Source organism: Xiphias gladius, chromosome 24 (assembly GCF_016859285.1).
Source record: "Xiphias gladius isolate SHS-SW01 ecotype Sanya breed wild chromosome 24, ASM1685928v1, whole genome shotgun sequence".
NCBI classification, from domain to species: domain Eukaryota; kingdom Metazoa; phylum Chordata; class Actinopteri; order Istiophoriformes; family Xiphiidae; genus Xiphias; species Xiphias gladius.
In genome coordinates, this window is record NC_053423.1 from 20,600,538 (window position 1) to 20,862,735 (window position 262,198).

The following is a 262,198-nucleotide window of genomic DNA, read 5'->3' on the forward strand; positions in this document are numbered from 1 at the left end:
AAGTTCCTACTGCTGTGAACTGAAATATTTGAAATAGTACATTTTGGGTACTATTTCTGAACGCGCTCCACTTGCAGATGCAGCAAAGGTGTTTTGTAACATTTTAAAACCAGCAAAAACGTGAGGTTGTGCGCTCCGTTTTTAAACGAGTACTACTTTATTTTACCTTTGATTTTAAAGGTTAAGATATGCAGCAATCGCAACGAGTTACAGACAAACGACGCAAGGCGGATAGCACACACAAAAATGGCTCTACGTCAAGCCCTCAAAGTACTTTTTCACATTTATGACTGTCACATGTTGAAAGTTTTTAAATCAAAATGTGCGTTATCCAAGTAATACTTTATATAATGATGAAGCCTTAATGTGGGTAGAGAGGGCCATAGTAGGAAAATCATTTTTAAACACGCCCAAACATATAGTAATTACAGATGGTGCCTTTTTAGATGTGAGCAGTACAGAGGAAGATTTAATATATACTGTAAGAAAGATATCTTTTACCATGTAATCTAAGGCAGCCATTGAGCAAACAGACAATGTGTTATCAATTTCTCCCCACAGAGGAGGAAATACTTTGTGGATGGAGGGTGACCCAGTGATGAATGTGATGGTCTGATGGCTTTAACATGTTAAGAAATGTTCTCTTTCATCTCCTCGTTTTCACTTTGTAGCTGCACATCCAGTGCTGTACCATAGGTTGTATTTAACTGTTCCTACAGTATATGTGCATCTGTGGAAGATCGTGGGGGTGATGCTTTCCAAACCGGCTGCACGGGGAGCAGTGATGGACCAGATAATGTTCACGCGGCTAATGATTTATTGTACTAACAGAGAACAGCTGGTCTGTGTTGGAATGAACTTCGTTTCATGTCGATTTTGAGCATTAATTTATGGCTTCTTGATGAGACAATTTCATGTTGAGATCAGTCTAGGTCTTCCTTTTTATGTATATTATGAATTATTAAGAAAAAGGTTAGTAATTGGGTTTTTTTTAAAACTTTTAAATACTACTGATTCATGTCAATGACAGGAATGAATTACTACGGTATATCCAGCCAAGAAGAGAGATAAATGCATCTTTTGTAAAAGTCTCTCAGAAATAGTTGCTTTTCAAAAGACTTAAAATTTAATACAGATTTAGCAAATTTTAAGTCTTCATGAAGCCAATTCCATAATTTAGCAATTGGCCACTCATGGCCAAAGATTTTTCTTTTTTCTGGTCCTTCAACTGAACCTTTAAGAACATCCGGATGAGACCGCTCAGGCCCACCAACAGGTCCACCAACTGGCCCGTAGAGTAGAGTTACAAATGCATCGGAGACACTCCTGAGCTGCGCTCTTAAATTTACAGAGCAAATCTGAACTTCATTAGAGCGAGGGTGCCAGCACAGAAACGATGTGTTCCTGAGAGCTGAAGTGACTTGAGTCATGGGTACATAACTCTTTTTATATAAAGACGAATGAAGAGCCTAAGTGCTCAGGTAGCTTCAAACGCAGTATGTCCAGGGACACTTAAAGTGCTCTTGAAGATGAAAACAAAATGGTCACAAAAATAAAACGTTCTTCAGATACAGACATAACGATAATATAAGAATGTTAATATCACAATATTAATCAAGACATACTGACCTTATAAATCATATTAGTCAGTATGATGCAGTTCCAACAACAGCTTGAATTAAGATGGTTATTTATGACAAGGGTTTATAATCTATGTCTTCAGCATTACATTACACAAAAATCTGTTGAACATTAATAATATCATGCAGAGTGGTGTGGTCCAGTCAACAATATTTCTCTCTCCAGGAACAATAGGTTGTAATAACTGACCAAATGAAGAAATGTCTGAGATATTGGACGTTTGGATAAATCATTATTTCAACATGAAATTATGGAGCCTCTGTTTGACCATAAAAAGGTTATTAAATCTACAAATCATTACCCAGAGCTCTTACCCCTCAATCACATTGGCAGCATGCGTTTACATACATTCACTGCATGCCTCGTGTAAAACCCACGCAGTGGAGAGTCCAAACCTGCGCTGCAACATCAGCCAGCAACTCTGAGCCATTTTTTTTTTTCTGTAGGAGAAGTCGCTGCTGCTCTGCAGATTTTTCTGCACTTACACAATTAAATCTGCAGCTGCAGATTTAATTGTGTAAGTGCAGAAACATGACAGTGGAGCTGTTACATTTGCAAAATGGAAGTTAATAATCTAATTTTTCATCTCTTGTACAACAAATTATATTCTGTCATGACAAAAATGACTCCATAACTTGATTTGATGCCCTCAGGGATGAGGCGTTTTTGCAAAACACATCTCGACCAAGCTAGATTTTGTCCAACCCATAAGTGGGATACAAAACACTTACGCAGCAGAAATTTCAGATGCATGGAACATTTGTCAAATTAGTATATGTTTTTCACATTTTTTGCCGCTTTTTTTATATGGTGGAGGGAGACCTGCCATTATGCCATTATGCTATCTTGTTACTAAGCGGCTAAGTGGCTTCTGTAGCCGTATTCCATCTGACTGGGCTTGTTACAAAATTCCACAGCACCCTGTTTGAATTAAGAAACAACAACCAGTAGAGATAAAGTTACTAGAAATGATATTCACTGACTGGCTCGGTGGGGAATTAGAAAACCTCAGGGAAGACGACACTATTCCTCATTCCGGGGGTCCAATAGGTAAAATATTTCCAACATTCAGTTATTTATCCACAAGAAAAAACACAATACAGTCTCAGTATCAGCTACTGTATTTTACAGATTGCAGACAGCATCTGCATCTTTGCCAGAAAATTCTTCTGTGATGCCGACATTGAAGAGTAGGGTGGTGACAGGGCCTTTCAGTACAAGTTTTTTTGTGGGTTTTTTTTTTTTTTCAATTTTGTGAGTGTGGTTCCATGGTGTTCCTCAAAAAGGCCCCACTGCTTTCAGTGAAATACCCATAAGATATAAAGCTTCCATTTCTTACGGTTCAACTGACATTTCAACTAATTCTTAGTTTTCAACTAGCATTTCAGATACTTCAACTGACTGCTGTCACTCCCTGCATACTATGCGACACTTCCCCCTTCAACTATCTGTGGCACTATAAATTCAACTGAAATTTTAGTTACTTTCATTGTTTACTGTTCAACTTACATTTCAAGGTGTTTTCAACTCTTTCTCTTTAAAACAGTTTAGCTGCTTTCAGTGCCTACTCATCAAGTGGCATTTCACCTGCATTTAGCCTCTACACATCAACAGCGGCCTCAACATTGTTTACTCCGGCCGGCATTTTTAACTGCTATAACTGTTTACATACCAGCTGACACTTCAGCTACTAACGGTGCTCAAACTTCAACTGAAATTTTTAAGGTCTTTCACACGCTTCATTTCTCTCATTAAACTACAGTTCAACTGCTTTCGGGCCTGCGCATCAAGGGATGTTACAACTAAATTTGACCTCTTAACTGACAGTTTGCACATTTTGATTGAAAATTTAACTGCTGTCACCGCTGACACTTCAACTCTTAACAGTGCACACTCTTCAACCACTGTATCTCTGACACTTCAATTCCCACTGAAATTTTAATTACTTTCATTGTTTACTGTTCAGCTTTATTTTCAGGCACATTCATCTCATCTTATTCTTAAAATGACAGTTCAACTGCTTTCAGTGCTTACTCATCAGGTGACATTTCTGTTGCTTTTAGTCTCTACACATCAACTCAACACTTCAGCTACTAACAGTGCTCACACCTCAACTTAAATTTTAATGACTATAATTTTTTACCGTTCAAATTACATTTCTTGGACTTTTCTTTTCTTTTTCTCTTTGAACAGTTCAGCTGCTTTCAGTGCTTACTCATCAAGTCAAACTCCAGTTGCTGGCTTAGAATCCAAACAACATTTCAGCTGCTTTCATCTCTTACTTTTCCACTGACAGTTGACATGTTTTCAGCTCATCCCCATCAGCTATTTTCAGTGCGTACATAAAAACTGGCAATTCAAATGCCTGCAGGGCTCAAACTTTCAAACGCTTTTGATAATTATGCTTCAATTGATTTCCCCCGCTTTTGGCTTTTACACTTTCACAGACACTTGCCCTGCAACACAGAGTTGTAGGGCAAAAAAACGGCTATCGCTCAGATGTCTTTTTGAAGGCTATAATGGAAGAAGGGACTAAATGAGGCAGTTCAAAAGAGTTTTGGGACATTTCAGAGCTTCGGGCCTGTTTTCTGTGTTGCCAAATTTCTTCTTTATAGTGCCATTGTCTGTTTTTTTTAAATTAAAAATAAGACATTTCTATAGGCAAGTTTTGTGTTTTTTCTACAAATATTACCTGATTTCTTAAATTTTACAGTTTAGATCATCTTATTTTTTGACATCACTGGATAGTAGAGGTTGTGTTCGTTTGGGGGACATAAAACACTTGATGATACTATGAAAGATAACTTTGAAAACGGCCAAAAACCAAAGGATGACATGGACTAATGTTGCTCAGTGTTAGGCTCCAAAGGGTTAAACGCTTTCAGTGCTTCAGCCTCAGTTGACACTTTGGCTGCTTTAAGTGTTCCAACTTTAACGTCCATGTTGCATCTCACATGCAAACAATTAACATTTTCTGCAATTTTCTAATTAAGAGAGAACACTTAAATTGTCCTTTTCTCATTTACTTATTTAAACAGTTCTTGTCCATGCTTATCAACATCGCACTTTATGGAAAGGGTACTAATTATAGCGTCGTTCCTGTCCCCTTTTTCCAACTGGATGATCGTTTGTGGACCCATTGACACTAATTTTCTGTGATTGTCATAATTTATATACTTTCTGATCTTGCTTTTGTCTTGACCAAAACATATTGTTTCTGCTCTCTCTCTGTTTTTGCACGTTTGGCACTTTGACTAGGGATAAAAATTTCTTTTTCTAACTAGAATGAAGAATTATGGACCGTAATAAGGTATCTTAACACTTAGTGGTGTTGCTATAATCAATAAAGTGCCTTGTAAGGATGTTTTTTAGACCACATGAAAACTTCCTCATGTCAACAGGCTACTTCACAGTCCTACCTCAGTGTGTACCACAGAAACAGACTAGTCTATGGTGCAGTTACACTGGCTCCATTCTTGATTTATGTAAACGACCTTGGGCACGTGGAGCCGTTGCAACCATTACCAACGGCTGAGAGACAGTAAAGTGCTGTGTGCCGCGGGGAGTTGTTGCTCAGCTTTGCGCCTGACTTTCACGCCGGCTCTGGGACGGTTAAGGAGAGAAAACGAACCTCCCAGCCTTCTGTAAATGCTCCCTTGGCTCCGAAGACTCCTCCCTCGGCTGTAACCAGGCAACAGGCCTTCAAAACAGGAAACAGAGCAGGGGATTCCGTCACAGCAGCCGAGAAAAAAGGAGAACATTGATGGGAGACAGGAAGTCTGACTGTAAGAAAGAGAAGGGATGGCGCTCGGGTGTGGTGTCATGTTGGGGGGGCCACCACTCCTCTGACTGGCTGGCTAACACCAAAATATCCATCCTACCCCTACACTAAAACAGGCATTTTAATGGTGCAAAAAAACCCAAACATATTTACTCCCTCACTGCTCAGACTGACCATAATAAAATTACTGGGTTGATCAATACCAGGGATTCATAGATTACATTACCAGGTGGTGAGATATCCGGTGACATCTCATCCTGAAGCAGCAACAAAAACAGCATTATTCATGAAGTATTTATAGATGGTGATGTGAGACTTCACCACTTCACATTTTTGTTGTTTCCAGTTCAAACTACCTTTCTTTCATCTGCTCACAGTGGCTTTTGAGGCCACTGTAAGCTGTGCCAAAATCCTTTGAGGTTTTTGCACATTTTTTGGTCGCCAATACAAGTTGCAAATTACTTCATTGTTCCCTGAAGCCAGTTTTGTGGTCACATTCTGAGCTCAATTTTTGGTCATAGGGACTATGTTTGATGTTTCATTATTCTACATCATGAAAAGCTTTATAAAATATCAGTTTCGAGTATGTCGAGAGGGATGAGCGATAAAACATAAAGAGGTACAGTAATCATTTTTTTCAGTTTTCGTCCAACTCATTTTTCCACAACAAACAGGTGATTCAGCAATGGGAAAGCCAGCATTTTGAGCCAGTTGTTTCTCAGTTTATGAATAACTTACAATGCCGTCCAATGTTCCATCGTGTTTTTGTTCAGACACAAATAAGGCCAGGCACTGGATTTCGAGGGTTAGGACTGTGGAAAGAGGAGCGCGTTGAGGTCTTTTCCACCTCACCGAGGCCAAACCACGTCATACCAGGCAGAGTAATCGGCAAAGTTTGGCAGTGGCCACGTAGGGAATGGCAGGCGACAAAAATGTGTGGGATTGTTACAGGGAGCCCCCCCCCCCCAATCCCAGATTCTTTACCCCCTCCCAGACTCTTGAAACGATGATGCACCAGGTCAAAGTTTGGGAAACGCGCTCGGGCAATGCTCCCAGCAGCAGGGGTCACAGTGAGACATAGGGTCAAGATTTATTTAAATGTTTCCTGTTGATCTACAGGATGATTAAATTCGCAATGTGGTCGTGTCAATCATTCGCCGAAGGGACTGCACCATAAAGGATTTTGCGTTCAGCATGCCGCTTTGTGTTTTCGATGTCCTCACTAATTTGCACTGTTAGCTCACAGGGAAGATCCCACATTGGCACGGCGTGACGGTCTCACTGTAAACACAGTTTGACTTTAGCGATTGAAAACTGCTACAGTTACATTGCGAAAATCCGGTAATGGCAAAAACACATTTTCATATGTAAACCATCTTGAATCTTTTAACTAAACAGAAGCTCTTGGGGGACCAACAGAAGTGTGCCACAGGGTCTGTTCACTTGTTTCCTAGTAACACGAGTTTCCTGTGGGATTAAAGTGACATCTCTGAGATAGTTTGTTGCTGTCCGTCCAAGTTGCCCAACAACTGGCCTGTGTATCACTCCCTTAAATCCTCAACGCTGCATGCGAGGGTCTGTCTTTGTATTAAAGAGCGACTTAAAAGCAGCCAAAAACATCGTTTTCATTGTCCTCAAATGGTTGAGCTTCTCACTCTGCTTCAGTGATGTAGACCTGCACTCTAGGGTGTGTCCGTACACGGTGACATCACTGTTGGGTGTGGTTACAGGTGCAACAGAGCACACCGGATTTGAAACTTTCAACCGTAAAGGGGCATTGAAACACTGCTTTTTTAGCCTGATATAAAGTTCCCCTATAATCCTGCAATCGCTGATTTGCCTTTCGGTGCTGGGAGGGTATCATACAATTTATGGTCAAAACAGCTGCCTGCTGCAACTTGAAACAAGGTTGATGAGAGTGGTTTGACTGAGCCAAGAAAGTCTAATTTCAGGCCGTAAAAACCAAAACTGTGAGATAAAAGACTCCAAAATACTCTGTAGATACTGAGGGAAACTGCAGAATCAAATGATAATTTTCTGCGGTTTCACCGCCGCGATGAGCCCTCTCACATTACACACAGTAATGTGATTTGTCGTTAATAAGAAATTAATCATTAGTGCAGCTTATTTGTCACAAAAATAAGGACTGAAGACTTGACTTGGGCTTGATTACTGTGAGAGCAAAAACGAATATTAAATCTCTAGTTTTTGACAGCAATAAGTGGGAACTTTGAGGGGCTCACAAGCTGAATATTTAATTGTTAGGCCTGTGGTTTAGCTCTACTTAGTCTCAGACAGTTATGTAAAAAAAAAAAAAACAGTATTAATATGGCTTTGAAATGAAAATGTCACCGTTTTTGACTTGTGACACAACTTTGAGACCTCAGACTTTTTTTTGACAAGACTTGAGATTTTACTTGGAGTTGTCTCAGTCGACTTGCGACTTTAGAGACACGGCCAAAAGACGAAAAAAAAACCGGCTCTGTTATTAATCACTTCAGCGCCTGTTCTCACTGAAAAGCAGCTTGGCTGATATCAAAGTCAGTCGTCTGTTCGCTCTGCTGTGCCTACATTATCAACGCAGGACATTGGTTGTTGTTTCTCATTATCTACAGCGCTCCTTTTTCAGCGGTGGCTCTGGATCCATCCGGTCTGTGGTGGCCTGTTACCTAGGTGTCCACTAACCAGCACCAGGCCTGGCTGGAAAAACTATGAGCCCCAGCGCCGCCCTGACGTAGACAAGTCCACGAGTCAATCAGCAGCAGGGCTATTTATTAACTGCAGACGGGTGGAAGTGTTTACTGCAGCACATGTTTCAGTTACACATAACTGTGGAGTGGCAATCCCCCCCCTCCTTTTGCCCCAATTAGCCCCCCCCCAGACCCGATGAGACATTTCCATGAGGTCAAAGAAACAAGCGGGGTTCTTTAAATGACTGGGGAGCCACCAAGCCACGTCCTCATGATGAAAGAGGCAGCTAGGATTTCACAAGTGTCGTCACTCCCTCAGATACTGTGTTGGAGAGAAAGCGCTGCCAAAATGAGATCCCAATGGGGGAGAAGGGAATATTGCCTTGGATGTAGGGCATGCATGCCATGTTGTTGCACAATGGAGACAAATGTGGATCAAGAGCTGATTTATGAAACTGTGTCCCTAAAACCTGTTACAAGGGCGGTGGGTGGGGGGTTGGGGGGGGTCTATTTATAGTATAAGAAGTAGTTTGCACCGTGATACTGATATAGTAAAGGGGTCGGACACACGCACACTGTGGCAGTGCACTTTGCACCTTTTGCATTTTGTAGAAAGAATGGACACACGTCACCTTCTATTTCCGGGTCCTTTTCAGGTGTTCTCTTACCTGCTGCTCTCCGCCATGACACCCAGTGAGGCGCTTCTTAAGGTGCCCCTAGGTGAGACACTTAAAACAGTTACACAAATTTGGACAGTGACTACAATGGTCTACTCAATATATGCAGAATATTTTGGCTTATACCGAGTAGCCCATTTTAATATTGTCATTATGAGTGAATGTTTTTCTGTGTTGAATGTGGGGCTTATTCCTCTCACACTAGCAGAGTGGCTCTGTGGATTTACGTTGGCTGGTCGATTCCCAAACACCTGAACAGCAATTGGATGCATTTCCACGACATGTTGCGCGGACATTCATGGTCCCCAGTGGATGAAGCCTATTGGCTTTGGTGCCCCCCCCCCCGACTTTTAATCCAGCGCCACCGTGAGGTTGCCATTTGTGGTTTTGAGTGAAATGTCTCAACAACTAGTGGACTAGGATTACCATGAAATTTAGTATAGACATCCATGTCTCCCCCGGGATGAATCGTAACCCCCCCTGACTTTTCATCTAGCGCCATCATCAGGTCAAGATTTCACTTTGTCCGACACTTATGAAAATACCTGCGACGCTAATGGCATTCCCATCGGCCTCGGTTGCACTTTGTGCTTAGGGCCAATTAGCAAATGTTAGCAATGCTAATACGCTAAACTAAGATGGTCATCATGGCAGGTATCGTAAAGGCTAAATGTGCAAGAATTGTCATAGTGAGCGTGTTAGCATTCCCCTCAAAACACCCCTGTTGCTAAGTGCAGCCTCACAGAACAACTAGCGTGACTGTAAACTATTAGTCTCGGTATCTTTTTCTTTTTAAAAAAAAATTGGGATCATGAGTGATGTCTAACGCTTATGGAATGAGGTCTGCGCTGCATAACAATCAAATGTGCTCCTGCCTCTTTGCAATCCCTCTTTTTTTTTTGGTGCTTATTCGCCGCCTACAGTGTCCAAGACTGATTACGCTCAGTGTAATCAGTGCCTTCAGCCATTACACTGCGACAACTATCGGTAAATTCAGCCGTGCGAGAGAGGTGCTCCTCACCAAGGGGGGAAAAAACAGTTGCAGTTTGATGTGCTGCCCCATTAAATGTCCTAAACACAAGAGCAATTTGCCCGAATCACATTTTGTACAAAAAATTCTTATTCTTTCTGACGCAAATATGCATGAGAACAGTGGATTTACAAGTCATTTTCCTTCTTTTTTTTTTCAGTGTCTAATCCATTTAACCCCTGGAGAATAAAATACAGGGGGGGGGGGGTGCCTAAAACAAATTTCCTGAAGCATGTGTGAAAAATCCAACCCCAAAAGCAGGGAAAAGACGTAGACAGAAAATACTCTGGACACTTGAGTTTTAAGGAAGCAAAAAAATATATATATATATATGACCTTTAATGCAGACACACCATAACACTCCCCAGCTGAGAGCTGCAGTGGCCTGACACACTCCACCACCACCACCACCACCACCGAGCATCGCACCAACTAGGGCCTGATGATAAGATGCTGTGGCGCCGTTAAGTGGATTCCCACCTCCGGGGATGGACAGACTCTTCGAGAGCCACCATGTGACTATTGTCATCACAGAAACCAGGGGGGCCTGCTGCCAGCTGCTGAAAGGTCCAGACCCTGCCAAAGATAGCCACCGCCCCGCCTGCCGGGACCGAACGCGCCGGGGAGAGAGAGAGAGAGAGAGGAGCTGAACGAGTACACACCGACCGCAGAGAGCGGCCCTATGGAAAACTCTGAGAAGATCCTCAGCTCGGGGATGTCAAATGACTGGGTATAGGACTTGATTTTTATAGTACTTCTGTGCAAGTATGGATAATTATGTGCTCTGTGCCCCGCAGACGTACAGTCTGTCAGGAGGAAGTGGAAAAGAAATTATTTGCCTTCGCAATAACTTAGACAAACCCCATGAGATTGCCCGTACACGGAAGTTTTTATGTTTTACATATGTCTCGCGAGGCAGCGCTCGAGCTGCTCGCTCTGGCGCGTGTCGGCTCACCTGTCCCGGTGTCCGCCGCCGCCCCATCTGCGATCTTGGCAGCCCGGCAGCCTCCGGCGGGACCATTCATCTCTGGCGCGACCAGTTTGATGGATGGCTCCGTCGGGGCGAAAACGGCAGCCGGGTTCGCGTGAAAGGCTCGGGAGGGTTTTCGCCTGCGTGTAAATCTCGATTCGGAGGGATTCCATTGAGGAGTCCTTTGGTAAATGATATGGGGGGGGCACTGGAGATAAAGTGGGCGGAAACTGCAGGTTAATGCTGTGCCCATGCCCGTTATGTCAGTCATGGGTCGTGGCGACCCAACAGATCATATTCATTCCAACTCCTGTTATTTTACTGTTTATCTTCAGGAGGATACTCTCTCTGGCTCAGGTTCTGCTGGATTAGCTGCATAGGATGACCCCCCCCCCCCCCAAAAAAAAAAAAAATCACTGCATCTGGATTGGGGGGGGGGGGGTTGCATTTGGCTCTCCCGGCGCGAGTCTTTTTTTTTTTTTTTCACTCATCTCGGAGCCGTCGGGCTCCGCGGCCGGCCCCGCTAATTGGCCTCCCTCGCCTCTGGAAACCCCGGTGCGCGAGAGGATCTCCGCCGGAGCCGTGCTGTGGCCCCGACGTGCGGATGCGTCAGAGTGCTGGAGGGGCGGCGCCGCCGCCGCCGCCGAGGTGATCCCCGAGTTTAAAAGCGCAGAAGTCCTCGGTGCTCCGGAGCAGTGCGTCACAGCGACCAGACAGAGCCAGGATCCCCCGACACAGAGTCCGACATCTCGGCACGGCGCAGAAAAATAGCCTTTTCTAGGAGAGACCACCTGCATCAGTCATGAGCTTATTCCACATGTTTTAATATCCATTTGTTTTTCTTTGACGCATCTCGCTCGGACGTTTTCATTTTGGACGCGACTTTTTCTTTTCCCTGTTTGAAATCGAAACAGCTGTTTTTCAGCTCAGCTTTTTTTTTTTTTTTTTTTTTCTTTTGACTTTGATATTTTCTCCCTCTGGTTGTTTTCTTTTGCCGCGGCACCAGCGGAGAGAGGATCCCGAGCGGCAGCCGGGGAATATACAAACTCCTCTTCAGCCTATGGATATAGACTCGCTCCCGTCCGCTACTGCGCTCAGAGTTTGATCTCAGACGTTTGCCCTCTGCCCAAGGAAGAAAATGAAATCCGCCGAGGAGGGTGAGTTTGACTTTTACTCGCTACAGAAGACTTTTTTTTTTTCTCTCCCTCTTTTTTTTTATTTTTTTATTACAGTGCAGAAAAGCTATTAACGTGGCATTTATTCAAGTTCTCATCGGGGTCTGACACGTTAGACCCGGATGCGATACATCCAAGTGTTATGTTATACCGAATGAGGGTTCTGGCTGCCCCCCCACACACACACACACACACGCACACACACACACCCACCTCCCCACCCTGTTGAATGCCTGTATTCAGCCTCAGTGAGTTGCAGTTGGAGTCGGTATTAAAGCAGCGGTGTGGATACAGTGCGCGGCCCCTCCCTGCCGCTCTGGGCAAGGTGGGCGTGGTCCCGCTGCTGCGAGCCTCTCATGACTGAAAGAAAGAAAAAAAAAAAAAGTGTTCCCAAAATAGTCCGAATTGAACCTGCGCTGACGACCGACACGGCATTGTGGGTAACGTTGCGGGGGATTCAGAGGTTGGAATCGGCGCGGCCCCGCGGGCTACCTGTTTGGGGAAGGGGGGGGGGGTCGGCTGATTCACAGCGGTCTCATCACAGGGGGGGGGGGCAGACATTTCAGTGCTGCCGCCTCACACACCGCAAGCAGCGTTAAACGCAAGAGTCTTTTTTCCTTTTATTACAAAGGACTCGTGTGGTGCGGCGCTGATGTCACAGTCCTCGCGGCCGGGCCCCTAATTCTCCCCAGTCCCGAGCAGACAGGAGCTGCGGCCGCCCGCGTCTGTGGCCGTGCGCTCCGCTGTGTGTCACGTTCCAACCCGGCCCCTCGTGCGCCATGGAACCGCAACTCCCGTTCCCATGCCCCCCCCCTCCCCATTGTGACCTCAGCCTTTGCCACAGGCGGGCAGAGTTTCATCTAAGCCGGCGGGGGCGTTGGCATGAGACCCCGAGCTCACCCGGGCAGAGTACAGCATGCACCTTTACAGCATGCAAGTCAACGAATCACGTCCCTCCCGGGTCTATTTTCGAAGGCTGTTGGAACACGAAACTGGCCAACAAAAGCATCAGTGTGTGTTTTCATAATGTTACAGTTTATGGGCTACAGCATGTGCATTAAGTGGCATAAATCTGGCAAGGTGAAGTGGAAACCCCCCCCCCCACCTGGTCTTGCCTTTGGTTATTTTTAGACCGGAGTTATTTTTGGCTCCTTAATTCCTGTCTCCAACCTGATTTGCTTTGTACGATTGGAGCCATTCAGAGATGCTTTGTGTCACTGGCCTCCCTGTGTCTGGGGAACCCCGTGAGATGAGGTGTTAAGTTTTAACTCGCACCTACCTACTGCCCTGGGCAGTAGCCAGGGCCAAATCCAGCAGCGAGGCTGTTCTTTTGCCATTATAGGCAACAGCGCTCATAAGACTCAACTTGGCAACTGTCTCCCTCTCAGTTAAGGAGCCAGTGAATGTGTGTTTTTATTATCATGGTAACAAACTCAATCTGTTTGCTTTCCAGATGCATATGGCTACACGCCAAATGTCAGTCTCTCCCTCCCACTGGGCAACCCTTGTCTTCCTTCCCAGTACCACAGCCTCCAGTCCAGCCCCACCATATCCGTCTCCGTCACTGAGCCTCAAAGCTATGACACCCAGGATGACATGAGGGCGGCCGGCTACTACTCGTCCTCAAACATGCGCCCAAACGGGGCGCCGACCCTGGAGAGCCCCCGTATCGAGATCACGGCGTACGGTCAGTTTCCTGAGGATGAGGTGGAGGAGAGCAGCCTTCCTGTGGCCAAGCGAGTCAACTCCATAGTGACACTGACCCTCCCCAGTGCAGAAGGTTACCGTGACCCCAGCTGCCTGAGTCCGGCCAGCAGCATCTCGTCTCGCAGCTGCCATTCTGAGGCTTCCTCCTATGAATCGGGCTTCTCCTACAACTACGACAACTCGCCCCAGAACTCCCCGTGGCAGTCTCCGTCCGTGTCCCCCAAAGGCTCCACCCTCGCCCTGCCAGGCGATGGCTGTGCCACGGGCGGCTCCCCTCGCCACTCCCCCTCCACCTCTCCCCGCACAAGTGTAACAGATGAAACCTGGATAGGTCAGCGTGGCTCCAGGCCCAACTCCCCTTGTGGTGCAAAGAGGAAGTACAGTTTCAACGGCAGCGGGGCGCCGCACAAGCACTACCCCTACTCCCCCAACCACTCCCCTGGACCGTCCCCGCAGTCTTCCCCCCGCCTCAGTGTCACCGAGGAGACCTGGCTTCCAAACACCAACCAGTACACCAATTCAGCCATCCTGGCAGCCATTAATGCCTTGACCACGGATGGAGTGGCTGACCTCGTGGAGGGAATCCCCACGAAGGCCCGGAAAACCAGCATGGAGCACAGCGCCACAGTCAGCCTGAAGGTGGAGCCGGGTGGTGAGGAGCTGAGTCCGGTGCAGCTCTGCGAGGACGAGCACCCCTCCAGCCGCCTGTCGTTAAAGAAGGAGGGCTACTGCGGCGGGTTCCTGGATGTGCCCCAGCACCCATATTCCTGGTCCAAGCCAAAGCAGTACATAAGGTAAGCAAGGCGTGACGGCCTGAGCTACAGATGAACAATACCTGTTCAAACTTGAAATAAAGCCTGAGGGAACTAGTTTAAGATTATTAAAGCAGAAAATGAAATGGTTCAGTATTTTTGGGAACTGAAGAATTGTATGTGAAATTCTCCGTACAGGCACTCAATCTACATGGACACACTGTGTACTTTTATTAACAAGAAGTAAGTTTCAGCAAATCTGTAATTTCATAACAGCTTTATCGCAAGGTCTGGCATATCGCGGTGTTCACATTCTGCACATTCTACCGTGATAAGTGCATCTAAAATAACTTCTCCTCCCTCCTTGTTAAGTTGACACGTTGGACATGTTTTCGCCCCCCGACAGCCCGTCCCTGCCAGCGCTCGACTGGCAGCTGCCGTCCAGCTCGGGGCCGTACAGCCTGCAGATTGAGGTGCAGCCCAAATCCCACCACCGAGCCCACTACGAGACAGAGGGCAGCAGGGGAGCGGTGAAGGCCCTGGCGGGAGGACACCCAGTCATTCAGGTTCGTTAAACCGGTGGTCTGTAATGTTTCTGGCTAGCATCGAGTTGAAAAAAAAAAAAAAAAGTGTCTGCCTGAGACACCTCATCACAGGTTTGCCGATTCCTACAAGCTGTGAGCACTTCAACTACGTCAGGACTGATTTTCACTGCGTAGGATTTCATATGAATATTTTTATAGGCAAAATAATCCAGTGTTTCACAAGAAAAATAACAGAAATCCTTGAAAAGAAAAAAAGAAAATTTTTTTTTCACATTTATCATCTCATGACCCCCTCAAGGGCCTGATCCCCAAGTCGGGAACCAAGAAACTAGGCTGCTGAGTTTCCTGTGACGACAAGACCAACAAACGGTGGAGCCATTAGGCCCATTTATCCTCCTACCCCTTTACCCTTACCCCTTACCCCGTCACTTCTCACCTCAACACTTTCCCCCTCCTGTTTTTCTCCCTCGTGTTAAAATAGAGTGGGGCAACATGTGTTACGTGACCTGGCTGTGAAGATGTCACATTTCTGAATGGAATACCGTAGGAATGCTGTTAGACAGACCAGTCCACTCACTCAGCTCTTGTCCAGACAAGGATGAGTCAAACTTTTCCGTTGCCCTCTCCAGTGCAGCACAGACTGTTACAAAATGATGTAGCATGGCCAGTAAAAGCTTAGTCATGAGCTTTAACCACAGTAGCTCTGGTGGTCGAGTCCTACGAAGAAAAAAAGAAAAAAAAAAAAAAAAAAACGTGGACAACTGCAGATATGTTTTGGTTATAAACCCATCTGGTCCCCCAACCATTACGCCTCACCGCTGACCTCAGTCTCTGAATAAATAAAGGGTCTGAAGCAAGGAGTCGGGCAGAGTAAGTGGTAAGCAGGGCTGTCGGTTGAATTAATACCTTTTGACATTTTACTAATGCATTACAATAAGCCTACAAGTTTACCAGACGTTCGTCACATATGGGGCAGAGTTTTTTTTGTTTTGGTTTTGTTTTTTTGCCTTTCGGGTGTGATAAAATGTCATTTCAGAATGAGTGGTTTTTTTTCTTGCTGCCACAGAGGAGCAGTTAGCTAATATAGCCCTTCAGTGCGAATAGGGATGAATAACATTGCTATGCAGCCATCTTAAAGACAAACATAAGCTGTGGCCCACATCAATACCATGCACTAATTCTAAGCAGTTTTTTTTGGGTTTTTTTGACTACATAGTGTGTTCACACTGGAGAGGTGACAGACTTAAGTGTACCCACTACTGCCCGACTGATGAACAGATTTTAGAGACCATTGTGAATATTGATGTTCGAGTGTAAACAACAGAATAAGGTAACGATAAATCAGACAGTAACATTACAGAGTTGATGACGCACTGTCCCATATTTGTTTTGTATCGTAAACACACAAAGTAACAAACATTTTTGATAGGAATCCCTTAAATTTGGTTATTGAAGAATTGTGATTAATGTACGTGGAGCGCCGACCCAACGCTTTATAGTTGAAAAGTTAAATTGTCACTGCCCTCTGGTGGACAAACTCTGTAATGGTGCCACAGTTTCTACACTACTGCACACACATAATTAGTCAGTTTCCTGTTCCTTATCGGCTGATGTATTCATTGATGAATCTGTGATGAGCTGCAACCAACTGAGAATTTTGGCTCCAAGTCAGTAAGCGGGCTAAAACGCCTGTGGTTTTGAGTGAATCACGGATGAGTAGGAGCCGTTTACAGCGGGAAAAAAAATTTAAAGGATTGCAAATGGTGATGAGACGGCCTGGAAAACAAAAAAATTATTTTTAGCAAACATTTTAATTGGCAATTTGGCATATTCGTCTGTTAGCACAAAACAGTAAAAACTAAGTTGATTTCATGGTTACTTACTGCAAAAACAGTATCCTATCACAGTGGATACTGTGCACTAGTAGTATGTAGTATGAAATGTGGACAGAGCTATAGTTTTTTCTCCTCAGAAAGACCTTTGTGTCTCTAACCAGCTATCATCTAAAGTGCTAAAAGGTTAGATTTAACAGTGTAGCATGATCACACAGCAGTGGGATAAGGAAACAGAAATATTATATTTACATGCAGCAGTGGATTAAAAAAAATTTTTTGAAACCAAAACATTTTGTACCTTCCAGTGTGTCGCAACTGCAGCCACACATCTGTGCAGGATGCATGTATTTGTCCACGATAAAGTGCTAATGATTTAATGACAGGGGTCTGGGTTCACACCAGCTGAAATAGAGAGTATGTGTTCTTTTTAAACCCAAACTCAAACCTCCCCCCTACTTTTCAGCCAGCTACCACCCCAACCACACAGACTTCCCTTTGTTTAGGAAAGTTCCCGTGTGCACGGCTGACATCATCGCACGCTGCGTCCTGCGGAGGCGGCAGCGACTAAAACCACACACGTTTCTGGCAGGCTCTGATGGAGATGTTGGAGGGAGCCTCAGACAAGGCAGCCCCATCTCTGTGACTTCCTGATTACACGGTACACGCAGCGCTGCAACCTCCGCCGTGGACGCTGGCTGTCGAAGCCTCTGTGGCTCATCCCGTTGTGACTCAGAGCCTGCCCAGACTTTACAGAGTTTATTCTGGAAGGTCCTGCTCTGTGTGGTGCGCTCTTTCTTCATGTCTAGCATCCAGCACAGCTAAGCTGGCTGTTTTCTGTTCTTTTTCAATGCCATCGCTGCTGCCTGCCTCAACCACACCCGCCCTTACGCCAGCAGCAAACAGAAGTATGCTCCTCTGAAGTGCTGTGTGCAGTCCTCACCGCAGTTAATGCTCAGGGTTTCATGCTGTACTTTGGTGGAGAGGAAATACCCCTATTCAAGACTGTGAGGTCTTCTTTTTTCTCTGTTTAAAGTCAGATTTCATGACCTAGATATAAACATTATTATTTTGGAGTCATGTGGCTTTTCTTGGCCCCTGATCCTTGTGATTAAATTTAGATTTCTAAACAAAGTCTAATTAACAAATATCATGTGAAACAAAAAGCGTGACAGGATGAATCGCTGGTCACACTCGGCTATCCCTCTCTCGATAAAACTGAAACAGAGGAGCCCATACGCGTGTGCGTTGGTGTGCGCGATCATCCTGTTAGAGCTGATAGGAATGGAGAGGTAGCCCCGGTCCATTCCTCGCCCCTCTCTCCTCCTCTTTGGTGCCTTGAGCAGTCGGAGTCTCGGCATTCCTCTCGTGGGTGATAATATGAACTAGGGAGGGGTGGCTGCATTGCCAATGTCAAACTGCCAGGGTGGAGGAACGGAGTCTTCACATGAAGTGGTACCACTGTGATTTAATTGCAGCAACAAATCATGACTCTTGCCTGCCGCAGCTGCTTCACAAAACATATCGTTCAGACCGTAGACCGAGAAAACGAAAAAGAGAGGTTTTGGTTATTGCGAGATTGCATCTTAGAGAATTTTACGTCTTCAAATAATGGATGATGATGCTAACATGAATTGCGAGAGTTTCTGCAGATGCATGCTTTGTCCAGTCTTGGAGGCAAAGCAACCAAAAACAGCTAAAAGAAGTCAGATGACATTATTGAATTTGATCAGTTCTATTTGTCTAGACTTTGTTGCTGATGATAATTTAAAGCTGCTAATCAGTATAAGCTGTTAGTGATTATATTTTGAGAGTAACCACCTAACCTTGTGAGCGGGCTACCTCACTTCATCACACTCCTTTCTGCTGCCTAAATAAACAGCATTGCTAGGCAGCAACCCATTTCCTTACACAAATATACAGGGCTTTAGCAGGCTCTTAACCCTGACAGGGATCCTCCTCCAAATCACATGTTGTGCCTCCCCGGTCTGAGCCTTTCGCTCTCGTTGTGGGCACTCCTCGCCTCGACTGCCCTTTTTATGTAAGTGAAAAGTGTGGTCTTCATATCAGCATTTCCCCAATTATCATTTCAGCCAACAGTCTTATCCAGAGGGGGTTAAGGTTAGATAGGGTTCAGTCTTGGCCCGTACAACACTTTGGCAGGGTCTGGAGATGGTTATGTGCACATATTGTTTATATTGAGACATTTTTCTACTTTTTTTCTTTTTTAAGTTTTTTTTAAGGTATGATTTGGTTCGAGATAAAATACTGTTCCTCATGGTGCTTTGCAATCCAGTGTGCTTAGAGTTATTATTGAATATATATTTGAATTTTAACTCAACATGGAGAAAACAGTCATAATACTTGTCCCTGGCTGGCCAACAATACTATTTCCCTTTAATTCAGACCTTATAATTGGAAGCATTTCAAGTGCTGCAAAATATCTCAATTTTGTTGGAAAGGATGGAAAGATTTTAGACTGTTGAGTCAAACAGGACCAAGTCCATTTCTTTGTGTATTGACTGATCAAGGGAAGGATTTGAGGAAAAATGCAGTAACTTGAAATTTAAAGCTGGACTCCATTAACTCTTTTTCTAAATTAAGTTATCATTATTGTGTCAATCTTTATTGGAGTGTAGTGAAACACCAAAAATAACACATTTATCATTTTTTGAAGATAAAAATGTTGCCTACTCCCTTCAAACCCTTCTGGTTGACAATGGCAGTGTGAAGTACAAAACGTGGATTTGGGTTCAGGTTACCTGGCCGGTTGATAAAAAACTGAATGAAAGAAAAACAAGGAAAAAGGAGGAAAAGCTTCACAAATGCAACAGCAGATGCTCTGCAATCTTTCCTGTAGTTTAAACAGGAGAAAAGTTATGGATTACAGCTTTAACCTCTCAAAAAAAAATAAGTACAGTTTGTCCGTATAATCTCTACATTCAGTACATTATATTTTGAAGTATATTCCTATATCGGGGCCCCTTTTATCTTATTGTCTTACTGTGTTGTTTTTTTCAATAGTTTTGACTTTAAAATGCCAAGTATTCTGCTCTAACTACTCCCTTCTTACACTGTATGGTTAACATACATAACTCTGAGACAGTGTGTCAGTAGTAGCCCCTGTTCTCATATTTCAGCCTGCCGGTGTGGGCTTCATGCCTGCACTCTGCAGTCTGGGTGGTTGAGGTCATCCTGGCAGGAGGCCTCCTGTCAAGCAACACCTATGGAGGTCTGGGAGTACTTTAGAAGCTCTGGGTCGAGCCCGCCAGCACCAGTGAGCAGCTCCTCTGTACTGTCTCCAGCTCCATCGTGCCGGGATCATTTTACTGATAATAATCAGAGCGGGGTCAGTAGTGAGAGTTTTTCTTGACCCTGATTGGCCCGGGCATGGTGGGACCGACGTGACCTTGACTTCTCTGAAACACTAGCTTAGTCTTGTCACAGGGCGAGCGTGGGGCTCGCAGATCACAACGCTGCTCACTGTAGGTGGTTTTATTGCTCTCTGGCAACAGCTGCGCTTGAGATTCAGCTACTGTGGGATCAACATCTTGGAAGGCCTAACGTGAGGCGATGGAGGAAGTGTATACAGGTCATTGGTAGTAAATTAAATAAGATGGAAAGGGGCGATTACAAGATCCTAAATGGGTACTTTGTTTGAAAACCATCACGATGAGAGCCTGACCTCTGAAATACCTACGTTTGTTTTCGACAGAATGCAAGCGGATGCTTTGTCGACGGCTTGACCACAACCGCGTCCTTTCTTTCTCCCTCCCTTTTAGCTCCACGGCTACATGGAGAACGAGCCTCTCACCCTGCAGCTGTTCATTGGCACAGCTGACGACAGGCTGCTGAGGCCCCACGCCTTCTACCAGGTCCACCGCATCACCGGGAAGACAGTGTCCACCCCGAGCCATGAGGCTCTGCACAACAACACCAAGGTGCTGGAGATCCCGCTGCTGCCAGAGAACAACATGCGGGCCATGTGAGTATCAGTGGGGTTTGACCGGATGGTATTTGTAGGTTAAAACTGGTCTAAATCTTTTGTCTAAGTCTGTAGGGGAATATTTAAGTCAAGTCTCAAGTAATTTAAGACCTGTCTTGGATGTCAAGTTTTCATTCCTTAAAAAATTGACGTGGACTTGTCTTCAGTGACTTGAGACCCTTGACTTGCCCGACACTTGGTTAACTCTGGTTGAAAAGTCAAACTTTTTAGACATCTAGAGTTATATGCAAGTCCACATCGAGTCTCAAGTAATTTGAAATAAGTCCAAGTCAGGGTTTGAGTCAGTTGAGACTTGAGACTTAGGCATTAAGACAAGTCCACATCGAGTCTTGAGTCAGTGGAGAGACTTGAGACTGGACTTGAAGTAACCACAAAAATGTTTAAAAATAACTATGGCTCTCGCTGTGACAGTGTGAACATCTGATGCGCTACGGCATGTCTCTTACAGCCAGTACACTCCCGCTGTTCTGCAAAGACACACATCTCAGTTCAAACTTAAAGAGATTTCTTTGACTGAGGCATCTCCCGGTCGTCTCTGAGGGGATGTTTCACACCCCTGGGGCAAATCAGACCCTCTCAAAACCCGTCAGATTGCGGTCACACGAAGAAAAAGCGAATGAGTTTGCTTGTCCGACGCGTCTGCGTGTGTCTGTGAGCGTGCATACCTCCCGTAGTGTTTGGGTTTTGAAAGTCCTACGCTCTTGCACACGGACGGGTGGCTCTCCCATTTTATATGCCTCAGAGATCAGATTACTGGGGAAGCTCGAAGCTGCTAACAGGGACCTGGGGTTTCTGTCTGAGTTGCAGGCAGTAGCAGCCTGCCTGCATCAGCACTTTCCTTGCGTTTTAATGGATGCAACACATAAGCTCCCCTTATACAACTACTTCACCTCAGGATATGGTTTCTCTTTTCTTACGGAGCACACACCTCAGAGTACTTATAGTTTGGGCGAGGGATTTGAGGGAGATTTATTCATTTTGACATGCAAACCAGTGTGACATATCGATGTTTTATTATATGGTGTAGAATACAGGCATTATTATATTTCTGAAATAGTTACTCATGATGATTTAGGAGGAAAGATCTTAAACAAAATCATTATTCAACATCAGTTCAGATTTTTTTTTTTTAGCTGATAATGAAGCCACATTTGACTTTGTATGTCTCCACTTAACCGTTAATAAATTCAGTAAACTCAATGATGGCCGCCTGTAAAAAAAAAAAAAAAAAAAAAGTACTGCCCCTTTTCTTGGTATTGTCCTTTCTTTCTAAAACGTTTTCTCAGGCACTGAATGGACGCGTCAGAATGTGGTTTTGCACTCAGCCTGTCTGCGTAGGCAGAGAGCTGAACAGCTGGGGTCCTTAGCATCAACACCTGATTACTTCGCCAGTGAAGCAGACCCTGGTGTCTGGCAGGAAGAATGTTAGGGAGTGTTCAGATGTGTGTAAAAGTTGACATTAACTAGGCTTTGAGGAATGCGGCATCAAGTAGCACAGTGATGGAAAAGCCAGAAACTGTTTGGAGAGGCTCGAGGTATTTGAGCATGAAAAAGTTAGATGAGTGCAGTGCAGGCAGAGAAGGGTGAGGGAGCGATGGGTGAGGGAGAGAGGGGTTAGGGAGAGAAGGGTGGGCTGGGGCTTTTATTAAGTGTTTGATGAAGACTTTGACTTTGTAAAAAAAATTAATTACCTTAGATATAAGGCCTGTGGAAGGGGAAAAGTATTTTAGGAACCATCACTTATGGATCATAACAAAGATATTCATGATGTAATGAACGTTCCCAGCCATTTGTTTTCTATAGAGTTTGAATTTCACCCAAGAGTAGACGCATTGAGGTGTGAAAGTTCTGTTGGGGACGGTGGTGTTAATCTACTCTTGACACGACTGCAGTTTCCTCCAGGGCTGTGTCGATGGAGTCCAGAGTGAAAATCACTTTCAATTTGGCTGCAGTACTGTATAAATCACCGCCTTACTAACTGTGAAAGTATATATGTCATAAATGGTCATGATAATTTGTCTTGTGCTCAGACAGACTTTGGCAGACTCAAACACTTCATCTTGTGTCTCCGCTAACAGAATCGACTGTGCGGGGATCTTGAAGCTGCGTAATTCAGACATTGAGCTGCGAAAGGGGGAGACCGACATTGGACGAAAGAACACACGCGTGCGGATGGTTTTCAGAATTCACATCAACCAGGCCACAGGGAGGACGGTGTCCTTGCAAGTTGCGTCCAATCCCATTGAGTGCTGTGAGTACATCTTGCAGTATTTTGTTTTATCCTCTCCTGATGTCAAGCCTAAAGTCCTCAGTCCCAGGATGCCTCCTAAATACTGCTCAAATTGTTGGATTTGCCGACTTACTGACCCCAAACATGGTGGTGGGGACCTCTCTAAGGGGTCAGAACATTTATTTTTGGGGTTGTTAGATGATCGATTGAATACAAAAAAAGAAAATACACTTTCCACTACACAGATTCTGGTTTTTTAGCAATGGCTACAGGCAGTAGCAGTGTTTGCCTGTCTGTTTGTCAGTTAGTCCACCAATTTGGTCCCAGCAGAAGTACGTGTATCTCAACATTGATTTGATGGATTGCCATGAAATTTTGCGCAGACTGTCGTGTTCCCCAGACGATGAATCCGAATGACACCGGTGATATCCTGACTTTTGCTTTATGACCAAATGCTTTCTCAATGGGTGACATCGGCCTCAGCTGTAGTTTGTGCTTGGGGCTAATTAGCAAATGTTAGCACGCTAACACACTAAGCTGAGATGGCAAACATGGTAAACATGGCACCTTCTTAACATTAGCATGTTAGCTTTGACACTGTGTGTATGTTAGCAATGCTGACTTTAGCATTTAGCTCAAAGCACCATTGTGCCTAAGTACAGCTTCACATAGCCGCTAGCATGGCTGTACATTCTTAGCCTTGTTCTTGTCAAATACAGGACAGCTTTACCATTTCAGGTCTCTAATGATTACTCAGATCAAACAACCTGAGGTTATGGGGGGGGGGGGGGGGATTACTCTTTGCTGAAACTGCTCATACCTCAAAGGCATATGTCAAATGTGACGCGGGGTTGCGGGGAGGAGTTGCTCAATTTAAAAAGATCACAAGACACAAAATCTGGGAACCACTGAATCAATCAATTTGTCCATTGGAAGAAACTTTGATAATCAATTACTCCTAAAGGTCATTTGTCAACCAAACCTCCAGTCACTGGTTCCATGTCCTCAGATGTCCGGATTTCCTGCTTTTTTTTTCTTCATTTTTTTATGATTAAAAATTAAATACTGTTGGGTTTTGGGCTGTTTGTCGAACAAAACAAACAATATGAAGTTTTCGCATTGGACAGTGGGGAATTGTGATGAATGTTATTTTTTAAAATTGTTTTGACTTAACAATTTATTATTAACAAAATAAACTATAAATGTATCAATAAAGATAACAATTATTCGATGCAGCTCTATAACTAGAGCTGTTGCGGAACTGGTGCATGTGATTGTGAGCTGCAGTTTAATTTGACAGTATTTGTCTGTGTAAAGGCTATTTAGGCCTTGCACGATAAACTCCATTGACTCTCTGCAATGCACTGAAGTTGACCTTTTACTAGACTGGGATAAACTCAGGCCGATCGACCACTTTGTGTGGTTCTGGCACTGAGAGCTGCCATACAGATTAAGTCTTATGAGGTAAATGAAAGACAGTAGTTAAACCATGATCTCAGCCCCTTGAAATAGACCATTGTTAGTTTCTGAACGACTGCCACAAAGCAATTGTTTTTGACCAAAATTCACTTTGTGTGTGAGTCAGGCAGAACGACAGACAGAGGCAGAGAAACGCAGGGATATGGGAAAGATTGATGGTTTCCAAAGACCGGGCATTAGAGTTTTATCAAAATCAGAATGCAGCAGCATTGAATTACAAAAAGATGATCCTCACAAGAGAAAAATATTCAGGTTTTCTTGAACCTCTATTTACGTGTCCCGGTCAATCATGATGAAATTACAGATATCTTTCACAAAAGAAACCTGGCCAAGACATCAGAATTACATTTAGACAGAAAAAGTTTGCAAAAATATCACGGCAAGTACTAGATCATTTAAGAAAAACTGAAGTGAGTCATGACCTGAGGAATGAGAAGAGTAGGCCAAAAGGTACGAGAGAGGAGCGAGAAAGACAGGGAGAGGAAAGTTACTCCAAATATATATACCAAATATTTGAGACAAAACATCCACCATAATTTGAGGAAAATACAAATAAACAGAACATGAAGCCTCTCCCTACTTACAGGCAAACAGGGAGCTAAATTCTAACACGAGGAAGCAGAGGTTTACAGCTGTACCAACAGCTCAGTCAAAGCTGTCTAGGTAGTGATTCAGCCACGGTCTGGATGCTCAGGTCTGCATGGGGAGTGGGTGTGTATTAGCTGAGCGATGAGTCCGGTTTCTCTTCTCCCTCCCACAGCCCAGAGATCGGCCCAGGAGCTGCCGCTAGTGGATAAGCAGAGCTTGGAGACGTGTCCCGCCCCCGGAGGGGAGAGGATGCTCCTTGACGGGCACAACTTCCAGCACGACTCCAAGGTGGTGTTCGTGGAAAAGGCTCAAGGTAAAACAGGAGGAGATTTGGAGTAATAGCTGCATCGTCTCAGTACAGCTGTGTGTAGACATGTGTGTGTGTGTGTGTTTGTGTGTCCCTCTCTCTGTTGTTGGAGAAACCCCAAGACTGCTCCCTCCCTCCTTTCCCCCGCCGTCAAAATATCCTCCATCCTGCCAGAGTGCCACATGTGGTGCACATTAATGCGCTGTATTTTTAACCCAGCAGATTTACATTTGCAGAAGTTTCCATTGCCTGTTCAGCAGAGGAATGGATCACAAATGCAACATGTGTTGTGTGTGTGTGTGCATGTGTGTGGGTGGCTGTGCACATGGCGTGGATGCATACACATTTGTGTGTGTATGCCATGCCTCAGTATTTGTTTCTCTTTTTCTTACTTTAAGCCGTTTCAGTTTGCAGGGAGAGAGGGGACTGTTCCCAGATGTTGATACAAGGAGGTTTACAAACAGCAATTTCCTTGATTAGCTTTAGCAAAGCAACGTGAGGCACGGCTTGGGCCGCGGCTGAGCAATGTAAACACGTGTGATCCTATCACCCCGGCGACTCATTCAAAAAAGAGGGAAGCCTTTCCATTGTTCCACCTGTGAAAAGAAGAATTCAAGGCTGCCCGGGCGCACAGGCAGCCCTCCTCCAGCACAGTACAATGGAGTAGTGAGATTGTTTATCAGAACAAGAAGTGATTGTATGAGCGCAGGCCTTCTTCCCCTTCTCCCGACCTCTGCGATTAACCCTGATCTCTTCCGGAGAAAAAGGGGCAGATCAGAGACGTGTAGTGTTTCTCAGAGGCAGAAGTAATGCCACTGGCTGATTAAACCTAAACTCAAAAAAAACTTGACTCTTCTGCTCCTATGTTCTATCTTCTTCTAATTTTGTTTAAACTTGGAGGGTCAGCAGGATAGTTTTTGTTACTTTTTCATTTGGTAGTTAGAGTGCTGTATTGCAATATAATGTAAAGCTGGATACTTTTTGATAGTTTTACCAAAAAATATTTATGTGTATATATATATATATATATATATATACATATAAATACAGATAGCTATATATGAAATAACTTTTGGTGGTGTGTGATGCAAGGTATCATCATTACTTTTTTTTTTCTGTGTGTGTTGACTCAGCCATACTGAATATCCACACAATATACATATAACAGGATAAGTGAGCAAAAGCAGCTCCTCAAATCAGTGCAGAGGAATAATTACACACTGAATTATTCAAAATATAGAATGAATGTCCTTCCATTAGCAATGTCTAGCGGATATTAGTAAAGTGACGATGGATCCATACTTTTTATCCCAAGAAAAATAGATCTCACCTCACAGTTCTTCCCCTCTTCATTTGACATGCCCTCATTTCAAATGGAATTTTTGGAAAAATAGGTCTCATAGCAATAATCTTATCAAAGTCCAACAGCATCTGATGAATACCGTGAGATGTTGTTGAAAGGTCCAGAAAAAGCTAGCAAGTGGCCTGTGAGTCAAGATTTAAACTGTTGTTTCCAAGTTTGTCGTCTTACACCACTTGTCTTTACATAAATACTGCGTGACTTAGCCACAATAGATACGTTTTTACCCCCCGGGTTTAATCCAACCAATGAGATTCTTTCCGCCTCCCGAGTAGCTCTTCCTGCGAGTAGTATTTGACTGACAAAAACTCCAGTGTGAAAGACAAGGAATTGTTCAATTTTTTTTGCGTCGACAACAGAAAAATGGAAAACGTACAACAACTTCAACTTGCTTACAACTTGATGAAAGTTTGGGTCAGCAGCTTCTCTGGTTCTGTCTGAACTCTAAATACAACTGTCTTTAGGGCCGCGTCCAGCTCTGAACTGGTGTTGATGGGTGTGCTCCCTTGTTTTTGATGAGGGTTTCCCTGCGTCTGGCACCAGCATCAGATTCCTGGGCAATCCTACCATGGAAACACCCTTAAGCCAGGCTTCCACAACACTGCCCCCCCCCCCTTCTGCTTCCCTCCATCCTTCCACCTCTCTATCCAAGCTGCCTCTGGGCCACTAGCTCTCAGTTCATTAAGTCTGAGAGCTGTGGGCTCCCTACGGATCACACTGGGTCTTCTTTACATCTGCTCTCTGTATAAATAGACAGGTAAATAGGCACAGTAGACAAGTAGAGAGAGTCATTAATCTCAGGGGTGAAATGGCGTCATTGGTATCTTAAGCTACGGGATAATAAACTTGGAAACATACAGATACCAAATGACTAACATGCAGCCCATCTCTGCCTTCGCATCCTCATGTAGAACTGATAGAATTTGGAAATTTAATATGCTTTTATTGTTGTTGTACTCGTGCCAAAGCAGAGCTCAGAGAAACAGTTTAACGATCAAACTCATAAATCCAGAGTGGTGGATGTTGTTGCCATAAAGACCTTAAGCATTTAATTTACATTTACCAATGTTCAATTTTCCCGCAAATTTTCCAATTAAGTGCTATCACAAAATAAGGTTCACAGAGCTGCGGGAACGGAACACGTGTGCACTGGCAGATTCAAGTAGTCCCAAGAGTTGTGTGTCTGCATGTATCCTGTACTTGCAAGCGTGTGTGTGTGTGTGTGTGTGTGCGTGTGTGTGTGTGTGTGTGTTTGTGCGTGTTTGTCAGTGTTTCCCCTGCAATTATAAACAGGAAGGGTCACCCTGCCTCGAGATGCTGCCAACAGACTAAAATGTTTCATTTGTTTTGGTTTCAGTTTTAGCCTTTTGATGGTGTAAACGATGTTTCCAGTCTGCCGACAAAAGAGAATCTCGGGAAACACTGGTGTGAGTGTTTGAGAGAAAAAAGATGGGACGAGGCAGTGACATATGTTTTTGTGTGCACGTACAGTTTCATATTCTTTTTTTTTTTTTTTTTGAGTGTGTTGTTGTTGCTACCCCTGACTCATGCGAAAGGAAATTCCTGTTTCCCACATAGAAACACACACACGCACACACACACGCACGCACGCACACACACTGTCACCTGTTCCTAAGTGAGAGCACAACATCTCAAAACAGTAACTGCATGTCGGCTTTGCTTTATCACGCCCGCCTGCCCCTCCTGTTTCCTGCCTCAGCGCCGCCTGAGTAGAAATACCCGAGATAGCATCAGTTCAGTTGTCACTCCTGGTTACAGCCAATCAGTCATAAGAGATTACTGTACGGCCTTGGTGCTGCAGACATCAGCCTGTAATCTAAACCCGACTCGGTCGCACCTTGGTTTCATTTGCCCCCGCCTGACCAGAAGATGCTGTCTCAGATAATTCACAGTCACTCCATTTGGGAAATTAGGCCCTGCTGTCCTTTATTCACCTCTCTTTTTTTGTGGTTTACTGCTGTGAGTTCTGTTGGAGGAGCTCTCAGATGTAATTTATTGTCTATAAGTACAGGCTTAACTCCAAATAGAAATGAGAGACAGAGCGAGGTGCAAAGATGGAACGCAGGGTGGAAACTGAAAAGAAAGCAAAGACTGATCTTTGCTTTAAAAATAATAACATATAAGTCAAATTAATGAAACTTAATAGTCTTAAAAACAACACGTGCAGTTCGTGGAGAGGTCAACATTGTTGTAACATTAAGGGTTTGTGCGTAGAATATAGTTACATGAAACTATGTCATGGTGCTATGTAATATTTTATACAATAGTATCCTATGTGTTTTGACATACAGCAGCGGAACGTGAAGGTTCACTCTGGATCATTGCAATATGTGTAGTTATTGTCATTTAGAATGTTGTGTATGGTTTAATTTGTTTTATTTACTTCTATGCACTTCGGTCTGCCTCTGCCTGTTGTCTTATCGTCTTTCGTTTAGTTTCTTTTTTCATTCCCCCTGTGTTCTTATGAAAGCCTGGTTTTCTGCTCAGTATTTCCCCACCGTGATTGATAGTAGCTTCATTTAAGTGAAGGATCCTGAAGGAAATCCTTGCAGAGGAGTAACCCCCCTAGTGAAAAGAGCAACTCCCACATCTGGTCTGTTGCACTGGAGAGCTGCCTGGTCTCCTGCTGCCCGTAACACTAAGTCACAGCATTTCCCCGATCCATCGAACCCCTTTTGTCACCTCGGCCGCGGCTGCAGCCGTATCTCTTGTTGACCGTTCTTCCTCACCTGTCCGTCTCTCTGTGCCCTTGGCGAGTTGGAACTCCAGACGGGTAGAGAGACCGAGGCTTCCACGCCTGACTGGAACACCGCCCCCCCCTCAGTTCTGTCTAATTGTTGTTGGCCGGAGCAACCGTACAAGCAAGAGGACCTGGAAATTGAACTGCGAGAGGATTATCATGCGGCGAGGCTGCCAGATGGCGTCTGGAATAACCTTTAGAAAACTACAGATTACTATCCTCCTTTAAGCCCATGACAGCAAGATGACTGTAAAGTAACAGTGGAGGGAATTAGCTTGTTTTTAACATGAACACTGGGGTAGCTCAGTTAGCTTTGCTAACCTGGAGCTGTGGTTTTGTTCAGTGGGAGGGTGCAAACGGTCAGCGGGCTCCGGTTTTGTTGCATTCATAGAACAATGACTTCCACTTGAAGCCGTTCAGTGGTTTGGCTGCCTCTGACACTTCTCAGAACAATGACTGTTTTCATAAACAAATCAATTACAGCCGCATAAACAGCGGGGATTATGTTTTCATAAATTACAGTGTAAGATTCAGAAAAATTGCATGCCCGTTTGAGAAAGCCCAGAGACTGGTTTCGTGATGAAAGCGCTGCCCTGTGTCCAGATGACGTTGTGCAGTGTCAGGCGCCACCGTAGCTGTAGGAAGCGCGGCTGAACTCAGTGGATGTCAGTATCTGCTCCTCGGCTGCTGCCATTTATCAGCTCGAGAGTTCATCCAAGCCCCGCCACCCTTTCCACACTGCAGCCGCTTGCATGCAAGTTCCCAAATCCGCCAGTTTTTCGGGGCGGTAGGAAGGAAGAAGTTTCAGTCATCGGTCAGAGGACAAGGGAACTCATTCAGCACGCCACATCGGCCCGGGTAGAGCATGTGTTTATATTTACTGTGCGTTATGAGAGCTTGGGCACATGCCACCCCGCTGTTTCACTCTGGGCACCAAAGTTTTACTCCACCCAGCCCCAATTAAGGAGCACAAGGGGCTGTTTGATTCCCTTTATAAACCCAACATGACAAATAACTGTATTGTATATTGTTTGATCCCCCACGGCTGCCATGACTCTCTACAGCACACCACTGCTGTGTCACTGACGGTTCTGTGTTATGTCTGTTCTGAGAAAGTAATGATTTGTATAGACCATTGCTAACGAAATGTGAATTGTAAGGCTTCTGCCAGCCTGGGACGCTGCCAAAGCAAAAGGAGCTTGGCCGCTGTGAGGGTTGGAGAGGGGTAGTGGGTTTGTATGGTCAGGGTGGTTTTTGGGGAGAGTTTCTTAGGCCGAGTTGTTTAACTTAGATAGAGCACAGTGGGCCGGGGAGCTAGAAACCATATTGTGCTCGCTGAAATTTGTAGGAGGGGAGCTGGAGAGTTACTGCTCCTGAAGTTTTTCATTGGGTTGGTGCAGGCGTTGTGCAGATGTTGCCCTATAACTCTGGAACATTCTGTGGTTATCAATTACATTCTGTGGTTATCAATTATCCGGTACCCTCTTTTCAAACAAAAGCATCCCATGCATTCAACTTTTCAAAGCCTTTTTTTTTTTTTTTTCTTTTCTTTTTTTCTTTTTTCTCATCTCCTGAGAAGTTTCCTGGCAGTAGGTAACCGGGCACAGAAAAGGAATTGCTCAGTTTAATTTCTCTGTATCTGTACCGATGTGAGTGTGAGTCAGAGAGGGAGAGAGAGAAAAGCAGACAAGTGGGAAACGGAGAGCGAGGGAGATCTGAAAAACATGTTTACCTCCAGTGAATTGACGTCGACTAGCGAAGGCTTCCCTTCTGGAGAGGTTCCCAAAGAGAAGAGGGGCAGCGAGAGGCAGATGCGAGAGGGAAAACGATAGAGACATACCCGAAGATTGCACTTTATAATCATATGAACACTTTTTAAAGTCTGTGCTGCTCTGGAGGAAGAAGTACTCTCGTTGGTTGAGTTAAAATTCAGTGGATGAGGCCAAAGCTTTTCTCACTAACTGCAGACATTTTGCTCAGTGCAATTTAACTCTATAACTGGATGTTTTAGTCTGAATAGGAATTTTAAAAATAAAGAAAAATGTTTTCAGCAACTGAGAAGATCCTTGCTGTCTGGTAAGAATACATTTTTACGGCATAGAAATGCCCCTCATGTACTGTACCGACGTCTTTCCAGCAAAGAGCCTTTCTGCTGAGCATCCTGCACAACTTCCTGTATGACAAGCTGTTTTCCTTTTAAAATTCTATTGTTTACACAGGGATTTCCCAGCAACATGGTTTGCAAATATTATGTTTGATTCATAGTGCACAACTTGCAACTTGCTGTGTACCGGGCACTATGATTACTCCTCTGGTGCTCACAGAATGGTTATGATTTAGCCATGCTTACATTTTTATCTCTAAGGTTTTCTTTTTTCTTTTTTTTCCCCCAGTCAATAATTCTTAGGGTTAGCGTTACGGCTGCGACATTTTGGTTAAGAGAAATTCAGGGTTACAGTATTTTTTTTTTTTAAATAACTAGTAATAACTAAAATAGGATGAAGTGGAAAATGTTCACAAGACAGACCACAGTTGCTACAGAAATCAACCACATTACAGTAGTAATGATAACTGGTCATTATATGACCTGGACATAACTGAGAAAAGTCTGCCATATTCAGTGGAATTTTTTCAGAGGAACCATGAAGCACGTACTTGAGCTTCTCCGGTTAAAGGTGCTCAACGACGTCCCTCACCCCACCCACGGAGTGTGACGAGTGGGAACTTGCGCGTGTTTTTCTCTAAGAGGTTTCAAAGCTTCTCTGGTGGCTTAGTGGTCTGAGTTGCAGATCTCTCTAGGGCTGTGGTCCGCTTGTCTCTCACCTGAATCTTCACGTCTCTCTTAACCAATGTGTAATTCATGAAGGCATATAAATAGGCAAATATGATGTATCCTCCACCAACCTCGCCTCAGATTGCTATGGCTTGGATTAACTGCGTACAGTGCAAGCAGTAACACTAGGTTCTGTTTTCACCAGAAAACCCACTCCTCACTTCTCAATGAAGCCAATCAGTGTATTTGCAGGATCGATCCGCTGTATTGCATTTTTACATTTCACACACTAATTTCTAGTTGCAGCGCATCTTTAACCCCTTTCTGCAACCCTCTGCAGCCATTTCCACCACTTCCATTTTTTGTTATATAACACTGTGCATTACTTTGGCACAAAGTCAGACCCTTTCTGCTTTGAGGACTGGCACGGGCGTAACACGAGCGATTATAAATAACAATCTGTGTATAAATAATAGTCTGAGGCACAGTGAAACATTTGAATGGTAACAGGGGGAGGCCTCAGTCTCCAGGTGCTGTTTGAAATACTCAGTCTAGGATATCAGGCCCACATAAGTCTGGAGAAAATCTTGCCAAGATATTAGAATACTAAGACCACAGCCATGTCCCAATTCCACAACATAATTCTCAGCGGTGCACTGGAAAAGTCACCGAATTAAGTATAATCGAAAAAGTCTGTATGCATAGTCAAAAAAATGTCTGAAAACATCTCAGCTCATTGCTCAGCCCCCCCCCTTCGTCTTGCATTGCATGACAGCCCTTTGTCTCTCCGGCCTTTTTCTGAACAGCCTTTGTGCACACAAATCGATTTAGTTTTGTCATGGAGGTGTCACTCTCCTTTAGGGGATACATCTAAAAGCAGCAGAGTAAACTCCAATCCGCAAGTGCCAGACGGGGAGGGAACGTGACGTAAAAAAGGGAAAGTGAGATCAAAACAGAGCAGAGAGAGGGAAAGAGGTTTTCCAGTGTCTCCTCAGACATGATGGACGCTGTCAGTGCCTGGCCGCACCTCCTCCATCTCTGACGCCTCAGAACTCCTCTCCACACAAACAAGTAGTACCCCATCCATCCACACATTGCTGTCTGCCCAATTCAAACCCTCCACTTATCAGACTGCAGACAGCCCGTTGAGCAACACAGCACATATCTCAGTCAATCCTCTTCAAGACGTTTCAGCCACAGCTGACTTTTTTCTTTGAACTGCAGTTTCCTTTCCACGTAAAGTCATTCTCATAGTCATTTAATGTCTTTTTAAAGCCTTGTTAATGAGTCAGGGGTCCGAAGAAATTGCAGCGGTTTCCTTCTGTGCCTGATAAATTGGTAAAAATACAGTTTTACTCACACCTCAATGGCCAGAATGACAAATTAAACTTTCTTTTTTAGCAAGTCTGTGTTTTCCAGCAGCTCGTATGATGCTTCATTTTATTGCCTGGTGGGAAAACCTCTTTATTGTGGCAAGTTTAAGGAGAAAAAACACATTACCAGAAAAGGAGAAAAATACCAATACCATTTAACAATAATTATATGGGGATAACAGACAGATTCCTATGAGAACACAAGAAATAAGGGGTTAGAAAGCCGAGGCGAGTTGTCAGTTTCCAGTCATTGTGTATTAACGAGCCCACCAGCTGCTCGAGCATGTTGGGATTCCACGATGAAGTCAAGCTTTCTCTCATCCACCAAAGATGTCGCTCATCTCTCTGGTATGACTCTGGGTTTTTCGGGATTGCATCAGAATTGTCTCTCGCCGTCTGCGTCTGTCTCTCTCTGTGGGTTTTTTCGTCTTGTTCTCTCTCTCTCTCTCTCTCTCTCTCTCTCCCTGTCTCAGGTTTGTTAGACTGAGGATATGAGCTCATCAGCTGTGGGTCAGACAGTGTGACGTTTGTGATACCCTCGGCTCTCTGTAGCAGTTTTATATATCACTGATGTAACAGATAATAATAACAACACTCATTCCATTTCTTCATTTCTATTGGGAGCCAAGTAGGTGGATCATTTTCTAAATTGTCATTACAAAACCCTTTTTTTCCCCTTTCCCTTTCTTTTTTTTTTTTTTTTAGACGGTCACCACCTCTGGGAGACTGAGGCCAAGGTTGAGAGAGACGCGTCAAAGCCTGTAAGTGATACATATGACACTCTTATCATGAGGAATCTGGTCAAATTTCAGGATGAAAGTGAGGATAAAAGCAGCTGTTCTCAGTCTTTTAAACTGAACTAAGTGGCAAAACATTTTTTAGTCTTCAAATTAAACCACACGAATGTTTAAATAAAATGAGTGGAGAGTGAAGGGAGCTCCGCTCATTCTGCCTATTTCTGATTTACAAATCTAGATTTACAGTACATCTGCACACCCGATTCAGCCTTTTACATTAAAGGTTCAGTTCCCCCTAAATGGAAAAAAAAAACCTCAGGTGGTAACTAACAACGCAGACAATTTCACTGTACTTTACCTTTGCTTCCACCCTAATACAGTACAGTTACTTCCATTAGAAGGAACAGTCCGTACAAAAACTACTAACAGAGACGGAGCTTCTACAAAGAGGTTCCTGTCGATTTTTTTTTTTTTTTTGAATGTAAAAAACTAAACATAACACAAAACACACTCCATATAATTTTGTCGTAATGAGGTAGTAGCAGATATCTCAGAGATGAATATCTCAAAACATGCACAATACATCCAAAAAGGAACCACCTGCATGGCTAGACACCACTCAAAATAAACGAGAAAATATGTTTTGTTGTAATTTGGAGTAACCGGTGCTTTATTAGCCTTCCAATTTTTATTTTCATCATTTATATTCCACATCTTCTTCCATGAATAGCATAAAATATGAATTTAAGTCCACCTCATCTCAAACTGTGTTTTTTAATCTCTTTTAATGTTTGTTTGTTTATAAGGGGAAGAAAAAGAGCAATGTAAATGTGCAGAGGTTGCTGGACAGCTCCTTTGCAACCCAAGCCATTAAAAATAAAATGTTAAAGGGAACGTTTTTGGGAAACACACTTATTCTCTTGCTAGGAATTAGACGAGGAGTCATGACAGCACTGTCGTGTCTGTGTGATAAAGATGTAACTACGGTCAGCCTCTGCTTAGCTTAGCACAAAGACAGGAAACAGGGTCCAAAGGTAACAAAACCCACCCAAAGCTCACTACTTACCATATTATATCTAATTTGTATAATCCCTATAAAATCCAAATTGTAGGAACAACAGTTTTACGGGAAATTTGCTGGATATTATTACCTTTGGGCAGAGCCAGGCTAGATGTTTCCCCCCCGGTGCCAGCCTTTGTGCTAAGCTAAGCGAACTAGCTGTTGGCGGTAGCTTCATATTTACTGTGCAGACATGACAGTGGTGTCGTGGCTTCTCGGCTAACTCCCCAGCGAGAAAGCAAACAAGTACATTTCCCCAGAAGACATTCATTTAAACCACAAAATTAATATGAACATTGGATGTGCACACGGGCAAAACAAGGAACACGCTCACAGAAATGTGACTGGAATATGACTGTAGGTTTTTTTCTCAGCCTGGGGTGTAAGCCCTCAGGGGGGATACAGCAGTGTTGTGTTTGAAACGTGGGGAAAAGGTTTTCAAAAGTTCAACCTTCAACCTGTGGGAGTTTGAGCTTGGCAGATTGTCCTGTCTTGGCCTGGGACAGCTGAGAGAGAGAGAGAGAGAGAGAGAGAGAGAGAGAGGAGAGAGATGTAGCACTGGGAGTCTGGGAGATAGACGAGGGGATTAGAGGGTGTCTATATGTGAGGCACTGCACCTGCTCCCAGTGTCTTCCCATTGCAAAAACACACACTTTCTCTCTCTCTCTCTCTCTCTCTATCTCTCTCGCACACACACTCATTCGGTGACTGCTGGGACACATCTGCCGGCTTTGAATAGACAAAGGGCCTCTCTCCCTCCCTCCCTCCCTCCCTCCCTCCCCTGCTCAGCCCAGTCTGCTGGATTGGTCCCATTTTAAACACTGACGCTGCCTTGGCCAGGTTTAACCTCTGCTGTTGCACCACAAAGCAGACCTACACCGAAAATTCGGAATACCTCACCGCCTCCGTCACCTGCGCGGACTCACCTCCCCCAAGAGCGAGTCAGATTCGGGACAAGGGGGATGATTTAGGATTAGTTTTCGGAATTATTTACAATTAGATACATCGGAGTGTTTACATAAACTTAAATAAATGGCCTTGGAGCACTCACTTGAGGAGTCCAAAAGTGCTCCCTCATGCTCAGTTTGTCACATTTTTCTTCCTCCCTCCAAGTGTCAAGGATGACTTTTGCCAGGTAAAAACATCTCGGCGCTAGTTTTTGGTTATCTTCCTGCTTTTTACACAAATTGAAGGTCCACTCGGTGCTCTGTGAGTTCAGATGATTTCACAATACAATTAGGTGTGAACATAAAACTTTCAAAAGCAAATGGATGGTTCAGTCGTGCATGGTTTTGGATTCAAAATTAATCTTTTTTTTTTTCACGAGTGCGTATATATTGACACGTTGGAGGGCTGCCGGGCAAGTGAAGGGCTGCAAATATTTCCTGTTCAACCTGGACAAAATTACAGTTTACACAGTGCAAATGGTGAACTGTTTCCAGAGTTTTTATCAGCAAATTCTCTGAAGGATAGACGGATCTCAGTGAATAAGAGAAGTCGAAAAAGCCTCATCTGGCTCCACTTGACTTTACGACTGTAGTGATTTAATAAAACGCGTGTCAGCTTTCACCTGTACGTGTCAGGGGCAGCTGTCCTCAGAGGCACAGTTTTGTAGACAGATGACTTCCTCCCTGGCTACCGAGCAGCACCTCCAACTCACTCAGACATATATATTCACACACGTGTGCACAGAAACACGCACATGTGGGGATGATGTGTTCACAAGCTGAACCCGGGAACGTGGTCGCTCCTGGCCTTCGTTCTCGGCTCAGACAGCAGGAGGCTCTGCTGGGGAAATAAACTATCTGAACACTCATGAGTTCATTTTGGTCACATTGACCGAGTTATTAGCTGTTCAAACAACCGGGGTTCTCTATAAGCTTCCTCCATGGTCTCTTTGTGGCTCTCTCGATTGGGATTACAACCAGATTTTCAGATTTTATCCACCGCCCCTCTACACACACAACTTCACAATATGGATTTCAAGAAAAGTACGATCCAGATCTCAAATGCCCTTTGCTGACCCGTCTCTCCCGACCATCCCCGCCAAACAAAGACAGAAACAATTCAAAATGCTAATAATGAGTATTAATATTTCAGAATTTATGCCACATGAGTTCATTGCAGCACATTTTAACCTGATGTGAAAACTGGAAAAAGAAATGACAACAAACAGTTTCAGCAAAAGAACAATAAATACACCATAAAATACTTTTTCCATCTTAAACCAAAAAAATCTCTGGGGTGAATATGTATTCAATATTCATATCTGGCAAAAACAGGTCTGCGCACCTTGCCGGTCCTATAATGCCCCAATTTATGAATTCATTCATCTATGACATTCCTGTTGTCCTCAAGTAGCTCAGTTTCTCCTTTCTCTTCTCCTTTTTTACACATGGAGTGGTATCTTTCTGTATGAAAAGGCTTTTTATTAGATAGTGACCGAAACAAATATTGTTGTGTATAATCACCTTTTTGTCCTTGCTATTTGCCACAGTACAAAACCCCTTTTTCATACTTAAGATAAGGTAAAATAACATATTGATTCCCTGGGGGCAAGATAATTATATGAAAACGATAAAAACAGAGAAAAGGAAGAACCAAATAATGTTAAATTAATGCTAAATAGAGAGAAGAGTAGACAAAAGTATACAGTCAGTAGAAAAACAAAATGCACCATAAATCTAATAAGAAAGCTCTATTCACTACAATAACCTAGGCATTGTCTCTTTGTCTGTACAAATAAGAATAAATTACTTGATTACTTCAGTCAAGTTGTTAAACTGGTTGCTTTGCAGAATTCGCTCCTCGTTGAAATCCCTCCATATCGGAACCAGAGACTCTCCACCCCTGTCCACGTGAACTTCTACGTCTGCAACGGCAAGAGGAAAAGAAGCCAGTACCAGCGTTTCACCTATGTCCCCGCCAGTGGTAAAGCTCTCTGCTACTGTTTTTTCCTTAGTGGGCGAGCATGTAATAGTGAAGGGCTTTACATCAGACATACAAGTCATTAAGACAAGATATGAAAGAAACAGAAGGCAGTGTAAAAAGACACAAAGGTCGGAGAAGTGGGAAGGGCGTCGGTTTGATCCCTAGACCTCATCCTGGGCAAGGCACCTGACCCTCGGCCGATCCAGTGGAGCGGCTCTAGGGGCAGGACAGGACCGAAAAGAGAGCCTGGCTCGTAGAGAAGTCTGTGACAATAACGATTTTAAAAAGGCTGGATTAATTTGCACTTTGATGGGAAACAGAGCTGTTGACGGGGGGGGTTCAACATTTCTCCTAAAGAGAGGATACTGTGGAGATCAGGGTGTCTTTGGGTGAACGTGGCAGCCATGTCCTTTTGAAGAATGGAGCTGTTGCTCTTCACGGCTTCTTTTCAACTTCTTGATGAAATTGCATCAAACTGAACAAATCATTTTCAACAAATATAAAAAAATATATATATACATGTACAATATCTAACATTATTAATTCAGGATCTGAATAACGCTAGAAATAGTCTTTAGATATGATGTGTCAAAGGGGCAGGCCGTAGATCCCGGATAGTGCCAATGTCATGTTAACGACCAAAACAAACAAGTGCTAGAGTTTTGGTGCAGGGCTGACATTTGGTGAAGCCTAATGTGTCCAATTTGTGGCTCGTCCTTGCTCATTCTGCCGTTCTTTTACTTCCCTGTCATCACTTTCATATCCCAGACTTATTAGAAAGACTTGAGCCAGGATTTTACATCTGAAGATGAGAACAAACCGTTTGTATTGCCCCTTGTCTGGTGGTTTTGCTTAGGAGGAACAAAGCCACGCTATTATTCCTCCGTTGTAAAAAAAAAAAAAAAAAGAAATCCATAAAATCTGTTATTTTCCATACCTGTAGCTGCATGAATGCTGCAGTGACTGGACGCACATGGGTGGGGAAAGGGGCATGGGAAAAGCATGTTATTTGAATAGAGAACCTATTGCCAAACTAAATATAAACACTGACCCACGAACTGAAATGTTAAAACCACTGCTAATTGCGCTCTGGGCTTGGAGCGAAAATCCAGTGGGTGGTTCAAAGCTGTGATTCAAGTGAACTGGCCCAGCCCTGTACGTGGGCGACGGAGTGCCCCACTGTGAAAGTGGAGCATTGTCCTCGGGATGCAGAGAGTGTAAGGGAGGGGGACAGTCTGGGGGACAGCTCGTCTGGTCAGTGTCTCCTAAAGGGTGAGCACTACTAAGGCCACAGTCCATCTGGGCGAACTTCATGCTCTGCCAGGCTTCAAAAAAAGGAAAAATGGAGAAAAAAAGTTTTTAAAACCGGCGGGCAGATTGCTCTGACAGCAAAGGTGGAAAAAATGATCAAATGCTCAGTTTTTCAATAATGAGATGTAAATTAATTTCAGTTTTTCCTACTTTTTCATAATCACATCACGTTAACTTTTTGCAGCCGCAGCAGCAGCAGCAGCAGCAGCAGCAGGTGTGACAGCAGCTCGTACAAAAACAACAGATTTATTTTGGGACATACAGTATACCCGGCTGATTTTCACACTCCGGAAACCCGGGGGCAGGCTCTCTTTTGTGGCAAGACAAACATTTGCACGTCTTCTGCTCCTTTCTGTGCCTGTGCATCTGCCTATCCTCCACAGGCAGACAGACACACTTCCTCCAAACAGGCCCAAAATAGGGGTGCATGTGCTATTTCAGTCCTGTGGCTGGTGTAACCATCTCATCGCAGTTCCTCTTTTACAGCTGTTGACAGGGGAGGCTTCAGAAAGGCGTGACGCGCCCTAGTTTCACTCTTTTTAGTCTAATTAGTCCCTTATTTAGCCCGGTACACCCTGTAAGATTGAAAATATCTTTTTCAGGAGACATCCCTAAGCAAGCAGAGTCATGAAAAACAAAAAGGTTCGGATAAACAACTAACTGTGTGCATCAGTAAAATACAAGAATAAAAACTGCAGAAAGAAGAATAGAGTGTGAGTAATTTACTACTTCAGCTTTGATTTCAAACACATGCTTCATATTATAATCTAAAACAGCTTCACCAGAGCTAAGGGTCAGAGCCGCGCTGTCGTTTGCTTGTAACTGGACGGTAACACTTGTTATATAAGGCTGATATCGTGTCACAAGCTGCAACAGATTGACAGCCCACATCTTAAAGTTCAGTGTCCAACATGTTTTGTGCTGGAATCTGGACGAGCGGCCAAGATCACAGCGACTGAGAACAAGTCCTGCCTCATCTGAACTCAGCATTGGTCCTCACTTGTACAATAACCACAGTCCACAAACACCCTGAAGCCACCATTTTGTCTTTTTCAGCTAAATTTTGGGTTAAAAAGCAGCTTTCGTGTCCAGTTAAACTTTTTTTCTCTTTGTTTCAATGAGCGAGCAGTAATTTACTTTAAATTACTGAACCCTGCTGAGTATGAGGCTGCTGTTGCAGCAACATATTTCATATCACACTTTTAGTGGATATTAGCACCGGACCAGGATCCAAAGAAAATAGGCCTTTTATTATAGAAGCTGCTAGATGTTTCTCGTGTTGATGAGTCATCCCTTTTTTCCTTCTTTTTTTCTAGTTTTGTGAATATTTTCAGCAGGGTGGGAGAGCTCAGGCCGAGACACAGAGACTCATTGATGAGAGTATTTGTTTGGCAGCGGGTTTCCTAGCCACAAACCAACTCCCTCTCTCACACTTGCAGGAAGGTTGGAATATGTGTTTACTTATTTAGCCTTTCCTCCTTCTGTTTTCCCTCCTCTTCAGTTCCAACAATAAAGATGGAGCCACATGACGACTACGATGCCCCACTGGTGTGCACCCAGCATAGTTCCACCCTGTCCTTGCACACGAAGCCATACTTCCCCCCACAGGTCATGACCCCGATGATGACCTCTGACCTCAGGCCGTGTGTTGTTGGCGGGGCGTACCCTGTCAGCCCGCAGAGACTGACAGCCAAGCCTTCCTCACTGCCCTCCTCTTCCTCCCCAAGCACCAGCCCCAAACTTCACGACCTGTCGCCGTCGCCCTTCTCCAAGTGCCTCCCTGCCGGCCCAGCGGTCCCACACCAGGGCCCCCAGTCCCCGATCCCTCACGTCTCCATCATTCAAGAGACTCCCGGGCGCTACCAGCTGCCCAGCCTCTACCCGGCCAGCAGCTCCTCCTCGTCCCCGACCTCGCAGCCCTCCACCCCGACTGACGCTCCCTTCTCTCCGGCCCACTGCATGACACCAGCCCAGCCGGCCAGCGGCAGCACCAGCCCAGGAGCCCAGCAGCACCCCAAAGTGCCAGAAAGAGGGCGGTCCTCCCTGCAGGAGGACGGCAGCCCCCCGACGCTGGCTGTCAGCATCAAACAAGAACCACAGGAGCTGGACCAGATGTACCTCGATGATGGTGAGTGAAAAAAGTTTATACAAAATTATACTCTAATCCAGTGCATGGAAAAAAATTATAAAGTGAACAACCCCCTACTTAACTGAACAAAAAGGTTTTTATTGTGCTCCAGCATAAAATGGCCATATTACTGTATGTCTGCAGGTGCTGGTAGCATTTTTGATCAATATCATATGACTCGCCGATCGCTTTGCCAGGAGCTGAAACGTTTGGCCCCCAAAACTCAGTTTGCAGCTTTTTGTTTTGGGGCAAATCTCCTCACCCCTGATCATTTAAAGGAACAGTTCAACATTTCGAGAAAAATGCCTTTTTATATTTCTACTGCTCCTGTGTCCGTGTGGTAAATATGCTTACTTGTGTTTGTTGTGAAAATGTGACGTTACTGTTTGTGTCGGTCACACAGTCATGGGCCAGTGCAGGGGAAGTAGATTGCTGTGCGAGTAATAATTTGCCAAAATGTTTATCACTGCTGTTGCAATTCCTACTTTATTGGAATAGAGGCTGTCAAAAGTCCTGTGTTTTTAATATCTCTTCACAAATTATCTCACTTTTGGGGTGCTTCTTTCCTTTGCTGTCGGCTTTCTTCGCTGTCCAACTTCTGAGGTAATTAGATCAAAGAAGCCTAGTGGTCTAGTATTTGACAAATTTGGCGTTAAATCCTGAATGAGACAAGGCTGCCCAAAGCTCCCTGATAACATAAATGCATTTTTTTGTGAGGTCCTTTATTTATCTCAGAGAGAGCAGGAGTTTAGGAGCGCAAACTTTATGATCTCATTGCTCTGGCCCTCTCGTCTCACCACTGAGGTTCAGGGGCTGTGCGCTCTGCACTGCGTTGATTTGAAATAAATTGGATAAATGATCTTCCTTGGGGCAAGAAAAAACATTGCCTGGCTGTGCGTAAGTCTGTGGGAGGAAAGGAGTGCGGCAAATGAAGAAACACTAACCAGCAGCCATCAGTGGACAGAGCAGCGGCGCTTTGATCCGTCACTAGAGCCCCTGCTGAATCGTTTGGCCGAGTTTCCCGATGATGGCGAATGAGACGCTATTGTTGGGCTGAAGACCGCAGGACTCAGACTGCTCCCATGCCACTTCCTCTGAGCAGTCTGGGTAAATATATTAACACTTGTTAGCCCTGTCTGCAGGGACATTTGGCCAGGTAGAGCTAGAGATTTGATTTGTAGTTATGTTGTAACTGGTGGCACCACTGTTCACATCTCTTGAGGGATTTTCTAGGTACAAACGAGGTGTATTTAAGTTAAAAAAAACAACCAAAAAACAAACAAAACATGGTTTTAAAGTACGCCTCGATAGCCATGATGGATATTTCTGAGGTGCTGGGCCCCAATTACTCTTGTTTTCGCTGGCAAATTGAAGGAGATTTTACTAAACATTCCAAACTTAATGCAGCGTCTCACTTCATTAAAACCTTTGGCAGAGTTTAATAGGATTTTCTTGCTTTATGGCCTCGCTCAGGTGTGGTGTTACTGTAATTTCTTGTCAAGTATGCTCGTTAAAACTCAGACGATGATACCTGAGACTTTTAAGGGGCTAAGACACTGAGTGTCACCGAAAATAGTCATTGAAAAAAAGGGTTGTGTGGGTGTGTGTTTCAGGCTGTTCAGTATATAATCATCTGTACTTTGTTTTCACAAGTCAAGCATTAATCATTAGCCATTTTCTTAGTTAATGTAGCGCAGTTTGATTTAATTTCAGAACACTTTGACACAAATCATTTAAGTGAATAATTTAAACACACAGATGTTTAACCACTCCTGTCAAGTAATCAAAGTCCAAACTTTGCTGTTTTCCTATTGTCGGTGATCAGAGCTGATATCTTTTCTCTGTTTGTTCAGCCCTCTCAAATTCATCAGGATCCCCCTCTGTTAAGCATTTTTTCACACCGTCCCCTGAGAGGTTGCAAACATGTCCGCTCATGGAAAGTCTGAATCATATTCCCTGGCCTCGAGCCCGAGCTATAGGCTGCAGGGTGCACAGTCTAAAACCCCTCTGTTGCTGAGGCCGAGCGAGATGGAGGCCGGCCATGCCGCCATAAAACTTGCTGACTGGAGAAGTTTGCCTGCTCCCATTTGGCTCACAGAGAGTCTGGAAGGGGTGGCCAAAGCCATATGTTATACCGCACGGTAGTGTGCCGAAGACTTCTGTCAGTGGTGAGGTAACATGAGCGAAACGTGCACGTTGAAGTCAGATCTGAGCCAGACGGAATTATAATATGCTCTTTTTATGGTGTGTTGTGGCCTTGTTAGATGTCAGAGCATTACAATTGATGACCTGAGACTTTAGATGATCATAGGCAAAGTATTTTTGAGTAGTACCCAACTGAATCTGTCTGATTTTAAACAATAAAACTCACTTGCTTCCTCTAATTATTTGAAGCCACAGCTTGCAAAAAGAAGCGGTATAAAATATACAGCGTTTTCACACTGACTTTACATTAGCTGTTACATTCATGGTTTGAATGAATTATCAGCTTCTTCTTTGTTTTTTTTAATTACTGCTTAAAATACCTTTGGAGGAAATATTTCACGGGTTTATCACATATTCATCAATATCCACATCTGTTATGTATTACTTGTTGCCAGTTACAGATATTGATTCATTGCTAAATACAATGAGGGGCCAGAAAAGAAAAAAAAAAACAAAAAAAACCCAGCATGATTTAATGCAGCGGCACTGCAATAAAAAGTAACCTTACTTAAAAAGTTCAGTTTTTGTAGAGACTACTTTACTTTTACTTTACTACTTTAATTGGTTGTGTTAAATCTATTATTGGTGTTTTGAGACGATACTTTGTGGTGGTCTTTCATTGGACTAAGTTATAGTAAAAGGTGTTTCTAATATTTTGTTCACCTCATTTAAATATATTGAGGAGCATGACTATTAGACACACATTACAGTATAATACAATCCAATGCAGCAGCGGCACAACTAAGAGTCTACGGCAAAACTAGCAGCTCTGTGAGGTATAACTTTGACCGTTTTCACCATCTTAGTTAAGGGTGTCAGCATGCTAACATTTGCTAATTAGCTCTAAACACAGTGTACAACTGAGGCTGATGGGAATGTCCTTAGTTTTGCAGTTGTTTGGTCATGAACCAAAGCGCCGGACAAAATGAATCTTGACCTGATGATGGCGCACGATGAAAAGTCACAGGATCACCAAAGTCAGTAGGATTCGTCCTCTGGGGAACATGAATGTCTGTACCAAACTTCATGGCGATCCGTTCAGCGTGTGTAGATAGATTTTAGTCTGGACCGAAGCGATGGGCTGAATTTCATAAAGGTCATATACATCATCGGATTGCTGTTTTGCGTTGCATTACAGCAGAGGTTTCCATTGTTACGGTTGCTCAGTGCGTGAAAGAACATTGACGATGTGGTAATATTTTGCTGAAGTCTTCTCCCTTTTTATTATTCTTTTTTTCAAGGCAAAAAAAAGTTTGATTCTTTCCAAAATGCTATTGTCCAATCATTTTATTTTTAAATAATACCTGGGTTAAAAAAAAAAAAAAAAAAACTGGCGAAAGCTGTGGTGAACTACAGAACGGCTCTGTGGGACTGACTTGCTGTAACCCAGTAGGAGCCTCGTAACGTGGGCCAAGAACATCTCGTGGCTTGTGGCCTGGACTTGACGTGGCAGTAAACGGGGGGGATTTGTGGTGTTTTCTGCCCCCCCAGCCTTTTTCTCTCATTGTCTCCGTTCTAGTCTCTCTTCTGATTTATTCACCGCGTTCGGGGAGGCCGTTGAATATCTCGCCGCCTGATCAGTTCCTCTTTAGTATTGTGTTATTACAGGCTGGATCGTGTTGACGTGTTTCAGCCCTTAATGAGGCAAACAGTGGTGTCCTGCTAATTGTTTGGGAGTTCCTCATTTGTCCGGGGTTTCCTGGTCGGAGTGCTGGGCTGTATCAGTCAGCTCCAGCTGCTGTGGACCTCCCATGGGACAGGAAACCAGTTCCTGGATTACTTCATATCAAACGCCACTTTCCTGCTCTTAAATAACTGTAAAGTTAGACACAGAATAACAATGCTGCTCTCTGACAGTGCAGTGCCTTAAATTAATAACAATGGTCTCAGGATAATTAAAAGTGTATTTTGTCACTATATTACATGCAGGAATGAAGTATCTAAGATACCATAGACCAATACTTTTACTTAAAAGACTACAACTAATCTATGTATGGTATACTGCATATAACTATAATATACTGTCTTCCATTTAGCCTGTATTGTGTCATGAACATGGAAACAGGAGATGAGAAAACAATCTAAACACAAGGTCCATTTAGTAGCTGTTCTTGAGCTTTCAGTCCTTTCAGAAGGTCTTCATCAGCAGATAGAGTTTGCCCAGTTGTCGTGGAATGATTAATGTTCAAATTTCCATTTTTTTTTTTCTTTCCTGAGCACTTTAAGGACTCCTTATCTGTGTTGGCTTAAAAGCCGAGGTTCAAAGTTCAGTCTTGACCTTGAAAGAAGCAATTAAGTAAACATCCTCTCTACAAGGTCCATTTAGCAGCTGTTCTGGAGGTTTTGATCATATCACAGTCGTATCAAGGATGAACTTTGAAGGTTTAAAGCCAACATGGACGAGAAGTCCTCAAAGAAAAATTTGAAATTTAAACACCTACAATTCGATGACAACTGGACAAACTCCATCTGCTGATGAAGATAATCTGACATGAGTGAAAGCTCTACATGGACCTCGCAGTAAGAAAATTCTAATTTTGTTTTCTCAAAATCAAATCAAAGGCACAAATACACAACATTTTTCTTAATTAAAAAAGAAAAGCCCCCCCTCACTGTGTTTGCTGATGTTGACTTTGATGTTTCAACCATCTCTGTCATTCAGTGTCTCTCTTGAGCAAATCAATGTGGCCAAAGAGCCACATGACACAGATGTCACACTGGTGCTGGGCCTGTTTTTAGAACTTTGTTGTAAACACACTTAGAGATCAATAGATTGACTCTTTCTTCTTTTTTTTTTTTTTCAATTAGATCCTCCACATCAAATGTGACGGCACACTGAAAAGTGGGCCATGGGAACAGACACACAAACAGTAAATGTTGTGGCCTCAGTTGGAGAAAAAACAAAGTTTTACTGCCTTTGTTTTATATCAGAGTAAATTTCTGAATCCCACTGTCTTTTTAACATTTCATTACTATGTGAAAGCTGTTCCACCGCATATGGTGCACGATGTGGCGTGAGGAAAAATATTTGAATGCCATAATTCATCCGTGATCTTGATAGATGCCAGACAGGTGATGACATGATGGGGAGGTCCGAGGGATGTCTTGATGGCCTAAATTTACAGCCGGCGTCCTGGCTCAAAGTACGCGTTAAGAAGTCCGTGTAATAAAAAGGTAAAATAAAAAGGTAAAAGGTTTGAACTTAAAGAATATATCCTTCCACCTCCAGATGCGCAGAAGGTCAAAGCCAGATCAAACAGAGGAGCAGAGGTCAGTCAGTTCAATCTGGGCCGGGAAGAGCACACATGGCAGCGGAACAACAGGCTGTAGCAGGGTGGAGATGAGGTTTGAGTGTTTATTTCTTCAGGTTCAAGTATGTCTTCTGGTAATATTGGTCATGTTCTCACATTCACATGGCTGGTGGCAGTATGCTGTCCTGATGCGGTACGCTAGAACGCATCTTGCCTTACTATATACACAGAAAAATGGATCATCCTAATCTTACTGTTAACACGACGGAGCAGCTGCTGATCCTGATGAAACCGAAGCTCAGATCTGGGGAGTACAGGTTTCATTCAGGAAGGAGATTTTATGGTCTCCGCTGCAAGATGGCAAGGCTGCTACACAAGGACTCTTTACACTCTAGTGTATATAAATATCTACGAAATGAGTTTACCCATTTATCCACTCAAGGCCAAAACCAGTGGCTTGGCATTTCTTAGCCCATTAGTTATAAAACACAAAAACAAAACCACAAGTTTTTAGGTTCATTTTTCTTCCTTCCAGGCAGCCTCTCTGTCAGTACACTAACAGTATCAATTTGCAGAGACAAGAAACTTGTGTGAGATTGTTTGTTCTTCACAATAGTCAACTTGTTGCCTTTATTTATTCACTAAAATTGCATTATTGTTGTGTGATAAAGCAGCTGTGAGCAGAGACCATTTTGAAAATGCTCCATGGTGGTGCACTAAAGATCCAAGACCTGGGAGTCAGTTGCTGAAAAACAAAGATGTAATAATGATTATTTTCTAGATTTATTTCCTCGATTAATTCTTTGGCCTATCAAATGTCATAAAGTGGAGAAAAATGCCAATCACAATTTCCCAGAGCTCATGGAGAAGTCTCCAAATGTCTTTATTTTGTTCAGCCGACAGTCCAAAACCCAAAGACATTCAATTTACAATGACACAAAACAGTTAAAGGCAGAAATATTAAATCTTCAAAACAGTCCCTGCTCACATCTGCAGTGTCATACAACTTTGACACACAAAAAAAAGTTTCAAGTGTCTGCAAGTTGATTTTGATACAGAAGTGAAAGAATGGGAACGGAAGGTTGCCTCAAATGTATGAAATCAACATAAAAAATGATGGTATGTCGTGGAAAATGTTTGTCAGTAAAGTCACTACTGAGTTAGAAGCCTAAAAAAATGTGAGGGTGTCTCTAATTTTCGATCTTTGAACCTTGAAGATGAGTCTGTCCTCATTTTGGCCATCTGCTAAATCAAGGGCGAGTGATTTAGAGCACCTGAATGTAAATGTCACTGCTGCCCTGACGACTATTATCCGCGCTGCCAAGTTCTCCACAAAGACATATTGCTGTGAATCGCACCCTGTTTTCATAGTCACATAATAGGTTCCGTGTGTCCATGTGTTTCTGTGACACACTCATGTTAGATCGCTGCTGTAATGTAGTTAACAACCCTCTCAAGAGATCTCCCCGTTCCTTTATTAAGCGCAGTCAGTCAACAACACAAATGTCGTGTCTAGACAGCAGGAAAGCTCTGTATCGCTGTGTGCTCTGTAGGTGTAAAAAGCTTCAATCAGAATTCAGGGGATTTGTTGTTGCTGTTTGTGTGTGTGTGTGTGTGTGTGTGTGTGTGTGTGTGTGTGTGTGTGTGTGTGTGTGTGTGTGTGTGTGTGTGTGTGTGTGTGTGTGTGTGTGTGTGTGTGTGTGTGTGTGTGTGTGTGTTTGTGCATGAATAGAATTGTTGCGAGGCCTGTACACCCCCTCATCTTTTTCGTGATAGGAAGTAAGTGGTATTTCAGTTAGGAAGCGGCCTTGCCAGTGCTGGGTCACCGCCTGCGATGAAAATAAATGTTTTTAAAAAAAAAATCTTTCCTTTGTGAGTGTGTGTGTGTGTGTGTGTGGGGGGGGGGATCTCAGGTTTCCAGGCTGCTTTTCCAGCGTCCAGTCAGTCAGAGGGAATTCCTCCCTCGGCCCGCTGGCTCAGATTCTGAGGGTCGGCTCCAGGAGTGTTTCCCCCCTCACATTTGTCATCCTTGTGAGAGCCACGAGAGGGGCTTGAACCTGTACCTAGATGCTGATTAGAAAAGCGAGAGGCAGATTAAAGAAGGGAATTGGAGGGGGAGGAATTGTGGAGGCACTCTCCTCAAAGTTATAAATGAGTTCGCAGATAAGAACAGTAAACGCTAATGAAAAATGAACCGTCTCAATCCCACTGAGTGAGGCAAAAAACAAAAATGACTGATTTGTCCTTTTCTCTGTTATCAGTGAATTAATATTTATGTATTTTTCTGGTTTAGCTTTAGTCAGCCTGCGTAGTTGCTCTTGGACCATCCCACCTTTGTCAGCCAAAGCACACAGCTGATTAAAACAGATAAACAAGTGCACCTGGATCCTTTAGAGACAGCAGGAGGTTGCATCATCTCTCTTGATGCAAAAAGGTCTGGGGACCTCAGATATAAAGTGATTCTATTAGCTTGACTCAGAGGAAATAACAGATCCCATGTAGCCCAGAGAATTTTATTCACAGTGGTGGAAAGTGGTACGTATGTGTAACGTGAAAGGTGTCACTCCTAGAGACAAACCCAGCTCTGCAGTTTCCCTCAGCCCTGTGAAGTGTTTTAGTATCTTTCAGCTGATCGATTTTGGTCCACGCTCACCCGCTCTCCTCAGCGTTGTTTCCGCCCGCAGCCGGCAGCTGTTTTACAGGCAAAAAATTAAATCTCCGATAAACCCACTGTACAACACCTGCCCAACTGACAAAAAAATTGAGCATTTAGCAGTAAAGAGCCAGATAAGGTCCTGAAGAGCTAGAGGAGACCGAAAAAGGACTCAAAAGAAGAGCAAATACTCGACCTACATTTGTCTGATGGCTCCGAATGGCTGCTAATGTTGCTCCATGTCTACTGGACGTGTAAAATGAGCAACTGTTTTTCTAACATTTGAACACAGCGTCATATTATGCCAATGTTGGGTTTAAAGCTTATTGCACTCGCCAAAAAGCCCTTGAAAACTGTTTTTAGATGTTATTCATGACTGAATAAGAAACAATCAAAGTTTAAGTTGGGAAGAAAAAACATCTTTAGCTATTATTTATTATGAATTTAACAGTCAAAAACTGGATGGAAACCCTGATGTACTTCAACTTGACTGTGTCCTGGCAACACGAGTTAACAACTCTATCATCACTATCATCAGGTTTTGATTTAAATGCTGATTGCTGAATGAAAATATGTGACATTGCCTTTTCCCGGCCAGCTTCAAACCAGTGAGACGAACAGAGTGGACAACACAAATACAGCAATTTCTAATTTGTTCTAAAGTTGGCAAAAAAGAAAAAAAAAAAAGTGCATTCAAGTCAGATGCTATTGCTTTTAGCAAGAATCTAATAGAGAAAATAGATTTTCACGGCCTTTAAGGAAGTCACATGCTGCGTTGTACTTTACATGCAAGCTCTCAGCATGGTGACTGACACACTGACCGTCCTTTTCTCTCCTTTCCTTTTCAGTCAACGAGATCATCAGGAACGACCTGTCAAGCATCTCCGTCCACAGCCATGCGTAGTTTCCCGTCACCTGCAAAACTGACACAGGAAACAACAAAAACAACAACAACAACAACAACAACCAAAAATGAAAAAAATTTATAAAAGGGAAACGCCAAACAAAATTGACTCAGTGCTTTGCCTGCTTGGACTACAGCGCGCAAGAAGCAGCAGAGGGAAATGCAAGGAGAACAAATGTAAATGTATTGTCCAGATGACCAGGGTCCAATGTGTGCCTTGTTTTTCATATATATTGCCTTTATGCAGAAAGTATCCAAGGAAATAAATCACATGACTGACTTTTTTAAAACATGTAAACTGAGTATGTAGCAACCAAACCTGCCATCCCAAGCCCCCGCAACAAAGTACGCTTTTAGAGGACCAAGAATTGTTTTATATGTCTTTTTTGCTGCAGTTTGTAAATGATTCAGTGCCTATGTCTTACGTAATTTGTATATACAGTGTCTGTACTGCTTCAGTTTGCATATCTGGCCTTACAGAGAGACAATCTAACAGAGAAGTGCCTTCGGCTGGAAATGGAAAGATGTGGCTTGAGTTTGGCTTGAGAAGTTCAACCTCAAAATTTGAAATTAAAGATTTTTTTAAAGCGAGATAATGTAACTTTTGCTGAACAGTGGCTACTGCGGCCACAAGCGACAATTATGGGGTAATGGTAAATGCTAAGAGATATTGTAACACTAGCACAAATGGAGAATAGTCATAAAGTGAGCAAACTGACTAAGCAATGTCCATTATACAGTAATATCTGTTTAAAGTTTGCTAACATTAGCTAACATTAGCCACCATAAGCTACTGGTCATACCAGACCGAATAAGGTTCTAACAGCAAAACGTCTGAGTGTATTGAATTGATGAAGGGTTTGTTTTATTTCTTATGAGTTCAACTTTTCATTTGTAAACAGGAGAAATTTCAAAAGGTTGCATGGTCTTGCTTTAAATCCTGTTTGGTTAGCATGTCTGTATGGAAATTATATAAGACAAGATAAAGTTACTATTAATAAAACTGAATACATTTTCTGTATTCACAACCAACAATGAGCACTTAACCACTAAACCTGTGGTATTAATTGAAGTTTTTTTTTTTTTTTTTCCTGTTATGGAAACAAGTTACTGTCACTTGAAATCAAGCGGCAACGGCAAAGCTTTTCAGTTGATATGTTTCCCAAACCTCGAAAGAAAGTTATGCTTTTATGCAATCTTACAGCACAAAAAACAAACAAACTGTGTAGTCCCAAGACATTGACTCATTTAGTGTCATTTTCGAGATAAAAAATAATGTGGACTGCATACTGACTTGAAAATAACACGAACTCTGGAGTAATCTGTTGGCTACAGTAAAACTAGTTGGACTTTTATCAAAGAAAAGAAAAAATCATCTCAGTTTTGACAAAGCTTGACTTTTATTACTCCCTGGAAGCTATGCAACATGCAGGTAGCATTAGTCTGTCAAAGAATGTATACAATCAGCGGTGTACCTGAGAGGGTCTGTAATCCAAAGAATACTTAACAACGGTGAACAGCAATACAAATATATAAATCTTTAATGTTTGTCTTTGTATTTTTCATATTTATTCTCTCAGCATGTGCTCTGTTTATCCATGTTAATCATACAGCTTCTTCTACATGGTTACCTACATACTGTGGTTTATGTACTAATTTGTTTGCGCTCTCATAAAACTGAATTGGCTTACACACCTGTTCCCAGTTTTATATGTATTTATGAGTCTTAATCCATGTTACTGAAGGGCATGAAAGAAGCCATACTGAAATGTTTACCGAGGAGGTTATTGTTAGTCTGTAACGCTTAGTTCTGCTTTGTGATCTATTTTGTGTACTTGTCAATAAATAAGCCTTCATCTCTTTCCTGTGTATGGTGTCTTTCTCACTGTAGAAATGACATAAAATCAGTCAATACATGCTCTGTGTGGCATCACATTGTAAAGGAGAGAGTGATTGGGATGAGGCCTTTTCGATTAGATTCATATGATTAAAAAAACACACACACACAATGATATGTTGAAGGTCCTGCGCCCTCTCCTGAAATGTACAAATGTCCCGCCTTTACCGGAACTGCACTGCAACTTTATGATAAGCATAGACGTAGACGTACAGATTTTATGTTAAAGGATCATATCAGCGGTTTTGCATGTTGTCTATGTGGAACAGAAGTAAAACTGTATCCAAAAATCTTAAACCTCTTTTGAAAATTTTGTCAGCAACAATGTAATGGTGTACTAGGAGACAAAACTTGCAAAAAACTCCGCCATAGTCCTTTAAAATGAACTCACATTGTCTAAGCCGGAGACATCGTACTGCAGGTATGTGTTTTTTGCCCAGATCAGATTCGCATTTAACCTGCTGAAACTGTGCTGCTCAGAGGATGAAATAATTAAATCAAAGAGTGAAATTCAAACAGAGGTTAGTTGGCGTTTTGTCAAGAGAAAGCTGGCGCCGGAGACGATACAGAAGTTTACTGATGTAGCTGGTACAAGGTGTCGGCAATGTCAACATATTCAGTTAAGTCTTGCTGTTAGGAGTTGTCACCTTGTTAGTCCTTCTGCAGCTTTAATTTTGTAATTAAGTAAACTGATTTCTAATCTGTGGTATTTGCTTTACAACGGGTGTAAAATAGAGCTGTGGGAAAAAAATAAACATCTTGTATACATACTACCCAATGTACTTGATGTTCAAGCTCAACCTTTGTAGTTCAAGGTCTATTTTGCACAGTTAAAATCATGCAAAAATTCAATAAGAAAAATATGTGTAACGAGTAGGGAAAGGCTAGAAACCCAGAGGATTCTAGGCCTCAACTTAAAATAATATAATATCATTCAGAAAGGGTTATGCAGATAAACTGATTCAATAAAAACACGCAAGAAGCCAAAATCTGAACACAGAAATGAAATAATTTGCATTTTATTTCTGTGGAAAAAGATAACTTCAGTGTTTCCAAACATAAGAAACCAGAGAAAACAGGAGGGGGAAAAAAATATACTTTACAATGTTTTTGGAAGCATCAAGCTTTTGCATTCAAGTGCAGGTTTGATTCTGCTGTAGCACTAAAAACTACAGCAGACAACATTCCCACATCCGTTAACCCCACAAAATTCCCCAACACAGATATCAACTTACTCCTTTACTGCATCCACAGAGTTGACCCTTTCATTAAGAAGCTATATCAGTGTTTGATTACAGTTAAAACAAAACAAAAAAAAAACCCTTTCATTTCACAACAGAAGCACTTCATCTACATGGTGCTAACCCCAGAAAGGATCCCACAGCAGAAACTGTCCTGTCATTACTGCTTTTACAAGGCCTTTCTGAATGTGATATTGCTGCTCAAGCCTTCTCCAGTGCAGTGGTTGGATGCAAGATGTTGTGGTGCACACTGACACCCTGTGGTCTGTATAACTCCTGCTGGATTTTTAACATGCAATTAATCCCAGCACTGACAAATGCTGGTTTCTGGAAGTATATATACATATATATACATATATGTATGTATATATATGCATTTTTCGAAACTCAGCTGTTATGAAAATCAGGACGTGTTGGACTCGCGGGTTGTTGGTTTTGCATGGCTGCCTTGCTCCTGTTTTACATCTAATTAGGAAAATCAGGTGTTGTTTTTCCTCAGCCTGTAAATGATTCTGTTGACAACTCTTTGGTAACATCCGAGCAGCGGCTGAACGCACCAGGTAGGCTAAGACTTCAGTTTTAAAGGTTAAATTATATGGTTATATTTACAATGGACAGTTTCATATAAATTAAAAGAGGAGTATGAAACAATATTAAGTAAGTTCAGCGTTTGCTTTTGTGCCCTTACATAAATGATACTTAATTTAAAAAAACAAAACAATACGCTACAAACATCTATGTTATCGATCATCTTAGTCTGTAAATGAGCTCTAAAAATCATAGTGTTTCGAAACGAAGAAATGTACCAATGCAGTGAGCTTAAGCTGACTTTTTTTCCAACCAAAAACAATTTTTAAAAAAAGTTTTCAAGAATCAAATGTCATTTTTCTTCATTTTAGTGCAGTCATCTGCTTTATTCTGTCTCTTCTCAAGATACATGTAGAGATAGATCTTTCTTTAAAGAGTTTAAAGAACTTGAAAAAGGTTGAATTGACATTGCATTGGTGTATTTTTGTTACTTATTAGCATAGAATTGGTCAAATTATATAGAAAATACTGTATTAATAATGCAAAAATGACAGAATTACGAGATCAAACCATTTCAGGCATGTAGGAGTCAGAAAGTGTTTAGGAATTTTACAGTATGTGTTTCTGTATCTATATGAAATCCTCAGCTCCCATAGCTTTTATATTAACAGATAAAACTAAGATCATGTACCTCCATCAGTAGCTTCTCTCTGATGGCTTGTTTCTTGCAGCTCTGAACCACACTCTGGTAAGGTGGAGAAATCAATCAGGACTGTCACACTCAAGTCCAGCAACCAACAGCCCTGTGAGTGCGGACTGGGTCGAGTGGCGTGTCTCTCACTGGCTGACATCATGACTTTTTTCGTGGGACAGCCGGTGGTCTTCAAACTGCTGTGGATCACCTTCACATACACTGAGACTACAGACATCCTGAATGTTAATTTAGCTCTGTTTCACAACTTCCATCACTTTATATCCATCGTGCATTTAATTAACCTCTTTGTGCTGCCGCACAAACAGATGGACGTCCTCAGGTTTTTGTTTGTGTATGCACAAATGGGAGGGCCAACGAGTTTGTCATTTGTCTGCATGCAGATATACGCTGCTGTGATTCACCACACATTTTACCCTCTGCTGAAGAAACACACTTACAGGGAGGTTGGTGCTGCGACAGCGCGGATCCTCCCTGTGCTCGCCGCTTTCGCGGGTACTTTTACTGCAAACACTGTCTCCTTTCTCTCAGGGGAACTGATAGATACTTTCCCATTTATTGTGATGATGTGTGCGGCTGGAATGGCGGTGAAGTGCAGCATCAGTGTGGCGAGGACGCTGAGGAACTGCGGCCCGGGCAGAAACAAGCTGCATCCTGCCAAGAGGAGAGCCTTCCAGACCATCCGTGCTACGTCAAGCATCGCCTTGTTTTTTTACATTCCAGTGGCTTCGCTGGAGAGGTTCAGCGATGCGATTAAAAGCTCGTATGACTGTATAGTGTGCCTGGGTTTATACTCTTGTTGTCTGCTGCAACCGTTGTGCGTCCACTGTTTTACCTCTCCACCAAACGAAAGGTGTTTACCTGCTTGAGGTGGGAAAAGAAAGCCAGATGATTGTTCTCACTACAAGAACAGCAAATCTGACAAAGCTGAACAACATTTTCATCACTTGAACTCCAAGTTGAGCAGATTTACCTGAATGCAGACCTTTAGACTTAGAGAACACATCTGTATTCTTCAATAATTATGGCTGAAAATCAGCACTCATCTAGACTTTGGAGCAAACACTGGACTGCAGATGGAGATTTTAGTAGTGACAGTAATTATTTGATGGAGAAATAATCTCATTGGCTGAGTTATGGCATGTTAATGACTGAAATGTTCATCAGTTTTGAAGGTTTCTGCCTCGAGGGCAGCTCTGCCTCTCCTGCCAATCTGGAGTATAGAAAATATGACGACGAACCTTATGATCATTTGATAACATCATATGAAAATATTATGTAAATTAGGATTACTTCATATTTTAGAGAAGACATGGCATTCAAGAACCTGAACGGCCTGCAGAGAGCCACGTGGGTGTAATGTTTGCATATCCACACACTCTTGGCCATATTCTGTATCGTCAGTGTAACATGTCAAAGTGCAAAAACCAGCAATGACTGACCCACCGCTATAGAGACTTGTGTTGTTTATTGCTCTGCACACTCACATTGGTGTTTTCACTCAGTCTGATTACACCTGTATGGATTTACGTGTGTATTTATCTATTTCTAATTATCTGTAGACAAAAGCGGCCTGTGTTTTATTCTGAAAAACTGTGCTTATTATGTTCATGATTCTTTGAAGTCTGATTGTCCAGCTTGTGTACATTCAGGTCATCGGGTTACAAAGAAAAGAGACGCATTATCTTCCTGGGCTTATATCTTTGTAATGTCCTATAATATCATACAGTAAACAATATGATTAAAAATAACAATAATGATTACAGAATTATTATATTACAAATCATTCATTTCCACACAGTTCATGTAAATAAGCTTTATAAAGACTGTACCAGTCAGAGATGTAACATATGTTTATACTTTCAACACGCTGAGCTTTTAGACATACAAGCAGAAAGGCACACAACACTAACAACATACACAAAATAAAAAAGTTTAACCTATTGACAAATAATAAAGGCAAGTACTCACAGAGTCAAGTAAAGCAAAGTAAGCCTGAAGTAGCAGATATGCTTCTATATTTTTTGAGTAACTTTACTTACTTTTAATTGAATAATAATTTACTGGTGAATTTGTGAGTGCTCACACTGGACTGTTGGTCCTGGCAGATAGAAAGAGATCTAACAAAGGTGGATTAAAAAAAAAAAAAAAAAAAAAAAATCCGTTTATTATTCGTTCTTTCCTTATTGAATTGAGAATCCAAAATAGGAAAAAAAAAGTTATTTCGTTACTCATTTATGAATCATTCCGTAAAAACAAAAAACAGCCTACCAGGAAGTGGCTGACTTCCTCGTGTGTTGCATTTTATAAACTTACAGCAAATACACCTCGGTGATGGCGGGATCTGATTTAATGTAATAATTATGATCTTGAACATGAACATAAGTGGGTTTTTCTCCCCTAACAAAGTAATTTGCAAAGTGTCACGTTTAAAGTCTTCACTTGTGTGAACAGATCAACTTTTACGAGAAACAGGAAGTATAGTGTTGCCATGGATACAGTCAGTTTGCCCAAATTAGGCAGCAACGTTTTGTATTTCCTTAGCCTACATGTTGGAAAAATGAAGTTCGCCGAATTAACTACTACCAGTTAATTTTTGGCTGTGTACCAGTGGATGCGCTGACACCTATCAATTAATTATCTTGATACTGAAGAGACCCTAAAAACGGGAGGATACTCAGGCAAGTTCTGAAGCGTTCCCATTCCTGTCAGCGCACGGAGGGGGAAAAAAAAACAGAAAACGAGGCTCATTCCTCGTATTTTTATCTTGCCAAATTCCTTGCCGAAAAAAACATTTATGTTGATGTTCAAGCTCGTATTTGTTTCATCAAATCAGGGTCCCGCCATCACCGAAGTGTATTTGTTGCAAGTTTATCAAGTGCAGCACACAAAGAATTCGGCAACTTCCTGCTCACACGAACCGGGCAAATTGAATATCAAAATCGAATTCGGTCCGTGGCCCTATTTTTGACTTGATCGTAGAATACAAAGCGCGAAAAACAAGCCGTTGTTTGTTTTGTGTGTGAGTGTGTGTGAGTGTGTGTGAGTGAGTGTGTGTGTTTGGTTCGTAATTGACTAACGAGATAACGAGTCGTTTTTTTTCATCTTTTCCGAATTTGGATTCCCAATTGAACATGAAAAGGACGGATGACAGACGGGTTTAAGTTGATAAACGACCCCACAACTTGATCCTTTTGAGGCCCAAACTGCATCTGTCAACGCGTTTGTCACGCGGCATAAATCCACGGCGGCAGCATCTGCTCGTTAGCTTGTATTTATATATATATATTTTTTTGTGGTTTACTTATTTTGTGACGAATGACGCATTCAGACTCAGATGTCGCCGCGCGCCAAGCTGATTCTCACATATCCTTCCCGCCAGATAAAGGAGGGGGGGGCGGTCACGCTCTTACTGCCTTCCGGTCCGTTCCTCGTGACCTCATTATCTAAACACACTTTGTGCTGCACGGGTCTCCTGATGAGAAGTAGCTGTGCACGCTGACCAGCGGGAACACGGTGACGGCCCCCAGCAGGGAGCCGAGCTGCACTACGGCCCCACACCACACGAGGGCGCCGTGGCCCTCGTCGCGCAGGATCACGCCGATGATCACCTTCACATAGGACAGAGCGAGGACGAAGACGATCCAGGCCGACACCTGTGGAGCGGGGAGAGGGGTGAGTCCGGCGCGCCTGGGTACCTACATGTGGCGTCTCAGTGACATTCATTCATCTTTACACCTGCGAGTAGGAGGATAATGTTGGATGTTCGAGTAGAAGAAGCCCTAGCAGTGCACTCACAATGATGACACCACCTGCGGTGTCGTTGACCAGCAGTGGGCATGGGCTCAGCACCGCCATGCCCATTATGTAGGCTCCAACGCCACTGCCGATCACCGTGAGGGCTCCCATCAGCAGCAGGGATCTGTGAGGTGACAGAGGAGCATTCAGGGTTCTGGCTGTGTCGGGTCAGGCGGGTTTGATTCCTGTAGCCAGGATCTATTGAGATGTTGTGGCAACAGTGTGACCCAAAAAAAACCAAAAACCTGTGGATCACATGGATGGTGGCGCTGCAGAACGTATTGCAGCGTTAATAAAATCTTATCAGTTATGGCGTCCAGAAGAGTAGCCATTTTATCTTGGCATAGGCCACGTGCCAGAGCACACAATTAAATGCCATTCATTAACAACTGGGGAGGCTAAACTGGAGCTGAGATAAGTTGATTAATTGAAAAGTCAATTGACAGAAAAATTAATCAACAACCATTGTGATGATTGTTTGATTGTGTAAGTCCCTCAATTTGGAGGATTTGCTGCTTTACTCTGTTTTCTATACTATGCCTTGAACTTGGACCCTGGGAAATTACGATGGACATTTATCAATTAATCAGTTAATATATATAAAAAAAGACAAATTAACTGACAACAAATGTATATATTTTTTGCAGCTCTAGTCTCAACCTGTGCCTGCAAACGTTGAAAAGTTTATAGTCGTAGTCCTGTTTCCGAAATGCAACAGCGTTTTGTGTAAAGATGGATAAATTGTGGCCGACCCAGGTGTTCGGAGAATGTCACTCCAACCGAGTTCAGACAGTCTCTACTGAGGACATTTTCATCTAGACATTGTTATTCTTCAGATACGTTTTAAAGACTGACATGATTTATACTACATAATTTATTCCCATACAAGGAATTTGACTTATTTTCTTCATGTAGTGAGAAAATATTGACCTTATTTCAACCTGCATTTTCAAAACTTTTGTAGAAATAATTGTCAGTATCTTCAGACTATATACATTTTTAATGTGGCATCATATTATTTGCAAAAAAAAAAACACTTTACAAAAGTAAGAAATTTGAAGTTATTCCACATTTTACAAATCTAAACTTTCTGAGGCTTCTACCTTTTTTTTTTTTTTTTTTTTTCCTCTTTAAAGGGTGTTTTTGTGACTTTTTTTTCTTTTTTGATTCGAGGGTCCGGGACAGAGGCTGTCGTATCCTCTCGGTCCAATTTGTAAAGCTTCAAGGCATATTTGTAATTTTAGGCTATAGAAGATAAAGTTAACTAAACCCTATTAAAAAACAAAAGTGTATCTAACCATGAGCCTCGTATCGTGGTGAACTTTGAGCGGATAATTTGATTACACACATCACACTGACCTTATAGGGAGGAACATGGCGATCAAGCAGGCCAGAGGGTTGGACACAGCAGCCATGGTGGCTGATAAGTGATAGGCGCTGTTCCCGTACGGCATGCATGAGTAGGACTGCACCGAGGGAAGCACCACGTTGGTCAGAGCATTCGTCCAGGCCAGAATCACAAAGATGTAAATCACCTGCATCCAGCTGTAAGCACCGGTGCCGAAGCCGCTTCTGCGCTTCTGGTTTGAAGGTCTGTACGGATCCATCATGGGCTTCTGCTCGGCCCACTTCCTGTTTCTCTGAGATTTCTCTTTCAGTCCATTCGTGTATTGATCGCTGGGATTCTCCCTGGCCACAGCCGGGTGGTAGTTGAGCAGCAGGAACGCCACCTGACACACCAGCATCATGGCACTCAGGAAGAAGAAAAACACCTCAGCAGAGAAGTTGGCTGGCTGATACTGGGCCCTGAGGTCAGAGGTCATAGAGTGGTTGGAGGAGTTCAGGGTGTGGTTCAGAGATTGCGTGCTGTTTATGCAGTGGACTACCCCAACACCCTGGATCAAAGCCACTATAGCAGGCAGCAGGCCACTCACGCCCTCCCCAATGTAGTAGGTGGTGAGATACTGAGGCTTGAGGCGCATCATGAAGGGCAGGAAGGTGACGGAGGAAGTGCAGTCAACAGCAGCGAGGAAGAAAGTTAAGATGAGGAGGGCTACACTGCGAGGAACACCTGCCACAACAACAGTCTCCTTCCAGAAGAAACTCAGCAGGAAACTTGCCACAGTACCCAGGCTGATGATCACATATATGACGGCTGTCTCGTTCAGGGCGCCGGGCCGGAAGCGATGCATCAGGGTGACAAAGAGAGGCCCAACGTTGGCCATCTGGATGAGGACTGAGAGGTACGAGGGCAGGTACCAGCCCTCTGGGATCTGGGGAACAATCAGAGGCAGCTCCACCCAGAGGCCGTTGATGGAAACCCAGGAGCCCATTCCGAACAGACACGCCAACAGGTGGGTGAGAAGTGACATGTTTGGGATGGTTTTCTCTAGAAATGGACAAAGGTATATGTCAAGTTCAAGTTTAGTTCCAAGCTAGTTTATTAAATAGACTCTGACCTTTAAGTCACTACTGAATTTCCAAACTTGTACCTCAAATCTGAAACTGTTTGAAGCCATTCTGAAAGATGGTCCAACCCTGTGGTTGGGACTGAAATATCTCAGTAACAATGGGATGGATTGCCATGAAATTTGTTCAAACATTCATGAAACATTCATGATGAATTCCTCTGACTTCTGAATTTTTATCTAGCGCCACCATGTGGACATTTTTGTTGTGTAAGGAAATATACTAACAAGTATTGGATTTATTGCCATAAAATTTGGTTTAGGCATTCGTGTTCCCTAGATGACAAATCCTAATGGCTTTTCATTTTCCACCATATCGGGATCCAGTTTTTAAGTTGAATAATATTTTGGTTAATGAGAGAATACCTGCAAAGCCTCTGCTGCTTCAGCTGTTCTTTGTGTTTAGTGCCAATTAGAAAATGTTACCACGCTAACATGCCAAGATTAGATGGTGAATATGATAAACATTATACCTCCTAAACATGTTAGCATGCTTAATTTAGCATTTAGCTCAAAGCACGGAAGCAGTGCCTACAGCTTCACAGTGCCGCTAGCATGGCTGTTGACTCTTTGTCTTGTTAAACAGGCTTTTTTTAACATTACAGTTTATCCATCCAAGGATGTTGTTTAAGGTTTAGGTTTGGAGCTGGTGGCTGTTGCTTATTCTGTTACAATGGAGCTCTGTGTATTTAGTTGATGGTCCTCCTGTGTTAAAAAAAAAATTAGCAACAGTTACATTAGGCTCCAAAAATATAATCACATTTGGTGAAAATCCACAGGCAGTAACATTTCCTAATAATGTCACAGAAATTTTCTGGAAAGAACAATATGGTTTTGTACAACTCATAAGGACAATGGGGACAATGTTAAATTCATACATGTCCACCTGCACAATGAATTCATTCCAGTTAATTGATAGTGTAACCTAGACAGTCTGATAACATGCGGAAATGTGAAATTTGTCCACAGGTAAGCATACAATTCAACATTTTGACAAATAAAAAGTTTCCAATAATAAATTAATAATTTCTTGCCAGGAAACTTCAGAGGAAATTATTAGATAGTTACAGATCTGTACCAGGTACCCATGCAAATATATTTGGAAAGAGCCTCGGCTGAGTTTTTCAGAAGTAATTTTTGACATTTGAGGATCACAAACTAAGTTCTCCTGAACCAAAATTTCTATAAACCACTGTAAATTAAACCAAATTAATTTGGAAAAAAAAAAAGCATTCCAAAAAACAAGTGCTGTGTGTATTAATCACGTTAGGCGGCAAAAAGCTGGTCCACAAAAGGCTAGCCATAAAGTTTAAGGGGTTTAGACTTGGTTGTAGCTCAGTGTTAAGAGTTAAGATTGGGTTATAGTTTGGATAAGAATTGGTCTAGGTATGTCATGGTTATAGTTAAAGTAATGCAATTTCCTTGTAAGGGACAAAAACAAATGTGGGTGTGTTTGACTCTTCCTTTATTCTGTGTCATTGCAAAAACAATGAGAAATATTTACAGTGAATAAAACAATAGAGCAAAGTCAACAAAAAGGTTTTACAGCACAAAAGTGTCAATGGTAAACTCAACAAATTAATGTGTCACCATGAGGAAGCATCCTCTGTCAAGACGTCCTACATTATGCTTCTTCATTTATTTGGTTAATGTTTATTATCTTCTTAGGATATTGTCTTTCCTTTTTTTTGGTAGCCGTTCAATTACCAATGATTTATTTTGTGCAGATTCAGTCAGTCACGTGAGTTGAAACATTAAAAGCTGAAAACTGTACATGCAAAATGCCACTTATCAAGTTGTTTCATTTCATTACAAGCAGCATGTGGGTTAACCCCACTCAAAAAAACATCAAGCATACAGCAAAGAAAACATGACCACCTGCTGTATTGGTAACATATTACATAACATTAGAAAACATCTGACCAGTACATTGTTTATTGAAAAGGAAACAGCTTGCTGTGGAGGCTTAGATCAGTGACGGATGAGGAAAATAATTCCTGGATTCATGCAGTGTGTTAGAAAAAAAGAGTCCTCAAAGCAAAATGCTAAATAAAAAAAATCACACACCGATCAGCAACAACATTGTAACCTGTTGTGGAAGAATGGTGCATATATATATCTATATATAGATATATATATATATATATATATATATATATATATATATATATATATATACATACATACATATACACACACACACACATCAGTGTAATTTTAAAGAATCTCTTTGAAAGGTTGTTCACTGCATTTGGATATTTAGATTATGAACATTAGAATATAGAATAATCAAATAACACTGTTTAAAACATCAACATATTTTGAAGAACAGCTCTGTACATAAGTAAAAAAAAAAAACAAAAAAAAAAACTTCCAACATCTTTTCACTTCTTCTACACCAATTTAAAACCATTCAAATATTAAAATAAAAATTGATAGCATGCATCTCTGCAGATACTCACATGCTTTTTGGTGGAGAGTTTGAAGTTTTCTGCAGAGAGAAAGAGGCCAAGGTCCTGTGAAGTAAACAGTGTGTGCGCCAAGGAATTAAACCCTCCTTGGGGCGAGTGGGTGTGAGATCATGTAGCCAACCATGACACGTTTGGTTAACTGATCACTGTCTTAACCTTAAGTACTGTCACTGTCGGGACCTTTAAGGTTATCAATGAATATCACATGTTGGGATTGTTAGCCTCATCACCCCAACATATTTGCCCTCAAGAAATTTGTGGATGACTGAAACTCATTCAAGAATCTACAGAATTCATTAACTCTGCTTAAGGGGATCATGGGAGCAGAGGTGAAAATGAGTGATGTGTTTATACCGTTCAGTTACTTAACTACACATCTCATCTGTTAATTTACTCTGGAAAGGGTCTTAGAAATCCTCCATTCAATTTTTAGAAAAAAAAAAGACCTGATATAACCTCATGTAATCATTTGGGGGAAAAAACCCAAATGACCAACAGCCAATATGTGATAAGGCATCATTTTTCAAACTTATAAAGCAGTAGTTCGACATTTTGGGAAATGTACTTCACGCTTTATTGCCAAGAGTTGCTGAGACGATTGATACCACTCTCTGAAATGTGCGTTTAAATATAAGGCTGCAGGCGGCAGTCAGTTAGCTTAGCTTAGCATAAAGACTGGAAGCAAGGGGAAACGGTTAGCCTGGCTAGTAAATAGCCCTTGTAAAAGTGCAACTTGTTTTGGTTACACTTCAGTTTTTTAATGGATTAAGCAAAGGAGAAGTGACATGTTAGTGAGCTTTAGGAGTGCTGTAGTAAAATTTTGTTATATTTTGGACAGAGCCAGTTTAGCTGATTCCCCATTTACAGTCTTTATGCTATCCTAAGCTAACGGCTGAAAACCGTAGCTTCATATTTAACATACAGACATGAGAGTGGTATCAATCTTTTATCACACGCTTGGCAAGAACATGAAACATGGATTACAAAATGCTGAAAATTAATTTAATATCACATTGTGAAATGTAAAACTAACAATGTCAGAGTTTAGTATTATAACAAATTTAATGTCAGCCATTTAATGTCAAATGATGATGTACGCATGACGATCACTTAAAAAAAAACACCAAAAAAAGGCAACAGTAAGGAAAAAAAAAAGGAAGAGCAAATTATCAATCACTTAACTGTTCAAACATGGAGTCCATTTAAAAATCTGTACAAAACTTGAAAAATTGATAAAATGAAAAATGCAGGATTACCAACATAAAGTTGACGCAAAATTAACAGATATTCTTCCCCTGTAAACGTCAAGAGTTTAATGAAGTTAATAAATCTGATGTGATGTAGCAGCATTGTTAATAGAATTACTTTACAAGGTAGGAGTGCATATCAAAGATATACATAATCATTCTTTCAAAGATTGCATTGACAAAATCCCTTGTGTAGCCACAGTATTCACTCATAACATTACTATTCATCGTGGCCAGATATTTTTCCCTTAAGGTAGCACAACATTACTGTATATTAAAATACATTTCTAAAAACAAGTAAAATACATCAAATATTTGTACAAAACATTAAGAGAAACAAATTTAAGTCTAAAGGAAACAGACTTTTATGAAAGCCGTGTTCAACATTTCTCAGGCACACTGTATGTTTAAAGTTACCGCATTTATGATTTTCATAATACTGACTTCTGCACCACTGAACTTTATATCTGACCCTGATATAATCACATTTCATGCCTACATGGAATCAAGGGGAAGAGGTAGCCAGACATTTGAAAAAAAAGTCACTGAGAAAAAAAATAAGCACTGCTTCCCTCTCTGTAGAGAGGGGTTTGCAGCTAGCAGTGTGAATCTTTCGCATTAATTACCTTCAGGAGCAATGAATGTGGCTGAATAAGTTAATGATTGTGTCCCTGAGTAAATAACTTTTCACATGATCTGTTGCAGTGGGAAAAATCCATCAGCAGTTGTTTTTGCCACTAAAAACAACTTCAACCACAGAGATTCTTTATTAAATACCACACAAAGCACTTGTGGTATTACTGCATCATATGCATTTTACATCCCCTTGGTCAATGTGCAGAAACACAATGCTCCCATTATCAGGGAATGTGTTTGCTTCCACAGGCTCAGAGGCTTCTGAGTCAGGAGAGGATGCCGCATAGGTAGAATGATCCTCAAGAAAAATGAGGCCAAGACAGATCTGGTGCTTCACTCAGGAACCCCAAAACTGGGTTAAAACAGTCATCTCCCATGGGGAATGAATGGGAGCTGTGTGAATTTTAAAAAAACAAAAACAAAACAGAAGACATTACATATCTCACTCCTGCTAACTGCAGTTATCCACACACTCCTGAGCTCTGGCAAACACATCATAGATGTTGACCAGGGGGAACATGGTGAGGGCTCCGATAAGGGAGCCAGCCTGGATAGAAATACCGCACCACAGCAGGGCAGCGTGACCCGCCTCATGAAGCAAAGTCCCAATCACCACCTTCAGATATGAGAAGAGACCCGTGAAAATAATCCAGGAGATGACCTGTAGGGGGCACAAACAAGTATCTGTGGTCAGTGGTGGACATGGAGAACAGGGAGAAAAAGCACAGATGAAACTGAAGCTTTACTGCGTTAAAGATCTGACGCCAGGCGCCGTAAACCCTGTATAGATTCATGACTACAGCCTTTTTATTCACAATGTCAGATTTATAGAGCTGTGCATTCGCTCTGTTCTGTTTTATAAATCTCAGTCATTGTGGAACTGGGCGCACATGCACGAGCCCGATTTCCACTGTCACAGTCGCCATAAATGGATGTAGAAATGCCCTTAAACAGCCATTTGCATATAAATACCTCGGTCTGCTCCAGTACTAGTTAAACCAGTAAATGAAAAGAATGACAAAGCAGCAGCAGAATTTCACTGACTGTGTTACATCGGTGGGGGTTTAATTATGCCATAGCAGCCTTCATTAAGGTTGTAGCTATTTATAGCACCAATCATTAAACCATCATTAGTGCATACTGTATAACTCAATCATTGTCATGAAATGTCAGAAAGGTACTCAATGATTTAGTTAAGCGCTCACATTGCGACAAACTTTACGAGTAAAAAGATCAGACACGGAAATAAATACACCTACAAAGCAGAATTATATATTGATCACACAAAAGTAATCAATCAAAATCAAGTTTACAAATGTGCTTTATTGACGGAAAGAAGTCCATAGCACCAAGTATCAAAAAATGTCATGTACCGAAAGCTGTCATTGAATGTTTGCTCAGACCTATGATCTTGTTAACTTATTATTTAAGCAGAAAATTAAAAGTTAAATTGAAATGTAGGCAATTTTAGGCTCATTCATTTAGGCAAAATTCTTGTACAACTGCTTGTGTCAAGACAATATTTAACATTTGATAACTCTGACTCCGATTATTGAATTTAAAAAAAAGGTTTTATAGAATTCTCAAAGTAAGGAATTAAAAAGATCATTTTTGGTAAATGTGGTGGAAAAATCTGCACTAGAATCAATTAATTTAAAAAAAATACCCAAGCATTGAAATGAGTATTATCACTCACCACTAAAGCCACACCGGCAGGGTTTCCCAGGAGTGGTGGACAGGGGCTGAGTGCTGCTAACGCCAGGAGATATGCAGCAAATACTCCCCCTGCTAAAGACAAGAGCCCCAGACCTGTGGAGGACCTGGAAAACAAAGTAGAGTTGATGGTAAGTACAAATGGTCACAGCTATCCAAGGTAAAATCAATTGAGCTTTTACAAATAGTTTAAAAGGTCTTAAGCACAAAGACAGAACTAAAATTCGAGTAAGTATTCCTTATATTTTCTCACCTGAGGACAACAAACATAGCCAGAAAGCAGGCCAGGGGATTTGCTATGTTGCCAAGGACCACAGAGAGGTGAAAGGTCATGGTGCCATAGGGCAGACAGGAGAAACTCTGCACAGATGGTAGGACCCCGTTGGTGAGGGCATTGGAGACTGCGAGCAGTGCCAGCAGGTAGGTGTTGTGTGGTGTCCAGAATGTCTGAATAGATGGCTGTTCCTCCACCGGCACCTGCTCCTCGGACACCGGCGTCCCTCCGTTGTTTAGCGGGTGAGTCTCCTCTCCGTTCTTTGCTGCCGCTGGATTGTCAGACTCCTGTGGCTGTGCCTCTTGTTGTGACTCTGTATGTCTTTGTGTCAGAGCCAGGAAGCTTAGAGCTGAGACTGACAGCATGACAAACAAGAACCAGAAGAAGTTCTGGGCAGGAAAGCTCTCTTTTAAATACTCTGGCTGCATCGTGCCATTCACAGTTTTACACTCCAGCTTGCCAACACCTTGCCCTAAGGCCGCAATACAAGGGAACAAGGCACTAAAGCCCTGACCAATGAAGAAAGTACGAATATACTGAGGGGGGTAACGAAACATGAAAGGCAGAAAGGTGACGTTGGACGTACAGCTAACCAAAGACAACACAAAGGTGAAGAGCAGGAACAGTAGTGACCTTTTCTCTCCTGCTATTGTAACAGTATGTGACCAGAACACCGCCAGAAAAGCAGACGCCACCACTGCCAGCAACTGAATGCAGTGGATGACCAGGCGTTCGTTTAAACGTCCCGGAGCACAGTGGTGTGTGATGGTCACTGCTAAAGGACCCAGGTTCCCGAATGCTATTAGCACTGAGAGGTAGGCAGGCAGGTTCCATCCTGAAAAAAGAAAAGGTAAATATCAGTTAGGGTAATAAGATATTAACAAAAACAATATTCACTATAATTTTACATTTTTTTATGAAAAATGTGACAATATTTGGGATTTACATCTCCTTATTTTGAACCGCCAATCCAGTATTCTCTTTATATATGTTCTGTTGATCTTAAGATGCATTGTTTTTCTTATTTAATTCATGTATTTTAGTCAATACCTGGTGAAAGTCTGACCAAAACAGAGATTTTCTTCCCCTTAGTTTACCATGCACCAGTGTATGTGCCATATGTGTGTCATTTAAGCATTTCACAACATTTACTAAGAAATATTTACAAACAAGAACATGTTGAGAGAGAAACCTCCTTTTACTCTGAGTCAGTAATACTCAGAGGCTTTACAGATGTAGGCCAGGAAATAGGGCCACCTAGAGTCATAACCTCTCTGGTGCTTCAGTTGCCAGCTACTTCGTTTGTGTTATTACTCATTCACTATTACTGGGACTCTTCTTATTCCTGGGCATGTGCTGCTGTTGTTCATTTGTTAGATTTCCTGCATGGACGTCTATAGTCAGTACTCCTCTGCATATGCCTGTTTTTTTTATGTTCAAGTCCATCCAGATTGTTGAAAAGAAAATCAATTAACATGGATATGATGAACAAATAGGTAGAGCCATTTATTGGTCATTTTTTTTATACCTATGACTGCCACATACATAAAAAATTCAGCTTTAAAGACCAGGAAAAGACAACACTAAAGCTACATCACAGTTTTAAAGTCCCACACGCCATACTGTGTGTGTAACTTACAGCTTCACTGTAAATACTGTAGCCCCCTAATGCTTAAAAAGTTATGCTAATAGTACATAATTTGACTGTTGATTCTTAATATAAGTTAGGATTTCAAGGTATAATACATTCGCAGCAACAGAAACTTATGCAATAAAAGTGCCAGTCTTCTCAAGGCAACTGTCACTGTCAAACAGGCAGTAGGAGAAAAAGTTTTCAGATATTTTACTTTAGTAATATCACAATGTTATTGTACAAGCTGTTGCAATCCAATACATCGGCTCTGCCAAAAATCCTACCTTTACAAAGTTTATAATATTCAGTTTTTGACATTGTTGTAAATGTGTAAAATCAGTTATATGTTTATTACTGAGGTCATTCTTAAAGGTGGTGTTGTAATGTAATACATTATATTCAGAGGGGTTTCTAATTTTTTTTTGTGTGTGTGTGCTTCCCATTCACATACATGAGGGGCAAATAATTAGAAACACCTCTGAATTTAATGTAATCCAGTACAACACCACCGCTAACTATGACCTCAGTGCTAAATCATATAATTAACACCTCTATGACAAAGTCAACTAAAACTGAGCATTACAGGCATCGTAAATATAGACTTCATAGCAGAGTAGATGCATTGGATTGCATTAGAATATGCAGGTGTACCTAATAAAGAGGCCACTGAGTATTAGGTTATTGTATTATTATTACTAATGAATTACTGTGTAATAAACATTTTTATGTGAAGTCACTATTAACTACTATACGTACTGTTGGGACAGTTTGTCTGCTTTTACTTTTGTTTGCAGGACTTATAATGGGAGTGTTTTTTTTCAGTGTGGTATTGCTACTTTCACACTACAGATCTGAGTACCTCTTCCCTCAATGGCTTTTTAATGTGTATTACTAATTTTAATCACTGACACTGTCATAAGCGTAATACCAACGTATTCTAGGCATTTAATATTTCCCCATTTTGCATGGGCAAACCCGCCACTAGTCCTGCTGTGGTCTTCAGTTAAGTGTGTAGCTAGCTAGGATGAAGCTAATATCGCCGGGTATGAGTTCGACTCCAACTGAAGCCAACAAATTCTGAATAATGAAACGCAGGGATCCCAAAATTATAATAAAGGCCTGCATATAACTGGATTTACATATCTGTATGTATACATATATGGAAGTTGTACAACTGACCTTCGGGCAGCACATTGACAACCACCGGGAGCTCGACCCACAGGCTATTGACGGAAATCCAGGAGCCCATGGCAAACAGAGCCATCAGCCCGTGGGTCACCGTGGCGCTGCTCCACCAGCTGCCGGACATGGTATCGCTTATTCCGGCCAATAGAACAAAGAAACTGCAGGTGACCCGCTTGACTTTGTTTCGGCGAGACGCAGAAAATATGTTCCTCCACACGCTTCGGCTGTTTAATAACCTGAGCAATGGTGGCCACTTACGCAAAGTTCCCGCCCCCTTCGGTTGCCTTTGCGTACCCTTCGTAAGTTTCGACCAGTTAAAATAGGGTGGTTGCCGTGTCCGTAGCAACTGTATCAAGCTTTTCCCAGGACTACTGACGTTTCTGTTATTCGACGCTGGTCGCACAATACGAACCCCTTTCCTGAACTTAACCGTAAACATAACGTTTCTCTCTTACCGAAAATTTCCCAGCTCCGTGTGCGACAGTGTCTCTATCAGCGGTTACTGTGTTCGGTCTAGAAGTGTCCGTTTTCCCAAATTCATGAATGCACCATCGTCCCAGAAATCCTCGGAGACCACCAATGGGTGCGTTAGTTTTCTTCACCGACGACAACTGATGCGGGCTGCAGCTCAGCGATGCACCTCGTGCAGAAACAATGGTTTTGATTAAGAGGGTAAGACTTGGGGACCTTTTACTTGACACGATTTAAGCACTGAGCAGCTGTATGTGGTGACAACGCGGTATATCAAAGTTATTTAATCACCCATAACATCAAATCAAATGCTGTAGCAGGCGTTCATAACAAAGCCCCCCCGGGGTTCCTCTAGGTTCCTTATTGGGTGTAGGGCCCTTCTTTGGCACAGTGGCCCAAATAAGCCCCTCTGTCATCACTGCGTTCTTGTTTCCTTGATCCCCTCCCAGTCAGCGCTTTTATAAGCATGAACCGAATGACACTGCTGAAGCCTGTAGAGCAACACAAATGCCCTTTAAATCTGAGAAACACGGGGTTATGTGGCTGACACAACCAAAATCCTGGGGCAATACAGTCGTGAACTTGAACTAAAGCCGGGCTGATTTTATAACAGTGATCTTGAGTCTCAATGACTACACATTAGCTTAACCTCTTCTACTTTATCGGACAGGTGGAAAAAATAAATAAAAATAAAATATGAACATTGATGTTTATTTGGCCAGTGGTTCATATAATATCTGAAGTCAGCAGTAGTAACTGACTGACCTCTGCATGATCACAACAGGTACATCTTGTATATATATATTAAAAAAAAACAATATTGGTTTCTTTTGGGCAACAAAAAAAGGTTGCCTTTCATACAATACAGTGCTATGAAGGTTGTATCATATCAAAAATATCAGTTAAAAATCTATCAATCTGTCCAACTAATGGCATCAAAAATATTGTTTGTACAGCACACATGACAGCTTCATCTGGCATATACATAATCATACATTATAGTGTATTAGTGTTGAAAGATTGAGGTCATTGTGTGTATTTCTGCTTAGTTTGTGAATATGCAATCATGTGAGGAAGTCACATTATACCACTAGTTGCCTCTAATGGTATCACACTTTTTAGATGCAATTAAGGCTCTCACATGCTGCTGCCTTTACTCTGCTCAGTTGCAGTTTCAACTGGTTCTTTGAGCACAGGCTTTATTTTTGTCTTTTTAGGTGCCAAAACAAGAGAGTACCCAGGTTTCACACGTGGAAGCGCAAGCTTTAGCTTCAACACCATTTGTGTGCTGTTTCGGAAAATGCAATCCAAGTGTGCGTCTGTGTTGTTGAGAATCATTTTCTGGTACAGTATCTCACAACGGACTGCTTCTCGTTTCTCTGCTCGGGGTTTCCCATCAAAACGCAGCAGCATTTTGTCGACATCCTGCTGTGACTTGCATGGCCCTCCGTTTCTGCTCACTGTGGCTATTATGTACTCCCTGTCCATGTTCTCCTCAAGCTCTTCTTGATGTACTCTTACTGCCTTTTCTCTTTTAGTCCTGTAACCTTTTTTTATCAGTGGACTGCTGTCATTTTTTTGGCCAAAGTGTGTAGTCTTTTTGGCTCGCCAACCGGAAGATTCATCAGAGCTGTCGTCGAATGAACCAGACCGGTCATCATCTTCCTGAGAGCTATCCGATGACATGTTCTTGCGTGAGGAATGTTTAGAGGACTTTTCAGGTCTTTTATTCTTGTAAGGGTACGCGTGGCCGAAGGGATACTCCGCCATCAGGACAGAGAATGTGCAACTTACCAGCTGCAAGCTCAAATCTGGTGGAGGGACTTTGGAAAGCATTCCTCCTGGCAGGAAATCCTTCAGGTGTTCATCAGTGACGGCTGCAATCACCTTTATTGTCCTCTTCAAGCAAGCTCTGATTAGGTCCCTATTTGTGTGCCACTGACCACAGTAATGAAACACTCCATCAAAGGTTTTCTCTTGCAATGGGAACTGAAGAAAAACATTTGTGGCCCCTTCAGGTTCCAGCAGAGTTGAAGGATCTTTGGACCAATCAAGGAACTTTTGGTAGAGGCAGAGTATGTACTGGCTGAAGAGTGAGTACTCTCCTCCACTCTTCAGAAGCTGCCAGTAAGGGCCGAGGATTTTGCAGTAAACGATGGCCAGAACACACACAAGGCTCTGAATCACAGAATCATTAGCATCAGCGGCGACACTCTCAAGAATGATGTTTGGGCATTCGTCGTTGTTCAGTGACAGCAAATCAGAGAAGAAGAGAGCGATTTCTTTGTGATGGTGAATAAGACCCGCTGCAGCTTCAAAGTAGTGGCTGAATTGGTTTGGCTGATTTACTGAAAGTCTGGAGGGATTTTTCTTCTCCTCACAGAAGGCTACCCAGTATTTTCTGTAGTTTTGCGTATCAGGGGTGCGAGGGCTTAAGATATCACAAGCCATGTGAATGTAGCGTGAAGTGGCACTTTCTGACAGATTCACAAAGTTCTTGAATGTTGGAAGCTTGTCACGGCCTAGCTTCTCTCCTGTTGACAGAATGATCTCTTTTTCAAAGCTCATAATGTGCTGCTCAACTGCATCATGCATGTCAACAAGGAAATTGGCGTTGTAGTTTAAAAACACCACAGGAGAGGCCAGTGAATTGTCTCCACAGAGTGAGTCGAGTTTTTTCTCAAACTCTGCCATGGCTGGATGCTCCTTGCATGTTAGAGTATACTGATTTTTGAGGAGATCCAAGGAAACTTGCTTGCACGCTGTGGTTTTCCCACCATACACACTTGACAGCTTTTGGACAGACAGCATTGCAATGTCAAGCAGAGTCAGGGCCTCTCCTTTGTTTTCTGAGCTTTCCTCTCCACTGGTGGATGCATCCAAATCCTCATCACTTTCATCATGAGCAGAAACATGTTCTTTCAGTATTATTTTCTTTACGAGTCCTCTGTTCATCTCAGACCCCTCACCTTGCATGATTTCATAGCTCTCATATTCCTCCTTGATTGTAACTTTTTCATAATTGATGGCGTCATCTCTTCTCATGCGTTTTTTCACCACAAATTTAGGTGTTTTTTTCCGCACCAGTTCAAATGGACTTTGAAGCAGATTTTCCATCGCTGCATTCCTCCTATGACTTCTTGTTTCATAGTTGCGGCAAACCAGTTTTAACTTTTTTATCTTGGCCCTAAGGACCTTATATGCCTTTTGAATATCTCCATTCTTACAAAACTCAGGGTTGAAGTTTCTAAGCCAAGTAACTATAACGACTGGAGCAATTTTCTCCCTGGTGACAAAGTTGCTTAACTCGAGAATCAATCCATTTGTGACTTCAATTGATTGTGCTCGCTCTGAAAAATCCTTCATTTCCAAAAGATGTTCTCGTTCAACCCCAATGCTATCACAAATTGGGCCAACGAAGTTAAAGTTGACATCTGATTCCAGGAATGTCAGCCTCGCTTCACTTCCCAGACTCAATGTTGTTGCGATGCCTCTTTCAATCAAACGACGAAAATCAGCCGACTGGTGCCTGGGGAAAATTTTCTTGAGCCAATCTACGATGGCAATCCACGGAAAATTATTATCCTCTCTCATGAGTCCTACTTGAATCAAAAGTCTGTTCTTGCATGGTGCCTTTTCAAGCTCTAATCCTTCCCCTGATTGAGGACCAATGAAATCCGCAACAAGCTTCCAATAGTAATCATCTCCTGAAAAACAAAATAGTGATTTGAAAATAAATAGTTGACTAAGAGGTAAGGTTGCAAATTTTGTATGAAGTGGAGGCAGGGTTGCGGGGAAAAAAAAAATCTGTAATTGTACAGGATTATTTATTTTTTTAAACTTTCTGATAAATGACAAGGCAACCATTAAAATACAATGAATAGATTAACAACATTTTGTTCAGTAATATATGTATATATATTATCTATATACAGTAATATATATAGAGAGAATTAGCTCATATAGTCATCTTAATTACAGTTTTACTACATGGACATTTTACTTTAAATAATTCCCACTTACTTAGTTTAGCCTCAGTTACAGCTGCTTTTCCACAAAGGGAGAAATTTCCGCCCTCCTCCATTGTGTGCTGGTTTAAAAGAGGAGACACATTAGAAAACTATCAATTCTCAGTATCTGTAAGCTCACCACTTAAAGAAGAAAGGGGACGTGTATATCATTACAAAGTGCTTGCTTGCTATTGTCAATATCATCCATTTGTAATCATACCTAAAGTGAAACCGAATATATGAAACTAAATAGTTAAATTGTGATGTGTTTTTAAATGCCCACCATCACTATTTTTTATTAACTGTTAATGTTTTATATGCATTAAAGTTAAGAACAGCTATTTTATATTTGTGTGCCATAACTTTTGGGCTTATTCATACTCATTTAATTCTCGAAAAGCAGAAAAACAAATTTGGAGACTAATACTAATACAAATGTATTCATCACAATGGGAAACACAATAATAAGCTGAATTTCATCAGGGCACTAACAAGTTTAAAAAAAAAGTAATTAAATTACATTTACTTATGATTTTTAGTCAGTTCCATATAATGTGTGCTCCTGAATTAGCAAGGAGATGAAACAGAACAGGAACAAGTGTCATACCTTCAGTGTTGTCCTGGAGAATGTACCCCTGCAGAAAAATCCCTACTCTCTGCATTAGTATGCAGAAAAACACAGTACTGAAGCTCTTTAGGAAAAGTAACTCCTTCCTTTCCCTAAAAAAGAAAATAAGTTGTAAAGATTTACATTTTACGGTTAAGCTAGAAGTAATTCTAACAAACTTATGTTGCTGAATTGTATCTAAAGATCTGAATAGTTTAAGTTGTGCTGTTGAATTGTGTTATGTTGTACTTACAGGGGTTTCTATTATTTAGACCAGTGGTTCCTAACTTTTGTCTGATGTGCTTTATCCCCATAGCCAAATCAGATGAGCCCAAGTACCACTTCATCATCACCATCCATCATGTTCCAAATGTTTTCATTTAAATTCATTTTAAACTCAATGTTTTTTACCCCTATTAATTATATAAAAGTGGGTATTGTTACAGCATTTTTTTCAAGCAAGACATAACAATCTTGTTATTGTCTATGTTTAGAGGTGGAGTGGTACAAGCTGGAGGTTTCAACCATGTTTCTATTAATTTTTACTTTTATTTCAACTCCTCAGCTAACAAATGGTAACAAGTTTTCATGCACTCTTCGTGCACTGGTGTTAAGGGGTTACAGTTGACTCAGACTGGTGGGAGCCATGTCCTAATATATCAAATGCTAAAGATACACTATACTCAATATCAGACTCACGCCAATTTATAACCCAGTTTGTGGATCTTTTCGTTTTGAACACAAATATGTGGGAGTTTATGTGCATAATTTTGACTGAATCATAAATTCTGTTTCTTTCAAATTAGCCATGTACCCCCTGGGGTATGTGTACCCTGGGTTGATATGAATGGGATGGACAAAATATTAACAACGCCTCTCATCAAAAAACCAAGACAGTGCAGCAGCATCCCAAACGACAGCCTCCAAAATAACTATAAAATTGAATAATCACCTCTCTAAAACAAAACCTCAACATTATAACTTCCCTGAGAGAAAGATTTGTTGCAAGGCTGTTGTATTAGACTGCATTACTTTAAGCGAGGTCTACATAATATACTGTACATGTGTGTTATTTTGTGCCACCTTGTGGTACTTTTTTGTCCAAGCTATCCAGGGTACCCCTTCCCCCAACCACCATCCCTGGATATGCTATAACGTTTGTACACATGTACTTTCTTTCCCATTAAATTCAAATAAATAAAACAACCCCGGTCAGTCTCTGTGGCTTACTGGCTCTGACTATAATCAGAACCTTACGGAATACAAGCTTTAACACAGTTACATCTGCAAATGAGTGCTAATGCTGCACTACCTCTGCATGCTAATGTTAGCCTTGTGAGCAACTTGCTAACGTTAGCACCAACTTTACCTTCAGGAAATTCAACAGTATACAATAAAAAAAAAAACCGCGAATAATGCCAGGGCAGAAGAGCTGTGCTGCAGGCTGCAGCGCCTCCAAATACTTTAAAGTGTACAAGCGGTATAAGAAGAGTTTAAAAGCATAAGTTCCTACCCACAGACTACTCCATCTTCGCCTCTCACTACAACAACACACGTTGGACGCGTCGAAACAGTGTCAGGTCGGTGATTGGACGGTTGTACAGGAAGCGGGCTGCTGTCGAGATCTCCGCCAATCATACCAGGGGATGCGGAATGCATTGTGTGATACTAGTGGGGCTGGAGATAGCCAGCAGTTGACGCGAACTAGCAGCAGGTAATGGGAAGATAGCCACACAGAGCACGAAATGCTCGTTTTTATGTCAGTAAATGATCTTTAATCATTTTATACTACATAGTGTCAACGTAGATGCAGCTGCTGTGTTGTTTCTCTGCTACGCGATGTTGCATGGCGACTTGTGAAGTACCTTTTCGTAACACAGGTTAGCTTGGCTAACGTTTACCGAACAGCCAGTCTGATTGATTTAGCTAACAAATTAACGTTGCTATCAATGAAATTGTGATTTAATTAGTTAACATTTAACGCCACTGAGAGGGTTTTTGTATTATTTATGTATATAATTCGATAGTCTTCAAAATCATCGCCAACTACTGGGATGGATGGATGTGACTGTCTGGTCTGCCGTTTACAAACAAGCGAATGAAATGCAGGCAGCTTCGAGGTAACAGTCACATCTGGGAAGCGATAAGATTCTTGTAGGGGTAGATTTGTACGAGTCACATTTTCAAAACTTTAAAAACATGCTGCACCTTGCCATTTTTCTAGCTAACCTGAAACACGGACTCCCGCAGTTTCCTGGACCAAATTCCTATTGATGGTAGAAGCCCTCAGATCCTCACCTAAAGTGAAAGTACAGAAGTAAAAATACAGAAATTACTAAAAACCAGAAAATGATTACCAAGTACTCTTTAGATCGGCAACGACCAGTTGATTAACCGATTTTTTCGATTGACAGAAAAATAATCCCAAACTAATTTGGAAATGGAATTAAGTAATCGACTTAGTCGTTTTTAATAAAAAATGATGGGTTCAGCTCCTCAGATATGAGAATTTGATGCTTTTCTTTTTCATATACGATAGTAAACTAAATGTCTTAATCAACAATGAAAATGACTGTTAGTTGCAGCCCTAATACGCTTTATGAAGAATGACCTCGTTCAGTGTGCATTTATTACATTACATTATATTATATTATATCACATATTATTGTTGATTAATGTAAAAATGATACAGCTGGAGTAGAACAATATGGTAGCATTAAATAGAAAAAAAACACTGTAAATTCCTGTTGTTTGCGTGCAAAACATGCCAGGTGTCTGTGTGTGTGTGTGTGTGTGTGTGTGTGTGTGTGTGTGTGTGTGTGTGTGTGTGTGTACCATAGATAGTCATACAGAATTACAGAAATGTGTCAATCAAAAAGAGACTGTGCGCTTGTGAATCACAGACTATCTATGATTTTTTTTTTTCTTTTTTAAAGAAAACCATGCATTCTCCAACCAAAGCCATTTGTCTGCCACCTCCATCAAGCCTGATCCAGTAGCTGTCACATACACTTAAACTGTAAATAGCCCTGCAAACACTTACATTAATCAACAAATCTGAATATCAAAGAGCCTAAGTTACTGTTACTGTTCCTAAAACATCCTTATCTTAAATCAGATACTTCCTAACAATCTCTGGGCGAAACCATCTACTGTTATGTTATTAAAATCCAGTGCTTTGAGTAGATCGCTGGATGTGAATAGTTAATAACATACTCTATTTGTGATTTTTATAATTTTTCAGTTTTAACGTATATGTGCAGTTAACTGCATAACAACTCCTCATCAAATACCTGCGGGTACCCATCCTAGTGCAGGATTCTGCTGTGTTGCACTGTGTGACATTGTGCTTAACACCTGTAGCCCTGACCTTCCTGAATAATCTTTGTTTTTAAGTACTATTTACAATATTGACATAACAAAAACTTGTATTTGAAGCAACACCCTCAGGAGCTTCAAGATTTGATAAAGATATCGATATAAGTAAGGCAGTAGATGTGATTGTAATGTCGTGTTTTACTCCACTGTATTTATTTTCTCCCCATCCACTCTGTTGCATTCCTCCTCATTCATGTACAAAAAGGACATTTTATTTACACTGGGGAGATTAGATTACCCACAGAGATACAGATTGATCTTAATCTGATTCTGTTTTCAGATGCTGATATGACACCACTTTCCCGATGTCTGGTTTTCTTGGAGTGAAGCTCATTGTAAAGACTAGATAGCAGTACGCGATGGATTCCTCTGACGCAGAAGCTCCAACCCACAGTGAAAGAAAAGATGACACTGCACCAAGCACTTCGAATATATCAGGTCAAGGAGTAGATGGACCAACATCAAAGAAGGTATCTTTGAAGAGGAACTCTGGTGAGCCGACAAAAGCAAAAACAAAGAAGCAAAAAAAGGCAAGAGTCTCCAGGTCCGCCCAGCTTGGCTACACTGTCCATCAAGGGGAAGATATGCTTCTTGTCATATCAAGTGCTACTTCTCACTATGATGGTTCAGTATGGACACCTCAAAAGAAGGGAAGCAAAAAGAAAAGGCTTACTAAAGGAAAGTTAAAAGCCAAACAGATTAAGAAAAAAAAGACAGTTCGTTCCAAGCCTAAACCGGCAAATAACCCAGTTACCAAAACAGAAGAGGATGCTGCTCCGTTTGTGCCACAGAAAGCAGTGGACCACAGGTGGGGTCAGAGTCTTCCAGAGGAGGTGCTGATTAATATTTTTCAGATGGTGGTCGTCCAAGATGGTGCTGTACCATTTTTATGCAGGTAATAAACACGTTTGATTCGACGTAGTTACGAGATTTATACTATGGCAATACTATGACTGACTTACAGCGCATAGGGCAGGGAGATACTGAATTTTAATATTGTCGTTTGTTGACTTTGAATGGAAACATCAGGATGATATGATCATATTGTGTTTGACAAAATAATTTAATTATTTCAAGAAAATGTTAATTAGCAATATAAGTTTTGCACTTGGGAGGAGTTTTATCTAATTTAATGCATAACAGATTTAAACATTTCATTGCCATGAACATCAATTATTTTATATATAATTTTGTACATATTTGCTATGTCATGATTACGCATGCAACTAACGTTTTTTTCCTCCCCGATGTAACTGCTGTTTATTTTCTCAATCCTTTAGTCGGTAAATTGTCAGAAAATAGAGAAAAATGTGTGTCCCCTTTCACAGACCCCAAGGTAACGTCTGCAGATAGCTTGTTTTGTCTGCTAAACAATCAATAAACCCAAATCTATTCGATTTACTACCTTCGAAGACTAAGAAAACTAGCAAATGTTCACATTTGAAAAGCTGGAACCAGTGAGATTTCGATTCATTTTCTATTGATCGGCTAATGTTTTGATTGACTGAATGTTTAAGCTCTCAATTTTTATATATAGACACCAGAAAAAAATATTATCAGTATAAATGATAATAACAAGTATCATGATATTGATTTCAACTGTATCATCCAGCCGGAGTACTGTGTAATTTGGGAACCAAACTAAACTCCTTTTTTCTGCCGTGTTTCCGGTGTAGGGTGGGGAGAGTTTGTCGCCTGTGGAACGCTGCCGCCTCCAGTCCGGTCCTGTGGCGTAAGGTGACTGTAGGTCACTGTTGGATTGCACCAGGGAAAACCCAGCTACCTAAAACGGAGAAGAAGATTAAGGATACTTTTAACTGGCTGGCGCAAAACAGGTCTGTATTATCGGTTTTATGAAGAGGTCTGACATACACATCATGTGAACTGTGATGTTTTTGCTTATATTTTTACTGTTATCTTGGAAAAGATTTAATAAACTGTATTTCTTTTTCTCTAGATTTTCTCAGCTACGAGACTTCTCTCTCTGTCACTGGACAAAAAATGTTCACTATGCAGTAGAGGTAAGTCATCAAGACGTGATACAGTGCCTGTCTTTTTCAACATTATTCTTCTATGGGATCTAGAACTGCAACAAGTAGTCAATGAATCAATCAATGGAAAATTAATCTGGAAACTATTTTGATAATTGATGAAACGTCTCAGTCAGTTTTCACGCTAAAACGCCAAACATTTGATGGTTCTAGCCTCTCAAATGTTATGGCTTGATGCTTTTCTTATCTGTCATATGTGATAGTAAAGTGAATATTTTTGGGATGTTGGACTGCTGGTGGGATTAAAAAGACATGGAATAATTATAATGAGCATTTTTCCTATTCTTTTCTGACATTTCGTAGACATTACAGTTGATTGGAAAAAAAAAATCCGCAGTTGAATCGCTAATGGAAGTAATCTTGAGTTGCAGTCCTAACTGGCTCTTATTGGAAGAGTTTTTTTTGTTTTGTTTCTTCGAAGTAAGAGATTCACCACCAAACATTACAAGCCATTTCTGAAATTAGGAGGCATCTTAAAGCATTTATATTTACATATTTGTAGGAAAAAAATTATTAATGTTGTTGTTAATGTTGCCCAATAAATAAAAACTTGCACTTTTTCCAAATCTTACAAATTAAACCTATTTTTCGGTGTAACAATTTTGTGTTTGTTGTATGTTTTTTTTTTTTTTTGTTTGTTTGTTTGGTTTTTCCTCTATTTGTGTCGCGATCAAATTTAGGTTCTTTCGCAGTTCTGCCCTCACCTTCGCTCCCTCGCACTCTCTTACTGCACAGGCCTGACAGTGAGGGCCTTCCAAAGCCTTGGTCTGCACAGCCGGTCTCTGCAGAGCATAAATCTCCAATATTCAGAGGTACGTCGCGGAAACAGCTAAGGAACCGTTTCTTGTAAAAAACGTAGTACATAGACTACTGGTTAGTTTCACGGTTAGAAACATTATGGTCCTAATATTTTGGAATCCTAACATTTATCAGCAGCTCTCACCATTTTACCTGACAGCTTCAGGTGTAGTATAGACTATGTTCTATAAAATATTGCCGGTTAAATTGTTCATAATACACCACCCAAAGCCAGTATTTTCCAGCAGTTGTTCATTCCAACTCAGACCTGGTTACACATGGTGTCTAAGATTTATAGAAAGCTTGTTTTCGCTGTAGTTTCAGGTTGAGGGACTCCTGGAGTACCTTGAAAATCATGGGAGCCAGATCAGGCAAATTTGGTTCACTCATGGACTAAAGCATGACAGACTTCTGACTGCCATAACCGTAAGCCCCTCTCCATATGTTTTTTTTTTTTTTTTTTTTTAATATATACAGTCTGTTACACACTGTCAAAGCCAGTGAGCACAAATGAACTTAGTACACATAACACATTGTATTTGATTTTCCAGAGAGGATGCTGTCCTGATTTGGAGTTGCTGGAGGTCAACACAAGGCTTGACAGTAAAGACTGTGAACTTTCTGTTTGCATCCAGGCCCTACAGATGGCATGCCCTAAACTCAAGGTAAAAAAAAAAAAAAAAAATGTTTCAGTTCTCTATGCTAATGTGAGTATTGTCACCATTTGACATGTGTCTAAATTGCAGTGGTAACTATGTAATAATGTTTTATCTGACACTGTAATTTCCTTACTGTGTGGGTGTACTGCTGCTAAATGAAGAAACTGATCATTGTAAATAATTAATTTTACAGCCCTATTGTACGAATGAAATGTAATTCTATTAGAGCTGAAACAATTAACTGATTAGTCAATCAAGAGAAGCTTAATCAGCATTTTTGATATTTTGTTTCAATTTTTTTTTAAAGCAAAAATGCCAAACTTAAACTAGTAAAGCTATTTAAATGAGATGATCTGATTATTTTCTTTTTCATATATCAATGTAAATGAACATTTTGGGGTTTTGTTCCCTGTGCATTACCTTGTTTTTCTCTTATCAAATTTGCCAGTATGTAATAAATCAGTATACTGTGCTGAGTGTGTGCACCGTGTTTACCCATGGAACATGTACATCTACTGTACATCTATTGTGATTCCCATCAGACCTTCCGGATGCTGAATGTCAGACCTCTGCATAAGACAATGCGTAATGGTGGCGAATCAACGTCAGGTTTCCCGTTATTGGAGGAGTTATGCATTGCAACCACGTCTTATTCCTACATGACCGACAAGGATTTGTGGGACATTCTCTTCGGCTCCACAAGGCTGCGGGTGCTGGACTTGCGGGGCTGTTCGCGAATAACACCATCCGGTCTTGCAACATTACCCTGTCTTGGTAGGCCTAACTCACAAGATTTATACTCTCACTTTGTTAAATTTGGGGTTATAAAGTTAATTGAGTATGATTTAAAATGAGGCGTACTGAAAAGCTTAGTTTGGTCTTTTCATATTTAATACAAAATGGTTTGAAAATCTATTGGAGGCACAGAAATACTTACTCAGATTTGGATTTTCTAATATTTATGTAAATGTAAAGTAATTATTTTGAATTAACTAATAAAATACCCAGCTGTGTTTGTAAAATCAAGTGTCTATATTTGCATTCAAAACCCAATTATTAATTAGCACGTCCCTCTTGTTTTTCTCCGTGATTTGGCAGAGCTTGAGTGTCTGTTTTGGGGACAGTATTTCAGCAGCAATGTCGGGATGTCATCACCTAAGAAGGGCCTTCACATGGTGACCCAAAAGTGGAGTCAGACTTTGCAGCAGCTTGACATTGCGAATCAGCTCTTTACTGAGGAGGACTTGGAGATAGCAATGAGTTACCTTGCTCAGGCAACAGAGGCGGATACTCTGCGTTCACTCAACCTGAGTGGGACGAGGATCACACCACCTGCCCTCAGGTACTTGGTTTATAATTTTCCCTCTTAACTCTACCACTCCAGTCTAATAAACTATGAACCAGCCAACCAATTGTTTTTTCAAGGATTTCGGGAGAAAAAAAATATAAACCTGTACTTTATTTTGCAGGTCAGTCATCGGCCAAATGACGGCTCTCAGCTACCTCAACCTTTCATCCTGCCGTTATCTTCCAAGAGGAGTTAAGAGAATTTACCGTGGCCAAGAAGACATTCGCCAGTTGCTGGACAAATTGGAGTAGCTCTGATATTCACTTGGTTCCACAAATCAGAAACTGAATTTACAAGGCACGCTTGAATGTCTTTGAAAATGCCTCTTTGTGGATTAGTTTGTTTAAGCAATTTGGTGGTTTTAACCTCTGGTGTTTTTGTAAGTGTTGCTTTATATGTACACTACTGGTCAGAAGTTTTAGAGCACACCCGTTTTCACAGATTTTATTGACACACAAGCAGTTCAAGTCCAGTGAATCACCTTAAATGGTACAAAGATAAGTGGTAAGCTGCCCAAGGTTAAAAAAAATAATAATAAAGTTTTAGGTCACCAAATACTAAAAAAATCATGTAAATTTCATAGAAAACAGGCCTAGTTCAGGGATTAAGAATTGGCTCATTTACAGCTTTCCTGCTGCAATGTAGGTAAATTAAGCCATGAAAGTTAATGCAAACAATTCCTACAGGTGCCCCAACTTTTTTGATGATGGACTGTTTGGTCAGGGGTTAACGCTACAGCAAGACAATGACCCAAAACATTAGAAGAAATGAATTAGACAGTGGCTTCACATGATGGAAGACCAGCGCAGTCTCCAAACTTAAACCCCATGGACCTAGTTATGGATGAACTGGACAGAAGGTGAAAGCAAAGCAGCCTACAGGTCCAACACATTTGTGGGAACTTCTGCAACAGTGTTTGGACTAACTTTCCAAACAATGTTTCATTTCCATTGTAGAAAGAAGGCCATGAGTGGTTTCGGTTTAAGATTAAATTATTCCTCTTTTAAAACAAAACGACAACAAAAAAAGCCTTATCATTGATTTGTTTTATGCTTTAATTTCAGAGAACGCTGAGACATTACACTTTGTAAATTTCAGTGACAACTGAAAAATTGAGTTGTTCCAAAATGTTTGACCGGTAGTGAGTGTATATTGTTAACACAAAACAGATGCAAAAGCACTCCTTACTGCTAGAAAGCAAAAACCAAGGATTTGGAAACTGGTGAGAAACTCTGTTGCGGCTGTATTAATGTCAGTTAAGAGTCAGTAAGACCACTATCTTCATGTAGCTTAAAGAGTGACTTTGTCATGTTGGATTTGAATACATTTATATGAATCACCTCAGTTATAAACCTACTGAGACATTCAGCTGTGTATATTAGGATTTTTTGAATGTAATTTTTGACTTTTTAAATACTTCTTTTCACACCAAGTTACAATAATTCTGGACAAAGGTTTGTCTAGAAATATTTGAAATAAAAAAAAAAGTTCAACATGTCAATATAAAGCTGCTAGTATACTTTCTTTCCACTAGAGGGTGTTGTACTCAACTAAATTTACATAATGACCAAATGTGGTCTGTCTTGCAGTGTTGTACATGCAAGTGTTTATAAGTGAAAGACACATTTCACACTTTTTAAATAGCCAAATGTGTTCATATTTGATTTACTTTATTGTTGAATTTAAAATAAGTGAAGTGAAAGCAGGCCCAGCAAAACTATATTCACTGTAGTCACATTTCACTTAGGAAACACAACATATTTCAGTAGGAAAAGCTTTTGCCCAAATGCTGTTAGACATTAAGTTCAGCTTCTATAAGTGAGGTAAAAGTAGGCTCAGCTGAGCCCATCTAGGTACATCAGTGTAGAAAGACTCCAGTCCAGTGATCCCACAAATAATATGAAACAACATTAAACCAGGGAAAAGAAGTTTCATAAATCCAGAATGTTTGATACTACAGTTACTGCCATGTAAGTAGTCACAGAAGATCAGAATTTAATAAAAACAGAGATTGAAAACTAGTAGAAGGCTAAAACCATAAATTTATATTGCACTTCTTGATTTTAACTCATACCAGTAGGCTTTTTTGCAGCAGACATTTGGCATATCAAACACAGGTGTAAATAATAGCTCTAAACCTTCTATGTGTAGAATTTGTATGTAATAATTATCTTATTTCTGTTGTTTTTGAGAGGTTTTGAGCCAATTAATTCTCGATCTCCCCAGGTTGGATTAATTTTTGGGGGTTTCATAGTAGCTAAATTTCCTATTTTGTGTATCAGTGCCATGACTACAAACTATCACAAAAGGTTTATAGTCCTCATGGTAATCAAAACTTTTAACCAAAACACCTCTTCCTATAATACCATAGAGAGTTTTCCATAATACATTTCTTGCTGTATTATGGAAGTATTCAGCACGATACAGTATGCATTTACAGTATTTTTGCTCCATATTTCTTTAAGGACAAGCTTAACTGAACTAAAACTAAGAAACGTGAAATTATTTTGTAACTATGACAGAAAATGGTACTGGCAGCAATATTGAGTACAAAAGTCTGATAGTGCAAACAAAACAAAAGAATAAATCGTTGTTAACAGGTCTTCTTTCCTTCACCTGCGCAAGGGGAGTAAGCTAAGGCCTGTGATGGGATCGGTGACACATCTCTCAACCAGCTGGAGATAGGTGAGGTTCTCTTGAGTGTTGGGATCAAAGAAGCCCTTGGTATCATCATCGGGGTCAGACAAAATCTGGTTCATTTCCTCATCAAAGTAACCTCTTTGGTATGCCACTTGTACAGGCACTCTGTGACTGTGCACTGGGTCAATAATGCCTCCTGTGGCGATTTGTGCTTCAAGGAGACGAATCCCATGATTTTTCACAATGAGATCTTTTTTCAAGGCTTGGAACAAAGAAATTGTGTCTCCAGTGTAGGGATCTTTGTATCCTGTAACGGCCCTTTCTGCTGAAAGCAGTTTGTTTTTCCACTCACTTCCAACCACTCCTTGAGCCACAGCTTCCTCTACTGAAAGTTTCTTGTTGTTCACTGGGTCAATGACAAAGCCAGTGGCAGCTTGAGCCTCCAGCAGAACCAGAGAAGTACCAGGAGTGAGTAGGCCTTTTCCTTTGGCTTCATAGATACTCATGGTCTCCTTGGTGGACTGGACGTACACTCCTGCAATGCTGTTGGTCCCCTCGAGGTACCTGCGCACTGAGTCCATTTCACTCACTTCTGTCACTGTGACTTTTCCAGAGCTAAGATCTTTGTAGAGGTCCTCGTTGATGATTTGTGATTCAAGCAGTTCAGTAGCAGTGACATCCTTCCTGATTCCATGGAAATTTGGGACCTGACTTGTCTTTGTGATTGTAGTGGTGGTGATGGTAGTTTTTGTTGTGCTGCTGTCCACTTCTGTTTTTGGTGGTTGGCATGTGACGATTGATGAGGATGAGGTTGTTGTGGTCTGCTGCTGAATGATTGTCAGGATGATTTCCAAAAAGCGTTTGATTGTGATGGATCCAGACTTGTACTGTTGCACGAGCTCTCTCCTCTTCTCCTCAGTGATGTATTTGGAGTAGAGAAGATCCCACAGAGACACAGTTTTTCCTTGGTATTTCCCTCCTGCTCTGGTTGTGGTTGTAGATTTCAGAATGAGTTTTGTAGCCTCATCAACAAAGAAATAAAATTCACCTTTCTTCGCAATGACCAGTAAGCTAAGGCCTGTGATGAGATCAGGGACACATCTCTCCACCAGCTGGAGATAGGTGAGGTTCTCTTGAGTGTTGGGATCAAAGAAGCCCTTGGTGTCATCATCGGGGTCAGACAAAATCTGGTTCATTTCCTCATCAAAGTAACCTCTTTCATATGCCACTTGTACAGGCACTCTGTGACTGTGCACTGGGTCAATAATGCCTCCTGTGGCGATTTGGGCTTCAAGGAGACGAATCCCATGATTTTTCACAATGAGATCTTTTTTCAAGGCTTGGAACAAAGAAATTGTGTCTCCAGTGTAGGGATCTTTGTATCCTGTAACGGCCCTTTCTGCTGAAAGCAGTTTGTTTTTCCACTCACTTCCAACCACTCCTTGAGCCACAGCTTCCTCTACTGAAAGTTTCTTGTTGTTCACTGGGTCAATGACAAAGCCAGTGGCAGCTTGAGCCTCCAACAGAACCAGAGAAGTACCAGGAGTGAGTAGGCCTTTTCCTTTGGCTTCATAGATACTCATGGTCTCCTTGGTGGACTGGAGGTACACTCCTGCAATGCTGTTGGTCCCCTCCAGGTACTTGCGTACTGAGTCCATTTCACTCACTTCTGTCACTGTGACTTTTCCAGAGCTAAGATCTTTGTAGAGGTCCTCGTTGATGATTTGTGATTCAAGCAGCTCAGTAGCAGTGACATCCTTCCTGATTCCATGGAAATTTGGGACCTGACTTGTCTCTGTGATTGTAGTGGTGGTGATGGTAGTTGTTGTGCCGCTGTCCACTTCTGTTTGTGGTGGTTGGCATGTGGCGATTGATGAGGATGAGGTTGTTGTGGTCTGCTGCTGAATGATTGTCAGGATGATTTCCAAAAAGCGTTTGATTGTGATGGATCCAGACTTGTACTGTTGCACGAGCTCTCTCCTCTTCTCCTCAGTGATGTATTTGGAGTAGAGAAGATCCCACAGAGACACAGTTTTTCCTTGGTATTTCCCTCCTGCTCTGGTTGTGGTTTTAGATTTCAGAATGAGTTTTGTAGCCTCATCAACAAAGAAATAAAATTCACCTTTCTTCGCAATGACCAGTAAGCTAAGGCCTGTGATGAGATCAGGGACACATCTCTCCACCAGCTGGAGATAGGTGAGGTTCTCTTGAGTGTTGGGATCAAAGAAGCCCTTGGTGTCATCATCGGGGTCAGACAAAATCTGGTTCATTTCCTCATCAAAGTAACCTCTTTCATATGCCACTTGTACAGGCACTCTGTGACTGTGCACTGGGTCAATAATGCCTCCTGTGGCGATTTGTGCTTCAAGGAGACGAATCCCATGATTTTTCACAATGAGATCTTTTTTCAAGGCTTGGAACAAAGAAATTGTGTCTCCAGTGTAGGGATCTTTGTATCCTGTAACGGCCCTTTCTGCTGAAAGCAGTTTGTTTTTCCACTCACTTCCAACCACTCCTTGAGCCACAGCTTCCTCTACTGAAAGTTTCTTGTTGTTCACTGGGTCAATGACAAAGCCAGTGGCAGCTTGAGCCTCCAGCAGAACCAGAGAAGTACCAGGAGTGAGTAGGCCTTTTCCTTTGGCTTCATAGATACTCATGGTCTCCTTGGTGGACTGGAGGTACACTCCCGCAATGCTGTTGGTCCCCTCGAGGTACTTGCGTACTGAGTCCATTTCACTCACTTCTGTCACTGTGACTTTTCCAGAGCTAAGATCTTTGTAGAGGTCCTCGTTGATGATTTGTGATTCAAGCAGCTCAGTAGCAGTGACATCCTTCCTGATTCCATGGAAATTTGGGACCTGACTTGTCTCTGTGATTGTAGTGGTGGTGATGGTAGTTTTTGTTGTGCCGCTGTCCACTTCTGTTTGTGGTGGTTGGCATGTGGCGATTGATGAGGATGAGGTTGTTGTGGTCTGCTGCTGAATGATTGTCAGGATGATTTCCAAAAAGCGTTTGATTGTGATGGATCCAGACTTGTACTGTTGCACGAGCTCTCTCCTCTTCTCCTCAGTGATGTATTTGGAGTAGAGAAGATCCCACAGAGACACAGTTTTTCCTTGGTATTTCCCTCCTGCTCTGGTTGTGGTTTTAGATTTCAGAATGAGTTTTGTAGCCTCATCAACAAAGAAATAAAATTCACCTTTCTTCGCAATGACCAGTAAGCTAAGGCCTGTGATGAGATCAGGGACACATCTCTCCACCAGCTGGAGATAGGTGAGGTTCTCTTGAGTGTTGGGATCAAAGAAGCCCTTGGTGTCATCATCGGGGTCAGACAAAATCTGGTTCATTTCCTCATCAAAGTAACCTCTTTCATATGCCACTTGTACAGGCACTCTGTGACTGTGCACTGGGTCAATAATGCCTCCTGTGGCGATTTGTGCTTCAAGGAGACGAATCCCATGATTTTTCACAATGAGATCTTTTTTCAAGGCTTGGAACAAAGAAATTGTGTCTCCAGTGTAGGGATCTTTGTATCCTGTAACGGCCCTTTCTGCTGAAAGCAGTTTGTTTTTCCACTCACTTCCAACCACTCCTTGAGCCACAGCTTCCTCTACTGAAAGTTTCTTGTTGTTCACTGGGTCAATGACAAAGCCAGTGGCAGCTTGAGCCTCCAGCAGAACCAGAGAAGTACCAGGAGTGAGTAGGCCTTTTCCTTTGGCTTCATAGATACTCATGGTCTCCTTGGTGGACTGGAGGTACACTCCCGCAATGCTGTTGGTCCCCTCGAGGTACTTGCGTACTGAGTCCATTTCACTCACTTCTGTCACTGTGACTTTTCCAGAGCTAAGATCTTTGTAGAGGTCCTCGTTGATGATTTGTGATTCAAGCAGCTCAGTAGCAGTGACATCCTTCCTGATTCCATGGAAATTTGGGACCTGACTTGTCTCTGTGATTGTAGTGGTGGTGATGGTAGTTTTTGTTGTGCCGCTGTCCACTTCTGTTTGTGGTGGTTGGCATGTGGCGGTTGATGAGGATGAGGTTGTTGTGGTCTGCTGCTGAATGATTGTCAGGATGATTTCCAAAAAGTATTTGATTGTGATGGATCCAGACTTGTACTGTTGCACGAGCTCTCTCCTCTTCTCCTCAGTGATGTATTTGGAGTAGAGAAGATCCCACAGAGACACAGTTTTTCCTTGGTATTTCCCTCCTGCTCTGGTTGTGGTTTTAGATTTCAGAATGAGTTTTGTAGCCTCATCAACAAAGAAATAAAATTCACCTTTCTTCGCAATGACCAGTAAGCTAAGGCCTGTGATGAGATCAGGGACACATCTCTCCACCAGCTGGAGATAGGTGAGGTTCTCTTGAGTGTTGGGATCAAAGAAGCCCCTAGTGTCATCATCGGGGTCAGACAAAATCTGGTTCATTTCCTCATCAAAGTAACCTCTTTCATATGCCACTTGTACAGGCACTCTGTGACTGTGCACTGGGTCAATAATGCCTCCTGTGGCGATTTGTGCTTCAAGGAGACGAATCCCATGATTTTTCACAATGAGATCTTTTTTCAAGGCTTGGAACAAAGAAATTGTGTCTCCAGTGTAGGGATCTTTGTATCCTGTAACGGCCCTTTCTGCTGAAAGCAGTTTGTTTTTCCACTCACTTCCAACCACTCCTTGAGCCACAGCTTCCTCTACTGAAAGTTTCTTGTTGTTCACTGGGTCAATGACAAAGCCAGTGGCAGCTTGAGCCTCCAACAGAACCAGAGAAGTACCAGGAGTGAGTAGGCCTTTTCCTTTGGCTTCATAGATACTCATGGTCTCCTTGGTGGACTGGAGGTACACTCCTGCAATGCTGTTGGTCCCCTCCAGGTACTTGCGTACTGAGTCCATTTCACTCACTTCTGTCACTGTGACTTTTCCAGAGCTAAGATCTTTGTAGAGGTCCTCGTTGATGATTTGTGATTCAAGCAGCTCAGTAGCAGTGACATCCTTCCTGATTCCATGGAAATTTGGGACCTGACTTGTCTCTGTGATTGTAGTGGTGGTGATGGTAGTTTTTGTTGTGCCGCTGTCCACTTCTGTTTGTGGTGGTTGGCATGTGGCGATTGATGAGGATGAGGTTGTTGTGGTCTGCTGCTGAATGATTGTCAGGATGATTTCCAAAAAGCGTTTGATTGTGATGGATCCAGACTTGTACTGTTGCACGAGCTCTCTCCTCTTCTCCTCAGTGATGTATTTGGAGTAGAGAAGATCCCACAGAGACACAGTTTTTCCTTGGTATTTCCTCCTGCTCTGGTTGTGGTTTTAGATTTCAGAATGAGTTTTGTAGCCTCATCAACAAAGAAATAAAATTCACCTTTCTTCGCAATGACCAGTAAGCTAAGGCCTGTGATGAGATCAGGGACACATCTCTCCACCAGCTGGAGATAGGTGAGGTTCTCTTGAGTGTTGGGATCAAAGAAGCCCTTGGTGTCATCATCGGGGTCAGACAAAATCTGGTTCATTTCCTCATCAAAGTAACCTCTTTCATATGCCACTTGTACAGGCACTCTGTGACTGTGCACTGGGTCAATAATGCCTCCTGTGGCGATTTGGGCTTCAAGGAGACGAATCCCATGATTTTTCACAATGAGATCTTTTTTCAAGGCTTGGAACAAAGAAATTGTGTCTCCAGTGTAGGGATCTTTGTATCCTGTAACGGCCCTTTCTGCTGAAAGCAGTTTGTTTTTCCACTCACTTCCAACCACTCCTTGAGCCACAGCTTCCTCTACTGAAAGTTTCTTGTTGTTCACTGGGTCAATGACAAAGCCAGTGGCAGCTTGAGCCTCCAGCAGAACCAGAGAAGTACCAGGAGTGAGTAGGCCTTTTCCTTTGGCTTCATAGATACTCATGGTCTCCTTGGTGGACTGGAGGTACACTCCCGCAATGCTGTTGGTCCCTCCAGGTACTTGCGTACTGAGTCCATTTCACTCACTTCTGTCACTGTGACTTTTCCAGAGCTAAGATCTTTGTAGAGGTCCTCGTTGATGATTTGTGATTCAAGCAGCTCAGTAGCAGTGACATCCTTCCTGATTCCATGGAAATTTGGGACCTGACTTGTCTCTGTGATTGTAGTGGTGGTGATGGTAGTTTTTGTTGTGCCGCTGTCCACTTCTGTTTGTGGTGGTTGGCATGTGGCGATTGATGAGGATGAGGTTGTTGTGGTCTGCTGCTGAATGATTGTCAGGATGATTTCCAAAAAGTATTTGATTGTGATGGATCCAGACTTGTACTGTTGCACGAGCTCTCTCCTCTTCTCTTCAGTGATGTATTTGGAGTACAGAAGATCCCACAGAGATACAGTTTTTCCTTGGTATTTCCCTCCTGCTCTGGTTGTGGTTGTAGATTTCAGAATGAGTTTTGTAGCCTCATCAACAAAGAAATAAAACTCTCCTTTGTTCGCGATGGACAGTAAGTTAAGGCCTGTAACTGGATCTGTGACACATCTCTCCACCAGTTGTAAATAGGTGAGGTTCTCTTGAGTGTTGGGATCAAAGAAGCCCTTGGTGTCATCATCAGGATCAGACAAAATCTGGTTCATTTCCTCATCAAAGTAACCTCTTTGATATGCCACTTGTACAGGCACTCGATGACTGTGTACTGGGTCAATAATGCCTCCTGTGGCAATTTGGGCTTCAAGGAGGCGAATTCCATGATCCTTGACAATGAGATCCTTTTTTAAGGCTTGGAACAAAGAAATTGTGTCTCCAGTGTAGGGATCTTTGTATCCTGTAACGGCCCTTTCTGCCGAAAGCAGTTTGTTTTTCCATTCACTTCCAACCACTCCTTGAGCCACAGCTTCCTCTACTGAAAGTTTCTTGTTGTTCACTGGGTCAATGACAAAGCCAGTGGCAGCTTGAGCCTCCAGCAGCACAAGAGAAGAGCCAGGGGCTAGCAGGCCTTTGGTTTTGGCTTGGTAGATGCTTATAACTTTCTTTGTAGATTCTACTCTGACACCTGCTATACAGTTTGTGGCTCCAAGGTACTTTTGAATTGATTCCATTTTGTTAACATTCTCTTCAGTTACTTCCCCTTGTATGATCTGTGTAAAAAGCTTCTTTGAGATTATCTTTGACTCATACAACTCACTGGCTGAGACCTGCTTTCTTAGTCCTTTGAACTTTTTTTCTTTGGATGATACCTCTGTGACGATAACTATGAGTATTTCAATAAGCTCTTCTATTTTCATGGCTCCTGTCTTGTATTGTTGTATGAGTTGCTTCCTTTTTTGTTCTGATATGTATTCAGAGAGCAACACCTCCCACAATGTCACCTCTTGGTTTTTAAATTTTCCTGCATTCATGGCGATAGTTTTGTTCTTAAATGCAAGCTCTATTTGTTCATCTGTGTGAAATACATGGCATGCTTCTTTAAATAGGGGTAGAAGAAGTAGGCCAGTTCCAGGGTCTTTCTCACATTGCTTTATCAGCTGATGGTAAGAGAGGTTTTCTTTGGTATTTGGGTCAAAGAATCCCTTTGCATCATCAGTGGGGCTCAACAGCATTTTGCTAATTTCTTCACTGAGATATCCCTTTTTAATAGCAACATGGACAGGCAGCCTGTGACTTTGATTCGGGTCAATGATTCCTCCAGTTGCTATCTGTGCCTCAAGAAGACGACTGCCATCACTTCTCTGAATGAGCTGTTCATTCACAGCTTCAAACAGTGATATTGTTTCACCTGTATATGGATCTTTATAGCCGGTGACGGCTCGTTCAGCTGAGAGAAGGTGCTCATGTACATCTGGTCCAATGACTTTCTCTCTTGCTGCCTCATCAACAGCATAGAACTTGTTTTTGAGAGGATCAATCACCCATCCTGTTGCGGCCTGTGCTTCAAGCAGTAGAAGAGCAATGCCAGGTGTCAACAGATCTTCCTTTTTTGCTTCATATATGCTCATTACTTTCTGGGAAGGATGAACCTTAATTCCAGCAATGCTTCCCATTCCCTTCAGGTATCCTCTCACAGATTCACGTTGGGTTACTGCTTCAAAAGTGAGTTTTCCTTCTTTCACCTGTCTGAATGTATCTGCATCAATGATATCAGAATCCAGTAGTTGTTGTGCAGAGACAGGCTTTCGCAGGCCCATTATCATTTTGGGTGTTTCACTCTTCTCCAGTTTTTCAATGGTGGAAATCAGTAGTGTAATTATGGTTTGTGTGGTCATCTTCTTTGTTCTGTATTTTTCAATGCAATTAAGTCGCTGTTCTTCAGTGAAGTACCGAGAGTGAATCAGGTCCCATAGAGAAACTGATTTTCCTGAGTAGCGTTCTGCCGATATGTTCACAGCTGTTTTTTCAAACTCTTCCTTTATCTCTGTGTCAGTAAATATTTTTGCTTTTGTTCCAGTAGCTCTTGGTGTGTCATTCAGTGGCAGGAGACACAGTCCTGTTTCCTTATCTTTTACACATCTGCCCAGCATCTCCATGTATGTCAGATTGTCTTGTGTCTTCGGGTCAAAAAAGCCCCTTGTGTCATCAGTTGGATCTGTCAGGATTTGATTAAGTTCTGCATCAAAATATCCTTTCCTATATGCAACTTCAAGGGGCAGGTGAAGACACTTCAAGGGATCAATGACACCACCTGTAGCAATCTGGGCCTCAAGTAAACGGATGCCATGTTGCTTGACAATTAGATCCTTTTGTAAGGCTTGGAAAAGTGAGATCTTTTGACCAGTGTATGGATCTATGTAACCAGTGACAGCCCTCTCTGCAGACAGAAGCTTTTCATGCATCTGTGGACCAATTACCTTTTGTCTGAGAGCTTGGTCCACTGTAAGTTTTTTGTTTTTCAGAGGATCAACAATGAACCCTGTGGCTGCTTGTGCTTCAAGGAGGCAAAGGGCAGTGCCAGGTGTGAGAATACCAATTCTCTGTGCCTCATAGATGCTTAGCTTCCGATTGGAGGGTTGCAGTATCACCCCAGCAACACAACTTTTTCCTTGTAGGTAGTCTCTCACGCTGTCCATTTTCATCAAATCATTGCTCGTCAGCCGTCCATCAATCAAACTGTTGTATGTTTCTTCATCCACAATGTCAAGGGCCAAAAGATCCACAACAGAAACCTTTCCTCTGAGACTTTCAAAGTTCAACCCTGCTTGCTGTTTTATCTCCTTATTCTCAATGATCTCTAAAATGGTGATGATGAGTTGCTCAATTGTGATTTTCCTTGACTTGAAGAGCTTGAAAAACTCCTGTCGTTTGTCCTCAGATAGATACTCTGAATTGATAAGATCCCACAGTGTTGTGTGCTTGCCCTTGAACCTACCATACTTCACAGTAACGCTTGTTTTGAATGTTTCTCGAAGATTATCATCTATGTTAATTTTGTTACTTTTGCTTTTGAGTGGCAAGAGAGACAGACCTGTACTGGGATCTGTGACACATCTGGCCATTAGCTGCAAGTATGTCAGGTTCTCGTGGGTGTTGGGGTCAAAAAATCCTTTGGTGTCATCACTTGGATCACTCAGGATCTGATTCATTTCCTCATTGAAGTACCCCCTCTTGTAGGCCACATGGACAGGAATCCGATGGCTGTTCACTGGGTCAATGATCCCACCAGTGGCAATTTGTGCCTCCAGGAGTCGAATTCCATGGTCTTTTAGGATGAGGTCTTTTTGCATTGCTTGGAACAAAGATATTATTTTGCCATCATATGGATCTTTGTACCCAGTGACTGCTTTCTCTGCCGAGCGCAACTTTTGACAGATATCAGGCCCCACGATCTTTGCCTTGACAGCATCATCCACTGAAAACTTTCTGTTTCCAATAGGGTCAATAATGAACCCTGTTGCTGCCTGTGCCTCTAGCAGAATCAGAGCAGTTCCTGGCATCAGTTTTCCTTTCTGTCTGGCCTTGTAGATGGTCATGATTTGAGAATCAGGAAGCAGAATACCTGCGATACTGTCCTTCCCCTGTAGGTACACATTTACATTTTCATCTTCAATCACGTCTTTCACTGACTTTTTACCCCTTTTCAGGTCTTCCAGGACCTCTTCACTTATGATATCTGCCTCCAAAAGCTGTTTGGCTGTGACAGTTTCTCTGATGCCTTCAAAGACAACTTCAGTTGTTTTCACAGACTTCTCTATGACTTCCATAACTATTGTAATGATCATCTTGATATTGAGCGCTCCCTCTCTATACTTTTGACTGATGTCTTGCCTCTGCTGTTCATCAAGGTATTCTGACATCATAAGCTCCCACAGAGATACTGTCATTCCCATGTACTTTCCACATGTCACTTTCACCTTCTCCTCTTTGAAGGCCATTTTAGTTTGGTAGTCAATGAAGTTGAAATTAAGCCTGCCTGACTTATCAAGGAGTGGGAGGAGGCACAGTCCAGTCACAGGATCAGTGACACACCTTTCCATCAGCTGAAGATACGTGAGATTATCTTCTGTGTTTGGGTCAAAAAACCCTTTTGTGTCATCTCCTGAATCCTGTAGTATGGCATTCATTTCTTCATTAAAATAACCTCTCTTGAAGGCCACTTCTATGGGAAGTCTGTGACTGTTGATTGGGTCTATTATTCCACCTGTAGCAATTTGTGCCTCAAGTAGGCGGATCCCATGCTCCTTAACGATGAGGTCTTTTGACAGTGCTTGAAACAGGGATATAGTTTCACCTGTGTATGGGTCTTTATATCCAGTTACTGCTCTCTCAGCAGAATGCAGCTTTGCATAATATTCTGGGCCAACAAGTTTGTTTTTGATGGCCTCATCCACAGTGGACTTTTTATTTTCTACAGGATCAATCATAAATCCAGTTGCAGCTTGTGCCTCCAGTAGAACTAGTGCTGTTCCAGGCATCAGTATGCCTTGTTTCATGGCTTGATAAATGCTCATTCTCTGATTGGATGAGAGTACAGCAATGCCTGCGATACTGCCTTTGCCCTCCAGGTATTCTTTCACTGTTTCCATCAACAACACATCCTGTGTTGTTGTCTTCCCCTTCTGTAGGTCATCAAAAGTTTCTTGGTCAATGATCTTTGATTCAAAGAGTTCAGTGGAGGATATGCCTCTTCGCAGACCTTTGAAGGTAATGCAGACAGGAAGGAGCAACAGGCCAGTGTCTGGCTCCACGGTGCATTTCTCTAGGAGGTTTTGGTAGTTCAGATTTTCTTGTGAATTTGGATCGTAGAACACTTTGAGCTCTGACATCTGGTCATTGAGTAAACCTTTCTCATAGTAGCCATTTTGAATCGCTGATTCAACTGAAATATTTGTCTTCTCAATGGGATCAAACAGGCCTTGCGTGGTTATCTGTGCTTCCAACAGCCTCAATCCATAATCTCTTGGGACTAAATCTTTTTGTATAGCTTGGAATACAGATATTATCTGGTTGGTGTAGGGGTCTATATAGCCACTGATAGCTTTCTCTGCTGTGAGGAGTTTTTCCTTCATCTCTGGTCCAACTGTTCCCTCTTCAACAGCATCTGAAACGGGAAGTATTCTGTTGTTTATCGGGTCTACGATGCCCACTGTGGCAGCTTGTGCTTCAAGCAGGGCTAATGCTGTTCCTGGCTTAAGCAAACGTTTTTTCATGGCTTGATATATGGTTATCTTCTCCTTTGTCTTCTCCAGAAATATGCCAGCCACAGGTCCGTGGACTTCTGTATTGCCATTTTGCTTCATGTCTTGACTGTTCATCTTGGCCTAAAGAACTGTATAACACAGAAACAATTGCTTAAATTGGTTTGGATATTGCATTCATTGTCTGTAAATAACATTAGAAATGTTTTGTGTCCACCACAAAATTTTATAGATAGGTTGGTTATTATCAAGACACTCTGCACAGTGTTGAAATTATATGCCATCCAATATAGGATAGAATTTACCTGTCTTTCCCTGCATAAGCTTATCATGTTTTTTAAAGTAATTGTTTCAAAATGTACTCAATCGCCAGTTTAATAGGTTCCATTAACTAAAACTAATGCAGTCTAATACAACAGCTCTGCAATAATTCACAAACTTCATTAAGGTTATAATGTTTGGTTTGATGTAGAGAGATGTTGTTTCAACTGTATGTTAATTTTGGACCAGTCTACTGTTAAACTGTGTTATATACTGAGAGGTGTTTATAATTTGTATCAGGGAAGATTGACCATATTGGAAACACTTATTTTTATAATGTTTGTAGCTAGTGGTACCTACTAAAATTACTACTGAGTGTGTTTTTTTCATTTAGTAAACATATTATTTTTACTGTGTTTGGCTTCTACTGTGTGTTACCTTTGTATTTTCACACACTGGTCTGTGTGTGAAAATACAAAGGTAAAACAGCAGCTTATCCCATCCAGCTTTACTCTGACTTCCTCAAATATTAGTAGCCTAGCAAAATGGAAATGAAAATACACTTGATGATGATGACAGAAGTTAATGATTTTTTATGTCCTTTAAAATCAGTGAACTGAATTTGAATGGCACCCATAAGATGTCTTGCAATACATGGTCTGTCTTTCAACTACATAACAAACCTTTCAGTTCCCTTATGAGTCTGTGGACAGCCTCAGATCCTTGGATACTCCAGGCTGTTCCAAAATCCAGGATGAAGACCAAAGTTACCCAGGCTTTATGGTCAAGGGCCAGGGCTTTAAAACTCTGTCCTTGTAGAGAAAAGTCAAGAAAAATAAGTTTTGTCTTTGTCAAATCTCTTCCTCGCAAACATATTTATTATTGGCATTGTCATTATTTAATGATATGTTTCTTGTTTTTTATTGTGTACTCCGAATATTTACTCCTCCTGTGTCTTTACCTAATTTCTTTACTTGTTTTAAAGCTGTACTATAAAATTCAATTGATACACACATACAACAGGGGGCCTTTACTACAAAGCAATTTCATCATACCCAGGATATCTTCTCGTTATCTGGCTTTACTGAGCCTAACTTTGGCCGTCCTGGATAACCTGTATCACAAAGCCGGTTATCAACTTGATCAGCTAACTCTGGGTTTTTCTGTGAGGTTACAACCGCATTCAGGTGAAAGAGGTGGAGTTGTTAATTACAAGTAACATCGCCAGAGCATGAATGAAATACTTAATATGATACGAGAAGAAACGTCGATCCTTACAGGTAAATTTCATTAAAGTGACAGCCAAAAGTGATATTCAACAAGGTGAAATGTAAAACATATGATCATTCAACTTGAATAGAAAAACGTAGAAATATTTTCCAATTATTAAAGTCAGGCTAAAGACATACTGTAAATAAGTACACGATTTATTATTAAGTTTCTTACTGAGTATTTCTTCTGTTTTGTCTGATGATGAACAAATTATTACGACTATGTGATGCAGAGTTAAAAAAAAAAAAAAAAGTTAAATTAATGTCAGACTGTTTCTGCTGCCTGAGAGGGGAGGAGAGAAGAAAAGTTCATGTCTAAAGAGTTCAATCTGACTGAAATGTTAATTTAGCCTACAATCATGGGAAATATTTAACAGTGTCTGGGTAATTTTTCTAATAAAAGACAGAGGGTTTAGTTTTTGCTGTTTTCATCGACATCTGTAAGGAACACGCTCGGGACTGAAAGAATCTTTGTGCAATTAAAACTAAGCTATAATAGTTATTATGTAGTTATTTAGTGATAAACTCTCCCAACGTTCGTTAAAAGCTGAGTGGACACATGGAAAGCCTCAAACAGCAAAAGGATTTGACTGATCCAGAAATATATCTATTGCTCTTCATTATTTGTCACTTTATTGTAAACTCTTTTGTCCATGACAGGATCCTGTAGGAATGATAACACAGTTTTTCCAGGTAAATGATCGGCTCCTGCTCCAGCTCTGGAGCAGGTCAAGCATGCAGCACAACATAACATTCAAGTCTGAACACTTCCGATACTGTTACTTGATCTCTCACTCTCTTTCCTCAGGCACAATTATCTTCTGTGGCAGTTAACATTCTTCAGTCTGTGTGAGCTCACCGTCTGTGACAGTGAGTCTTGGCTGTTTGACAGATTTTCTCCCTGTTTCATTTCTTCAGGAAAAGATGTCGGGAGACGCTAAGAACTCGTTTTTAACTTCTCATGAATTTATTTCCTCTGTGGCACAGGTTACACCAGCCCTCAGAAACCCCTGCCCGGTAAAAGTGTGCCAACGAAACACTTTTGAGGTTGATTAACTGAAGACTCACTAGCCTAGCAGCATAACAGGACTATCAAATATCCAATAATGCAACGATCTGTAAAAGACTGTAGTTACACCCGTACTCTCTCCATTAAAAAAAGAATATCTGTTGTAATGCATGATCCCAAAGTTTTCTAGTCTTGAAAAATAAGACAGCCCCCACTTTTTTAAACCTAAGTTTCATGGAAAAATTAAAAAAAAAAAAAAAAGTGTTACATTAGGGCCAAAACTATATTTTCTCTCCAGATTGGTAGAGAACTTTCATCATAGTTTTTTTGTTCACTCGGTTTAGGCACTGCGTATAAATGCTTATGATGGTAGGAGAAACCCTGCCAGTGACTCTTTCCACCCTTTCATTTGATAGGTTACTGGCTGTGTTTTATGTGAGACATGATGTCATTGTCTCCCATAGCATACAATCAGTCCCAGAAAAAAAGGGTGTGGAGGGGAACTCCGAACCACGAAGTCCATAAACCTGGTCGCTGTTTTAATACTCAACTGAGAGAGTAAATTGGGATCATAGACAACCGTCTACTCTGTATATTATTTCTACATGTTACTTACTGTGGGAATATAGTCAAAACAATCCCCTGAATTAGCTTCACCGCATGAAATGGAAATTGCCAGCTGTCACTGCAGCATTTTTCACAATAGCCTGTGAGTGCCATCCAGTTAAAACTAGGGTTCTCCTGTCAGTTACACCAACAGTAAGCTGTGCAAGGTGCGTACTGTTTTTCACTATGCGCAATGCAACGCCAGTGAGGTCCCCGTGTTGCAGTCACGATATCATGGGTGTGAGAACCACGGCTAAGAGGCAGAGTAAGACAAAGGGCCTGCTGATATAAAGTAGACTGAAGCCTTCCCATTTGTACACCAACAGCAACCACGCCGTGCCACAGCACCTCTTCCTGCAGCTGCTGAATTTGCTGTTTGAGTTTGTCATCCACTTCGTAAATGTTTGACTGTTTTTAAAGATATTGAACGTTCACTTTGCATTTATCACACAGTGTGAGTTTGCTTATCGTACCTTAAAGGCAAATACATTACTTGTGTAAAACTTAAAGAGTTTCAACATAGTGTTAACATACTTAAATGTCAATGTTTACTGTTCACAATCTACCTTTAGTGCTTACGCAAATTCACTATCCTACCCTCAAGGAGATAATGTTATTTAAGTACAATATATGTATAAACACTTCAATTTAAATTCATCTTGGACGTTTGCTATTTGAATAAAAGGAGGTTTTGCCTTCAGCTGCTACACTTCTCTTTGTCTCAAGCAGAAAGTAATTATATACTCGGAGGCTCCTGCATGATTTAATGCAGTCCTATACAGCAGTCCCGTCATAAAGTCTGACTTTACAAAGTTCTTGGTGACATACTGATAATTCAGTCCAGTGTAACTGAACACCTTTATGACATTGTCAACAAAAACTGAACATTATAGGCATGGTAAATGTAGAATTTATGGCAGAACAGTTGTATTGGTTTTTATTAGACTGTTCAGGTGTACCTAATAAAGTAACCACTGGGCATAATTATGCCTCATTATCTCTTTTGTATGATATTTCTAATTAGGGATTTGACGAACGATTAATCTGCCGATTATTTTCCTGATAAACTGGTCAGTAAAACATGAGGAAACGATGAGAAGCGTCTATTACTATGTCTTAGAGCCAAAGATGACTTCTTAAAATATCTTGTTTTTTTCTGACCAACAGTCCAAAACCCAAAGATATTTAATTTACTATAATTCTCACATTTTGGGAGCTGGAACTAAATAGATTTAATCATTTTTTGCTTGAAAATTGACTTTGACAAATAATCACCTGTCAAAATAATTGCTAATTAATTTCTTTTCACTCAACCAATCATTACAGCACCAATTCTAATGACATCACTGTTAGTTTAATGAGTCATGGAGGTCAGTATTGATTGATTATTTGAGCCTGCGCAGAAAATCCAATACATGGATGACTGACAACCGTGTGAAATACATTTTATAGTTTAATAAGATAAGATTAGAGTAAGATTAGAGAGAAAAGTGACTGATTGACACTGATTTACAGGCGATGCATAATGACACTGACATATTTTTAAAGTTAATTGAGGTAACACCCACTTGCCTAAATGAGTTACAGTTTTTCTAACTGTAGCTTCAGCTTGGCCAAGAATCTGCCTGAATGACAAGGATTTATAGCTGGCAACACAGTGAACCTGCTTTTTTTGTGCCTGGAAGAAAAAGGACTTGTTGATTAATCTCAAGATTGACACCACAGTGCAAATTACCTACTGGCACCGTGGTGTCAATCTCACCTTTGGTTCACAAGCAGCGCAGCTGATCCTAGATGAGCCTCTAGTCTTTATCATTGTGGAGCATTCTTCTTCATTCTGTAACCGTGGAAAATGTAGGATTGTCATTACGTGTGTCTACGACTCTGAGGATGATGTAGACACAGTGTTCAGACTTGTGGAATGCCTAAACAGTGACACACATGCCAACTTTGTGTAAAACATTATTTAAACAACTGTGGTCAAAGTCTATCGTGAGGAATGTTTGTTTTTCCCTTTTTAATTAGGTGGGTGTTGGCTGATAGTGCAGCCTACACAGGCATTTTTTCACTTCTGGCTGTGACTTTCTCGGTCCAATTTATCTCACTCAGAAGAAAGTAAGCTAGAGTTTAAACGTGGTTGTACCTGGGATTAAAATACACAATCACAGAAAGAATGAGCTTTTCCATGAGAATACGGATCCTCTTTCCTTGGAACTTAAAAACAATTTTTTGTTTAAAAAAGGAAGATTTCCATCACCAGTTCCAAAAAAAAAAGACCCCTGCTCTTACCTGAGTGCCTCGGAGTCCCAACTCTGCACAGGTCAGCAATCTGACTCAGCTGCTATGAGAGACATTAGGATTTTGAAGTGCTCCCAACATCTCAGAGGTAGTCCCCCCTGCTCATTGTTCAGATATAGAGCAAGTCCAGCTGTTAAGTCCCTCCCATCCTGTGGAACAGCCCCCTCTGCTCAGACCGTGGCGAATGACTACCGGAGAGCTCTCCGCACACAGCTCAGGATGGCAGGAATTCCTGTAGACTTCCTCCAAGCATGTCCATTGTGTTCTAAAACAATAACAGCAAGCAAATTGAGCCCTTGTAACTGTACTGTAGGTGAGGAGATTTAATAAACTGAAAATCATGTAACCAAACATTAAATAATGTATTGTAACTTATGAAAAGTCTAAGTCTTTTATGTGTGTACATATAAGCCTTAACGATTACTCTGGTCAAACACAGGGGTCTTAAACCTTTTTTGTCTTTTATTGATTTACAGTAACTTATTTCTCTTTTCACAATGTAAACACCTTCCTTATCTAACCTAACAGGTTGTGAAAGCAGAGCCAGATGCCGTGAGAGATTACAGAGAGCTTTGTCTTCGGGGTAAGAGCTTCCTTCAGGTTTGGCAAGTTTTCAACTGAGAGCATCAAAAGGTTGAAAGATCAGGAGGGGCACTGCATCTGACATATAAGCAATAAAAAAATCAGTTGCGTCACTAAAAGATCGTCTGCTATTAGTCACATCAACCAGAGGGAAAAAAATTAGTCACATTATAATGATAACGTTGAAGTGTAATGTTCTGTGACGTGAATGTGCAGGTGAAGAACTGTCTGGGAACATTTTGTCCAATTGAAAGCTGCAGCAACAGTTGATAAAGAAATTCCAGAAGATCAACGGTGAGAGCACTTCAAAGTAGGCTTGAAAGGACTGAAATAGTCACTTTAAAAACAGTGATTTTCAAAGGGGTTTGTCCGCCAAAATAGTTCTTTAAATCAACTGATTACCTGATACAGCAACTATGACCCACATTTTCTGGGCCACGGTTGTGTGTTTTTAGGAAATAACTTAAAATAAAAGCTTGCTGTTGAAAATGTAGATCACATTTGCCACTTGGCATGACATATTTCATCACCGAAGATAAAACTCAGTAAACTAGAATAAAGGTCTCTCTCCATTATGGAAAGAAAGTGCAAATATAGTCCTCTAAATTAGCACTACAGAAAATATGACTTTTCCTCTAAAGTGACAGAACTACCAGACATGCAGTTAGGTCCATAAGTATTTGGACAGCGACACAATTTTCATTATGGCTGTACACCACCACAATGGATTTGAAACGAAGCCATCAATATGTGACTGAAGTGTAGCCTTTCAGCTTTAATTCAAGGGGGTTTAAAGTAACTGTCAAAGGTAATTGGGCAAACCAAAATAATTATAAATACGAGGATTATTTTTAACACTTGGATGAAAATCCTTTGTAGTCAATGACTCCCTGAAGTCTGGAACCCGTGAACATCAACAAATGCTGAGTTTCCTCCCTTGAGATGCTTTGCCCGGCCTTTACTGCAGCCGCCTTCACTTGCTGCTTGTTTGAGGGTCTTTCCGCCCTCAGGTTTGTCTTCAGTAAGTGAAAAGCCTGCTCAGTTGGGTTGAGGTCAGGTGAGCGACTTGACTGACTTGAGGAATATTCCATTGTTTTGCCTTGAGAAGCTCTTGGGTTGCTTTTGCGGTATGTTACTTCCATCAGAAGTCACGTCATCAGTAAACACCAGTGACCCAGTTCCATTGGCAGCCACGCATGCCCAGGCCATAACACTGCCTCCGCCATGTTTGACAGATGATGTGGTGGCTTTGGATCCTGAGCCGTTTCTTTCCTCCTCCATGCTCTTCTCTTCCCATCATTCTGGTACAAGTTAATCTTGTTTTCATATGTCCAAAGAATCTTGTTGCAGAACTCTGGCTTTTTTTTTTTTTTTTTTTTTTAGAGGGTTTCAGGAAAAGTCTAATCAGGCCTTTCTTTTCTTGAGTGTTGGCAGTGGTTTGCCCCTTTTGTTAAACCCTCTGTATTTACATTCATGAAGGCATGTCTTGACATGCCTCGAGGAAGTAGGCATGAATAGACCTGAATAGATGTTGTGAAGGGTTTTTCTTAACCAAGGACAGAATTCTGTGATCGTCCACCTTAGTTGTCTTCTGTCTTCTTCCAGGTCTTTTGGTGTTGCTTAGCTCACCAGTGCATTTCGTCTTTTTAAGAATGTACCACATTAATGATTTGGCCACTCCTAAAGTCCATCCTTCTGATGGGTGGTTTTGGTTATTCAGCCTAATCATGACCTCCTTCATTTGCATCAACACCTCTTTGGACCATATATGGAGAGTTCCCAGGAACAGCTACCGAATGCAAATTCAACACTTGGAATCAACTCCAGACCTTTTTGCTTCTGCTTAAATTGTGATGAAATAACGAGGGGCCAGAACACCCCTGATACTGACCGCCAGTCAATTGTCTAAGTGCTTCTGAAAATGAGTGTACGGAGGCAAAATTACGAAAATTGTGCCATTGTCCAAATACATATGTACCGTACTTTAGTTTACAGAGTTTTATATACACACTACCAGTCAAAAGTTTTAGAACGCTTCCATTTTTGCAGTTTTCATTAAAATTTACATAGTTTACTGTTCCAATGTGCTTTGAAACTAAAGCATAGAACAAATAAACAGTTGGAGATTTAAAAAAAAAAAAAAAAGGAATCATTAAATCTTTCTGTTGAACTAGATTTAATGTAAATTTTTGGTCCATTCAGCAGCCCCACACGATTGTGTCGTTCTTTCTACAAGTTCATTCACATAACTAATTAAACTGATTATGCATTGCTTACGGCCAGGCGTATTGACCTAAATGTTCCGAGGCAGGGAGGATTTGTGATGATATCAGAAATAAAAGGTTTTAATTACATGTAGAAACACACCTCTGTTTTACTTGGAACCAGATTCTTAAGGGTTCCATGGCCAGCTCCAGTTCAGATTTATTTTGAATGCCGAAAGTGAAATCAGTGGATAAACGAAGCTTTGCTTTGTCAGCTAATATTTGAGTTGTTTGTCAAATGCTGATAGGGATGAGAACAAACATTCAAACCAAGTTGGCATAATGATCAAGGGATGCCACATTTGTGGTTTGCTTAACAGAATGTCAACCAAAACTGGTCAGCGTGATTCAATGATTCTACAGAGCAGACTCAATCTTACCTGCCGTTTTAAAATAATTTCAAACCCAAACCAATTATATAACACATAGACAAGCTAAATAAGGAATACAGGGTTCTGCTGTTGGGCACCGGCAGTGGTAGAAGATGTACTCAGATCCTTTTCCTGGGTAAAAATAGCCACTGGTAACCATTAAATAGTTTGTGCATCACAGCAAATTAGTGGGTAAAGTTAAAGCATGACAACAGCTTCTGAAAGTGCACTTTGGTAATCTTTAATGCTCCACCTCAACGCTTGGAAATCAGAACTCTGACAGCGGACTACATCGCTTCACTCTTCTTACTACTGGCTCGTGAAGTGCTATGTTGTTCACAACCAAACCCCAAAAGAAGGGCATTTTGAACTATTCGGTATATTAATTCAGTTATATAAGTCCTCACAATAAACATCAGCCTTGCATTCACAACACAGGAGTGTCAGAAAATTATGTTTAAAGTGGACATAATCAATATTTCTATATTAACAACGAATTAAGTATCTACGTATATCGTGAAAGCGCAGTGGCAAACCCACAGATTAATTTTACACGACAATGCAGCTCCTCACAGCTCTGTGGAGCTTCTAAGTGTCTGTCCGCTCGTCGTTTTGGGTTTTACAGCCCACAATTGAACTGTTTCGCTTCGGCCTCGCCACACTCATCAAAGAGTTGTTTCCAGACACAGCAGGCAGCTTTTTTTTTCAGCAAAAACAAAGCATTTTCGGGAAAAACCCAAACCGCGCTACCTGTCAAACGTATCAGGCGGACAGAAACACGAGTCCAAATTAATGCTAACTTTTGCTTTTTGCGAACATGGTCGCTGTCTCAACTATAGAACCGATAATATGTCGGTGTTGTTTTCATAGCTTGTTTCTGCCGCCCCCAAGTGGCCAAAAAAAATCAGTTATTGCAGGTTTAAAATATCACAAGTAAAAGTACCTATTATACAGAACGGCCCCTTTCAGATTGTTATGTTGCGATATACTGTACACTATGTCATTATAATTGATGCATTCAGCAGCTGTTGTAATGTTGTAGCTCATAAAGGTGGAGTTAAATAACTACTATAAATAATGCTGGGCAGTTTAAGTTGTAACATTGCGTCAATAATTGAAAAAAACGAATCAAATGTTTCATTTGTGAAATGTTAATCTGCAAAGTAACTATAGCTGTGAGATGAGAGTAAAAAGTACAACATTTCTCTGAATTGAAGTGTAGCAGAAAACTGAAACAGCAGCTCAGAGTGAATATACTTAGTTACACTGCAGCGTTTGGCATGAATTACCAATTTTCCATATGAACTGGTGTTTTTTTGTTTCCACCAAGACCACCTTTGCCACCAATAGCTTTGCATGAGACTGGTTTGGCATTATTGTCCGTTTCTGTTCCTCCATTTTGGCCCAATTGTGTAATCTTACATGCCTTATTTTCCCAGGGATTTAAGATTTCGATGGAGCAATGAACTGATTCAATGATGTTGGTCCTGCAGGACTCCCTCTGACCTAACAAACTCTAGACCAAGAGCCAGTCTGTGTGTATTCGCAGACTGAGGAGGAGTGGAATTTCTCAGTTTTGTTTTTTCTTCATCTTTTAATCGCTCCCATTTTTTTAATCCTACTGCACACATTGCCTTGAGCACAGATCTCTGCTCCTTATCGCCTGCTGTTTAAACAAACACGAACCACACACACTGCTGTGTCAGACTACTGTACAAAGAGGAACACGTTGTAATATTAGGTAAATACTTGATCACAAAGGTATAAAACTTAAAAGTACTTAGCCACAGAAGCCTTTTCAAAATGAAAGTGTTAGGTCTGTACATATTGATAGCTTAAGATAACACCATTACAGCTCTTTCCAACCCTCCTGAATAGCCTGTGCTAATGCACTGGTCCCTTGCCAGGGAACGATTTGCTTTAAATGACTTTCACTTTCACCTGCCAAATATGATTCCTAGGAACCTTAAAACACAGGCTGGGACAGGCTTTAGATTATTTGTTTGTTTCCAGAGCTCGTAAACGCTCATAAATAAGCTTTGCAGAGTGTAGAAGGTCCGTTAAATAAAATCCGCAGGCCAAAAGGCACACCTAGAAAACACTTTCCTCAAGGAATCTTATAGCCGTTTGAATTAAAAAAATATTCTGTCAGCTGCATGCCAAAAAAGATCTTCAACCCATTTCCAGAGTTTGCAGTTCTTGTTCTCTATCTATTGCTGATACAGAAAACGTCGATCGGAGCTTTACATTTAAGTCCTGGATGCGTCACTGCCGTGCTTTTGTTGTGTGGGATACCGGCTTCACTAATGCACAGAGACACATGGTAGATTCACGAGTTTCCACACAAAGGTCATTATACCGCCAGAGGTGTTGTTCAGACAGACTCTTCCAGGCATTCAGCCAGGAAGGGGAGTGGTCTGTGCTGGCCAGTTTTTGTAATTTACTGAAACCGAGCGCACTGATGGTGCGGGCGTAAAAAACGGGCAGCCCTCCCAAGTTTCATCATGAGTGAGACAACTTTCAGTTTAAAAACCTGCAGAAAGATTTGATTACTGGTGCAATAAGGAAACATTTTATCATTCTACTACAGGAAAATGATCAAGTCTATTATACTATTTAAAAAATTCCAATTTTTGTTTGGTTGTTATCCATATTTAGTTATGTCATTTATGGAAACAAAAACTCCCTACTGTTCAAAATCAAGATCCGAATCAAATTAAGGTCTTCGGAGTATTTTAAAAGTTTCTCCTTTCATTTCAGTTTGATTCTACTTAACCCTTGTCATATGTCTTTCATTGCCCACTAATGCTTGACCGAGTTCTTCCTTTAGCTCTCCACATTGTTGAAGGCCCTGCAGGATATTGCTCAGGGCTTTTCCACTCTGCCAGGAAGAAATTCACTGAACCAGGAATGTTTTTTAACCGTGTTTCCATTGTCCATTCATGTCAGCTCCGCGCCCACTTGGCCCTGCTCCTGGAGCCCCCGGCTGCCCTTCATCATTGATATCTGTCCGCTTTTCTTTGGAAGCGTCTAAAAATGAATCGGCGAGGTTGTGTGTTATTGATCTGCTTATTTGAAATCACCTAGACTTTCTGTTTTCTCTATTGACAACACACTCTCCTTGACCAACCCTGCTGCACGGCAATCTGAAACTCATCCACTGAAGAGGTGAGAACAGGTCAGGAAAATGGGACTCTAAAAAGCTAAATCTGATTCTCAGAAAGGCAGCAAAACACACACACACACACTCAAACACACATGCACATATGTCAAGAATAAGGATCAAGAGAAAAACTCCATTGAAAATAGTCAGTAACTAATAGACAGTAACTTCTGTCCCTAAGCCACATTGACATAACACATCACTTGTTTGTACAGTCAACAGCTTTAACTTTGACTGAGGAATCTCTTGGACGTTACTCAAATAAAGATTCGTTAGCTGTTTTTTCTGTAGAATCAATTTAATCCTCAGTGGGGTGTTCTGCATTCCAAAAGCAGGCTGTGGGTGTTTATCAGCCTGTGCTATATCAGGCACACCCAGCCTTTTCTTTTCACAGGAATCAATAGTGAGCAGAAGTCCTGGCTTTTCCTACCGGCTGAGCACCTTGACAGTTAACTGTTTGCTCACTTTGACAGGTGTGCGAAGTGTGCAAGCCCTTTGACACGTACCCTCAGACAGAGCAAGGCTAGCTGTTTCTTCCCGTGTCCGGCCGTTGTGCCGGAAGATGAGCCGTTCGGCTGCTGCTTGAAACTCGTCCGACTCCCGCCAGGAAGGTGAACAGGGCGATCCGCAAAGTGTCGAACAATTCCTTCAAGCCGGCGTGTGACTCAGGGCAGAGATATTAGGGAGCACTCAGGCTCAATGCACAAGAATGCGGACAATTAGCCTGAAATGCAGGGGGCATCAACTTAAGTACGTATCATCAGTAAAATTGACTTCAGTATCAAAAGTGTAGGTGGCCCATTCAAAAAGATTTTGTTTTTTTGAGAAGCTTGTCAATTCACTGCGGTGTTGCCCCCTGCCCTGTGTTTTACGAGCTTGTCACTGGTTTTGCAGCTAAAATCTTGTTCAGCCTAGTGGAGTAAAACATGCAGTATTTCATCTCTGCAACGTAGTCGCGTAAATGTACCGTTATTGACTCACAAAATAAATATGCTCATGTAAAACACCAGCACCTCAGTGTACTAGAGAAATCCCACCTCTGCAGAAATTTGTGTACACGATTAATGGCTGTTCCACTTGTTTGATTTTATAATGATCTGCAAATACTGTATATACAAAACATCCTTTTTTTTAAAAAAAAAGTTATAAAATAAAAACAATTGCAATATTTAATCTTCATTTTTAACCAACTCTGGGAACTTTTTTTTAACTGCCAACACAATAATAGTTATTGCAGCAGCAGCAGGAACTTTAATTGCATATTTTTATTTGATTTGAATATTGAATAGAAAATATTGGGAACTAATTCTTCAACAACTCGTATGAGCATTTTCACCTCTGCTCACCATAATGATGAACTCATGAGTGGTGCATTTCCATGAATCGACCATTACATTTGACTGGATTTAATGCAAGGCACAGTGCATTTAAATGTCTCATTTCAAAGAATTAGAAAATGAGACATTGTTGCATAAGTGCTCGTAGGTGAATGAGGAAGGGACAACTATTTCTTGATCAGAAGAGTTTATCTACACAGATCGTGTCAGTTTCCGTGGTAGCGCCGCTCACCCAGCCTAACCACTTTCGATGATTAATGCTTTCGTTTTCTTTATCACGGGGAGGTGAAAAAAAAAAAAAAAAAAACACCAAACAATGTAAACTTGATTTTTCTGTGTTATATTGACAAAACTCTCAAAGTAACTCTCGGTGTTGCAAAACCTGGCACCTGAGTGGCCGATTCAAGCCACTGTTGAGTCTTGAGCATGTATGGCTTTAGCCATCTATTATAAAAGCACGGTGAAAGCACGTAGATGGTTGCGATTATGCCTCTTACAACCTTCACTGAACTTATCTCAGATGTTTATGTAGCAATTCGGATCAAGTCCAAATTCTGTTTGACATACGACGAAGTGGTTGAAATTCTTATTCACTGCAATTCGATGCAACCTGGAACTTCTTTTTTGAGGTGTGAGCCGCTCAGATTTCCCGGTTTTGGAAGGAATTAACAAAGAACTGCTGTCGCTGTTCTTTCGTGGAACTGCTCTCTCCTTATGTCTCCCCCCGTGTCTTTTGAGTCGCAGCCTCATTCCTACCAGCAAAAACCATAAACACCTGAAACGCTTATATTTTGTTAGTTTTGTCTGTGGAAAAGCATCTGAAAGTGAATGTCAGAAGAAACCAGTAATGGCAAAAGTGGTGGCATTGATGAAGAGAGCAGAGAAAATAAAACACTATTTTCTGTTATCTCTGGCTCATATATGATCTTTGCCCGAACAGCTTCAAAAATCCCGTCCAGGGATTAAATAGAGGTACCATTACCAAATACTTCTTGTATCTTTCAATCACTACTAAAACCACATCCACTCTCATGACAGCAGATAATTGTTTGATCATTGCCCTGCGGTGAACGTCAGCGGGGTGGCGATTCTGACGAAAAAACATCATATCTCATCAACCAAGCTTTTGCGCTTGTGTTGACAGGCTTAGTTTCGGCATGTGTCAGGATTCATTTCATTGGCAATACTACAGGAAAGAAAAGATCTGATTACTCCTTTCACCACTGGTGTTTGGCCTCGAAAGGCGTAGGCTATAAGCTAAGCTGGGGCAGGTTCAGCCTTCGCAGAAACAAGGGAGTGGAGATTTTTGCCAACTATTTTAGGAGCATTACAGTAGCTTCAGCCGCTGGAGAAATGAAAAATAGTTCCTCTAAGCTGCACATGTTTTCACTTTAACAGATACCAGATAACCTCTCAGTAATAAATTTCCTCAGAAACTGCCTCTAGGAGCCAGACAAGCATGTTGGGTGTCTCTTTATCATGTGCTGTATTTTCATTGACACTGATAACAGAAAACATGCTATGCTGTCTATGCTGCTTTGTTTTAAAAAAGAAAGAGACAATAGACTCACAGAGCATCAGACCTGTCTGGTCTTTTTGTATCAAACTTATATATTTGAGGTGACAGAATCTGCAGAAGGCAGTCCGTGAAAATCAGCCATTTGCTGTCGGTTGTGTTGCTGTTTCAGTTTGTCAGTAAGAATTTTTAGTCTTGGACACTGAGCACCTTAGTAGTGATCCAGATCCCACCCCGGGACGCCGGAACTCCTGTGTCCTAGCTGTCTCTTGGCTCACAGTATGCACACAAACTGCTGACAGCAATGACAAAGATCCTCTCACAATAGTACTTGAAGGTCAGTATGGGAGGGGGGGTTAATGTTTTCATCACAGGTTTCAACAAGAATGTATCCAGTGTTTGCTGTGTTGAAATTTTTCTGCAGACATGCGTTCATGCAAGCACCAGTGTTGACCGACTGAATGTTGTATTTGGTCTGTGCTGACTGATGTGAGTTCTTGTATTTGTCCTCCTGAAGTTTTCTTCAGAGGTTTTTTTTGTTTTTTTTTTAAATCTTGAATTGAACAACCAGCACATTTAGATACTCTCTGCCCAAATCTGCAGCCCAGATGTGAACCCTTTGTTGGCTAATTTTACCTTTAAAAGGTGCAAATCTGCATCAGAGAATGCTGTATTGTGCTTTCTGTACCTACCCTAACTCCCTGCCCTGACCCTTTATTTTCTCAAAGTGAAGACCTGGACCTTTATTCATCACTTTGCAAAAAAGGGAAAGTGTGGACTTAAGTGAAAGATAAAAATCTTATACTTTCACTTGTACTCACTGACTTAAGAATGGAAGTTATTTAAGATATTTTTTATGTCTTAAATGTCTGTTAATTTGGTTTAGAGTAGATCCTAGTGGGCTGCAGTTAGGATGCAAACTGTAAGAATAAAGCTTCATTTATTTTGTTTGCAATACTTTTCTATGGATCTTGATTGTCTTGAATGGTAATGTCAGCCTGTGGGTTTTCCACTTTGGTGCCGATTGAAAAACCCCGGCAGATACTGGATGGATTGCCATTAAATTTTGTATTGATATTCGTGACTCCCGGAGGATAAATGCTAATGACTTTGGTCATCCCCCGACGTTCCCTCTAGCGCCACCGCGAGGTCGTGTTTTGACAACTATTAGATGGATTACCATGAAACTGGGCTCATGATTTTTGTAAGCACTTCAGCCCCATGTGGTCCCCTGACTTTTTGTCTACCAACATCAAGAAAGAGACAGAGAGACGGAGGCAGAGGAAGAGGGCTGAATTTATTCATTTGGCTAAAACGTTCTCGGGAGTTCAGAAGTCCTCCCTGCCTGGCAGCACACACAGTCCTCCCCTCTTGGCAGCTGCAATTGCTGATGCCAGCGGGAATCAGTCTAATGAAAATCCCACCAGCATGGGTGAAGGTATGCCTCATCCTTATAAGGCTCCGACACTCTAGTGACAAATATCAGTAGCCAGCATTAAACCAGCTCAGGGTCCATGTGATGCACACGGGGCTTGATAAGACACTTCTGTTTTTAATCCCAGTGGTGATCTGATGCTGGACCACGCCCCAGATAATGTACATAGCTGTAACTTTGACCACAGCTATTTTGAGCTATTTAAAGACAATCCTCCACTTTAAGAATTATTCTTAATTTTCACCGTCACCCAACACCGCCGTGATTCACTGGAGGAACTGTGCAGATTGCTGATGTGAGGGGCAGTCAGGCCCACTGTGCTGTATTTAAATACATCTGTAAAACTGCAAAAGATAATAGCGGTGCATGTGTGAGAAACTGATTTAAAAAAAAAAAAGAAAAGAAAAAGAGGCTTAACAAGAACTAGCATTTTGTATAATTTTCTGCTACTTTATGTTGGGGCACAACAGAGATCAGTCCGGAGCTGGTAAATTCAGACTATAGACAGACTGACGAGGGAGTGACGGCGAGGGAGTGAAAGTATTTGCTCCACATGGTGGACAATATTACAAAATGTTAGTCTCAGCAACAAAAAGTAACTAAGTACATTTTCCCAAGGACTGCACTTAATATAAAATATAATTAAGTTTTGAGGTACTTTACTTTAACTTGAGTATTTCCATTTTCTGCTACTTTAATACTTATATACTATCAATATTGCACTTTTTATTGCACTACATTTATTTAACAGTTATAGTAACTAGTTACTTTTCAGAATAATATTACCAAATGTAATTATCAGATAAATTCAAACACTACCCAACAGAATATGAAGTAGTTAAGTAGTTAGTAATAATTAGCTCAACCTTTACCAGCTGCAACATTAAGGTGATACTTACATTAATGCATCAATATTTATAATCCAATGAAAAAAAATATGCATTACTCTGAAATGGGCCAGTCTACAAAATGATGACCTTTACTTTTGGTACTTGAAGTATATCTTGATTCTAATACTTTTGTACTTAAGTGAAATTTTGAATGCAGGACTTTTACCTCTAACGGAGTATTTCTACAATGTGGTATTTCAACTTTTACTCAAGTAAAAAATCTGAGTATTTCTCCTGCCACTGAAAAAAAAAAACAAAACCCCAAAATATTTAATTTCCAATCATACATGACAAAGAAAAGCAGGAAATCCATGTTTAATAAACTGGAATGTTTGTTTTTTTCTGTTTGAAAAATGTACCAGGACCACAGTGGCACACTGAACGTACTGAACCTCTGGTTTCAGATGTTGCGGGGAAAAAAAGTTGACGAAACACAAAATCACACCTTCCTACACCGATGAGCCTCAACATTAAAACCAAATACGGGTTTTAATGTTGAGGCTGGTCGGTGTGTGGACCACAGTCGTGGGTGAACTATGTGCAGCAGCCGTTTTTTGATGTCAGAGCACATTTTAGGGTTAAAAAGCAGTGAGCTTTTGACTTTTCACCAGGTGACTAACATTATTTTCCATCTTAAAGAGTAAAATGCACCTTTGTTAAATCAGCTTCCAATTCTGAGTTATCATCATCGGTTGCTTTTTGAAAAGTATGCCTTAGAAAAGAAAAGTTGATGTCCTCGTACGAGAAAATAGCTACACTTTATGGGAATCCTACTTGTCAGCAATGTGGGGTGCAATATATTAAGTGTAGTATACTGTATGTGAAATTGAGTGAAAAGTATCCTCACTAAGGAAGCAGCTAACAACATTACTTAAATAATTAAATTGTTAATTTTCTAATTTGTAATTAATTAGTTAATGGCATGAACAGAAAAGAACGACAGCTATTTTCATTTGCAATAAAGTTACGTTTATGATTAGTAAGCTTTTAGTTGGGTTTATATGTTAAAAATGTTCTGAATAAATACTTAATAGCTGGTTATTAGTATGTTGGAGAATCGTGGTGATGTGAGAGGTTGTGGTTGAAGTAAAAGCAAAAACATATATCAAAAGATAAACCGAACTTTTATTTTTCTATATAAATGAACTCATTTCCAAAAAAACCAAAAATATAAATAAAACAAACTGTTCGTAAAGTATGCTAAAGAAAAGTAGGGTTCCAGCGCAGTTCTCTTTTATAACTGATTTAAAAGTTCAAATGACGACAAGTCTGAAGCAAAACATTTCCAACTGAGCTTCTCACCGTTTCTGAAAAATGGAAATACAAAATAATCTAACTGTTTTTGCTTCCTCTGTCATCAATCCAAGCCTCTAGCCTTTATCAGCACATTAACAAGAAACATTGTGCAGAGCTTTCATAGCAACAATCTGAAAAATGTGCAGGTTTGCAAACAAACTGCATCCGCATTAATAACAGAAATAATTGGAATCCCCTCCCACTTCGGCTGTAATCTAGCCCCCCCCACAATCGGGCTCACTGTCCATTATTCCAGTTCCTCTACGTCGGGCTCACTGTGTCTGGGTAGAGGAGGCTGTGGGTGCTGCCTTGACATCAGTTCCTCCTGGAAGGCCTCTGGGAGAGGGGGCGGTCGAGGGCTGAAGAAGCCCTCTCTGTTCTCCTGACACGTTAAACAAACGAGAGAAAGACCCAGAAGGCCACATTAGCAGTGAACTATTAACACAGCTGGCCTGTAGAATAGAGTGTAGAAAGAGAAACGGCCACTTACAGCCGGAGGTTCGGGCTCTGGTGGAGGCGGGTAATGCACTGCGCCCTGCAGGAAGTGGGGGAAGATTCGGGGCCCGCAGAGGCCATTGTTGTAAAACCCAACGGGTACAGGCGGCAGCCATGGCACGTTGAACAGGAAGTTTGGGCACGGAGCATAGCTGCCGGGGTAGTGACCTGACATCCTAACTGGAAAGGGAATCACAGGCAGAGGGGGAGTCTGCCCTCTTTGATCCAAGTAAGGGGCACCTGTGAGAGGAAAGTGGAAAGAGCATAAGCTACGTTTGAACACTGAAACCACCTTAAAGATTCCTTTATTCGTGTTAGGGCGAGGGAGGAGGTTTCACATCCACCCAGTCACATTCAAGCCTAAATTAAATCTAAAATGGCAAAGACATATAATATACATCATAACATTACCAGCACTGCAACTAACAACTGTTTTCTGTTTTGTTTTTTTTAATTTTCCAATTTTTTTCTCGATTAATTGTTTTATCTATGTAGTACTCTCGTGCTGATTTGATTAGTTAATCAATTAGATGATTGAGAGAATATTAATTGGCAACAATTTTGATATCTGATTAATCATTTAAGTTATTCTTAAGCAAAAAAGTGTTCTGCCATAGTAAACTCAGCATTTTTGGGCTTTTTGACTCATGGTCGGAGTTTAAAAAGCTATTAGAATACATTTCATTAGAATATTAACTGATTAGTTGCAGTGGATGGAATGATACTGGGCCTACCTTCGCTTGAGGTTTCCTGTGTTTATTACTTGACCCAGAAAAATCCAAGCATTTTGTTGAAACACAACTTCACAAAAAAGTTCAAATTAAAAAATTTAAAAACGAGCTCATTGGTGTTTTCTGTTCAATAAATTAGGATAAAACTTACCTCCTGCTGTGCGAATTACTATCTGGTCCCTATAAGGTTTAAATGTTTTTACTCGCAAATTTCAAAGCAGGTCATTTTAGGTAGAAAAATCCAACACTGTGTGCGTTTCACCGTCTAATGACTTCCCGCTCATGCAGGTAACGGAGGTTTTCGCGTCCTGTCAGCCATTTTCATTTTTGGCGCTCTAAGCGGGGTTGTCACCCCCACCCACCCCCCACCGAGGTGGCCGATTGGCTAATTCTCATCGCCTTCGTTGGTTGGGTTGGTTGGGCTCAGTCAAGAAGAGTGATGATTGGTTGGGGTAAAATGATCAGGGTAAGCCAATCAAAGGCAGGGTAGGGGCGGGTCTATGCCCACCATGGGTGGGAAAAATTAAGCAGCACGCAGTTAATTGTCGATCTGCTATTATTTTAGGACGTTAGCTAACAACTTCTGCTAAATGTAAATATTTTTCTTATAGTGAAAACTTTATCTTTACTTGGAGTTGTTTTCTATCCAACGAGACCCACTGCTAAACATAATAATCAACTTATTATGATGATATAACTTACTATAAGGTGGACACGGCAGCGCCTCTTTGCTCTCCCCACCGGCCACCTGCTCTCCTCCCGCGGCAGAGGTGGCGGCACTCCCCGGGGCCCCTGTGGGCCGGGGACACGTCAGCCCAGACGTAGCCGACGGACGAGCGCCTCCTCCCGGGGCCACGGCGCCAGCACTCCCCTCAGCCGCAGGTTTCCTCACGCCGGCGGCCTTGGGGGCGCGGGGTCGCTGCTCCTCATCGCCGGGTTCGCTCTGGGCCTTCTTCAGATTTCGCTGGAGGGCCGTGATCCGGGTCCGCTGCGTGATGAGGTAGCACTTCCAGCAGTCGCATTTGAGAAAGGGACAGCTCTTCATGTGGCCCTTCTGCGGGACGATGATCCCGTGGTGCCGGCAGCGGGTGCATTTCGGCCGCCGTGGCTCCTCGGCGGCGGCCGCCATCTCCTTAGAGAGAGACATGACTTTATTCCGCCTCAGTGTCTTTGCCAGCTGTGCGCCCGTAGAGCTCCAGAGGCGCTGACCCCCAGCTGAACTTTGTGTAAAATGTATCATTTTCATGCGTGGGAAAATGTGACTGACATTATTGGCCCACGACCAGAGACCAATGAGACCGAGGGGCCGAGTGGCCCCCCGTTCGCAATCATTAGCTGCCGTGTTTCGTGGCTGTGCAGAGACCGGCCAGACTCAGCGTGTGGTTGCGGGAAAGCCTGGGTTACTTTTACTGGGTCAAAAGCCAGCGGTGACACAAAGTCCTAACAGTCGGACGGCGAAGGCGACCATTAGGCTTTATCCTTTATGGAGCACAGTGTCTAGGGTTCGCCTTGTGAGGCCTCCGAGTGCAGCTTGTGGCGCTTAATGATTACACCGCAGGGCCTCGCGGTGCCCAAAGGCTGGTGTCTGTGCCCCGGGCAAGTCGCAGCGGGCGGGTATCCCCCACATAAAGACCGTAGGGACGTGTGCGTGTAAGAGACTAGACCCATGGAAGCGGCATGTTCACTAATGTCTAATGTTATCATTTCCACTTCTGGCCGCCTTATACCAGGACATTTCAGAGGGAAACATTTTTAGAAAACTACGGCTGTTTGATAGATATAGTCAATCTGAACCCATTGTTATATAAGATAAACTCCTTAACAGTATATGAACTAGAATGAGCTCCACCTTGACCTGCTTAAAGTTAACGTAAAAGACTGTTTTCACACAGTGATGCATTAGTAATCATAGTACACCTATAATACAATGACAATAAATCACTGACAGGTGCTATTCTGCCTAATGAGTAGGTCTAGATTTTCACGAACACATATATCTGAGTAAACCCTTCGATCTGGAGCTTTTATTAGTAACTGAGTATTTTTACAACGGCTTACATTCATTTAAGACATGTATACTTCTGCAGCCACGGCTCATCAGCAACTCCTGAACTGAGCCAGTTTCTTAGGACCTGACTTGACTACAGCCCATCAGTGGATGGCCGCGGCTGAACTGTACAGAACTCTGGATGCGAGTCTTCTACTGCCATTCAAAGCCCTTCTGCCTCCTTCACCTGTTAGGGCCATTCAACTGAGGCCGATTGCATCCACAGGCACCAATATTAACCATCTGTGATATGCTGCAAACAAGATACCTAACCTTTTTGGAGGTAGTAACTTCGTAGACGGTTAAGGTCAACTGGAGACTCAAAAGGGAGTCAACCATTCCCAGAAAACCCTGTTTGCAGTATAAAAATACCAGGGCTACAGTTCACACCAGTAGGCCAAATAACTTGTTCAAGATTTGTGTCAACATCTTTGGGAGTATAATATCAGTCAAAGCTAATTGAAACATATTCAAAACTGTAAGTGCGCTTGTGACTGATTATTGAAGAATTTCACCTTTTTCCTTCATAAGTATAGCCTTACTAGGTAAAAAAAACAAAACAAAAAAAAAAACCCAATTTAGATTATAGAAACCCATGTTAATTAAAAATTAATCTGATATAAACTGAAAGATACATTTTCATCGGCTTTACAGGAGCTATTTGTAAATTTTGCTATGGCTACATAGCCAACGTTAGCATTAACAGCTGTTTACTTAGCAGTCTGGAGTAAACGTTGCAAGTTCAGCATCAAAATTCACACATTTACTCGCCGACAGCTGTCTCCAGCGGTGGAAAGCAGCACCAGTGTTAACTCTTGTTACATTTCTGTTTTTTATCACTTATTTTCTTCTACTTTAGGTAGCATGCTAACCAGCCTAGCCTCGACCTGGCCGGCCCGTCTCGTAAACGCAGCAATGGCTGAAGCTCCTGGTAAGCAACCATAACAACCACCAGCTCCTGGCAAGAAAACCACATTCGGTGGCAGAAAGAAAAAAAAACAACAACTTACAAATAGCCCCTTTAAAGCCAACATGATTGGTCAAATTTACAATGAATAAACTTGAGAGAAAAAAATTCATATCCATGTTTATTTACATAGCGTAAGGTGTTACAATAAAATTCCTTGTCACCATTTTATTATAAATACACTTTTAAACAAGGCTTGATGACCCTCATTAAAATACATCCTTCAACCCATTTTAAACGTAATAAAACAAATGCTTTAATGGATACATCTATTTCATGTTTGCACCTTTTAAATGTTAGTAAATCATGCAAAGCAGAAATATAGAGTACGAAAATAAAATGATATAGATCAAATGTTTGGATTTTAATTCTCCTTTTAAAGCAACACAAGTATATGTGGTGGAACATACAAATACTGGGTCTGGTGGCAAAGCTTAAAGATCTTTCTCAAAGAAATGTTAATTCATGGCTTTCAGCAATGGTGCTCTATATAATCATCAATATACAGTACATACATTACCTGTCTGTGAAGGGAAAAATATTCAAATAATGCAAATCTTGGCTATTAAACATTCAGACCATACATTTTAGCCCTGTGAGACTACACACTGAAATTAACTGTTATTATTTTAAAATTAGATGATGACATACTTTAGCTGGACAGTAAAAGGATTACCTGATAACACAGTAATCATACGATTTTGCGTAGCCTTGCTCCTTCAGTCATGCATCAGTCAGTTAACAGTGTAACCACTGCACAATCTTATAATACTCAACATCCTAATAAAGTGTTCCAACAGTATTTTGCAGGCACTTACAAAGCATGGATTAGGCCTTTAAATGAGTTCAAGATTAGATGCAAGTTTCAAAGTGGTCCACTGTTAAAAGAATGTAAGGGAACACGGTATGAGTAAGTGTTTTTCTGTACTGTTGCATAAAACTATTGATTACAGTAAAGGTCACAGTCCAAATTAATGCCACGGGTCCTTGGAAGACGTCTGAGAAAAGAGCTTGAGATGAGATGAACTGAGAAAACAATACCTGGAACAGAAAAATTCAACATTGAACAAAAACATTAGACTCTAGGACTTAACAGACACTAAATGACACAAACACAGGAAAACAAATTACAACTAAATTGTCAATAGTTTAAAAGGTAAATCGTCTCTTTACGTACCCTTTTTAAGGTGTCCAAAAAGGCAGGGACTTGAATGTGTTGCTCTTGAGGTTTGATGTGTAAAGTCCAGAACTGTCAGACGGTGTCAATGGTCATAACAGGCTACATGTTCCTTCCATTTGTGGCCGCTTGCTCTTTGCAGTTCATTTCACAAGGTTAGCCTGTTGTTGTAACTCCAGGTTTTACGACATACAATTGGGAATGGAGCAGAGTTCAGATATCGGCAGAGTATATGCGGCAGTGTTGCCCAGGAGAGAGAAGATCTTGAAGCTTAGCATTCTTAAAGCAGAAACTCTTATTGTTATTCATCTGTGGAAGACTCCTTATTCTGCTCTGCAGAGTGGCTTTTATCTTCCTAAAACTTGCTTTTGTTAATATTCAGAAATACACACGTTTGTACACCCAATTTGGTTCTCTTTAACAATTAGGCTAATGGTCATGAACACTTTTGGTTATAGTGTTACAAAATATTGGATGTAAATAAATTCATATTTGTAGAACAGTAAATGCATATGATATTAGACCTAAAAAAAAAATCATGTACACTTGAAACGTTTGATAGATATTGGAAATAATAAACAGCTGTTGCGTACTGTAAGTGCTTACAGTACGGTAATCACAAAGTCTGATAAGATAACATAAACAACTAAAAGTAAATGTGAAATATACAAAAAGACATCAAAATTATGCAACTTGTGTGAAATTAAATACTAAATGTCCTGTAACAACCACATGCAGAGCAGAATAAATGTAGTCTTTATTCCACTGAGAATTAGGCATCTGGTGAGCACTGTGGTTTTATAGTGTATCCTTCCCGTAGAAAATCATTCCTTAATTTTCAAACTCATCAGTATCGACGGCCATAGCTTGGGGAACTGTAGGAAGAGGAGGAGAAGGTTGTGGTGAAACTTGATCCTGTGGCATCAAAGCTACCTCTTCTGGAGCCTGACCTGGATCCAGTTCTTGAGCCAGACCGTGACCCAGTAGCGGAACCTGACCCACTGATGCTATAGGGACTGTAAAGGCCTTTGCTAGACTGAGATGAGGCTTCAAGCAGTCGTAGACCAGTCCCCTCCTCTATCATGCTTCTTTCCATGGCATCTTTGTAAGAGATCTTAAGCTTGGTTTTAGGGCATGTGAGGTATTTTGAGTATGCACTAACATCTCGTAACTTCTGTGCAGTGCGTGCATCTAAGGTGCCTTTCTTCACAGCCTCATCTATAGACACTCTGCTGGTAGAATCTGGTTCAATTAAACCACCAGTGAGATACTGGACCTCCAGGAATCGCTGTCCGGCCTCATAGTACAACCAGCCTTTCTTTAGAGCTTGGGCTGCTGACATTTTGGTTTTGGTTCTAGGATCTTCAAATCCATTGAAGGCCTTCTGGGCTAGACTGATGCGGTCCACCATAATCTTATCCACAAGCCCTTTGTTCATTGCATCTGCAACAGAGAATTTCTCTCCAGTATTCGAGTCGATGATGCCTCCTGTGCAGGCCTGAGCTTCCAGCAACCTTTGACCTGTTATATTGTCCACAAGGTTTCTGTGAATGGCCTCTGTGATGGACACCTTCTCCAGTGTTTCTGTGTCTAGGATCCCAGCTACAGGGCCGGTTTCCTCTGTTGGATCATTCCATGTGGTGGCTGGTGTTTTTATGGAAGGTATTGGGCTCATGGGGTAGGAGGAAGAGGAGCCGAAGGATGATGAACGTGATCTGACACCACTCATGTTTCCAGACAACATGTCTGCGAACTCTGTGATGGACAGAGTTCCTGCTCGGTATTGATCCAGAGCTGACTTGTCAATCAGGCCCCGTGAGATTGCATCATCAATGTCATACTGCCGACCAGACCGTCTGTCAATGATCATGGATTTCACAACACCATCAGATGAGGTGATGGTTATTTCCTCCCATTCACATTCCTGTTCAGCAAGCTCTAGATATGTTTGGTGGTCAATAAGCCCTTTCTGATATGCCTCATACACAGACATTTCTTTGCCAGTCTCTGGATCGACGATGACAACCCTGCGTTTGCGAACAGATGACTTGGATGATGTCTTCCTCTCGCGCTTCTTTTCTTTCAACAGCAGAAGAGCAAGGCCTGTTTCTGGGTCTATCATACATCTCTCCATCAGCTGTAGGTAGGTGAGATTTTCTTCTGTGTTGGGGTCAAAGAAGCCCTTTGTGTCATCAGATGGGTCAGTGAGGATTTCATTCATTTCCTCATCAAAGAGGCCACGTTCATATGCTGCTTCAACGGGCAATCTGTGGCTCTCCTGTGGATCAATGATTCCACCAGTAGCAATCTGAGCCTCTAGCAGACGAATGCCATGGTCTTTCAGAATGAGGCCCTTTTTCATCGCTTGGAATAGTGAGATGATCTTGCCAGAGTAAGGTTCCTTGTAGCCTGTGACAGCTCGTTCAGCTGAGATGAGTTTATCTTTAAATTCTGGGCCAACAACACCCATTTTAACAGCTTCTGTGACATTTAATTTCAGGTTCTTAATAGGATCAATTACGTATCCTGTGGCGGCTTGAGCCTCAAGGAGCTCAAAGGCAGTCCCTGGTCTGATCATGTTCTTCTTCATGGCTTGGTAAATAGACAGGCGGTCTTTGCTCGATTCTACATAGACACCAGCAATACAGCTGGTACCCTCAAGGTATTTCTTCAGGTCTCTGCTGACCTCTTCCACTGTAATGATACCCTCAGTGAGTTCATTGTATGTCTTTTGGTTGATGATCTGTGAACGAAGCAGCTCATCCACAGTGATTTGCTTTCTGAGACCCTTGAATAGAAGTCTTCTGTCTGCCAGTGAAAGTAGCCGCAAACCACTTTCTTTATCAACTCTGCATCTTTTCATTAGCTGGGAATAGGACTGTTTCTCATCTGTTGTTGGATCAGTGTATCCTCTCACATCCCCAGTAGGCTCAGATAATCTGTCAAGTGTCTCTTTATTGATGTATCCACGCTGCATAGCTATATCTTTGGGGAGGCGGAAGTAGTATTCAGGATCCATTAATCCCCCAGTGGCATTCTGGGCCTCCAAAAGCCTCAAGGCATAATCCTCAGGAATCAGGTCTTTTTTCATAGCCTGGAAGAGAGAAATCACTTTTCCACTGTACGGATCCTTGTAACCTGTGACTGCTCTCTCAGCAGAGAGAAGTTTGTCATGAAGTTCAGGGCCCACAAGCCCTTTGCGCACAGCTTCATCAACTGTTAGAAGCTCATCTTTAACTGGATCAATCATGAATCCTGTTGCTGCTTGGGCCTCCAGGAGATTCAAAGCAACTTCAGGCTTGATCTGTCCACTCTTCATAGCCTGGTAAATGCTGATCTTTGGTGGACTGTCTGACATAATTCCAGCAATACAACCAGTACCAAAGAGGTACTGTTTTACGGATGGCATTTCCATTGCCTCGCGAATAGTCATCTTTTCTTGTTTCAGGAGGTTGTATGTGTGCAAGTCAATAATTCGAGCACTGTAGAGCTCCTCAATAGTAACCCTTCTTCTGATGACATCACAGGACATGCTCTGCTCTGACTTTAGAGTCTCTCTTTGTTCAATGATTTCAATGATGATGATTAGCATTCTTTCCTTTGTGATTTGCCCCAAACGATACTGCTCCATGAGGCAACGCCTCTCTTCATCTGGAAGCATATTTGAGTTCATGATTTCCCAAATGGTCATACTCTTTCCTGCAAAACTCTTATGAGGAATCTCAATTTGAGTGTTGGCGAGATCTGTTTGGGCTTGCTCCTCTGTGTACTGGTAAGATTTCTCGACAGGAGCAGGAGCTTCAACTTTAGACAGAGGCAGGTAGCACAGACCAGAGTTAGGATCTCTTGCACATTTCTCCAGCAACTGCTTGTAAGTAACACTTTCATTGGTGTTTGGATTGGTGAAGCCTTTACTGTCACCTGAGGGTTCATTGAAGGACTTGGCCATTTGTTTACTGAAATAACCACGCTGAATGGCCACATCATTGGGAACACGATGGCTGCTTACTGGATCAATGATCCCTCCTGTAGTAAACTGAGCCTCCAGAAGAGGAATAGCACTCTCCCTTAGTACAAGCTCTTTCTTCATGGCTTGGAATAGAGAAATCTTGTTGCCTGTATATGGATCTTTGTATCCTGTCACTGCTTTTTCAGCTGAGAGAAGTTTCTCATGAAGCTCTGGGCCAACAACTCCAACCTTCACAGCATCATCCACAGAGTATTTCAGATTTTTTACTGGATCAGTTATGAAACCAGTTCCAGCTTGAGCCTCTAGTAGTGCAAGCCCGGTGTTTTGTTGTAAAACATTCTTTTTCATTGCTTGGTATATGCTCAACTTCTCATCTGAATCTTCCATAGTGATGCCATCAATGCGGTCTGTGCCCTGTAAGTATTTCCTGACTTTGTCAGTTTCACTGACTTCTTTAGGTGTCTTTTTACCTTGTTGGAGTTGATCGAATGTAGCCTTGTCAATGATATTTGAATCAAGTAATGAGCTGGCAGTGACTTGTGCCCTAAGGCCTTCAAAACAGGCGTCTTCTTTTGGTTTGTCCTCCTTTTCGTCAACCATTGTTATTACAATCTTTATCAACTTTTCAATTGTCACCTGCCCTATTCTGTACTGTCGAATCAGCTCTATTCTTTGCTCCGCAGTGATGTATTCAGAGTGTATGATCTCCCAAATTGTGACTTTTCTTCCTTTGAAAGGTCCATACTCCAGCTCCATAGTTGTCTGGTTCAAAGCCTCTTTTGTCTTAGCCTCTGTAATCTGTTTGTCTTTCTTTGGCTTTGCAGCCTTCTTTGAGAGAGGAAGCAATGGGAGTCCAGTTTCTTTATCTGTGACACATTTATTCATGAGGTGTGCATAAGTTGCATCCTCTTGAGAGTTAGGATCATAAAAGACCTTTGTTTCATCAGAGTTGTTGTTCAGGGTCTTGGCGATTTCTTCATCAAAATATCCACGCTTGCATGCAGCCTCATGTGGGATGCGATAACTTTTAACAGGGTCAATAATTCCTCCCGTTGAGAGCTGTGCCTGAAGCAGACGAACGCCATTGTCTTTCTTAATAAGGCCTTTGTTCATGGCCTCAAACAGAGACACCTTCTTTCCTGTATATGGATCTCTGTAGCCACTGACAGCTCTCTCTGCAGACAGAAGTCGTTCATGCATTTCTGGGCCTACAAGACCTGATTTAACAGCTTCATCAACAGGGACTCTCTCATTTTTGACAGGATCAATTACAAACCCAGTCGCTGCTTGAGCTTCAAGAAGGTTAACTGCAGTTTCTGGTGACAGTAATTCTTTCTTCATAGCTTGATAGAAAGGAATTTTCTCCTTAGTCGGTTCATTCAACAGCCCAGCAATGCTCGGTGTTCCTTGTAGTGCTTTCTTGACGGGCTCCATCTCAGAGATCTCTTTAACTGTTATCTTGCCATTACTCAATTTATTGAACAAGTCTTTGTTTATAACCTTAGACTCTAACAATTCATTGGCAGAGACTGAAGCCCTCAAACCATTAAACATATTTTCATTATTTTTCTCCTTGTCTTCCACAACAGTGATGACAATTTTGATAATCTTTTCCACTGTGATCTTGCCTGTCTTGTACTGGCGAATAAGTTCCCGCCTTTGCTCCCCAGTGAAATATTCTGAATTGATGACTTCCCAAATGGTGACAGTTTTACCTTTGAACCTTCCAAAAGGCACATCAACATTTGATTTACTGAACACTTCTTTAGTCTCCACATCTGTGTATGTTCTTTCACTCTGAGCAGCTTTCTCAGTTACTGGTAATACCAGCAGGCCTGTCTCTGCATCTTTGGTGCAACTCTCCAGTAACTGTTTGTAAGTGAGTTGCTCCTGAGTGCTGGGGTCAGTGAATAATTTGCAATCATCACTGGGATCAGTGAGTTTCTTGTTCATCTCTGCGTCAAATTTACCCTCCTTGTAGGCAATCTGCAGGGGTACTCTATGACTATTGATAGGGTCAATGATGCCACCAGTTGCAAGCTGTACATCTAGGAGTTTAGTGGCCTGCTCTTTCTCAATTAGTCCCTTCTTCATGGCCTCAAAGAGAGAGATTTTGGCTCCAGTATAGGGATCTTTGAAGCCAGTGGCTGCCCTCTCTGCAGAGAGCATCCTGTCATGGAGCTCAGGACCAATTAACTCATCCTTAACAGCCTCATCTACAGAGAGGAGTTTATTTTTCACAGGATCTACAATGTAACCAGAGGCTGCCTGAGCCTCCAGGAGCATTATGGCAGTGTTAGGAGTAATCTTGTTCTCTGTCATGGCCTGATAGACACTCATTTTCTCTTTGGATGGAGTCAAGACACCTCCGACACAGTTCTGACCCTTAAGATATGATTTAACTTTATCAGTCTTTACAAGGTCTTGCACAGAGACTTTCCCCTTTTTCAATTTGTCAAACTCCTTTTTGGTCAGCACACCAATGTCATGGAGCCTTTCAGCAGGAACTTTTTCTCTTATTCCTTCAAATGCTAACGGTGATTCTCCATCTTTCTTCAGTCCGTCCACTTCAACAGAACCATTGAAAACTTTCTTTGTTGTTCCCACCATTGTCATGGCAACTAACTGATCCTCAGGAACCTTATCAGTCTGGACTTCAATTTCTTTAGTTTTGGATTCACCCTGTTTGGAGGCAACCTCAAGATTTTGAAGTTTCTCTCTTAGTTTTTTGTTTTCCTCTCCTAAGAGTTTTTCTTGTTCAAGCCTTGTCTTTTCAAGCACTTCCATTTCCTTTTGCTTGTTTTTCATCTCTGCTTCAGCTTCTTTTTGTTTCTTCACAGCTTCATCCATTATTGCCTGAAGTTTCTTCTTCTCCTCTTCCATTAGCTTGTTCTGACGTTCTTGTTCATCTTTGAGAGCTTTGGCTTTATTCACTTCATCCTCAAGCTGTTTCTCAAGCTTCTTTTTCTCATCTTCAACGGCCTTTTCTCTTTTCAACAACAGTTCCTTTTCTGTGAGGAAAGACTGCTGAAGCATGGCCTTCTGTTGCTCAATTTGCTCTTGCTGGGCATTTGCCATCTGTTTGGAAATAAGGAAAAAAAAAAAATCAGTAATATGTCAATCAATGCATTAACTTAATGAAGTATTTTAATAGTTTAACAATTTTATAAATAGCCTTTTTGTCAGGAGTTAGACGAGGAGATAAATGTGACTCTCATGACTGCAGAGTAAATATGAAGCTGGAGCCAGCAGCTGCTTGGCTTAGCTTAGCATAAAGACTGGACTCAGGGGAAAACAGCTTAGCCTGGCTCTGTCCAAAGGTAACACCTACCAGCACCTTTAAAGCTCTGTAATTAACACATTGTAAAAGTAAAGTTGACAGAGCTAGGCTAGATGTTTCTTCCTGTTTCCCATCTTCAAGCTAAGCTAAGCTAATGGTTCCCTGGGTCCAGCTTCATATTTAGCATACAGATATTAGAGAGGTATCGACCTTTTCAGCTCAGCAAGAAAGTAAATCAATGCATTTCCCGAAATGTCAAGTTATTCCTGTAATGTGTTACTGTGACCATTTTAATTCTGCAGTAATGTGTTCTGAATTACATTCATATAAATTGCTGGATGTTAATTTAAGGCACCACAATTTATATGAAATGTTATACGTGCTTTCTCAAATACTGTTCTGTAGTTAGTGTGTTTAGAAGGATAATGTTGACTGTAAAGGGTTTTATAAATTGACTGACAATGTTACTTAATGTCACAATACCTCTTTAGATTTATTCTGCAGCTCCTCGGACTCGTTTCTCAGCTTCTCTCTCTCTTTTTCAAGGTCAGCAATGGCTTTCTTCAGGTCATCAGCCTCTCTGGTGCTCTGTAGTCTCTGTGTCTCCAACTTTTGCACAACAATTTCTGTAGTTTGCTTTTCTGTCTCTTGAAGAAGAGCCTTTGCCTCATCAGCTTGTTTCTTGAATTTCTTAGCTTCCTCTTCGGCTTTTGCCTGCGCATCACTGAGCTCTTTCACCTTCAGTTTCAGTTTTTCTGCCTCAGCTGAAAATTCGAGCTGCCTCTTTCGCTCAGCCTCTAATGATTTTTGGAAGCCCTCTGTCTCCTTATCAAGGCGCTGTTGGATCTGCTTTTTGTCCTCTAGTAGTTTTTTAGCCTTTTCTTGTGCCTGGTTCTTTTGTTTCTGGAGCTCCTCTGCCTCAGCTTTCAGTTTGGTAGCCTCTTGGATGGCCTGCATTTTCTCTTTTAGCATTTTCTCTGCAAGCGCCCTCTGTTCAGCCAAGTCAGATTCGGCAATCTGCCTTTGTCTGGCTGTTTCTTCAGCCTCTACACTAAGTTTGGCGGCTTCCTCAGCCAAGCTCTTCATTTTCTCTGCTTCTTCTGCGAGTAATTTCTGTGTATTATCTTTGTCTTTCTGCATGAGGCGTCGATTTTCTTCCTCAATTGTGATCTTAAGTTTCAGGAGCTCATCCATCTGGATCTTAACTTTGGAAAGTTCATCCTCCACCTGTGCTTTTTGTTTGACAGCATCATTGACTTCACCTTTAACTCGCTGAAGCTCCTCATCCAACACTGCTTTCTGCTTATCGGTCTCATCCAGTTGCAGTTTAACCATTTTAAGTTCCTTTTCAACATGAGACTTCTGTTTAAGTGCTTCTTCTGCTTCTTTTTTGTGCTTGGCCATCTCTGCATCAGCCTGCTGCTTCTGTTTTAGAGCTGCTGCCTCAGCTGCTGCTCGCTTAGAGGCCTCCTCCTCTGCTTCTTTCTTCAGTCTCTCTGCATCTTTTTGAGCTTTGGACTGTTTAGCTGCTTCCTCCTCTGCTGCTTTTTTCTGTTTTTCAGCCTCCTCAGCTTTTTGACGGAGCAAGGCAGCCTCTTTCTCTGCTTTTTCTTTGGCTTTCTCAGCTGCTTGTGCAAGTTTCTTCGCATTTTCAAATTCATCTTTCAGCTTTTCCTGAGCGATAATGTCTTCTTTATTCTTACTCAGAACATCTTGAGCTTTCTGTTCTGCAGCAGTGCATTTCTCTGCTGCCTCTTTGGCCAGAATGACCTGCTTCTCTGCCTCTTTTTCAGCTTGGTCTCTCTGATTATTTGCTTCAGCAGCTTTCTTTTTGAGGCGTTCAACTTCCTCCTGAGCAGCTTTGCATTGTCTTGCCGCCTCTTCTTCTGCTGCAGTAATCCTCTTCACCTTCTCCTCAGCTTCTTTCCTTTTCTTCTCTTCCTTAGCAGCAAGCTTTTTCAGTTTCTCAGCCTCCTCTTCAGCTTTGAGTTTGCTTTTCTGTGTCTCATCTGCAATACCCTTTAATTTCTTAAATTCCAATTCCAAATCTGATCTCTCATTTGATGCTTTCTCAAAGTTGATCTTAATGATGTGAATTTCTTCTTCAACCACTTTCTTTTGCCTCAGAGTTTCTTCCACAATAGTCTTTTGTCGCTCTAACTCAGAAACAGATGAGCTCTTCAGGTGTTTGATTTTCTCCTCGATGTCTTGTTTATGCTGAGCAGCTTGGTCCTCCAGCATCTTTCTCTGATAAGCTTCATCCTCAGCTTTTCTTTTGAGTCTTTCATTCTCTGCCTCTTTAGCTTTCAGAGCAATCTCTGCTTCAGCCTTCAGACAAGTTGCCTCATTGATGGCAGCCAGTTTTTCCTTGAGTATTTTTTCAGCCTCTACTCTTTGCCGCGCTGCCTCTTCCTCTGCAATCTGTCTTTGCTTCTTTGCTTCTTCAGCAACTGATCTCAGTCTGGTTGCTTCCTCGGCAAGTTGTTTCATTTTCAACGCTTCAGACTCAAGAAGCTGCTTGCTCTTTTCCGTGTTCGACAGTGTCTCCTTCTCTGCGTGAATCTTCATCTGAAGAAGAGCATCCATCTCACTTCTGACTTTAGCCAGCTCATCTTCCAGTTGCTTTCTCTGGCTTTCAGCAGCATTCACGTCATTTTTCAGACGCTGGAGCTCATTATCCAACAGGCCCCTCTGTTGTTCAGCATGTTCAAAGTCAGCCTTTAAACGAATGCATTCTTGTTCTGCTGAAAGCTTTTGCTGAGCTATTTGTTCTGCAAACTTCCTCTGGTTTTCCAACTCCTTCTCTGCATTCTCCTTCTGCTTAAGTGCAGCCTCTTCAGCTTTAGCCCTTTTCTTGGCATCTCGCTCTGCCTCAAGCTTCTGCTTTTCTGCCTCCTCTTGAGCCTGGCTCTTCTTTTGGGCCTCCTCCTCAGCTTTTAGCCTCAAGCGGAGGGCCTCGTTGGCTTTTTGTCTCCATGTTTCGAGCTCTTTTTCTGCTTGCTCCCTGGCTTTGTTTGCTTCCTCTTGTTGTTTCCTGAGTTTTTCAGCTTCCTCCTGCAACTGAACGACAGCACCCTGCTCTTTCTTAAGGGATGCCTCAAGTTTTGATGCCTTTTCAGTGAATGATATGGATTTTGTTTGCAAATCTGCAGCAGCAGTCTTCTGTGCCACCTCCTCTACTACCTTAATCTGCCTGAATTTCTCCTCCTCAGCCTGTTTCATGCGCCTCTCTGCCTCCTCTGCTTGCAGTTTGAAATTCTGCAGGTCATCTAGTGCTTTCTGCTTTTGCTTGGCAGCTTCTTTTTCTGCTTCAGATTTACGCTTCAGCTCATCTTCAGCATTTTTCTTTTTCTGAGTCTCTTCAGTTACCTGCTTGCGAAGCCTTTCTGCCTCGTCCTGAGCAGCTTTCCTCAGCTTCTCAGCCTCAGCAGCCTTGTCTCTGAGCTGCTGTAACTCAGCCTCAGCTGTGGTCTTTTGTGTTATTGTTGTTTGTAACTGGACTCTAATTATGTGGATTTCTTCCTCAATCTTCCTACGACTCACTACTGCCTCTTCTAGCTGCTGATTCTTGGACTTGATCTCCTGTTCTGACAGGCTCCTCAGCTGATGCAGCTCGTGCTGTATGTTTTGCTTTTGTTTCTCAGCATCCACTGCAACGTCTTGCCTCTTGCTGGCCTCTTCCTTCATCTTCAGCTTCAGCTCTTGCGCTTCTTGCTCTGCTTTGGCCACAGATTTAGCATGAGCCTGAGCCAACTGTTTCTGTTTATCTAACTCAGCCTGTATCTCCGCCATTCTTTTCCTCTCCTCTTCTTTTAGTTTTTCAGAAGCTTTCTGTATTAGTAGAAGCAAAGAGGGAGTCAAGGGAATTGAGAGAACGTTAGAGGTGTTAGACTGTAAAATAAATCTTCAGTATTAAAGTAGTTATAACACATGTAGGTACATAAAATGTATATACATGAGAATATGTTACAGCTATAGCTAATTACCTACAACAAATAGACATTTCTTTTAACGGGGTAAATACTGTATTGGGAAATGCTTATCATGTTTATTCAAGGTATGACACACAGAATGGCACTTCACAACACAGCACGGCACTATACTTTGATTTCATGCAATTGAGGTATTTTCATTGACCGATACGCTATACAGATAGAGGGCAAATATATGATAAGGCCTTGTCTCATTTTACACAATGAGTATTGTGCAATGTTGACTTGTTACAAACAGCAGACTGTGTGCATGTAATAATAGCATACTTTGTACTAATATTTTCAAGGTGTGAAGGGTATGTAGTTGCTGCTGAAAAAAAAAAAAAAAAAGTATATATATATTATTAAATATTCCAATTTCATATCTGATACTGTTGTGGTTTATATAATTTGTTCAGTCACCATTTCATATTTAGGGCTCGAGTCCTGTCCCTCCTCATTCTTTACACACTCCTTTATTTTGAGTAAGTAAAGTAATTAAGAAGTAGTAGGCAGGGAATAAATAAGACTCAGCGTGCAAAACGCATTAAGCACTGTGGGAAATAAACCAAAAACTTTACAAAGAAGTGCAGAAACGGCACAGTAATTAAAATAATAAAGGGTTTGTGGAATTGCATCATAGCAAGTCGGAATTCAAAGTGTAAGAACCAGAGTAACCTCACTATGAAGATTAGCATAGTGATGCAGCAAACACAGCATGATTTCATGTGACATACTGCAGAAAACGTAAGCTTGGATTCAGTGTAAGTGACAGGACATGAATCCAAGGTCAAGTAGCACTGATTCTGACAACAGATACAGCAAACATCGAGAGATGAGTTCTACCATTTAGGAAGAATGGTAAGTGCATAGTATTGTGTACAGGTGATTGATATCTATAAGGAAGGCTCAACATTTTCAAAAAAACCTATAATATTGATCTCTAATTGAGCTCTGGCTTAGGACACCGTTGTTTCTGGTGTATCAGCACCAGCCTCGATTAGTCAATCGATTAGTCCATCAACAGAAAAACAATCGGCACCTATTTTGATAATCGACTGACCGTTTCAGGTATTTTTCTTGGAAAAATAGTAAAAAATAACAGCTTCAGCTCTTTAAATGAGAGGATTTGCTGCATTTGCTTTATCATGTCTTTGAATATCTTTTTTGAGTTTTGGTCGAACAAAACAAGACATCTGAAGACGTCACCCTTGGCTCTGCAAAGTTGCCATGACAATTTTTTCACCTCTTTTTAATATATCATACACTAAAGGATTAATCGATACATTGAAAAATAATCTGCAAATTAATCAATAATAGAAGTGATCATGAATAAAAATAGCTTGAAAATTTAATTGAAAGTTTAAAACATTTACGGTAGATTAGCAAAGCAAAAAACTGGACAATTATACCAATTGCTCAGTTAAAATGCACAAGAATTTTTAATAAAAAGGGCTCAAATATAAAGGTTTCCAAAAAAAAATCCTGAGCCTTCCCTTCACTACAGACAATGGTCAGATGTAGAGAGGAATGATATGACCTGAGAGGGTCTTTTTTTAAATACCTGGTGCTTTGGGGTTAATTCATCTCTTAAGCGCGTGATTAATATTCATCATGACAAAGCACTGGCGAGCAGGTCAAAAGGATCAAACACAATAGAAAGTTAGAAAAGAAGAAAAGGGAAAAAGTAGCGGTAGAGGTAGATTGAAAAATAATATCTGTGAAGGCAGGTAGCCAAACTGAAACCTTCAAATCACAAGTGTGGGTGATTTCAAGAGGAAATAAAGAAGCAAATACCAAATTAAAATTGTTGGACAAGCAGCTGAGCAGTTAGAAAATGTGACTGAATTTGGAACTGATGCCAAATTGGAGTCGTGTACAGACTATGTGACATGATTTGACTAAGTACGCAGTGTAGGGGAATGAGAGACATATATTGTAGTGGGGATGTGATGTGCTACAACACTAGGATGAATCCGTTTGCTTCACCACTGTATGCTCTCCTATCATGCCGAACAGATTTGGACTCTGAGTAACAGAATCATACAATTTTGAGTGCCACCTTTTTGTTAGTATTTAATGACAACTGATTTCCCATACGTCGATCAGTTAACAGGCAGGGGCGGCATTGTTTGCGTTAGCGAGACTTCAGATTCTCAGCGGACGCCTGCTGCTGTGCCTCATCAGATAGTGTGTGTTTACCTCATCATCCTCCAGGCGGCGCTGTGTTTCCATGATGAATTTAATGTACTGGCTGGTGAGAGTCATCAGCTCACTGTAACGGGTTCTCAGGGTGACATACTGAAAGAAATGCAGCGGTACAGAGTAGTTAACAGAATGTCCAGTTGACAACTAACCTTAAAACATACTTTTTCTGTCCATTTCTAGCATTCTTTAAAATATACGTGTTACTACAGTTAATGACAAAAGGGTCACAGTCGGTCACTGAACTCCAGCACCTAAACTGAATGTGATCACTGATGGGTTTTTTTGTTTGTTTGTTTGTTTTTTTTTTCTCTTCACAAGGGCAGATGACAATGGGCATCACCACTGACACGGCTGCAGTTCTGCCTGTAAAACCTACCTCTTGGATGATGTTATCAGATGCACACTCCATTTTGGGTTTCTTTAGAGGAGAGGCTATTGGATCTTGGAGGGCTTTGTAAGTCAAAATCTGGAACTCATAATCCTAAAAAGGACGAAAAAAAATTATAGTCAAGCCAGAAAATAAACTTCCTTTAGGTGTACAGCTGAAAATATCGGTACAGACCTTAACAGAATCAATGTAAGCTTTTGCATTTTTCTGGCAATTTTCAATCCTGTCCTTGTTTTTCTCGATCTCTTCCAGGAGTTTCTGTAATTATAAATGAAAACATTAAAACAGACAATATTTCACTGTTCGTATCATAGTGTCTTTTTCAGTGTAGTTCAATTATTTTTTTCTAACAAAAAGGAAAAAGCCACAGCTGCAAGTCTTGTTTTCATTATTATAGAAACATTAATTCAAATTCATAAAAGCTGGTGAGGAATTAAAGTAAAGGAAGAGGATTCAGTGCATTCTTCCTAAATCTGTGCTATAAGTGTGACCACCAGAGGGCTTTATGACTCTTCTTCCCTTTACCCTACACAGCCTATTCTTTTCTCTCACAATACCTTCTCCTCTGCCAGCTGCTCCTTGAGAGCCTTGCTGTCACCGATGGGCACAGCTTGAATCTTTTCCTGCCTCTGTCTCGCCTCTCCAAGCCAGCGGATGAGCCACTCGTAGCTTTCCTGGTAGGAATTCATGTGGCGCCCAAGGAGGTCGAGCTCCCGCAGTCTGACCTCCATCTGCGCAAACACAGCCTGCCAGCGCTCCAGGAGGCTGCGGACCAGCTGACGGTAATGCTCCAGTTCAGCGTCGCGCTCGCTGTGGATCCTCGTCATCTTGTCGTTGATCGCCGTTGCCCTTTTCAGCTCTTCCTGCAGGCGGTCGAATACCGCCTGGTCGGCCTCGGCTTCAGCACGCATTGACTGTCAGACAAAAGAACAAAGTCTTCACCTCAATATCAAAACATCGCAGACCAGTGTGGGAGCAAGCACGTCACAGGTTCATTCACGGCAAATATAAAATGTGTACAATGATATATGTGGATATGAAGGAAATGTTGTCTTTCCAAAAAGAGTAGATACCTTCAGCTGACGGCGATGGTCCTCCACCTCCTTCTCCTCAGCTGGCACGTTGCTGACATCACGCAGACGAGTCTCATATTTCTTCAGTGTGTCCTCTGCATCGTTAGTGTTTCTGATCACAACATCAATGGTCTTCAGCCTGAAATCAAGAGGTTCACGTTTGTAAAAAAAAGCACAATTTACAGCTGTGAATTCGTCAGGAAGCACTCAGAGAGTCACAGAGCCTCACCTGTCCAGGTAGACAGAGGAGAGGCCGTAGACGTGGTCCATCTTCTTCAGTGTGACGTCCAGTTCGGAGCGCAGTATCGGGGCAGAGCTGGACTGCTGAGGAGACGCCAGAACCTCCTCTGTTTTCTCAGCAATAGAGTTCAAGTCTTTCTTCAAGCCCTCCAATTCGGACTGGACTTTCTGCCGTCAAGAATAAGGAATATTATTTAGTGAACAGATTATTTAGTCCCACTAGTATTTCAGCAAATGAGAGGAATTACTGTGTATTATCATCCAGTCAGCATTAAAATCAAATCGTCTTAATGGGGCATGTAACATATTAACTACTGAGTTTAACAGCGTGGTACAACTTCAAAATTTTCATGAAGAACGTTAGCATTGCAACCTCAACAAACATCCTGTTGCATGTTAGGAGGAGTGTTTCATTCATTTAGATTACTCCGTTTTCCTTCTGCACCTGATTTTGTGTGTATGTGTTAATATCCCAGGTTACCATTTGCTCTGCAGTCTTCAGGGCGCAAGCCTTTACTGGCTCCTTGTCCACAGGCTGGCGCAGGCGTGTCACTGTTCGATTCTCGCATCCCTCCAGCCGCAGGCGAAGGTCCTTGATCTTTGTCAGGTAAGTCTTGCACACTGACTCATCTTGCTCTCCTGGTTGAATCAGAATAAATGTATATACATTATCTGTTAGCAAAGAGCACAGATTCTGTATACATAAGCTGTTTATTAGTTCAAGGCAGGTTTTGCATTGCATGTGGGAAATAGTTTGTTAAATCAAGCAATCGAACGACTGCACAAAAACATGGAATAATCCTAAAAGATAAAGTATTAGTTACAGGATCTTATTTAATAGTGACGCTTTACAGAATCATTTGTATTTTGCTGCACTTTTTCTGACTGAAATTTAAAAAAAATGTAATTTCTCTAACATACTCTAAATAATAATAATGGAAGAAATAATCTTAATAAACTACAGGGGCCTTGGTACAATTACTGTCTGTGAATGTGTCTATGTAACATTTTATACAACAAAATAACTTCTTCATGCTTGATTGGTCACATGTTGATTATCTGTTACGGTGGGTATTTTTTTTTATCAGTTAAGTGATTCAATCATTCACTGACAGAGACTGGAGATCAGCTGCCACGAAACCCATGCACAGAGACGAGAATGCAACAATGAGTGAAGTTAGGAGGAACATCAAAATCAGTCAGGATGAAGAAGCTGATTGAGTTAATGAATGAAACGAAAACGTGACAGCACAACAGCCCTCGGTGCACACACGGTCAGCCAATCAAAAGCTCCTGTTACACATCTGCCGCTGTAACTGAAGCGCCTTACCTGCCCTGGGTGGCACATAGCCTGCAATGTGAATCCAACAGTCAACTCACACACAAATGACCATGACTGAATGTCAACACAAATGCCTGAGAAATGATTCAATGAGAAAACGTTTGGTCCAACGTAAACTTAAAATAAAATAAATGTGTCTTATAATCCCTTTCAGACCCTTTCTTACCATGTTTGGGTGATGATAAAAGAATCCACAGTGGTATAGGAAACATAACAACCAAACGGTACACACACCTTGCTCTGCAGAGCTGACCATTGTGTTGTAGTGTTGGTTGGCTTTGCTGTAGTTGGACTCCATTTGCATGCGGTCCTCCACCCCGAACATCCGGGAGTCCTGGCTGTCCCTCAGGAAGTCCTGGTAGTGCTGCTCCAGATTTCTCAAAGCCAGGCGGTACTCCTCCACCCTCAGGGTCTTAAACTGCAGGGGGGCAGAGGAAGGAAGATGGATATTAAACCTTGTAAAAAAAAAAAAACAGTCGTTCAACACAAAGCTGTGCGTTTATAGATAATTGATACACAGTATGTTAACTAGTAGGGTAAAGCATGTCTTAAGAAAAACATTTCCTCCCTCTGTAGTGAATAATCAGCCACGATCAAAAATTATTTTGCCCTTTAAAAAAAAAAAAAAAGCCTTGGTCAATTTATTCAACAGCAAGAGAAGAGAATAAACCAAATACAATTAACGATCACTCATCAGAACATGCATAATCTTTATCCACTATACTTACTAGGCACACATAAATCTAATTAGATGTAACAAATACAGACAGCAGCAGTGGCCCCGTGCGGTGAAACAACTACACTAGCCTTCATGTGAACCCAGCTAAACTGGTACAACAGGCTGCTGGCTTTCATTTAGTTCTTGAGAAATATTTCCCTCCTGTCATTAGTAACAGCATCCATCCATGTTTTATAAAACCTGCTGCTGTACTTTAGCGATTTTTACAAAAACTTAAAGACACTGTTAGTCTATTAGCTTTTCTCTAATACAGCATGTCCTGTGTTGTTACCATGGTGATGTTCCAGGTTTTGATGATGTGGATGTCTCTCATCAGGTACTGCCAGGACAACAGGCTCTTCATGTCCATGAACATCGTCTGCCACATCGTCTGCAGCCTCTGGAGGTTTCCATCCAGTCTGAGGAAGGTAGAGTGGAGGTTAGCACTTTCTGCTCTGCGTGCACGTGAGTTTGGTCTCTGACTGACCCAAGACACCCCGAGGGGGACTCCGAGCTCACCCGGCAACACTGTTCACAGCGTCCTTGTTGTTGGGGGGAATCAGGAAGCAGATAGACGGTACAGATGCCTCGCTGCCTTTATTGTTCAGCACCCTCCACTTGTAAGGCTCCGAGTTGTTCATCAGAGCACATTCATCTCCTCTGTGGACTGTGATCTGGAGGAAGATGAACATAGAAATGGATGCTCAATGGACTAAACCTCATACTGCATTTTCCTGTAATTTATCTGTGTTCATAATTAAAGGAAATTTGTGTATGTCTTTTCATTATTAGAAGTTAAGCAAAAGATGGACACAGCTAGTACACTCTTTGAAATTCAATAAAAATTATCCTTACAAATATGAAAAACACGGGGGGAGAAAAATGTCTCATGCTTACTTCCATCTGTTTGAAGTCACAAACAGCCTGGATGGGCAGTTTGCCCTTTAATGGGGTAGTAGGGTTACGTGGTTTCAGCTGGACGATGGTCTTGGCTCTCAGCTTCAGGCCTTCCAGGTGAGTCTTGAACTCAGTCAGTTGCTCTTTCTCATCCTGTTAAGAACAGAACAACATATGAAGTGGAGCATATTAAAATGAATGCTAAAAAATGGTCTCAATAGTTACTGTGAAGTTGCTCTAAGAAAGCGTTTACAATCTGTAGATATATTTTTGAGAAATGACAATTTCCTGCCATGATTTTTTTCACCATCTCCACCTTTACCAGAAAGATAAATCTGAGATGGAGTTCCCAGGAATTCTGTTATCTCTCCTCACCACATGTACTGTAGTGTCTCATGAAGCTTTGAATCAGCAGTTATGCCATTTGCCAGTACACAAAATAGGATGTGCTCTTCAGTGACACTGTACATATTAACAATATCTCGATGTGTTTAAAGTAAACAACACGGCAATGAATAAACTTACAGCCGCGTCCTGCAGCAGGTCCTCCAGCCGCGTGACTGTGATGGAGCGGTCGCACGTGTACTTCCTCTTCATCGTGTCTTGCATCTTTTTGATCCTCTCCTCTGCCTCCTTCACGTCAGAGAAAAACTAAACGAGGAAAAAAGTGGAGAAATAAAGTTGCGGTGTGGTTCAAAAGTTCGGAGCTTGCCCTACACAGGCAGCAACAGTAAGACAAACAAAAAGGGCGACAGATTTCCTGATGGACAGGTGAGCGCAGAACAGAAATTGTTTCCTTTGATTAAGTTTAGTCCTTAGGGATACCCACGGTAACGTGGGCACAGCCAGTTTTTAGGTAATGAAGTCTTGCAATGTAAGTCAGTAATCATACCTGGAAGTAGGCAGTATTTTCTTTCAGGTGGGTTTCGATGCAGCAGCACAGCTGGAGGATCCAGCTCCACTGAGTCTGCAGAGCTGAAGTAAAGGCCTGAGGAGGGAGGGTAGAGGGGGAAACGGAGTATCGATGAGAAGGACAAATAAGGTACTCTTAAAATAATACAGTCACATTTGTTTGAATTGAGATTTCTAAAATGTAATGTAGTGTATGTGGAATGTGGCAGTGCAATGAGTTCTACCTCTACAGTCGTCCTGGCAGGGTGTCCGTCTCTCAGCAGTTTGTCTCCTGTGGTCTGGACACTGTTCACCTTCTTCTCCCTGAGCTCCAAATCTCTCATCAAACCCTGCCCACAACAACAACATTCAGTTGTTATCCCCAGAGCATAAAGCAGAATCATATCACCGTCGTTATCACTAGAGAGCGCTGTGTGTAAAACTTGTTAGAACGTCACACTGTCACTCTACCGAGTAGTTTTCTTTCTTGGCTGCCATGTTGGTGTTTCGTTCACTCCAGTCGTAGTTGACCTCCTCCTCCTCTTTGTCATTCAGCCACATCAGCTCTTTGGTTGCTGCAGTGACGAAGGCGTGAAGCTGGTCCAGGTAGCGCAGACGGGCCTTAGAGGCGTTCTGCGGTGATACAGGGGACACGCGTTACGGTACATTTTGAGGGACTGGAGAGACCGGTTCAGACGGAGACTGGAAGGGAGCAGAGGGCTTTAAGGTGGCACCATCCACTCTTTGGCAGCTAGAGATATTCTCCACCTTCTCCGTGAGGCTGCTGAAAGACTAGTGATGCAACTGCTCTGTCTCTGTTATTAGTTCATTTACAAAACAAACGTCTTTACTCAGCAGTGAAATGTTGCGTTAGCCATATAACTTTCAACGGCTGCCTTGGGCAAGAACTGAAATGTGTTCAGTGTGACTGCTTAAGAAGAGGAGTAATTTCCTTAGTATTATGAGTAACTTAAATTTTTTGATGTGTGTGTTTCTCTTCATTTTAGATTCTGTTGTAACTTACCAAGAGCTTGCCATACTGTAGCTCCAGTTTTCCCAGATAGTCTCGGTAGGCATCTTTACTGGCAGGCGAGACCTGACTCTGGAGCAGAAGAAAGGCAAGATCGTAGGTCAACTAAGCAATACTATAGAAATAAAAATATAAGTGATCAATAAAAAAATTCTAGTTAAAAAAACATGAGTAATCTCTTTTGACCTAGATTTCTTTTGAGAATCTTGGCCAAAATAGTGGCTCAGTTATGGTATGTTACACAGGCAAATGCAGACATTTTACACTACAGGAAGAAATAAGGAAAGGGGGGAGGAGAAAAGGGCAAAAACTACAAAAAAAAAAAAAAAAAAACCATAAACAAAAAACGTTTTAGGTGTTTCAAAATACATTTAAAACACATTAAAAGAGACAATTTCCAAAGCAAAGACAAGCACTGAATGGTTTCCCCTTGCTCATATCAGTCCTTAAAATAATCATGATTCTGTTCTTAAACATTATTGAACAACATCCATACTACTAGCTTGATACGAAGAGTTGAACTGTGTTTTGTTTCACTTCATATTCATTCATATATATTCAGTCATCTTCACAAAGCGCTGAACAACTCTGAGATGTGGGTGGTGACGCAGAAGTAATAAATCAGGAATAAAATGTCCCCCGGCTTCTACAAAAAATATTTCCTAATGGTGTCTGTACCTGATCAGCCTTTGCCCTCTCAATCTTGGAGCGGAACTCCTCCACAGACTGGTGCAGGCCGCGGTGGCTGCCCAGCTGCGACTCCACGGTGGGCAGGTCGGATCCCCACTCTCCTTCGTCCACGCGGCGCTGGTTCTCATCCACCCAGCCCAGCAGATCTTGGATGTAGCGCAGGGTGACTTCATCCAGCTCGGGCCGCACCCTCATGGGGGCCTGCCTCAGGACCTGGGAGGTGTGGATCTGAGTCATGGGGATCTGCGCGGTGGTCACACCTGACTTGAGGCGCAGGTTGTACTCACTGCGGAGGTTCACCAGCCGCTCGTGGAGACGATACACTCTACAGCCAGAATCAGTAAACGAATAAAGGCTGTCAGTTAGTGCTGAAATGTTTGACCATTTTATTAACAACATTTGTTTAATATGTGTTCTTTTTTCTCTCTTTATAAAGCAAGTGCCAAACATTCAGTAGTTCCAACTTCGGAGATTTTAGGATTTGCATATTTACCACTTAATGTCTGTTGATTGGACAAAACGAGCAATTTGCAAATTTAACCTTGGCTCTACAAATGTCACTACTTTTTGCAAATTACTGAATTAACAAGTAATCAAATAAATAAAAATATAGATTAGTAGATCAACTGATAATGAAAAATAATCATTTGCTGCAACCCTAATATCAAAGGTTAGTCGTCTCAAGTGTTGCAGTTTGATTCATTTGTTTGTTTTGCACCTGCGATACATCTGCTCAGCCTGAAGGTGGCGTCCGTCTTTGAGCAGCTGAACATCATTGAAGAGCAGGCGAATCATTCCTTCTGCTTTTTCCAGATCAGCCTCCACCTCTGCTGTGTGCTGAGCAGGTTTCCCTGAGCTCAGCATCCTCACATCCTGCAACACGGAGACAAAGAAATTACAACACCGCCTGCGGCCGCAGTGGATTCTGCAATGACCTTTGGTAAAACGATAGTTACTAGTTCTGCCACCAAAGTTTGTGTCTCACCGTCTGCAGCAGAGTTTCCACCTGGTTGAGCTGCTCCTCACACACCCCCGACTCCATCTGGACCTTGCTGACGATCCTCTGAAGTCGCTCCAGCCTGCAGCGGTGGGAGAGGGGGAGTGGAGGGGGGAGGTCAGAGGTCAAAAATCACTTTAAGCGAGGTAAAGTACCTGACAGTCAAATTATCCTCCAGGGTACTTTTTTTGCTTTGTCGCTCTGATGTGATTAACTAAAGGAAAGCCCATCTTACTTTACAAATGAGTAAAACTGAACTAGTCGATTAAAAAGTCAAGTGAAAAAACTAAAGCACTCACTCCATCCTCTGGCGGAATAAATACTTTAACTCGTATCCCCAATGCATGAAAGCCATGATGGAGCTCTGACTGTTCACTGGAGTAGAGATGATATTTTTTAAATCTCTCCTCAACAGTCTCTCAAGTTTTCTAAGAACCAAAACCAAACGACTACGCCCTGCCAACCTTGTGATTTAAAAACAAGTTCATAAGCGACTATCAATTGACCATGTTATCGTCGGACTGCTGCCATGGCGATGGCGCCGTTGTCATGTGTTTGCCCTAATGTGACTTTTTACTTCCCACCCTCCAAAAAGCCAACCCAGTTATAATTCATCACCAAAGTGGACTTTGTCATTGGGAAATGAGTCATCCTCACACAGTAATAGTTTCTCAATGCCTTTCGTTTTTTTTTTCCCAGTCGTAAAGATGTGGAGTTTGGCAACAGGGAGCATGTGATGAGGTTCAGTTCGTGGCCCACTTACCTCTCAAATTCTGTCCTGAGGAGACGCTCTCTCTCCAGTATGGCCACGTGCAGGCGACCCCATTCCTTCTCCACATCAAAGGGATGGTAACCTGGCGGCACTTTGACATGACCTGCCTGGACTGCACCCTGCAAAAATTACAACCACATACCGTTAGTTGTGGCTAGTCAATTGTGCTTCAGTTCTCTCAAATGCTGGCTACATCAGCAGAATCACTCTCACCATTTAACACCCATGTAAAAATTTGGGGCTGGTCAACCTAAAATTAAAGATACTAGACTATTTTTTAAATGTTGGACCCTTGTGGTGAATTGGGACATAAAGGTTTTTAGGGATTTGTTCAATTTTTGGACTGCTAGACGGCTTTGAAGGCAGGAAGACATCATATGTTAGAGGTTTCAGGTGTAAATTCTGCCTTCCAGTGTACCTGGATTATTCTTAGGACAAGGCACTCTTCCTGAAAATGACCACAGTCACGGGAAAGACAAGAAACCTCATGCACTGATACATATATACACTGAATGTTCAAATCCAAAGAGGAACTTTTCACAGTGTTAACAGTCGTGAAGGTGCTACATCGTGCTAGGGTCCTGTGAGCAGAGCGCTGGGTGTTAAAGGCTAACTATCGGTGTACTGGAATTGGTCTCGGTTATATTAGTACACACGCATTTTAAATTGATTTAGCTTTAAGGATTCTTGGCACAAATGTAAAATGTGGTTGTGGAGTAGAAACAATCTTTCAAAACATCCTGTGTGTACTGACAGAGTGCAGATTTATTAGAGCTATGACGAGAGAACTCACCTCAAAAGACTTGAAGATGTGTTTGGAGCGGTTCTTGTCAGCCTCCTTTGCGGGGAGTTCTGTTTCCTTGAACTTCAGAAACTGACGCCAAAGAACCTGCAGATGAGAAAAGGGTTAGTTCATCCTCAGCTCCATCATCATCGTTATTCTGCTGTTATGTTAAATCGAAACACTCTCTTTTTTTTTTTTGTAACAGTTAAGGCCAAGACCCACTCACTTCAATCTCCTCGTAGCTGTTGGGGAACTTCCTCTCCTCGAAGACGAGGATGTGGTGTCTGATCCACTGCAGCAGCACGGAGACTAGCTCGTAATACTCCTGCCAACGCAGCTCCAGCTCCTGAAGCACAGACACAGACAGATCTTCAAGTTTAATACCTGGAGGAAGAACTATTACTGTGTGAACTGAGAGACACAAAGGAACATTATCACTGCACCGAATTTCCAAAACTACTGATGCTTCGGAATTCGGTTAAAGACAGACTCACCATTTCTACGCGTTCTATGAAAAGAGATTTATAAGTTGAATCGTAAAACTTCTACATAAAGCTAGAAAATCTCTTAGGACGTCAATCTTGCTTTATGGTTATAATGAAAATGCTGACAGAAATACTACTCCTCACGGCTCTGATGATCTTGGAGCTTTGTTTTACACTGGCAGTCACTGTTGCCACTGTAAATATCCAGTTGATCAAATTGCATGTATTGTTTTTTTACAGTTTGCTACTGCAGATCTAAGTTATCATCCCATGTCTTGTCCCTGCTGCAAAAGAGCCGGACAGTGATTTAGGGGAAAGATGGTTTGGTGACGTGGGAGAGGACTCACATTGGCTTTGACGCCATCCTGAACATCTGGTACCCTGGGCATGACGTCATACAGAGAGGAGACATACGTGATGATGGATTTCTCATCTGGATGGGGCACATCCACATCTGTAGAGGGAGAAAACGAATTTTGAAAAATGATGTTACTTGCGTCAGTGCTATCTGGAAATCGCAACACTGATGTATTGGCTGATGTTTTGCTGCAGATAGATATCAAACTGAAATAACCATTGGTTTGCTAAAATGTTGACTTGTGTGCTGAAATTGAAAAAACAAAACAAAAACACTTTTCTCCATCAAAGAGCTATACCTGAATGCTTTCACCCTTAACTCCAACCGCGCTTATCAGCGTGCCAATACTATAAGAAAGGTTTTTCTGAGTGGCTCCTTTGTGTGAACAAACACATGCTCAAATGGTCCCTAAAGATGTCTCCTCTCACCCTCAGGGTCCAGCAGTCTGGTGACGCCCAGGTCTCTCTCTGCCACGCTGAAGGCCTGCTCCAGATTCTCCTGGTTGCTCTGTCGGAACACTTGGCTCATGTCAATCAGAGTGGGCCTGCGGACGGAAACCAGCCGGAGAGAACAGTGACTGGAAGTGGGTCATTACACGGTTACTACCGTAGATTGAAATTAGCCCCAAAATCTGGAGTGTTCTTGGTTTTGTTTTTTTACCTGCCATATAATTCCACATTGACTGCTGGCAGGTAGAAAATGTTATGTTACATATTGCATGTTTTATGTTGCTGGAGGCAGGTTGATCACGAGAGCATGTCTTTCCTGATACCAGAAAGGGCAAGCAAAAACAAGAGTCCTCACCACCAGAGAAACTTAATATTCCCCTCTTTTTTATACACAAACAAGACAGACACGATGCCTTTGAGTGCACTTTGCCAGAAAGATAACTGTATCTAGTAACATGTAGGCACAAGCACAGAGCATTTCATAACTCCTGTGGGATAAAAGGGCATCTAGTGCCCATTAATACCAAAGACAACCATTACACTGCGGACACAGACTGTATAGAAAATTCAGCACAGTTAAGAAAGCTTTTCCAAGTATTCATACACTTGCACCACACTCTGGATGTAGTATTCTTTGTGTGGCCGGGCTGGTTCTCTCTCCACATAGCAGGCCTGTCTGTAGGACAATCTGTCCCTGCTCAGGTGGATGATGTGAGGCTCTGATCCCGATTCGTGCTCCTGGCTGTGGGACCCTCGACTGGGGCGGGCCCCGGGGCTCTGGGAGTCCTGGCTCGCATCAAAGGACTTTTCGGCAGGGACGTCCTCACAAAGCATGACCACCTTGTCCTCCAGGTCGCTGACGGAGCCCGCTGTGCTGCTGGAGGCACTGTTCAGACGCCTCTTTGTGTGGAACTTCCGCCTCAGGTTCAACATCGTAGTAATGGTCAGGTTAAAGGCACTAAAGCTTTCCGAGCTTTTATTTTGCACACACTTAAGTTATTAAAAAGAAAAAAGAAAAAAAAATGAAGCTACGGCATTATTAAGAATGATTTCGTCCTTGCTTGGATCCGCCAGTAATTCCTGCTTGTATTAAAGTCCTCTTCCTAATGTCTGTTTTCAGCCAAATGTCTGAATGACCAAATCACTGCGAGTCCTCTCTGCAGTCCCGCTCTCCCTCCAATGAGAAAGAATCTATGGCAGAGTGGTTAGCGTACCTGTGTTTTGCTACAACCTGCCGAGCCTCCAGTACGCATGCCTCCAGGGCGACTTTTTCTCAAAGTAGTGTGATACACCCACGTCGTCAAAGAAAACATTCGCTCTTTTCACGCCGAATTATGCCAGTTCTTCATGTTATTTTTCCGTCGTGTTATGAGCGATCCTGCGGGGCTTTTATTTTTCTGTGCAAACGCAAAGACTTAAAGTGACACTCCACCCAAAAAACATGGCCTGGGTAGGAAACGCTCGCCTCCTGTGCGCTCGAAAGCTGGCTGTTGAAGTCTGGAGTTTCCTTTACGAGGTGAACGGCGGCAGTGGTCAGCCTGGATCCGTGTCAGTTCTTATGGTTACAAGCAGAGAAAAAAAAAGAACCGAAGCCTCTACAGAAACATTTCGAAAACGCTGCTGCCATATTGTATGCATCAACATGGTCCAAACAGTCACACTGCTACCCAAATATGGCTAAATTAGCCACTACTGTCTTTGTCTATTTTGATGCCACAGCACTGTTGAACAAAATTGAGCATACAGATGGAGAGTGAAAAAGGAGGCTTCTATAGACACTTTGATTCCATTTTCCTGCAGTGAAAACCTGGCACCATTATAAACCATTGCAACCAACATGAATAAAGCTGCTTTTTTCAGATCCTCCTTCATGTCTGCAATGTACAGTTTGATCTTCAAAAGAAGGATGGTAACACTTTAACTTCCCCTAATCGGCATTTGAAAACACTTAATAAGTTGTTTATCACATTCACATGGTGTAACTGAAAAATATATTGTATAAGGAGTTTTTATTCACGTATCTATCAACAATTATTACATCCGTAACTGGTGTATAAACAGTTAATGAATGACTGATGACGCAGTATAACAGCACTGTGATTATATTCAATGTACAAATCATTGAAGTGTGTTATAAAAAATCTATTAACTGTTTGTACACATGTAGAAATCACTGATGGGTTTAGAACCTGTTGAAATTCTTGACCTCAAAAATACTTCTTTGAATAAATATTCTTCAAAGTCAAGGCCCACTTTATTCAATCATTTCATTATCATTTTGCTCACTCACTTTAAATTTACAAATTACATTTTATACGATTACAACTCTGTTATATAGTCATTCATGAACTTTTACGTATACTTCCGGGAAAAAGTTCTAGTTGTGTCCTTACAACTACAGCATAGTTTTTTTATAAACCATTTATTAGTTGTTAATTTAAATGCTTAATGGGGCGGTTAAAATAAAGTATTACCAGAAGGGGTTTTGATCATAAACCATCCAAGTGCCTGTAATTTATTTCAATGTTTGAGATGCAAAAAACAATCCACATTTTGTCCTGACGAATCAAGCGAGCAACCGTAAAAATTTTTGAAATTCCTGCCTCTGACCCTACTGCAATAAATAAGAAAGACACAGCAACGTGAAATATGTAGAAAGTCACAGAAAATACCTTTTTAACTGTTTGTAAAATTCATGTCCTACGGTGTTATGAGATCCCAGGTCCAGACAAGAACATTTTTCTTTGTGGTTTGAAAAATGCTTTGTTGCAACTCCCCATAACATCCTCTCTTAGGTTATCCTTTTGTGCCACTGTTGTTATATAGGTGGGTTTAATCACCTTTCACACATCATAATCCCACATCATAAATTTATTGCATTATCAGATCTTATTTTCAATTTTTAGTCTTATCTTTCTTGCCATGCTTTGCCAAATTACCATTTTTATCCAAGACGCCCTGTGGAAAAGTGCATACATTATAATAGTATATATTGTGTCTGTGCCTCACCTGTGTTTGTGTATGACGGCGTTGAAGAGCTTTCCATCCCTCCAGCTGGTTGTGAAGTTGTCGCAGCGCAGGCCCTGGTATCCCTCCACCATCCTCTGAGACCACAGCAACAGCTTCTCTTTGGCCGTCATGTCGTCCGACTGACCGTTCACCTGAATGTCTGAGATCTGAAGGAGAAGACGGTGCAAGGGGTCAGTGATTTGGTTCCAAATTAAGTGGACAGTAAAGATTTAAACCAGGGTGGTAAAGGGATGATATTAGGATTGGTGGCAAAATTAAACGACCAGCAAACAAAGCAGAACTCTTCCTAAAAGTCACATACAGAAGTTACATTTTTCACAGCAGCATATAACTTTTTCTAGGATATACTGAATATGATTGAGGTGTTGGTCTAAAGGCGGAAAATTTTTTATTTTTTACAGTTTGCCCGCTGATTTCTTCCAGACTTGAGATGAGTCACACTTTAAACCTCAAATAACAACCACCACTTTTACTTGAAGGCCAAAATAAAACCATTTAACTCACTGTTTTGGAGAGAAAAACAAACGCTTTGTGATTATATGCTACCAAAACAGAAATCACAAGAGTGAACTGTCTATGACTCACTGAACTTACAAAGTTTTATTGTTTTTTCCAAACAAGAATTCTCACTAAATACGCTGTCTGCCGTAAATGAATGCTGGACTGTGTAACGAAACCTCCACAGGCAAATTCCTACTTTTTAAGGGCTAAAAGGCTAAGCTATGAGTCACAAGAACACAGTACTACCAAATGCCTCAGCAATATATTTTCTTTTTTGCATGAAAGAGGACAAGCTTCAAAATAAAAAACAGATTTAATCATTACAGATGTCTTCATGGTAAATTCCAGCACTCCGTGGACTCAGTCGAGTCAGTCGACACGAATTTTACTGGATTGAGTTTTGCAGTTTTGTTGACTCAGTGGGTTTCTTCTGCATTAACCCATCACCCAGCCGTTGCTGTCTGTGCCAGATCCATAATCAGATGTACAAACAGTCCTTTTGAGAAGTCTCTGGTGTTTGTTTTGGTCTACTTGATGTAGCGGAAGGGCAGGGTCCACTATAAAACTAGGCACATGTTGGAAAAGGTTGAAACAATCACAGGAAACCTTTTGAAAGTGAACTCCATATTTCTTTTATTATTTTTTTTTAAAAACTTGGCTATTTGACTTGTCTTGATGCCAAAAACTCCACCTGCTCAATGCTCCAATCAGTCCAAAAGAAATATCTGCAACTTCTATTTTGAGTAGTTTGTGTCTGTATGACACTACTTTGCGATTTTCACTCACAGATAAGACCAGGAGGCATTAAGTGAAGGTTGCACTGCCAGTCCTGATAACTCTTTCTCCTGCGAACAAGCACCGCTTTATTACAACTATACACTATTTTCAGTGTTTTGGGGTATGTTGATGAGTCATAGCAGAACTAATTCTTTGAATTGAGGCCTCTTTTTTTTTCTGCAGGAAAGGGTGGAGGAGGGAAAAAAAAAGAAGGCATTTCTTGCTTCTGCTATTTTCCATCCAGAAGGGAAACCCCGGTGTTATACAGTGGACGTGGGCGCAAAGTGACTCACAAACCGAGTGGAAACAGGACCGCCGCCCTCCGCCTCTTGTTTAAAAAGTGCTGCTGAGTGAATCCCGGCTCCCAGCTCTGTCACGAAGCAGCCCATTATTCAAACCGGTCACCTGCGTGTATTAGCAAACTCTGATCTGCACCTGGGGAGCTTAGAGGAAATTTGCCACTGTGTGTGATGACTAGCATGTGCCCAAACAAAGAGATTATGAGTTTGTTTTGAGGAAATAATTCCTGCCCGATGACTGTGGATCTACATGGAGCTTTTTTTTGGTTTTATTAACTGATCAGTGAAGACAAAATGTCCACCTTAAAAGATTTTTACACTTATGCTCAGTTAGATATCAGACTGCAGTTAAGTTTTAAAAAATTGGAGAAAACTTTCTACCGAGTTTGACTTGTTTGAAGTTTTCGAGTCCTGAGCTTTCACACCCGTGCCTCCCGCCAGCTTTGTCATGGGAACCACTGAGTCACACTGAGGGACGGGGGAAAGGATCCCACATCCACATCCCAACACAACCATCATAACCACTATAGCATTGGAGAATCCTCATGTACTCCCACTCTTTTTTCCAAAATCTACCAAACCATCTGCTAAACGGATATCCAACCATGCCTCCTCCTCACCAGGAAAACATCTGCCCACTGACTAATGCTTTCCTCCCATGTGGCCTGTGCTGCCATAGGTGGTATAAGCAATTTTATACTGTTTATGTTCGAGAACCGGGACTCCTGTTTGAATGAAACCCCAACGTTTAGATTTACACGCCAACCTATAGAGCTTTACAGGACCACAGAAAAGGCTTTGAAATTTACTGACATTTGAAAACCCTCCTAAAAAAAAAAAAAAAAAAGATTGAATAGCTGTTTTCAGTGTTTAGTCTTTGTGTAATCAAGGACTGTAGGAGCGGTGGTAGTTGTGTATAAGAGCCTAAGTGCTGCCAAATGTCAAATAAAGCCCATTTGGAAATGATTGGCTGCTGGACTACACTGTACTTTAACTGCTGTGTCAACATCAGGATAAATTGAAGCGAATGCTTGAACAGGGAAGAGTACTTTGATTTTCCGTACCATGCTGCGGAAGTAAACTAATCACAATGTAATAAAAGCAAACCATATAAAATGCAGGTTAGTCATACAATGGAAGAAAATCATCAATGAAGTGCCAGTGTGCAGTTTAAAAGATAAACACCACATGTAGTTCATGAAAAGTGATTCAGCTGTTCCCAGCAGTTTTTGATTCCAATTATTTCTTCCTTGTCTTCACTGCTGTAATTACAGTAATTTACAGTAATTTACAGCAAAAGTAGCCCTTAAAAGTATCCTGCTTTACCTGGAAGTGAAGGATGATGGTCCATATCAGGCCCAGGGTCAGCTTGGGGTTTCCATCTGCAATGTCATCGTTCCTGATGTTGACCAGTTTGACCTGAAAGTGCGTGGACGCCAACAAAACAGTTTAAGTTATAGTTTGTTATTCTATTTGCACTTATTACAACATTTTTCCTCAAATGGAACAATTGAAGAAAAAAAAAAACAGTGAATAAAACGAAACTCAACAAGGACGAAAACAGAGAAACCAAAGTCCAAATGCACCTTTAATATGAATATGCATTAAAAAAATCTTGTTTTTCTTCACCGACCTGTCTGTGTTTGAGAAAGTCCAGTGCGATCTGGACATTCTGCAGCTTGTGGAAGCGCATCCGGCCTTTCTCCCGCGGCTGTATGAGACGAGATGATACCAGACATGAGGAGCAGAGAACAAATGGGGTTCGAATGGTCAACAAACAGCAAGGCCCCATGACTGAGGAACGGGTGCTTCAGTGTCCAGCAACACCCTCAGTGTTTAAAACAAAGATCTATTCTTCTGTATATAAAACTTTACAGTCATGGTCTTTTAAACTCAAATTAAAAGATAGCAAATTTGAAGCATGATTCAAATTCTGCGTGGCTGTGATCAAAGCACTTGGCCAGACCTTCGCCGGGTCTGACCCTACATGACCCTGAGATGCATCACAGGTCCAGCCAGGATGTCTAGCGGTGAAAGCATGATGATGGATGATAAACGATTTCAGTGATTCTCCCAATCATCAGTCTCAATCATCATCTTCTCTTAGACCTACTAACAACTTTCTCCTGCCCCTTATGAAACACCCTTTGCATCTGTAACGCAGTCCAATCGAGCAGATTCCACAACCATCTACAATCTTCTAGGTCTGCGCTTTACCCCAAGGAGTGATGGCCATGACATGCATTGGTGCTCCACATATTAAGCTCTCAGCCAGTCTCAAGCTTTGCTGCAGAATTCGTCGATATATCAGCTTGTAGTGATCAAACTTTGGCTTTCGCTTTCAATACAGTGAGGGAACCCAACACTTGAAACTCTCGTTTGACCCTAGAAAACTCCATTTGACGATTTTAAAAAGGACCATACCAGTGGTTTTGTGTGTTTATTTACAAATTATGTAGAATATAAATTATTGCCGGTTATTTTCAAAACAAAACATAACTCCAAGTTCGCTGTCGGTGGACGTGTCTTACATTCTTCCATGTTTCGTCTCAGACAGCCCAAACTCGCACAGTGTAACGGGGGCTTTAATGTGCTACGAAAATCGACCAGCGCAGACAAGACAGCGAAATCACAGTGTACAATTATTTAACTTAGTTGGTTTTTGTTCAAATAATGTAACAACTGTAAGTGATGCAGCTTTACACAAGGGCTATTAGGGAAAAACATTTTTTGGTTACACAATAAAGCACACTAGCACTGCATTCATGAACTACTGTATGTATGTTGTTGGTAAACCAAACCCAGAAGAAAAACAATGCAATTTGAAAAGGACTGTGAGAATATTGTCATGTGATACATTGACCGGTTTGTTTTTCTGCAGGCGGGTCTGAAATCTTACGTGGATGTACAGTATGGTCCTTTAACTACACAGGAATTTAGACAATTAAATCAAGGACAAATATTAAACGGTATATTTTTTGTCGCGCAATTTGCTCTTTCCCACCTACACAAATCTCAATCGTAAAATTTATTGGTAAAATTTATCTACTACACTTCACATATGAAAAAGCACTACCAGAAAGTGTCTTTACAGTAAACAGTAAAAGAAGAATCTACAGGCATCTTTAAGCAATACCACTACTTAAACCCACTAATACGATTCATGACACCTGAGAAATTTAGCCTTTCTGCTACTTCACTGATAAAATGAAAGAGGACGATGTTTGACACAAAAAGGGACAATATACAGGGAGTGTGACTGTCATCATGCACAACCCAGCAGCCACCTGGGGTGGTGACACATGCCACGCCCAAGGAGGCGGCCAGACACAGTCCAGGCCCCACTCACCAACCGCACGTTCCTCACAACGTCACGTTCCCTCGGCTACCACAGCAAGAGCATCGCAAGAGAAGAAGGCAGAGGCAAAGGGGGAAAGGTCAGGGCAAAGGTCAGCAAAGAGGAATTAGATAAAAGGAAAAACCAGGGGTCAAACAAGTCAGTGCAGAAAGGTTACGAGATGGAAGCAAAGAATGAAAATTAGTGTTTTAAGGCTACATCACCAGAGGGTGTGTTCCCAAAAGACCAGTGCTAAAGTATGTAAAGTAAAAGAGTGCGCATAACCTCAGCATGTACTGATATGTCCAAAAATCTCTGGAGAATCTAATTCAGCACATGCAAGAGTGGAAACAAGAAGCCCACCACAATAATATTGGACTCAGATAAACATTTAGGACAGTTCAAGTTACAATGAGTAGACTAGACAGAAGAACACGTATGACAGCAAATAAAAATCCGTAGGACAGGGGAGCAGCAAGAATAAGAAAGGTTTGGACAGGACGCCAGAAGCAGATATCCTAATATCTGAAGGTCAAGGGTCACTAAAGCTCACCAGTGTCTCTCCAGAGAGCACCTCCAGCAGGGAGATGAGGTTGTGTCCATCTCTGAGGTCCTCGTAAAGGTCGGTGATGTGTCTCTGGCCCTGTACCGAGAAGGGAGGAGACAATTTTACGTTTTTCAGTGACATTTTATTGATCCACGCAGGGAAAACCTTTTTTCATTCAGTCTCCCACCGTGCCTGCTTTTGAATTCACACATAATACAAACAGTTGCTCAACACTGACAGCAAAGAATTTCACAGTAGGTACAATCACATTTGAGTCAACTTAATCTCACCTTAAAAAAAAAGAAAAAAACATAACTTAAAGGGGAGAATATAAAAACACAACAGCGAGGGACTGGAGTTACTGTCTGCCTTCTGCAGTAGCAACTTGGTCCACATTTGGGTTCTCTAAAAAAAAAAAAAAAAATATATATATATATATATATATATATATATATATATATATATATATATATATATATAATTTTTTTTTTTTTTTTTTTTTTTTTTTACAAGCTGATTCTTATTTTTATAGTTTTGGCCATCATTCCTACTGGGTATGGTATCATTTCACAAACCAGGTTAACAACGACAAGGAACATGTGCAGTTAGACGACCAGCTGTAAACAAACACCCAGTTTAACACAGTTTAAGTTACATACAAACAACTATTCTAAGTACGAAGTTGAACCATAAAGTTTGTCTGCAAAAATCTAATGGATGTTTTCACTGGTGATTGTGGGTAATAATTTTAACATTTACCTGAATTCACTTTTCCAAATAAGTTTGGTAAGACCTGGGTTTTGTTTTTCCAAATTCTCTGCTCATCTAATCACTAATCATCGTTTTTTTCTTTGTCTTCTTGGTGATGTTTCTGCCAATCGCAGAGACAAATATTATATGGAAACCGCGAGAATGAGATCCAAAACTACAAATTAAGACCCGAGCTGAAAGATTTTGAGACTTGAAACTGTGTAATCTAACAGAAGGTGCTAATCACACTCCTGAAACTACCTCTTAACTTATGCATGCCCCTTACTACTTCATAAAATTTGACCACCTTTGTAATATTTGGTTTTTACCTGCTGTAACTGCGGTTATTGAGCACGTAAAAGTTGCACTGCAGTAAAGGTTCTTTCACTAGTTAGAAAACAGTTCAGGTGTTAAAATAAGAAGTAAAAAAAAGGGCAGAGGTTAGCAGCTGAAGAGCTCAGATAAAGAATGGGGGCGAGAGAGGGTAAAAATGTTAACACAGACATGCAGTCAGAAATGAATGTGTGTCCAACACAGCCACTCTGCTCGCAGACAGCACCTACCTCTCCCTTCCAGTGCTGATGGGATAGGATGGGAGGACAGGATGAAGGATGGAAAGAAGAAACAGTTTGATGTGAGAAAATAGAAAAGTCCAGGGACAGAAGACAGAGGGACAGAGGGCAAACACGCAGACGCTGGTTTGATTTTACAGACATTCGACAAAGACAGTTGGCCATTTTCTTTTTTTTTTTTCTGGCATTTGATTTGATTAATTCCATCTATGAAAACTGAGGATAAATAAAAACCACTTGCAACTGTTTTACAGTACTCTTCATCTCTTGGTCTGATCCTATTTGCAGTGGGATAGGTAAAGTTTAACTAAAACACACAGTAATGTCTGGTTTTCAGCCTCCGTAGTCTGTAAACTGCACTTTTGAGATGGCTGACCATGAGAATCAAACATTCTTGGCCTAATAGTTCAATCCCACGACTCTGTTGTGGCCATAAATCCAAAATGCCTCAGGGGCAGCCAGATCGCCGCCCCGCGCAAGTCTTCTGGACCCAAATCTGAGGGATTTTTCCCGACAAAGAATCGGGGACTGACGACAAAGCCTGTGAGTCATCTCGGACAGAGCGCCATGTCACAGGATGCACATGGAGGACAGAAGACATTCTTCACGGGCTTAACACACATCAGCTCCCCGTGCGAAAACAAGGATTCATCAACTTGAACCTGCTTCTGAGCAGCAGCCAACACACTCCAGGTATATCAATCTGGAATTTCAGTTTGTTTAATGGTTTTTAAAATCGATCAACAGAACATGATTCAACAAAAATTTGATAATCCATTACTGATTTCAGTCATTTTCTAAGCAAAAATGCCAAACTCCAAACATTCTCTGGTTCCAGCCTCTCAAATCAGAGGATTTGCTGTTTTACTCTCATGTATGATAGTAAATTAAATATCTTTATGTTTTGGGCTGTTGGTTGAATAAAAAAACAAGCAAATTAAAAGGCAGCATGGTGAGCTCTAAGAAAATGTGAATGGCTTTTTTATCACTATTTTTTGACATTTTCATAGGATACAAAGATTAATGAATTAATCAAGATTAATGTAAAAGACAAAATGATTAATTATTTGACTGAAAAAAAAAACAGGCTGCAAATGGTGTTTTTGTTGTTGATTAATCTCTTTATTATTTTGCAGATTGATAAATTCATCATTAAGTCAAAAACATCAATCACCAAGTTCCCAGAGCTCGAGGTGATGTCTTCAAATGGCTTGTTTTGTCTGACCAACAGTATAAAACTCAACGACACTGAATTTATCGTGATCAAAATACATAAAAGCAGGAAATCCACACGTTTGACAGGCTGGAACCAATAAAGTTTTGCATTTTTCCTTGATAAATCACTTAATTGATTAATAAATTCAATCAAAATTGTTGTCTATAGAATTTCTCTCAATAAACTGATTGTTTCAGCACTAATTCATTGACACTGAAAATTATTTTTTACTGTAACTGCAGCCCTATATTCTGCACCTGACAGCTTAGATCAGAGGGTTGCATATTACACATAGGAAGTGTTTCTTTTTTAAGGGTCACGGGCCAGAACGGTCGACAAGTATTGCAAACATGTTTAGAACTGTTGGCCCCACATTCAGTGTAGAAGTTCAGCCCTGGATCTTCCTGTTTTCCTGCAGAGCCACGAGAAGCCACCCCGACAGTCTGGAGCCCAGATGTGAGACCTGACCTGGCCCGGCCCAAGATACCGCAGTTAGAGCGAGGCCAGGTGTTCGTGACTCACTCGCTCCCTCACACACAGCACAGCACAGTTAACACAAATAGCGAGTGTGGAATTTGTTGTGCGTGGAAGCGATTTGTAAAATGTTTTTACCAAAGCGTTACATTTAAGCGGTGGAGGAAATCAAACTTGATTTTGCTTTGTATCCTGTTTCCAATTTATCTACTGTTGCTTTCAGGTAACCTTTTCCAGCAGGGAGACCCAGTTAGATCAGACAGTTTAGTATCTTCTAAGGAAACGTTTTTATGTAATTTAAGCTATTGTAACCAGGTGGGGTAGGAAAGAAACCGCTGGAATTCGACTTAGACAGAACAACCTTTCAGATCGTTTAAGGACATCTGGAGTCTTCTGTTTATCACAGTTATTTAGAAATATGGCCCAAACGAACTAATGTGAACATTTTATTAATTTTTCTGAGTTTTACAATCTAAACAAAATGTACATTTGCTTTGAAAATAAGTATTTGTACTAGTGAGTGTAGCTGAAGTGGGTTCTTACCTTCATCAGGTGCTTGTTGACCCATTTTGTGAAGGTCTTTTTCTGAACTCGGTCCCGTTCATCTGTGGGAAGGCAGATAAAACAGACGCTCGGTTTATTTAATTGTGTTGTACATTTGGCCTGTTTTACCAGATCAACTCCAAATCTTTTACACTTTACATTACTGCTAAACATTTTCCTATTTTATAGATATCAAAGCCTCCCGGCACCGTATGGTTGTCACTGATGTGAGCATGCTACAGCCGCCAGCTTACAGAGTCAATATTTGGTCACCTGTATTTCTGTTAAAGTGAGGTTGCATGGTGATGTAATTGTGATCTGGATCTGAAGATTCTATTACGTGTTGCATTCGGTGATGCTTGTAGAGAAGGCTTTAAAACAAACAATGCATTCACAATAGGGCTATCACTGACTAATCCCCGATGCTGCGAAAAGCATGTGAATTTGGTCATTTCTTCGTAGCAAAAACTTGCCTTTCTGCTGCCAGTATTGAAATATCCGATTACGATGCAACAATAACATAACTTGAAGTCTTCGCAGAGACTGATCACCTATCTCCAGTAAGTTCCGAGTCTCTGCAAGTTTATTTTGTTCACATAGTAAAATGAAGGGAAATCAATGGCTCCCTTGAAGAACGGTTGCGAACAATTAGCCACAGGGTAACTTTTACTTCTCATATTGATTTATTTTAATAAAATTTAGAGGCCAGAGGCAGTAAAATTATCTGGTAGTAAAAACTGGAGTAAACCCATAAAAAAATAAACATTATTTTGCATTTCCCAAATAGATTTCCTTTGCTTTTACATCCTTAGTAATCCCACAACCTCTAAAGTTTATTTTGTGACCCCTAAGAAGGGTCCTGACCCCTAACCACTGCTTTAGAAGATGGCTGGCAGTAAACAGTATTTTTATTTAGTGATCTTAAGCACCCAAAACCACAGTTAACGTTGCACATCTGATGAGACCCTACAGGGAAAAATCATTTGAATTAAAAAAAGAAAAGATTTGGTTTTTCCCAGAGCCACAGACAGTCTGATAAACATTTGTGCTTCCCCAAAAGCCAGAAGCCCGAGCACCGTGCATGTGATGTGAACAGAGACAATAAACTGCAAAAGATGCGGCCGATGACTCAGAAGATAACCTGTACTCCCTCTTTTGGTGGTTTAAGATATATCCATCAAAACAAAAAAAGAAAACGTGCTGTACTAGTCAGGGTAAACAAGTAAATTACCACTGACATCCCTCAGATTAGCACCTATATAGGAACATGTCGTGTCTTGCAAGACTTGTACTGTTTTGGTTTTGATTTCACAGTCTGATTATTCCAAACAGGACTCTCACATACCAGCGGGTGCTGTATACATTGTGCAGTGTTTCCCCCAAAATTTATCAACCACGCAGCAACTCTTGAGAGAGCGTACGGCTTCGATAAGTGATGAGAGTGGCTGTCAAACACAGGGGCCGGTATGACGCAAAAGAAAACAAATCTGTCTTTGAATAAAAGTGATTAGGACTCGACACAATGTGACTTAGTGTTGCAAGTCTGACAAGACTTAAAAAGTTAAAGCCACTGTGTGTGATTCTCTTACCAGTCACACAGTGCGAGGAGCTCGATCGCGTTTTCTGGATAAGAGCTGAGATCAAAGCTCATGTAACAGAGGTGATCAGATAGATATGAAAACAGAGAAACCATGGAGGAGGACGACATCCCATGGTGCCAACGCCCATTTCAGGGTGGGATTATGTCGATGACTCACAAACGCATTTGTGACTCTTTCAGAGTCGAAGAAAGAGAAGTGGAAGTAAACCTCAAAAGCCAAGAAATTCTACCATTTCATTTGATCATGAGCGCATGACTTTGCATTCCGGTTGGATGAGTATTATTAAATCAGAAAAAAGGATCTTTATGTAGGATATAAATCCTGAAAAAAACAAAACAAAAAAAACAACCTGTTGACACATTATATGTAATACCAGCTGCTCAGGTCACAGCTGGTTCTTCATGCCACTGAATACAATATGAGGAATCAGACAAAGGCTGAAAGCTGCTCTCAACATTCCAAAACTCAAACTGAGTGAAATACATGACACAAAAAAGGCAAAATTTACTGATCCCTCTTGCAAATAATATGTTTGCTTGGTTGAGTTTTGTAGCCTGCAGCCACAGAGGGGGGCTGTGGATGTTTCTTTTCATCCTCTGAGTCGAAGAAGCTTTTAAGATGAGGTGAGACATATCAGGTGTCCTGAAGGAGCATTTGTGTGTGTTCGCTGCATGATATTGGCAAATCGTGCCGTCACTCTGTTGCTAAAAAAATGCAGTTGTGATATGGATCACCTCACAGGAGGAAACAAGATGTGCTTTTTAATAATATTTTGTTTTTAGCATTTGAAGAAAGACAAATCTGGTTAATGCAACTGATTACTGCATTAGAAAATATTGTTTGGTAGATTTTTTTGAAGTTCTCAAACTTTTTTTCTTAAACCAAAAAAAAAAAAAAAAAAAGATTTGTGATTCTGGGGAACAATTACAGTCATTTTGCAAGTTACTGTTAAGTTCTTCTGTCTGTTTAAAAGACAGTATTTCATGTGTGCTGCAAAGATTCAGATCAGAATTTAACATGTGAAGCGAAACAGATCTTCTCTTTATTTTGCTCTTCTTCTCAAAATGGGTGTCAGCACTGTTGACCAATAACAAGAGGAAAAGCCATGACACATAAAGGGGTGTGGCCCGTTTGATAAAAGGGAGGCAGAAGACCACCACAGACAGAGGTGGCTTCTGTACAAAGCTAAACTACCTTTGTATATATTTTTTTTCATAAGAATATAGAACAATCAGAACAAAATGCTAAAGATTTTAAAACTACAGTGACAGATTCAACAGATAGTTCAGAGAAAAACTGAGCTTGTAATTGGTCCACGCTGTATTTCCAGATCAAAGAATTCAGCTGACGAAAAAAATAAGCACACAAAACTCTAAGGCAGGACCACTGAAATGAAGTGTGCACCAGGACAAACTCTACCTTTCCTGTAATCCATGGCCTTGAGCATCCCCTGGTAGTAGGACTCCTCTATGTAGACACCGTCACTGCCCACACTGTCAGAGGAGTATTTTCTGAATCTCTGCTCCATCGCCATGTTTCAGTGATCAAAAACAAAAGCCTCTACAGGTTGAGAGGCGATGTTGATGAGACTTCCACTTCTGCTTATTGCCTGAAACACTGCTTCACAGTGGAGGATCCTGTAGTTAAGTGGGAGTGTTCAAGCCACTGTTTCCGTTCCTGAACACAAGTCTTACTCCTTTTTTCCTCCCTTTCTCCAGCTCTTGCAAAATGCCTGCCTGCTGGCTGCGATGTCAGAAGCTGTCACTCACCTCAGAGTGGTCTGAGGAGCAAGAGGGAGGATTCCCAACCTGGCCCGGCCCTGGTATGTGCACCCCGACCCCACCCACCAAACCACACCTCACCCAAGACCCTCACAGAGTACCAAAACACAACATACCTCTGCACTGATAATGTCAAAATGTAGAGATAGGTAGACCTGAAGTAATATTCACATTTCTCTAAGTTTGTTTCGGTTGCCCTTTTTTTTAGTCACTTTGGATACGACAAGCAACTAAATGCTTAAGAAAACAAAGTGGGATTTTTAAAAAAAAATATGTTTTAGCCCATTTACTACAGATTGCACATACCATACAGTACTGCCAAACATTGTCCAAACTATAGATTTTAGATATATTGCATAAATTGTCATTGCCGTCATTTCTTTTCTGATTACCTTATTGCTGTGTGATGGTATGTTTAAGGATGGTCCGATATCCACGATTTCAGCTGTCACACAACAGGGTTTTAATGCACCAAACAACCTAACTAACATCCTCCATTTCACTATGAACATTTGTCAATTATTTTTTGAATTTACTGCATTTTAATTTCTCCCAACGGAGCTTGCGAATGCAGCGTTTCTCCCGAACTGCTCTCAAATTTGGTACCTAAACGCGCCACCTAAATTTTTTCAGGCTCAAAACTGCCGTACCGTCCAGCAATAGCAAATTCTTTTCCAAAAATATAAACACAATTAAATGTTCACTGTTTGCAACTAAACAATGACATCACAAATCTAAAGCAAGTTTTAGGGAAGTTCCTTTTAATGAATGAATGAATACAAACCAACGCCCGGTCAACATAGTATTCTTTGGAGAACTGTTAACAGAAATGTAAAATATAAGCAATTTGTAGGTAAGGATCTATACTGTATTTATAAAATCACTGGTATGATGCTTCCTGTCACTTATAACAAAAGCATCAGCTAAAATACCTAGCATAAGTTTATGGAGCCCAATTGGGAACTTATCTTCAGAAAAAAGGTCAGAGGTCAAGCTAAGCTACAGTACAGCAACCCTGCACTGATGTACTGAGACAGCGGCTTTAACTCTGGTCATCTTACTGCAGGAAAGACAGCACAAAAAACCCTGCTGTGAAAAAATCTACCGTGCGCCCAACTAACTATTGCATGAAACTTACTTTTGAAAAAGACTGTACAGATCACTAATCCGGAAGAAGGGGCTTTTAGACTCATTTAGGCCAAGCTGTAGCAGCATCGGTTCACTGGAGCCTCTGAACGCCGTGTGCGCAAGCTAGCAGTAGCATGTGTGTGGTTGGAGGCCGGGCGGCTGGACATGCCACAAAAGAAACTCAATGAAAAGCCTGTTCCTGAACAGGCACACAGAGGAGGCAGCAGAGCAAGGCAGTGGAAACAACGTCCTCGGCCATTTCTCGACATAGTACAATCACAAGAAACCCTCGAGCATGAACTGTCTTCCTCCATCAGGACACAATTATGGGGAAATTGGGACCCAGGTTTTTGTTTCCGTACATGAAAGACAGGAGGCGTTTTTCTTGGAGGTGTGTGTGTGGGGGGGGGGGTCCTCTATGAGAGAGAATCCAGCAGCAGGAAGAATAGAAGCATTAAAAGATTTCTAATGAGAACAAGCTGCGAGGCTAAAGTTTTATTTGAAGCATTTAGTTTGGACTATTTTTCTCAGATGAATATCCAAGTCCTGTATACAAGCTTCTGCCAGGCCAGTTCAATATCACAAATGAACATACAAAAACAAAGGAGGCAGTAATATTGGCTTTTAAAAAAAACAAAAAACTCTTAGGGTATCCACACTGCTGCAGAAAATTATCCCTGATACAAAGCAGCTATTGTGGCTCTCTGTGGATTGACAGAAAAGCTTTGTGTCTACAGTATGTGCATGAGAGCAAAAAGAAAAGCAGAATTGTGACATTTGGATATTTTCCATGCAGCAAATCTCTTAAAACATCCTCTGTCCAAGATCATCTACAGAAAGCATCTGATTTTGCAGCAGCAGCAAGGTTCAGATGTTCAGGTGCTGTAAACTAGCACCTTCACACTAACACCTACATGTCCCATAGCACCTAAATACTTGTAACACCTTTCACCCTGGGGAGCATCCATTTTCCGAGCAGATACTGACATAAGACCGTAAAAGACATTTTTTGAATGCCAACAGAGTTAGGCTGGCTTGTCAGGACTTGAGAAATGGAAGCTGCTGATATTACAACCTCACCAGACCTCGACCAGACCCTATAGGCTGTGTATGAACCAGAAAGGAAACCCCTGAATTTAAAAAAAAAAGGCCTTAAAAGTGACTAAAACAGTCGCTGTCTCTAAAACTACAAAAGAATATTTTTTTTGCAAAATCATAACATACTTGGCCAAAAGCTGTAGAAAATTCTAAGGTTGAGAGAATTTGTCCAGACGTTTACTAACAGCAAATTGCGAATATTCACTTGCTATTGCTTTTCCTTGCCTAACTGCGTTTCTAGCACTGATGTAGTGATGTGCAGCCCAACACACTGGAAGCTAAATTCCTACATTTGTTCTCATGATGCAATCAGACACTGCCATGCGGCTAGTTTTGATTTACTGATTTAAAACCCCATTTTGTAAAATGTTTAACATGTAACAAAGAGGCACAAGCACTTTGTCTAACATGATTATATTACTTAAAGAAAAAAAAAAATGTAGTCCTATGAGCCACTATCAGCAACATGCTGGTTGGTACAAACAGTGCAATACTGTGTGGATATTTCCGCTTTCCCTGTTACTGATAACATGCAGCGATAAACCCGAGAAGTGAGAGCTGATAGGACAGTCCTGCCCTGAGAAGCATGTGAGTCCATGCATTCTTGCTGAGGGCGCGCCCACCCTTCTCACAGACAGGGGGAGCCGCCTCTCTGCAACAACACCACCCCTGCCCCCAAAAACTCTCTCTCTGCCTGCTGTTCATCTGTGCAAGTGACAGCACGCGATATCGGTCCCGCTGAGGACAGGAATGCTAACCAACGCGGGGTATTCATCTGGCTCGCGGGTCCTGACGGGGTCTGTGATGAAGGCACGACGGTACGAATGCTGGACGGTTCCGGGGAGGAGCTTCACCAAGACGAGGAATGGCAGCCCCAGGGCCTTGTGGGACAGAGCCAACCTAAAGCTGGCGATGGAGAGGGCACGAAGGAATGCGCCACCATACGAGAAAACAGAGCTGCGGCTGTATAATTATAAGTGTGTGGAATTTTTTCCCTTTCAAAAAAACTCAAGTGATGATGTGCACAAAAAAAAACAAAAAAAAAACATGGGTGCTGCAGTTGGAAAATAAACTCAATGAACCAAATAGGCAACAACACAAAAGGTATTTATTCTGTAATGTTGCCATTTAAAGCTGTCCACGAGGTTGCCCACACTGTGTTCTCCCTCCCTAATTACAAAGGACTGTCACTCCATCTCACTTTTGCATTACGAGTATCATCTTTCAGGCAGTTTGTGTACAAAAAATACATGCAATCAGCCACACACGGTGTTTACAGTCTTGCGGCCATGAAAGTACGAGGACCGGATAACTGCTGCATTCACGATCTTCAGATGTGACATCCAAGGCCAGTTAAAGAGAAGATAAGCTTACTGCTCAACACTGTCTGTCTCCCTCTACTGTTGGAAAAGCCGCAGTTCAAAACATGAGTAAAAAGTCTGAATATGTAATGCTTTACTATGAATGACTCTAATCTCTAACTAGTAGCTGAAAACCTTCTTTTCTCTAATTCTCTAAACTACTGTAAGGAAAGTCCAAGGTCACTCGGGGCCCTGCAGTGTTGACTCATGTTTATAGAGAGTCACTTATGATTTTGTGTTGGGGTGATTTGTGAGAGTGGCTGCCATGACAACGCGGTAAAAAAAAACAAAAAAAAAAACATGGGTGCTGCAGTTGGAAAATAAACTCAATGAACCAAATAGGCAACAACACAAAAGGTATTTATTCTGTAATGTTGCCATTTAAAGCTGTCCACGAGGTTGCCCACACTGTGTTCTCCTCCTAATTACAAAGGACTGTCACTCCATCTCACTTTTGCATTGCAGTATCATCTTTCAGGCAGTTTGTGTACAAAAAATACATGCAATCAGCCACACACGGTGTTTACAGTCTTGCGGCCATGAAAGTACGAGGACCGGATAACTGCTGCATTCACGATCTTCAGATGTGACATCCAAGGCCAGTTAAAGAGAAGATAAGCTTACTGCTCAACACTGTCTGTCTCCCTCTACTGTTGGAAAAGCCGCAGTTCAAAACATGAGTAAAAAGTCTGAATATGTAATGCTTTACTATGAATGACTCTAATCTCTAACTAGTAGCTGAAAACCTTCTTTTCTCTAATTCTCTAAACTACTGTAAGGAAAGTCCAAGGTCACTCGGGGCCCTGCAGTGTTGACTCATGTTTATAGAGAGTCACTTATGATTTTGTGTTGGGGTGATTTGTGAGAGTGGCTGCCATGACAACGCGGTAAAAAAAAAAAAAAAAACACAGAAGCTGCCAGTCTCTCAGCAAACTGTAACCAAAAGAGTGCTTTTGGCACCAAACCCTCTGGAGAACCCCGACTGTGGTGGGAAAAAGGGATTTCTCTCACAGCACTTAAATGCCAAAGTCCACAGTCCAAGGAAATACAGACGTTCGGGGGGGGAATCGGAGAAACGACAGATTGTCTTTGTCACGTCATCAGTTGTTAAACAAAGATAAAGGGACGTTTGCATTCACTGTGGCTGCTCCGGTTGAGCCACTTAGCACACAAACCAACAATTTACTCATCCGTCAGCGTTCAGTGAATTCAAATGTGGCCGGTGATCATGTCAAGAGGTGTGGCGGGGAAGTGGTGTAATACTGGGACACGAACTCTATCAGAGTTCATCGATTGCAAAGTCTTTAGAGTAAAGAACAGCACACCTGAAAAGTCTGCGACCGGAATGTTTACGTGACAATAGAGCTGTGACTTGACAACTGTGTCGATCAGCTTATCAACAAGTCACCTCAGCTCTGCATGACTGTTCTGCCCTGCGGTAGGGCAGAGGAGACTGGCATCGCTGATAAAGCTCACAAACAGTATTTTCTTTGCGTCGGCCCCTGCAAAAGTGCAACAGAAGTGAACAAGCCACCGATAAAAGAATACGCGGGGACAGCTTTTGACCCTCGGGGCTTGCTGTATTGTGGGTGGAGGCACTGAAAAAGGTTAACATCATCAACATCAGAAGACCCAGCAGCCGCCCCTCCCAGCCAGAACCTCCTCCCGTTACACCCGCCGAGAGAGGGAGACAGCGGATGAGCGCTCGGACCTACCCGCGCAGCACATGCGGCTGTACAGATGAGACCCCACCTCTCCGCAGCTCATCTCATGGATGTAATTGGTTCGTCGATATATGAAATCCGGTCCCGAGCCTCCAGACCAGGACGGCGCATCAGCCCGCATCGTATCCTCCACTTCGGCCATCCCGGTGTGGCGTGTGTGCCGCGCGTGAACGCACGGCGCGCCGGACTTTCTCCGAAAAACGCCCCCCCCCCACCGGACTCGCTTAGGTCCTCGTGCGCGGTTACCGGCCCCTCGAAACTTTCCTCTGCCTCTCGCTCCCTTCTATCCAGGCCACATGGAGGAGAAGAAACACACACACACACACACACACACACGGGGCCGTATCAGATTGCAGACACTTTGTCACAAGCCCGGCCCCCTTTCGATTTGTTTAGCAGGACGAGGTGGAAGAGCCGTCCGCGGGCTCCATCCTCCTCCGCCGTCGCCTTCGGGCTTCAGCGCTCGAGAACGATTTGTGCCATTGAAGCGCGCCTGGAAGGGACGTCCCCGAAATACACGCGCCGCGGTGCTCTGTACACTACGCGCGGGCTGCGCGCTGCGTATTAATTTTAACATGTGCGATGCCTGTGCCTCTCCCAAGATTGCATAACACCCCCCCCCCCAGGCCCCTTACTGCAAAGCAGAATAACTTCTGGGAGGACGCTCCTGACATGCGGTTATTACAACCGATGAGAAACGCCTCTTTCTATTGTGCCGCCGTGGGCACAGACTGTCCAGGGCAGGGGCACGGCGCAGCTTTGGCAGCGCGCATACGCAACGTCTTAGCCCGCGGTGATAGTTCATCACTTTCCCCCCCGAAATCCACAACAGCTGTAGGTAATAAATCACCAACAGACTCGTCTTGTTTTCTCCCTTTCTTCGCCTAAATACTTCCCATTCACGAGCGGGCCGTGGCTTCTTTTCAAGGCAAGGCAAGGCACAAAAGAACAGACTGTAAATACACTTTGTGTCGCGGCAATACATGTCCTTTATTGAGGGGGGAGTGGTTCCTGAGTACAATTTGGCTCCGAGACTGCAAGTTTTTAATAATAACATAAAAAAAATCCCAGGCTCTGAATAAATAAAATTATACCAGTCGTGCTTAACCTAAAAAATACATAAATGTGCACACATACAGTAGGAACACATGCTTTTCATTAAACGTCTCCATTGTTCACTTTTAACTATTTATTGAAAAAAAAATATTTAAAAGTTTGCTAAAAGGGAATCAACAAAATTCATTTAATTAGTTTAAGCTAAAGCCGATATATCTGCTGTAGATTGATGAAATTCTTTGTGGATATTTTCAGTTAAAAAACAAAAAAAAAACAAAAACAGGTTTTTCATCCCTGAACAACCATATTCAAATTGGGAAATTTACCTAATGCACCCATCTGCTTAATTCTCTGGGTCTCGGCAGTCAAATGTTACGGCAAACCCAAGGTCTGTGTTTAGGGCCAAGAGAACTGACCTAAGCATTTGAAAACATTAACAAACAAACTAATGAACTAAATGAATTAAAGAAATCTCTCAGACACACCTCACTAAGTGCGCGTCTTAAAATAATTTAAACTTGGATTGATAGGGGAGGCACGGGTTCACATTTTTGGAGGAGCTGGTGCCAGATTTCCTCAGAGGAGTGGACCAGATTTTTTTCACCAAATGCCTCAAGGTTACACGGTTGCTAGTTCCTCACCCTCTGAAACATAAACACAGATCAGAGCCGCGGCCCCGAGCCAATGACCGGGACACACGGCGTACTGTATCGTATGTATTGTATAACAGAGGACAAGCCTGACAGCTACAGAGGTTTACCACTATTGTGTGTTACGTTACGTTGGATATTGTGAAGGGCATGTAGGGACATGGTGGGCATGCGCTGTTTTCGACACTCGGCCTCCTTCAATGACGGCACGTTTTTTCGCTTTCCATCTAGAGCAGCGCGGGTCTGTCCTCCCCTCCTCAAGTCTGTTATTACTGCCACAGTGAAAGGAGACGGGAAAAGTGAGCCACAGCTGCACCCCACCAGCCGAAATCTAAACCCAGTCCGACAGTAGTGTTGCATGTGGCATGTGGTATAGCAGACACAGCCGCCAGTCTGCTGGGTCGTCCTTTAACACTCCTGCAGATTTGGGTGTGGCTTCCTAAATGGATTAGACATATTCAGTGTCAAGGCTGAATATGTCTAATCAGAGAGCCTCATACAAAATCCAAAACGGAAATCTCAAGGCAAAAGAACAGTGAAACACAACAGAGGACGGCAGTGCAGAGGGTTCAAAATCAACAGAAGCCTCTAGCAGAAGTCATAACTGTTTATGATTTATAGAAACGCAGGATCAATTTGTGCAAATGACTCTTTAATTATCTGTGAACCCACACAGAGCTCGGATTCCTCTGAAGTCCTGAGGATCTGCTTGAGGCCTCGTCAAGGAAAACCAAAGACCTCCTCCTCTAGTTTGCTATGACTGTATCCAGGATACGCAGTCCACCCGTCCCCAGTGTCAAGTTTACTACCATTAGCCAGCCGACATGTGTGGCACTCTGTGAGCTTTTTTTAAACCTGGCTCTGGGTCCTGGCTCCCCTTTACCTACTCTCACCTTCCCGCCGTGTCAAAGGCACCTTGCTGCTCCAGCAAACTCTAGTTCAGCTCACACAAGTGGACTAGTTGTGTACTTACAACTATAATGATGACGCTGCAGATGTTCGGTTTGTACTGGACCTGTGATGTAAACAATGACCACCCTTGCAGACAGCCAGAAATCAATCGCAACAACTCCCTCCTCCGTTATAAATACATCATTCAAGTACAGACAGAGGCTGGGAAGAGGTAACACGACCGTTCCTGATGTACAGGGTGTAGACTCATTGTCTGCACTGCGGCAAGTACAGAGCTGAAAGCAGATCTCCTCAAATGCAAAATGGCTGGATATTGACAGAAGGTAGAGATAGCATGCAGCCTACTTTTGCAATGCGGTGTTTGCCCTCAATTTGCCAGTCAAACAACTCTCCCAGGCAGCCTTTATTTGATCAGTACTTCAGCCCTGCACAGTTCACAGAATACATGTAGCCACGCTATACAGATGGAGGGGCGAGTTGGATAAATCTGTTTTTAATTTGTTCTCGGCTTCCGCTATAAGCCTCTGCACGGTCATTTTCCCTTTTGGGAGGTTTTCGCGTCCGTTTCTTCTTCTGACGACCTGTCATCCTTATGAAAGTTGCCCATCCTGTCATAATAAACTCAGGCAAGTCAGTGTTGTGAAAACGACTCGTCTACTCAAGGTGTGTCCTCCCCTGACTTCCTTTGAAAGGGATCGCAGAGTTTAGTAGACCACTGAGAGTGATAAGGTAAAAGTACAGTACTTGGCTTCACTTGAGCAAGAAAAACCAACCGTTTCAAGACGGTGTGCATCCTTCCATTTGAATTTAGGTTAGAATGTGACTCAAGGCTGTTTCATTGTTTTAGGCAGCTGCAACGTACATAGTGAATTTGCTTAATCTTTTCACTAACTGGTGGCCAAACTGGTTTGTCTAATAGTTTCCAAACCAGAGAAAGCAATTGTCCTTTATCTTCACCCACAGACCGCCAGACAGAAATCTTCTAATTTGCCTCAGGGTGCGTCACCTGCAGAGGTGTGTTTGACAGCTGCCATTGTGATAAGTTGTGTCAACAGTAAAACTGGCCTCACTGAGGTTTGTCTGGTAACATTAAAACCCACAGATGCCTGACGGTAACCTGCAGACATTGGTGTGTGAAGAGGATATGCTTTTAAGACTTAAAACATTCCAAGAAGAAACCAGCTGAACAAGACCATTAACAATAGAGGAGAAACCATAGCTGAAGTTAAGATATTCTGAGTAGACAAAGGCTTAAAACTCCCATCAAGTCACCCCAAAGAGCCGAACAACTCAAGCCAGATCTCTGCTAAAGTAGTGATGGGGGATTTTTTTTTTAAATGAAACTTTTCGCGGAAAAAGCCCCAGCAGAGGAGCAAAGCTGGTGGCGAGGTGTGCACATAAAAAAGCTCAGACGAAGCCAAAACCTTTCCGTTGACGGGAGGGCTCCAGCTCCGACGTCATCACATCACAGCCAGCATTTACAGGGTTAACTGCAACATCTCCATACCACAGGAAACCGAGACGTGTGAGGGGAAAAAAAAAAAAAAAAAAAAGAGAGGGGGGAGTGAGGAAGGCAGAGGAGTGTGCGCCACAAAAACACACGGGATAAGGGAGAGCAGAGACGACGGATCAGGACAGCCGGCGAGAAACTATCTGCACAGAAAAACCTTTGATCCTCTTGTGGTGGTACAGTCATCTCTCCTGAAGTAAGCCCCGTGGCAATGAGTTTTGCGGCTGTTCTTACCTCTTTTGTTGCGTATTCTCCACTGCCAAACAACGATCAAGGTAACAATGTGGCCCACAACCACCAGGGCTGGGAACACATTTCCAGGGGGGCTTGCCGGCATCGGGCCTGCTACAAAGTGGAGTGTCCCAGGCTCTGAAGACAGGTGGGAGGGCTGGGGAGGGGGGGTGGAAGGTGAGGGGGGAGTGGAGGAGGGAGGGGGTCGGGGGGCGCCTAGGGGTGTGGTGCCATCCTGGACTTTAAAACAAGAGCTGCAGCCAAGTTGTCCGTGAGTTTTACGAGAGAGAAGAACGAAAGAGCAGAGCACCCCTCCCTCTGCTCTCTTCCCTGTGACTCAGTCCTCTGCCACAAGTAGCCGATCTCCCTCCCTCCTTCCCTCCCTCCTTCCCCTGTGCTGTAACAGTTCCTCGCGTTCTTTTCCATTCACTCTTCTCTGTTGTTTAAAGTTGCACTTCTTTTAAAATCAAAGAAGTTTTGCCCTCCTCCATGGCACAAGTGACTCCAGTAGTTTTGACCTACAGTAACTGGCTCACTGCTTTCCTTGCTTGCGGCAGCTTATCTGCAGGAGTTAATATATAAGGCTGTTTTTTTATGACACACCACACTCGCTCGGGTTAGCCCTGATAAGAAGCAAAACTAAGCGTGAGTGAGATCCACCTGGAAACAGCTGCAAAGTTTCCAACTCAATCCCTCCATAGGATTTTCTTTTACCCACTGAAGCTCATTGCAGTTATTTTCCATCGCGGTTTACGAATCACACTATCATCCAAGGCCAACCCCTTCCTCCTTTTCCAAATGTTTATACTGTAGCCATGCCTCCCCAATTTATTTTTCCCCTCACAAAATCACCCACTCACTATCACTTCATTCTCATTATGTAACTTCACTTAGTTTCCCTAAATGCTAAGTGCTTCCTTATGCTTGAACAGCGCTAGCAGTGCCTATAAGCTTTCCAGAAATCTATTTTACTGGATACTGTTTTACCACCTACCATTTCAGAATCTGCAAAATACCAACTGCTTTTTTTAAGCCCTAAATTCAGAAAGTGCCTTTCATTATTCCTTTGGACAGGCCCTGTTATTAAAACAGTGAGGAGCCTTGAGGGAAATATTCTCCTCAAACTAGACTGAGCTCCTTCCGACAATGTCACCTCACACTCAGTGATTTAGACATTTTCAAACCTGTCAATAAGCCAATATTACAACTGCTTGCTGCCATGAGATGATCACCAGTAGATACCTGTCTGAGCATTTCACCCGGTTCTCATGATTAAAGCAACATGCCTTTTGTTTTCAGTGTTACCTCACAGTTCAGAGCTGTGGAAGGACAGGACGCCCTTGACACTGGCAGAGTCTTCTATTATAAAGACTAACTGTAACTGCAAAAATACACCTGCTCGCATCGTTGTCGATACATCAAAAGCATCTCGCTGAGGGCAAAATGCCAGTGTTTCTGATGTCAGAACATTAGGGAAAATTAGTGGGTGTGCAGCACAAACGGTGTTACTTTCATCCCTACAGCCCTGCAGAAACCCAACACCAGTGTCAAGACCACACGCTGATGGCAACGTGAAGCCACATGCCAACCATGCTCCATAGAATAAGCAGAAATAGATGTTACAACCTACACCTAAAGCCACCGTTAGCATAAGCACAGTGCTAGTGTATATACAGAGGAGAATTCAGGATGCTTTTCTTACGTACAGGCCTTTGACAGAATGAAAAAAAAATACAGTTTAATTTAATGGAAAAATCTCCAAAGCCTCCAAAGACCAGTAGCTGAAATCAGAAGCAAAAGTACGCTTGCGACAAAGAGGAAGGGGTCATTGGTTGATGTCAGATGATGTTGGTCTGAGATGATCATTCTGGGCTTATATGATCCCAGTTTAAAAACGTCAAACAAATCCCCATAGTCTTGGAAACTGGCAGCTCAAATTGGCCATTAGTTACAGTGAGGATTTGAGCAAAGGGAATAAAAACCAGGGGAGCAGTACAGATGTGTGGAATAAATTCATTCCACCACTCCTCCATGGGAGGAACCATTCCACTCCCACTTTCCTCACATGGTATGTGTTTGCTCAATGATTCTCATATTGTTACACATGCTCTGGATACTCATACGTAGGCAATACACTCAAATTTCACATGACTATGCAGTCTATTAAGTAAAAAGTCATTTTGGTTTCAGTTAAATGCCTCAGTCATTAATGACAAACATTTTCCTGAGAGCAAAGGTAGGTTTAGGTGAGCAATGGCAGAAATGTCAGATGTTTTTAATCTACGATCTTCTAATACGATACTGATGCTGGGAGTAGCACTGTCCTCTGACGGCATGCAAAACACATGAATTTAAACTCTACTTAGTACAGTCATGTTGTAGCATCCCCGAGTGCACTGACACAGAGTCTAAAATGATACATTCCTGTAAAAATCAAACCTACCGGCTGGTGGTCCCGAACAGAAACAGCAGCATAAATCCATCTTCACTCAGCGTCTCCACAACTTTTACAGAAACTACAGAACTGCCGAGGAGTCAAATCTGACCTAATGACATTATGTTCTGACCGAAACCAGGGGGGCGTGCTGAAAAAGCACAAAAAAAAAAAAGGACAAAAAAAAAAAAAAAAAAAAAGAGAACCGGAGGCTCGGCTGGGAGGTAAAAACTAGACAGCCTTGTGAGTTTGATTTAATTTGCGAGGCTTTCCTCAGTGGAAACAGCATTTCAAGCGTGGTGGTTTCTGACGAGCCCCACTGGATGGAATCCATGTGCGGGGCTGCAGAAACTCCCATGGACACATTCACATTTTCTTACAGGATTTACACAAAGAGCGGAAAACTAGAGCTACTATAACAAAGGCTTCTCTGTGGAAGCCATAAAAAAGTTGGAGACAGTGTCATTATCCCCCCATATCCCCAGGATCTGGAATATATTGTTTGACTGCTACAACAATGGTTTTGATTTAAAGCTTAAACAGTAATAGATGGAACATTTAGCTTGTAGTATAAAATAACTCCATGATATTTTTTATCGACATATTAGTCATATTAATACACTTTTATATAGTAGTAGCTGTGAATAAAAGTAATGCTTCTCTTTGGCCAATATACTTAATCTTTTTATGATTTAGATGTTTTGAACTATGATTTAAGAATATTAAAGAGTTGTTTGTGCCACCCAAATGTAGTAACTTTTGATACGCCTAAGATAAACCGTGCTGAAAAAATTATTTGATTAATCGATTACTTAAAAGATTTGATAAACATGTAAGTCATTTGTAAAAGCAAAAAGAAAATAAAAACATTTGCATGTACCAGGTTCTCAAATATGAGGATTCGCATTTTCCGTTTTACATTATTGTGAGTTGAATGTCGGTGGGAGTTTGGATATGCATCAGAAAAAAACAAACAAAAAACAAACAAAACAGTTTGACAGTGTCATCATTGGGAACTTGTAATAGACTTGTTTTGACATTTTATAAATTTATAGACTATTACTTTATTATTCCAATAGGTAATAGGTTAATCGATAATGAAATAATCATCATTGCAGCCCCCAAAGATAAGTAATAGTGTGTCTAAAATTAAAACCGTGTCTATTCAAGCCAACATACACTGTGTGTCTATTTATGCAGCTGTACATTATTCCCGAGCCCACCCAGGCTTGCTACTTCACTGCGATGCGTCCGTTCACCCATAACTATCTTGTGCAGTGGTGAGACGAGGAGCAGCCAGTCAGGGGCCTCCCTTCTCCCACACCCACTTGGATTTAACAGCAGGGAACATGATCCTGGACACTTCCAGGCAGCGTGGGTGGTGTCTAACTCAAGGGCTTCAGTGTAAAGTTATGAACTGTAATTTGCTTCAGTCTTATTCTCTAAATAAACACTTGCTGTACATTTGGGCTCAGAATAAACCCGACATGGAGCGTGCAATTCTGTTAACAAAGCAATCTTAAGGACCCCTAAAACATTGTGTTGCCGCTTAATCAGACATACAAAAGCCTGTCCTGGACTGTTATATGATACACTGGCCGTGAGAAAGACACCCATACCTGTTTCATCCTCTTTGGTCCTCTACACAAGCTGAAACTCACCATAAAATACTTCTGTGCTGACACCTTTTGGTAAAAAGACAGAACTGTTCCAATAACGATGACTTCCTACCTTGGCCGTGTTGAATCAAAGCCTCCATGAAGTCTCTGGAATAATTCATTTCCAACGTAGCTCAAGTGGTTTCTTGTTGATTTCTCTTTGTCACTATGTCACGTAATAAATGGAAAACATAGTACTGAACTCTGAGACGGCAGGTTAGTAGCTCTGTGTGCTGCTGCGGCTATTCCATTCAAATACAGTAAGGTCTTTTTAAATGTTGGAGTTTATGTTCACTGCAGGCTGGGCTAAAACATTGAGGGGCAGATGAAAAGTGGCAACTGCCACATGTTCTCGTCTGGACTGCTCTGCTGCGTCGCCCTTCTTGTGGAGGCACAGGCAGGAAAAGCTGATTGTAGCTTAATCGGACTCACATTTTCCAGACTCTGCTTAGTCATATATCAGCCCCGACAATGGAAATTTTTCAGACAGACTGCATATTAAGGTGAAGCCTGGCAGTTTAATATGTATGCAGAAGCAGCGATCTTCATCAAGCTAACATCATGTGTAAATCTTTATAAATGTTTATGTAGGGACTCTGGGAAATGCGGCATGTTCTGTAACATGAAGAGAAAATAACTTGACTGGGTGTCCTGCATCCAAATATGCAGGATGTGCACGTAAATAATGTGAAATACAGTAGGACCGTTTTTATAGCAGATCACATTCTCCCCAGCAGATGGCAGAATTTGCTCCATCACCCATTCATGTGCACACACAAAATGTATCTACATGTACTGTAAATATATACCTTCATCTATATGGAAACTGAAATCTTAAAATTTCAATATATTAAAATATCTGCACATTTGTCAATGGATGTAATTACAGTGGCCCCTGTGGACATTGCACATACAAGAGTGAAAGCACAAACATTAAGGAAAACACGCTCTAAATCCAGGAATGCTACAAACAGGGAAAACACATGCAATAAGAATTGATGCTAGAGATGGGCTCAATTTGGATAAGCAGCAACGTCTCCCTCAAAAAGTCTGTGTATGGATCCAACTGACAGTGAGTATAGTAAAACATACACATTATCCAATCTGTAAAGTATACTAAAAAATAAAGCGAAATTTAATATAGACCTCCCACCCTCTGTATATTTTCATTTGTATATATATTTATCTTTATTGAAATTTGCTGATATATCTGTATAGCTAAGAACCTAATAGTACAAAGAGCCATCATATTTATTATTATTGTTAGAATTTATTATGTATTCATCATGCATTCACTAAATAAGCTAAAGGCTTGAATACTCTATATTAGTAAAGTATAACTAGTATAACTAACTAAAAACTAGTGTTATTGAAGCTGCTCTAGTAGGCCCTATTTCCTTGAATTAGACCATATGTGTATATGTATGTATATTTGTTTACATGCTTTCATGTAATTAGAGCTGATCTACACATGCGAAAACACCCAAGACAAGTTTCCCCATAGAGATCCTGGACACACCAGCTGTGTGCGTACATACACTAATTAAGTATGGACTATAAATAAATATTCTAGGATAACTGCCTATGTCTGTACTTGTGTGGATCATAGGGCCCCATAGGTTAGCTTGCAAGTCACAGCTTACAGTCTGATTCTGCCCCAAACATCTCCACAGGAAGCCTTAAAATGTATTTGCAGCGAAGGTAAAACGGAGCAGACTCAAAGAATCACAGGCCACACTAACTGCTGGAGAAAACAATGTGGCCTAATTGTGCAGCTCAGCTCAGATTCATTATTTGAGCGCAGAAAATGGCAGAAAAGAAACACACAGGGTCAGTGACTAGTGTTGCAAAGAAGTGTCGTGCAATGAAAATCCTACTTGCCAGGGTATTTTAGATGTTTGCCTTTCTTTTGTTTGTTTGCGTGTTTTTGCTAAGCTAGCTTCAGTAAGTTGCTTTGTGATATTTAGTAAACAGAATAAGTGAATACCAAATATAAGGGCCAAATGGGTGAGTGTCTTGTAAAAATCTCCCCTGCACACATGGCCTCTTTTTAAATACATATTCACTCAACATTGCACATACATTTACATAAAAACAGGTATGGAATTTTTCAATAAGATTCAAGCTCAGATGTTACATTTAATAATTTGCTGTGACAGGAAGCCATAGGTTGGCCAGTAAAATCCAGTAAAATGACACCTAATTGGCAGTCTGCTTGTTATTTAGCTGTATGGAAAATGACAATGTCATTGCTTGTATCAGTAGAAGATTAAATTATCGCTCTCTCACCCTCCCAAACAAAAGCAGCACCCTTAGCAACGTCCAGATAGCCTCTACTGCAGATAAGATGAAAGAGAAGTAACCAGATGAGGAGGAAAAGGAGGGGGGAGAACTAAGACAAGCTCAAAGCTTCTAGGATGTCAGACCAGACCCTGTGAACCCGCTGGTCCCTCTCAGGGTCCTTTGTGAGGAAGCCCTAGTCTCCCTGAAGCAGAGAGGTCTTCAGGGCATCAACTGGACACTCTGAAGGGTCTGTGGGGTGAAACTGGGAGATAGCTGTCGTAGTAATGGTCTTCTCCATTACTTTCTGGTTATTATCAACATCAGCAAAGTCATAGTCCACCCCTTTTTCCTCTGTCATGTCTGTGGCTGTTGATGGAGAGGTCAGTGAGTCATGGTCAGGATCAGACTCAGGGGTCTTAGATTTGGTCACAGGGGCAAAGACCTCAACATTCAGCTGACTCATCATCTCAACATCATTGTCAACTTCTGAACAGCATCTTCAGTCACCAGATAAGCTTCCACTAGAACACATTACTGTTCTTGCTCTTCATTAAGTTCTGCCAACAAAGGGAACGCTTGCTGGTCCACCATCCACATGTGTACCAGGTTCACCCTCAGTTACTATCTCTCCAACTACCTCTAATGCTAGATTTGAGGTCTCTCCTCTCGTCACATCTGGGATGAATTCTTCTGTGGGCTCTTCAACCGTAGCCTCCCACATCTTGACACATTCAGACTCTTCAAAAGCTGCAGGTGGTTGAGCAGCAGTCTCCCTAACTAATTCCTCTAGGACCCATCTGAGCAGTTGACGTGTCTTTGGAGATCTTTGGTACCAGTGGAGAGGAAACAGGGACTAAACAAGGTGGTAGTTTTGGCATCCTTGACTAACACAGGACATCTAATGGCTTTCTTGTCATTGGGGAAACAAGAAGCTCTCAAACTTTGCCTGTAACCCTCTTTGTCTGAACGTTCGTCTCCTCTGTAGAAAGTTTTGCCTCTCTTGCAAAAGGTCAAGTTTTTAAACCCAGCCCGACTAACTGATGCATTACACTGATATGGGCCTCTGAAGTTTTTTGGAGGCCTCTCAGATTGTTCTCTCTCTTCTTCAACTCTGTTGTGGCGGTAAACGTGCCTGTCCGTCATGGCTTCCTGGCTTCCTCTTTCAGCCCCAGGTTTTGGGATGTACGATGTGGGGCCTTTCACTGTCTGGACTTGAGCAGAAGAGGATGCAGTGCGCTTAATGCGTTGAAGTGACTATCACTTCAACGAATCACTTTTAGGTTGCTAACTGCTTTGACATCACGGTGCATGGACTGTGGACACTTGTCGTTCTTGGCCACAATGACACCATCCCCGAAGAGAAGCTCATAGATTGCCCTCAGATCGGCTAAGGGCATTTCCTTTCCAGCCACCAATTTAACCTCCTTAATTTTCTTTTAGGCCTTCCAGAAATTTCCTCTTGAAATATGCCTGACTACAACCACTTTAGCATACAGTATTTGCATGAGTTAATATCACACAAACAAGAGCATTAAAAAATTCCTTCCTTCTGCATCAGTTTTGCTACACTGTGATGAAAGATTTATCTACCCTATTCTCATCATGAGTCAGCATGTAGAAACAGTGATGCCCACAACCCCTCCTACCTTTTTCAGCCCTCAGTCGAAAGAGACTAAGTATGGAACAGAGGCAAGAGGGGGGAAAAGAGGAGAATCCAAGGGGGTGAGTGCACATAAAATGCAAAGAGAAACCAAAAGGATCAGAGGGAGCTGAGTAGACGTAGCTTGTATCATGTCTGGCTAGCGGGCATTACTGCTACAAACCCACCACCACCTCATTAGCCAGCTTTTAAAAGAATGTGCAACAATCCAGAAACAAGCTGTATGTACGCATATCATAGTTCAACAACCGACATGGCATATCATCTAAGACGGTAGGCTACCTTGTCTGCATTAGGATGTTCCGTCAACTTCTGTGTTTAACACTTTAGGCTTTGAGTGTGAACATATCAGAAATGGCATATTTCATTGTGTTATGCTGCCAATACAAGCTTTTTATGTTTATTTATAATTCATTTAGGCTAGTAAGGCTACCGGGTAGAGTGCACTCATTGCACTGTGGCCAGTTTAGTTACTCTAAAGATAACACGCAGATCCCCCGCGACCTATCGATTGGTGAAGAGTAAATACGATTTCAGTTGACAAAGATTTTCTTTGGTTGACTACAGCCCTATTATTGAGGCAGTTGTTGCACAACTGATGCTCTGTTTGAAAAACCAGGTTGTGTGCATCCAGAGGAGGAAGAGCTGACAGATAAAAAGGAACTTCATCTGATAGGCAGCAGAGATGCCACACAAGCCACTTCAACAGGCCTGGGGAGAAAACTACCATCCAGACAAAACACAACACACAACAGGGGCAGCTGCAGCAAGTACTCAATATTTAGTTTTAAAAGCAAGCGATTGATGGCATTTAACATGTGACTGACCAAAAGCAGAGGTACAAAATGAACAGCACTCTTTGTATGTTAAACTGCTGAAGGTTCCCAGCATAATAATCTGTCAAAGTCACTATTCCTTTCTAAAGGTTGGGAGGTCTGTCAGAGGTCTCATATTTCCTTTGGAAAGGCCAAACCTAAAGGTCAGCCACTGAGAGAGTCCATAATCTCTGGTCTCCCTGCTTTTCCCTCATAGCCCACATCTCCAACCAGCCAACTCTCCAAACCTAAATGGAAAAGCCATCAAGTAATTTATTTTCCTTAAGCAAAGACAATTGTGCCTGTGTTTAAGTCTCTGTTACTCAACTTCCTCTGAGGCTGACTGACACTGAAAAAGCAATATGGAGTCCAGGATAACCACGGCTGCCAGTAGGGCTAAAAATACATACCGGAGGTCTGGAAAATGTTTTGTAGGGGATGGTGATTTTTCTCCATTTGCCTTTAAATAAGGTGTGTCCTCTGACAGTTGCACTGTATCACTGTTATCCTTGTAACTTAACTATCGGGATAAATCACACCCTACAGTGCCCTCTGCAGATCGCATTAGGAGCCCCGGACTGTGCATTGTACAGGGAAAATTGATGAGATAACTGAGAAGCTTCAAGTTTTGCAAATGTGGGGGAACATCTGGCGTCACTGTTCTGGTTCCAGTAGCCACTATTCTAATTATTAATCCCCTGCCACCATTTTATGATCCCCTTAATGAAAGTCCAATTTTGCCTTTTATTTTTCACAGTTTATCAACAATATTAATGTGAAAAAGATTCCTCCTTTACTGGGAGCAATATTTCATAGCAAATTGCTGGGAGTAACAGCATGCAGAAGAGGCCATAAACTTTGTATGGACTGCAGCAGATCTGGGATAAAAGGTATTAGCAAGTAAGTGTTACAGTTTAATAAGGCTTTTCGTAAGTATCATACAGCTTTGTACAAATACAACAGGATGTATTTGAAAGTCCTTTCATTGTCTCTCTCTGTGACTGTGACAACTCAACACTGTGAGCTTTGCAGGTGGAGATAACCCCACCCTGCTGGGGCATGGCAACGTTAAAACAAACTGCAAATCATTTCTGTGCAAGACGAGGCTCCACTGCAGATCATACCAGCTTAATGATGTCCTGCCAGTTCCCTGGTTTTATGATAGCCTGTCACAATAATATTAGAAAAGATATACTGAAGCGGTAAGTGAAGATATTTAGATGAATGAATCACAACTCATAAACATGGCTGAACTGCTGAATTCCTAGCATTGTGTAAAGTCTTGATATATGGCACTGCAGATAAAAATCCCTTATGCAAGAACAAATAGATCTTTCACAGCACAAGAATTCAGTGGTATTTTGATTCTTTTAAAATCTTGAGACCTGTGTTGAGTTGGCTCATTGCATGCAGAACCTTTATCTCCAGGTGCTCTCCATAACAAATCCTGTGGCTCTAAATCAAACAAAACAGCGGCATGAAACAGACTTTTGTGTGGTTACCACCGCCAAAACAGAGATAGAGAGAAATGAAACAATCTGTCCCTGCATAAAACCCCTGGGAAAATCTGCCCTCTTCTCTGAGAAGCTATGGTCGATGTACCTTTGATCATAGCACTGTATCACCCCTAATTATTCAGAGCAGCTAATCCATGTGAATGTGAAAAACCATGAAACACAGCCCATATCCTCAACCTCTGCTTATATATATATTTAAAAAAAAAAAAACATTGTATATTGTGTCCCTCTTTAGGCCATGGTGAAAGCTCATTGCCATGGTGGAGGAGGCAGAGGACATGAGAATGTAGACAACTCAAGGTGACAGTGGCTGCTTTTAAACAAACCCATTCAACTCTCCTGGCAGATTAAGTGCTCTCTGCATTCCAGTATATACTTTATAGAGAGTAATTTAAACTATATGGTTGTCTTCCAAATCGTTAAATGCAACTCTGCATTTTGACATTTGGAATCGGCACTGGGGAAAAATCCTGGAGGAAGTATGGCTTAGACAATACACACACACACACACACACACACCTGCTGGTAAATTCACTGACTATTCTTCAGCTCTCTTACTTTAACATCCATCCAATATGCAGCTCAATAAACACCTAAGGCCATTCTGTTTGGTTAACTGTCCGCAGTGAAATATAAAGTAATTCCTGTAGATATGTAAGTAACAAAGGGTTTTACTTCATCTGTCTCCTTCTGTATCCCATCTCTTCTCTGTCCGACCTAATGTTCACTGAATTTTAAAATGTTTTACAGTTTCAAAAGTAGATATTTTTACCCAAGGCAGACTGATTATCTGCTGATGTGCCTGATTAAAAATGAAAACATTTTGGTTTAATCTTAACATTACTTGGTCCATATTTTATCATGGTAAATTAATAAATTACAATCTGTACATACACACATTATATATTATATATATGTGTATATATATATATATATATATATAATATATATATATATATATATATATATATATATACATACATACACACACACACACACATACACAAGGCAGATTTCATGTACTGTTAAATACTGAAATGCCATTGTACCCAGTTACAGGATCCGTGATGCATCAGACATAGCATGTTTGATTCACTCTAGACACAAATCTGTCGCTCATGAACATCAGGACAGCAATAAGGCCGTGCACGATGTGTATGATGACTATTTGACTTTAGCAAATCTGGGACAGACACAAACCAGCCGTGTCTGTAAATGAGGAGGCAGCTGAAGCGAGGTACACCAGTGAGGCCACCCAGGCTACCCTTGGGCTCACACCTTCGCACTACAAATTTTCCTCGAGCAAGATGCTAAATGTGAATTGCCTTCAGACTGTTTTTCTTTTGCTGAAGAGCAGCAAAAGACAAGAGAAATCAACAAACTGTGACTTTCATTTCATTTAATTTAATCTGCAACACCAATGAGATGTTTCTATTTTTGGTATGAGGAAGGTAAGTCATAAACTTAATCTTCAACAGGAATTTGGACATGAAAAGGCAAGGCAGCACAAAGCAATTGGACAAAGGTTTCAGCTGGTACTGAAAAAACCACTCAGGCTATAAATGTTCAGTATAAAAGCATCGGGATATGAGATGTCTAGAGGTCAACTGAGCTAAAATGGCTGACACTATGAGAGCAACTAATGGATGCTCCCAGAGCTGCACACCATGATTTGGCAAAACCATCGAGTCTTAAGGAGAAAGCCACGGCATGAAGTAGCCGCAGTGTCGAAAGAATGATCTGAAGCATAAATGCTGTTCAGTGCAAAGGTTGTAGAAATGAGTTTGTCTGAAAGATCAGTAATCTGGCAAACGGCTAATATGGCTCCTGACTGCACTTTTCCAGAGTTGCCAGTTTTTTCAGATGAGATTATAAGAGCATCGTGTGATTAAGAGGAACCTAACCCTAGCAACAGAAGAGGAGGAAATATGAGTTTTTTGTGTGTGTGTGTGTGTGTGTGTGTGTGTGCGCGTGTGGTTGACTGGCCACTGCAGTGAGTCATCAAAAACCCTGGGTAGGGCGCGGCTGGCCAGGAATGCCTGTAACCATAGTAACATGACACATGACGGAAATATGAGTAAATTCAGTACAAGGCCGGAACAGTTGTAAGAGGAGATAGCATCGCTACTGGCAACACACAAAACAAAAAACCCATTCTTCCTGGAACTGAGATTCTCTCGGTGGTTCATCACCACGCAACCCCAACTAACCATCAACGCGTTTCAGAGGATAGAAAACATTTTCTAAAAAATGGCAAACTGGCAGGACGAAGAGAGTGCAGTCTGGTTTTGACATTACTTTTTGAGAGAGTGCTTTTTCATATTACCGTGCGCACAGACTTTCACCTCCCGTCCATAAAACCTGAACCCAAAATACAAACCCGACAGTGGGAACATCAACTTGCGTGATTAGCGATATACTCCACTGAAAATCTGACTTTTGAGCTTCTCTGCTGTTGATCTGTATCTAAATAAACTACTTCTGCATCATGCTATTGCCTCCGCCTAGCTCAGAAGCTGAACATAAAACAGTAAAAGGCAGAGAAGTGGAATATGCCACAGCAGTGGCGTGAGATACTCTTTAACATGTTTTGAATCCACTGTAACGGCTGTGAATCATAGCTGACCATTAGTTGCTGTCCTTCACAAAACAGAAGCTTAGCCAGAGTGCCTAAGTATTTGATACTCAAATATAGTTAAGTATCGCTTTAAGTTTACTTCTTGGTTTCTGAGGGTACTTTGGTACTTTGCGATTGCTTCGATTTAACAACAGGACACCAAAGATACAAAAAAAAAATGTACCCAATAAAGCTCCTCTAAACTTTTAAACTACATTGACTACATCTAGCAAGTTGCCAATAGAGATTAGCTCTATGGCTTGAGAGGCGAGTGTATAAGTTGGTTTGTTCACGTTGCTGAAACCGGATATCGGGCTCAGTTTCACTGGAGTCAAGTTAAAAGATATTTTATAACGGGAAATAATCAGCGATGCATATTGGCAAAGAAAAACTTCAACAGATCATGTCTAATATAAGCCCAGGTGTATGCTGTTGTTTGCGTCTCCGTTTGCCTCTATGTTTTACAGCAGCACACATAATTACACTTGAGTGACTATTTCTCCATGGAGGCAGCAGGCTTTTAATAAGGCATCTCCAGTGTTTCATTATTGTTGGGAATTCAGTCATGGGTCATTAAAATATCCTAACTATCAGACTTTGAATGCTGTATTCATAGGGGCTAACTAACTACCGGTTGAAGAGGAAACTTTGTCTACAACTGCAGTCTCTGCAAGGATGTCAGCCGGGGGGGATTTAAGGTAATGGGTAATACATCCACCATGGTGCAACAATGGTCTTTTTGAACCGATAATCAAGAACAAAAGGTACTTTGGCAAAGTGCTGGATGACAGTCTCGTAGCTACAACCCTCTTTAGTTCAGGAAAGACTCTGAAGCCACCTTGTCAGCATGATATGTGTGGGGTGCCATTAGTGGGGTCCTATATATCAGCCTGCCCTTCTCATAAACCCAACCCTGACAGTGTGAAAGAGCCTACTTTAAAATAAACCCTTTGAGAGAGGACTACAACTTTTCTCTGTCCAGCTCCTGTTCGTGCTCCTGTCTAAATGACCTTCTCCTCGCTCATTTTCCAGATCACCCCCAAGACTCCCAGCACCACCATGAGAAAAAATGCAAGATAGTAAGAACGAATTGCCTGGAGTAGAGTGGCAAAGAAGAAGCATCATGAGGAAAGAGCAGATTTTTTCATACGGCGGGGCGTGTTGGTGGCTGTCGCTGGCTGTTTTGCCTGCGGCGAGGGCTTGCGAACAAACAGCCCCTGCAGCTTTTATAACTGGGTCTCATGCCATGGAAGTTTATGGAAATGGCACAAGATGAGGGCTTTACAACTAACAATTACTGCCAAACTTAAATGTCAGTGGTAGGGATAAAAAACAAGTACAAGAGTATGATTTTGTCCAGATGCTTGAATATAACCACTAGTTACATAAGTAAAATATGGTATATATTATACCATATATTATGTGTAGGAAACTTGAGGTACTCTGAGCTTAATGCAGTCTCTTTTTAATACAGAAACATTTCTCATAACATATACAGAGGCATCAAACTCCATCAAGTCTATAAATATCTGACTGACTGATAAGTAAACGGACAGAAAATTAATTAATAATAACTTTGAAAATCAGTCTCTTGTTCATGTAATTTATCAAGACAGGGATTGAGGATTACTAATTTTATATCATTATGGATTGAATTATCTTTGAATTGTGGATTATTGGTCACAAAAAACAAGTAACTTGAAGATGTCAATTAAGGCTCTGGGAAGTTGTGACAATCATTTGTGACCATTTTTTGTATCAAGTTTATGACTGGTTGTGAAAAAAAAAAACAAAAAACCAATGGATCACCATCATAAATGGAATTAAAATAACCATTAGTTTCAGCCTTAACAACAGTTATAAAGGGGATGCTCAGACTTTTAAAACTGACTGTGCAGCACAAGTGATTCCTTCTTCTCTCTTTCAACAGAGGTACAGACAGTAAGACAGTAAGACAGGGACAGAGACATAGCCTCAGGCTCCAGGTCATATGCAGTTGATTCACTTGGTTTGGCATCAGAGCAACGAGTATATCAGACATGATGATAAACATCCTGCAGCCTCTCATGCCACCAACAACAAAAACAGCTCATTCTCCCCATTTACTATCATCGTGTTAAATAAAAAGCTGCATTCCTGTGAAAGCAAGGTCATATACAAAGCTGTTGTGTAACGGGTAGTGTATGTAACAACATGAACTGGGAACAAACAGGGACATTGACCGAAATATCGTCAAGCTCTCCTGTCTGAGAAGATTACTGGATTAATTGAAACCATACGACAAAATGGTAAAAAAAGAAGGCCAGACAGCATTTATCAGTCTGATCTGCAGAGCATACAGGAGGAGCTCACCTTTTCTGTGCTAACTGACAGCCTCCACTGGCCTGCATTGTCATCTGGGACCCACAACTCAAACCCACAAACAGTATTAAAAGCAGGAACAGCCACTTACCTAGAAGGCAAAAAACACAAGAGCAAGGAGCAAACACTGTTAGCGAAACTACAGTTTGTTCCAAGGTGAAATATAAACGATTTCAAAATTATACTCTTTAAAATTTAATTGCCAGTAAAAATGGAAAGAAAGCATTTTTTAAAAATTGGAGTGGCGTCAGCACAAAGAAAACGTGTAACCACAATTGTTAATGGATTGAAAAGTGCCAGGGCTATTTGAGAAAATGGTACTAATGGTATAAGAGACAGATTAATGTGTAGACCAAAGGGCCATTTCAAGCAGGAATAAAATAAGAAACATTAAAGCCCAATATCATGGTAATGGCTGTGGAAACAGCAGCTTTCTTTAAAGCACTTCGCTCTGTGCAGGCGTTCTCGTTAAGGCCTCTACCAATTCTGCCAACCTGTATCAGCCTCAAGTAGCTTCACAAACGGTGCCACCTTCTGGCCTTTTCAGGGAAAGCTCACACAGAGACTTCAAAATTCCTCTTACAAGTGGTTTTAGAGTCACCTGTTTTCAATCCCCGGCCTGATTCCCCTTTCCCTGACAAAACAAAGCACAGAGAGTGTAATTAAGTCCCACTGAGAGGAGGATTAGAAGAAGAGGACGATGATTAGAGAGGATGTGTCAAATTGCGGCGGCAGTTGCCCTTCTGAATTACAGGAAACCTAGGGTTAATGAGATTATGTAATCACATCAGCTAAATTAGGAGGCCACTCAGCTAGGATCATGGCAAGACTTATCAACCAGCATGAATGACAGACTCAGTGACAGCTCTAACAGGATTACACTGACTATTACTTAGAAATACAGACCCAAAGCCAACCAGACATTCAGTGCTCCCATACTTAATTTTACACCTAAAATACAATTTTTCATTACACAGGGATCTCAATTCTCAGTTGATTTAAAGAAAGTTTATCGCCAACTATTTTTATACTCGATTAATCGTCAAAGTCATTTTCTAAGGCAAAAATGAAAAAATTTGATGGTTCCACAGTCACAAATGTGAGAATTTGCATCATTTTTCACAGTTTTCTGATGTTTTATATACCGAACAATTAATTTAGAATATAATTGGCAAATTAATTGATAATGAAAATAATCGTTAGGTGCAGCCCTAAACCAACGACTCTGCCAGAGTTGCTATTACTCAGCAAGATTAACACAAAAACTCTGTTGTTGGCACAATTGGCCTTTACGGAGAATTTTAGTGTTTTTCTTGTTTAAACCTGCAATACCTAACTTTTTTTGGTTACCTGGAGAGGAGCAGAAACAAGCTTTAAACACAACATCAATACAACTTGTTAGCAAACAGTTGCCCACTTATACATCCAGCAGATATAGATGTGTAACAGATCATTTGGAGTTATGCTTCCGGCCACCTGGTAAATATATATGTGTAAAATGCACTCTATTTGTTTGTGTCTGTGTTTTTGGTCTCCATGAACCCCTGGGGAAATATCTGGCTCTTTAAGCTGCTAAATGCTAGTGTGTGTGCTAAGTTTGCTGAGACAGCTGCCTGCTGTGGCTGAAAAAAAAGCATTGATAAATGCAGTGAAACTGAACCAAACCAGTAAAATTGAAGGCTGTGATAACAATGCAATGAGCTGAAGGACACTAAAACGTTCTGTAGAGCTGAGGGAAACTGCAGAGTCGGGTGATAATTCTCTGTACAAGCAACCCCCCACATACAAGTAGCCAAGTGATCAATGTTAATGTAAAAATATTGATTTAAAACTGCTTTCATCAGGGTGGGACAAACTCCTTGATGTCATTTTATGTCTCTGCATGCAGGTTGGAGGTATAAACTTTGCACAACGTGACTCTAGTTATCCCATCTGGAGTGAATCATACGCCTGGCTGGGCAGAAACAGGTGAGGAATCTGAAACACAGCCGTCCTCCAATTACTGCAGGTTAAACAGCGTCTGAAGCACCTAAGAGCTACTGAATACCGCTGCTGCAGAGGCTGGGAGAGTGACATATGAGCCCTTCTTGTCTGAGCATGAAATACAAGACAGGATGTATGCATAAGCAACATCCTACACACACGCCACATGAATGAAACCGCTTGATAATTTCAAGAACTACAACTGTACAGAAAGATTTGCAATAAAAGGCAATAAACACCTAGAATCGGCAAACATATATAGTACATTCATGATAATCAAATATTTTAAACCACAACCCCCTCTGCTCTGTCCCAACGACAGCATCCGGTCAGTTATCCCCTGCATTGTCCTCCTGGATCATTTTATGCTGTGAAATTCTTGGCAGGGCAGAAAGTGCAGCAGTGGAGGAAAAAGAAAACGCTGATCTGATGCCGCACCGGACTGTTATCTGCAGACATCGAACAGAGCATGACTGCAGATAGGCATGCACAGGATACTGTGAGGAAATAAGGAAGGAAATCATAAGAGGGATACTCGTTCATCCCCAGATTACAGATATCGATCTAGATCATATACTTATTGGTCACCAGGGAACCACATAATAGCCCTGTCACGATGTTAAGCATGTTGCTGATTTATTTCACAAATTGGGTTAAAGACAGCCCACATACAGTTTATCTGTCCAACTGAATGCTGCAATCAGGCCTGTGAATCACGACGTCATAAGTAGAGGGAGTTTCACCACATGATCATTCAGGATTCATACAGCTGCGAAAACGTCTGCTAAAAACTATCTTCTGTTTTCGGACAAATAGTACCCCAAGTAAATTAAAGTAAATGTTGAAAAACATCAACACAAACAATGAGTTTCTTACAGATTTGTGGAAAGGTGTGTGTATACATGCGTCTCGGTGATACTGCTATCACTTACAATGTCAAAACAGCGTCATCATGTGTATCACTGAAATCACACAGCACTCCTCGTCTGTCTCTCGTCCTGTTGGACACAGTGGTCTGCCCTCAGGGCTGCGGGCGCGGAGAAGACAGCTGATGACCCCTGTTCAGCTGCAGGGCGTACTGGCAAACAGGCTGTCAGCTGCTGCCTGTTCAGCAATCTCTATGTGAGGTGGGTAACGCTTTATACAGCAAAAACAGCTGCCGAGCCTGCCTAAGCACCAGCCACTGTTATTGTGAAAAGGGGAGTGAAGGAAAAGGATCCAAAAAAGATCAAACACACGTGACACCTGCAATTGACTAAATAAAAATACGTTTTAAGAGCATTTCTGATCATCATGTCCAGCCGTGACAAAAGCAACAAAGACAAAACAGATGCTTTCCATTACATGTGGCCTATGCAAAATGTATTCTATTCGTCACTAGTTAACTCTTCAGTCAGTAATGTTTTCTGATTACTTTCTCTTACTTTCAAGTCACTTCGCCTATCAGGATGCTGATTCAGATATCAAAACTTTACAAGTTTGGATTTTTTTCAGGACTGTTTTTATTTTCATCCGTGCCACATTGATGGCATGTAAATTGTGTAGAACAGCGGTTTCCAACCGTTTTCATCCAACTCCTATCAGACGGACTCAATACCCCTTTACTATATCCTCTTGATAGATGGCAAGACCTTCATGGGAATGTTAAAAGGTTTTTCATTGCAGAGAAACCCTTGTGGCTGTGGTGTGCCAATGGCTGCAAACATTTCAACCATTTATCCATTACTTTTAGATATGCACTTAGACCTTTCGGCTAGCTTGTGGAATAGGTTTCAGACTCTGACAATCACAGCAATCCCAAGTCTTGCTGTTAACTGACTGGTTGGTGGAAAAGGGAGATGTGTCCTGTGCAGCTGGCCTATTATAGCTGGACAGTTAATGGTTAGTAAATATATTACCGATCATATTTGTGTGTTTATCTTTCTCCTAAACACAAATACATTCATTAATACCCGCACAGGCTATGAGTAACCCTGATTGGGAATCACTGGTGTCACCTGTCATTATTTAAATGGACTTTATGGTTTCTTACTTTTACGTGAAGGGTTTTCCCAACGGAAACACAATTTTTCTACAATGTCTCTAATCACATTACAATCCCAAAGGGTATTCACAAAAAAATGCAGTAACTTTTTTCTTACATCAGAAAATATGATCATGCTAAGCTTATTTTGCTTCTACCTAAATCTGTGGACAATACTGAAGAAGCTCTCAGAATTGCGTGTCTACAAAATTTCAAGAGGTGAACCTGCCATTTGTCAGGAAGCTACTTTGCCTCTTTGCCACCTACTCCTGTAACACAAAACCGGTCACAGGTCAAGTGCACTCACCCTTGCCCTGAACTCCTTTTTAACTGGATATGCCTGGTTTGGACCTGCTCTGCTTAAAAGTCCAGGCACATTTCTTTCAAGCAGCAGATAACCTGCAGAGAGCATAACTCACAACAGTGTGCTGTTAGTGAAGACACTCTGATAAGGCCTAAACAGAAACCCTGGAGCAGACGGGAGTGTTGACAGACACAGAGCTACAGACACAGCTAATAGCAGAGCTCCACAAAGGCCAAAGGTTAAAACAGGTTTGTGTTCATGTTGTTCTCTTGTTTGTGTTACCTTTATTTAACCTTTAAGTAAACGCCACTGAGGTTGCAAACCTCTTTTGTAATGGAGACCTGACTTAAACAGCAGCATAGAAAATTGAAATTAAACAATACAAAATCAAACAGGGGATAACAGAAAGGAAATAAATGAACATGAAATGGCAAGAGGAGTTTCATTCAAGTGAAATATTTCACTTGCCTGGAATGTAGCTAAGTGCAGCTTTCTTGCATTCTTTCAAAAGTCTTCCTAAAAGCTTTTTTTCAGAGATCTGCACAAGCCTGAAATGAGCTAAACATATCTGGGTCAAGACCCAGAGCTGGCTGGCAGAAGGAGGTACTAAGAGAAAGGAATATCAAGCATTTTCAGTGGGTGAATACTTCTGTCAGTGACAGGCCACCAAGGCCACCTATCAACAGTGGCCTTTTATGTCTCGAGACATAGAGGAGATCATCAACAGGCTCCTGTGTTAAAGAGCTGATTCCGCACCAAGTGCCTGAAAATAGTTGACAAGAATGGACAATGGGAGCAATGGTGTCGAGGTGACGACATGCTTACAAATGAACTGAGTCTGACTGAGTAAGCAGGACTGCCCAACATATTAAGTAACTCCATTGGGAGCACTCAGTGAAGCGAGGGATCTTTTGTCTCCGGAGCCCTGGGGAAAACATTCTCTGCTAATCCAAGTGGGTAGGACTCCTTCAGATCCCTCTCCGGGATCATTTAAATGCCTCTGCCGCCTGGACAACTCTTCCAAAGTGTTACCACAGTTTGCCAGGCCAGAATAGTCCAGACAAACCTCAGCTCCAGACAGAAGAGCTTTTAAAAGGCTCTCCTTTCAGGCTGGGCCAGTTTCACCAGCCCTGGTTGGGGCCTGTCTCTTCAAATTGGACGCTTTCTGTCCTTATGAATGTCGGTCAGTCCGCTTGAACCCCCTTTCTTAGTGAAATTTAGATGGAGAACACTGATTAAAAGATTAATGTATAAGTAGCACATGGCCTGAAACTAAGTCTAGAAATACCAACCATGCAGACTGTAATACCTGCAGGGTGGCAGGGACAAATGGGAAGACTATTTGAATAAATTAAGATGCCTTTTGGATACAGACTTATTGGGTGAATGCCAATTAAAAAAGTGCACTTTACTCAGAGTTTGTCTTACTAATTAAGAACTAATGAAATACATAAAGTAAGCTTGATTTGGAGGTTGATCAATTAACAAAAGTGATAATGTGATATTGAGTAACTATATTTAATGTGTTGTTACAGCAGCAACATGACAAACTTGCACCATAGCTAGTTTGGATTAAACTTGGTGGAGACCAGGGTTGGTATCATTCAAATTTTCGGTTATCATTGTGGATATGATTTTCATTTGACACGAAGTTAATAAAATGTTACGATGACCGGTAGCATTTGTACAAGGAATTTGCCTAAATTTCATTGTCTAAAAACTACTGCAGTTAAAAAATAAGTAAACAGGATTATGAATCTGACGGTTTTTTGATACTCGGTACCAAAAGAGTCCTGAGGTTTGATACCCAGCCCGCATGTAAGGACTACAACTGAAGAAATTAGCCATTTAAAGTTACACCTTACATTAATGCATTTCTCATGTTTGAAGTAAAGTAGTGAGACACCTATGGGTGACAAAGATGGGAGGAGCTAACTTTGCTGATGTAAACATTAACGTTAAGCAAACATGAAACCATGCTGCAGCCAGGTAGGCAGCAAGAACAGAGAAAAACCACACAGAGATTTTGTTTCTATTACATATACAGCTGTACAGTTTTAAATCAGGCTTTCTGCACCCACAGTCCCATCCCTGACGGAGGGGCAGGGCAACACTTGGCCATATCACTGCTGTTACCGCGGTGATGCAGCAGCAGCAGCCGCTCTGCAGCAGCGGCTCTGCTCTGCATCTCCCAGCGCAGACGTATTCAATGTGCCGCATGCAGCAGCAGCCTCCCTATGCATCTTATACACAGGCTCATAAAACACAACATCCAGGCACAATCATTACCCCCGACCCTTGGTCCAACCCCTGTGTTCACCCCTGGACACAAAGGAGAACAATAGCTATTCATTCCTTTTATCCACAAAAACATGCAGGCAGCGAGGGAGAACAGAGGATTATAATGCCCACATTTAATTTGACAGCCCCGAAACCTTCAAAGCTGAACTTTTTCTTCAGCCTGCATCAACACGATGAGGAAGTCCTTGCAAGGGAGGGACAGTTGGAAAACAAGGTAGTCCCTCAAAGCATATGATGGAGATGTAAAGAGTCTGGGGAACCAAAATCTGAAAAAAGTCGAGAGGAGTACCTTTGAGAGAGCTGATCTCATGCTGGATGGACCTTGCATGATCCATGCTCACAGTCTCCCCTCTTGCGACTGCCTGAGGCTCCAAACAGCCGAGGCTGAGCTCTGCAAGGTCAGCTCAGCACCGCAAACACCACGCTGGAGGATGGAAATGTCTCTCTGCTAACAGCAGGCAGATTCTATCCCTCTCTCTCTCTCTCTCTCTATACCCCCTTCTCCTTCTCCGCTCTGCTGCTGCCACAGGAGTTGGCAGCTCTGTGTTTTTGTTCACTCCCTTTTTCCTCTCTCCTGCCCGCTCGCTCACAATCCCTGTCAGCAGAGAAACTATGAAAGAAAGAAGCACACCTCCCTCACTTCCACCGCCTACCCCTCCCTGATGTCGCCCCGTCTCATCCTTGTGGTGCTTCACAGGGAGGTGCCTCAACCAGTAACAGTCACGCTCCGCCATCAAATCACAACAGTGCATGTAGCTGGATTCGAGCAGCCAATACAGAGCGTAAGAAGTCATGAAAGTTTGGATTGAAAGGTGGTGGGTGAAAGGAAAAAATAGCTTCTAAAGCGTCACACATGTTTTATCTAAGTAAAGGTTTAAATGCCCTGATACAATATTACTCTGGTAGGAGTCTAGGAGATAAAATAAACCATTTACTTTGAAATGTAGTGTTATGTCTTTTAAAAATCAAATATAAAACTAAGGTAAACATGGATTAATTCTTCCTCAGTCAGGACAACAGTGTCAGTGACTCAGCATTATGTCCCCCTAAACCACTCCATTACTGCCACTGCACAAGAGGAGCCTGTCTATTTTTGATGAAAAAGCATTGCAGAGCCAACCCCGTCTCCTAGAAATTACATTTATACGCCACTAAACTACAACAGCGAATACATTTTGAAGGAAACGTAACTGCAACCACACTGCATTTTCAATTAATGTGATGAGGATATGTTTGTTAATTTACGTATTTAGGAAGTCGCATATACGTCGATACTGAACGTATAAGTAAAATGTTCACAGACGGCGTACTTGTTTTCCGCTAAAATATCCAGTCTTGCGTACAATATCGACTTGTAGTGACTCCAGCATTATTAAACTGTTTTATGGTTATGTTTAGACTCTCTTAGTTAAGATTGGAGAAATATTGTGGTCTGATTTAATACATACAAAGTCCTCAGCGACTTCAGACACAGGTTCATTAATATTCAACCAAAGCCAAAATCTTTCCCTAACCTTAGCCAAAGCGCTTTTGTTGCCTAAACCACAGACGAGACTCCGGACTCGAAGTTCACATCCACAGTCGTGCACTTTTGAACAACCGCCATCCACCCCAACCACCTCCTGGCGACTCTGCTACCATTAATAGCTGTAGCACTTCATTCATTAAAAAAAAATTGGCTCTGATCATATTTGCTGTTGCAGTTTAGTTGCATATAAATGTAATTTCTAAGAAACAGGATGGGCAGAGGGGACCCTGGACTTTGGAGGGGTTTGGATGACAGAGCACTTTTGACGAAACTTAACTTTGCAATCTGAACAAATTAAAATATTAAATAAAAATTATGCATCAACTTCTGAAACATGGTATTACTATCAGTAAAATTAAAACCGCACTCTCCAAGAGTTTCACATAAAATATCCTTAACAGGTGAAATCAGTAATTAGAGCTGCAAAACAAATTCTCACAAATTATCCCAAATTAAATTCAGGTGATCCCTGTGAGTTATGAGTTCTTCACTCCCGGGAATTCGCTGTTTCGTACAATCCAATTCAATAACCTTTACATAATACATAAGATATTAAGAAAAGAGTATACAATCCATTTACTAGTAATTATTGTTATTAACCAAGAGACATAAAGGTTTACATCGTTTGAGCCTTGGCAGTAATATTTTAGAAGATGACAGTCAAGGCTATGCTGACTTTGACTCAGCAGTTCCCTCAAGCCTCAAGTGACTTGGTTGGCACTTCTCTGCTGTGTCGTGCCTGAAGTCAGCAATACTGAAAATGCTATTTTGCCCAAGTGACAGAAGACATATGCATCTACAGATAAGACTATGACCAGACACAACACATGGCTTGTGTATGTAGATTTTTGTGAATTTTTTGAGCTGAATCGGACAGCATTCACTTTTGTCAGCTCCAAAATCCAGTGGATTTACACACCGAAAGTGCATTAATTCTGATTCCTGAGAAGAAAAGAAAATTAAATATGTATACAGATGCATGCTAACTTGACTCAGATTTCTGCATCACCGGAAAAGTGGCTGTTATGGTAAAATCTGATTTAAGGACAAGGTTTGTCGAGGATGGGAAAAAGACATCCCTGGGGATTCACGGGAAACGCACAACAAAGTGTCCACTCTGATCTACACTTGTCCGACAAAAAAAAACAAAAAACAGAACTGACGGTTACTCCTGTCATCAAGCCAAGCTAAAAGCAACAGATGCTGGAAAACGACTATCCAGATTTTTTCCCTGAATTTTCAAGGTGAATAGTCTCAATACCCTTAAAACCAGAAGCAAATTTTCCGTATCAAATATCAGTACCTCGAAAGTGGAAGTGCTACTTTCTGCACTGCTTCGAAAACAGACGTGTCAAAACCAGGTGACAACAGACTGGTAAAGATTATAAGGAAAGCCGGCCCAACCACAGGTGAAATCCATGACTCACCGAAACACACAAAACAAGAACCTTGTCTAAATCTCAAAGCATCCTGGAAAAGATCATCCACTTCACAGTGTTCTGAGTCAGCACACTTGTTTAGGTAATAGGCTTATACCTTATCAACTGCAGAAAGGAGAAGCTAAGTCAGTCTTTTGTATGTCGGCTGATGAAGCTGTGGATTACTCATAATGGATTTGAGGGTGACCTGTCTGCTTAGTGTAGACATGGATGGTTCTACAGATGTACAGTATGTAAGTTGTTTGGTTCGTATATGACCTTTTCAAGTGTGGTTCTGGTTCCTGTATTGCTTCTGTTGAGTCCCAAACTGGGACTGATACTACTACACTTATATATTTATCATCACACGGCTCTACAGGACAGATGGTCATGTGGTTCCATGCATCAGGGCAGCAAGTCCACACTGGTTCCAGTTTCAGAGTCGAAGCCATTTCCTGCAGAGGGTTAATTAAGTGTTCAGTGGCTGGACTGCTTAAAAGCAAAGCTTTTAAAAATAGCTTATTACGATTCAGTGAACACGGTAGTAACGTTCTCCGTGCTCTATGTCTGAAATATTCTACTGATCTAACTATGATGAGGAGCATAGAGCTGCGTTTTATTACAAAAGATAAATAGCTGAAATGTTTCGCACTGTCTGCGAAAACCAGGAGAGACAATAAATCATGGTAACAGAATTTTGAAAGGTCCTGAAACAGAACAAGCTCCACTTGTGAGATAAATCAAAAACATGAAAAATGCATTACACTAAATGAATGAGGATAAATAAGGTCTCCTCTTCAGGTACGAATGTGAGATTGTTTAGCCCATATGAAGACAGGAATGAGCAGATAATGAAAATATACAGTTTATTCAAAAGGAAAAATCAGCTTGTTTTTCAACTTTACAAAAGTCACCAGTTTACAAAAAAACCCTACTTTCTCTTCTAGCAGAGTGCTGTTGAATTCAACAGCCTGCTTCTGGCCTTGCACTCTCTCACACACGGATCCCCTCATTTTGGACTTGTGCCCAATCCAGCTGCCAAATAATAAAGACAAGTGTGAGAAAACAGGAGCAAGACGCTCAAACCAGTGTAGAACAACTGTATAACAAATAGCATCATAATGTTTTTAGCCGCGGGTGTGCTACTACGTTGTGCTGAAGTCAAGACATTTTTCAGGAAGGCTGTAATGACTCCCTCCTGCAATCAATAAACAATCAATGGATGCTTGTCAGGCTGACGGTCGAACCACAGATCCAGTTAACGTAGATAAACATAGGTGGTACAGTATCTGGGGGTGGGAGATGAGGTCTGAATGAAATGCTGACTGCAGTAATTAAACTTTCAAATGACAACACCAGGCCCTAAAGATGATGTGAAGAAGTATGGAATAATTTCTACAAACAATTACTGTAACAGACAACAAAATGTGACATAGGTTTAAAGTCAATTCAGTTATTCAAATACTCTGTTTTTAAACCCTGAAAAGGTTACTTATGTAATGCTCCCTCTGAAGGCCAAGAACAAATAATTCAACAAACCATCCAGTCTCTCCCAAATCACAGAGTTCCTTTCTATCTTAATCAAATATTTCTATTATTACTTTGTTTTGTTTCACAGAGGACTTTTATTTCCCTCAGCTGAGCCTCTCAAGAAGCACTTTCTCTCAGGCAGCGTACATTTCCTTTCCCCCGAAGACTGGCAGTTCCTAAATCCAATAATGGCCCAAACACCAGACTTAGCTATTTTGAGCTCAAAGCGTTTTATTGGTAGACTTCATTCTGGGCAGCAAACAGGCCAGCAACACAACTCAGTGAAGTCCTTGAACTTTTTTTTTTTTTTTTTAAACTTAAATGGGTTTTTTTTTAATGTAAATGTGTCTTTGCCTAAAATGTGTAATTCTGAAATAATGGGTTGTATAACAGCAGACAATTTGACATGTCATTACAGGAAAAGCACAAGTGTAATTCGTAACAGCAGTGACGGCTCTGCTCCATTCAGGTGTGCCAGCGAGCCAGCATGCGCAGTACCAGAGCCCTGGAAGTAGCACACCTAAACAGAATGCAGCCATCAATAATGCATCCATCAATAATGCTATTAATTATAGCTGTGTTCGACACATCAAAATAGCTTCAGTGAGAACAATCTATTTCTCCAAATTTTACTAAACAATGATCATGGTACCTGGGATATTGAACATAATCCTTTAGCAAACTAAGAAGCATTTGATTGGGTCAATCAGTAACCTTAAGATATTAAACGTTATGTTTAAAATGCGAACCACCAAATAATTTAACATTCATGATCAATAGAAAGTCTCCCTGACCCACCCTCCTATCGTTCCACCCCACCTGCATTTTATTCCAATGCCACAAACGCCGACCGGTTTTCAGCTTCTTAAACAGGCAGTTCATTAAACCCTACAGACAAATTATGCCCCACGTGACCGTTCGACAAGCAAAATTGTTCAAATTTTTGAAAATCTAACGAGTCGTAAAACTTGGGAACTCCTCCTCTTAGATCAGTGTCTTATGAAGGTACGTTGAGAAACACAGCTTGCGAAGAGCGAGCAGCCTCAGAGCTGTAGTATTGAGTTGTGCGACGGGCCTCATACCAAAGAAATGAAGCCTCTGGTGACGACAGGAGAAAAATATCATGCACCAACTGGCAGGCCGCACCTGAAACATCAACTCAATAAACATGTCAGACTCTATAAGAAGAAATAACACACTGGCACATGTCCAATTATGTACCTTAACATCTACCTTTTACAAATACATCCTAAATTACATTATTTTAAATACAATCCATACTTGACGGAAAATGGTGCTGAATTTTTTGTATTTTTTTCATTTCATGGTACACTTTTGCCTTCACTAGCATTTCACTGGGGTGAAGCACCTAAATAGACTCATGTACACTTCAGTCTATATTCACAGCCTGACGGGTGCAGCAGCAGCAGCAGCGATTTGAACCTTTTCTAAACACATTCAGTCACTCAACGGTGTGAGAAAGTGTGGAAATCGGTTACTGTGCAAAACCAAAACTTGCATAATGCCTAAAGAATTCACAGCTTGCCCCGAATACAGATATTGCTTCCAATAATCAGAGACAGGTGACAAATGTATGAGGTACACCTGAAAATAATGATTTATGTTTTAGTATCACTGTTACCCAATTGTTCCGTATTAGGCACAGCTAAAATTAATTTTGTCTGCACATTTTTTTTTTCCCTGGAATTGATTTCAAAAATACCGTTCTTCTTCCACAACCACATAATAAAGAGCATTGTTCTGAATGCAACTGAAGTAATTGAGAAGATGGAGGAATTTAAGTTTCCTTGCTAAATGTCGTTGTGTGCCATAGTAAGTCACCTGATTCCCTGCCCGGCTGAGTGGATGTTTCTGTTTCCATGCAGCTGTTCAGTACTACAGTGTCAACACTCATACTGACAAAACAGCCAAACTCTCATGTCCCTCTTAATCGGCAGTCAAGACCTGATACCCCCAACCTCCACCCCTCTCTGGGATGCGGTTCTCCCTCCCCATTTAGAAGTTGGAGCAGGACCAACAGACTACTCTGTTGTGAGGCGTGAGGCGGGTTGTACTGGGTCAGCTCAAGAGCCAAACTGATCTCAGGCATGACATACACCATCAGCGAGGCCCCGGGAGGAGGTGATACTGTGGGTGCCATCCCTTGCCATCTACAGTCATTAAAAGTGATATCAAACTCCATGTGCAGTTGTTGCAGCCCATCTGTACACACATACACGAAAGGACAACAAACCAGTCGGGTCACCTGTCAGCAGCTAAAAATAATTAGTTTGCTATTGCCACACCCTGCTTCTGTCAGACATAAAAAGGGGGCCAATACAAAAGTTTATGTTAGCAATAATACACCACATGGTGTCCTGCTATACAAAAACATTTAAAAAAAGACTACAATGTGAAGCAGAGTGAGTCTGTTATTTTCTAAATCAGGACACCTCTGAGTACATTATTGCAGTTAAACTACGGCCACATACCACTGGTAAAAAGAGGAGCTGTGTTCAAATAATCAACCAAATTGTCTGCGTTATAAATAGCTTGGTCTATTTCACAATGCAAGGTTGCATGAAGATGATGTGCTGCGCTGTTGTTAATGAGGCTGCAACTAATGATTTTTTTCATTTCATTTCAATTAACCTGTCGGTTATTTTCTCGATTAAACATCCGGTCTATAAAACATCAGAAAACTGCCCATCACAACTTCACACAGTTCAAGGTGACAGCATGAAATATCTGGTTGTGTGCGACCAACAGCTCAAAACCCAAAAATATTCAGTTCACTTAGTAGTGTAAGACCAAGAAAATCATCAAATTCTCACGTGTGGGAATCCGGAACAAACAAACGTTGGACATTTTTATTTGCAAATGATTAAGCAATTACCAGAATAGTTGCCAATTAATTTTTCTTTCCATCAACTAATCAGTCAACAAACTGTTGCAGCTCTCGTTATTATGAATACTTACCGAAGAAAGGGGCAACTTAAGAGGAAGACACCAACATCGGAGGAATTCACAGAGTGCGTCATGATGAAAAATGTATTGTGAGGCCCAGCTATCCTTTGGATCTACAACTGTGAAAGAGACACAGTCATGCTGTCTCTTCGCCTTTTGTGTAGCACTGAAAGAGATCCACGAGAGGCTGTTCTAAGGCCACCCAGAAGAACAGTTTATTAACACAGAACAACAAATCCATTCTGTGTGCACAGTGTTGCTGATATCAGTGACCTTCAAGATATGCGAATGAAGATGACATTAGTACTAAAATATTTTGCAATACTCAGTTGAGCTAAACTGCTCTTGCAAAAACTGGAACCAGGATAGTAACATGTGCAGTAGTTTGTGTATAACATCTTTAATGCTGATTTTATCTAGTGGAGTCAGGAAAGCGTTTTCTAAACATTTGGATAGTAGAATTTCCCCAGTCCATCACAAATCTTTTTATGCCTTCACGCCGGTGATAGCCGTGGCTGGGAGGCCTTACGTTTTCGCGTTGTCCATCCGTCCGTCCGTCTCTGTCTGTGTCTGTCTGTCTGTCTCAATCTCGAGAGCAGGACATCTCAGGAACATCTTGAGGGAATTTCTTCAAATTTGGCTTAAACGCTCACTCGGAGTCAAGGATGAACTGATTGATTTTGGTCAAAGTCACTGTGACCTCACAGAACATGTTTTTGGCCATAGCTCAAGAATCCATACACTAATTATAATATACACTTAATACCTTTTATTAAGTTCCTTCAAGTCCCCACTACATATGTTATGAGTCTGGACAGACATGGATGTAAACTGCAACTTGACTGGTTGGCGGAGGGATACAACCGCAAGGCGGTGATTGTAGTTAAACCTTTGCCTGAAGTAGAAACATAAAAATAACCAAAACTGGAGGGGCAATGTTTTTAGGTGAGAAGGGAAAATTGTGTAAAATTCACCATTAAGTGAATAAACATTTTTATTATAATCTTATTTCCACGAGTGAGTCATCTGTAACATCTATGAGCTGATTGTTTCTTAGCTCAAAAAGTGGATAAAAAGACAAGACAAAAATCAGTGCAAGTGTTGTAATGGTTGATCCACTGCTCATAGCTCTGAGAGTGTTACTCAACAGTGAGAGAGGCAGCAGAGTTGGGCGTGGATATGTGGAAAATGCAGCTCTGCATCTCAAACCCAGGAACCCTGCTGAAAAATAGAGTACTTGCCAGCCAGCTCACTACTGACATTCCTGGCATTGGAATGGCTTAGTGCAGCATGCCAGAACCAGGGTGTTAGCACTATTGTTCCGAAGCCAAGGACCAGGGAGAGGCCAGGATCTCTCCGCACCCTGATACACAGGTCAGACCGAGGGATGGACAGTCAGCAAACGAGGACACTAAAAAAAAACAGGGACGTGTGTTCTAGCAGGGCTGAAGGTGGCACTCTGTAGGAGACAGACTGATGATTGGTACTGACCGGTTGTATCGAGGTGGTTGATCAACACTCCATCCCTCGAGTTATTGGACTTATGTGGACGTAACAAACTCGTAGCCTCAGCGCTACAGTGTGCCTGGTATCCATTCTCGATCTTTTATAGCTCGAGTCAGGCAGGATAAAATGACAGTTTGTGTTTGACTGTATCCAGGAGACCGAAATCTCCCCCCGGGACCAGACAGATTTCTCCGCCACTGACATCATCCTCACAGGCAGATTAGAAAGAAATCCTTCATAGTGTCACCGCTATTAGTCAACATCCCGCTGGAAAAACCGTGGACTCCATGAGACACCTGTATCTCTGAACACTGTGGGAAAGTAAACACTGACATCACACTGTTAAATCACCTGTGGTTAACTTTTAAAAACCTTATTGATTCTTTTTCCCTTTTCGCGTTGAGAGTCACTGTAAAACAGGCGGAGCAACAATTACAGCTAACCAGAAGTGCAGTAGGAGAAGACAGAAAAGGGATATATCCATAATTATTAGGTTTTGGTTTAAGTTATCAATTCATCCAGTGATTCGATCACTCATCTAATCCTTTACATGTCTAAAATTATGACAAACACCAATCACAGGTTACCAGAGTCAAACATGTCTGGAAAGTTGCTAGTTTAGACCTTCAGCAAACATAGTGTGAATTTTATAATTTTATAAAATGACGAAAGGCAGATGTGAGGTAGGGACACGTAGTTGAAAAATGACCATTCATTAATTTTAATATTTTTTTTTTTTGTTAATCAGCTTGACATTATTGCCGGACTAAATTTATGTTTTTAAAATTTAAAAGCTTTGTTAGAAGCAGTGAAATTTTCCAAAGATCTGGGCCTGAGCCTAAGACTTCATTCTAGACTGGGTTTTTGTGGAGCTTTTGAATACATCTCGGGGAACGGGGAAGGCCATGAGTGGTGGTTGAAAGCGCCAGAGATTATCTGTCGCGTGTCATGTAATTTAACTAGATGCACGGCATTATGAAAAGTGAATTTCCTCTAAATTTAATTGCAGCATGTATTGAAAACAAGAAAACCTACGTCCATTCATAATTTTGGGGGCTTTTAAATAAAAAACAAACTTTTCAGATTCAGTTTGAGATTAAAATCATTTAGTAGAATGAATATGCTGCAGTGTGGTTACATAATTAATGTCAGCTGTTATAGACTCTCTGGGTTTGGGAAGACACTAATCCTCTGCTCTAAACACAAAATCTCATTTTCGAATTGCAGTTCTCTGCAGACTTGAAACTGTTTCGCAGAAGAAACCAGAGAGACAGTGAAGACAACCAACTACATCTTGATCTCATTTATCATCAAAGGGGATTTTGACTCAGTGAAAGCATGTGAACTCATCTATTGCTGCCAGATAAAAGGGGCATGACCAATGGAGACTGTGCTGGCAAACCGGTCTTACTGCAGCAATAGTAAAGTTTGAGCCCCAGTAGCATTTAAAAAAAGCACTGACATGGTCATTTTATCATCTCAGAGTTCAAAGCTTTGTACCTTTGGTAATCATATCAGCCTTTTAAAAGGTTTTTGGAGGCTTTAATATGTTGTTTAATATGTTTAATGGACCAATTGCAAATCAGATTCAACTATGCAGATTATTTTCTGGGATGTTAGCTCCCCCCCCCCAGTTCATCGCCGTTGCTTATTCTTCAGATAATCACATGTTTAATAACCATGTGAAACAGTTCTAAACAAAAGTATGCTTCCATTCTTTTGTGGAATTCTTTTTGTGTGTTTTTTTCCAAGAAACAGAAACGATATAATTGTTTTACAACCAGAGGATATTATCAGGAGGAATGCAAACATGTGCGATTCATTTCTGAAACGATGAGTGGACAAGTCATACAGTAATAATAATACTATCTTGATAATATATTAATTGTTTGAGTAATTTAACAAGTAAAAAAATCCGACATTTACTGCTCACAACTTCTTCAAAGAGCAGATTTGCTGCTTTATGTGTCACATCAAAATAAAATGAATCCTTTTTTATTTTGACCACCGGTCAGACAGAATGAGCAGTTTTAATTTGAATTATTGGCTCTTGGAGCTTGAACGTGACAAACTTTCCATTCTGAAATTTTAAAGTGTACTCCTTAAATCCATTGATGAAACAAATATATTTAGTCACATAACCCCGACAGCAAATTCAACAGCTACAGGATGCAGTCCCCTGAAATTTTTCCAGACATCCAAGGTTCCCTCACAGAGCTGCCAACGTGGCTGTAGATACACTTGACAACGTTGATAGTCATATCCAATCACTCCACTAAAAACACACACACACACACACAATATGTTTCAACCGCACATGTGTATAAACAGAGACCAAACAGGTCATCTCACAAACTCATGTGAAGTAGCAGAAAGGTGGGAAGATTCTGCTGCAGCCTCTGAGTCCTGGGTAATCTACAGTACACTGAGGCGCCCTGTTGGCACAGCACTGTGGGACAGAGTGTAGGTGTGAACATATGTGGAGATAATATATGAGTATGTCCTCTGTCAATGGAGTTCATCACACTGAGAGGCACTAAAACAATACATATATGACCTAAACTGCAGCCATTTGTCTCTTGTCTAGTGTCCACCTGCAGAATTAAGTTTAGTAGTTTCCATGTTTTAAGATCCTTCAAAGAATTGCCTGTCTGTCTCTCAACTAAGACAACACTAAAGAAAACACCCCTAATGATTTAGGAAAAAAAAAAAAAAAAAAAACAACATGTTGCAGTCAAGCTAAACAGGGATGTGTTGCTTAGTCATTATCTTAAGGTTTTCATCTGACAGCGGCGATAATCTTGACAGTCAGAAGACACAGAGACACCCTCAGGGAACGAGCTTTCCCTCTAAAATAACACTCTGTTCATGTCTCTGTTTATGCATGCAGACCAAATCATATTCCATGACTGAGCCTTTCCTCTGGACCCACCATACACACAGCGTGCCATCTAACTGCAGGGCAGAGAGACAGAGGAATCAATGGATGGCAGAAAAACTGCTACTTAAAATCACACGTCTCTCCACATCTACGTCAAACAGCCTGACTTGATCGTCTGATTTATTTTAAACTGCCATTAACTGTCGATTATCTGTCAGGCAACTGCTGTTTCTTGTTCTGCAGGTTGATACTAATCAGATTATGTCACCAGAGGGTTGACAGCTAACAACGTGCCAACACCAGACATAGGAGGCCTTTTAATTACAAATTAGGAGTCATTTTACTTTAAGGGCTACTTTCAGTGGCTCAGACAAACACAATCCATGGAAACAGGCGTTCACACGGAAAAATTCAATAAAAATACTCAAGCTTGGATTAATGACTCATCTGGACACATATGGACACACAAACAGGGGCATACCGGACACTAGAGGCTACATACGTCACTTTAAATACAAGTGATTGCAAGAGAATTTAACACCATAGTGCAACAATCTTTGAAAACAGTCTAGTAGGAAACGGAAACTCTTGGTAAACAAGACAACAACACAGAGCAGGTCCTTTATAGTACATATTATATTTACTTATTGACAAACTTCAGGTACTGTATTTCTACACTTACACAATACTCAAGTACAGCTGAAGGGCTAAATGCCCAAATTTTATACAGTGGCAATAAACTAATGAGCGGTTGTTTTTTTGTTTGTTTTTTTTTAAGTTAATCTCTCCTTATTCAACAGACGAGAGCATTTAAATCATTTTGTTTTTAGTTATAGCCCCATGTCTTCACATGGCTAATCGCTTCCTTAACAGTGGACATTAAAAGAAACTATCTGCACCCTCATTTTGTTATAACACTCAACCCAAACTCCCCAAATTTCCTCCTGCCTCTCTGTGAATGTTTGGAGGCCCAAATGTGAAACTTAATGTTGAGTTCAATGGCTCCAACTTAAGTGTGTTTTGATTAATAGCTGTTGATTATTAGTCGCCACTGCTGTGCAAACAAAATGTTCAGTAGGCGGAACTAATTACAATAATTAGTCTAATCTGTGTGTGACGTGTGATTGCACAAGGCGCATACATAACTAAGGGACCATTACTATTTTTGAATATGAGGTCAAGTTGCATGAAAGTGATCTGAGGCAAATTCTGGAAGTGAAGTGTGGAGGGGGTTTCTCTGTGGACGCTCCAGCTCAATGGTGATTCACATGACAGACTTATCGCAGCCCTTTTAGAAGTGAACCCTGCTGGTATTTACACACACACACACACACACACACACACACAAATGTAAAGACAGGGTCAACTGTAGCTGCAGGTTTCCCAGCGTGTTGGCTTATTTAAGGGGTCTTTAAAAAGGGTGGGAAGAGTGGGAAACTGAATACAGTTAGAATCCAGCTTGCAGGAAGGATTTAATCATAGACCTCCACTTTAAAGAGCAAACACAAAAGATAGATGATTGTACCATAGATTTTTCTTTACTATTCCATTTTTATTTCAATTTCAGTTTATTTTATACTTTTTCAAAAGCAGTTTTAATGTTATTGTGCACATTTGTTTTCAGGATAACCTTGGCAAAGCAGGGAATTTCCTTCTTGAAAAATTTCTTTCTTATCATCTCCGCTGTTGTTCAGATTTTGATTTATTTACGTCTTATTTCTTAATTTATTCCAGTTTATTGTAAAAGTGTTTTAGATACCTATTTTTCTCTTAGATTTAGTTTACAATAGTGATCTTGTTAGAATAAACGTCAGAACATTAATCTTAAAGCAAAAAGTCCTGCCCTTTGAAGAGCGATTCTTGGAGGTTTGACAGCAAAACCACCAACTAACCTCAGAAGAATGCATACTTGAGGTTAAGATCACCAAACAAGACCTGAGTAAACTCCATTCAGGGTCACCTGAGCCTGAGGCCAGGTCACTGGAGTTGTTAGTAAGCGTAGGTGCTTGTACTGCATTTGTGGGAGTCATTACTGAGGTCTCTCCACCCTGCAATGTTCCTGCCTCAGTATTTTAGATTTTTCCAATCATTTCCATGGGGAGGAGGAACATTGCAGCCAAACCTCTAGAACAGCATAACCTCGAGAGCGTTTTCCGTAAACATATCCAACACTGGTGAAATGTGACTTGTACTTAAAAGTAAGGGAGTGCAGAAGAAACATAATCAATATGATATGAAAAAATTGGTTGGATGCTACAAGACTAATTATACTTCTAGTGAGAAAGACTGCACTGATTTTCATTACATAACTTATTGCCACCTTTCTAAGCAACATCGTGTCAAGCTAAATGTCACAAGTCTTTTTAGTTTGTCTTTCAAACCAAAATAACTTGAAGACTGACAGAGTAAACTCCTGGGATATATTTGCAGCGAGTATTTAAAGCAGAGCTGCGTGTTTTACACTAATAGATCTGTTCAGTTACTATAATAACACACAGCTCCACACAGCCACACTTTATCTTTCCCACAGGAAACTGGATTTCACCTGTTGCAATAACTTATGCAAATGGTCCTCACAGGACAGCTGGTACAGGAACAACAACTGGTTTGTTATGACATTAAGCCATATTCATTTGATCTGGGATCTCTGATACGGGGATACAGTGTGTACACTTAATCAGGATCTGATAGCTCTCAGCAGCCTTATGAATTTTGAACCAGTGTCAACTACTCGAGTAAAAATAGAAAAGAATCCATCACAGTCAGCAGACCAAGTCAGTAAGAATATTAATTTTCCATTATATTCACACTAATAATTAAAATGACCCCAATTTCCATTAAATGGGGAATATCAGCTGCAGGTTATTAATGGCTGATTCTTAATTAATTAATTAAACTCCATATGGAAGTGTTTTCTCCAACAAATAAAAGTTGCAGCAACAAGGTGTCAACCTGTTCTTCTGCTTCCAATATGACATGAACACTTATTACCTAAGTGCATTAAGTAGGCCATGTTTGAGTAATTTAGTTCGCACACAGACATCTCCACACATACATCATCTCAAGCAAAGGCTTTGCAGAAAGGGCTGACATCTCATGCCAGACCCCCACACATTAAACCCACTTTTAGCTCAAAAATCCAGATTGGCTTCACACCTCAAGACATAGCTGATGAAAACAAAAAGTACTTTCACCCTCTCACCCTCACAATTATGTATCCAGACTTCACATTCATTCTGGAGGTGTAATTATCTAAAACAAATAGCTAACAAAGTCAAAAGCCAACAATAAGAAACAGTAACAGGAAGTGAGATCTTGGCAGGGGGACTGGAGGTTATGACAGGGGCGTGGAGCACCACACTGGTGCCAGAGCAATACAGCAGGAACGCTGCCCACAGTGACATGCACAGTAGGCAGCCGCATGGGAAGAAAACTACTAGACTGGTGTGACTGGATGGAACAAAGCTGTTCCCAACATACCAGGACCAAGACCCGGCTCATTTGTCCTTACTGATAGTCTGTTGTAGCGGGGGTTGTAGATGCAGCCCACAGTTATGAGCTCTGTTGTTATTCCTAACCTATTTTTATCCAGAGATTTTGCTGAACATCCACGCTGCTTCTGAGCAACAATGCCCTGCTTTATACTGATTCAGTTACACACACGGACAGTATAGGGCCTGCACAGTGCAAACCACTACTGGCTCTTCACTTATGCCCTACTGTAAATGGATGAAAAGCTCAATAAAAGAGCACAGCTGTTCCTGTCAACTGGTATCCAAACCACCTCCAGATGTTGCTGTAATTCACCTGCCTTTACTTGCACATTGTGCCTGAGAAAGACCCAAGCAGGCAAGAGTTCAGCTGGTCAACAACTCAGTATGGTGGCCTGCCTGATCATTTTCTCCAACCCAGATTTAATTTAAAATGAGATAGTATACATGTATTTCGATGTTAAAAACAACCTGGTCTGTATTAGAAAGCAATAATGTCAAGGTGTACGAGCACACTTTTGTGTGACCCTGAGACACATTAAAGAGTCAGACAGACCCACATTAAACTTTCAAATACCATAACGGTTGATCATAGTCAGATCGTTCTCATTTCTTAGTCTGACCTTTGGGTGCTACAAAAGTTATGAATGTCAGTGCTTGAGCACTGGTTAAGCATTAGGCTTGGACACCGAATGATGAGCTTTTGATTAGGGCTGCAACAAACAGTTATCTTCGTTATCAATTTTATTGATTAGTCAAAAATTGATCAATTAATAATTTGGTCTAAAATGTTGGAAAATAGTGAAAAATTACCATTACTATATCCTGGAACCCAACTTGACATATCAAATAGCTTTTTTTGGCCACGGGAAAAAGCAAATCCTCACATTTGAGTAGCTGGAGCAGCAAATATTTGGCATTTTAGTTTGATAAATAACTTAAAATTGCAATTTAATGTGTCCAGTGAAGTTAAAAGTTATGTTTAAATTCAGCACCCTAACTAAAATGCATTATGTGTGTCTTTGCGGTCTGACGAACAATGGGGGAACTTTCTCGGTTCCAATCCCTCCTCCCCCTCATTTCCTGACATCTCTCTACTGTTAATTACCAATAAAAAAGGCATAAAATTCCTTCTGCAGGAGCATTGCCATGTTTCTTTGCATGTTAACGCCAATGACCGTCAGTCAGTGGAACAGTGTGAAACCGAAAGCAGAAATGTGTATCATGTAGAGGTTGTGATTTTTCCTCCCTGGTTTTGCATTGGTCAAATTCAGACTCATTAATCAAGTAGGCAAATGAGCTGCAGGAACACCCTGAGGTTGTGCCCGCTTCCTGTGTCTGAATTTCAACTCTGCAGCGCTTTCTGAAGTTAAAGTAAAGACTATCAAGTCATGCTAGTGTTCACCCAGACATAGACAGGTGAAATGTCCTTCGGATGTGCCACCTTGTTGGCTGGCGGCTCTTCTCACTCATGCTACGCTGCTGGACCTGCGCCATTCAACCAAATGTCTCACCTCCCTGTGCCCACACTGCACAGCCATTCCCCTGTATGCAAAGGAGTCTGTCAGGTCAAAACTGAGGAGGAAACAAACCAGGCAAAAGAGGACTCCTCGTTTTATGGATACAAAAGTCTTCCATCACTCAACCTGTATAAAGGCCATGTCTTAACCTCCTGCGTCTCAACAGACCTCTTCCCTTTACAGTCTGCCAAATCTATGTGACACTGCTATGCATCGTTTCCAACGTCTCTAACTATAATAACACAAAAAGATCTCAGGCTAAATTTCATGATGTATCTCCATCACGACTGTGCGAAGGTGTTAGACCACATGTCCATGTCATTCATACTATACTTCCTGCTTCTACATCTCACAGCGAGCCCCCTTTAACCCAAGTACATCTGTGCAAATCAATATGAACCAATTAATGCCGGTAAGTCATCCAGGGATACATAATCCCACACTCACTGAGCCATGCAGTCACTCACACACCCACCTCCCATTCAAACACGCTCTCACCATGGTTATCATCTGAGCATGCACAGTAAAAGCCGATAAAGAAGTGAGGAGCAGGGGTGTTGTTACCTTTATACTTCTCTCTGACGTTCTCATAGGCTTGCACATAGTCCTGCTCCTCTGGCAGTCGCTGACCCGGGTAAAACATGGGCATGGACATGGCCTGGCTGATACTGAGTCAGGGTTAGGGCCCCTTCCTCTCTCTTCAAACTTTCCCTTTTGACTTCCCACTGTCCTCCCCTCTTTGACTCTGTCCCCTCAGTGCTGATAGAAGGCTGTCTGTCCACCTATCTGTCTGTCTGTCCCCACCTTCTTCCTCACCCACACTCAGTCACAGCATTCCCTCTAAAGCTGTAGATTTCATTCCAGACCACCACCACCACTCCCCTCCTCTGCTTGAGAAATACCCACACACACACACAGACACACACACACACCCACACAGACACACACACACACACACACACACACACACACACACCAGACCCTCCTCTTAAAGGCACAGAGGCGAACACACACCACAAAGATAGATACCAGTTGAGGCAGAGCAGCAGATCCTGTAAACACCCACACCACTCAGGCCAGCTCCACCCCAGATAGAGAGACACACACATGGCGACCTCGATGAAAAAACAAATGACGGAGCTGTGTGGGGTTATTTGAGTTTCTCTTTGCAACACTTAACATGGTTCTCCTCAAAGTCACGTCATATTCCCAAAGCTGAATGATGGCAGATTGTTAAGCTTTACTGCCAGAGAACCACACCTCTTCAGTACGGGACAAAACACTGGATGAGTGCTGAATGATACCGATCAAAACAAAGGAGACTACAGCTATGACTTTAGGACAGACCACCTGAATCCTGACGGTTAGTTATCCATGCGGCCTTTTCCAAAAACCAACACCTCTGACAAAGTAAACTGAAATCTCACTTCACATAGCACTGATATGGCCTTCGCTCTCGAAAGATTAACAGTTCTCAAGTTTTTAAGAAAATTTATTTGGTAAACTGAGAAGGCAAAAAGCTCCACCTGACCTCGAACCTGCTGTACATTATATTTCCTATATGCAGATATATTTATAGATTTACAAGTTAAAACATTACCCATCCATCAACTTTCACTCCCTGCTCTGATTTTAGCTGATTGTAAAGTCAAAATGAATCTGATTCCAGCCATTTACATTCACTTTGACATGAACAGTCAGCTCATGCTCTCATCCAGTGACTGCAAATGAGTGCAAGATACTGAATTAGCAGTAGTCCATTTCGTAGGCCCTAGAGTTTGAAGAGTCTGAATGTTAGGTCCACACTGCCAACACCACTGACACTTGGATCCTACTACGAGGAAGCCGTGCTTGGAAGAAGTACTGAGAAGAAAAGTACTGAGAAGAAAATTGGAAAAGTTTTGAGGAAATTTACTGTGAATCACTCAAAAAAATGTTACTTTCCAGTGATGATAATAGCAGATTTTTAGGGCTGATTCTTTGGATTCTTTGGAGGATTATCAACAGTTACATAAGTCAAGTTATCATGGATGACAGCGTATATCTGTTGATAGTTAATGCACATTAGTGTTCAATTCTTTTCAATGAAATCCTTTTGTTATTGCAGCCCTGAAATGAAAAATCTGTACAATATATCTATATCGGCCGTTTTCACGGCAGACATTGTGCAATATATTTATTTCCACCAATTCACTGTCCCTAAAATAAGTGTGACATTTATGCACTATATAATGTCCTCAAAAATTCCCACAAAGGAATGAAAAATGAAGCATCTATAAGCATATGCACTAAAAACCTCCCGGTGGCATGCTTCAGGTTTTCACAGATGCGGAGAATAACATTACAATGATGCGACTCTACGCCTGTCACTGACGGTGCAAGATGATGATATCTTATTAAGTGTCCAAAATCATGACAGTGAGTTATGATTTACTGTAGGGTAAGTTATTGAGTGTTTAACATAATAGTGGATGAGTCAACAAGGGAGTGATTTCGGACTTATCTTTGCGGGAAAAGCGCAGGTTTCGACTAACAACGTTAATGGCGTCTCCATTCTGTTCAGGTGTTTCTGCGAGCCATGAAAGTGAACCAGCAAGCACAATGTCAGTGAAGCTGTCACACCTTGACGGATTTAAGCCGTTAGTGTTATTAGTGTTATTAGGTTCTTTTGTATGTATAAATGTATGACCTAGCCTATTATGAAACAAGTACAGTCGGTGTCTGGATATTCTACAATTCACAAAACAAGCAGACGCCAACAGAAACCACCTGGCTTTTTTCTTCTGTGATAAGTTCGATGTTTTACTGCATCTCATGCCAGCGTTGCCACATCAACTGTGTTTGCGAGTGTGTAATTATGTGTTGTTGCGTGTGTGTCTCTATGAGCAACACAGCTGGAGTGCCATCTCAAAATCGCTCTACTCAGCCAAACTATATGACCAATCTTTAACAAAAAAACAAACCAAAAAAAAAACCAACAGAGCGTGGCAGATATGCTCGCACAATTGTTTGTGTTATCACTTTCTCATAGAGTTTGTGTTTACTCAGCTATAAAAGGAGAATTAGGAGAATTTCTGTAACCTGAACCTGCCACTTGCAAAATTTACATTAATAAATCCTTCATGTCAGGAATGTGAAAAATATTTCATCCAACTAAGCGCAGTGTTTCTCAACCAGCGAGTTGAGAAACACTGACAGTGAGTTATGACCTGACAGTGAGTTCTGACGAACACGATGTTGTATTTTTTTTTATCCATCATGGGTTCCAGCTCCTACAGCCTTTTCAGCTGAGGTTTTTAAGACTCCATCAATCTCTAATATGGCTGAAAGTAGTTTAAAAAAAACATTTACACAACACTAAGCCTCAACACCAAATGGTTTTATATAAACAGCTCTTTTAGAGTGTTACAGCTAAAAACACTAACAGTAAGGCTACAAGGGAAATGCACGATTGCAGTGGCTACATTTTTGATTTGGTTGCATATGATGATTTTATATTTATAAAGATTATTTACCTATTATTGAGAACAAATTAAATAAACAAATTGACTTCTTATACAGACGCATCACCACCAGCGCAGCAAATGTTTGTATAGTTAGGAAACAAACACCTGTGAGCGGTCAGACAATTAACCTGCGAAGAGGTAGCACTTGATTTGGTACAACAGAGCAGGCAGACTGATTACAAAGCATCATTATCACATCTGATTAGGTTTATTCATTGTGGAAGCCAAAATGATAATCATAGAGATGCATATGCAACCCTAAAATTTTAATTTAATGGTGTAACTCAAATACCACTTTTAATATGGACCTGAAATTATCATTAATTAGAACAACCATTGTTAACCAGACAGCTCAGCTCTAAAGATGCCTCTAACATGTAACAACCAGGACCATGACAGTTTTTATACTCCCGTACTTTTTCCTCTCACCATACAGAGCACTTGGGCTCTTTCATATTGATATTTTACGGGCAAGATTTCTGATTCTCTCTCTCTCTCTCTCACTTTCTCTCTCTCTCTCTCTCTGTCTGTCTCTGTGCCAGAGTATGGATGGTGTCTCACGTCTGTCTCTCTGTTTGCTGGTCTGGCTTTGGCCCGAGTGACTGGGACTGTAGTGCCCATCGGCCCTCCCACACGTCACCAAGCTACAGACTCTGGCTGTGCCACTAATTTATGTTCTCTGGTAAAACAATTAAAACAAGGAACTCAACAACACATCTAGGGTAGGTAGGAAGGATACGACCCCCCCCCCCTCGCTATTCATTGACTGGTTTTTTGTGTAGTTACTGAAAACGCATTGCAGGGACAATGTGTTTTCCAAATTACTGTAATCACATTATTTTTCCTAACAGCAAGAGAAGCATTACAGTTCCAATGGCAGTAATTACTGTTACTGTGGTGAGTGACAGACAGGGCATTAGTAGCGTTACATTCTTCGGTCTCTTTAACCTCTACATTGATTTAATCCATGAAAAGGTTCATTTCGGTTTATGCTGCCTTCATGACGGGGGTGATTTCTTTTTTTTTTTTTTGGGTATAGCTCGTTTTTAAGCTATAAAGAATATATTTTAAAATAAGATACAAGTAAAATAAGATAAGAATAGAGAAAAGAATAGCAGCCAAAGAAATAAACCTTACAGTGTATTTACAGTGCAGTAATAAATAGCCCCACATTTAATAGAGGAAATAGAAACGCACTGGAGAAATTGAATCAAATTCACCTGAAAACAAGGGTTTTTGAATTCAGATTAATTAAGTTCATGAATTACATTAAAAAGAAATTGTTAAGTAACCTTATGTCATGCAATTAATCATTTCTTGTAATTTAGATGTAAGAAGCAGGTAAGTTACATGTAAAGCACACATGAACATGGACAAAAAAGTGGCAATAAATCTCAGAATATGTATGTAATAAGTTATAATACTAACAATACTCCCGAAGGAGAGCAATATACTTTTGTAGTATTAATTCAATAAGGGCATCTGTTTTGCTTTTTTCGGCAGGCTTAATATTGTTCTGTAGGACTTTAAAAAAATCCTCAATATGGAGTCACATGAATGGGTCAGGAATAAAAATACACTGATAGCACAAACACTGTATAGTCAGTGAAGGATCAGTGGCTCAGAAGGATGCAGACACGCTCCACTGCACTTCATCTTTGGATACTGTCCTCTGGTGTCCAGCATGCAAACTGCACAAACTCCTCTGTCCTGGATTATGAGCATGAATCGATCAGTGACGATCCGATACCTAATATATGTCAACAATGGGAACACTCAGGGGATCTTTTTAATTTTGGAAATTACTTGAGAGGGACAGGAGAAGCCTCAGGGAAGAAACTTGTCAGAAAAAAAGTTTTATGGTAGAAGAAAAAAAAAAAAAAAAAACTTTGATCTAAGGGCACCTCAGGTTCCCACAGATATCCTTGGCAGTAATAACGCTGCTGACGCAAGCAGCCATGGTGAAGATTTTAAAATGTAAAATCAATAATTGATCCACAATTCAGTGCTCTGACAAAAACTGCCCCACGTTGAAAGCAGTGCTGAATAATTTATCTGAATCTGTTAGGAGCAGGTCCAATGATATTCTACAACTTAAATGTTCCATGAAAGCAGCAAAAAGTAAGCAACTATAGCCTGAACTATAAAAACCATTCTGTACGGCACCTTTAATTTCCAATTAAAATTTAAGGAATACTGCTGTCTCTCTTAAACAGAGAATTAAGGATTAAGTTTAAAATTGGGAAATGTTTAAAATATGGAGAAAAAAAATAAGAGTAAGTAAGTATGGGCATCTAATTCAGGAGGAAGGACAAGATCAAACTAGTAGTTGCAACAACGACAAGAAAGGAGTACCTTCACAGTAAGCAAAAGAGAAAATTTTCTGTTCCCTCTTCATCCTGACTCTAAAATTGATCTTGTTCAATGTTTTGTGAGAGGTAATGTGACGTTCCTGGATGAACTGTGGAAAGATTCATCGATGCTGCAATAACGCTGTACTCCTCTCCCACACTGTGACGCATGCAAACAGCCTGAGTCATGTTTTCTCTCTCTCTCTGAGAAACAGGATGAAAGTTTTTTAGTACGTACCCTAAAAAAAAAAAAAAAAAAAAAAAAGCAATAAGCAAAACTTGATTTTGTTTTCTGGATTCAGAAACCAACCACAGACCAAAAACCAACCAGTCTTTATGGGAACCACCGTGTTCATACTATACTATCACCAGAACTTTTGTCTAGAAACATGTACTGATGCTTCTGACACTGTGGGACAGGTGATGACCTGCACAGCTGCACCCAAGTTATCATCTCATTAATACCTATGCATGATACAGTCTGTGGAAAAGCTATGCATTTCTCTTAGGGCATATTTTTCGAATGTCAGGCATAAGAGGAAATGGCACAAATAAACGAAGGACATCACACATCACGGACCTGAAGGATTACGTAACAAGACTGAGTGCAAAACCTTCAAGCACCCTTCCCCAACTTGTCCAGACCCAAACCAGGAAAAGACAAGACTTCAAACTAGAAGATGAGAGGGTTTGTGAGATATTAAAATAAGGCTCCATATATCTGCTGGAACAGCATCAAGCTATTCTTTAACAAGTTTACATGTCATTGACCTATGACATGGATCGAACTACGAACACTTTCAAATGTTTCATAGGCTTTCTAATGCTGGGCAATAAGGATGAGGGAAAAAACCAATCATCAGGAATGAGTTGATCTACAGTCTTGTCCGTTTTTGGTTTGAACAAAAACATCCCAGTAGCCGATTATCATCAAACTGGCTTAAACTCTTACACTAGGGTTACACTACTTTCATTTTCAATTAATCTCTCAATTGTTTTCTTGATTAAGTTGACTTATAAAGTGTCAGAAAATAGCACAGAAATGTCATCACAGTATCCCAAAGTCAAAGCTGATGAAGGTCTTGGTTTGTTTCGACCACAAGCCTTGAGACCCAATCTATTCATTTTCATACCACAGAGGATTAAGATAACTGGCAAATATTCACATTTAAAAATTCAATTTTCAATTTTTGCTTAAAAAAAGACTTAAAAGATTAATCCATTTTCAAAATAATTGCAGCATTAATTGACTTTCAGCCACTTAATTATTTGACTAATTGTTTCAGCTCTAAACCCAATTAGATCATTATTTAGCTTATACAATCCATAAAAAGTAGTAGCTTTTTAATTCTGACTAATCACCATATTGCATCTCTGCAACACGTTTCTGTGCATTTCCAGTGTTACTTCTAAATCCCAGTCATTTGTAATAAAGGATTCATGTTTTTTATGTTTGTCTAGATGAAAAGCACCTCATGGGTCACTTGCACACTTTTTCAACGAATCACTGATCAGTCCCCGCTGGCCGTCATGAGCACACGGCTATGACAACATGTGACATGCTGAGCCCGGATCAATCACTCCCCCCTCCTCTCTACAATTCTGTTGACCTGTGCATGTTTCAAATCTCTACTTCCGCCAGCACTTTATTGTGTTGTTTTGTCACTGTCACTCCTCTGCACTGACGTAAACAGAGCAACAGTCAGGTTTTTCTCTGACCATAAACTTGCATGATAGGAAGCTACAAAAACCTTGATGCAGTCTTAATGACATCTTATTTAGTGTAAGCCAATACTGCCCGTCTCTCGAGTTGTCTGCAGCTTGATAACAAATGGTCCATTCTCCATTTCTTGTGAGGTAAAGCCGCAGCTTCGAGCCTTGTATGTGTCTCACAGGGCTAATGAATCGGGCCATGGCCATTACATTAGCAGTCCAATGAGACAACATTGATACAGTCGCCTTTATCTAACATATTTGATCAGACCCTGGCATCCTGCTCATGTCCAGCAGCGGCACCGGAGCACAGAGCCACAGACATTTGAGTAAAAATGTTCCCATAAATAAAATCAAGCAGATACTGTATCCCACTACCTCCCAAATTTCAACTCTATAATTGCTTGGAGTTGTACAGTCCCGCTGCTGCAGTTGTGGGTGCAGAGACAATAGCACCCAGTCACACTACACCACTGCAGTACCCCGCCAAATCGATAACAAAGGCAACCGGGGGGGGGGCAATGAGGTCGGTGTTGCTGTTTGTGGCCCGAAGAGATAATCTGAACTCAACACCGCGGGGAGTGCTGAGCCAGTGGATCACATCATCTGAGCCCTGCCTCAGTGTTCAGAGAGTTAACAGAGGTGGAGGAGCTGCAGAACCCTGAGAAGCTCTCTGGAGGAGAAACCCGACACTCCTCGCAGTTTCAAACCCCCCAGGAGACATGAATCAGCATAATGAGAGGTGGTAATAGTATTATTATTACACGGTGTATCTCTTTCAACTGCCTACGAGAGTCTCTGAGGTAGTCTACACTATATACGCAAATTTAAAACAGTAGATCTTGACATTTCCTCTTGAACAAAATGGAGACTAAATGGTTTTGTGAGCAGCTCAAAGTAATGCAGGGAATGACCTGTCTAGTGAATTAAGATCTAGGTCCACCTGATACACAGCAGATCAACACACGTGTACTGAAACCGCTTGAAGCAGACGATATTTTCTTATGAAACGTTGCTTCGCTGTTAATAGGCAGCAGATGATCATCAGTAAATGGGTTAAGTTTGAAGGTTGATTGGCAGTGAGAGCGGCTGAGTGCAGCAGCCGTGTGAACGGCGGAGCAGGACCTCAACAGTTAAGATGAAATTGTGATATGACGAAAAGTAAAGAAGCTGCCACATAAACCCATTACTTTTGAGCCAATATTTCATCAATGCTTGGCTGAATAAAAAGTGCACCGAGGAAATGTGAAGGAAACTACCTGTTGTGTGTGAAACAAAAGCCATGAAGCCAAGGTTACAGGGGAATACTTATATGAATGGGCAGTGCACAATGCATGTTTACATCTCTAAACCAAATGGGCCCATCAATGTACCCACAGCCATACTCAAAAACCACAACAATAACCAGTTCAGCCCTTAAAACATAGGTCAGCCACTACATGTAATTAATTCACAAATGCTAATGCAAACACTGCACACAGGTAAATAAATAGTATAAAGGCGTAAGAGCAGAAATGACTGGCCAACAAACACAGAGATATCACCTGCACGCAGGGTGTGTGGGATGGTACTCAAACAGCCAGCAACCTTATTATTTTACTGATTTTGCCAAGAACGTAAACATAGAGCGGAGCCAAGACACTGACTCATGATGCATGTTAGCATATGCAACAAATGCTCAACTCAATAAGTGGATGTCAAATAGGCTCAGAAAATGCCAGCAGCCGCAGCGAGGACCACAGATCAAACACAGTTATCCAAATTATCAGTTTTCACACAGCCATTCCAAAGCGACGTGATTCACTGTTGACGGGAGAGCTTCCTTATGAAATGCTACGGGAGAAGCAGCATCAACGGCAGGCATTAGCAGCAGTGTTACAACGGAGTTTGAGCGCCACAGCAGGAGCGTGAAATAAAAGAGCATGCAGAGCCCAAAGGGACCATCTCCTTCAGTTCTACCTCCATTTTCTTTCCATGTGAACATCGTACCTGCGATGCGGATGACGGCCCTCTCTGCTGGGTCCAGCACCTCCCCAGAGGCCGACTTGGATCTCTTGATGCGATGGTGTTTGGGCAGGTTCCAGGGCAGCGTGTCTCCAGGGGACGGAGAGCAGGTGACTGAACTCAGATCGCTGGAGCTCTCCTCCGATGCCGCCCTGACCAGAGGCTTCCTCTTGGACTTGTCCTTCACCTTCTCCATTGTCTGGATGACATAATGAGTAAGATAATAAATATGAACAAAAAGCTTTCAAAACCAAAAACAAAGAATACGGAACAGAAAGAGTCTCTATAATTTCTGTAAACTATTCTGGTTACCATATAATGGCAATGCCACTAAGGCTGCAACTAGTTATTTTCATTATCAATTATTTTCTTGATTAATCGATTAATTGTTTAGTCAAAAAAATGTCTAAAATGTCTAGTTTCTCAGAGTCCAAGGTAACGTCTTCAAATGATCAATCAGTCCAAAACCCAAAGATATTCAGTTTAAGGTGATATAAAACAGAAAAGAAGCATAAAGCAGCATGAAAAATGGCTAACAATTCATTGGTTATCCAAACAGTTGTCGTTTATTTTTCTGTCGACCGACTAACCGATTAATCTACTAACCATTGCAGCTCTAACCACAACCACCAGATATTAGCCAGTCACAAGTAAGTAAAAAGGCACCAAGGTCCTAAAATAATCAGGTTTACTATTCTGGAGATCACAACAGCAGATGGCTTTCCTGCTTAGTTTGATTGATTATTTTCTCAATTAATCGATTAATCATTTAATCTAAAAAATGTCAAAAAAAAAAAAAAAAAAGCAGAAAATCCTCACATTTGAGAAGCTGGTTCTAGCAAGTTTTTGGCATTTTTGCTTTAAAAAAAAAAAAAAAAAAAAAAAAAAGACAGAAAAAATTAGTCAATTGCCAAAACAGTTGCCAGTTATTTTTCTGTCGACTGATAAATCGATTAACCGACTTATCGTTGCAGCTCCGAAAAATACACATTAAACACAAATATATATAATTTGAGCCACTTTGTTTGGGGTGAGCCCGGAACAAAGTGGAGATGGGGAAAGCTACGGAATAAAACAAGGTAACTCTGACACTCGGTGAACTATATGTGACATCTTTCACTGAGGCTAACGTCACATTTCAACAGTACACCAACACCAGGGGTACTGCACTACAATAAACCAATACTATGGGGTATTTAAATTAGTCAATAACAGGAAAATAGAATTTCTAAAAAATAAAATAAAATAAAACAGAGCAGGCTTTCGGTCTTTCTTATTAGCTAGCTAGCTAGCGTTAAACTGTATTTTACCATGTCAGAGAGAATCGGCAGTAAAGCCGTTTCGACCATCTCATGACTTTAACAGCTTTTCGGTTTCAAAATAAACTCGCCTTCATTTTGATTTTCACTCATGTTGCTCACACACTTTTCCGTGTGTTGGAAGGGAAGTTTTTGGGGACCACGAGAAAAAAAAACAAAACAAAAAAAAAACTAACGGATCTTCTTCTGTTTTTTGACGGTTGTTTTAACTTTATCACCGAGTCCCCGTGGACTTACCATCTTCGGGCATGATTTTCTGTGACACAGACACTTCTGTCAAGTGCATTTTGCGATTGAAACTCCGGGACTCGGCTCGTCAGTCGTTAATTTTCCTCTTAGTCAGAAAAAAAAACATTAACATTAAGATTAGTCAGCAGAAAGCTCCTTGAAAGCCGGACTACATCTGACTTGACATTAGGCAACATGGGACCTATAATGCAACGTTCGCTTAAAGCGACAGGTTCGTTTAAGGAGAGCACAGGTGTCCCCATCGGGCCTTTAAAGGTATGGAAGTACAAGGATGACAAACGTTTTAAGCAACCACAAAAAATATATTCCACTGATTTAAGAAAAAAAAAAAAAAGCTGGGAAAATGGCGTTTTTTTTGTTGTTGTTTTTAAAAAAAATTTATTTATTTAATTTATTTTTTATTTTTTGGTTTCTATTATCCTAATGCATTGACACCAGTGCTGCGCAAGTTAGGCCACTTTTAAAACTGTAATTACTGTGCCAGTCACTCAGCAGCAAAAGTATCGCCTCACATCGTTGGTCACTTCACTTTCATTGGTCAGGTGTCAGCTCCCACCCTGCACCAGTCTGCCCACTAAACGCAGACGGACACGGCAAACAAACCAACCAGTTTTTAAAGCAGAGTAATTTTGAGTCCAATTAATTTAAAAGTAGCTACTATATATCACAGTGGCCATGTCAGCTTCGTGTTAGCTTCAATTTCTAGGGCGATTTTGTGAACAAGATGTAGGGTCCTCCCATTTCTTTTTTCCGTTTTCATTAATAATTTCAACAGAACAGATTATTAGAGCCGTCATAAGAAAAACATTTATGAGTGGGGCTCGTTGTCACTTCTGAGCCCTCAATAATAATAATAATAATAATAATAATAATAATCAGATTTACTGTGATCTGATCCAACTCCACATGGAATTCAAAAAGCTAATGGTTCGAACTAGAATAATAATAGTAATAATAGTAACATTATTATGGGCTGCAGCTACATTCATAGTGACAGCATTTTCAGAACAGGCATGGCGCAAATCTGGCATAGAGTATGAATAAATGAGGCGTTGGTAATGGGATCAGTATCACCAGAATTTGGCTAAACTTCAGGCTACAGTGCAGATCGACACGTCCCATAATAACTGAGGCTAAACAATAAGAAATACAGGCCTAAAATATGTTAATCGCTTGTTGTCCTAAATGGTCCTATGGTCGCAAGTTGCTCACTGCAGTGGAGCAGTATATTCAAAAGCTGGCTCTCTTCCTCGCGTGGACTTAAAACTTCGAAAGGGACGTGACCCCTGGCGTGTCTCGTTGCAGCTTGCCGGTCACAAAGTGCCCAGAAGCTGCCAAAACAGCAGGGGGGAGATTGAGAGGGCAGACTCAGAGACAAGGCGACTTATTCTGCTCTCAAATGTTGACCCGCAGACTGCGCAGCGTTCAGAATTCCTTCTGTGCTCAGAGCTATTTTTCCCCACCGAAAGCTCCCGGAGGCCCGACTGGTTCCGGGAGCTGCGGGGAGGATGCGGGGGCAGGTGCTGCCGATGCGCCGTGCGAGCGTCACCGCGCTCCCCAGCTTCCCTTTCCGCCGAGTCACCGTCCAGCTCGAAGGACGCTCTCCGCGGCCGCGCTGCCCGCACCCAGAGCCACGTGGAGGGGCGCGTCGGCGGCGGTTCGCATTCACAGGGTTGCGATTTAGCTGTGGCGCTGTTTTCCCCGTCTATTTCTGTCCGTTGTGGTGACGTGCAGTGCTGCAGCCCAATCCGGAGCTCACTCGATGCACGGCGTCAGTCCGGCACCACGCTTCTTCGGGATTAGAGGAAGTGTGACACCGAACATCTGCACATGACCGTGGCTCCGCATACTCGCACATTATTACTCAGCCACTGTGGAAATTTTCTCCTCGGGGAAACCTTGCGGTTTTTGCCTGTCACGCCGCAACTCGGTGTGTCACAGGACAAAACCAATAGCAGCGTTTACCTCCGAGAGTAGATCAGCGACACGTTACTCCCTGGCAGTTCATCGACTGATCTGAATGGAGTCCCGGGCATTCGGGCCGCTGTCTGGCCGGGGCCAAACGATGCCGGCGCCCGGATTCAGCCTGGCCTCAAGGATTCAGGCTTTCGTGTACAGGGAAAGATGCAGTGGGAACACGATCAGGGAAATGCGGGGCTGTGCGGTTTGAAAGGTTAGAGCTGCGTTCAGCGAGGGAGTGATGTTAAAAATACATATCTTCCGTCACGCACACACACACACACACACACACACACACACACACACACACGCACAGCAGACACACACACACACACACACACACACACACACACACACACACACACACACACACACACACACACACACAGCAAAGAGGAGGGGACCTACAGATTTGCCTCGAGGCACCACCTGAAAGCCACGCATATGAATCCTACTCGAATCCTTCAGTCGGTCAGTCAGCAAAGTGTGAGCCTTTCTGGTCTCTGGGGCTCATCGTCACCTCTCTGGGATTAATCACCGCTGTGCTGCGGAGCTCTAATCTGCCCGGTAACACAATGCGTCCCCCCGGTAAGGTGGTTAAAGCATCCCCTGCTTTCACTCCCAAGACAACGAATACGCATAACAAAACTCCCCTACTGACATCGTCACCCGCCGTTCTCCTCTCTCTAACCTATTGCTATTCAGAGAGGTGCCGCCTTCCCCAGTGGCCTTCATCCAGGCAGGGCTGAAAGCGTCAGGACAAACCGTAGTTACCAGGCAACAACCCCCCCGAGGAGGAGCACTAGGGAAACTCTCAGGACTTGGAAATGGAAGAAAGTAAAGCGGTGTGAATGGAGTCTGACAGCTGTCAGAGTGATTCAGACACTGTCAGAGATTCTCTCACTGACCCCCCCAAAACACACACACACACACACACACAGTGAACTGTTAACAACTGACTGACTTCATTAGGACTGGATCTGTCGATCGCCGGCTGACAGGGAAAGCTGTCGAGTCTGCATCCGTCCCAGAAAACTCAAAATCGCCACCCCTCAGGCCCTGCGCTGCGCTGCGCCGAGCTGAGCTGCACTGCGTCGCCGCACCGCAGACAGTATTGGGCCTGAGCCGCAGTGAGGAGAGAGCGGACAGGTGCACCTGCTGTTTCGACAGGTTGGGACGGCGCAGACACCGTCGCCATGTCCCTCACGGGGCTGGTAGGTCGGATGGTTTCTAATCTGCACGTTTTGAAATGACACCAAACCATATGACTAACCGCTGCGTCGATGCGGCAAAAACGCTGAATTATAAATAATCTCCATTCTTGGTTTACTCACACCATAAGTATCCAGGATTACTGCTGTTTTGGTACCAGGTGAACAGTCGCAAAAATCGGTTTGCTGCGGCGGCACCGTCCGCGGATTCTTCCCATTTAGATCCGCTCAAAGTTAGAGAGAGCTGTCATCATCCTCATCCTCATCCGCAGCGGGAGTCGCGCCTGCGTCCTGCGGTATCCTGGCTACGCGATGTCGATCCGCTCAGACCTGGACTGATCCGGGAGGAGGAATCTGCTCCTTCAGCCTGCGTGCCCACCCCCACCCCCCGCAACAACAACAACAACGAGGGCACGGGCGAAGTTGTCGCCGAACGGCAGGCGCGCGCTAAGGATGGAGACGAGAGGAGCGATCTGCTTGCACGCTCGGTGCGCACGGGGGAGACTGAGCTCAGGTCGGCGGCGGCGGAGGCAGGGGCTTCCTCACACGTCGCGCCGCAGCCTGCGGGCGGACTTTCTGCGGGCCCGACTCCACGCGGCGCCTGCCAGGATGAAATGTATGACCCGAAACCGGTCGGTGTTCCGTCCGTAAGAGATTTCTAAGTGAGCTCAGGTTGGTGCAGGGACTGTACATAGATTACATAGACAGGATATACACTTTCCAACGGGAACTGGCATTGTTACCACCCCTGTGTCTGTCTTGAAGCTTGAAGTCGGCCCTATATCATATAGTATAAACAGTTTTACAGACACATGGAACAAAAAAAACAAAAAAAACATAGTTTATAATAACTGTCAGCTAGTTTTTGACAAAAGCCAAACTTATAAGTGAACTTACAAGTCCACGTTCATGTAGGTTGATTTAAAATGTAATAAAAAGTGATGAGAACTGTTCCTGACACCTGAGCAACTCCAGCCACTGAAAAAGGCCACGAAATGTGGTCGAAAGCTCCGGAAACATAATGTAACTGGACCTTGGTGTTGAGTCTTTTCGTCCTCGAGTTAAACTACACGGTCCTCGGCTGATCAAATGTTCCCTCGATTGTTGCTGTAGATGTTGACAACCGAGGTTGATTAATGACACCTACAAACATTCAGTCGGTCCTGGGACCCTCAAATGTAGAACTATGTAGAAATGAGAAGTCTCTAAATGGCGGTTTGATAAGTGGCTGTTGGCCGCAGGGACCAAGTGTATGTTGTTATTCTCTGCCAGCTGACCTCCGCCCGCATTTTGCACTTTGATGTCATGAAAATGACAAATCTGAACGAATCTATTAAATCAGTAAATCCGTTCCATTTAGTCTCCATCCGCCCGGCGACGTGTTCATTCTGTTTCGTGTTTTACAAGTTTTTGTCTTTGCTCCAAATGGGGGCCAAAAACTGTCGCGCTGAGCCATTACATAAGAACAACAACTCCATGAATGATAGATTGCTTATTTGTGGGGCCCTACTAGATTACCGGTCTCCCACGTGGAGCATGAATCGGTGGATATGGGGAAGTGAAGGGGGGTTTGGCTCAGTCCAACGCCCAGTCCACTCTTGTGTTCGTCAACGGTGCGTGCCATCGGTCCCGAATGCCAGTGTCTGTGCCAGCTTTGTACACGTTGTGCTGAAGGTCTGATCTCATCAAGCCAAGCGCTTCACGAAACCACGAGAGAACCGGAGAGCTGAGGCGGGTTAGTCCAGGTCAGTTTAGACATGTTTACTTACTGTGGTTAAATTAAAAAAAAATGTATGTACAGTGAATCAGCCCAGTCAGTGAGGAAAACAAAGACCCCAGTCAAGAGTATTCAACTTCGGTATTCAAAGTTTTTGCAAAATAACACATTTAGTATGTGTGCTGAATATATACAAAGCCCTAAGTTTTGGGGGCGCAGTGCTATAGTGGGGTAATAGGGTACTATGAGCTCTTTAAGATATGATGGTCCCTGACCATTAAGGGCTTGGTAGATGAGGAGGAGAATGCAGACAGGCTAACACAGGAGAAATGTGATCCCTTTTCCTAGTTCCTGTCAGTACTCGTGCTGCAGCATTCTGGATCAGCTGGAGAGTATTTAAAGATTTGTTGGGACAGCCTGATAATAGGGAGTTGCAATAATCCAGCCTAGAAGTAACAAAAGCATGGACTGGTTTTTCTGCATCTTTTTGAGACAGGATGTGCCTGATTTTTGCAACGTTACGTAGGTGAAAAAGGGCAGTCCTTGAAGTTTTTATTTTTATTTGGGGGTTAAAGGACTTATCCTGTTAAAAGATAACTCAGAGATTCCTAACAGTGGTGCTGGAGGCCAGGGCAATGCCATCTGGAGTAACTATATCACTAGATTTCTGAGGTGTTGTGGGCCAAGTACAAGAACTCCAGCTTTGTCTGAGTTTAACAGCAGAAAGTTGCTGGTCATCCCGGGTCTTTTTGTCCTTAAGGTATGCTTGAAGTATAGCTAACTGATTGGTTTGACCAGGTTTCAATGCCAAATACAGTTGGGTATCATCCTCATATCAATGGAAGTTTATGGATTTTTCTCCTAATAATATGAGTTATAATAAAGAAACTATATATAAGGTGAATAGAACTGGTCCAAGCACAGAACCTTGTGGAACTCCATGACTAACTTTTGAGCATATGGAGTATTTATCATTAACGTGCACAAACTGAAATCGATCTGATATAGGACTTAAACCAGCTCAGAGCAGTTCCTTTAATTCCAATTAAATGTTCCAGTCTCTGTGATAGGATATGATGGTCAATGGTATCAAATGCAGCAATAAGTATATTGAGAAAAAGCCCATTTTAAGTATGTTTCTTTTCACCTGGGTAAAAGTCAACATTACGAGTCCACTGCCATCAGAGCCACAAGTAAATTAACAAAACACAGCATTCGGCAAATTAAAAAGTCCCTTGTGTTTCTTCTGTCAACCACTCATACCGCCTTGACAACCACAGCAAAGCAATAGAGGCCCTGTTAAATAGCTCAAATCCACATAACTAACACTGAAACAGTAGCAGCAACACTGGAAACCCTGCCCTTCGTGTTGACCCTCAGGGACAACAGAGAGCACCAGGGTGGCGTTTTGTTTGAACTAGTCTTTGAAATCCTTAGGAGATCCTAAAACTGATGTACTGAACCAGACAAAGTGGAGCAAGTGGAGCCAAAATGCCAGGAGACGAGACCTCGGACGACGCTCGGTGGAGAAATATTCCTCACCTTCTGTGTTCCCGCTGCAGTCGCATTTTCCATCCGGGCGTCGAGAGGTCGTCTCTTCCTTCTCCTCACCTGTGGACACAGTGGCTCCTGCCCAGGGGCCACAGACTCCTTCACCACCACTTCCTCTGACTGGGAGGAAGCAACTGGCTTCTCCTTGGGCTTTTTCTTCCTCTGAAATGACACGCTGCCTTTAATTATTTCCCATTTTTTTCCAAAGTTGACACATTTTTTATTGTTTAAACTTTGAGTGGGGAGCTCACATTAAGTTTAAGAGTTTTTTTCCCCCCATTCTGCCAAAAAATACAGTTTTAAAAACAAACAAATAAGCAACTAAACAAAAATTACTGTAGAATTACTGTAAGATAACATCCCACCGATCCAGGTTCAGTTTTTATTCACGAATTAAAGTCAGTTTTTAAATTTTACTTCAAGGAAAGTTCACTCTCCAATTACAGATCTCACAAATTGTCAAAGCGCCGGTCTTGGTATCTGGCACACACCGACTGGCCAGACAAAGGCCTCCTTATCTAGAGGCCATTGATTATGATTAGTGATGTCAGGTAGACAAACGGGGTTTTGTTTTTCCTGAAACGTAGCCATAACACCATTATTTTTCTTCCGATCCAAGTGTGCAAAAACATCCATCTGAAAGCTTAATAAATGAATAGGAAGAAACTGGATGGATTTCACATACTTTTAGATATTACAAGCTTGAGTTCGGATAGCGTTTGTGTGGAGTTCACTCTGCGCGGCCTTCCCCTATACCAAGAGCCTTTATGTGCATCTGTGCAGAGGCTGCTCCTGTCAGTCGTCTGTCGGCAGGTAGGAGGAGGAGGAGGAGGAGGAGGAGGAGGAGTAGTCATGGACCGTCAGCCTTCTCCTTTGGGACGAACGAAGCTCTATCGTATCTCGTCAGGCAGTAACCAGCAGCGAGAGAGGTTTGAGGCGCGCAACTTTTTTCGGAAGGAGTTAACTGTGAAGTCGACCCCGGTCTGTGACTGAAAACCGACAGACTGCGTGAGTGACATTTTCATGGTCAAAAAAAAAAAAAAAAAAAACGCACAAGCCCCTCTTTCATTCAGCTGAAGGTCGCGCGCAATGATTGTGAAATTAGTCCCATTGCGCACGAACAGTGAAGCGCGGGGATGTTCGGCCCCTCAGCTCTACGGTCACCTCTGACCCACCGGCCGACGCAGGTCACGGTGGGAATATTCATGGGGCCCCTGCCCACAGCCTCTCATTGTCTTTTTTTTTTTTTTTTTAGCTATTATTGCGTTACCCCGATCCCGGTGTCATCCCCGACACACCTGCCCATAGGTGAGATCTTCACTGAGAAGATCGAAGTGCGTGCTCACGGTTAGCTTTGATCTAGCAGTAGATCTCACTGTGTGGCGTCCCCGCTTCTGCCTTTGGCTCTGTTCTCCAGACAGAGACCCCGCGTGTCTCTCACTGGGAAAAACGGCCCTTTTGTTGGCACGCCACCGCCAGCCGGACAAAGGGCCCCGCTCACGGGGCCGTTCCGCAGAGCCTCTCCAACTCGCCGCCGTGTGACGGCACCCGGGCTGAGCGTGCCAAAACACACACAGAGCGAGGCCGGTACAGTGACAGAACTCTCGGGAAAAAACGCGAGCCCACTTGCGGTGCCCTCCGTGATGGAACTGCCACGTGATAGAGCTGCGGCTGATGAGAGGTTGTATGTACATAAGATTACATAGAGGTGATACAAACAACATCCTCTGCGGAAACACTAGATGGGACAAGAGGGTGGGCTTAAGCTGAAGAGGCTCCGTTAACACGGGCCAATTGCATTTATATTGTAGCCTGTGAATTTTGTGCTGCGCAAACTGCAGATGCACAATGTTGCGTGTTGTCCGCAGCTTCCCTGTGCAGCCGGGAAAAACAAAAAACATCTCCGTAAAGTTTTCAAACGGCTGGGTCTTTGAGCAAGAGCAACGTACTTTGTTTTTCTAAAGACGCACTGCTGCTCATGCGGGGAACATTAAATGCATCACTTTCCCCCTTGTTGCTGAGACAGAACACCAGCTGTAAAAACAGGATGTACTGCAGGCCGACTTATTGCTGTACCATACAAACCAGCGGCAAGACCAAGTTCCAAAATGTTCTAGTCTCCAGTCAGCTCACCACTTCTGTCCAGACTGTAATAGCTCAGCAAGTACTGGACGGATTACAGTGAGTTTGACAATCTGACAATCATGGCTCCCACAGAATGACTCCCAGTGACTTGGGGGTGATGCCCTGACTTAACCGCTGGTGCCACCACGACGTTGACACTTGTGGTTTTTGAGTGAAATGTCTTGGCGACAGTTGGATGAATTGGCATGAAATTTGGTCGTGCCTTAAAAAAATTCACACTTAATCAACACTGTCAGTGTCTGACCATGATTTGCAGTCAGTTCACTTTCAATTCCAGGCAGCGTGTCATTGCTAAAGCAACAAAGCGAGTTCGTTAAGGCGCTTCTGATGGAATACTCAAATGCTGTGAAGCAGGCGACTGCAAACCGAAGAATGTAACATTTTCCGAAGAGCTAAAAAGAAAAATCACAGCCAAATCCACTAGTGCTCTGTTGATCTAATCTCAATCTTCCTTTAAAACCTAAAGGACCTCTCAAATGACATCAGCTTTATGTTTTTCAAATTAAATTCTGGGACAATGGCTTAATTAAAAGCTTCAATCAGAACTAAAATCGTGATTCAATTCCTACAATAGGCCTTTGAAGGCCTTATGGCAGTGTTTGAGTGACAACGTTACGAGGTTTATGTTTATTTTATGTTTATTTGTGTCTGGGACGAACTTAATCATAATGACAAGCATGCCGCTAAATAATCACGGTTCCTCACATTGAATGAGTGATAGCCGTTCTGTTAAGCTGGCTAGACGTGTATGCCGTTAATGCTTTGAGCAAACTCAACGCTTCAACCCAGACAATACAGGCAAATGCAAGTGAAGGAGGACCTCTGAAGACTGAAGTGGGCATCGCAAGCTTATGTGAAAACGGCTGGTGTGATAACCAGAGCAAACTACACTTTGAGGGCTTCAGCGTGGTTAGACAGGAATTTAAGGCATCAAGTGTTTTTCTTGCAGTTGAGGAAGCTGTTCATTAAAACTCCCAGGAAAAGCTGCCCTGACGAGAGAGAGTTTCTCACCTGAGTTGGAGCTTTGGATTTGGAGTGCTTTGCCATCACTGTATGGAAACAAACACATTTTATTAAAAACAAGGGACAAAAATTGTTTGACAACACCATCAATCCCCAAAGGTCACGGGAAAATGTGGGTCGGCCATCGTCGTTTCAGCTACTATCGTAACATGGTAAAAGTGACATTGCTTTAAAAAAAAGAAATGTGCACAGTTCAGCAGGGACGACAGAGACGTCCTAAGTCATTGCTCACGGCAGGTATCCACATGTCGCTTGCAGTGAAATGATTAGAGATTACCATAACACTGCAAGTAACTGAAACTTGAGCGGCATCTCGAGCCAACGACGTCACATCATGTCCAATTTTTATAACGTATCATTAGGCTCACATTCTGGAGTGTGGAACAGAATGAAAGCGTAGCTTCATTCTTAGAGGGAAAAGTACGAAAAGTAAAAAATGTTTTATGGTACATATGAGCATAAAAGACCCATTGTATCCTCTCACATGGGTAGTGGCGCATGTAAACGGTAACTGTTCCAGGCTCAAAAAAAAAAAAAAGGAGCCAGAGCCAACACGAGCTGGCAGTTTCTAGAAAATGTGGATCCCGCAGTTTTGGAAAGGAAACACTGACAATTTACAGTTACTGGACTTGGAGAGGGAAAAAAAAGAAAAAAAAGAAAAAGCATTTCCACTGAGTGCTCCTCTGAATAAAACCAAGCCTGACCTGAAGTTAAAGCTTCACAGTAAGCAGCATCGGTCTTGTGAGCAAATCACAGGCCTCCACACACCCACGGGGTGGGGTTGAGGGCACACCTACCTGCCAGGTACTTCTCCAGGGAGGGCGAGGAGCTCTGGTTCCATCTGTAGCAGCAGAAAAAGAAGAGCCAGACCAGGATGGTGGCCAGCACCAGAACTAGGACCCAGAGGAGCCGGCCCAAAGCTGGGTCAGTGACAGCCCAGGCTGTCAGGATGTCCATGCCGAAGGCTGGTCAGCACACTGCTTGTTGCCAGCAGAGCCTCACTATCTAGTCAGTCTGATTCCCAGAGTGTGACTGCAGCAGAGCGCATGAATGGGTTGCAGCGGGGCGGTCTGCGTCCTCTCAGGGAAGCCGCGGTGCCTGCAGCAGGCAGGAAGAAGCGGCGGCCAGAGCAACGCAACCACAGATGGATACCAGCTGTTCCAGAAGGAGCCCTGCTCAGACCTCAGCCCACGTCAGCTCAGAGTGTGCGCAGCATGTGCGTGTCAGCTCGTGTGTGTCTGTTGTATTTTAATAAGTCATGGAAAAGTGAGTATGTGTGTGTGTGTGTGTGCTTAGGGAGGAGTGGCTAGGAGTTACAGCGGCTGGCACAACTGTCAGCCACTCCCAGGCTGAACATCAGAAGGAATCCTCACATGGACAAAGAGGCTGTAATGTTGAGGGGAAACTCAGGAATGCACCTGGGGCACATTCCCCTCTTCACCTGAACAGCTGCTGGCTGTAATTTGTGTAAAGACATTTACGGAGGTATGGCTGTCTCCTCACACACACCTGAATTTTGAAGGTGTTCTTGTGCCAGAGCTGACTGTCATTCCTTTAAAGTCATAGTTTTCGTAGCTTCAGACACAAGGCTAGTCATTTAACATGACAGAAACACTTACAGCACTTTCACGTCGAGATTACATTTCACAGACAGACTACCGAGGTGAGAAAGAGTCCACAATTGACCCAATTGGTTTTAAATTAACCCCGGTCTTTAAGGCTGCATGTTACTACAATAATGTATGTACAGACGACTGGTTTCAAAGCACATTTACACAAGTCAAATATTTGCTGAGTTTTAGCCGAAATGGGTCTTTGCAGTGTCATTCAATATTCAGAAATAAGGTGCGGTTAAACATGATCTGCACAAACAGAAAGAAACAACTGTAACTAACTGTCAGGGTCACAATAAAAACAGGAGCCCTGACAATGGTCCAAGAGTGTGACTGATGCATAATCTGCGTCCTGTGAGTGCTTTTCCATTTAACTTCATCCCCATACCAACAGAATTTCTCCGAGTTTTCCCCTTTCAATTATCATTCCTCTTCAAGTCAAGGCTGGTTGCAGGAGAGCCGACCTCAGTTATCTATTTTCAAAGTGTTTTTCATTTCACGTATAAGTCGGTTTTGCATCTGTCTGTTCTTACTTTTATGACAAATATAATACAAATATTAAATTGAAACTCTGAAATTGAACTACAATCTGGCAGAGGTTGTGAAGTGCTGCAACTTTCTGCAGATAGCTGGGGGAAAAAACAAAAACAAAAAAAAAGAAAAAACAACTGCTCCATCTAGTGGTCAAATATTAAGAGGAGGAAGAGGACATCACTTTCCCTTAAGAGGCAACAATGTTTAATATTACCTTATAACACTTTTGTTGGATCGCTGCTTCCAAAGTACCTCAAAATCAAACCAGTTCCAGATTCCCAGTAGATTTTGAAAATAATGTCCACTTAATGTGCATATCTCCAAATGCGAATGAAGTATAATGAGTGACAATAAGTTAATTAAGCCTAGCTGCCTCCTCTTGGATGTTGTTCATGGCAGAAGTTAAAGTGGCAGTTATATGATAGTAGTGGATAAACTAATAAATTCATGAATGCAATAAAAAGCCTCCATATTATCCCAAGAACCATCTGCATCCTCTTGACACTGATTTCCATTTTAGTAGAAGCCGGTGTCCTGAGCAGCCCAGTTCGGTGTCTGAGGAAATAGCAAAAAAACAACAAACATTAGAAGAGGTGTTAGAGGAAACGCTCAAACTACTTTTAGACAACAAGAGATGTGTAATTAGACGTCCTCCAACTGAAAGCACCTGACAGCCTCTATCTCAAAATGAGTGACAGGACAAAAAACAAACTATGTTCTGATAAAATCCCGATTGTACAGACTACCTCCATATTTTTTGACACGGCAAATGAATTAAATTAAAATCGTGATTGTTTTTTTTACCCAAAAGGAAATGTTGTGTAATCCAGGTGAACCTGAACAAGTTTTGTGGTTTCATGTTGCAGCTTAGTAAAAAAAAAAAAAAAAAAAATTACGAGTTGAAACTCAGTGGTGACAACTGCGATCAGTTGAGAGGGAAAATGCGGTGTTGTCACATGGATCCATCAGAGGGCAGTAGGACTAAGGACAGTGGTCTGAGCACACAAACATGACAGGTGAGCAGTAAGAGCGCAAATGATGGAACAGACAGACGTGAACTTTTCTGTATTTTATCTTTAAATGAAAACATGGAAAATGACGCCTTTAGAGCCGGTGAATGTACAACCAGTGTGAACTGATGCTGGAAAAAATGGCTATAGTTTTAAATAAATCAAGCCTTGAACTGGTTGTCATGACAGCCGGCTTATGAGTATGTAACCTGACTAGATGTTTTTTATGAAAGCTCAGTCTCTAGACTTGGTTGGGTTAATGATAAAAAAGAAAAGAGAAAAAAAAAAATAATAATTAATATTAATATTAATATCCTCTTTCCCTCAATCGTAAGTACTACCAAAGGGTGAAAAGTTCACATCCACATGCAATATTTAGTATTGGGTCTACCTCGTTCCTGTTGCTGTGGGCCAGCCTCTTCTCAATGTTCATTGCCAACATCTGGCTACGGAAGGACAGGCTCTTGGTCTTCTCGATCACCTGCTGGTACGGCGACACTGCATTGTTGCCCATCACCACATGACCCTGAGAAACAAATTTTAAAGGATAATTTATCATCTGAAGGAATGATAAATTATAAAAGTACCACAAGAAGTACCGCCCCGCCCGATGAACCCCGATAGGTCTCATATGCTTTTTTTTCAGTCTGACAAGAGCGAAATAAATAAATTGACATAGCTATACTACTACATCAATTAGTAGTAAAGTCAGGGCTGTTTATTCTAGGATTAGGGTTTTTGAAGCTCATCTGCCTGAAGGTGGATCAGTGAAAGCAGAGCCTCACCAGTTTGGAGTCAATCTTGGCATCGAGTCTGGCGTTACGGATGAGGTTGACGATCCACCTCTCCGCCTCCTCAGGCGTCATGTTGAGCTTGTCTGCCAGCATGCTGAGAGGAGAGAGCGAAGGAGGAGGGGGCACTTCAGTTAAGTAAATATCCTTTGGGGAAAATCTAAAGCCTTCTAAGTTCCCTTTTTTGCAGTTTACTGTCGACTACACTTGAAAAATATGGGAAGACATGAATAGAATTCAAAAATGGGTGGCACCGATATGTATAATCATTGCGCAACATTGATCATCTGGGCACAAAAGGTTGAAAGATCTTTTCATCGCTTTCTCTCATCTACTAAGGCAACTGTCCTTTCACAAGTAAAGGCACCGCACACATTGTTTCTGACGAGTAAGCCCATTTCAAAGACGTTGCACCTGATGCTGATGCACTGATGAATCCGACAGAAGGTCTCAAAGATGAAGAGACGGGCATTCTCAATGAAGTCCTCAAGACAAGCGACCAGAAAGAAGTCATTCACAAGGACCTGAAGGAAGAAGACAGCACGCTATTGTGATCATTAATCAGTTTATACACACACACACACACACACACACACACACACACACACACACACACACAAAGCATTCACATATAGAAAGTCTAGACAAAAAAAAAAAACAGAAAAGGCCAAATGTTCCCACAGTTAGTTCTAGTGCCTATGCCAGCATGAGGCACATTTTCCAGTAAACACGGTGTCTTCTTCCAAACAAATGTGATGAAATAACAGTCTCCTTTTCTACTGTCAGACAGATGAGACTACAGCTATAATTTCCAACTAGAACCATGTTTTACTGGAATGAATCTACTATAAGCACACTTGACTACATAATAGCACCACACGACAACCACATACAATGCGCAGTCAACCTGTGGTTTGGTTGCTTTACTTTACCGTTCCCCCCAGAATTGTCAATTTACCGGTTAATCCTCCCATACGTTACAAATGTCCTGGTCAAAGCTAAACAACCTCACAATGTAGAGTTATTTTCTCCAGAGGGTTTTGTATTTGGTTTGTGGTTTGGATAATGCACTTTTTTTTTTCTTGTTCAACCTGCCAATTCCCAAAAACAAGAAGAAAAGACAGGGTCACACAAGCTGCATCATATCACACCATAAAAAAGGAAAATCAAATTCTCCTCATTAAAATGCATATTTATGCATCAGTGTCCTTCCAAATCTCTTCCGGTCATCTGTTGTATATGCGATACCTGTGGTGCGAATGTTGTATGTTGTATCATGTACTGCTGTTGAGTTAAAAGGAATGTGTTTACACAAAATGACAAGACAATGTTCTGCCCCTGTGTGTGTGTGTGTGTGTGTGTGTGTGTGTGTGTGTGTGTGTGTGTCTGTGTCTGTGTGCAAAATGCTAGTGAATATATACTAATAAAAGGCATGTTTTTGAAGTAATGTGTGTGTTAATATGTACTGTCACACAACAGGATGTTGACACCTTTCTCCATCATTGTCGCCAAGCTCATGCTAAAGAAAATATGGAACCAGACAGTCACAGAACATGAACCGTGTCGCGACACACTCTAAGTTGCCACAATAACCCAGAAATACTCCATTAGTTTACTAGTTCATCCATTATTTTCATATCTTGTGATCAAAACAATCCGTCGCTGATAGGGATGGGAATCAAGAACCGGTTCACCATCGTTCAAACCATCAAAATCCTATGCCTCCGAGCCTATTAATTCTGTCTATCAATGACAGCGTATTTTTTTGACAGTCAAATCCGGGCGGCCCTATAGCTATGCTCACTAAGCAAGTTGCGCAAAGCCCCGCAAATTAAGCAAGGGCCCTGCCTGGTCCTCGTGTCAAAGCGGGTGGGGTCAACGGTTACCGAAAGGAAAAAACAAAAACAAAACAAAACCAAAAGCACCAGCAAGCATGTAAACTTGTTTTCTCTTGTCTCCAAGTTTGACGTTGATCTAGTTTGATCTCTCTCTAGTCTGTCCCGTCTGACTTCTGTTTTCTGCAGAAAAGTGAGAGTGAAATACAGCTATTCATTACGTTTGATAAATGCCAACGCGCAACGGCGTTTATGAACTGCAGCTTGGAAGATACAACTCCGTTGCGCGTGCACGAAATGACACTGCTCTCCATCAGCAACCTCTGTGGGGACCAGTCCTGACAATATATGGGTGTGATGGCACTCTTCATAGGCACACATAATGATGATTATCTAGTGTCTCAGTCAAGGTTTAGTTACAGCTCTGGACTAATGCAAGATGGAAAGCAAAGTGTTGACTTTCCTATTGATTAAAGCCCTGATTAAATATTGAATTCAAATACTGAATTTAACTTTTGGATGCACATCTCCTAGTAAATACCATCAAGTACTCAGCCAAGCTGTAGCATAAAATAGTATTTTACAGTATTTGAAAGTGTATAAAAAGGAAATCTGGGGGAGCCAGTTTGAATGGTCCTGATGCAGCTGTTAATTAACAATAAAGCTGCAGCCATAGCCTACAGGCTTATCTTTACATTGTAAAGCCCAAGCTAACTGTACAATATTGTGAAGACTGGACTAACTACCAGGCACATTAATATTCACTTATCTTTAGATTCTATAGAAAATATTGTATTCAATAAATTTTGTTTGTTTATACCTCACTCTGTTCTGTATAGATCTATTTATTCTTGGACCGACAGATGGAGCAAACTGGAGGGAGGATTGTGGTGGGAGCATAGAATGGTAACTTCAACTATGGGTGGAAACACCAGCAACATGCTCAAACATCTTTCTATGAAACATGGGCTTATAGTCAAGGAATGTCATGTATATGACACTCTATGCACGGTCGCCGCTGGTTCCCAACTGAGCAGCACGTCTGGTACTGAGGGTAAATATCCTAGGTTGTAATAACGTTAGCGCCACGAAGGCAGGCTTAACAGATTTTTTCCTCGACTAAGAAAACCTGAATGAAAAACGAATGCTGTACAAATATTCCCTCATTTCATCCATTTTAAACGATGACAGACTCGAATAATAAAACATTGATCAGGAATCATTAAGGGAATCGATAAAGAATCGGACCGAAAAGTAGTATCAATACCAGCATTGGTTTCAATAAAATCTTATCAATTTCCATCCATAAATCGCTGATATTACTATTTTACTTCATTCAAAAAGTTGTCTTTACACAACTGAGGACTTATAAAAAAAGCAAACAGCAGAAAAAAAACCCCAAAAAACGTGATGTTCTTTATACAGTAATTAAGACGAGCTGTTGATCTCTAGAGGAAAAATGAACAATGAGACAAGTATATTTAAATTCCCCTCACCATTAACAGCCAGCAGAATCCATGACAACAGACTGACTTACTGAACTATCTTTATTCTTCCATCATTGTGCTCACACTCTGTATCTGACAGGATAACTGAGGCCTTTGCAAGCGCTGCACAATTAATACAAGAGGGGTTAAAGCCGACTGATGGGAGCGCTTAGAGAATGCGCAAAGTGGTCCCAAAGCACAACTACAAAACTGCAGTCAAGGGTTTCTAAAGAGAAGGCAACCGAGCCCCAAATCTGACAGCTGTTCCGCTTTGAAAATCAAACTGAATAAATGCAAGAGCCAGCAAATCAGGCCAGACATGGATTTGCCGCGGCTGAATAGCTGCAAAGAAAATGCCTGGGACTCAGGAGATCAGAGCACCATAGCTAAGGGAGGCTTCATATTACTCTTCAGTCCCAAGAGATTGATAACTTTTGTGGGGCGATTTAGGCCTGTGTATCATGACAAACACACGCGGTCAAGCAGGAAAACTGAAAGGGAAACTTTTGGAAGCCGTCCTTACCGACTCACACTCCCTGAGCTTCTTCTGGGCGCTGTCAAAGTCGAAGTTCACATATAGACACTCCACAAATTCTGTGATTGGGTCCTTGTATGTGTACGACTCCTGCGGAGGTGAGAGAGACCCACTATTCACGGGTTGACTAAATCTTTGAGTCATATTAGATAAGAATTATTCTTCTGACATTTATTGACATTACCTGTTGGATGACTTTCACCAAGTCTTTGAGGACCTGCCTGCGCTTTCGTACGTCTTTGTTGGTGATAACTGCAGTTGTAAGGTATCGCAGGATGTGTGGGCACATTGTCTGGATGGCGTTCAGGTACCTGAAAAATACAAAAGGAAGCATGGCTCCATCATTAGTTGCCATCACAGCAGATATGGGTACCATCAGTCTTTTTACTCCAAAGGAAAAATGTAATTATTATTATTATTTTTTTTTCCCAAAAACAGAGGAGCTGGCCTCAGAAATCTTTAATTCATGCTGTTAATACCTTATAGGGGACATTTTTCAACAAAACCTGTGCAAAAATTGTGAATTACGAGTTCAAATACATTCAGGTAAAGAAAATAAATTGACCAATATTGAAAAGGCCTTATTAGCTGGAAGGCTACCCTACTGTTTAAACTGTGAAAAAGCCCGTGTCCTTCAGCCATATGTCCCTGAGCAACATAAAGCAACTCAATATAAGCTCTAGATGGCAGTGTCATAAAGACTGTGTGTATCCCTTGTATTGTTTCTGAAAGACAACTGTATTTGCTATACTGACTTTACCATATTGAAAACACAGTAACTCACTGAGGCTGGTAAAGGAAGAGCTCGATGATGTTGTCCCTGCCTTTCGGGTGGTTGAAGAAGACAAAGAGGGACCAGTGGATGAGCCAGGTCCTCTGCTGGAGTGACTGGAGTGGGGAGCTCACAGACTGAAAAGGAGAGGACACAAACAGTATTAGAAAACAGTGCATCAGTCTTCTTTTCTCTCTCTCTCTCTCTCTCTTTAACTGTAGACAAATGCTCAAAAAATAGGTTCACACTGTGACCACTGAGACAAATGTGCAACTAACAGGCCATTCCTTAAACCTTCATCTGGGTGCATTGTTATCTCATTTCAGTCACAGTGCCTTGGCACTGGCACTACGCTTTAATTAAATCAACTTTACTCTCTCTGTGAAAGTAATTTCTTACTTCACAATTTACCAGAAATTGCGAACGCAATATCATGCAGCTATCTGCTGCTTGAATCATCTGATAATGTTTATAGAATCCCTACTCTAATCACTAATAAACCTAGCTAGGTTTTTATTACACTGGTAAGAAAAGACAACATGCAACATACAAACTTAGTTTCCTCTTAGTTACTCTTACATTGTTGTCAATAGTCTCCCTTAGTCGAGTGAGATCCTCCATGGCTGCTTCCCAGTTTTGCATCAGGATCTCAGAGGCCAGTTTCCCCCACAGAGAGCTCAAGGCATTTCTGTCTGTTGAAGGAACCTGAGAGGAGAGCAACAAATACAGTGTACCGTGTATAATGCAGACTGGAGCAGTGTTTTGAAAAAAGAAAATTTCTACAGAAATAAGAAAAACGAAAAAAGGACCTTTCAATCCATTTTTTTCTTATGTATCACTATTTCTATTCAAATGTGGTTATTCTTACCAAGACACGGAAGAAGTAAAGGTACTCAGCAGCCCCAGAGTAGTTACCGCACTCGTACTGGAATTTGGCATACCTGTACAATGTGTCCAGGTATTCTTGACGAAACTAAGAAATAAAACACAAGGGTCATAAAAATTCAAAGCACGTTTAACGATAAAAAAAGAAAACAGAAGTCACAACTGGTTTTGAATGAAAGGTTTGCTATTTCTACTTGCAATTTAGCCAGTAAAGGGTCATCATAAAAGGCATTGCAAGATATTATGGTAAAAATGAATGTGACTTAAAACAGTCTTCAGCCCTGGAGTGCATTCACACTAATCCACTGTTTTAGAACTGCTAGTCTCTTTGCTTTTTTTCCCCCTCAAAAGAAAGCTGATTGGGAGAGGCTGCAAGGATGACAGAATGTGGATGATAATGAATGTGCTGGCGTCTTTCATCTTTTTAGGCAAAACAAAGCCGGTTCTTTTTGTCACGCTGACAAAAAAAATCCTCTCTTTAGAGAAGTGCACATGATGTGGATAATGTTTTATGTACTTATCACAAACAAGAAGTGTAATTTATCTGTAGATTATATAAAAAACTAAAATAAATAAACAACTGGCAGAAAACTAGTTCCTCTGATCACAAGTACGAAGCACATTGGTGGTTTTCTTTGTGGATGTTTTAGGATTCTGAGATTTGGATAACAGTCCTGCTGGCTCACAGTGGCAGCTGATTGTAAACGAAACAAAATCACACATTGTGCTAATCACCTTACAAGATTTAAATGCAGTGTGCTTTTTATACAATTAGAGGAATAGTGTGAATACACTGTTAGCATTTCAAAACTTACATTGTGTTTCTCTGACAGATAGTCAAACAGCATCCTCCCATCTCTGATGAAGAAAAATAGATGTCAGACGAGCCTTTTCAAGTCCACAGACTTTATAATATATAATAATATAATTCACAAGTATTATTATACTGTCAGTGCTATAACATATGAGCATAAAATGAGCAGAGTATTTGAGAGAAATGCCTTTTTTTTTAAAAAGTCAATCTGACCGTGTGGACTGCATTTGCCGAGTGGTCTCTGGGTCTTCAAACATCTTGACTATTGGCTCTGTCTCTGACTGGAGCTGCTTCAGTTGGGCCACCACAGTACTCCTCTTCTCCCTCAAGGCTAAAACATGACATTTTCCATCATACATTTTCCATTTCCGTTTCGACAATACATCCTAAAAGTAAATATCTCATTATGTATGACCTAAGAATCTATGTATGGGAATCCTACCATAATGTTTTCTTTTTACTGGTTGCAAAATTAACTTCCAAGGGCAAAAACGCTGGTAAAATGTGTATGGTGGTTACAGTAAGTGCTTCTACTCTACCAACCATTCTCTGGCTGGTTCCAAGCATTTTTAACATTACTACTGCGTTCTGAGTCGTGTAAATAAAGCAGCTCAAGTGGCTGGACAATACTGCACCTAACAATTAAACATCACCACATTAAAACTGGTTACTGGTCTTAATATTTTGGCTGAAGGGTATTTTATTGTATTTTATTTTATGTTATGTTATGTTATGTTATGTTATGTTATGTTATTTAATTAATTAATTAATTAATTATTTTTATTCATTCATTCATTCATTCATTTATTTATTCATTTATTCATTTATTTATTTATTTATTTATTTATTTATTTATTCATTCATTCATTCATTCATTCATTCATTCATTCATTCATTCACATTTACTTGAACCACGTAATATATATAAATATACATATGGTTTTAATGTTGTGGCTGATCGGTGTATGATGTTTTCAATGTTGTGACTAATCGGTGTATTTCTATCATCAAATAACCAGCTTATTATTTTCTCAGTTACCTGAATCATGGATTGGTCTATAAAATGTCAGAAAATAGTGAGAAATGCCCGTCTCAATTTTGATGAGTCTAAGCCGAAGTCTTCGGATTGCTTGTTTTGTCTGGCAAACAGTCCTGAACCCAAAGGTATTCATTTTTGCCAGCATAGAAGCCAAAGAAAAACCTTTAAATATTAGTATTTGAAAAACTGAAACCTGTAAATGTTCGGCATTTTAGCTTACAAAATGTTATAAAATGATTAACTGAACATCAATATAGTTGCCAATTAATTTTCTGTTGATTAATCAGTGAAATCTAGCATTTAACCCTATGACTATGAGATAAAGTACATAACTTATAGTACTGTGCGAAAGTTGTAGGCACTGGATTCTTATCCATCACACACTTATCCATCAGGTATTTTGCAGCAGGACAATGAGGCCAAACATACAGCCAGAGTCACAAGAGCTATCATAAGCGACAAGAAGGACAAGGAGTCCTGCAACAGATGGGCTGGCCCCGACAGAGCCCTGATCTCAACATCACGGAGTCAGTCTGGGACCACATGAAGAGACAGAGGACAGGGAGACAGCCTAAATCCAAGCGTACCGAGGAGAACCGGTGCTTGTTTAAAGGGAAAGGGTGGTCACGGCAAATATTGATTGATTTAGGTTTTTTTTCTGTTTACTGCACTTTGTGTTAAGTTAATTGATAAATGTATAGTGTTCACGACATTATTTTTTTAAAGTCTCCTCACTTTACTTTTAGTGCCTACAGCATTTGCACAGTACTATATAACAAACAGTTGTTTAGAACACATTGTTAATCAACTATCTTTCTCACAGTGTGGGATTTCCTTGTCCGGGTACAGGTTTTTGTACACATCCATGGCGAAATCCACCATGTTTGTGTCGCTGAGGAGGTCCAGCTTCCCCTGAAGGAGTTCCTTCTCATTGTAGATCTGTTTCAATCAAAAACACACATTCATACAATTAGCCCCCTTTGAAACATGCACCGAAATGACCAAACAGCTGCCCAAAAAGTAGAAAGTAACGAGATAACGTTAGGATGAGCACAACACAGACATGAATGATGCTCTCTGTGAGATTTCTGGAGCAGCTAAGCTAAATGCTATCAAGCTCAGTAGCGACAATAAGCTAGTTAGCCAAGCCCTGAAAACACAAGAACATCATTTTTTTCCGTTTTCACAGCAATTTACTGCTTCTACAACTAACGTTACAGCAACCCAGTTCCAAAGGACTAAAATTAACAAGTAGTCTAGCTGCTCGCCGACGTGTTATCTAACGTGACTGCTAGCCAGCTAGCCGGCTGGGACGAATAATCACCTTTTCATTTATAAATACCCACTGACAAACAGCTACATTATATTTTGACATTATACGACACGAACGGCGTTTTACCTCTTTCACTGACAGGAACTCCAAGAGAGGAAAAACCAAATGCCGGTCCAGAAAATGTGCTATCTTGGTTGTCAAATCGTACTCCGCCATGTTGGCTGGTTACAAAAGGAAACTTTATTGACAAAAACAGAGCCTTGACATTTACGTCAGCTCTTTTTCCCGGTTTTTATTTTCTCAAAGACATTAGCAAGATGGATGGATGGATGGATGGATGGATGGATGGATGGATAGATAGATAGATAGATAGATAGATAGATAGATAGATAGATAGATAGATAGATAGATAGATAGATAGATAGATAGATAGTACCCCAACCAGTCACTGTGGTGTGTTATACTGAATGAAAATCAGTCAATGGAGGTTTTTTTTATCCATGGATTAGATATTTTTGGGAACAAGTAGCATTAAAGAATGAAACCCAACTAGCTCTGAAACGGTCACTGCGTCTCTGTAACTGCTTTAGCCCCATGAATTTACAATTGGTTTTAGAGCTCAAACTGTGACTTGGTCCACATTAGTACAGATTCAGATTATTATCCCCTGTGGCTATGACAAGAGCTCCAGACAGCCGGGAACGTGGTGCACAGAGTATTTCTGAGTAACGGACGAAAAGCATACAAATATACCATGCAAGTAGGTAGAAATACGTCAGGAAAAAAAGACAAATTAATCGCTCAATTATTATTATATTTGGTTCTTAAGTTGCGACAAGAAGGTATGAATGTCTCAAAAATATTTTGCGTCAAACATTTGGACACAAGGACCGTTTGGACTCAATGGACATTTGGCCAACCTGAATGAGTCTCAGCAGCAATAGCAGCAGGGAATGTTAGCTTTGTCAGCATCAGTCAATGAGCAGGTAAAAAGCACTCCTCAGACTGCCAGGGATGTTACCAGCTAAAACCAGCTCTGATCAGGGAGTCATTGGTATTAGAGGAAGATCCTCTCTGTTTTTAGGGTGGCAGTCATGGCTGTATCCTGAGTCAAATTATTAGTAGAGGCCAAGGAAACATGATCAAACACCTCAGACTTAACGCTGTGGCTGCCAGAAAAGCCGACGGCACGGGAAAGACACATTACCAGTTGTGACAAGGTAACAAGTCCATAAACGATCAAAAAACAAAAAGTATGCAGTACTATATGCTGCAGAATTTAAGTTCAGGTTAAAAAAAAAAGCACAAGAAATAAAAGCATTTTGAAAAGACATAACAGGTTTGCCTAACCTATTGTACTTTCCAGTCTTGACAACAAGACCAAGAGTCTAGAACAGCACTTGTGCGGCTGTGCTTTGGCACAGCAGTGTGTGGAATGGCAATAGTTTTGCAAGTATTTGATCGTAAACCAAAATACTGGACACATTCTAACCTGATGATGGTACTAAATGAAAAGTCAGGGGATAACCAAAATGATTTTGATTCATCCTGAGGGGGACTTGAATATCTGCACCAAATTTCATGCAATCCATCTACTAGTTGCAGACATATGGCGCCTGGCGATGTCGAAGAAGTCGTGAGAGTCAAAAGTCATTGAGATACATCATCTGGGAACAAGAACTATCTAAAAATATACCAGATTTCATGTTAGTCCATCTAGTAGATTTGGTAGATGTCAGATTAATGAAAATGTTACCTGTGGCGCTAGAAGAAAAGTTAGAGAACAACCAAAGTCTGTAAGGTTCATCCTCTGGGGACCGTGTACCTACAAAATATCAGGACAATTAATCGAATAGTTACTAACAAAGGTATTTCAATCTGCACCAAATTGCTGGGCTAACTGATAGACAGACATTGCCATCCCTACCGCTGCTAGCATGGCTAAAAACATCTAAACTGTGTGGGTACATCATAAACCTGAGTGCAAAAAAAAGATCTGTGTTACCAGGATTGGTTCCAGAGGAAAAAGCCCCATTGCCTCGCCCTATGGGTCTCAGTGGGCTAAAAGTGAGCAAAGCGAGTTTTACATTCACCGCAAAATGTTTCCGAACCCCAGGGTCATTTTACACAGGAAGGATCACCGAGGTGCTGTTCATTGGCCCCGCAGTGTAGGATTGTCATTGAGCCCCATAATTTCCTGTTTTGTCTGTAGAGATGCATTCAAGGGTTGAAGAGAGGTAGTAACTCATAAAAAGGCTGCATAGTGTGCCTTTCAAAAACTGCCCTCTCACCACTTTCAGTTTTCTCAGAGGCTGCAGTCGAGTCTAGAAATTTCCATCAGTTTTTTTTTCTACAGCTAGGCAATGAATTCCCACATGAAATCTCCATGGAGAAGCTTACTCACATCTTACTATCACACTAGAAAAAACCTAGACTGAAGCGAATGTCGTTTTCGCTGGCACACATCCCTGCTCCCTCTCTCTCCCTCTCTCTGTCCATCCTCGAGGCCAGGACATATCCCTTACTCAATCTGGGTGGCTGGCTGCCTTCCACTTCCACTTCTCTTTATGAGAACAAGAGCCAGTTGGATGCGAAGCACTTTAGAGAAGAAGCCAAGGATTTAATAAAGACATTAGAGCAAGAGACACAAATGAAACTGATTAATTATAGACGAATCATAATATGCTCCAAAAAATATAATAGACCGTGTAATACCCTCTCTCACTCCCCTACTCTCGGTGAGTGTCTTCTTGTGAGATTGCCTAATGCTCTCTAGCAGGCGGTATAACTGTACCACTGCTTTTCCTGAGCCGTTGAAGGTCGCAAGTGTCAAAGAGAAGGAACTTCCATGCTCTGGCAGTAAGGCAGTGGGGGAAGAAAAAAAAAAAACAGCAGGAACAACAGCCTGTCCTGGGGACTCCTACCCCCTCCCCAAATGTCAACTTCAAGTTCAGTTTCTACGCAGTTTCCCCGGCTAACACAGGCTGCTGGTGTCTGATGTTTACTTGTGCCATGGCAGAAAAGACCAGCCTTAGTTTGTGGCTTGTAAGGTGCGCTGGCAGTGCTGCAGTCACCAGGCAACAGTGGTGAGACACTTTCTCACACTGCCCAGCCCTGTGTTGTTTCATCTCTATCATAGAAAATTGTGCTAGTCCCTCATTTTAAGCAATTCAACCAGGAAAAATTAGGTAATAAACTGCTATTGTATTTCCTGTTTCTTCTTTCCCTTGATATTTGCTGTAAAAAGGCTGAAACTCCACTTAGATGGAATAAAATGAGCAGTTACACCTCATCTTTGAAAACTGACCGGAAATACACTAATCTGGCGCACCACGACACATGAATGACACCTGATTTAAGTCCAACAAGCAAGTCAATAAATAAATAAATCTCTGGGTGAGGTGCCGTCTGTCCTCGAATACTAAGGTGCATTTAAGATCGAGCTTTGAACCTTGTAGAGCATCCGTCCGCCATGCTGCCATGCACAGCACTTGCAGATATGAGTCTTAGGGAAGCCAGACTAACACACGGCCAAGTCAAAATTCCTTTTGTCAACATACAGGGTCAATGAAAGTGATTCTGATTCCTGCTCTGCATGGGATGTACGTGGTGATATGCACTGTATATGTATGCGTCGCCAAGTGTGGTGTAATACAAATGAGACCGTGTCTGAGAAAGCTGCTAGCAGACACCAGCAGCAAAGTGCAAGCATTTCACAAAACTGAGACCCATTTCCCGTAAACCCCATTTTCCCCTGACACAAAGGCCATGTTGCCAGTTGTTGTCGCTACTTGTCAGCTCCTTTCAAAGAGCTGCTCCTTTAGGGTTGCTCTCTCTTTTTCTTTATTTCTTTACTGAAGAAGAAAAAACCTGGGAAGTGAATCTTCCTCTGAGAACCTCATAAACTCTGAAAGCTTTGGCTGCGTTTGTGTTGGAGGAATATGTCATCTCACAGATTTCTGGTAAAACCTGACCCAGATGCAGAAAAGGTAGGCTGTGGTGCAGAGGCCATAAAAGGCTAACAGTATTCTCAATAATGGATTGTTTGTCAGGTACACTGACATGCGAAACCAATGCTGTAATGCTAAAAAACTGTACGTAGACATTTACTGTATGTCTTCATACTATGTCCAGACTATACATATGAATATTGTCTGTATAAACACGTGGAATGAGGGACAATAAGGCGGTGTACTCTGCCACGGTCATCAGTTATCACCAGCAGAGCACAGGAGAAGGAAAGAGCACAATAAGGGAAGACTGCTGTAAAAAAAAAAATGCGGACTAGGAAGAGAAATAAAAGAGAAATCATAAATAAAAAAGACAGGAAGCCTTAAAAAAAAAGTCTCACACTATCACTCTGTCTGACTATGTCTGAGTGTGTCACAGTAGCACAAGTACATTTAAATGAATATGCAAGTTCATTTGTAAACTCACCCAAAATGCATGTGCATGAACATGTCGGCAGGTAGGGGTGAATGCGTGAAAGTAAATGTGTGTATAAACAAGACTGAAAGTCTGCAGCCATGCTAGCAGCTTTGTGAGGCTGTACTTTGGCACTGGGCTTTCAGCAATATGCTAATGTTAACATGCTAACATGCTGATGTTTAGCAAGTGTAATGTTTACCATGTTCACCATCTCTGTTAGCATGTTAGCATGCTAATATTTACCAATTTGCATTGAACACAGTGCAACTGAGACTGATGGGAATGTCACTAGGTTTGCCGGCATTTGGACATAAACCAGATTATTGGACAAATCTAAATTTTGACCTAATGGTGTTGCTAGATGATAAGTCAGGCTATCACCAACGTTATTACAATTCATCCTGAGAAACATTAGTGTGTCTTACAAATTTAATGAAAATCCATCCAATAGATGTTGAGACATTTCACTGAAAACTACAAATATCAACCTCATGGTGGCATTACAGAAAAAAAATTAGGGGAATAACCAAAGTCAGTAAGTTTCCTCTTCTGGACATCATGAATGTCTTCACAAAATTTCATGGCAGTTTATCTGTTGATTGTTAAGATAATAAAGTCTGGAACGAGGTGGTGGACCAGCCCACCACCCTGAGACCCACACCACTAGTGTGGCTAAAATAACAGAGGCCTTATTCCGTCTCACTATGTCATGTTAGAGATTTACAGAAAAACAAGTACGTTGAAATTGATGCCCAAGTTCATTTCTAAGACTGCAGCTCAACAGAAATACACAACAATTCAACTAAATATATTTGTGTTTGCGCATCTCCATGTGAGCATGTACACTGATCAGCCATAACATTAAAACCGATTTAAAAAAAACTGACACAGAGGCTCGTATAGAAAAAAAATATAAAAAAGGCAATTGAACTTTAAAAAAGAGCAGACACAGCTGACATGTTTTTATTCACCCTCGGCTGAGACATTCCGCCCTCATATATTCCGAGCTGAATGAAATGAACTGAGCTCCTTGAGTTGCCTGTTCACACACACACACACACACACACACACACACACACACACACACACAAACACACACACACACACACACACACACACACACACACACACACACACACACACACACGCACAGAGTGTGAAGTGAGACTGGTGTTCAGGCACTTTGTCATCTTCTCACTAGTTCATCTGTAATGTTGAGTGTTTCTTGAGAGGGGAATACAAGTGCTCAGTGGTTTGATCCCAAACACTCCACCACCGACCTGCTGACTTAGCCCCGCCGCCATCGCCAAACACACTCACGCACAACCCAGGACTCAATACAATATGTGCTGTCCGTTCAAACAGTACAGATGACAAGGTTTTGTTTTTCCTGTATTTCCTGTTTTTCTTTTCTATTTCTATCGCTTCTTTCCTTCTACTGAAGTCAGCGTGCTAATCAGCTAGCCCCATCTATTAATACTCTGCAGTAGTGAGTCACTGCAGCGTCCAGTCAGCCCTCAGTTCTGCGTGAGGATAAAGAAGTAGCGCTGCCCAGAGGGCGTTTTCCAAACTCGTGTCTTGTATATGCAACAATGGCTTGAGCTCTTAGCAGGTGTCCATCATCATCACCTCTTCCCGGCAAGAAATCACGTTCGGCGGCAGAGAAAAGGGCTACAGATAGCACCTTTAAAGTTGCGTGCTGTAAAACCAAACCAATACGCCGAAAGGCACTAAAAAAGCACTGAAGAGCTGAGGGACCTGCAGACTTGGAGGAAAATTCTCTGTAGCCTTGTCAATATGAGTGATCCCATTCCCAACACACCTAGTCTTTTAATCCATCATTAAGATAAAAAAATATTGATTACTGCAGCTTTAAAATAATATTTCCATATTTAAGTTCCATTTATTTCCGCCATATACAAAACGGTTTACAAAGATTTCAAAGTTTTTGATCAAGGTTGCAATGTGTGAATGAGTTTGGATCTAAATGAAAGCACAAGTATAGACTTAAAACAAAGTCTGATTGGTGCTGTTAGTGGATTTGGTCCGCATTCTCTTAATAAAGTAATGACTGACTCATCACCCTCAAAATTTACAATATTTAACCAATCTAAACCATTAATGATTTGATGGCTATATAAAAACATCAAGTGAAGCCCCCGCGTCTCTGCTCCCTTGTATAGCCTATAATTTTACAGAATCAGGAGAATGTTTTTCTACAAGCGGTGAAATGTGTCACCATTTACAGGGCAGAACGACTGTGTCAAAAACAAAAACAAAAAAATCGATGACTAGGACAAAATAACAACCTAAAAATAAAACTTCTGTAAGAGTTTTTATTTCTCAGTCAGACTGTGACCAGAGGGAGGCTGTAAAAATCAAAATACAGCTTGTTGACCTCTCTGTAAATAAAACAGTGACTCTAATTAGCTAATAGCTAATTATCCCGCTAAACTTGATAGAAATCATCTTGGAGAATACTTATACACATGCAGAAGATAAAGTCAGCTTGACTGGGTTGAAATTGAAATTAAAAAATGTGTTTTTGAAATTTTGCCGCTGGAGGATGTACTCCAGAGTGAAGAGGAACGCAACGTTGTCATCTGCATTACAAGGGATTTAAAGGCAGGAACCTGGGACCGATTGAGGTATGTGAAGTTTCCTGCTCGGCGTGCAGGCTCATTATTTTTGAGTGTAAAGGAGGGGAAACATGTATTTTTGCATCACTGGCCTTGTGTATGTTAATGATGCGGATGTGAATCAACCTCAGTTTGATGGGATCTGCATGACAGGTGGCATAATTCACCCCGAGGAACAGATGGGGTCGGGTGTACAAGGTGAACAAGAATAAAGAATCTTTTTTTTTTGTTTGTTTGTTTGTTTCTGGATTTGCAACCTGAAAAGTTTAATGTGTAAATCATTACATTGTGCACTTAGTCATTTGTATTTGCTTTAGGCTAAAAACCAACCAACCAACCCCCCATCAAGAGTTTTCTGTCAAATAAAAATGATCGTAAGTCAGTTGACACATCCTGAACGCCACAGAGGCGCATGTTTTCCTCACATTTTTCTCACTTACCTTTAATGATGTCTGGCATTGTAGTGTTGGTGTTGGTTGTGTTAGTTTTGAGATATCTGACTCCACCCCAATATCATTTGTGTTACTCACTGAGCTTAAAAAGGAACACGAACACATTGTTCCCATTAATTTAGATCATCCACAAAACACATAGTCAACAGCTTCACAGGGATTGTTTTCTTCAGTAGAAAGTGATTTCTACTTGAAAACTGTTCACAGTGAGGTCCGTGGATTATCCAGAGTAACAGGAACAGTGATTCTGGAAAGGGAAGAAGATAAATATCAGTTCATTTTTGCACAGTTCTGCAAAAAGTGACCTCTTGCAAGTGTTGAAGTAAACCATAAAGCCAGCGATATTACAAATTCCTTTCAACATTTTCTCTACTTTAGTAGAACAATGACGCACTTGATGTCTGTAAAGCAGACACCACAGTACAAGAGGAAAAATTACCCTATAGACTTTCTGGTAATTGTACATAGGTGCGGTAGAGGACAAGAAAAGCAACCACTCAGACACTGCACCATTCCTCAGTCGGAAATATAAAAATATTGATTCCAATAGAGCTGCACAAAAAGAAGAGACATAATCAATGTGTCACAAAAAAACCATGCTTGCCAAAACATTGCACTCAATTGATTGACTCCAAATAAAGCCCTCCAAGGTTTTTGTCTTTGCCCGTTTCTGAGAAAACCTCCACTGAGTCAGTTTACATCCAGGAGTGATGTCAAAGCCCCTCCTGAAGATTTTTGCTTCGGTCTTAAAGAACAACTTAAATGGAACCGGTGTTCTGTAGAAACCTTTTAATGTTCTTGCTCAGGTACTATCCGTTCAGAGATGAAAGCCGGGCACGCGGGACAAATTGCAGCATAAATCAGAGACAGGGTAAGCAAAACTGTCCTGCTGGGAGATTAATGTACCCACCTCCCTTCACTTCACCCCCCAAAGTGTTGAAATATCTATTCAGAGGAATTACAGACGGAGAGCCTATATGGTTTTTTTTCACTGGAAATGCCCGTGTCCCATCTCGACGCAGCTGTGTTTGATGGATCGGTGTTTTCCTAAGACCAAATAGTCCAGTATAAACTGCCTCTGGAGATTTTAAAAACTTATGAATAACACTGGCCCTGGCAAAAACACTAACATCCCACTTCTATCTTTTTGATTCATAAATTAATCAGTCATTTTCAATGTTATTTTGGCTCTGCGATTAAATATTTATATTTTTATATTTATACTTTTTAATGCACATTCATCCACATTCATGAACAGTCTATCTATGTCAGCAGCCCCTGAGGATCTATTGACATTTTTGCCTTCTGAGCTTTTTCTAAACCTCCTCTCAAAACAGAAAATCAAATATTATTGTTATTAGTATTTTGTCAGAATCCTATTGCCTGTTTTTCTAAATCACTCTTGCATACTGTAAGTGTAAAAGTGAAACTGAATCTAAATATTAGTTTGGTTGAATAACTTTTTAATTTTGCATTGTATTTTTATCTTTGTTTTATTTAATTAATCAATGAATACTCAATGAATGTACTGTAATTATTCCACGTGTGTGCGTGTATTGATTTTTGTTCTTGCTACTCCCCTACACACTTTTTGAACAAGCATTGGAGGTTGACACTAAAGTACGTCTCGGGGGGGGGGTGTACTGTAGCGGACCAAATGGAGACATTCCCCTTTGTTTTTAGGCGTTTTAGGTTTAACGTTTTTTTGGTGGTTTTGCTTTATTTCATTAAATACAGAAAACCCTGGCTGATTCATTCAGTCCATAATCTTTCAACAACAAAAAAACCCCAAACTGGGTTCTCAGACAAATATGTAATAATTATCAGTGAGATCAAGCTCAATGTACACACACCAAGGGCTGCAATGTGTGCAAGGGAACTGAGTGAGAAACGGCTCTGAGGGCTGTCGATGGCTTCATATTCTGGTGATGGTCAGTGACAAAGAGAACTCAGTCTCTTTTACATTGTTTATTGGTTTGGTTTCAGAACAAACAACAACAACAACAACAACAACAAGAAAAAAAACAATGCTAACACAAAAACAGGCTCTCCAAGCAAATAAAATAAAACATTTTATGTCAGGGTACAGTAAAGATGAAGAAGACGTGAACCTGTGCAGTTTTGTCTTCTCGTGAGTCTTGACCAAGGGTCTATGTTGTTATGCACGGATGAAAATGCTGTGCTACAGTTAAAACCAGTATTCCAGACTCCAGCTTTATGTTTGAGCTAAGCAGAGTGCGGGTTCGCAGGGGGAGTATTTTCCGCCTCTTTGTTGCATTTCTAAAAAGGAGCAATTTTGACAGGAGACGTGCGGTGACAGCACCTGACACGTCTACTCAAATGAGGTGTGTAGTTCAAAAAGCCTCTTTACACCAGGTATAACTGAGGGAATGTGCAAGATTCCTCGCCAACACCACAGCTGCCATTAGAGTCGCAAATCAAAAGAGGAGCATCTCTAACTCCCTCACGCTGAGCCACTGTGGTGCACACAGGCGTTTCTCCGTAGCAACAGCCTGACCCCGTTTCTATGGTTATGGTGTCCCTTCTGCTTTTCTTCCTGGACAACAATGGCAAAAGGGGGGAAAAAAAAAAAAAAAAAAGGGGGGGGGGGACACGAGTATGTGGACACTGCTCAACTTACAGCAGGTGGCTCACTTAATCAGCACAAACGAAGGAAAACAAAATACTGGCAGGGAATAAACAGGAGTTTGGAGTAGGAGCAGCGAATTCCTGCACCTACAGAACAGCTCACATCGCTTCTCAGTGGTGCGCTGAGTTGAGGGCTGGTTGCAGGTTCAGCAAAGGCGATACAGCCTTTAAACTGAAACAGGTCGGCAGAAACCCGCAGATCGTCGATTCTTTTCTTCCCCCAGAGAGCCAGGTTAAGATGCAGCCTCCAGGTATATATAACCTCCTGAGAGATGGCTTGAAAGGGGGGATGTCAGTGTGCACAGGATTCGGGTTTTAAAAGCTCCCACAAGCTGAATGAATAAAGCTGATGAATGATGTGCATGGTTATTTTATTTCCAACTTGTTCGTTCCTCCACTCCTCCTTTTTTTTTTTTCTTTTTTAATTTCTTCTTAGCCAAAGCTCTGCTCATTTCCTTCTTTCTTGGAGCTGTGACTGAGTCTGCCTACCGTTGCTATGCAACAATCGGAGTAAGGAGAGTCATTATTGAATAAGTCATTAACTTAAGGCAATAGTTCGAGAGAGGCATTTCAGACCTGGAGACACGATCTTATTCCTAATTCATTAATCCAACAGAACAAAGTACGCGAGGACTGTGCGATACCCAGAGAGGTTTTCTGTGCAGTGCAGCTGGTGCTCTGTCACGCAGCGCGATGAGCGGTTATGACAGCCGATGATAAGTGGCGGCCAGACGCTGATGTAAAGCACCGCCGCAAAGGCTTTTCTTCTTCCCGCTCCCCAGTGCCCACAGCCACACCCCAGCTCTTGACCCCGAGTGACCCCTCCAGCAATCCAATTCCATTTCCTGCTCCCAGCTGCCCCGAGTGATTACTCTGACTAACTCCATTCATGGAAGAGGGTGGGAGAGGGGTTATGAGTGTGTGTGTGTGCGTGTGTGTATGCGCGCGTGCGTGTCTCTCGTTTTTGTTTTTTTTTTGTTGAAGGTTTGATGTTGTGTATGGCAGAGTCCCCTGACAAAACAAACGCAGACACCAATTAAAGCTGACGCAGCGTCCCAGCCTTTTTACATCACTAATGAGGTGCCCGTAGAAGAAACAAGCCGCTTTAACCTCTCTCATCCACACCTCGGCTGTTTTTCGAAAATCAGACACAAGCGCTGGGGTCCGACATGGACACCCCTCTGTTTACCACCAGCCAAAGATAAAACCACGCTGGTTATTTCACATGACAGATGTCTGTATTTAGGCTTTTTTCCACGCAGGCTTTTCAGACTGGTTTGAAGCAGGCGGGGCTGTTGGGAAAAAAAAAAAAAGAAAAAGAAAAAAGGATTGTGTCAGGTTTTACCACACACCAATCAGAATTTAATAAAAAAAAAAAAAAAGAAATAGAAACACAATCTGATAGCAGCCGTTGGACTGTTTGCTTATGTTACCGGGGAGATGCCACTGTCAATAAAACCTGATCAGACCCATACAGTCCCACTGGTTGCCAAAGCCGTTCTTAGAATTAATCTCAAGTCTAGTCAGTGTTTACTATGTGGCAGATTTACACATTTACGCTAAATTAAAATGGGTTGCGTCCATGGCCAGATAAAGCTCCTACGCAGCCACTGTTCGACCCCATCTATACCCACCAGCTCGATAATGTGCCCCAACACCCAGAAACCAACAAAAGCCTAGAGCCTGGCCACAACTCTGATGATCAAAATAATCGCTGATGTTGTTTTTAGAGAAAAAAAATGTCCAAAAGTCTACTTGCTCCAGCTCCGCAAATGAGAAGATCTTTCTGATTTGTCTTCTATGACAATAAACTAAATGATTACTAGAAGCTAATTGGCAAATTGATTGATAGTGGGGGGAAAAAAAAACTGAAAGCAAACTAGGATTTAGAAACATAATTCTCCACCTTCGAAACAGTAGCTGGCAGAAATCACCCGGGCACAGCAAGGTCACGTTGAATGGACCACGACCACTACCACTACTTCTACCACTACATGGACCTTGTGGCGAGATTGGCTCGTGAAATGATCAGAGAGCTAAAGCTACTTTATTCCAGCTAAAAAGTCATTATTTTATTTCCAGGGCCATTTTTTTTTAATTATTGGCTACAATTCCCCTACAAATGGATGAGGTGATATGCCAGAGTGAGACATTTCCAAGCAGGGTTACAGACAAATCCTCAAAGTCTCTGATACCTCGGCGGTAAATGTCAAGTATTGGCGTCAGTCCCTGGGGGGGTGGGGGTTCTCTCTAGGCTGAATAATTGTGAATTAACTTCAATAGGGAGAAATCCATTGTTACCCAACGAGCACTGGGAGCCCAATGTCGCCACAGACAGCAGCCTCCGGAGTCCAGAGCGCAAGGCCGGTTCTCTCTGATCCCGAATGCCCGATTCAACAGGGTCCCCGGGCTGTCCTCCGGTGGCTGCCGGGAAAGTCGATCCGGGGGAAAGGTGAGGAACCACCGCCTGAAACGGATGAGTCGGGCCGGAGGGAGAGCGTGAGGGACCCCTCAGCACTTCATCACCAGATAACTCAATCCGAGAGGGGGAGCAAACAAAAACCCCAAGGCACCCGTGCGTGGCCCCCCCAAGATTTAAACTGGTTTTTGTTTTTTTTCTCCATGAAGTTAAATGAGGACAGATTAGCGTAAGAAATCAACTTAGCTCAGCTGATTCCACCCGTTTCATTAAACTAACGAGACGGGAGCGGGGGGGGGCAATGCGATCCCCCATTCAATGGTTTGATTTTATTTATTTTATTTTTTTTTCTTCCTCTCGCGGCTGCGGCGTGCGGGGGCGCCATCGTGCGGGGCCGCGCCGGCGTGTGAACATGAATTCACCGAGAGCAGGCATCACTAGAAGCGGCGACGTAAAGCGAAAAAGACGGGTCAGAGGTCATCGTAAGGCGAATCAGCAGCCACCAATGTAAACAAAATATAGATTTCATGTTTCGCCTTTACTTTAAAAACAAAAACCCCATCAGTTTGCTCATAATTTTGTACAGCTCATGCTCGTGAACGGCCTGCTGGGAACTTAAAAGATATGTTCACATTTGCTCCAGTCTGTCTTTATATAATGCTAACATGCAAAAAAAAAAAAAGAAAAGTTTTTTTGTCGCTCTAAATGTTCCTTTTGCCCACACTGGCCCCCGAAGAGCTGCACGACTAATCTGATTCCAGTGGAAGGGACGGGGGACAAAAGCCACAGTCCTTCGTGTTCTGGGAAGGGACATTGTGAAGTTCAGCCGGATGTTGATATGAGGCTTCTGCAGTTTTCTAAAAAAATCTAGTGGGTGTCTTTCAGAGTTGTAATCTTTTTTAGCACGAAATTCCCTTCTTTGTTTGCCCGGACGGCGTTTACTGGCTGGGCTGTGGTGGGAGGGATGGTGACACAAAGAGGGGAGTTTGTACTAAAAGGGATGTAACTTTGGAAGATTTCGGGACTGGTTTGACAAGAGGCCTCACTCAGAGCAACTTTGGCCCTGCGTGGAAAAAACAGAAAACAAAACAAAAGGCAGCCTCCTAATTAATTTGAATCAGGCCACTCTCTGTTGGAGCAAAGATGCAAATGCAGCAGGATCTGGCAGAGGGAAAAAAAAAATATATATATATATATATATATATATGCAGGCTCATCTGTCAAAATCTGATTCTTCAAATCTGATTTGGAGGAAGTCCAAGAAGTGAAACTGGACTTCCTGGATTGCATTTAACGTCTCACCGGTGCAGGAGGCAACAGGCCCCAACCAGTGCAGTAAATCCAGCCGCCCGACAACAGCTTGAGCTGAACTAGAATCCGACCAAAAATAAAAACTGTGGATCTCGTCCCCCTTCGCTCACATTCAAATGGATCTCTTGGCAGCCAAAGAGGGACTGGCAGACCGACAGAGGGGGACAACCGGAGCAACCCAAATCTCTGTCAATGCACACATGAGCATGGGAGTGCTGTATGGAAGGCGGACTAGAAAAAAATGCGAACCTGTCCTTTAATTAAAATGTGTGCAGCACCCAAAAGAAGTTGCCTCAGCTGTTAGAAATAAAAAAGGCATTAAACCCCCACTACAACCTCGACCGCACGACAGCACTGGAGGGATTTTCGAAGCACTTTCACTGCGTCTTTTCCGCTTGTCTTGTCCATAAACTCAGCTGAGCACTTCTAAATCCTCATCAGCCGCTGACAAATGCGAGCAGGATCCCCGAGTCGGGCTGGAGCCTGCCCTCAGACTGATCGAGCCGTACAACTTGGCCGCGTGTTTGGAATAGGCAAACGCCTTCCTCCTCATCATCTCCCCCTTCCACATGGAGATCATGAGCAGGGTGGACAGCAGCACGCCCCCGAGGGTGAGCAGGCACAGTCCCGCTATGACACACCGGTCCAGGTGGGCCCCGACCCCGGCTCTCTCCCTCTCCAGACGCTCCATCTCCCGGGCGGAGATGCTGTCCGGGTCCACTCGCACGTCCCTGGGGACCGTGTAGGATATGGCGACCAAAGAGATGCCCGTCACCAGGCACGCCACGGCGATGATGAAGCCGTAGTCCACCGACTTGCCCGAGCCGTCGGAGGAGAGGTCGTCGTCGGACAGCAAGTAAAGTTCCGGGACGGCGTCCTCCTCTTCCTGCATCGCCTCCTCCTCCTCGTACAGTTCACTCGAGGAGCTTTGACTCAGTCTGCAGCTTTGGGGACTTGTCCCTATCAGCCGGACATCATCACCGTCTTCATCATCTTGGCGTTTGCAGGTGAAACATGTCTCCGTTTCCTCCTCCGGCCGCGGCGCCCTCTGGCTCGCTGTCCACGGTGCTGAACCCTCTCCTCCGCCGGGATGAGGCGACTTTCCGCCGCCGCCGCCGCCGCAGATCTCCGTGACACTTTGCTTAGTTAAAACCGGGGAGGCGTCTCTCGGATCGGGTTGGTCAAAGTAAAACAGTTCGAGATCGGCCATTTGAACATGGGCTGGGTTTTCCGATTTGTCAAGCCCATGCGTCCGCCTCTGTCAGTAACACATGCAAAAAAAAGAAAAGAAAGAAAAAGAAGATATTTAAGATAGTTAAACTCACTGAAATGACTGGCAGATGAGACAGCAACTTTAATTTTTTTCCCCATTCTTTATTCGCTGCAAGCCCAGTTTATGTCTCTGCCTCAAGTATTTGCACAAGCCAGAAATCGACACGCATCTCTCCCGTTGGTGCACCGCATGCATTTTAAAGTAGAGCCAAGCAAGTCTTCAATGGATGTGATGGAACCACGGGGAAAAATTCCCACTCATTAACACTTTATCTCTCGCCCCCCCCCCCCCCCTTTTTTTTCTTTCCGGCCACCGCAAGCTCTCAAATAGCTTTCTTTTCCGAAACACTTAGTAACCGTGCGACACGCTACTGAATCTCCATCCACCCAATGTGCTCCATCAATCGTTTAATAGGCAACAAAATGCGGTTTCCCGAGTACCTCTTCTCCCCGTCTGCGGCCGCTCGCGTCCCCGGGCTGCTGCTGCTCCCCGGTCAATTACAGAGAGAGAGAGAGAGAGAGGGAGAGAGGGAGAGGTTTGGCAAACCCCTCCCACGGACCGAGCTCCGGCAGACCGTCCTCTAATGCCTATTACCGAGCCAGCCTCAGCCGTCCCCGGCACATGCACACTAATCAGATGAGAGGCAGGCGGCGGCAGACTCTGTGGGCAAGTGAGTGGAGATATTTCCAATTACAGAGCTACTTTCTCATAGGACACCCTTTATGAAGGGGGACTGAAAGCAGTAACTAATGGCTTAATTAATAGTTGATGAAGGCTTTGTACGTCAGCTATAAGCCATTAATAGGACCAACTTTTGGGTTGCCAGGTTGCTATAAATCTATCTTACTGGTATGCCGTTTAATTAGCTTTTCAGGTAATTAGTCAGAAACCAAATTATTAGTCAAATTAAAATCCGTCTGGAGGAGTTCACTAGATTAAAAAAAAATGAAAGGATCAGCTAAGGGATTAAAATTCATTCTGAGGGGAACATGAATATCTGAACGCAAATTGTATTGGAAATCCATCCGAAAGTTGTCCAGACGTTTCACTCAGAGCCACAAATGTCAACCACACTGCGGCGCTAGAAAAGTCAGGGGATCACTGAAGTCATTACGATTCACCCTCTGGGAAGCACGAATGTCTGTGCAAACTTTAGTGCCCATTCATCGAGAAGGTGGTGAGATATTTCTCTGAGTGAATAAAAACTTTGACCTGATGGTTGCAGTAGATGAAAAGCAGGGGATCACTGAAGTCATGATGATTCATCCTCTGGGAAGCATGAATGTCTGTGCAAAATTTAGTGCCCATTCATCGAGAAGGTGGTGAGATATTTCTCTGGGTGAGTAAAAACTTTGACCTGCTGGTTGCACTAGATGAAAAGCAGGGGATCAATAAAGTCATAAGGATTCAACCTCTGGGAAGCACGAATGTCTGTACAAAATTTAGTGCCCATTCATTGAGAAGGGGGTGAGATATTTCTCTGGGTGAGTAAAAACTTTGACCTGCTGGTTGCAGTAGATGAAAAGCAGGGGATCAATAAAGTCATAAGGATTCATCCTCTGGGAAGCACGAATGTCTGTGCAAAATTTAGTGCCCATTCATCGAGAAGGTGGTGAGATATTTCTCTGGGTGAGTAAAAACTTTGACCTGCTGGTTGCAGTAGATGAAAAGCAGGGGATCAATAAAGTCATAAGGATTCATCCTCTGGGAAGCATGAATGTCTGTACAAAATTTAGTGCCCATTCATTGAGAAGTTTGTGAGATATTTCTGTGGGTGAATAAAAACTTTGACCTGATGGTTGCACTAGATGAAAAGCAGGGGATCACTAAAGTCATAACGATTCATCCTCTGGGAAACATGAATGTCTGTGCAAATTTTTTACTGAAATCCAACTTATAGTTGCAGAGATTTTTCAGGTACGACCAAAGTGGGGGACCGACTGAACGGCACTGCCTTCCCCACAGCCACACTGCTAACAGGGCTAGTGAGCCTAAAAGGGGCTTTCACAATAAATCATCAAGTCTGCAGCTTGAAATGTTACAAAAAATAGTTGATAAATAGATTTTGGTGCAGGTGCCCTGAAGCACTTCTCTAGAAGGTCAGAGGTGAAAGGTTCATTAGTAAGGGTCTGCTTGATGAATCATGAACTAAAGCAATAAAAACACAAAGCAAGTGTTTTGCTGCAGGAACATAAACATGAGTCACAGAGATTTTTTCACAACCTGACAACCAAAAGTTGTTCTCAGTAATGATGTGTAAGTGGTCTTTATAGCATCAGAAAATTATTTATTAACTATTTATAAGGTCATTAGTTTTAATTTATAAACCCATTTTAAGGTGAGTTACCACTTAAAGTGGTACCTAAATGTCTGTAGGTGTAGCCAGTGCTTGTCCTGACAAAGCAGGAAATTAGCTTGTTTTTTTTGTGCGATAGCCCAAGGGGACACAACAATAAAGTGATTTATGCTTTATTGATCACTGAAGTAAAAAAGTGTGAGGTAAGAGGTCAGTTGGAAGGCAGGATCCCTGCCACTGGGGCAACAAGTCCTCCAAATAAAATCAGGCTCATGCCGGCTCCGGCTTTATAGTGTATGAACAGGCATGAGAGTGGTATCGATCTTCTCATCTAACTCTTGGCAAGAAAGCATATTCGTGCGTTTCCCAAAAAGGTTGAGCTATTCCATGAATATAGTTGGTCTAAAAAAAAAAAAAAGGAGTCCCCCCCCAACCCCAATTTGCTAAACCCTCCAAATTACCCAGAAAAAAAATGACCGATGACATGAACTCAGTGTCTGCAGTGGTAACTACAGCATGTGCTCAACAGCACTTCAGCAAGACAGGAAATCATTGTCCTCCATAGCTGAAAAACAGTCTCATTAGTCACCAGAGCATCCTTCCTTCTGGGAGCATATTTAACATCGTTATCTTTATAATATGTATTCAAACAGTATTACCGAGACAAAGAGATGTATATAAGAAGGATGGATTCCCCTCCTTTGAATTGAGCATTCTGCAAATCATTTTCCTGACTGGCCCATTTTCAGAGGAGCACAATGCGGCCAGAAGAAAAGTCTGCTTAGCTATTTAATCGAAACCATGTCAAATCCCATACAGTCAACGCCGGGTGAAGAGCTCATCCCTCCAAACTGGCAGCTTTTCAGGAACTAGCAAAAACATCATCTTCACCATCACGTATTTTTGAATTAATCTAATTCACGGGTAACATATGCTCTGATAACAATAATTTCTGAATCGGCAGAGGAGCGTTTTATCCCCAAACTGAAGTTAAAAGATGAAAATGGGAAAAAAAAAAAAAAAGAGAGAAGAAAGAAAAGGCATCACAAGG

General features: G+C 41.8%; 10 protein-coding genes and 1 long non-coding RNA gene across 30 annotated transcripts; 3 read left to right on the forward strand and 8 right to left on the reverse strand.

The window, feature by feature from the left end:
- The first annotated feature begins 11,779 nt into the window (after positions 1–11,779).
- nfatc1 (nuclear factor of activated T cells 1) lies at positions 11,780–52,701 on the forward strand. 4 transcript variants are annotated; one of them, XM_040122484.1, is made up of 11 exons: positions 11,780–11,946; positions 13,418–14,465; positions 14,830–14,989; positions 20,583–20,785; positions 22,885–23,057; positions 25,276–25,416; positions 34,383–34,438; positions 38,273–38,405; positions 41,218–41,844; positions 47,279–47,394; positions 50,802–50,901. In XM_040122484.1, exons 1-10 carry the CDS (start codon positions 11,928–11,930, stop codon positions 47,377–47,379), a joined length of 2,661 nt encoding a protein of 886 aa, XP_039978418.1. In that variant the 5' UTR covers positions 11,780–11,927; the 3' UTR covers positions 47,380–47,394; positions 50,802–50,901. The 4 variants fall into 4 exon arrangements, with proteins under 4 accessions (XP_039978418.1, XP_039978419.1, XP_039978420.1 ...); XM_040122486.1 differs by lacking the exon at positions 11,780–11,946 and adding an exon at positions 12,394–12,427; XM_040122487.1 differs by lacking the exon at positions 11,780–11,946 and adding an exon at positions 13,333–13,369 and having other exon boundaries at positions 13,486–14,465.
- Positions 52,702–58,681: 5,980 nt separating this feature from the next.
- si:ch73-196l6.5 (riboflavin transporter 2) lies at positions 58,682–61,405 on the reverse strand. The gene is made up of 3 exons (XM_040120887.1): positions 60,393–61,405; positions 59,034–59,157; positions 58,682–58,891 (listed from the first exon to the last, which is right to left on the reverse strand). The coding sequence occupies exons 1-3, from the start codon at positions 61,403–61,405 to the stop codon at positions 58,682–58,684; spliced, it is 1,347 nt and encodes a 448-aa protein (XP_039976821.1).
- A 2,509-nt stretch (positions 61,406–63,914) lies between these two features.
- Positions 63,915–70,903, reverse strand: slc52a2 (solute carrier family 52 member 2). The gene is made up of 4 exons (XM_040120868.1): positions 70,655–70,903; positions 67,822–68,677; positions 67,552–67,675; positions 63,915–66,516 (listed from the first exon to the last, which is right to left on the reverse strand). Exons 1-4 carry the CDS (start codon positions 70,782–70,784, stop codon positions 66,307–66,309), a joined length of 1,320 nt encoding a protein of 439 aa, XP_039976802.1. The 5' UTR covers positions 70,785–70,903; the 3' UTR covers positions 63,915–66,306.
- Positions 70,904–71,821: 918 nt separating this feature from the next.
- On the reverse strand, positions 71,822–77,398 carry LOC120786787. Its single transcript, XM_040122444.1, has 4 exons — positions 77,262–77,398; positions 75,749–75,861; positions 75,155–75,221; positions 71,822–74,838 (listed from the first exon to the last, which is right to left on the reverse strand). Exons 3-4 carry the CDS (start codon positions 75,213–75,215, stop codon positions 72,269–72,271), a joined length of 2,631 nt encoding a protein of 876 aa, XP_039978378.1. The 5' UTR covers positions 75,216–75,221; positions 75,749–75,861; positions 77,262–77,398; the 3' UTR covers positions 71,822–72,268.
- On the forward strand, positions 77,287–84,927 carry fbxl6 (F-box and leucine-rich repeat protein 6). Of its 7 annotated transcripts, none has more exons than XM_040122445.1 (10): positions 77,287–77,462; positions 79,404–80,021; positions 80,803–80,961; positions 81,084–81,147; positions 81,858–81,989; positions 82,294–82,401; positions 82,527–82,640; positions 83,177–83,408; positions 83,733–83,976; positions 84,104–84,927. In XM_040122445.1, exons 2-10 carry the CDS (start codon positions 79,486–79,488, stop codon positions 84,231–84,233), a joined length of 1,719 nt encoding a protein of 572 aa, XP_039978379.1. In that variant the 5' UTR covers positions 77,287–77,462; positions 79,404–79,485; the 3' UTR covers positions 84,234–84,927. The 7 variants fall into 7 exon arrangements, with proteins under 7 accessions (XP_039978379.1, XP_039978381.1, XP_039978383.1 ...); XM_040122447.1 differs by having other exon boundaries at positions 79,407–80,021; XM_040122449.1 differs by lacking the exon at positions 77,287–77,462 and adding an exon at positions 77,517–77,628 and having other exon boundaries at positions 79,407–80,021.
- Positions 84,928–85,019: 92 nt separating this feature from the next.
- On the reverse strand, positions 85,020–103,717 carry eppk1 (epiplakin 1). Its single transcript, XM_040122452.1, has 4 exons — positions 103,627–103,717; positions 99,135–99,263; positions 93,047–98,321; positions 85,020–91,638 (listed from the first exon to the last, which is right to left on the reverse strand). The coding sequence occupies exons 3-4, from the start codon at positions 98,305–98,307 to the stop codon at positions 86,595–86,597; spliced, it is 10,305 nt and encodes a 3,434-aa protein (XP_039978386.1). The 5' UTR covers positions 98,308–98,321; positions 99,135–99,263; positions 103,627–103,717; the 3' UTR covers positions 85,020–86,594.
- Positions 103,718–116,298: 12,581 nt separating this feature from the next.
- On the reverse strand, positions 116,299–119,221 carry LOC120786456 (doublesex- and mab-3-related transcription factor 1-like). The gene is made up of 3 exons (XM_040121914.1): positions 118,418–119,221; positions 116,980–117,224; positions 116,299–116,871 (listed from the first exon to the last, which is right to left on the reverse strand). Exons 1-3 carry the CDS (start codon positions 118,959–118,961, stop codon positions 116,737–116,739), a joined length of 924 nt encoding a protein of 307 aa, XP_039977848.1. The 5' UTR covers positions 118,962–119,221; the 3' UTR covers positions 116,299–116,736.
- Positions 119,222–120,837: 1,616 nt separating this feature from the next.
- pleca (plectin a) lies at positions 120,838–232,049 on the reverse strand. Of its 11 annotated transcripts, XM_040122433.1 has the most exons (37): positions 231,890–232,049; positions 231,081–231,118; positions 227,916–228,086; positions 219,904–220,117; positions 158,496–158,557; positions 154,947–155,036; positions 152,690–152,767; positions 152,383–152,475; positions 149,459–149,625; positions 146,429–146,544; positions 145,990–146,096; positions 145,384–145,503; positions 145,167–145,262; positions 144,365–144,492; positions 143,590–143,683; positions 143,323–143,477; positions 142,593–142,929; positions 141,909–141,986; positions 141,356–141,517; positions 141,130–141,234; positions 140,886–140,981; positions 140,519–140,644; positions 139,994–140,146; positions 139,616–139,770; positions 139,389–139,515; positions 138,613–138,796; positions 138,367–138,387; positions 137,518–137,675; positions 137,026–137,204; positions 136,797–136,935; positions 136,281–136,637; positions 135,898–135,981; positions 135,712–135,816; positions 135,330–135,428; positions 129,640–132,987; positions 121,907–128,954; positions 120,838–121,770 (listed from the first exon to the last, which is right to left on the reverse strand). In XM_040122433.1, exons 1-36 carry the CDS (start codon positions 232,047–232,049, stop codon positions 122,754–122,756), a joined length of 14,103 nt encoding a protein of 4,700 aa, XP_039978367.1. In that variant the 3' UTR covers positions 120,838–121,770; positions 121,907–122,753. The 11 variants fall into 11 exon arrangements, with proteins under 11 accessions (XP_039978367.1, XP_039978368.1, XP_039978372.1 ...); XM_040122434.1 differs by lacking the exon at positions 138,367–138,387; XM_040122438.1 differs by lacking the exons at positions 219,904–220,117; positions 227,916–228,086; positions 231,081–231,118; positions 231,890–232,049 and adding an exon at positions 210,909–211,206.
- On the forward strand, positions 136,575–139,622 carry LOC120786791. Its single transcript, XR_005706762.1, has 3 exons — positions 136,575–136,713; positions 137,513–137,643; positions 139,434–139,622. It is a non-coding gene; the product is annotated as an uncharacterized LOC120786791 (long non-coding RNA).
- A 1,377-nt stretch (positions 232,050–233,426) lies between the features above and the next one.
- eif3eb (eukaryotic translation initiation factor 3, subunit E, b) lies at positions 233,427–243,948 on the reverse strand. Its single transcript, XM_040122790.1, has 13 exons — positions 243,807–243,948; positions 243,229–243,346; positions 241,582–241,699; positions 241,370–241,412; positions 240,538–240,642; positions 240,249–240,374; positions 239,682–239,806; positions 239,082–239,208; positions 238,886–238,987; positions 235,455–235,564; positions 235,035–235,137; positions 234,641–234,775; positions 233,427–233,794 (listed from the first exon to the last, which is right to left on the reverse strand). The coding sequence occupies exons 1-13, from the start codon at positions 243,894–243,896 to the stop codon at positions 233,756–233,758; spliced, it is 1,341 nt and encodes a 446-aa protein (XP_039978724.1). The 5' UTR covers positions 243,897–243,948; the 3' UTR covers positions 233,427–233,755.
- A 14,042-nt stretch (positions 243,949–257,990) lies between these two features.
- Positions 257,991–258,788, reverse strand: LOC120786457 (transmembrane protein 74). Its single transcript, XM_040121916.1, has one exon. It carries the CDS (start codon positions 258,786–258,788, stop codon positions 257,991–257,993), a length of 798 nt encoding a protein of 265 aa, XP_039977850.1.
- Positions 258,789–262,198: the final 3,410 nt, after the last annotated feature.

Excerpts from the sequence above, each read along its gene's own strand:
- nfatc1 (XM_040122484.1), top strand. Across the intron at positions 34,439-38,272 it reads AGAGAGACGCGTCAAAGCCT|AATTCGCTCCTCGTTGAAAT; the intron begins GTAAGTGATACA and ends GTTGCTTTGCAG. Across the intron at positions 41,845-47,278 it reads CCAGATGTACCTCGATGATG|ATGCGCAGAAGGTCAAAGCC; the intron begins GTGAGTGAAAAA and ends TTCCACCTCCAG.
- si:ch73-196l6.5 (XM_040120887.1), bottom strand. The coding sequence starts at position 61,405 with ATGTCACTTCTCACCCACCTGTTGGCGTGTCTGTTCGGAATGGGCTCC. Across the intron at positions 59,158-60,392 it reads GCCATGTTCCTCCCTATAAG|ATCCCTGCTGCTGATGGGAG; the intron begins GTCAGTGTGATG and ends GTCACCTCACAG. Across the intron at positions 58,892-59,033 it reads CCGCAGGTGGTGTCATCATT|GTGTCGGCCTGGATCGTCTT; the intron begins GTGAGTGCACTG and ends CCCGCTCCACAG.
- slc52a2 (XM_040120868.1), bottom strand. The coding sequence starts at position 70,784 with ATGTCCGGCAGCTGGTGGAGCAGCGCCACGGTGACCCACGGGCTGATG. Across the intron at positions 68,678-70,654 it reads TGTCAATGTGCTGCCCGAAG|GATGGAACCTGCCTGCCTAC; the intron begins GTCAGTTGTACA and ends TTCTTTTTTCAG. Across the intron at positions 66,517-67,551 it reads CTGCCGGTGTGGCTTTAGTG|GTCATCTCCTGGATTATTTT; the intron begins GTGAGTGATAAT and ends TGCCCCCTACAG.
- LOC120786787 (XM_040122444.1), bottom strand. The coding sequence starts at position 75,215 with ATGGAGGAGGGCGGAAATTTCTCCCTTTGTGGAAAAGCAGCTGTAACT. Across the intron at positions 74,839-75,154 it reads TGTAACTGAGGCTAAACTAA|GAGATGATTACTATTGGAAG; the intron begins GTAAGTGGGAAT and ends TTTGTTTTTCAG.
- fbxl6 (XM_040122445.1), top strand. The coding sequence starts at position 79,486 with ATGGATTCCTCTGACGCAGAAGCTCCAACCCACAGTGAAAGAAAAGAT. Across the intron at positions 81,990-82,293 it reads TAAATCTCCAATATTCAGAG|TTTCAGGTTGAGGGACTCCT; the intron begins GTACGTCGCGGA and ends TTTTCGCTGTAG. Across the intron at positions 82,641-83,176 it reads TGGCATGCCCTAAACTCAAG|ACCTTCCGGATGCTGAATGT; the intron begins GTAAAAAAAAAA and ends GATTCCCATCAG.
- eppk1 (XM_040122452.1), bottom strand. The coding sequence starts at position 98,307 with ATGAACAGTCAAGACATGAAGCAAAATGGCAATACAGAAGTCCACGGA. Across the intron at positions 91,639-93,046 it reads TCCATCGCGAACAAAGGAGA|TCAGGTCCCAAATTTCCATG; the intron begins GTTTTATTTCTT and ends CACAGAGACAAG.
- LOC120786456 (XM_040121914.1), bottom strand. The coding sequence starts at position 118,961 with ATGAAAATGATACATTTTACACAAAGTTCAGCTGGGGGTCAGCGCCTC. Across the intron at positions 117,225-118,417 it reads GCTGCCGTGTCCACCTTATA|GTGCCCCTTACTTGGATCAA; the intron begins GTAAGTTATATC and ends TTCCTCTCACAG. Across the intron at positions 116,872-116,979 it reads CAGAGCCCGAACCTCCGGCT|GAGAACAGAGAGGGCTTCTT; the intron begins GTAAGTGGCCGT and ends TTAACGTGTCAG.
- pleca (XM_040122433.1), bottom strand. The coding sequence starts at position 232,049 with ATGGACATCCTGACAGCCTGGGCTGTCACTGACCCAGCTTTGGGCCGG. Across the intron at positions 158,558-219,903 it reads GGCCGTCATCCGCATCGCAG|ATGAACGGGACCGAGTTCAG; the intron begins GTACGATGTTCA and ends GCCTTCCCACAG. Across the intron at positions 155,037-158,495 it reads TCAACAAGCACCTGATGAAG|GGCCAGAGACACATCACCGA; the intron begins GTAAGAACCCAC and ends TTCTCGGTACAG.
- eif3eb (XM_040122790.1), bottom strand. The coding sequence starts at position 243,896 with ATGGCGGAGTACGATTTGACAACCAAGATAGCACATTTTCTGGACCGG. Across the intron at positions 241,413-241,581 it reads CGGCAAATGCAGTCCACACG|AGATGGGAGGATGCTGTTTG; the intron begins GTCAGATTGACT and ends TTTCTTCATCAG. Across the intron at positions 233,795-234,640 it reads CCCACAGCAACAGGAACGAG|ACACCGAACTGGGCTGCTCA; the intron begins GTAGACCCAATA and ends CTATTTCCTCAG.
- LOC120786457 (XM_040121916.1), bottom strand. The coding sequence starts at position 258,788 with ATGGCCGATCTCGAACTGTTTTACTTTGACCAACCCGATCCGAGAGAC.